The following is a 286,335-nucleotide window of genomic DNA, read 5'->3' on the forward strand; positions in this document are numbered from 1 at the left end:
ACTTTGCAGGAGAAATGAAGCATTATTTCAATGAGCTGTAAGGGTACCAACAAATTTGAGCACATATATATATATATATATATATATATATATATATATATATATATATATATATATTATATATATATATATATATATATATATAGTCACGCTGCTGCGTTTTGCAGATTTTCACGTACTCTTTTTACTCAGTCTTATTTATTTGCTATTTACTCTGCACACTCTTAACTCAGGGGAGACGTTAGGAGGACAGAGATTTTATAAACTCCTAGTGGTTTATGTTCGAGCACTGGACGAGCTGTAAGTAAGTCCATATAACCTTTATTTAATCGAAAAGAAAGACACTCAAGACTCATTCATTTTAAGTTTTACGAATCAGAGCAATGCTCCTTCGGTTTATTAAAATGCTTTTAATATTTGGAAAAAGGTAGGTTGATCAGACCTCCAAATTCCAACACATGCGGTCTACAAGCACCCACTTCTATATTTCAGTTTCATTCAATATAACACTCTCTTAAAAGCAAAACATAGTTTCAAAACCTTATAGCAATACAACCAATACATGTAAGATATAACAATGTTAGTAATATGCTTACCTCCTATTATAAGGAAAAGTAGCGTGAACAAAGGAATCAGTCTGGTGGAGATCTGCAAGTGATGGACCACTTCACCCTGTCAAGCAAAGGACATGAATGTGGTACCCTTTTGCAAAAAGTGTGAGTTTTTATAGGATTTGTCTCCATAGGAATACATGGAGAATCTTTATCAAGTCTAACTCTTATCTCTTTGGCACACAAAAGCCTAAAAATTTAGAGCCTTGTGCCAACAATTAATAAAAATATAACACCTGGTCCACACATCCAATCATGATCTCACCCGCTCATTTCTCGACCCCTCCTCTATCTAAAGAGCTAGATGAAACAAAGAAAATAATATTATTTTGAATATGAGTGTTGTCTAAAGTATACAACACTATTAGTTATGATTATATTGATTATATGTATTAATGTCTAATAATATATTCCCTCATGCCATTCTATTCTTCAAATTAGTTTTCCTTCTCTCTTTACAGGCGTGTGCTTAACAGATATTATAGAGAACTTCCATCTTATGTTTTTCCCAATATAGAGTTTCTCCTCATGGACAATCTACTTGTTTTTTATTTAAGTGTAAGATTGTAATGTCTCTGTCCTATGAGTTTACTAACAGCACGAATTCAGCTGAACTGCGGACGACCGCCTATTTTTTTCAGCTGCACAAAAACCAGCTAAAACCAGTTTTCTAGTTGTGCACTTAGCTTTTCAATTTCCAGCGATAATCAAAGTTTTTTCCAATTTTTCTATGGCGAGAAGACACTCTAACCTTGACGCTGTTTGATAAGAGAACTCCACTCTACATGCCAACTATCCCTTCACTTTCTGGCACAACTTCAAGACAGGCTCACAGCAAGTTATAAAGTTTTTTTACTTTCATAAAACCCATCTTCTATTCTTTTTCTTAAAATTTCTTTTTAAGCTTCTTATTTTATTTTTCAAACAATATGCCTTTATGTTGCATCATCTTTTAACTCAGAGTCAAACTAGACAGTTTACTCCCTATAGAACATGATTACTAACTATTTTAAATGCGAACCTATCTTGACGAGAGGCAATTTCATGTATATTATTATAACAGGTAGTGTTAACCATATGGTCTTACACGCACAAATAGTTTGTAGTAAAAAGCAAGCATACTAACCCTTATTTCAACATTTAACAACATTTTCTTAGGCTAAAAAGGGTGCTGCAGAAACTCGCATTTGGGAATCAAGCCCATCTTGATAAGAAACTGCCTAAAAACTGTCCACTTGTATCAAACTATATCAGCTTCTACTGCATGATTTTATATAAAGAAAATACATAAGTTTCACAATTAAGAATTAAAACAGCATTACGCGTTACTTTTGATTACACACTTACACAATTTTCCAAACTAATGATTATACAAACAAGACAAAGGATTATAACACATATTATTGCATTAATACATTTCATTTTAAATTCTCCAATCCATGTCTGGGGTTTCAGCTCACTCCCAGCAATATTCCACTTCGGTCTCTGGTTCGACTCGGGTAGGCTCAGTGAACACGATAATAGGCTCTCGAATCCATCGTCTCGCATCACAGGTGTGAGTCGCCATGGCCTTGACTTCGTACCTACAAGACACTTGTACACGCTTAGTAGGGACACCTTCCTCACATTCTAATTTTCCCAGATGCGCCCATTTTACTAAGTGACCCTTTCACAACTCATGCATTCAATCCTCTTAATATCTTTTTGTGTTTACATTTAAATGAGAGAAAGAAACACCTACAGAATCATTGCATTCAAACAAGATTCTACAGTGTTTAGCCAAATGACTGCATGCCGGACAAAGTCTGAGCCCAGTCACTGATGACTTGCTTTGGCACATATTACATGCACAATTAACAAGAGGATTATGTTTTAATTTATGTGTCAGGGTTACTTCTGCACCATGTACAATAGTTCTGGATCTGTACACATTGTTACTATACACTTCTTTCTGCTCACACAAGGTCACTTTAGAAGGGATGCCATTCATCCAGAATACAGTAGGGGGCCAAAACTTACTGTTTTTCATATCAGCAGGCACCTAACTTGTAGTTTGTTTATCATCATTAGTGGGCAAACTCAATACAACTGAATCTGAATCAGTTGATGAACCGTGAGCCTTAGCTACTGATACTCTCCATACAAAAGGATTCAATGTTTTACTAAACAGTGTAGCTGATTCAACGTTATTTGTGACATGCATAATATATATATTATATAAGCCGATTATATATATATATGATATATATATATATATATATATATAGATATATATGTATATATATATATATCTATCATATGTTTTTACACATATTTTTTTTTATTTTTTTTAAATAAAAAAAATAAGTTTGCTTGTCAAACGAATTCACAAGTGTAAAAAGTCCAAAGAATCCTGGCTTTAGCAAGGTGTCTAATGGTAATTTTACACAACTCTGATTGCTACACTAGTTGATGTTGTGAGTACCCAGAGGCCATTTGAGTATTCAGAAGTTATATAGGTGATGTTACCACAAATTTTTGAACCTCAAAATATCAGTCGAAGATGACCAAAAAAATCACATATAATTGTAATAATGGGTTTAAGAAACATCATATCTAAGATTTGAAAAACAATTAAACATATCACTGCCTCAACACCCTGAATTCATTAAGGACATTCTGCAGAAAGAATGTGTAGCAAATGTTTTAGTACAATGGCATGTAGACCTTTTATGCTTTTGGTTATATATATAAAACACTGACATTTTTTAATCGACACAAACATGCAGTTTGTATCACATCGATGTTCTAGTTGACTTGGCCAGGAAAAAGTGAACCATGTGTAATAGAATATAAAGGAGTGAAAAGGAAATGGAAGAACGACAACTCTATTTTCATCTGGAAAGTTGGCTTTTGGCTGGTGTTTCCTCCTGAGGATTCCCACCTGGGGTGAAATGTCACATTTCAACATGACACTTTAAATCACAGTGGCAACTCCCTCACAGAAAATCCAATTTCTTTTCTCAACAGTGATTCCTGTCACTTTCTTTGTTAGAACAGGAAAGATGTGCATTAAAGGAGGAATAACTGCACGTGATGTAGGTCAGGCATTTCTTCAAAGGAGGACAGTGTTCATATCCATCTGAAGCTCTTCTTTTATTTTCTCCCTGTTTTTCTACCCAGAATGTCTAATTACATTCCCTCACCGCAGCATTTCCACTCACAGCTCTTTAAACCCAAAAACCTGAGATGTCATGGAGCTACCTTAGGAAGTCAAAGGCCAGGTCTGCTTTAGCTCACCAGGTGCCTGGCATGTGTGAGGAGAAACAGCTCCTTACTTACCCGCAAGTGTGCCTGAGCTAATGAAACGTTCCCTCCCTAAAACCTAAACCTAACAGTCTAATTAAGATCTATTAGTTCTTCGCTTGTATTTTAAATTTCAGAAAATGACAGGAATTAGCAGTAAAAACGTTGATAGACAACCAGAGGTAAATGGATTTGAAAACATTGGTTAACATTTCCATACTATTTGTCAGCACTTTAAACAAGTAAACACATACTTTAGCCACTGCATCAGGGTTATTGCGTTTTTCATCCAGCTCTAAATGCTACTGTCATGTGTTTTGTTGCACAACATGTAAAAAGTCTGCTGTTTCTGCTTCGAAGGACAGCATTATTATTCATGTGACATTAAAAAAGAGAATTTAATTGTGTACAAGCATCAGAAAATGAAGAAGCAGTCTAATAAGTCTAATGAGAGAGGGGCGTCTGTGGTGAGAAGGCAAGGTGAAATTGCACCCTGAAGCTGAGGGAACACACTTCTTTTAGGAACAGTGGCTTGAAACCTGGTTCCAGGAGACCGGGAGACCTAGTTTGAGGCAACTTTGCTGTATCAAACCCCAAGTTTCCCCTTTGGGCAACGTAGTGGCCTGAAACTTGGTCTCCTGAAACTAAGTTCCAAGCTTTATATTGACTGTTTTATTACCAAACCTTGTCTGTCTGTCACATTTATGATTTATGAGATTCCAAGATTACCACTAAAGGCCAAATTACATACAAGGTAAAGTCATGGGGTTTTTATTATGATTATTATTATTATTATTATTATTATTATTATTATATTATTATTATTATTATTATTATTATTATTTAATGACCTGGACAATACTATTCTATTTATCTAGATAAACTCAAAAGTACTAAAAATGGGTAAGTTTTGGTTAAAGGGAACAGTACATAATAATTAAGAAAGAAAAATGCCTTTTTTATCAGCCTTAAATTTTCATAAAGAAAATAGGGTAGTTATTGTATTGAGCATTTGCCACTAGATGAATTTACAAGTGCTGTTTTGCAGATGCAGAAAATCAAAGGTAAACCATTTCTGACAGTATAAACCATCCACCTGGATTTGAATCATACATCAATGTAACAGAAAAACAAAGCTAGCTATTTCTGACAGAGAAGCAAAATTCTGATGTCACTTTCTGACAGTACATCGACAGCCACTACAGTAAAGCAGATGCTTCAAATTTTGTGTCTTATACTGGTTGTGACAGAAATATAATGAATCTTGGTTATAAATCTCCTGCCCGACCTGTGAGGATGCTAAGCAAGGGCAGAGTTCTTTGAACGGGCTGACTTGACAGTTCTTTCCCCGGGTCGGGAAGTCGCTCTGTCTGGAAAAAGGCAAGACTACATTGCAAGAACATATCGACCTGGAAGGGAAACAGCGTAGCAGCTGCAGATTGTAAAGGCAGCTGCATTCGTTTACCAAGGGGTCGTGCGTGAGAGCATATAAGGGGGCGGGGGGTCGTAATAAGAACATAAGAACATAAGAACATAAGAAAGTTTACAAACGAGAGGAGGCCATTCGGCCCATCTTGCTCGTTTGGTTGTTAGTAGCTTATTGATCCCAAAATCTCATCAAGCAGCTTCTTGAAGGATCCCAGGGTGTCAGCTTCAACAACATTACTGGGGAGTTGATTCCAGACCCTCACAATTCTCTGTGTAAAAAAGTGCCTCCTATTTTCTGTTCTGAATGCCCCTTTTTCTAAACTCCATTTGTGACCCCTGGTCCTTGTTTCTTTTTTCAGGCTGAAAAAGTCCCTTGCGTCGACACTGTCAATACCTTTTAGAATTTTGAATGCTTGAATTAGGTCGCCACGTAGTCTTCTTTGTTCAAGACTGAACAGATTCAATTCTTTTAGCCTGTCTGCATATGACATGCCTTTTAAGCCCGGAATAATTCTGGTCGCTCTTCTTTGCACTCTTTCTAGAGCAGCAATATCTTTTTTATAGCGAGGTGACCAGAACTGCACACAATATTCAAGATGAGGTCTTACAAGTGCATTGTACAGTTTTAACATTACTTCCCTTGATTTAAATTCAACACTTTTCACAATGTATCCGAGCATCTTGTTAGCCTTTTTTATAGCTTCCCCACATTGTCTAGATGAAGACATTTCTGAGTCAACAAAAACTCCTAGGTCTTTTTCATAGATTCCTTCTCCAATTTCAATATCTCCCATATGATATTTATAATGTACATTTTTATTTCCTGCGTGCAGTACCTTACACTTTTCTCTATTAAATGTCATTTGCCATGTATCTGCCCAGTTCTGAATCTTGTCTAGATCATTTTGAATGACCTTTGCTGCTGCAACAGTGTTTGCCACTCCTCCTACTTTTGTGTCGTCTGCAAATTTAACAAGTTTGCTTACTATACCAGAATCTAAATCATTAATGTAGATTAGGAATAGCAGAGGACCTAATACTGATCCCTGTGGTACACCGCTGGTTACCACACTCCATTCTGAGGTTTTTCCTCTAATCAGTACTTTCTGTTTTCTACATGTTAACCACTCCCTAATCCATGTACATGTGTTTCCTTGAATCCCAACTGCGTTCAGTTTGAGAATTAATCTTTTGTGCGGGACTTTGTCAAAAGCTTTCTGGAAATCTAAATAAACCATGTCATATGCTTTGCAATTATCCATTATCGATGTTGCATCCTCAAAAAAATCAAGCAAGTTAGTTAGGCACGATCTCCCTTTCCTAAAACCATGTTGACTGTCTCCCAGTACCCTGTTACCATATAGGTAATTTTCCATTTTGGATCTTATTATAGTTTCCATAAGTTTGCATATAATAGAAGTCAGGCTTACTGGTCTGTAGTTACCTGGTTCAGTTTTGTTTCCCTTTTTGTGGATCGGTATTACGTTTGCAATTTTCCAGTCTGTCGGTACCACCCCTGTGTCAAGAGACATTAGATAAGGAAGAATAACCAAAAAATCACTCCATTTCGGTATTCCTGTATTTTTCACAAAGTGATAACTTTTCGTACTCACAACACCTGTTTTTGTTTGTTTGTAATTGTCTCGTCTTGTCTTGCACGTTACCAGACAGTTAACACAGTTCCAGAGCTGTCTCCAGGGGCAGCACGAAACCGGACAACACTGCACCTTTGTCACAAATAAAACTGTATTTGCACCACTAGCACTAATTCACGCACTAACAGACTTGTGTATGTGTTTTGTGTTTTGTGTGGGTGTATAATAATAACAGGATGATTATTTGCGGGGCAACACAGGGATTATAAATGAAGTAATGCATGCCGTTGTATTACTTATCAGCATTATTATTTACTGTTTGTTTTGCCGTCAGGCACTGGACTTAAAAATAAATTTAAAAAATCTTTTCACCTGGATTACAATTGTGTGTCTGTTCTTTAATCACCTGTACCTGAACAGCCAACCACTTGGCCACACTGGTACACACATATGATGCACAAGAATAGGTGCTCAAACCCAATTTTATATAAATATAAATACTATAAAAGTGGATAAACTGCCTGACATCCCATCTAGGTAATTGAGGATTATGAAAATTAGAAAAATAAGTGTGCTTTTTCTTAGTTCATTTTTTAATATTGTAGTCTGCAACTAATTATTACAGATACTATAGTATTATACTACCACTATTCAGTACCTAAATAAAACTAAAGGACTGTGTTAATCCTTGCGTTAATCTAAAATAACATCAATGATATGCTTTTTATTTTATTTGTACTCTTAAATCGTGAATGCATTAAATAAGTAGATGTTCATTATAGAGCTTCTCTGAGGAGAAAGAAGGCAAAAATTCACAATGAATGAATAACCAGCATTTGCAGATCATTCATCTTTATTAAAATTGAATGCAAATGAGGGAGAATGGATTTGTAATGCACCACCCAAAATACCTTTTAACCAACACAGTTGTATTTGTGTGATTCTGTAGCTATTTAAGCAATGGTGCTTGTTCAGCTTCGTTCAGAGGAGACTCAGCCCTTGCACCAGTCTGCCAACAGCATCCATGCTTTCATTAACCCCCCCCCCCCACCCAAAAAATCTAAAATGCAATCATCTCACTAAGCACAATAGGCAAGTGGTCAATATTGTATCCATGGATTGTTGTCATTTATCATTTATCAATGCGCCAAAACAACAAGATGGAGTTTTGGTGCATTGATTAAGTTGGTGTTCCAGCTGATTAGTTGTAATCTATTTTATTAATTTCTCTGGTTTCTCACACAACCTTTTCCCATGGTAGTTTTATATTGTGTTAGCAGTAAAAACCCTGAACCAGTGAGTCAATTTGCCTATCTTATGCTTTTAGGTATGAAGCTTCTTCTTTCATGCTGTTTAGAAACTCGTAAAAAGTATTTATTCTGATGATATTTACCATCTAGGGTGGTGATGAGGCCCGAGGCATAAGCCAAGGGCTTTTAACCACCCAATAAGTGGTATATATCATCAGAACTGCATGACCCGAAGTGGTTTATACTGTTTATAACATGGCTACCTGTCATTTGGGGAAAGAAAAATAACTTAAATAATTAAAACACATTTTAAATTAACACAAAACCAGAAACTTGTATTGTGTATACATCTGCAGTGTAATATAGCCCCAAATGTAATGTAATTAAATTTAATTCATTATTCACTTATTAAAAATAAATTGCACATGTTCATTTATTGTGAATTTCTGCATCGAAAGTGGCATCTCACTAGAAACTAGAGAACTGAGCACAAGCTGATGATGGGTGGAGTTTCAAATTACATTGTGGAAGGCATGGGAGCTACTGGGGTGAGCTTGTGTCCTTCTTATATGCGAGGCACACATATTCAAGTCCGTTTTCATAATTTTGGATCTCAAAAGATGTCTTTGTTAGTTGTCGCACACCCTCGCTTCCAAGTCGTGCCAGATTAAGTTGAAGATTGAACCAGATTTACACACCAATCTGACCGCGGTGTCTGTGATTTAACATGAGAAGCTTTTCATTATACACGGGCCGTTTTTGTTGTCCAGTGAGAGAAATGCAGAAGGATAACTGGTGGGTTTATGTGCTTGTGCAGCTCTTGCTTTGAAACAGTTAATGTAAAAGTAATTTGCATATGTACTGTCATGTGATGTTGTTTAACCAATTAGAGGTTGTTATTTTTCCATGCCATGTGATAATGATCGTTATTGCATGGCATTAACTGGATAACTACCAATGGTTCCTGTACGTACATGGCAACCAGTGGTGACATGCAGCAAGTGTGTATTTACATAGGGTAATGGTGTTACCATGTCATTACATTAGGTAACAAGGTGCTGTTCACAAGGCCTTTTGAATGTAATTACACAGTGATTACTGTGTAAGAGCAGGAGCTGTGGGTAATTACTCAGTTATTACAATGTAATTACAATGCTATTATATACCGTGCTGCTGATGACATTGGCTTTAAAGTTACCACTGCTTTAATTTCTGTCCGAAGTGGAGCAGGGAATCATGGAGCAGGGAGTCATGGAGCCACTGCGGGATTGATGACAGTGATGAGACAACCACTCTTCTAACGGGAGCTTGTTTAATTTGACTCTGAAGAGTTTTTTAGCCTCACTGCTGCCCTGGGAAACAAAAGATCCCAGCAACACATAGAAATGTTTTAGAAACTATCGGGTCACATTGTGGTGAATTAAAAGCATGATTCTTACTCCAAACCACGTCTTGAAGCGAACTCTTTTGTACTATAATTGCGGTAGTGAAATCCATCCCTTACTGAAACTGTGCCAATCCACCCCTTACTGAAACTTTGTCAATCCATCCGTTACTGAAACTGTGTCAATCCATCCCTTACTTTTTCAGCAGCAGCAGACAAACAAACAGACTGGCCCAGATGAAACCAATCTGCCTCCATTGGCACAAATTGGTCTCTCCTACTCATGACCAATGAGGGCCCAAAATAAAGGATGATGGAAGCAAATGTACAGGTCCGGGAGATTAATACTGCTGTGCATGTTGATTACACATGAGATGGGTTTATACTGTACTTGTACAACAATGATTGCTGTAGACAGCTCTCCTATCTCTAGAAGCTCAATCCAGCCTCATTAAAACGCTCCAATAAAACCCAGCTGTGTTTCATCCAAGCAGGATACAGGTTGATCAAATCAACCCCTTACTAATAAAAATGGACACATCTTTTTTTCAGAACAACTTTATGATTGATGACTGCTTTCAAACTGGTCTCTTATGTTGTGTTCTATGGGGGTCTGCCGATCTCAATAATAGAAACTGTGTCTGAGAGATAGCATTAATTAATGACACCTGTTCTAAATCCACTGCTTACTGATGAAGTATTTATCATACACAGCCCTGAACTATTTCAACAGACTGCAATGAATATTTCAGACAAACTAAGGTAAATGATCAAATAACAGCAACACTTTACACTTTAAGTGTCTCTAATTACTGTATATTTACACAGGAGTTACTTAGTAAATACATGTGTAATTACAAATTCTTACAATGTTATTATGTATAGATACAATGCACATAGAGTAATATTATTTAATATTATATACAGAAAAAAGTTATAGAAACAGCAGTGATTCTAGTTAGGTGTTGAAAATTGTTTGCTTTCTTTGACTCTTACAGTCCTTCAGACTCCTGCATCAGTGAGTCTGCTCTACAGAGATCTGCTCAGGAAGATACACGGTCCTGCTCTGTCTCGCTCTGGCATCAGGGTGTTACAAGATGGCCTCTGTTGCCCTGCAATTTTATTAGGTGTTTTGCAGACTCCAGTGATACTAGTTACACTTAAAGTGCTCTAAGCTTGTCTCTTATTGAAGATCTTGGTCTTGTTTTTAATTATAGAAAACTGTTATCAAAGAAAAAAGAACATCCCAAATTCCATCTTCACATCAGATTTCATACTTGCAAAAACATAGTGATGAAATATGAAGAATGGATAACATGATGCTATACCAAACCATAATGTATGCAGTATAGTTCAACTTTATTTCAATTAGTTTTTGTTGACTTTTGGGCTTATGTGTTGTATAACATACAAGGTGCATGGTATATATTACTTCTTATAATACAAATTCATTTAGCACAAATTTCTTGTTAGTGCAAATTATTTTGGCGCCCTGCCAGGGAAGATAAATGTGAATAAAACTAAAAGCCTAGTTTGAAATAGTAAAGGATATTGGAAAATGTATTAACTTGCATTTGCATTAGCACCGTATTGTATTTAAGTGTTGTTTGGAGACTACAGATTCTGTGATGCATTTTGAATTGCCATAGTGCTCAAGCAAAAACATACACTATCCTTGCTTTGTGGTTTAAATGCCTGTGATCAGAATGGGACATGCAGGTTTCAAGTGCAGTTCATTTGCAGTGAATACTTTTTAAAAATTCACTTTCAACTGTATTTTCAATAAAATACACAATACTTTTAAATGTGTAATACTTTTCATTGTTCTATAATTGAAATTTCAGTGTTACTGTAACTTCAATACAAACTGATTACCTTCTAAAAGGTATTGACAGTGTCGACCCAAGGGACTTTTTCAGCCTGAAAAAAGAAACAAGGACCAGGGGTCACAAATGGAGTTTAGAAAAAGGGGCATTCAGAACAGAAAATAGGAGACACTTTTTTACACAGAGAATTGTGAGGGTCTGGAATCAACTCCCCAGTAATGTTGTTGAAGCTGACACCCTGGGATCCTTCAAGAAGCTGCTTGATGAGATTTTGGGATCAATAAGCTACTAACAACCAAACGAGCAAGATGGGCCGAATGGCCTCCTCTTGTTTGTAAACTTTCTTATGTTCTTATGTTCTTATGTTCTGATTGGATGCATTTGGTTTAGACTCCTGATAATACCACTTCCTGATAAGACACATATTTTTTTGCTGGTCCCTTGAAATTCATATTAACAAGAATTGACTACTTATAGTATTCGATAGAACAGGGGTGTTGATACACGGTCCTGAATGCCATTCCACAGCAGGTTTAACAGGTAAAATTAGATAATGAACTACTTCAGGATCTGGATGGAGGTTTAATTTGTTCAATTAAACAATTCAGAACAGGTGTGGAACACACACCAGTGCTGGAAGGACACTTGCTATAGAGCATTGTTACTATTAATATTGTGCTACTGTAGGTAGACAGATCACTGTGCAATGTTCATTTCAACTCCATTGTGCTGACATTACTGTGAAAGTAAATGAAATATTTGTTTTAATTGAAATACCATAGGGCATATCTGCAGTATCGTCACATTCCTATTGGTTCATTATATGTCTAAGTATTATGAGATGTGATACATGCTAAATGATGATATTGCTGATGGAAAAAATAAGAATGTAGCAAATCTATCGTTTGGTAGTTCCATTAAAGGTGAAACGACTTCCACAATAAATATTCCAATATTGGATTCTTTTTGACAAGCTCTTGCCTTGAAGATCTTCATACTCAGGTGTTTTCTTTTTTTTGTATGGCTGCTCATGACGAGGCCTGACATTTGTAAATATAATATTAATTTTAGAGCTGCAATATAACATATAAACATGCATTCTCTAGTCTTTGCGCCAACAACACTCACATTTTATAAAAACATTCATTCATCTGAATAAGGGCGTTTGGCACGAGCGATATTACATGCCAACAAAACTCGCTGAAGTCATTACATCAGCTTCTTTACTGAACACCGAAAGGAGAATCTGCTGACTGCTGAGATGTGCTTTTAAAGAAGCCAGCTTGTTTCTCATTAAGCCTGATCCAGGAGGATATTCAGATGAAAATGTGTTGTGATTTGTTTCATAATGACGTTTGAGGTTGCTCGCCTTATACAGACTACAGTGTGTAAGTGATTTGTTGCACATGAGACACAAAAGTTTTTACCACTGTTTTTAGTGAAAAACATTCTGGCTTACAGCCTTATACTTTCATTTATTACTCATGGGTGGTTTGCTCAATGCCATTTTCTTCATGAAACAAACGAACAGTTAATTCAAAATTATGAAACTGACTTCAACTGCACATCCAGTTTTCACTCAAGGTGATCAGAATAAGCATGTACCAGTGTGCGGTGTCGAAGATCCTCAAGTGATGAAACGTCCTTGCAGTGAACATGCAGGTTCTAAGAAACTGTAGAAGAAAGAACAATAAACATGAATGAATACAATAATAATAATAAAAAATAATTTGCTCTCTCTTTTCTTTCTTCAGTTCAAAGTGTGTGTCACCCAGCATTTCCCCAGGAGCCGCACTTGAACTGCCTGGGAGCCGCATGCGGTTTGAGCTGTGGTTTGGCCCCTCTGCCCTAGTCCTTCACCATGGTAAACTTATTGCAAAGCCCTTTCTTTTTTCTTCTTTCTTTGTAATGTAAATTAACTCATTTACACAACAATTATGATAAAAATCCTCATTGATTGGAAAACTCTTCGAGAAAATGCATTATAATAGACATTGAACAATAAAAAATTAAATGTCTCATAAAACATAATTATACAGTTCAGATACATCCCTTAATTGTAGCTCAAACAAGTATGGAGATAGTGGGGTTATTATATTTCATTTTAAACAGCTACACCAGTACAGCTAGTTTCTATTTTGTTCTACTTCCAAGCAGTGTAATAAAAGTACACCGTAAATGCAAATAAAGGCCCTGAAAGCTGTCTGTTAATTACAGTTATTTTAATTAATCCTTTGTTATGCTGATTTGTTTTTTTAAACCCAGTACTTTATTATTCAGTTATTTGCTATTGTATATCACTATCACTAACTCTGAGGGTGTGATTATTATTACAATTTATTTAAATGTAATTTATTTCTCAGCTCTAACCGGCGGATCTTATTACTTCCCTCCCAGACACTCAGCTCTAACCACTAGGTCATATTGCCTCCCAGTCCTGGAAATAGAACCTTGAGTTAGTCTGTCAATTTGCAGCCTCTTTGTGGTTTCCTACCATTACCAGAAGGAAACAAAAACCTTAGAATTTTTTCCTTTTATATATATATATATATATATATATATATATATATATATATATATATATATATGAGTGTGTGTGTGTGTGTGTGTGTGGAAGGGTGGTGTGTAATTCACTGACTCAGGAGACAGACAGATGAACTTGACAACACCGCACAGGTGCACAGTTTTATTTCAGGGGTGATTTGGGTTTCTTTAGACCTCAGAGGGCGCTGTTGGTCCGTGGTCTGCTTACCAACTATGGTAAACAGAACCACGGAAATACCAAGCAATGGTAAACAGTCCAGGCGCACTCGCAGGTGCTTCAAAACAATAATGCAAAAATCAAAGGCACAAAGAAACAGGGATAATAAAACGGCAACAAAACTACAAAGAAAAGGTGCTGCACTTTGCAGCGATATCCCGGTCGTCGCTGCCCGTGCGACCCGGATCATCAACCTACGTTGCCGGCTAACTAGCCTGCTCGGCTACAATATTCCGGGGTCTGCCCAAGGGTTCCCCTCCCTCACTGTCTCACTCTGAAACACTCAGTTTCGTTCTCTCCCGACTGGTTCTCGGTCCTGGACCAGCGCTTCCGCACTCTCGGCGCGTTTAAAAGGGCAGACCTGAGGAAACAGCAGAGCATTATCTTATAGGGCTAACAATCTCTCACCTCTCAGCCATTCAGAGAGGGGAAAAGTCCACACACCCACTTTCCCACCTCCCCGTGTCACTGCCATGACTCACAGGCGGTTGTTGGACGACTGCCGCCCTCTTCCTGCAGCACTGTGAACACACCAGCAGAGTCAGCACAGATCTCCCCCTGCTACAATATGTTTAACCTCAAAGCCCCTCTTTCAGCTATGTAGAAAGAGGAAAACACAGTGCAGTAAATAATTTTGCAGTATTTTGTGGATGATGTCATCATGATTAAGTCAGAATAGAAGGCTCATTCCAAGAGGTTTCAAAGTTTCCAGTTTCAAGAAGGTCCTGAAATAAAAATGTTTTTAATCATTTAAACCTTTTGTGTACATTTGTCATTCTTTATATGCATATTCTACCTGTCTCCTAATAATTCATGGTGCACGATGAGGAACACACTTTCCTCCTGCTCCCAGGCATGGTTGTCAGCTGTGATGAGGAATGAACAGTGTCTAGCTTGACATGTCAGAAGCTTTGGGAGAAAGGACACCACAGGGCAATGCAGGCTAAACATGACCCCAGAGCCCCCTGGGAAAGCAAGGATGTGGCAGACTGATGGATTGCATGACACAAGTCATGACACCCTTGTCACAAAGCATCATGGTATATTATTGCCAATTCAAATCTCATGTGTAGTGGAGTCATTTACAGCATGACTCTGTCTGGCCCTGTTACAACCTTAGTGTTGCTATTTCAAATATAATTGTAATCACTTCTTATAAACAAATAGCTGCTATGCATCCAGATTCTATATATGCCTCCACAGTTTATTTTCAAACACATCCTACCTGGAGAAAGGTATGAACCATACCGACAGCTGGCTCTTTTGAGCGTAACTATTATTATTATTATTATTATTATTATTATTATTATTATTATTATTATTATTATTATTATTATTATTATTAGTGCTTTCCTTTCCTTAGCTGGATAACATTACAGCTGCTAGCTTGTATTGGCCTGTGACTGTGGTTTTATATATACACTGCTGTATCTTTCCTATAAGTCTCATGTTAGAAAATTAGACTGTGTGGGCCACCTGTCCTTACACTTTTTGATTGAATCAGGCGCATGTCATTTTAACAAGGTAAACTGCACCGCTCCCTACAGAGTTCACATTAAATATTGGATTGTTTGTCTGCAAGGTCACTGTCTTTGACACCTTACTATAATGACAGTTTTTTGTCCAATCAACTGGGCACCAAATTGGCCTAAATCTGAAGCTATAGCTAGAAACATTATAACATTGTACATTAATACAAAAAGAAAGGTGATGCCTCAAATCTGTTCACTGGATGATGATGGCTCGTACTGTTTTAATGACACCTTGACTGATCTAGACTAGTTTGTTTATGAATATGGCAACTTGAACTGAAGAGCAGCTCCTGAGCGTAGCTTAAGCACCTTATCATTGACAATATGAAAAAGAAAAACAAGAACAATAGTGAGTGAAATCAGAACCACTCAGAGAGATAGCAAACATCAAGGAACAGTTAATACTTACTCTTTAACACATCGTAGCTTTTTTGCTATCAGACCTGAATTTCAGAGTTGTTTATTTTAAATACTGTAAATTTCAAAAAGGTACCTATAACATTTGCAGAAGATTCAATTCCTTAGATGTTTAATATCCTGTATGTGATTTGTTGAATTTTGTATCTCTTCTGCTTAGATGATTATTCGTTTAAATATAAGGCTTAAAAATGTTTCCCATGGATCTGGGGTGGGGAAAGGGTCATACAATGTGTTACATTGTTGATTGAAGTAGTCTCTCAACTGCACACACACACACACACATTCTCGTAGGTCTATGAGCTTCGTGGATTTGATCAAGACCCCTATCTTTTTATGTGCCATCTGTCTTTTTAAAGCCCAGTTGAAGCTGATGGAGCTCAAATAACAATATAAACACAGAACACTGGTGTCAAAAACACATACAAAAAATGAATGACAACCAGCATTTATGTCCTCTCTCTGCAACTTCAGCATTTTGAAACACAATGATGTGTGAAATAGTCCCAGCATAAAATAAATCTTGCTGCTTTGTGCTCGTGGGGGATAGTCCTTTGATGTTTAAAACATCCAAGCTGTCGTGTCTTAAACAGTCAACTGCATCAGAACTGCACTGTTCAACTCTCAGTGAAGCCCAGCTAAGAATGAACAGCTATGAACTCGGTTTCAAGTCATGATGGGACAGCTGAGCTGACAGACTATGATGGAGGAATGATAGTAGGCACTTTTTTGGCAGGTACCTCTGATTTTTTCACAAGGAACTGTCTCCAAAAAGATGACTCTTTCCAGTCTGAGCCATTCTGGAGAACAGACTTTGCGGCAGATTTTCCACCCACAATACAGCTTCCCAATGGGAATTAGAGTCTGGTAACTTTCAGGAATGATGTGTCCCTCCAGAACCATTTCAGGAACTTACAGACTCTCTGACAGATTAAATTACCCATGTCTCCAGTTTAGCTGTGTGACTTTTTCATGAGCCCTGGAGGAAGCCCCACCAGTTTGACTGTAGTATGGCAGGTGTTTCTAAAAAAAATAAAAATAAAGGAAATCTGGAAAGCAGTGAGCTCTGGTGATTAAAAGCAAAATAAAGACTTTCTTTAGCTATATTGATATTGAAACACATCCTAACCCTAACCCCTTCCTGATACAATTTTGTACATACATATATCTTGCAAAAAAAGATTCACATGCTAAGAACACAATAATTAGAGACACAGTGTAAAGTTTCACCTCTTCAACTGGAAAGTTTACTAACTGATAAAGCCTTTCTTTAGCAGTATTGATATTAAATTGGAATAAATTTGCCCATGACCAAAGCCCATGATTCGTGATTAATTGATCTCAGGTAGCACCAGCAGCTGGTCAATACTTTATTAGGCATTTTTCTTATGATAAAGAGCCATGCATTGGTATTTCTTACAATCACATTATAATGTATGGAAACCAAGCTTTTGAATTGCTTCACAAACAATTGTTCTTCATCAGCTGCATTCATGCAAAGTGAGGTACAGTATTGTGATGGACGGAGGGGTGATGTGGGGGCTAGTGCATGAACAGTAGATGTCAGTGAGGGGGGGGGGGGGGGGGGGGGGGTCAAGGGAGTGAAACACTGAGGGTCCAATCACCATTAGAGCTGAAGGACTGGGAGGGAGGCAGTGAGGTTTAGTGGTCAGAGCTGAGTAACTGGAAGTGAAACACTGAGGGTTAGTGGTTAGAGCTGAAGGACTGGGAGGGAAGCAGTGAGGTTTAGTGGTTAGAATTAAAGGGCTGGGAGAGAGGGAAGCAGTGAGGGTTAATGGTTAGAGCTGACAGATTGGGAGGGAGACAGTGAGGTTTAGTGGTCAGAGCTGAGGGACTGGGAGGGAAACAGTGAGGGTTAGTCGTTGGAGCTGAAGGACTGGGAGGGAGGGAGGCAGTGAGGTTTTTATCAGCCTGGTGTTTATCACTAGCCACAGCAAGATTTATATGGTTCACAGTTCTCTCTTTCTTAGGTTAATTAACTTACAATGGGCTGCCAAGACATTGATCTATGTTTCACAGCAGGGTTCTCCCAAACCAGCTTTTCATGAATATTAAAATAGAATTCATGGGCATTATAATACAAAGAGACTTTTACAATTTAGAATGACATTACTCATGTTTCACCAATAAACCAAGATTTATTTGGTAAAACTAGAAAAAAAACAATGATTGTGTTTATCACTTCCTACTGATGACATTGCAAACATCTTTTCACAAGTTTTTGATGTGGTAGTCTTAAATGGTTAAAGAAAACCAATAAAAAAAATGACATTAGATTTGGGGATTCATATATATATATATATATATGAATCCCTCTAATATATATATATATATATATATAGATATATATATATTCTATTATATATATATTAATATATAATATATATATTAATGTTGTGATGGATTGGCCTCTGGTCACACGTTTTTTCTTCTCAAAATAAACACTTTAGGACACATGACGCGAGAAAACGCTGTATCGTGTGTATTATTTACAAATAAAATAAAGAAAACAAAAACTTACCTAACAAAAACAAAAACATAACAGGTGTTCATACTAAGCCTGTTCCCACGTCATCAAAGTCAATTCACAATCCGAAGCCGTAAACCAGTACCTGTTTTAGTGTTCGTTTACCAGTAAATCAAATTGCAAATAATGTGCTACGTTCACTCTCCCAGTCACCAACCTAACACCTCACTCCCTCAACCAACACTCACAAACACAGAGTTTTTAAATGCTAATCAATAACATCATTAAAGAGAATTGACAAGACATTAAATTTAATAATTAATTAATTTGAAATGGAGCCAACCCCTGACTCTAGTAGCTTCAACATAGCCTTAATCTCCCATGTATTGTCTCTGCACAATTAATAGTATTTATTATCATTTACCAGTGCATTCATTAACCCAGCTTTAGTTTCTAATCCCAAACACTTTACATTAATTACTTTATTTACCAACCAGTTTGTTTACATTGTCTTTTCCATATTTTATGATTTTGTATCTACCAATCCCTTACAATACCCCCCTTTTTGTACAATTCTGTGGGATTGGGCATGCCAAAAGCAAGAAGGTATGTAAAACATACACCAAAACACCCCCCCTCCCCATTTCCTGGCCTTTACATATCTCCTGCTAACACAAAACAACCCCCCCCCCCCCCCCCATTTCCTGACCTCTTCGAATCTCCTACAGCTTATGTGCAAGGCATTACAAGGCCACCTTGTCCCTCCTCTAAAACACAACCACCCACCATCAAGTCCACAAACTTTAATCTTCGCCCCTTCCTGCGGGTGGGCTTGGGGATGGGTTGGTCCCTCCGGCGTCCGCTGGAAGGGACCGTGAACCAACAAGGGGGAACCAGGACAGCTCCCGGGAGCAATACTGCTGAACCACGCAGCGACGTCTGGAATTTCAGGGGGAACAAAGTGAGGGACAGGGGGAGTGCAAACGACATCTTATCCTCACGTTGTGACATCTGCAAGTCCAGGCGGAGCGGAGAATATATATATGATACACCCTTCTCTTTCAATATCATTTAAAGATGTAAACCACTCTTCCAATCCCAAATTAAGCCACTCATTGACATTTCTTCCTGCCTTACCATTATGGGGCAGCTGTGTGCCATTGGGTGTGCAATGTTTCTTATATTTCAGTCAAGAATATACATAACCTAGACTAGACTACAACAATATACCAATATACATATTTTACACATATAAGAACCCATCAATGAATGGAGTGTATACTCTCACCCAAGCAGTGATCTTACACAGATGTTTTATTTTGCAGGTTGTACAATGACTGTTGCAGGTGTGACCTGTGAAATGTGAATCACTTGGGTGATCTACTCAGGGGATGGAGGATCTTTGCAAGAGCAATGGATAAGTTGTTATGTTATGTTAAGCAGCCTCAATAAACTGACAGACTCCTCAAATGCCTATTGGCATGCTATTGCAGAGACCATATTACTGTATACTACAACCATGCTTTATATCTGCCCTAAACAGATCATGAAAGGGTCACACAGCTAAACTGGAGACATGCACTTGAGTGATTTTGTGAAGTCTTCCAGGTCAAGGATAAGACATATCAGACTACTTGCTTTTCAATGTTCCCATGATGGGAGTAGAACCAATGATCAAAGATGGATGGACTTGTATACAGTTATAGAGTTAGGTGCAAACTTGGTTCCTAATGATCTTGAAATATATCTATTCCATCATAGAATAAAGCCATCTAAAACTGGCATGTCCTCTGTTTTTGCCTTTCTCAAAATAAGAGAAGGACTTTGAACTGCTTTGTAAAAAGAAGAATTCAAATACACAGTAAGGTATGAGCTTGGATCATTATTGAAATGTGTCATAATGGCCAGTGTAGATGTTACTGTTTGATATATGTTTAAGTGTGGCTCCAGATACCAGTTCTCACTGTTTAATAACTTGTGTAAACTCAAGTGTTTATAAAGATTACCTCAACAGCTCCAGAGACAAGCCTCAGTGGTTTTACAAGCAGTTTAAGCCTTGCTGCTTGGTACGTTTTTGCAAATCAATTTTATAGTTTATGTTAAATAAAGGTATGTGTTCTTATCAATAAAACAATAAAAGCCTTCAGGGAACATTTATAAATGGTTCATTGATAGTCACCTGTGACGAAGTGCCTGCCCCTGTGTGTATTTTCTGTTATATGTTGCGTGTGATGTGTTAAATGTTGGTGTATAGTCATTGGTACACGGGATATAAACGGGTCTGTGTAACACGAGTGTTTAAAATGTATATTTGTATTTAGGCACGAGGATTGCACAGCACTTCACATGCAAGTAAAAAGTAATATGTGAGCACGGGGAATTGCAATTTATTAATTCACGTGCAGTTGTACCGAGACTCCAATTGAATGATTGATTAGCAATCGAGTCTTGGTACAGCTGAATAAAAGCAACATGTTTTCACCCACTCGGGGTTGGGTGTTCGATTAGTGGAGAACAGCATAGGAGCTAAAATAGAAGCTCACCGTGTTTGTTTGTTAGTCCATTGTTTGTTTTGTTTAGTCCGTTTTGTTTGTCTTTTTGCCGTGTCCTGTGTTTGTGTTTGTTTGTACAACCTTTTTATTTTCTGTTCTGTTTATTAAATGCTGAGTGAAAACATTCGCTCAGGTCCACCAAACCACACCTCTCTGTTGCTTATTTCCTGGCTCTGGTCTGACTCCACCCACTCCGGCTGTCTTTGTGACATCACCCCTCTAAACAACTTGCGCTGTTGGAATATAAAAGGTAAGAAAGAGAGAGAGAGAGAGAGAGAGAGAGAGAGAGAGAGAGAGAGAGAGAGAGAGAGAGAGAGAGAGAGAGAGACTAAAAGAGACAAAAGGGCTTTACATTTGTTATTAGTCCAAAGTACGATAATTGCTTCCCACATAGTTGTTGCAGGATGAATTGCCATTCGTCACTCATCCGTGACAATACTGTAGGCCAGTGCTTATGTTCCTAAGGGGTAGCAGTGCACTCACTTGCTACAGGTATAATGGGAGGCAGTGTGGTGGCTGTGTGCTCCTTTAGGCGCCTGACCTGGTGGTCTCACACTGACTACTGCATTAGCTGTAACAGCCAGAGACCCTGCCCTGACTTGGCATCAGCTCCACCTTCCCAACACCTTCTCCTGACAGTAATAATTTCTGTGAAAGCCCCCTTGGTTTTCTGCTGTTATGCAGTGACCTCTAACAGGACTCTCAGCACAGAGCTGTCCATGAAGCTGCCTTCTGACACCTGCCATTTACAGATGACTGCAGCCGTGAGGCGTTGAGCGCTGGAGGCAAGACAGTAAGCGTTTGCGTTTCACACCTCATAGCTCAGAGCAGGCGGCTGGGGCTGTTGTGTATGACAAACAGGGAGACCAGTGCAGGCTTCAAGCTTACTGAGGTGCCTCATACATAAATTCCATTGGGAATGTAATATATTCCCAGAGTATTACCCTGGAGAATCCTTAGAAGAACCAAAGGACAGCACTACCAGTGGTCATGTTATGATAGCATATATATATGTTACTGTACCATTTTGAAACCATTGACATATATATATATATATATATATATATATATATATATATATATATATATATATATATATATATATATTATATATATATACAGTGCCGAGAAAAAGTTTGTGAAACCACTTGGTCAACTCCATGTCTTTTAAAACAAAATGATATATAAATTTGAGACACAATGTGTAATTAAGATTCAGGGTATGTAAAAAGTTAAGTGAACCCCTGGTTTCATCAGCTCAATTAAGGGGATAATTAGAATCAGGTGTTTAAATAATTAGGTAGATCTTCAGGGGTGAGTTTGGGAGGCCCCACCCTATACAGAGATCCTAAACTTTGGGAGTTTGGTCTTCACCATACAGATGTGTGGAAACATGTCGTGCCATGATCAAAAGTATCAGTCTAGAACGGGTTACAAAACCATTTATTATTGGTTCCACCAATCCACTGTCAGACAGACAGTCTACAAAGGGAGAAAGTTCAAGACCACAGTCATTCTACCCAGGTGCAGTCATCCAACCAAAATCTCTCCAAGAACAAACTGGAAAATCATCAAGGAGGTCACAAAGAACCCCAGAGCAACATCCAATGATCTGCAGGCCACTTTCACCTTGGCTAATGTGAGTGTTCATGACTCAACTATCTGAAAAAAACTGAACAAGAATGGTGTTCATGGAAGGATAGCCAGGAGGAAACCACTCCTATCTAAAAAGAACATTGCTGCCCGTCTGAAGTTCACCAAAGAGCACACAGATGATCCACAAGACTTCTGGAACAATGTTCTCTGGACAGACGAGTCAAAGGTTGAACTTTTTGGCTTCAATGAGAAACATTGTTTGATGAAAATCAAACACTGCATTCATACAGAAGAACCTCATCCCAACCGTCAAGCATGGTGGTGAGAGTGTGATGGTTTGGGGCTGCTTTGCTGCCTCAGGACCTGGACAGATTGCCATCATTGACACAACCATGAATTCTGCATTGTATCAGAAGATTCTAGAGGAGAATGTCAGGCAATCCATCCATGAGCTGAAGCTGAATTGAAAGTGGATCATGCAGCAAGACAATGATCCTAAACATACAAGCAGATCTACAAAAGAATGGGTGCAGAAGAATAAATTCTGCGTTTTAGAATGTCCTAATCAAAATCTGGACCTAAACCCTATTGAAATCTTGTGGCTGGACCTGAAACGAGCTGTCAGTGCAAGGAAGCCCTCAAATGTCACAGAGTTGAAGCAGTTCTGTAAGGAGAAATGGGCCATAATGCCTCAAAATCAATGTGAGAGACTGACTAACAGTTACAGGAAACCTTAGTTGATGTCATTGCTGCTCAAGGGGGTGACACCAGTTACTGAATCTAAAGGTTTGCATACTTTTTTACACATGGATATTGAATGTTGAATCATTTGTGGATAAATAAATGTTGAAAAAGTGCCATGTCTTATGTCGTTTGTTTAATCAGGTTATCTTTATCTATTATGAGAACTTAGATTAAGATCTAATAACATTTTAGGTTTGAAATATGTGAAATATGTCAATGGTCTGAAAATGGTACAGTACCATTGTGAACGTGTGGGTTGCTGTGCGTAGTGAGAGGGTGATGCAGGTGTTCCAAACAAGGACAGACACAAAGTTCACAGTTCAAGTTTTAATTCTCCTTTCTAACTTTCACTGCTCACAAATAATAAAGCTGGCTCTATCCAACAATGGGTATCTCCAGCGCCAAAACGAGGAGCTACAGTCCCGAAATAATAATACCAAAACACAGACACAACACAAACAGACACGTCTCTGGACAATGCGTGCTCTGGGTGCATGTACGATGCTTGATCCAGGGGTGCTTGCTTGTGTTCAGGTGCAGTGACGTGGCAGCTCTCAGATTAGAATTAGCGTTTGGCAAAGAAAAACGTACACAGTTACTTGAACAAACAAAACACTCATGATTTCATTGTCCTCGTTTCTTCCCATTAACCACAACAAAGGAACCGATCATGACGCCACGTCCCCCTAAAGTACCCATAGCCCCGCCCCCTCTGATAGCTAGTTCAATTGCGTCTCCTCCAATTCATGAATGAAACTTCGCTCACCGTACTAGGGCGATGACTCCTGGTACTGTGACGCCGTCCCTTTCCTGAATGGCCGGCTTCCGACTGCCCCGGGAATGAACTGACCAACCATTCAGTACGGAGCAGGTAATTCCTGCTGTGCAGTTCTCTCACAGGTCGAGAGGGAGATTGTTGATTCAGATTAATTCGCTCTTTGTCACAACCATATATATGCTATCATAACATGACCACTGGTAATGCTGTCCATTGGCTCTTCTAAGGATTCTCCAAGGTAATGCTCTAGGAATATATTATATTCCCAATGGAATTTATGTAAGAGGCACCTCAGTAAGCTTGAAGCCTGCACTGGTCTCCCTGTTTGTCATACACAACAGCCCCAGCCCCCTGCTCTGAGCTATGAGGCGTGAAATGCAGACGCTTGCTGTCTTGCCTCCAGTGCTCAATGCCTCACGGCTGCACTCATCTGTAAATGGCAGGTGTCAGAAGGCAGCTTCATGGACAGCTCTGTGCTGAGAGTCCTGTTAGAGGTCACTGCATAACAGCAGACAACCAATGGGGCTTTCACAGAAATCATTACTGTCAGGAGGAGAAGGTATTGGGAAGGTGGAGCTGATGCCAAGTCAGAGCAGGGTCTCTGGTTGTTACAGCTAATGCAGTAGTCAGTGTGAGACCACCAGGTCAGGCGCCTAAAGGAGCACACAGCCACCACACTGCCTCCCATTATACCTGTAGGAAGTGAGTGCACTGCTACCCCTTAGGAACATAAGCACTGACCTACAGTATTGCTACGGATGTGTGACCAATGGCAATTCATCCTGCAGCAACTATATGGAAGCAATTATCGTATTTTGGCCTAATAACAAATGTAAAGCCTTTTTGTCTCTTTTAGTCTCTCTCTCTCTCTCTCTCTCTCTCTCTCTCTCTCTCTCTCTCTCTTACCTTTTATATTCCACCAGCGCAAGTTGTTTAGAGGGGTGACTATCAAGGAACCATTTATAAATGTTCCCTGCAGGCTTTTATTGTTCTATTGACAAGAACACATACTTTTATTTAACATAAGCTATAAAATTGATTAGCAAAAACGTACAAAGCAGCAAGGCTTGAACTGCTTGTAAAGCTACTGAGGCTTGTATAAACACTTGAGTTTACACAAGTTATTAAACAGTGAGAATTGGTATCTGGAGCCATACTTACACACAACAAATTGCTTAGCCAGGTTGTCTTTATCTATTATTAGGACTTAGATTACGGTCTAATAATATTTTAGGTTTGAAATATGTGAAATATGTTCAAAATCCTAAGGGGTTCACAAACTTTTTCTCAATACTATATATATATATATATATATATATATATATATATTATATATATATATATATATATATATATATATATATATATATAGATTTTCTAGAAATTTGTAGAAAATTAATTCAAAATAAAAACTGAAATAGCTTGGTTGGATAATTGTCCACACCCTTGTAACACCAATCCTAAATTAGCTCAGGTGTAACGAATCACCTTCAAAATCACACAACAAGTTAAGTGGCCTCCACTTGTGTTAAATTGTAGTGATTCATATGATTTTAGGATAAATTCAGCAGTTCCTATAGGTTCCCTCTGCTGGGTAGTGCATTTCAAAGCAAAGACTCAACCATGAGCACCAAGGCGCTTTCAAAAGAACTCTGGGACAAAGTTGTTGAAAAGCACAGATCAGTGGATGGGTATAAAAAAATATCAAAGGCCTTGAATATCCCTTGGAGCATGGTCAAGACAGTTATTAAGAAGTGGAAGGTGTATGGCACCACCAAGACCCTGCCTAAATCAGGCCATCCCTCCAAACTGGTAGACCGAGCAAGAAGGAGATTGATCAGAGAGCATACCAAGAGACCAGGCTTTTATGGCCAAGACTGGTCAGAGTGTGTGTTTGGAGTATGTAACAGCAATATCCCAAGAACTCCATAAATCTGGCCTGTATGGTAGGGTGGCAAGAAGGAAGCCATTACTCACAAAAGCCCACCTTGAATCCCGTTTGAAGTATGCAAAAAAAAAAAAAAACACTCAGGAGATACTGTAGCCATGTGGCAAAAAGTTTGTGGTCTGATGAAACTAAAATGGAATGTTTTAGCCTAAATGCAAAGCATTATCTTTGGCGCAAACCCAACACAGCGCATCACCCAAAGAACACCATCCCTACTGTGAAGCATGGTGGTGATATCATTATGTTATGGGGATGTTTCTCATCGACAGGGACTGGGGCACTTGTAAAGTACAGAGAAGTCCTTGAGGAAAACCTGTTGCCCTCTGCAAGAAAGCTGACGGAAGTTCACCTTTCAGCATGACAATGACCCAAAACACACAGCAAAAGCTATATTGGAGTGGCTAAGGAACAAAAAGGTAAATGTCCTTGAGTGGCCCAGTCAGAGCCCTGACCTAAATCCAATCAAAAATGTGTGGCATGACTTGCAATTGCTGTCCCTCAACGCTCCCCAAGGAACTTGACAGAGCTTGAACAGTTTTGTAAAGAAGAATGGTCAATTATTGCCAAATCTAGGTAAATTTGGTAGAGACCTATCCCAACAGATTCACAGCTGTAATTGCTGCCAAACGTGCTTCCACCAAGTATTAACTCGGGTGGGTGGAGACTTATCCAATTATGATCTTTCAGTTTTGTATGTTTAATGTATAATTTTTTTCTCAATAAAAACTTTTTTCCCCTTTACAGTGTGGATTATGATGTGTAGATAAGTGGAAAAAAATCATCATTTAAATGAATGAACAACAAAATGTGAAAAGAAAGAGAGACTTTTTTAAAGATCCTTTATTTAAATATTTCAAATAAAATCCATTAAAATTCAAAAAAAGGTAAAACACACAAAAGTCCTAAAATACATCATGTTCGCCTTAAAAACAGATTTTAAACAAAATAAAAGGATCATAAAAAAATCAATAAAAAACTGTGTTTTTCCCCTGTTAAAAACAGATTAAAGCCAAAATAAAAACACTGTAAAAGAAAATTCATTAAAATTAGAACAAAAACTGGAGCTCCTCCTCCTCACTCACAGCACACAAAGTGTCTCCCACACACCACCTCTCCAGAAAGTCCTCCAGGTTACTGACCAGTTTAAAATACTCAAACTCTACTCTGATCTGGCTGACCACAAGCACCCTGAACTGAACCACTAAACTGGTCAGTCCAGAACCAGAGAGTTGATTTTTCCTTGTCTTTAAAATAGCCAATTTTGCCTGTCCAATTAAAAAATTAATAAGAATACACCTGTTTATAATTTTAAAACTGTACAGAACCCCTGTGATGAGTCAAAGGGATTTCGGTGTGTGATTCAGCCTCCCGACAGTAGATGGCATCAAACCAACTGGGGACTTCCCTTACCAAGATCTCGTGACCATGGCAAAAGTCATGTTTTGAGGGGCGGCACCTTGGTGAGGGGCGGAAGTACGAGTATGTAAACTCCAGCCACTGGAGTCAAGTGAAGGATAAGGACACTTGTCAGTTGGGGATTGGTGTTCCACTGACTACAGAGGCGGGACATTACATACTAAAGGGAACGTACTACTGTGTTCGGGGTGGGTCTGAAAGTAAAATAGGAGGAGTAACGGGTGGAGGGAGAGACTGGTTTGGTGCAGCGGGATTTAAAAAAAAAAAAACACTAACATTTCTATTGTCTTTTTTTGTTTATGTATGGTTTACCACAAAGACGATAAAAGACGAGTTATCACGATCTGTTTTGGATTTCACCTCTGCACTCCTTCCCTCACACCATTTTGTTTTCTTTTGTTATTTAATTATTTTGTTGTGTATAGATAATAAAAATAAATTATTTTATTTCTGTACACATAAATTACTGTCTGGACATTCCATTTAATACACTCTCGCCTCACACGTGGTGTCAGAAGTGGGATTGGATCCAGCTACAGTTTTGGCAATGTTTAGGGAGCAGGAGGAGAAGCGAGAGGAGAGAGAGACATGGCACCAGGAACAGCTCACCCAGTTCTTTGGACAGCTGGTGGAAAAACTGTCAATATCAACATCAGAGAGAGCGATTGCCCGGATGTTTGCAGCTCAGCCAAAACTTCAGAAGATGACCTCGGAAGATGATCCCGAGGCTTTCTTGATTACTTTTGAGAGAGTGGCAGAGGCTGCAGAGTGGCCTAGGGAACACTGGGCCATGAAATTGGCACCCTGCCTGACAGGAGAAGCTCAGGCAGCATATCGAGCCCTGACGGCCACGAATGCAGGGGACTATGTTAAAGTAAAAGAAGCCATTCTCTCACGCCTCGGGATCAAAGAGGAAACATAGCGGTGCCGTTTCCGGGAATACCAGCTGTTCAAGGGGATGCGGCCCCAGGTTGCGGGACAATATCTTTTAGATCAGTGCATCCGGTGGCTGCGGCCAGAAGAACATACACCCCAAGAACTGGTGCAGAAAATAGTTATAGAACATTTCGCGTCTATACTACCGCCAGAGAATCGAGAGTGGATTAAGAGGAATCGACCTACCACTCTCGAGGATGCCATCCTCCTGGCGGAGGCCTACGAAGACGCGAACGAAGGCGCCGGGTCAGACCCCACTCCTGCCCCTAAACTAACTCGGACCAACCAACCAATGAAGCCCAGAGGTGGTAACCAGGGTAACCAGCCCCATCCTGGGCGAGAGAGAATCCCCCTAACCTGCCGGTCGCGGACTCGCAGGACAGATTAACTCCATTGATGCCTCCTAACCAAGTGTGCTACCGATGTAATGAGCCTGGATACATTGCCAGGAATTGTCCAGTAATGAAGGTGGACCTGGCGACAAGATCCTGGTGAGCAGTAACAGGTAGGAACACTGGGGAATGTCGGGAGGGCCCTTATCAGTTAAGAGTACAGGTCGGGGGAAAGAGTACTTACGCATTTGCGGACTCTGGGTGTGCACAAACATTGATTCGGCAAGCTCTCTTGGATGGGGTAGCCTGGGAGCCACAGGGTAAAGTGGCCATCTCCTATATTCATGGAGAAACTCGGGTTTATCCCACCACTAAAGTTAGACTTATTGTAGGTGATTATTCAGCTTAAGTTAAAGTGGCTGTAGCGCAATGTTTACCATACCCTGTTCTCCTGGGAAGAGACTGGTCATTTTTTTATCATATTTTAGGTTGGTCTTCGTTTCTACCAGGGGACAATTAAAGCAACATGAGAAAACAATTGGCGAGATTTTTCCGTTGCAATCCGATCTGTTTAACCCTAAAATCCGCCCAAGAAAAACAAAAAGAGAGCGTCGGGTGGAAAAATATGAGGGAACTCTGAGACGACAAGGGGAGGGGTCTGACACAAAAGTAAACCAATCGCTTAAACGGCAAGGACAGGGAGTAGGTATTCAGTGTAACTGGGGCTGCGAGGTTACTGAGGTGGAAGGTCATGTAATAAGACACTCCTCTCTGTGTACCTAGATATTGACTTGGGATATGAACAACAAAATGATCCCATGTTACGGTATGCTTGTAAACAGGTTAGATATATCGAGGGGAAGGATATGCAGGAAGGACAACCGATGGTATTTCCTCATTTTTCTGTATCTGGGTACTTATTATATAGAATAACCCGGGCTCCCGGGACGGGACAGCTCGTAAAACAGTTATTGGTTCCTAGGCCTTTTCAGTCAGAAGTCATGAGATTGGCGCATGACATTCCATTTTCAGGTCATTTGGGAACTGAAAAGACTCAGGAACGAATTCTGGCCCGGTTTTTTTTGGCCTGGGGTTTATGGTCTTGTGCGGAAGTATGTATCGGAGTGTCCTGAATGTCAATTAGCTGCCCCTAAGTCAGTTCGCCCCGCACCTCTGGTTCCACTTCCAATTATTGGGGTACCGTTTGAAAGGATTGGTGTAGATTTAGTAGGCCCTCTGGAGAGAACAGAGTCAGGATATCGATATATTTTAGTAGTAGTGGACTACGCAACGAGATATCCAGAAGCTGTTCCCTTACGCTCTATGAATGCAGTAGCTGTAGCGAATGAATTGGTAAAAATATTCTAGGGTGGGAATCCCGAAAGAAATTCTCACTGATCAGGGCACTAATTTTATGTCAGACTGTATTCAGCAACTATATAAATTATTGAAAATACGTTCAATTAGAACCTCAGTTTTTCATCCTCAAATGGATGGGCTTGTTGAACGATTTAATCAGACTTTGAAAAATATGTTGCGCCGCTTTGTAGATCAAGAAAAACACAATTGGGCTAAGGTACCACAATGGGTTTTCCCCGTTTGAGCTCTTGTATCTCAAAGTGGCACAGCAGAAGCAGCAACAAAGCTACAATAAAAATGCAAGAATTCAGGAACTTTCGACCTGGAGATAAAGTGTTGTTATTGTTGCCCTCATCGGAATCTAAGTTGTTTGCTAAATGGCAGGGTCCCTTTCAGGTTATTCGAGCAATTGGTAAAGTCAATTATGAGATCCGACAGCCTGGGCGTCGGAAAGAAATGTTAGTGTTTTTTTTTTTTTTAAATCCCGCTGCACCAAACCAGTCTCTCCCTCCACCCGTTACGCCGCCTATTTTACTTTCGGACCAACCCCAAACACAGTAGTACGTTCCCTTTAGTATGTAATGTCCTGCCTCTGTAGTCAGTGGAACACCAATCCCCAACTGACAAGTGTCCTTATCCTTCACTTGACTCCAGTGGCTGGAATTTACATACTCGTACTTCCGCCCCTCACCAAGGTGCCGCCCCTCAAAACATGACTTTTGCCATGGTCACGAGATCTTGGTAAGGGAAGTCCCCAGTTGGTTTGATGCCATCTACTGTCGGGAGGCTGAATCACACACTGAAATCCCTTTGACTCATCACAACCCCAAAAATAAAAAACTCCTTACTAAAAACGACCCCTAAATTACTCAGGATTCCCTGCAGTAAATTAAAAAGTGGCCACAGCCTCTCACGCTCACTGTAGGCATGAAAGACAGCTTCCTCTGATGGGCAAAAAGCGCACTGCTCACTAATACTGGGGTCCACTCTATGGAGAAACCTGCCTGTGGACACAACGCAGTGTAGAATCTTCCACTGGAGGTCCCCCACTCTCTTAGTGAGGGGCGGCTTGTACAGCACCCTCCACACCGGCCTGTGCCCCTCCTCTACAGATAAGTAAGCTCTCCATTTGGAGTCTATCAGACCCCTTAGCCTACTATACTCTGTGGCTTTAACACACAGTTTGTATATATGTTTGCTATTCATTGTGTGAAAGACAATTTCCTCCACATTCTGCAATTTAAGCAAAGTCCTTCCGTTCTCTCCACCCCCTCTCCTTCCTCACCTACTGCTGGTGACACAATCATACCTGGAAATAAGGAAAGCTGTCTCTGCTCTGTGTCTCTAGACAGCTCCTCCCTCAGGAATGCCTTGAGCCGCAGGGAGAGGCAGCCCCTCAACTCACCCATTAGTCTTTCTGCAAGCCTCTCTGAGTGCCAGCCTAGCTGTGCAGTTAGCTGGGAGGCAGTTAGCCAGCAGGAGAACTCAAGGTTTAACAGATGGACCATCCTGGTTACACCTGCTTTTAAAAAACTGGCACAGAGCGTCATTGACTGGAGGAAATTAACTGGAAACAGTGGATTAAAAAATAGGGGCTCCTCAAACAGGTCCTGCCCTGTCAAGGACTCCACATCTCTTTCTACCCTTACCAACTGCCAAGCATTTAAAATACTTTGATAAAAAGGAGGAAGTCCTGCTTTACTAAAACTGATGTTCTCAATTAAAAACAGGTGTTTTCCTAACCCAGCCCCCCAACTCTACTGAGAAGGAAACAGGCCAGCCTCTTCCAATGAGCCTCCTCCTCAGTGTACAGGAGTCTGTGAACCGCCTGCAATCAAGGCTGCCACCCTGCTGAAAATGCTGACTAGCCCCTGCCCCCCCTCATCACTAGGGAGGTACAGGACTGCCGGTCTCAAATTGTGTCTCCTGTTCCAAAAGAACTCCAGCAGCACTCTCTGGATCTCCTTCACCAGGCCCCGGGGTGGGTCCAGGCACACCAGCTTGTGCCACATGCTAGAGACCAGCAGATTATTAATAACAAGCACCCGGCCCTTGAAGGACAGTTGGGCCAGCAGTCCCTTCCATCTCTGCAGCCGCCCCCTCACCCTGTCCAGCAGACTCTCCCAGTTTTTCATCATGTAGTTCTCTGTTCCGAGGTGCACCCCTAGCACTTTAATGCCTGTTCTGTTCCATTTCAGCCCCTCAGGCAGGAAAGGAGGGGTGCCCTCATCCCAGCTGCCCGACAGGAAGGTGTCACATTTTGCCCAGTTTATTCTGGCAGAAGATGCTCTCTGGAACTCATTTAAAGTCTGCTGCAGTGCTTGGACATCTGCATCCCCACTCACAAACACAGTCACATCATCTGCGTAGGCAGACACCTTCACTGTGGCAGAGGAGGGTGTGGAGGGCGAGGAGGTCACTGTCCATCCAGCTAACCTGACCCTCAGCAGGGGCTCTATAACCAGTGAATACAGCATACCAGACAGGGCACAGCCCTGCTTTATACCCCTGCACACTGGGAAGGGCTGACACAGCCCATTGTTGATCTTTAAAATACTAAAAATGTTGGAATATAAAAGCTGAATATAAGAAATAAAACCAGGACCGAACCCGAAGGCCTCCAGTGTTTTAAAGAGGTAGGTGTGGTCGACTCTATCGAAAGCCTTCTCTTGATCCAGGGAGACCATTTCTACATTAAAATCACAAATATTATTTACAGTTAAAAAATCTCTAATAAAAAACAAGTTATCAAAAATAGAGCAACCCAGTATACAATAGGTTTGGTCCATATGTACCACAGTTCCAATAACTGTTTTTAATCTATTAGCGATTGTGTTTGATCAAATCTTTAAATCAGAACATAAAAGTGACACAGGTCTCCAATTCTTTAGCTGGCAAAGGTCTCCCTTCTTGGGCAGCAGTGTAACCACTGCCCTACGGCAGCTAAGAGGCAGTTCCTTGTGGCTGAGGCTCTCTCTCAGAACCTGGAGCAAATCCTCCCCCATTATATCCCAGAAATTATTATAAAATTCTGCTGGCAGTCCATCGATCCCGGGAACCTTTCCGCTGGAGAGCTGCTTGACAGTGGCGGTCATCTCCTGGTGGGTGAGCGGTGCGTCCAGCTGAATCTGCTCTTCCTCACTAAGGCTGGGTAACCCCTGGAGTAGCCGCTCAGTGTCCCCTAGGTTGCACAGTTCTTTATTATAAAGTTCCTTGTAAAAATGCACCGCCTCTCTGCTGATTTCCTCCCGGGTGTGCAGTTCTTTCCCACCAGGAGTCCTGATACAGCACAGCTGTCTATTGTCCGCTCTCTTCCTTTCCAGGTTGAAGAAGAAACTAGTGGGGGCATCCATGTCTCTCAACTCCATGAATCTGGAACGCACAATCGCCCCCTTCACTCTTTCCTTCAGCAAGCTCCCCAGCGCAAGTTTCTGCTCTTTTAGGTTCTGCAGGGTCTGTTCTTTAAATTCTGAATTTAAACTTTCCTCTAGGAGGAGGATTTTGGACTCCAGTTCTCTCACAGCTGTGTTCAGTGACCTGGTTGCATTTATAGTATATTGTTGACAAAAACATTTAATTTGTATTTTGCCAATGTCCCACCACTGTCTTAAATCTTTATATTGTGCTTTTTCTTTTTTCCAAATTATCCAAAAAAGTTTGAATTGTTGCTTGAATTTTACATCTTGTAGTAATTTTACATTGAAATGCCAGTAAGATGTTCTGTGGGGTTCTGATTGAATTATTACTGTAATTAATAGACAGTGGTGGTCAGAGAGACTACTGGGGATGATTCTTGCTTTGATAAATTTATTTAAATCGTTTTTAGAAGTATAAAACTGGTCTAGTCTTGCTCTATATACACAGTCTGTGTGATACTGAGACCAGGTGTATTGTCTTGAACTGGGGTGCAGGCATCTCCATATGTCAACCAGGTCACTGGACTCTAACAATGCAGCCAACTCTCTGGAGGACTGAGGGTGTGGTTCATCATTATTTCTATCAATATTAAAATTAACAGTACAATTAAAATCTCCTCCTAGTACCACCACATCATTATTATTAATATTAAAAAGAGCTTGCTTTAATTTCTTAAAAATATAAAATTAATTCCCCCCCTCTATTGGGGGCATAAATATTAATAAAAACATACACTGTACTGCCCAGCCTAGCTCTTACTTTTAAAATCCTCCCTTTCTCAATTTCTTCCATATCTAATAAAACTGCCCCTAGGCTGGGTTTAAAAAGCACGGCTACTCCTGCACTAGTACTAGCGCCGTGACTCATCACGCACAGCCCCTTCCACTCCGCTCGCCACGCCTCCTCATTCTCCTGATCAGAGTGCTTTTCCTGCAGAAACACCACCCCCGCCTGCTTCTGCTCTAAAAACTCTACTAGGTGCCCTCTTAAAAGACTGTCTACAGCCGTTTAGATTAAAAGAAACAAAAACGCACTTTTCCATCATGGCTAAAAAAACTAAAACAAATAATAAAAGAAGTTTCATAAAACACAACTATTTTTAAACAAGAGATTTTGAACCACTTCTTAATTTTCTGAATTTTTTTTTTTAATCTATAACGTTTTGGCTGATTAAATTCTTTTATTGTTGCTTTCCTTGTGATAACGTGAATGGAGTGGAGAAATAACCTTAAATCGGGGAAAAAACTCTCTATTTCTATTCCCCTTTTCCCTTTTGTTTCTGTCATAAAATCATTTACCTGCTTAAGCGTGTATAATTTTTTCTTACTGATGAGTTGGCTATCAGGGGTGGCTGAGATAAACGAAGAGTCAGAGTGCTCCCCCTCCATCTCTTCCTCTCTATCCTCTCGCTCACCTCCGAGAATCTGCTCCTCCGCAGCTCCCTCCGACTCCTCGACACTGGTCTCTGCCACAGCCATCACTGTTTCATGCGGCTGAGATTCAGCCAGCAGAGAGTCTTGCACCGCGCCCGGCTCACCAACCACTATGTTCTCTTGCCCCGTCTGGAGCTCGCAGTCTCCCTGTCTGCACGGGTTCGGAGTTCTGCACTGGCTGCGTTCTGCCATCTGGCGGCTCTGCAGCCTTTTGTTGAAATCGTTTTTTTTCAGATACTACCTTGAATGGTTCTTCACCATTCTCAGTAGTAGCTGTATTATCCTCCGAACCCGTCAGTGACAGACTACGGCTGGGTCTCTTTGTGCGAGGCTTTGGTGTTGGTGGTTCTTCTCCAGTTTCCTTCGGTATCTGGATCTCATCCTCCTCGATCAGCACGGGCTCGCTCTGCAGCTGCGATGCAGGAGCCGACTCCTCCTCCCGCCCACCCCCAACACCCCCGACTTCCTCCCCGCCAGCTTCACCCTGATCCTGCCCTGTCTCCGCTCTAGCTTCCCTTCTCGGGCAGGCTTTCCTCTGGTGTCCCTGTTCTCCACAGTAAAAACACCTCATCGTCTCCGAACTGACGAACACCACACAATTCATCCCTTCTGCATTAAAATTCCAGGGTACATTTATTATTTGCTTGGGATCTCTTAGTAAGACAAACACTTGCCTTCTAAATGACATGACGTTCCTAATGCTGTTATTTTTGCAACCCAGCGGGATTCCATTAATTGGGGACATAAGTTTACCAAAATGAGCTAAATTCTTTTCTAATGGCTCATTTTTTTAAAAACGGGGGCACATTAGAAATAATAACTTTCGTTACCGGGGTTACTAGAGGGGAAACCTGAACAAATTCACCTTTCACTGTAAGCCTTCCTCTACCAGCTTGTTTACCAGTGTCACCTCCACTAAAAATATTACCAGCAATTTATTCATTTTTGACATTGACCTAATATTCTCAAACCCGACCACCTCTCCTACTCCCAGCAGACACTCCTCCACAGAAACCACGGGGTCAGGCAGGCAACGGACCCCGTATTGGCGGGTGAGAGCCCCTAGCCCTCCTGAATGAGACCCCATTACGGGATCTCCAAACACACACCCCTAATCTACGAACAAACAAACACACACCACTAACCTACGAACAAACAAACACCCAAAAAAGAACAACTAAGTAACTATCAAAAAAAACTAAATAAATAAATAAATAAATAAAGTTTTAAATTTCCCGGTCCTACCACATCGGCGTTCCACCTCTCTGCAAGCCCTTCCCACAATCCTCCACAATAGGCATAATACCACAGTAGTGACGTCAAAAAGTGATAATTCCCCTAGAGGAAAATATCCTTGAGCTTTGACCCATTCAATGCCTCAAGACCATCACTTTCAATTCAAACACAAAATGTCTCGTTTTCAATCACTTGACAACACCCACAGTACAGAAATGTTCATCAATGATCAACAAAATGAGAATATATATATATATATATATATATATATATATATATATATATATATATATATATATATATATATATATATATATACAGTACCGTGAAAAAGTATTTGCCTCCTGTCTGATTTTCTGCATTTTTGCACATTTTTCACATTGAATTTGGTCAGATCTTTTTGTGGGTTGTAGTAATATATAGAGGGAGTCTGAGAGAAAAAAATGACACCAAAGTTTGGTGCTTCTTTCATTTGTTTGGTGTGCAAGGTCATCAAACATGCAATCTTGCCTCCCTAGTTAACTCAACCCAATTAAAGGGATAATTAGGGCCAGCCCTTCCCAATATAAATCTGACTAACTTTGGCCCTTACCATCAGAATGAAGTTGTCAGCACACAAGTTGTAGAGGCACATCAGCCGCAATCAAAATAAATTTCTGAAGACCTCCGGAAAAAAAAGGTTGTTGATGCCTATCAGTCTGGAAAGGGTTACAAAGCCATTTCTAAGGCTCTGGGGCTCCACCAAACCACAATCAGAGCCATATTGTCCACAAGGAGAAAGTTTTGGACAGTAGTGAATCTTCTTAGGAGTGGCTCTCCTGCCAAAATCTCTCCATAGCAAGGCATAAAATCAACCAGGAAGTTACAAAGAACCCTAGAACAACATCCAGGGATCTGCAGACCTCTCTTGCCTTGGTCAGTGTTCATGACTCCACCATCAGAAAGACACTGAGCAAAAATGAGATTCATGGCAGAGTAGGAAGGCAGAAACCACTGCTCACTAAGAAGAACATGAATGCTCGTCTCAAGTTTGCCAAAAAGCACTTGGATGATGCTCAAGAGTTCTGGAACAATGTTCTATGGACAGATGAGACAAAAGTGGAACTTTTTGGCCAACATGGACCCCGTCATGTCCGACAAAATCCAAACACTACATTCCACAATAAGAACCTCATACCAATAGTCAAGCATGGTGGTGGTAGTGTCATGATTTGGGGATGCTTTGCTGCATCAGGACCTGGATGACTTGCCATCATTGAAGGAACCATGAATTCTGCTCTGTATCAGAATGTTAGCTCATCCGTCCGTGAGCTGAAACTGAAGCACAGCTGGGTCATGCAGGAAGACAATGATCCGAAACACACAAGCAAGTCTCTATCAGAATGGTTGAAGAACAAGAAATTTTACGTTTTGGAATGACCTGGTCAAAGTCCAGACCTAAACCCCATTGAGATATTGTGGCAGGACCTGAAATAAGCAGTTTATGCTCGAAACCCCACAAATGTCACTGAGTTGAGGCAGTTCTGCATGGAGTGTGCCAAAATTCCTCCACTGAGCTGTGAGAGACTGATGAATAACTACAAGTGGTGTTGCAGTTATTGCTGCTAAATGTGGTGTAACCAGTTATTGAGTCTAAGGGGGTGATTACTTTTTCACACAGGGGCATTCGGTGTTTAACCTCTTACGCCTCCCTGTCCCGCAGGCAGAACATGGTACTGCAATTACGCATTACATATCATAAATCATCTGTAGTATTATTACAAAAGCAAAAGAGCAAAAAAAGCTGACTCAATAGCAAAAACGTTGTTTTCTTTCCGTCAAACAGCGAAGGAATTTTCCAAATTTGCCTTTTCACCGCTGAATTATCCCCTTCGCAATGTGTCTATTACCTCATGGTTCAAAAACAGCTCTGATTGACTAGCTCTACGTTTGGCTGCTCTGGCCTTGCAGCTATCCGATGATGGTGAAATCTTCCTGATTACGTTGTAGAGGCGGTCACAAGCTGTCCAATCATACCTTGACTTTGTAGCCTAATCTATTGAAGAGTAATCGATGTGTGCAAGCAAACAGAGCCACATGCATTGCAAGGAGAATGCAACATTACGCACTGCGGATCAAGGTTTCTTACTATTTTCTGATCATTTTTCAAATCGTAAAATTTGTAAATCGAACGAAATGCCAAGCACTGTATTATTATAACATTGAGCACTTTAGGGATGTAAAAGGAATGTTCATTTGTTTATTTTGTACAGTTTGTGTTGTTATTAGGTTTGTGTTCAGTCTCAGTAGTAACATTCTCCTTCACAAACACACAGTTATGTGAGAGGAATGTGTCTGACAGTTGAGGCATATGAATTGAGAGTGTTTGTCATGCATACTCATTATGGATACATTTCATGCACCCCAAAGCTCTCCGAAAAGGCCACCTTTTGAATGAGGTATTGGACAAAAAAATTTAAAAGAGGATTACAAAATCTAATTCATGTGGCAATGTATAGCATGTGAGGTGCCAGAAGGTAACATCCCTTTTAGAACTTGCTCAAGAAACTGGTGAATGAATGGCCAAAAAGTTTTACACAATATTAATTTTTGTATCATGGCATTTCATCAGTGGCATCACCAATCCCTATGACAACAAATCCCAAAGGCTTTTATTCCTTAATGGTAACACTTTACATGAAGTGTCTCTAATTACTGTGCATTTACATAACAGTTACTTATTATACATATATATATATATATATATATATATATATATATATATATATATATATATATATATATATATATATATATATATATATACTTACTTACACATAATTAAAATGTACTTAATGTGTACATTTTGTGCATTATATAACCCTAATCCTAACCCTAACCCATAAACCTAACCCTTTTCTGATACAATTGTGTACTTGCATACATATTGCAAAAAGATTTACACACCAAGTACTTGCATACATATTGCAAAAAGATTTACACACCAAGTATATTACACTGCAATTAGGTGTACAGTAATTAGAGACACAATGTAAATTGTTACCCCCTTAATTTTCCCTTATTTTTTTGTGGATATTATAAGGGGTGTTTAACCCTGATTCCACCACTTTGTGCACTGTGGGTTTAGGGGTTATAAGAACATAAGAACATAAGAAAGTTTACAAACGAGAGGAGGCCATTTGGCCCATCTTGCTAGTTTGGTTGTTAGTAGCTTATTGATCCCAAAATCTCATCAAGCAGCTTCTTGAAAGATCCCAGGGTGTCAGCTTCAACAACATTACTGGGGAGTTGGTTCCAGACCCTCACAATTCTCGGTGTAAAAAAAGTGCCTCCTATTTTCTGTTATGAATGCCCCTTTGTCTAATCTCCATTTGTGACCCCTGGTCCTTGTTTCTTTTTTCAGGCTGAAAAAGTCCATTGGGTCGACACTGTCAATACCTTTTAGAATTCTGAATGCTTGAATTAAGTCGCCACGTAGTCTTCTTGTTCAAGACTGAACAGATTCAACTCTTTTAGCCTGTCTGCATATGACATGCCTTTTAAGCCCGGAATAATTCTGGTCGCTCTTCTTTGCACTCTTTCTAGAGCAGCAATATCTTTTTTATAGCGAGGTGACCAGAACTGCACACAATATTCAAGATGAGGTCTTACTAGTGCATTGTACAGTTTTAACATTACTTCCCTTGATTTAAATTCAACACTTTTCACAATGTATCCGAGCATCTTGTTAGCCTTTTTTATAGCTTCCCCACATTGTCTAGATGAAGACATTTCTGAGTCAACAAAAACTCCTAGGTCTTTTTCATAGATTCCTTCTCCAATTTCAGTATCTCCCATATGATATTTATAATGTACATTTTTATTTCCTGCATGCAGTACCTTACACTTTTCTCTATTAAATGTCATTTGCCATGTGTCTGCCCAGTTCTGAATCTTGTCTAGATCATTTTGAATGACCTTTGCTGCTGCAACAGTGTTTGCCACTCCTTTTTTGTGTCGTCTGCAAATTTAACAAGTTTGCTTACTATACCAGAATCTAAATCATTAATGTAGATTAGGAATAGCAGAGGACCTAATACTGATCCCTGTGGTACACCACTGGTTACCACACTCCATTCTGAGGTTGTTCCTCTAATCGGTACTTTCTGTTTTCTACATGTTAACCACTCCTTAATCCATGTATATGTGTTTCCTTGAATCCCAACTTTGCAATTATCCATTATCGATGTTGCATCCTCAAAAAAATCAAGCAAGTTAGTTAGACACGATCTCCCTTTCCTAAAACCATGTTGACTGTCTCCCAGGACCCTGTTACCATATAGGTAATTTTCCATTTAGGATCTTATTATAGTTTCCATAAGTTTGCATATAATAGAAGTCAGGCTTACTGGTCTGTAGTTACCTGGTTCAGTTTTGTTTCTCTTTTTGTGGATCGGTATTACGTTTGCAATTTTCCAGTCTGTCGGTACCACCCCTGTGTCAAGAGAATGCTGCATGATCTTGGTTAGCGGATTGTAAATTAATTCTTTCATTTCTTTGAGTACTACTGGGAGGATCTCATCCGGCCCAGGGGATTTGTTTATTTTAAGAGCTCCTAGTCCCTTTAACACTTCTGCCTCAGTTATGCTAAAGTTATTTAAAACTGGATAGGAACTGGATGACATGTGGGGCATGTTGTCCATATCTTCCTTTGTAAAAACTTGTGAAAAGTAATCATTTAATATATTTGCTATTTTTTTTCTTCATCTATGATTTTGCCATTTGTATCTCTTAAACATTTAATCTGCTCTTTGAATGTTCGCTTGCTGTTGTAACATTGGAAAAACATTTTGGAATTGGTTTTAGCTCCCTTAGCAATGTTCATTTCTATTTCTCTCTTGGCCTTTCTAACTTCCTTTTTGACTTGCGTTTGCAGTTCTGTGTACTCTTTCTGCGTACTTTCTTTTTGGTCCTTTTTTAATGCTCTGTAAAGTGCCTTTTTTCGCTGAATATTTTTTTTTAATTGATCTATTAAACCATTTTGGCAATTTAGTTTTACATTTAGATTTGTCTACTTTAGGGATGTAATTGTTTTGCGCCTCTAGTACTACATTTTTGAAGAACAACCATCCTTCTTCTGTGGGTGTTTTCTCTATTTTACTCCAATCTACTTCTGTTAGTCTCTGTTTCATACCTTCATAGTTTGCTTTTCTAAAATTGTAAACCTTAGCTTTAGTCATTACTTTTGGGGTTTTAAAAAACACTTCAAATGAGACCATGTTGTGGTCTGAGTTTGCCAGTGGTTCTGTGACCTCTGTTTTAGTTATTCTATCTTCGTTATTTGAAAAGACTAAATCAAGACATGCCTCCCCTCTAGTCGGTGCCTTGGCAAATTGTGTTAGAAAGCAGTCATTTGTCATTTCCACCATTTCTATTTCATCCTTCGTTCTACCCACCGGGTTTTCCCATTTTATTTGGGGGAAGTTGAAATCCCCTATTAGTATGGCTTCTCCTTTGCTACACGCATTTCTAATGTCATTGTATAACAGATTATTTTGCTCACCATCTGAATCTGGCAGTCTATAGCATGCTCCTATTATTATGCCCTTTGAATTTTTGTCCGTTATTCTGACCCATATTGATTCGGTTTTATTTTCTTTGTCCAGGTTTAACACTTGGGCTTCCAGACTGTTTCTTATGTATAGTGCCACCCCTCCTCCTCTGTCCTGCCTGTCTTTCCTATACAGTGTATACCCACCAATATTATATTCATCCCCTTCACTCTCAGACAACCACGTTTCAGTAACATTTATTACATCATAGTTGTAGCAGTAGCTTCAAGTTTTAGAATTTTGTTTCTGATACTTCTAGCATTTAGATAAATACATTTAATGGTTGTCTTACCTGAGTTGTTATTCTTGTTTTGATCCCAACAAGTCTCCTGAGCCATGCTGGGAATTGCTGTGGTGAGGGGAAAAGCGATTGGGCATTCCAACTTGGGAGAAAATCAGGGGTAAAATAATAACACTATGTAACACAATTTTTGTTCCTGGGTAGTAAGTGTTATTTCCTAATTGCTTATGCCTCAAAAGTATAGAAAATGGCTATTATTCCCCACAAACTTTGCTTTTGTGACCAGGACAGTGATATTTCAAAATCTCACTATTTCCAATGGGAAAACGGGCAAATGTGTGTCTTTTCGTTCACATAAAGTCAGAAAAAAACAACATATGAATCCAAATTAACACGTATTTATACTAAAGTAATACAAAAATGACTACAAAAGATTTAGAAGTGAGTAGTTTTTCGAGATTTCCGATTATACTGTATTTACAGTATAAGCTCTTTAGGAAACTCTTTTCATCCATTACCAAAGGTCAAGCACTGGATTAGGGAGGTGACTCCCTCAGTTATCTTCAGTAAGTGACAGCTACCAGTATTATTCTAGCCAGGCACATTTGACCCTACCTCTCTTTACAGTCTGTGCCATGCTTTGAGTTCACGTCCTCCTCCTCAACTTCCACATGTTTTGCCCTTGCAGGGGGGTTGCAGTTAAACTGCCTCCCTGCCAACACCAAGTACCCCAAACGGCTAAGCCGAACCAGAACCAAGGAAGTCAAAATCCTGTGATACCTACTTATGTCAGCTGTTCTACTGTCCTGATTGAAACTAACAAGACTGATTTCAAATGGAAGTTAGCACTGAACTGTACTGATCAAAGCAAGTTCAGGCACTTATTGCCCTCCAGTTTCTGAAGATGGTGTTGGCGGAAGAGTTCCTCTCTGTGGCTTGGCGTGTATCAGCAAGTGATTTGTTTTAATTCCACATGTTGTCAATGCTTAGACCGAGTGCTGAAATGGGACGGGGGGAAATTTATGGAAAATCTTTCTGTAATCCCTAGTGTAGATTACAATACCTACTTAAGATTGTACTGGCTACAGTCAGCAGGCAGGTAGACAGGACAACAGCTTCTTTACTGCTGAGAGAGAGAGAAACTTGGAGACAGAGAGACAGAGGCAGAGGGATGTGTATTCATGATATAACTGGACTAATTAACGAAACTGCTGTGGCTTAGAAAAGGTAAACTGCTGTGGCTTAGAAAAAGGGCCCTTTGGTTTCTGGCAGGAATACTGAATCGAAGATGACCAGTGCAAAAGGAAGAGAAAAAGGAAGAAAAAGTATAGATGTCAAAAATTCTCAACTGCAACAACAAGCTGCTGGACGAAAGGAAGCAGACAAAGGACATCTCTAAGATTTGTGAGTAAAAAAGGCAACATACACAAATGATCTCATGAAAGTGGCTACTCAGCGAAGAAAAAAGACCATAAATAGCTAAGCGAAATTGAACATTTTGCGCTCCATTATCTAATGCTAAACTAGGTGCCGTCACTCTGCTAAGCAAAGCTGCAACTCCAGGACTCTGACTTAACAGACCCAAGATGAAGAAGCAAGCTGCAAGTGTATCAATGACCAGAAGCAACGAGTCTGAGGTCGGAGTAAAAGACTGCTGTAAAACTTACAGCGACTGTTATCAGCCAAACCAGCCTGGGTCTGCTGTACGTACATCTAAAACCACAGTATCCAAAAGAAACTGTGCTCTGCTATCTGCGTAGCTAAAGATTCAGCAAAGAGGAGTTTCCAAACCAGCAGACCAAAAGTTTGAGCTTCAAGGAACCATTGAGTATAATTCCAGTTGCATTTTCCTTTCATGCAACTAAATTAATTAATTGTAACACATTCACATAGAATTGAATTGTTAATTAATTAGTTTGCACATATTGTGTGTGAAATAAATTTTAGTGAAACTATAAGTAATCTACCTCATATTGTTGTATGAAGAATTTCTTTAAAGGTAAAATTGCCATATACTTAACCTAATACCATTAATAAACTTAATGTGATATATTCTAAGATTGTCTGCATTATCTCAGATGTACTCTGTGCAGGATATGGGCGTGTGTGTGTGAGCGAGTGACTAACTACGTCACAGTCTGCTTGCTTGCTTGCTGTTGAAGCTGCAGCTTGTGTATGAGGAGACAGGCAGTGTCATATTTCAATTGCTTGCTAGTCAGGCATGAATGTAGTGAGAGGTTTGGAACTGTCGTTGTGCTTAGAGACTAAGAGACATTTTTAACTTTTCTGATTTCTGTTTATTATTTGTGTACTTAATAAAAGACTACTATTGATTAAATATTCCTTGTGTCTGCGAGTGAATGTGTGTTCGTAGTAAATCCTTGGTCTTTGGAAAACGTCAATTTAAATATTATTAGTAAGAGAACATATGAATCCAGATTCATCTAAAAAATAGTGACCCAAGCTTACTCCATCATAAAGCCCTGCAATACCAAAAGTTCAATCCAGAAGAGAGTCCCCTCAGCCAGCTGATCCTGAAGCTCTCTGAGCTGAGCAACACTGACATCAATCATCTTCAGGACAGTACTGCAAAAACCATTTCAATTAGTATAAACCAAACTATAAAACACCTCAAATACAAACACTAACACAAAACAAACTAGAGTGCTATTGGACCCTAAATAGAAATGATACCCTGGCAGAATACCTGACAACTGACAGAAACACAAAGCAGAGGCAGATCCTGACCAAATACCGGCTCAGTGATCACAACCTGGCCATTGAAAAAGGCCGACACAGGCAAACCTGGCTGGCCGGGGAGAACAGGCTCTGTGGTCACTGTGAGACAGGAGAGGACGAGACAAAGAGTCCCTTCCTAACACACTGTGAAAATATATGACAACCTAAGGGGCATTTTCTTCCCCAAATTCGTCGATTTAGTCCCACAATTCCCCAAAATGCACAATACCCAGAAGCTGTGCATCCTGCCAGGGGAAGACAAACACAGCCAGATTGGTTGGTCTGAGACCTGTCATAGCCTGAGGGACAAACCATGAACATGTCACACTAGAGAGGGAAAAGAGAGAGGGATTGAGGGATTCTGTTTAATATACAGGGACGGAGGGGGGTACTGTTTAATATAGATGGAGGGAGGTGGGGTACTGTTTAATATACACAGGGGATGCTGTTTAATATAGATGGAGGGAGTGGGGGTACTGTTTAATATAGAGGGAGGGGGATGCTGTTTAATATAGAGGCAGGGACGGAGGGAGGGAGTTATTCAATATAGAGGAAGGAGGGATACTGTTTAGTATTAAAATATATGAGTCAGTTCTGGGTCTCCCTTAAGTAAGTTGAGCTGAATTTGAAGACATGTCTCCAGGGAAAATGATTGTGTACCAGCCTGTGTACACTAATTAACTTAATGTATTCACTTTCAGCTGAAGACCTTTTATTTGTCACCCTCTGTCTAATTGAAATTGAAAACACAAAGTGCTCCAATGTGACCCGTATGTGGCACTGTTTCACATAATTTAGAGGTTTCAGTCTACATGCTGATCAATGGAATTTCCATTGGCTTCAGCTCCAGCATCCTTTCTTGGCAGGATGTTGTAAACATATGATCAGTGCCTCTTCATTGAAAAGGCCTTCCTGATTCCCAGAGATAAGCTCCTAATACTGCAGTGCCATTGCTGTTGTTGGCATAGTAAAGGTACAAGAGGCTTATTCCTGGCTCCAAAGCCAGCATGATGCCTCTGCTGACCAAAGCTAACCTGCTTGTGCATTAAAGCAATTGTAGCTAACAAACTCATTCCAAATAATTTATCTGCCTTGAAAATGCATTCATTATTATAGGTACCAAATGTGCAGTTTTGAAAATAGCACACACAGAATCTACTCAAGGTTACATACATCTCTGTTAATAAGCAAGGATTTTCTTTCATGTTCTGGGTCATTTCACCAGGAGAGTTACATTGTCCCCACCCCTTTGTTGGCTTATTTCCTGTTAATAACTAATCAGTTGCTTCCACCGTTGACTGACATGCATTCAACCAGCAACATCATTTGACCCAGAAGACACTGCTAACAGATAACCTGAAAATAAAGCATAGAAACTGATATCTTTCTTTAATCTAAAGTAGTACTAGATATGTGTTTTAAAATGGAAATACCTATGTATGTTTCTTTCAAAACTGAACATCTGAAGCATATGTAGTTTATGGAAGTGCAACATTACTTTGATGATTGGAATTATTTTGTTAGCTACAATTACTTTAAGATCTACCTTTTATAAAGAGAAGAGGGTAGCTAATGCAACTTCTGTAAGTTAAGCAAGCACACTGCCCCCTATGGGCCACATCATGTGACAAGTCTATGTACCACATTTAAGTGTTCTCTCTCTCTCTCTCTCTCTCTCTCTCTCTCTCTCTCGTGGAGGATTGTGGGAAGGGCTTGCAGAGAGGTGGAACGCCGGTGCGGTAGGACCGGGAAATTTAAAACTTTATTTATTTATCTATTTATTTATTTATTTTGTTTGTTTGTTTGATAGTTACTTAGTTGTTCTTTTTGTGTGTTTGTTTGTTCGTAGGTTAGTGGTGTGTGTGTGTTTGTTTGTTTGTTTGGAGGGTGTTTGGAGATCCCGTTATGGGGTCTCGTTCAGGAGGGCTGGGGGCTCTCACCCGCCGACACGGGGTCCGTTGCCTGCCTGACCCCGGGGTTTCGGTGGAGGAGTGCCTGCTGGCAGTAGGAGAGGTGGTGGGGTTTGAAAATATTATGTCGGCGTCAAGAATGAATAAAGCGCTAGTAATATTTTTAGTGGAGGTGTCTCTGGTACACAAGCTGGTAGAGGAAGGATTTACAGTAAAAGGTGAATTTGTTCAGGTTTCCCCTCTAGTAACCCCGGTTACGAAAGTTATTATTTCTAATGTGCCTCCGTTTTTAAAAAATGAGCAATTAGAAAAGAATTTAGCTCGTTTTGGTAAACTGGTGTCCCCGATTAAGGGAATCCCGCTGGGGTGCAAAAATAACAGTGTTAGGCACGTCATGTCGTTTAGAAGGCAGGCGTTTGTCTTACTAAATGATCCTAACCAAGTCATTAATGTTGCCTGGAATTTTAACGTGGAAGGGATGAATTGTGTAGTTTTTGTCAGTTCCGAAACGATGAGATGTTTTTACTGTGGAGAACAGGGACACCAGAGAAAAGCCTGCCCGAGAAAGGAGGCTAGAGCGGAGACAGGGCAGGATCAGGGCGATGCTGGCGGGGAGGAAGTCGGGGGTGTTGGGGGTGAGCGGGAGGAAGAGTCGGCTCCTGCAGCGCAGCCGCAGAGCGAGCCCGTGCTGACCGAGGAGGGGGCGATCCAGAAGGAAACCGGAGCAGAACCACCAACACCACGGCCTCGCACAAAGAGACCCAGCCGCAGCCTGTCACTGACGGGTTCGGAGGATAATACCGCTACTACTGAGAATGGTGAAGAATCATTCAAGGTAGTAGCGAAAAAGACACGAATTCAGCGGAAGGCTGCAGAGCTGCCGGATGGCAGAGCGCAGCCAGTGCAGAACTCCGAACCCGTGCAGACAGGGAGACTGCGGGCTCCAGGCGGGGCGTCAGTCCCTCCCAACGCGGAGGAAGAGAGCACAGCGCAGGGTGAGCCGGGCGCGGTGCAAGACTCTCCGCTAGCTGAATCTCAGCCGCCTGAAATGGTGCCGGCTGTAGCAGAGACCGGTGTCGGGGAGTCGGAGGGAGCTGCGGAGGAACGGATTCTCGGGGGCGAGCGAGAGGACAGCGCGGATGAGATGGAGGGGGAGCTCTCTGACTCCTCGCTTATCTCAGACATCCCTGATAGCCAACCCGTCAGTAAGAAAAAGTTATACACACTTGAGCAGGTAAATGATTTTATGATAGAAACAAAAGGGAAAAGGGGAGTAGAAATAGAGAGTTTTTTCCCTGATCTAAGGTTATTTCTCCACTCCGCTCACGTTATAACAAGGAAAGCCACAATAGAAGAATTTGATCAGCCAAAACGTTATAGATTAAAAAAAATTGTTCAGAAAATTAAAAAGGATCTTAAAAGTGGTTCAAAATCTCTTGTTTAAAAATGGCTGTGTTTTATGAAACTTCTTTTATTACTTGTTTTAGTGTGTTAGTTTTTTTAGCTATGATGGAAAGGTGCGTTTTTATTTCTTTTAATCTAAACGGCTGCAGACAGTCTTTTAAGAGGGCGCAGCTAGTCGAGTTTTTAGAGCAGAAGCAGGCGGGGGTGGTGTTTCTGCAGGAAACGCACTCGGATCAGGAGAATGAGGAGGCGTGGCGAGCGGAGTGGAAGGGGCTGTGCGTGATGAGTCACGGCGCTAGTACCAGTGCAGGAGTAGCCGTGCTTTTTAAACCCAGCCTGGGGGCAGTTTTACTAGATATAGATGAAATCGAGAAAGGGAGGATTTTAAAAGTAAGAGCTAGGCTGGGCAGTACAGTGTATGTTTTTATTAATATTTATGCCCCCAATAGAGGGGGCGAACGAATTTTATTTTTTAAGAAATTAAAGCAAGCTCTTTTTAATATTAATAATAATGATGTGGTGGTAGTAGGAGGAGATTTTAATTGTACTGTTAATTTTAATATTGATAGAAATAATGATGAACCACACCCTCAGTCCTCCAGAGAGTTGGCTGCATTGTTAGAGTCCAGTGACCTGGTTGACATATGGAGATGCCTGCACCCCAGTTCAAGACAATACACCTGGTCTCAGTATCACACAGACTGTGTATATAGAGCAAGACTAGACCGGTTTTATACTTCAAAAAACGATTTAAATAAATTTATCAAAGCAAGAATCATCCCCAGTAGTCTCTCTGACCACCACTGTCTATTAATTACAGTAATAATTCAATCAGAACCCCACAGAGCATCTTACTGGCATTTCAATGTAAAATTATTACAAGATGTAAAATTTAAGCAACAATTCAAACTTTTTTGGATAATTTGGAAAAAAGAAAAAGCACAATATAAAGATTTAAGACAGTGGTGGGACATTGGCAAAATACAAATTAAATGTTTTTGTCAACAATATACTATAAATGCAATCAGGTCACTGAACACAGCCGTGAGAGAACTGGAGTCCAAAATCCTCCTCCTAGAGGAAAGTTTAAATTCAGAATTTAAAGAACAGACCCTGGAGAACCTAAAAGAGCAGAAAATCACGCTGGGGAGCTTGCTGAAGGAAAGAGTGAAGGGGGCGATTGTGCGTTCCAGATTCATGGAGTTGAGAGACATGGATGCCCCCACTAGTTTCTTCTTCAACCTGGAGAGGAAGAGAGCGGACAGTAGACAGCTGTGCTGTATCAGGACTCCTGGTGGGAAAGAACTGCACACCCGGGAGGAAATCAGCAGAGAGGCGGTGCGTTTTTACAAGGAACTTTATAATAAAGAACTGTGCAACATAGAGGACACTGAGTAGCTGCTCCAGGGGTTACCCAGCCTCAGTGAGAAGGAGCAAATTCAGTTGGAGGCACCGCTGACCCACCAGGAGATGACCGCCGCTGTCAAGCAGCTCTCCAGCGGAAAGGTTCCCGGGATCGATGGACTGCCAGCAGAATTTTATAATAATTTCTGGGATATAATGGGGGAGGATTTGCTCCAGGTTCTGAGAGAGAGCCTCAGCCACAAGGAACTGCCTCTTAGCTGCCGTAGGGCAGTGGTTACACTGCTGCCCAAGAAGGGAGACCTATGCCACCTTAAAAATTGGAGACCTTTGTCAATTTTATGTTCTGATTTAAAGATTTGATCCAAAGCAATCGCTAATAGATTAAAAAGTGTTATTGGAACTGTAATACATATGAATCAAACATATTGTATACCGGGTCGCTCTATTTTTGATAACTTGTTTTTTATTCGAGATTTTTTAACTGTAAGTGATATTTGTGATTTTAATGTAGGAATGGTCTCCCTGGATCAAGAGAAGGCTTTCGACAGAGTCGACCACACCTACCTCTTTCATACACTGGAAGCCTTCGGGTTCGGTCCTGGTTTTATTTCTTATATTCGGCTTTTATATTCCAACATTTTTAGTATTTTAAAGATCAACAATGGGCTGAGTCAGCCCTTCCCAGTGTGCAGGGTATAAGGCAGGGCTGTGCCCTGTCTGGTATGCTGTATTCACTGGTTATAGAGCCTCTGCTGCACCTGCTGAGGGTCAGGTTATCTGGATGGACAGTGCCCTCCTCGCCCTCCACACCCTCCTCTGCCACAGTGAAGGTGTCTGCCTACGCAGACGATGTGACTGTGTTTGTGAGGGGGGATGCAGATGTCCAAGCACTGCAGCAGACTCTAAATGAGTTCCAGAGAGCATCTTCTGCCAGAGTAAACTGGGCAAAATGTGACACCTTCCTGTCAGGCAGATGGGATGAGGGCACAATGGAACAGAACAGGTATTAAAGTGTTGGGGGTGCACCTCGGAACAGAAAACTACATGAAAAAGAACTGGGAGGGTTTGTTGGATAGGGTGAGGGGGCGGCTGCAGAGGTGGAAGGGACTGCTGGCTCAACTGTCCTTCAAGGGCCGGGTGCTTGTTATTAATAATCTGGTGGCCTCTAGCTTGTGGCACAAGCTGGTATGCCTGGACCCACCCCAGGGCCTGGTGAAGGAGATCCAGAGAGTGTTGCTGGAGTTCTTTTGGAGCGGGAGACACAGTTTGAGGCCGGCAGTCCTCTACCTCCCTAGTGATGAGGGGGGGCAGGGGCTAGTCAGCATTGCCAGCAGGGTGGCAGCCTTCAGACTGCAGGCGGTTCAGAGACTCCTGTACACTGAGGAGGAGGCTCATTGGAAGAGGCTGGCCTGTTTCCTTCTCAATAGATTTGGGGGGCTGGGGTTAGGAAAACACCTGTTTTTAATTGAGAACACCAGTTTTAGTAAAGCAGGACTTCCTCCTTTTTATCAAAGTATTTTAAAAGCCTGGCAGCTGGTGAGGGTGGAAAGGGATGTGGAGTCCTTGACAGGGCAGGACCTGTTTGAGGAGCCCCTATTTTTTAATCCACTCTTTCCAGTTAAGTTCCTCCAGTCGATGACGCTCTGTGCCAGTTTTTTAAAAGCAGGTGTAACCAGGATGGTCCACCTGTTAAACCTTGAGCTCTCCTGCTGGCTAACTGCCTCCCAGCTAACTGCACAGCTAGGCTGGCACTCAGAGAGGCTTGCAGAAAGACTGATGGGTGAGTTGAGGGGCTGCCTCTCCCCGCGGCTCAAGGCAGTCCTGAGGGAGGAGTTGTCCAGAGGCACAGAGCAGAGACAGCTTTCCTTATTTCCAGGGATGATCGTGTCACCAGCAGTAGGTGAGGAAGGTGAGGGCGGTGGAGAGAATGGAGGGACTTTGCTTAAATTGCAGAATGTGGAGGAAATGATCTTTCACACAATGAATGGAAAACAGATATACAAATTGTGTGTTAAAGCCACAGAGTATAGTAGGCTAAGGGGTCTGGTAGACTCTAAGTGGCGAGCTTACTTGGCTGTAGAGGAGGGGCACAGGCCGGTGTGGAGGGTGCTGTACAAGCCGCCTCTCGCCAAGAGAGTGGGGGACCTGCAGTGGAAGATTCTACACTGCATTGTGTCCACAGGCAGGTTTCTCCATAGAGTGGACCCCAGCATCAGTGAGCAGTGCGCTTTTTGCTCAGCAGAGGAAACTCTCTTTCATGCCTACAGTGAGTGTGAGAGGCTGCGGCCACTTTTTAATTTACTGCAGGGAATCCTGAATAATTTAGGGGTCGTTTTTAGTAAGGAGCTTTTTATTTTTGGGGTTCTATACAGTTTTAAAATGAAAAACAGGTGTGTTCTTATTAATTTTTTATTTGGACAGGCAAAATTGGCTATTTTAAAGACAAGGAAAAATCAACTCTCTGGTTCTGGACTGACCAGTTTAGTGGTTCAGTTCAGGGTGCTCGTGGTCAGCCAGATCAGAGTAGAGTTTGAGTATTTTAAACTGGTCAGTAACCTGGAGGACTTTCAGGAGAGGTGGTGTGTGGGAGACGCCTTGTGTGCTGTGAGTGAGGAGGGGGAGCTCCAGTTTTTGTTCTAATTTTATTTAATTTTTGTTTTACAGTGTTTTATTTTGGCTTTTATCTGTTTTCAACAAAGAAAAAAACACTGTTTAATATTGATTTTTTAATGATCCTTTTATTTTGTTTAAAATCTGTTTTTAAGGAGAACACGATATATTTTAGGCAGTAGGAATCTTAACTTTTGTTGTGTTTTACCTTTATTTGAATTTTAATGGATTTTATTTGGAATATTTAAATAAAGGATCTTAAAAGTCAAAGTCTCTCTCTCTCTCTCTCTCTCTCTCTCTCTCTCTCTCTCTCTCTCTCTCTCTCTCTCTCTCTCTCTCTCTCTCTCTCGCCATTTTGACAACCCACAGTCCCAACATACCGTAAATGATAGAAAAAAAAAAATCTTGAAATATGTATGAACTTAATTTTATTTTAAATACATCTTCAAATCAACATGTAATTCATATCGGTACTGGGTTCACATTCTCATAATGCCATCAGCCTATAGAAATGAGAAAAAAACAGAAATGCAATGAGGCACAGGTGTGGTTGGAACAAAATCACTGGGGAGGTGTTGTGTGAAGGACCCAATAAACGAACACATGACTTCTATATCAAACAATGTCTTGCTGTATGTTTCATACACAGTATCTCTGGTTATTGCTGCAATACACCATATAACCTTTTTTCCCTTCTGTAGAAACAAAGTCTTTTCAAACGACTTCAAGATTTCTAAATCCTACAACAAACAAAAAATATATGAATACACTTCAAACACTCATTCATGATTTGGAGTAAATTAAAGATTATACTAAGTTACTTTGTGACACACATTTCAGCTAATGCCTTTATCAGATGTTAAGACTTATCATAGATTTACGTATGTTTAACACAATATTGGAACCAATTAAGACAAAAAAAGTGTTGAAAGGAATGTTTGTCCGCTTGTTCTTCTGTAAAACTCTAAGTAGTAACATAGACAGATGTTTAGCCTATAGGTTTGATAAGGCATTAGCCGAAGGAGTGCCGCTTTAGTTTCTCATTCAACAACAAAGCAATGCTGTGACCTTGTCCTTTTTTGAAGTCTGAAGTCCATAAACTGCCAGCAACAGCTGCATTTGTATCTCCATGTAATAATAATAATTTTAAAAGACGTTTACAAAAAAATATTCCTTCTTCAGTTCACCACAATTTCAGGTTAAAAAAAAAAAAAAAACTAAAATACTATTTTCCCAGTAGAATCTTTGCAGAGGCTATAGCTAATAAACTCAATTTCGTCTTTACAGTACAAAAGAAGAATGTTTTCTTCATTCGCAGTATCATCTTACAGTTGTTTTTTTCTTGTTTTGTGTTTTTCCAGTGTTGCGTCACAATGAGAATAATGGCAAGGTTCTCCTCAAAATTAGAAAACATGTACAATACATAAATAAATACACAAATAAATACATACATCCTCATTTTGGATATTTGGAGGTTGTGCAATTCTTTTTTCCAGGTTTGTTCTTCCAAAGTGACAGCATGCTCATAAAAATGATAATCAGCATCTTTTATCAAACGTACACATTTCTGTGACTTACAAAAAAAATGTCAATTGTCATTTCTTCCAGATGAACTTCATCCATAGCCAACTTACTTCTGAACTTCATTGCTTGGGGCAAAATTTCCTTTTGTTGTGGTTTATGGGCTTGACTGTCATTTGCAAACCTGTGCTGTATTAACAAGAACAACAGCAATGTGTGTCTATCAAACTCGAATAGAAATTCCAATAATAATAACAATAATTTTAATAACAAAAAGGGTTTCCGGGATGGAGTGGGGGGTGTTTAAGTTTAGTATTACTCTATCATTATTTTAGTTTTTTTTAATGGGGGCAGGGTGCTAGGAGCCTTCTTCCTCGTTATGGTCCACTAAGTACAGCCCTGCTAGCTGTCGAAAGCGTGGCCCCCAATCACTTAGGTATGACAAGTCTTGCTCGGATGTGTTAGAGAGAGTGTGGATGGAGCTCAAGGAGAGTGCTGGTGAGCTGGAGCCCTCAAAGGCATACGTTTGAAAGGAATCATATGGTGGGACAGAGAGATCTGTGTCTGCATGCTCCACCTTCTTGCAGATGTAGCTCCGGAAGATAGAGAAATCTGACGCTGTGGCAGAGTCTTTCAGGTCTCCCTGGCTCTGGTCCTTTATCCACTGGGGCAGGGAGTGAAGATCAGGCCCCGAGTCGCCACCCTTGACTTCGGGGAAGTCGTAGAGGCTGCGCAGGGCACTCATGTCGTAAGCCTGGGTGTCTTGCTCACCGCCACCCTCGTCATTGTATTTGATAACATTGTCGCGCATGTCCTCCTCATCCTCTGACATCCGATGGCCTTTCCGGTGTCGCTTCAGAGCTAGGATCAACAACACCAGCACTGAAAAAAATAGAACATCTCATCAAATATAAATATATCACAAATAACCTGGACTAACTGTTCCAGAACCATAAGCAGCCCATTACCAGCATTTATTGCCATAGTGGGTTTCTGCAGTGGTGACTGACAGATATTGCATTGATTGGTGCACCAGTCCTGACAGTCCCCATTACAAAATCCAGTTCTGAGGGATACAAAAATATATTGTTAACAATGGGACTGATCTTGGTTTAATGGGTGACAAATGTTTCTTCCACAGTCATCTGTGATTCATGGAAAAGGTATATATTTTTGGGGTACCACTGGACGTGTGAGACCTCATGGCTTATTAAAAACTTTTGCAGGTTTTTGAAAAATATTTTGCAAATATCTGTATTCAGGGATTTCTTTGTTTACATTTACACAAGTTTTTACTCCAATTTATGTCTAATGTCTAACTATCTTGGCTCACTTCAGCAATTCCCCACAACAGCTCAGGAGAACTGAAGGGCTGTGGGTGATACCATTGCCTTTGTTACACCCAGGAATTCCATATTAGATGCCTGGCTAACTCTGTGCCTGGCCAGTAGGGTGATGCGGAGAAACTGTCCCTGAAAATGTTGCCACCATAACCCTAAGAAGATCGTCGGCTTTGCACAGCCAGGATTCAAACCTACTCCTCAGCTGTATGACTCACCCTGCACACCAACTATTCCTTCACTCAGGGACAAAGCAAGTGTCAGCATATGTCTTGTCTCTTTGTGCCACAAAGCAGCACAGGTTTTACATTTTTTGCTAGGCCAGAGTATAAAGCTGACATTAATCTGTACCGATGTTAACAATTGGACTGAAAAACAAACAGTTTTTCACCATATCAAATGATTTGAGATTTCGTCAACCTGCCAATTGACGCAATAGCATTACCCCTACAACAGTTAGAGTATTAACACCTCAGAGGATTTGTGGTTCATCAGGGAATTGAGTCTGTGTGAGAAATTAAGAAATGAAATGACTGTCAGTGGTGCTCCAGGCAGCAATTAAAGCAACATCTACACTTCCACAGGCACCCAGTGCAGAGGCTAATCAACCGACTCATTCTCATGAGGATTCCAAAGGCCACTTAGGGAAAACAAATAACACAAAAGGCTGTTTGGAAATCTTTCTTTCTTTCTTCCTTTCTTTCTTTCTTTCTTGCAATTGATCACAGTATAACAGAGTCATACCGATGACCAGGGAGTTCTTGAAGAAAATACTGACAGAAAAAAGACTGTAACATAAAAAAAAAGGTTTAGTTTATAGCTGTCTAAAGAGTAGAATAGATATTAACTAGACTGCACAAAGACACAGCTTCAGTGTGTTGTGTTCATGTGTGGTCATGTTTTAAAACAACATCCATTTTGCAGCATAACAAAGACTAGCAATGTCTCTCGTAGCCTTTGCATGGCTTAAGACTGGATTCAAATGCTATAATGATGGCTCATTCTTCAGGCTTGCAACTACCAGGAGACGGTCGTGCAACAGTCCTGTGACACGACCAGCTGGAGTTGAAAAAAACATTAGCTCTGGTGACCAATCTCTGTTGGATCACCAGACAGTCGTATGCTCTCAGCCACGGTCACAGGATTGCAGTATTTACTCAAACTCGTACTCAGAATAGCAAGCACTGAATCTCACTAAGAAAGTGTTGAAGGATCCTTAAAACTATAATCACATTTGCTTATGCTTTTACTATGGTATTACAGGGGAATTAATTAGGGACACTTGCATAATACAGACTTAGTGTTTTAGGGGCCGACGTAAGGATACGTGTAAAGTGATTTTCTGGTGTAAAGTGGGACTTTAGCGGTCATTAATAATGCTGCGTATGTAAAGAATGGTTTTCATCTGGCGCTAGGTGTCTATCAAATTAGAACTTTGCCATTATTAATCCTTGAAATATAATATTCAAATGAAGAAAAAAGCATGGAATTGGACGGGGATCTGGAATATTAAACGGGCGCATACATTATAATGAGATGTAAGGATTTAGCCTTGCACTTATGCAATTGCTGACCCTCCAAAAACTTTACACCTCCATTTACAAGGTGCAAACCATTGCAGAAGCAAGTAATTAAGAGCTTACCCATTCTGTATTGTCTAATTCTGTAACATTATTCAATGTGTCAGAATCTGGGGATATGTGAAGGAACCTGTCCGTCCTTCCATAGCTATCTTTTATAACAGTTTACCACAGGTAAAATGGTCATTTTGTAGTTTTCTCATGTATATTATTATGTCCCTATGGGCTTTACAATGCTTACTTATGCATTACTGCATTATGCTTCACTATTACTATAGTAAACTGGTATAAGGGACGGAACACATACATTCACATGGATTGCCGACAGTGTATAATACTAAAATATCTAAGCCAGGGGTCTAGCTGTTAGTGGGTTCAAGTATCTGAGTAAGGCTAACTTCTCCACACAACAGTTTATTTTTAACATAACTTCAGATTACAGTTTTTGCTCAAATTGTAACCACAATTTAATAATTATACAAGTTACTTTAACACAGGGTTAGGCTAAAAGAGTGCTGCCATGCAAAAGCCGTACTAAATTTAGAAACTTAAATTTAGAAAAACAAGCCCCAGGTGATCACCATTCAGACAGTTTTTATTGTATCTCATTCAAACTCGACCCAAAACACTTTCATTCATGGGAGCGGTGCACAAATCTGAGACCTGCAGGATTGACCTGTGTTGAAAACTGGAAGAAAGTGGGCTAAAGAAAGTCGTGGAAGATACAATGGCTGCCCTTGAATCGATGATATCATGGGGCAAGTTCAGCATGGAAGTCTAAGTCTCTAGGTCTCAGTTCAGCTCCTCCTACATGGCACAAAGCAGCCTCAATGGAGGAAGCTTGTAGACAACGAGGTGCAAAAACAGGAGGAGACGATGAGGTGTGTAAAAGCCGTTTCCCAGGCCAAGCAGGGAGAATGGATGAGATGGGAGAGTGTGGAACAAAGAAAGATTGGCTGGTAAGACCTATGGACAATGGAATAGAGCAGGATCAGTTTCCTCATCAGGTCAACATATGCAATTCCCCCTTTACCATAGAACCTAAACCTTTGGGTAGACGAGGATCCCTCATGTCCTGTGTGTTCATCACCTACAACATTAAGGTACATTTTGAGAGGATGTAAGGTGGGTCTTAGCCAAGGACAGGTTACTTGGCGCCATGACCAGGTGCTGTGATGTTTGGCCTTAGCATTGGAAGACAAGCATAACCTGACCAATAAGTTACCACCAATTCCATTAAAGCATTACACACAAAAACAACATGTTTTAGCAGATGTTGGTCAATTAATTATTTTTCCACCTGTGATTGCCACCACTAACCTTCGACCAGATATTGTCTTGTTCACCTGGTAGAGTTAACAGTGCCATGGGAGGATGCTGTGGATGAGGCGTATGAGAGGAAGAAACTTCGGTCTGCTCAACTAGCTGTTGAAGCGGAACAGCGAGGATGGAGAGTCCGGGTTTACCCAGTGGAGGTGGGTTGTCAAGGATTTGTGGCACACTCTACAAGCTGGTTTCTCAGAGACATCAAGTTCAGTGGCCAAAAGTTGCATCGTAAAGTGAAGAACTTATCTGAAGCAGCAGAAAAGAGCAGCAACTGGCTGTGGTTGAGATGGAAAGATTCTGGCTGGGGACCTCAAGCACAATAGAAAGAAATTAACGCTGATGTACAAGTAAGTAAGCTGGGCTGAGCTGAGTGGGGGATGGAGGGGGGTGATGCTGGGACGCCAGAATCACTGTCGAGCCCTCTTAAGGTGTCGTGGGATAGTCAAAGCAACACAGAGGATGGAAGGTACCCACTTGAAGACCCCAGACATGTGCCCTACTTAGCTCAATCCAAACGGTTGTCATGCTGACGCACTGGGGAGACCGTACTGTGGTTGATCCCCGGAGTCAGCATCGCAGCCTTTTGTGTGTGCTGATGTGCTGGGGAGGTAAAATAAGCTGATTCCTGGAGCCATCAACTCCAGGCATAAAGATCTACATCATCAGATGGAAAGAAACACAAATAGATGGAGACACAGATGGATCATGTTACTTTACTGTAAAGCCATGTCTTAGTTGTTGCTTATCTTGGTGAGAGCCGTGTTCAAATCAGCATGAAGTTTTAACATCTACTCTCATGTAATGGAAATCATTACTGTACCTTGGCTATATGTTGTCCAGATGTTTCAATAAAAGTTCTCTACTTGACTGCGAGATTGCCCTTGGGTCTCAGATTTCAAGCCAAATGCAGCCTCTCCAGCAGATGGGCTATAATTGGAACGGATGTTTGCAGATGCCTCCTGTACGGGGCTGTATTCATCACGTCACTTTTAAATGAATTGATGAAGCGGCTGTTTGCTTGTAGGTAATTAGCCAGAAATTTGTTTTCATTTGCTTTGTCAATCTGTGATTGATCTAATTGCCCCCTGGGAATGCGGCTGCAGAAATGTGCTGAAGATGAGGGGGCTGGCTGATCAAGCCTCATGCCTACAAGACTCTAATGTATCTGCAAGTCAATACTGAGGTGCACTGGAGGCACAAGGGCATCTACAAATTCCACGGGCCCGGCGGCAGGCCGGGTCAAAAAAGGCAGCTGCCGGGCCTACAAAATTGGAAAAAAAAAAATCATAATTGCATGTGTGAAGTTAGTTTTCAGGTTTGTTTTAACGGAACAGGTGCAACATTTTTGTGCATTCGATTACCCGAACTCTGGTCCCTTACGCTCCCAAGAATAAAAGGCAAATGTGCGTGTACAAGCAGACAGCATAACGTAAGCCAGTAAAGTTTAGCTGGGTTCACAGAGTGTACAAACAATGTGCAAGACTAGATTTCTTTGTTCAATACCCTATTTCCTTAGGCACAAGTTTTTTCTTTTGTTTACTGAATTAAAATACAGAACTCAATGAGCAGTGCGTATCTCTTCCAATTAAAGCGACAAGAGCATAATATTGCACAAACCACCAAGTAATCATTTTTGCTGTAGTGTATTCAGAATAAAATAACACCTATTATATTATATTTTTCAGTTCACTTGCATGAATTAAGGTTTGTGTCAATGTAAGGCAAATCAAACTTGTTAAATATCAAAGACGTGAGTGTTTGTTTGAAACACAGCCTGGAGGTTTACTGACTTCCAGTTTCCGAATATGATTATCATATTTTCTTTCTCCAAGCAACGAAAAATAAGCTGCACAGGTGACACCTGACACCCCCATGTGATTTTCTAAGGGAAACATTAGAGAACATGTGAAAAACTCTGAGCCAAGGCTCCATAACCATTTGCATCTGCTAGGGAGGTCTAATTTAACAGGACAGAATCAAATTGTTTTTTTAAATGTTCCCAGTGTTTTAGTTTGAACTACTTCATCGGGTAGGCTAACCTGTGATTTATAAGTGCTTCCTACGTTATGTTCTACACTTTAATCTGCTTCTATGTATGCCCTTTCTCTCTCCAGCAAAGGCACTCCATGAAGATGTGCCTTATAACCTGGAAATCGCAGGTTTGAGTCCATGTTACATCCGACCGTGACCGGGAGCTCCAAGGGGGTGGCGCACAATTGGCCAAGCACTGCCCAGGTAGGAAGGGCTTAGGTCGGCAGGGGAATCCATGGCTGATCAGTAACCCCTGTGGCCAATAGGGCGTCTGTTGTTCTGCAGTGGAGCTGCTAGATCTGTGTTGTCCTCCTGCGCTATAGGTCTGGTGGCCTCGGTGTGGATCCGCAGTGCGGAAAATGCCAGATTGGCAGGAGCACGTTTCAGAGGACGCGTGCTCCAGCCGCCGTTCCCCGAGTCGGCGGGGGGGTTGCTAGCGGTGGGCCGAGGATACAGATAACAATTGAGCACACTAAATTGGGGAGAAAACGGGGGTAAAAAAATTGGAGACGACTACATTTATTTAAAAAACAAAACAAAAACAAAAACAAAAAAACAATATTGATTGAATAAAATATGGGTCACTGTTTTCAAGTGACCAAGTTCTGCTACACAGAAAAAACTGAAATAAAACCTGTTGATAAACCTGTCTATCACAGCATGCAAAAAAAAAAAACTGCTCTACATAACAAAGTACAAGCTTTCTCTGTCAAACTACATCACAGATGCAAGTCAAACCATGAACAACGTGAAGACTAAGTGATGTTTATGATTTCTCATTTTTTACATTTAATAAATGGGTGTGAATTAAAGGTCAGAATTAATTGTTTAACTCGTAGAATGGGCTAATGCTAGAGAAGTAAATACTTATTCAATATTCCATTAAGCATTCTCTAGCATTCTAAATAGTTTCTGTGTAGATCATTATTGTGTGTATTTAATTTCTGCCCCTGTAGTAGCTGTGAGTAAATGGAAAATTTCTACACAAAATCAAGGTTCTTAATAGATCAGTTTTAATGTCTTAATGCGGGGGATTTCTTTTTAAAAGGTTTCCTCTCAATCCAGCAGAGCTCAATTCAGAACTTGAGGAGGGCAAAACCCTTGATGTTTCACCCCAGAGGATGAGCTTTGCCTTGCCTGCTCTTAGATGAATCGTAAGACGTTTGTTTGAATGGAAAGATTAGCGGTGCAACTTTGGTGCTGTATTAGTAATGCTCCTGTTTCAGTGCTTGTTCTAGTAATGATCCTATTCCAGTATCTACAAAGGCTAGGGTGTGTGAACTATGCATCAGTTGCAGAGTCACTTACAAAAACATCCCACCCGAAAGACAGAGCACAAGGAGGTTAAGTGACTTGCTCAGGGTCACACAGTGAGTCAGTGGCTGAGCTGGGATTTGAACCGGGGATCTCCTTGTTAGAAGCCCTTTTCTTTAACCAAAGAACACCCTCCTGTTTACAGTATGGGTTTGTAAGGTAGCAAGCTACTCATGGAACAATTTGGTAGAGGTACAGTATAAAATACCAATCATCTTATTTAATGTATTCTTCTTTTTATTTAAATTGGCTTTGCATATTATTGTGTGTCCTCTCATTCTGGTGAAGTATAAGCCTTCACAATGCTTTTCCGAAAGCACAAGCAGTGTACTAACTCTGCGGCAGGCTGAAGGTAGGGCTACACGAATTATCACTGCTTCCTTTAGCTGGTGTGATAAAGAGAGAAAGGATCGATGTGGTAAATCTCCCTCCCGATCAGAAAGGATGCCGTGTAAGGACAGTGGTATGCTGTCTCCTAGATGGACCGCCTTGATGGTAGGTGGAAATCGAAAGGTGACCATATTAGGGGAAGCGCATAGTTGCATGTATCCGGAACAACTCCACTGCGATCAGCTGCGGGACGGCCCTCTGTTGGAGAAACCATGGCGACGAGTTCATTGCATGGAGGAGGTCATGGGTACAAAGGGGAAGCAGCTACGTCAGTACGCCGCCTGGCGCTGAACAAGATTAACCTGACGGCTGGAGCCTGTAGTTTTGTTTGTTTGTTTGTTACATGTTGTTTGTTGTGTGTTGCAGAGGAGGAGTACAGAGCCAGCGGCTGCAGCCACGGAGCCAGCCCGCATCAGCAGAGCACTACCCTCACTACACGACACCAGCACCACCCTGTGGATTAAAGAGCACACTTTCGTGGGTTATTGTTTCTTTGTTTTGGTCTGTAAACCAGCCGTGTTCTCCCCGATACCATTGCTGGCAGAGGGGTGGTTCTTTTTGGTTCTTTTGGGTTTTGTTTATTAAAAACAAGGACGTTTTTGGGAACACTACTGTCTGGACAATCATTTTGTTCATCAAACCTGGGGGTTTTGTGTGTCTAGGCATTTTTTTACATTTCTCCATAATTTGCAATTCTGTTTTAAATTCTTCCCATCTACTGTAATATAGCTTTAAATTCTGCGAACAAGCCTGCTAATTGTAACCTCATTTAAAATCTCGCAAACTGAGTCTCCAATAGAAATTTAGGAATTAATATGTTTAGTATCTATATAGTATGACAATGGCTGGGTTTACATGCACCTTAAAATCGACTCTACGGTCACGACTGTGTGACGTGTCGTGCAAATACATCGTGCAACAACAAAAGACAGTCCTTTGGTCAGCAAGACAGGGTTAATCTCTTTCTCGTGATAAAAATAGCTGTAAAAACCCATGTAAACCGGAGCAGGAATCATGCTTGAGTAGTAGGGTTAGTAGTAGTATTTTATTTATTTTTTAAATAGGGAAAGAAGTGAAGTCAACCTGAACTGAAAAAAAACATTTCCAGTGTTTTTCTGGTGTTTCTTCTTTTTTTTTGTATTGGGTGCGTTTTATCGGAAAATCAGAAGCCCTAAATATACTTAACCCTTTGCGCTCCTTTGTTGGACCAGGTCCGACATTACAATTTACCCTTTCTAGTCCGATGTCAGACAGGTCTCTAGTAGTTTTTTTCTCCGGAAAAAGCCAAGAAAACCTTTCAATGACCTGATAGGAGCCGAATGAAGCTGGAAAAAAAAGGGGCATATCTCAGCAATAAAGCTAGCAGCTGCACCACAGAGATAAGACGGACACAAACAAAGGAGATAGCTGCTTCCGCATCCAGTGCTCAAAGAATATCATGGACATTTGCAGAACTTTTTGAGATGTTATAGTGATAAAACAATGACTTGGATCGCATTATTGAGGAGTTTGGTGATAAAATGAGTGATCAGGAGAGGATTTATCAGTATGCATGTTTATAAAGAGATATGTGAAAAATACAGCAAACAACGGATGGGGTTGCCTTTTAAACCTGTTTTAATCTGAAAAAAATATTTTAAACAGCACATGTAAAATAAACAGCGCGTGTGAAAATAAATTGTACCTGACGTGCCTGACAAGCACTGAATAAATTGACTGCAAAGGGTTCATGTACAATGTACTTTGTGCATGATGTAACCCTAATCCTAACCCTAACCTTAGCCAAAACCCTAACCCTATCCTAACTATACCCTATCTCTAAAACTTTTTTTTTATTAATATTGTTATTAATTTTTAAATACATAACCAATAAATACATCTCTAAATAAATTTAATTATCTATCTCAAAACTCTGAAGAAACATCTTTATAATACAATTTAAAATAAAAAAAAAATAATACAAATACTTATTGCCTCTTAGACAAGTTGTACAATACATATTGTATCGCAATACAATTTAAATAAATATTGAAATACATAAATAAATAAATAAATAAATAAATGATTCAATGAATAGTCTCATGTATTACATATCAGTATCAGCTAAGTACTGAATTGCATCGAACCACAGTATTACATGTTTTCTTTTAATTCCCTGCTAACTACCGTGTGCTTTTTCTAATAGAATGACATCCAGAAATGTTTTTTGTTGGTGGTTCCTTTTCTTTTCAAAACATCATTATACCTCTTTATTAGTAAGTAACATGACTGATTGGGTGTGAATTATATTTAAGTTGAGGTTTTTTGTAAGACCTAAGAAAGCCAATGTGGGGGATTTAATTAAATAAATACCTAAAATGGTGGATATATGTTTGAATATATTTTCCCAATACAGTGGAATGTCGCATATCCGACCGTCACATAACCGCCCTCAAATAAGGTACGTATCTCATTTCCTACACTTTACTGCCCCCGATATACCTAACACACTACAATTATAAGTTCTAGAGGTGGGCACTGGAATATTCCATGTAGCTTTTACAGATCTAAGGGAGGGAAATGAACCATTAAAGTAGATATCAACTACTGCAGCAACACCCAGTTTCTCCCATTCTACACCATGAAAAGGTTTTCTATTGAAATAAATTATTTTATAACCCTGAAGATCAATATAACAGTTGACATGAGTTTGTTAAACTTGCTATCCTTTTAAACCCATGTGAGATTGAGATCATAGAGGATGAAATCTGTGGCGGTTGGGTGGGTCATGCATTGCTCCATCTAGATGATTTGTGAGCTCAGTTAAATTCTGCACTTGACAAGCTGGTGAAAAACAATGTTTTATAAACCTACGTTGATAGGAAAGATGATACCAATACATATTTGTTATGTCCAATCCACCATTTGCATTGCTATAAAAGAGTTTCCCTTTTTACCCTTTTCTGATTCAATTGTGCAAAAAGAGTTACACGTCAAGTACACTGTGACTATTTACTGAGTAAATATAAAGTAATTAGAAACACCTAATGTAAAATGTAACCCATATTTCAAGAATAGATGAAATACAAAAGAGGAAGGTGGTGTAGAAGATGAACTGGCTGGCTATCAATTCATTCTCTGAAAATGAGTCAGGATCCTCCACTTAAACTTCAGAACACTGAGGGGACAGGGAACACCCACAACTCCACATAAACTTCAGAACACTGAGGGGACAGGCTCTTTAGGCTTCAAGTTGCCATTTTGTTAAGCGTTCAGATGACACTGGGTCATGCCATGGGCTTCCATTGTGTAGAAAGGGGTTCAAGTCTGGACTAACTTAAAAGGCTAACTTGGCTATATATATATATATATATATATATATATATATATATATATATATATATATATATATATCCTGGCTGTTCCCTCTGGAAAGCTGGTACCCCTCTATAAGCCATGTGAATCAGTGTTCTTACCAATGAGTATGAGCATGCAAACCAGGAGAGCGATGAGTGCGCCAGGGCTCAGCGCTGCTGACATCACGTAGGCCGTGGTGTTGCAGGTCTGGATGGTCCCGTCAGTGTCACAGCCACACACTCGAATGGTTAGCGTCCCGGTGCTGCTCAGGGCAGGGGGGCCGCTGTCCACCACTAGGATGGGCAGCAGGTAGACGTTCTGCTCCTGACGGTTGAAGCCTGTCCGCTGGGTTCGGATTCCCGCCGTGTTGTCTGGAACACACAAAGCAGCTCTCCGTCTTTAACTGCACTTAAATCAACCACCTCCTTGTATAATTAAATTCAGCACGCCAGGTCAGGTTTCGGGTCATTGAATAATGTATTCTCTAGTTTAGCTGCAAAATGTGTTTTAGGCGAGTAAAATGCAACATGACCTTAAAGTCATGAGTATTTTCACACACACATATATATACACACACACACACAGTTGTAGTCACAAGTTTACATACCCCAATGCAAATGTATAATTTCTAGAAATTTCTCGAAAACAATGAATTTTAGGAAAAATCATTTGCGCAAAAGTTTAGCTTTTGTGGATGAGGAAAATAAAAGTTACAGAATCTGATGTCTACAATTATTTATTTCAACAATTTTTTTTTGCAAAACTAAAAATGCTAATTCAAAAGTATTCATACTCATTGATGCTATGATAGCATTGTCTATAAGGTGCTAGAAATATACAGTATAGAATATACTTCAGAAAAGGCTTGCATGCACATGTTTACTGATCCCCTTGCTATAGCAATATAAAGCATCCCGAATAATGTGTTTATTATATAGATTTACCTTCCAAAAATTCAGCTGAGAGATCTGTGAATTGGTAAGTGAAGTTGAGGGGGACTAAGATGGGGTTGAAAATCTAATCCAAGATCAAGAATCCTGTCGCTTATTCACCAGTCACAAACACGCATTGCAAGTGAGTGGATTGAACTGAACTTAAAAAAATAAATAAATAATGATGCGTTTCTGTAAATTCCTAGGCAGGTTCAGTTGAAATGAAGCTTGAAAACAGGCTGTAATGTCGAGACTCCAGTTCATTCATGCTTATGTTCCAGTTCACAGTTGCTGTTAAACACTGTTCAATAAGGCTAGTCCTAGGGGCAGGGAGTAAGGGTGACATTTGTAGGGGCTCCAAATTGTTCTCAGGCATTGCACCTTGGGAGCGGATTACATGTCACGACGGCCAACTTGCAGGCAGTGAACTGCATTTGCAGCACAGACAACACATGTACAGCCAGCATAAAGTTAACAAACCGCAGTTCAACACGAACACCTGCTGAAACCTTGGAGGAGCATACCTGTACACTGGAGAGCAATCGTCCTGTTCTGCAAAGGGAAAGCAATGCAAACCATGCATGAAACCGAACCACTTTGCCGTTCTAAATCACAAGAAGACAGCTGGTACGGCAAAACGGTGAGCAAAGCACAAAACAAGAAGCAGCCAGCAGTAAATGCAATTCAGCCTGACCCTCCCCGCAGCAATAAAGCAACTGATACCGGTGATTTCTACTCTTCCAGCACTGGTCACAAGTGCGTGTGTATGTGTGTTATGCACTATTAATTACCCTAAACAGCCTCTGACTACTGGCAACATCCGAGATGTGCCTGTCAAAGTCATGATTGATTCAGGGGCCAGTGTTAACCTGCTTGATGAAAATGCATATAGTAAACTACAACCGTGTGTAATGCTATAAAAAACAAACATGAATATATCAGCTCTGGAACTGAAAGGCAAGTTTGACGCAATTACAGAATCAAATGCAAAAATCACACACTGCTATTTGAATTGTGCAGATAAAAAAGCACTACAAAATCAAAATGATGCAAAAAAACAGTCTTTTATTTGTAGAAGAACAGGTAACAAAAAGTTGATGTATTGCAAAAAGTGCTCAGTGCAAACGTTTCGACCATCCTCAGTGCTAGCGAATTAGGTATTTAAGATCTTAATTCAACTAAAGATAAATATCAGAGGTCAGGTATTCAATTAAAGACAAAATATCATGTACACAGATAAATGAATATGTTAATGACAGAAATCATCAGTTAAATACATCATATTGTTAATTATTAATTATTGAATGTTAAGATCTATTGATTAGACTATTTCAATTCATATAGATCTACTAAAGCCAAAGTAATAAAAATGAATAACATTGATGTTAATATTCAAACAATATGTAAATTCTATGTAGACATAAACATTAAAGTCTTAAATATAACATAATGAATTAATTATCAAATAAAAATTAATGATATAGAGAATACAAAAGTAATACAAAAATAAGAACAATATTAATTATATATTTATAGGTAACATGATAATCCAAGTTCTTCATTAATGCCTCTGGCTGTACTGTCTTGAAATAGAAGATCCATTTTGCTTTACATTGAAGTAATTTTTGATTCAAGTCTCCCGTTTATGAGACTGAAATCTTTGTATACTACAAAATTGTAAGTCCAAAATGCAACATTCTACACTGTGAATGGGGAAAATGTCTCACTACTTAGCTATCAGAAAGCATCTGACCTAGCCTTAATACACATGCAAACTTAAGCTGAGCAGCAAAATTGCTTGCTTATGCATTAAGTTTAAATACCATGTGGAATTCATATTTTGTTGATTTTTAATTAAATAAAGGCTAAACCTGAACTATATATTACAATCATAGTTCATTGTTTTTGCAGCGTGTAAAAATACTGCAATGTAGGACTCACCTTTGAGAGAACCGTATTTATTTGAAATGATTAAGGCTCATCATTGGAACATCATAAAAACAGCAGGTTTGCGGTGAAAGGCTTTGCTGCATCATGTGATTACATTCAATTTATTTGCTGTTTCTGATCAGTTGAAACCCAAAATTAAGTCGGTAAGCAGGCAAGCTGGGTAATAGTCAGCATTGAGATAAAATGAATAACATTTAGGAAGCCCCCAGCTCCTTGTGCCAAAATGGAGGGACAGGGAATGAACTCTTCATGTAATGCTGAAGCTGTGAACTTTTCTTTAGATTTGCTATACTTTCACGATAGGAAACTCTTATAAGGGAAATCTCCAATGGCAAATCCACTGCATTTTTATATAACTTTTCTGTGATTGTAAATGTGGGTTAGTAATTTAAGAGCAATGTCTAGGCCATTGTATAGTAAGAACATATTTTTATTTTCCACAAAACTCAACATTCAAGTAGATTAAAAGTAAATTCTATGTAATTAAATTTATCCATTTGATATTTTCAGGTTTGGGGTTGACAGGTTTTAAAAAAAAATAAATTGAGAAAAAAATCCTGAGAAACTAGGTCGTTGTAGTCCATTTGTAAATGAAATTATAAACTGTGGAAAAGGTGTTTGACAAATAGAGAACAAATTGTAGTTACGCTTGATGGAAACCCTTATTACAAAACCACACAGTCCATCTTCACCAGCATACATCACTGTCAGGGGCTTCAGCACCGCTAAGAAATATTTATTCATCAAGTTTCCAAGCTTGTTTATGTTTCTTTTTTAATAAATGAGATATTGTGAGGAGTTAAGCCAACAGAAAATGTTTTATTTTCCTCTCCCCTGAAAAACTTTAAAGAGACAGGCCTACCAAATAATATAAAGAACATATGTAGCAAGGCAGAGTCTTTAATACTTCACCTATCTTGATCATTGGACCACTTTCTACAACGAGGACTATCTGTATAGACGGGATGGACTGCATTTAAATAACAAGGGAACTAGTCTACTTGGAGAAAAGATCCTCGAGCAGGTTCGGAAGCATTTAAACTAGAAAGGAAGGGGGGAGAAATCAACAAAAAAAAACAGAAGGGAGACCGCATCAAAACAAGAACAACAACTCAGGTAAGACAACCATTAAATGTATTTATCTAAATGCTAGAAGTATCAGAAACAAAATTCTAGAACTTGAAGCTACTGCACTAACAGGTAACTATGATGTGATAGGTGTTACAGAAACTGCTTATCTGAGAGTGATGGGGACGAATATAATATTTGAGGTATACACTGTATAGGAAAGACAGGCAGGACAGACGAGGAGGAGGGGTAGCGCTATACATAAGAAACAGTCTTGAAGCCCAGGTGTTAAACCTGGACAAAGAAAATAAAACCGAATCAATATGGGTCAGAATAACAGACAAAAATTCAAAAGGCATAATAATAGGAGCATGCTATAGACCGCCAGATTCAGACGGTGAGCACAATAATCTGTTATACAATGACATTAGAAATGTGTGTAGCAAAGGAGAAGCCATACTAATGGGGGATTTCAACTTCCCCCAAATAAAATGGGAAAACCCGGTGGGTAGCGCGAAGGACGAAATAGAAATGGTGGAAATGACAAATGACTGCTTCCTAACACAATTTGTTAGAGGGGAGGCATGCCTTGATTTAGTCTTTTCAAATAACAAGACTAACTAAAACAGAGGTCAGAGAACCACTGGCAAACTCAGACCACAACATGGTCTCATTTGAAGTGTTTTTTAAATCCTCAAAAGTAAAGACTAAAGCTAAGGTTTACAATTTTAGAAAAGCAAACTATGAAGGTATGAAACAGAGACTAACAGAAGTAGATTGGAGTAAAATAGAGAAAACACCCACAGAAGAAGGATGGTTGTTCTTCAAAAACGTAGTACTAGAGGCGCAAAACAATTATATCCCTAAAGTAGACAAATCTAAATGTAAAACTAAATTGCCAAAATGGTTTAATAGATCAATTAAAAAAAATATTCAGCGAAAAAAGGCACTTTACAGAGCATTAAAAAAGGACCAAAAAGAAAGTACACAGAAAGAGTACACAGAACTGCAAATGCAAGTCAAAAAGGAAGTTAGAAAGGCCAAGAGAGAAATAGAAATGAACATTGCTAAGGGAGCTAAAACCAATTCCAAAATGTTTTTCCAATATTACAACAGCAAGAGAACATTCAAAGAGGAGATTAAATGTTTAAGAGATACAAATGGCAAAATCGTAGAGGAAGAAAAAAAAAATAGCAAATATGTTAAATGATTACTTTTCACAAGTTTTTACAAAGGAAGATACTGACAACATGCCCCACATGTCATCCAGTTCCTATCCAGTTTTAAATAACTTTAGCATAACTGAGGCATGTTAAAGTAGGAGCTCTTAAAATAAACAAATCCCCTGGGCCGGATGAGATCCTCCCAGCTCAAAGAAATGAAAGAAGTAATTTACAAACCGCTAACCAAGATCATGCAGCAGTCTCTTGACACAGGGGTGGTACCAACAGACTGGAAAATTGCAAACGTAATACCGATCCACAAAAAGGGAAACAAAACTGAACCAGGTAACTACAGACCAGTAAGCCTGACTTCTATTATATGCAAACTTATGGAAACTATAATAAGATCCAAAATGGAAAATTACCTATATGGTAACAGGGTACTGGGAGACAGTCAAAAATGGTTTTAGGAAAGGGAGATCGTGCCTAACTAACTTGCTTGATTTTTTTGAGGATGCAACATCGATAATGGATAATTGCAAAGCATATGACATGGTTTATTTAGATTTCCAGAAAGCTTTTGACAAAGTCCCGCACAAAAGATTAATTCTCAAACTGAACGCAGTTGGGATTCAAGGAAACACATGTACATGGATTAGGGAGTGGTTAACATGTAGAAAACAGAAAGTACTGATTAGAGGAAAAACCTCAGAATGGAGTGTGGTAACCAGCGGTGTACCACAGGGATCAGTATTAGGTCCTCTGCTATTCCTAATCTACATTAATGATTTAGATTCTGGTATAGTAAGCAAACTTGTTAAATTTGCAGACGACACAAAAGTAGGAGGAGTGGCAAACACTGTGCAGCAGCAAAGGTCATTCAAAATGATCTAGACAAGATTCAGAACTGGGCAGACACATGGCAAATGACATTTAATAGAGAAAAGTGTAAGGTACTGCACGCAGGAAATAAAAATGTACATTATAAATATCATATGGGAGATATTGAAATTGGAGAAGGAATCTATGAAAAAGACCTAGGAGTTTTTGTTGACTCAGAAATGTCTTCATCTAGACAATGTGGGGAAGCTATAAAAAAGGCTAACAAGATGCTCGGATACATTGTGAAAAGTGTTGAATTTAAATCAAGGGAAGTAATGTTAAAACTGTACAATGCACTTGTAAGACCTCATCTTGAATATTGTGTGCAGTTCTGGTCACCTCGCTATAAAAAAGATATTGCTGCTCTAGAAAGAGTGCAAAGAAGAGCGACCAGAATTATTCCGGGCTTAAAAGGCATGTCATATGCAGACAGGCTAAAAGAATTGAATCTGTTCAGTCTTGAACAAAGAAGACTACGTGGCGACCTAATTCAAGCATTCAAAATTCTAAAAGGTATTGACAGTGTCGACCCAAGGGACTTTTTCAGCCTGAAAAAAGAAACAAGGACCAGGGGTCACAAATGGAGTTTAGACAAAGGGGCATTCAGAACAGAAAATAGGAGACACTTTTTTACACAGAGAATTGTGAGGGTCTGGAATCAACTCCCCAGTAATGTTGTTGAAGCTGACACCCTGGGATCCTTCAAGAAGCTGCTTGATGAGATTTTGGGATCAATAAGCTACTAACAACCAAACGAGCAAGATGGGCCGAATGGCCTCCTCTCGTTTGTAAACTTTCTTATGTTCTTATAAATACACAGTAATTAGAGGCACTTACAGTAGCGTTACCTCAATGTACTGAGGTACCAAACACAGCTACAGTTTCCGCTTGCACAGAAGGATTTCAGGTTTGAATTCTGGCTGTTGCATCAACTGAGTTCGTCGTCGGCTTGCATCCTCGGCCACATGTCTGCGGTTTGTGATACACACTTTTGTTTGTGCTACACATCGTTTACCACAATCCTGTAAGTTGTCATTTTTAAAACTGTTAAATGGTTTTGGGGCCAGTAGACAGTGGAATAATTCACTAGCCTTGTCCCTTCTGGAGGGCTGGGTTCCAGTCTGGCTCAGATAGTGTCAGGGCACAGCAAGTGGCACTTGTATAAGCGTAGCTAACAAAATACTTCCATTTGTCTCAGCTGCTTTGCACACCCATTAGATACATGGGTCTCAAATGTGCAGTTTTAAAAGAAACATGCATTTTAATTTTAAAACTGTTACTGGCTAAAGGAAGTGTTACGTTTTTGTGCTTTATTGCACTTCCTGTGTCATTTCACCTCAGCAGTGAAACATGTTACTGGCTGAAAGCACGAAAGTGTTGAAAAGTGACAACAATTTTCATCAACATTAACAAAAATAAAATGTTTTCCCAACAGCAACTTTAGCAGCAGAAACTAATCACATTTTTAACATTTCCTGTAGTACATATACAAGTGTACACACTAAAGCTAAGTGATTTGATTACTTATTAGGTCAAAGTAATTATTGTTTATTTTCTTGCATTGATAATATTATTTGTCCATTTTGTAAGTCGTCCTTTTACAGTAGAAGTTTAAAATCTAAACCCGAAAACCCAGAATCAGCATATGTACAGTGCAGTATACTGTGTTAAAATGTAAAGCCGAATGTCTCTGTGTGTGTACAGTGCAGTATACTGTGTTAAAATGTAAACCCGAATGTCTCTGTGTGTGTACAGTGCAGTATACTGCGTTAAAATGTAAACCCGAATGTCTCCGTGTGTGTACAGTGCAGTATACTGCGTTAAAATGTAAACCCGAATGTCTCCGTGTGTGTACAGTGCAGTATACTGTGTTAAAGTGTAAACCCGAATGTCTCCATGTGTGTACAGTGCAGTATACTGTATTCAAATGTAAACCCGAATGTCTCACTGAAAGAATAATGACTTCCATGTTGTAATAATACCTTGTACTTTTCCAGCGGTTCCTTACAATTTTTGCATGCCCAGTAAAAACGTACATTTCTATATATATATATCAATATATATATATATATATATATATATATATATATATATATATATATATATATATATATATACACACACACACACACACACACACACACACACACACACATACAGTGTTGTGAAAAAGTATTTGCCCCCTGTCTGATTTTCTGCATTTTTGCACATTTTTCACATTGAATTTGGTCAGATCTTATTGTGGGTTGTAGTATTATATAGAGGGAGTCTGAGAGAAAAAATGACACCAAAGTTTGGTGCTACTTTCACCAAACCACAGTCAGAGCCATATTGTCCAAATTGAGAAAGTTTGGGACAGTAGTGAATCTTCCCAGGAGTAGCTGTCTTGCCAAAATCTCTTCAAGAGCAAGGCGTAAAATTGTCCAGGAGGGTACAAAGAACCCTAGAACAACATCCAGGGATATGCAGGCCTCACTCGCCTTGGATAAGGTCAGTGTTCATGACTCCACCATCAGAAAGACACTGGGCAAAAATGGGATTCATGGCAGAGTAACAAGGCGGAAACCACTGTTCACTACGAAGTTCAAGTTTGCCAAAAAGTACCTGGATGATCCTCAAGAGTTCTAGAACAATGTTCTATGGAAAGATGAGAGAAAAGTGGAACTTTTTGGCCAACATGGGCCACATTATGTCTAGTGAAAACCAAACACTGCATTCCACAGTAAGAACCTCATACCAACGGTCAAGCATGGTGATGGTAGTGTCATGATTTGGGGTGCTTTGCTGTTTCAGGATGACTTGCCATCATTGAAGGAACCATGAACTCTGGTCTGTATCAGAGAATTCTACAGGAGAATGTTAGGCCATCCATCCATGAGCAGAATCTGAAGCGCAGCTGGGTCATGCAGGAAGACAATGATCCGAAACACACAAGCAAGTCTCTATCAGAATGGTTGAAGAACAAGAAATTTAAAGTTTTGGAATGACCTGGTCAAAGTCCAGACCTAACCCCATTGAGATATTGTGGCAGGACCTGAAACAAGCAGTTTATGCTCGAAACCCCACAAATGTCACTGAGTTGAAGCAGTTCTGCATGAAGGAGTGGGCCAAAAGTTCTCTAGGGCACTGTGAGAGACTGATCAATAACTACAGGAAGCGTTTGGTTGCAGATATTGCTGCTAAAGGTGGCGCAACCAGTTTTTGAGTCTAATGGGGCGATTACTTTTTCACACAGGGGCATTGGGTGTTGCATAACTTTCTTTAATAAATAAATGAAATAAGTATCAAAATGTTGTGTTATTTGTTCACTCAGGGTCCCTTGTATCTAATAATATATTTTGGTTGAAGACCATTTTCAAAAGATGAACCATATAAAAAATAAATAATAAAAAAAGTGTAACATGTACAAAAGAAAAAAAAAAGCTTTTGTGTTCCATTAATTGAATGACAAAAGTGTAGTGTGCCGATATCTTTTAGGATGTAACATTTTTGAGTAGGAAAATGACTCATTTTAACATGTTTTTACATTTGCTTTGTTTCCCGAGACGGGGGTTGTGAGAATGGGGTCTTATTGAAGTCCAGTTGAGCTGTGCCAGTTCAGGAGGCAACATGCTCTGTTTGAAGGGATGTGTTTGCTCATCCAGACCACAATTATGTATAAAAACATGTATTCTGTCTTATATTTATCTTGTTCTAGTTGCTCTGCCTCACTGTTATTGTTAAATGTGTTAAATTGACTATTTGCTGGCTCCTGTTTTTCGTTCATTGGTTTAATATTATTATCAAATTGACTCAGTTACTCCACTGTTTTCATTCTGAAAAAAAAAGTTTGAAGTGAATGATAAATGAATGATACATCTTTATAAGCATTTTACTTTTCATGCAGCATTTAAAAGAAAAAAAAGAACTACAGTAAACTGAAATACAGTCCAATTAGATTTGGCTGAGAAGCAAACCGTACTTCTATTGTGACGAACAATAACATAACACAACATTTTTTGCTGTGACGCGCATACTGTATATAATGTATATACTGTATACACTGTGTGTGTGTGTGTGTGTGTGTGTGTGTGTGTGTGTGTGTGTGTATATATATATATATATATATATATATATATATATATATATATATATATATATATATATATAACATTCTCCTCTAGACTCTTTTGATACAATACATAACTCATGGTTGTGTCAACAAGGCAATCATGATAAAACTATGGTATTTCCATAATTATCATTGGCGTTCACAAACTTTTTCTCGTCACTGTATATACACATATTATTATCCATCTTATTTTCTCAAAACAGCACAAACGTTACTCTAACATGATCAATTATAATATTATTAAATAGCAAAACCACTCTCACAGATTTCACAAGGACAGACTGAAATGGCTCATTGCCGTGACCCAGAGGACATTCGATAAGTACATCCTACAGGGTCAGGGGTTGTTTGAGCCCAGGGGGCACTTTTATACAGAGCTTCACTATCAGAGCTAATTAGGAAAATAAGAAGATTTGGATGTCTTTGAAATGTCACATTTTGAAATATTCAAAGGTCATTTGTAGTCATGAAAGAGTTTTCACCATGACATTAAAGGCATAAAAATAGCCACCGGCATTCTTCCAGCTGTCTACCTTCTACACTGCGTTTTCCTTTCTAACCACTGAGCTACTCTAACCTACTGCCTTCCATACTGCAGCCCACCACTCTAACCACTAAGCTACTCAAACCTACTACCTTCCACACTGCAGCCCAGCACTCTAACCACTACTTCCATGGTGCAGTCCAGCACATTAATCACTGAGCTTCTCAAACCTACTACCTTCCACGCTGCAGCCCACCACTCTAACCACTGAGCTACTCAAACGTACTACCTTACACAGTGCAGCCCACCACTCTAACCACTACTTCCATGGTGCAGTCCAGCACATTAATCACTGAGCTTCTCAAACCTACTACCTTCCACACTGCAGCACAGCACTTTCTTACTCTAATCACTGAGCTGCTCAAGCCCATTACCTCCCACACAGCAGTATTATGATACAATAGCACTGTTTGCTACTGATTTGGTACCATGGTACTGCACTACCAACAGTGTAGATTACTTGTTCATACCATGTCAATGTATGATATGACTGGGTATCAATGGCAACCTGTTCCCACTGTAGTTGCCTTTGTTCTATCATTTCCTATTAGCACAGAACCGTTATAGTGCTGCTAAAGATAATTTGGTAAGGAATTACATTTTTTGTTTGTTAATGTAATATAAAATAAAACATTCAGTGTTGTCACATGTGTCTCCAGCAATGCTTATTCCCCTCTTCCCAGTACAGCCAAGGCCAACCCAACACACCGGGAGCCCGGTAAACAAAGGACAGAGAGGTGGAAATAAAACAACATCGACCTCCACCTGTGCCAGAATACCTCAGTGTCAGACCCCTGCCTGCTAGCACAGTGTTTTCAGGCTCACATACATAGTCACGGCTGGGAGTGTAAGGGGCTGCAAGGAAGGTGTTTCCTTGGTAAAGTGCAAGATCAAACTCCACAGCGGGGTCAAAATAGTCAGGTTTCATCTGTGGGGTGGTCAGACACGTCTCTTTAAATTACTCAATGCAGCCAGCTATCAGAGAGAGTTCATTATAAAGGAATAACACTACCTATTATGTGACATGTGATTACTGCAGCACTATAAAGCTGTGGGAACAGCACCCTTGCACACGGTCTACCAGTAATGGAGAAAATCAGAGATCAATATATGAAAGCATTATAGTGGATGCACATCAAGCAGGTGCCACAGTAGCAAGGACAAGCATGTGTAGTTACATAATATTAACATAGTAACTCCAGGATTTTTAAAAAACACTTTTATTGTATCGAACTGTGGTATAGTAACTAGAGCTTTAGTAGCAAATGATTTAAAAAAAAAATTTGTTAATTAAATCAATCCGTTAATGCTTTGAAATTGAGTCGATGAGGTTGTAAATGAAAGCATTTCTCGTTAAAAAGCTTAATTGTCGCACGTCACTAACATCACCTCGTATCTCAACAACTAAATAACTCGTTAAGCAAAATGCTTGTTAATGAGATGAAGAAAAATGAATGGAAGCATAATTCACTGTTATGGAAACTACTAGCATACAAAGAGACGGCTCTCCCACCTGCAAGCAGCAGCCAAATGGAAATAAAAAATAATGGGAATATCTATGTTGTGTATAATTTGTAAACTTAATTTAAAATTGTGCATTTTGTAATGCAGAATGTACATTTATTTTGATAAATTCATATACACAATGCTGATTTGTGATTATCTGGCGTGTGGGTAAAAATGGCACAAATTTAAATTTTTTATTTTATTTATTTTTTAGATGGGGCGGAAGTAAACCATCTTTGTATACTGTTTGGAATTATTTTTTCATCTACTTTTATATGAATTTTAGTTTGTGTGATTGTAGGCTGAAAATAAATATGTTTGAAATGTATTTTATGTTTGTAGTTGTTAGTTATTATACATGTAAACCATATATGTAGTCTTCCGCACTCGTTTTTTCTTAAAAAAAAATGTTTTAATTTTTCAGAGTTTATTTTACATATATTAAAATAGGAATAAAATTGGGAATAAATAGTTTTTAATTGAAACATCTGTAAGAATCAAGGAAAACAATCTCAGCATACACACTTTACATGTGTAATATGATGCATAGCAGTTCTGGTTTCTGATTCAGTTTAATGTCCCTGGCACGTATGATGAAGCAGAATCTGTGCAAGTCGAAGTCACATTTTCCCAAGTCAGCTGGTACTTTGTGAACTTTTGGGTAAATACTGTGCTGACGGCAACAGTATCTATGGAAGGTATGAACATGACGTCAGCACAAAACAAGCCAGATTTATTCACCTTGAAATCATGAAAAGAAAAGAAAATTGACAGAACTGGGCAGTGCAAGCCATCGGGAGAGTGTCAAAAACCACAGTGGACATTTCCATCCATGCATTCCATAAGTTTACCAAAGCCTCACCATTTTCTGTCAAATATTTACGATTAAGATTGGCAGAGTTTTAGCTGATGGACAGTACCGTCGCACAAAGTCACCAATACATACCTCTCTGCAGTCTGCAATAAAAAATGGCTGTCCAGCAAAGCACAGCGCTCTGACAAACTCATTAACACAGTCATTCTGCACTCTCTGTTTATAAAATGCGTGTAAAAACTTCATAAACTGATTGCGTGTCTCTCAGTTCACTTTACTGGTTTAATGTGTCGCTTATTTTTCAGTATGTTCTTTTCTTGTCAGCATGGACATGTACCTCAGTGCAGCAGTATTTGCAGTGCTATGCATCCTCTGCCTCATCTGACCCACTTCTGTTATTTTTGCTTTTTGTATACTTCGAAACATTTGTTTTCTTTTAAATATTCATAAACTTATTTACGTTTTCTCCCCATTCCGCATCCACTAATATTATAATATGATATTTTTGTGTAAGTATTTCAATTTAGTTTTTGATCAAGCTAGTAGTTACCATGCCCCGCAATTGCCACAATAATTAGATTTTGATTGGTCAACATAATCAGGTGATAATGTGTTTGTGAAGTGACAGAGAACGTTAGTATACCAACCATAAACCTAGTTCCCTGAAAGAGAAGATGGCCACCAAACACTGTTATGGGATACACTCCTGCCTATTGGTAGGTGTCACTGAGCTCCTATATCAAAGCTGCCGATAGGCCCCCTTCCCCCAGTGACCTCCTCGGTCCCGCCTCCCGCGGGTACTTAACCGTCACGCAGGGGAAGGAACACCCTGTTTCACGACAAAACCATGATGTCGACCGAAGCAACCTCGTAGTTGGTGGCCATCTTCTCTTTCAGGGAATCAGGTTTGTGGTAGGTAAACTAACGTTCCCTTTCAATTCGAAGATGGCCACCAAAACATCGTTATGGGAAAACGTGTACCAGAGCCATCGCCGGGAAGAAAGAACGGCAGCATACGAGGGACGCTAAGTCCTTCCTGACCAAGGTCAGTACTGTGAGCATGCAACCTCAATGACCCTAGTGCCCACAGAGGGCAATGAGGGATCTACCACATTCAGGTGGTAGAACCTGGCAAAAGTATGCGGAGTAGCCCAGCTAGCCGCATCACAAACTTCAGCCATGGAGGCACCTCGGAAGAGGGCCCGTGATGTAACCACACCTCTCGTGGAATGTGCGGCTATCCACCCAGGTGGGGGTAAGCCAGCACCATCATACACAGTCGAGACTGTGTCCGCAATCCAATGCGACAGCCGCTGCTTGGAGAGGGGCTGTCCCAGGGTCCGTGTTCCATGGCAGACGAAGAGCTGGTCAGACTGATGCAGCGCTCTTGTCCTATCCACATAACATCTCAATGCCCGAACTGGGCAGAGAAGGTTCAACTTTCTATCCTCTTCCATCGCAAATGGCGGAGGATGGAAGGACTCCAATTCCACAGACTGATTCATGTGGAACGCTGTAACCACCTTGAGGAGAAAAGCAGGGTTTGCATGTAGTGACACTCTGCTACCATCATCCCAAATACGCATACAGGAGCTATGCACAGACAGCGCCTGCAGCTCACTAACCTGCTTTGCGGAGGTGATAGCCAAGAGGAAGGCTGTCTTCAACTCTTCAACTGGAGAGGTGCTTCAACTCGATGGAGTATATAGGCTCAAACGGGGCCTGCATGAGAGCCTCCAGTACAATCTCAAGGCTCCATTCGGGGAGAGTGGCCCTCCTAGGAGGGCGCAATCGCCAAGAGCCTCGGAGAAATCGGGTAGCCAAAAATGCGGGCCCGGGGACACTGAGTCAATGAGGGCATGGCAAGCAGAAATAGCCACTAGGTAAACATTCACTGTGGAAGGTGATCTACCAGCCTCAAGCAGATCTTGCAGAAACTGCAAGATGGCGGACATGGGACAGGAGATTGGATCATGACCATTAGAACAGCACCAATCTTGAAAACATTTCCACTTATAGGCATTCAGTGACCTAGTGGAATGCGCCCTACCATTCTACAGCGTACCCATGACCATATCTGACAACCCGTAGCTGAAGCCTGCCTGGCTCCAGGTGCCAAAGTGTGCATCTCGTCTGACTGAGAAGATCCCGGCGACGCTGGATTTCCCAGAGCGGGTCATTCAATATCTGTTCCGCACCACAGGTAGGAATTACTGGAGGGCAAGGAACACCGCTTGCAGCTCCAACATGTTGATATGCAGGGACGTCCGACAACCCGACAAGGGTCCGCTGATTCCTCTGCCTTCGCAGACCATGCCCCAATCCAAGTTGGAGGCATCCGTCTTCACTACCCTGTGGGTGTAAACCACCCCCATTCGGACTCCTTGGAGTAGGTGAGAGGGAATCCTCTACCAGCACAGGGTAGGTGTGGCCTGTAGCAGGCGCATTCGTAATAAACCCAGCTCAATGGTTGATACCGCTGCTGCAATCAGACCCAAAAGTTGTTGGCACAAAACAAGGGACACCTTCGATCCCTGCCGAAACAGAGAGAGGTGGTGTTGTAAAGCTGCTACCCTGTCATTCAACAGGTATGCGCACATCGCGGTGGAGTCCAGCTGGAGCCCCAAATACGTTATGTACTGCGATGGCATCAGCCGATTCTTGGCATCGTTGATGGTGAGGCCCAGCCACACTAGATGCTCCGTCACTAGCGTCGTGTGGGCCACTGCTCCCTCCCTTGACTGGAAACAGATCAACCAGTTGTCAAGGTAATTCATCACTCTGACTCCTTGCCACCACAAGGGGGCAAGGATAGCTTCTATGCACTTTGAAAACGTATGGGGAGCTATGGAGAGGCCGAACAGCAGCACGGAAAACTCATACGCGTTGCCCTGAAAGGGAAAGCGGAGGTATTTCCTATGCTGTGGACGAATGGGAACGTGAAAATACGCGTCCTGTAAATCCATCGTGGTGAACCAGTCAACCAGCCGGACAGACTGGAGTATGTGACGATGAGTCAGCATGTGGAACCCCTTCTGTTTTAGAAACTAGTTTAGAAGCTGCAAGTCCAGGATGGGACGAAACCCACCGTCCCGCTTCGGTACCAGAAAGTATCTTGAGTAGAAATCCTTTCTAAGAGAAGTAGGATCTACGAGACAATTGGCGTGCTTGTCCAGCAAGGCTGCCACTTCGGTCTGGAGCACTGAGGCCTAAAGCAGGTTCGTCGTGAACGTAGTCGTGACGCTGCGAAAAGGAGGGGGTCCCAAACGAAACATGGCTGTGGGAACCCACACCGTACAAGTGACCGTACGCGGCCTCGCCAAGTGCCAGCGGCTTGACCTGACCCGTGCCAGAGCGGGGGAAGGGAGCAACGCGGCTACCTGCCTCGACACCTCGCATTCCCGAAGGCTCTGTTGGAGGATCTCCTCCACTGCTAGGCCAGTGGTGTGGCCTGGAGATATGGGCGCGTCCAAAAGCATGGCCCTATCTGCATCAGACACCTGCACCTGTGACAGCCACAGCTGTCTGAGTATTACCACTAGGCACGCCAGACTCTAGCCCAGGGTCTAACCCTGCGGGCCAGAGATCTGGAGCTACGTGTGCGAGAGAAGTCACAGTTCTGTGGCCACCGGCTCTGGTAACGGGGCATCATGCAAAACTCCATCCAGGTAAGCAGTAAGCATGCTGGACGTGTTTGCTAGGTGGGTACTCTGGGCTCCCGCCACATAGGCTCTACGGACATGTGTCTGGGTTATCCTGTACTGCAGGTTCGGGCACACGGGGTCCTTCGGCATACCTCCCACTGGCGGAGCCTTAACCTCCCTGTTACTCCCTGTTCCGCGGGCAGAGCATTGGTACTGCAATTACACATTCATTCAAAAATCATCTGTAATATTATTACAAAAGCAAAACAGCAAAAACAACTGACTCATTATCAAAAATGTTATTTTCCTACCATCAAACATCGAAGGAATTTTTCGAATTCGCCATTTCACCGCTGAGATATTCCCTTTGCAATGTATCTAGTACTTCACGGTTCAAAAACAACTGATCGACTAGCTGTGCGTTTCGCTGCTCTGGCCTTACATGTATCTGTTGATGGTGAAATCTCTGATCACATTGTAGGGGAGGTCACAAGCTGTCCATTCATACCTTGACTTTCTTTGTAGCCTAATCCATTGAAGAGTAATCGATGTGTGTACGTAAACAAGACACATATTTGCAAATGAGAGCCCAGTGTTACACACATAGGATCAAAGTTTCTTACCATTTTCTGATCATTTTTCAATTTATAAAATTTATAAAATCAACAAAATGGCAAGCAGTGTTCCAAAGCATCCCAAAAGAAGTAGATTTAGTCTTTCTGAAGTTTTGGGGGAGATGGATAATAGTGAAAATGACGCGAAAATGAACTTTCTGGGTTGGAGAGCGCTGATTCAGAGCATGTGAGCACAGGGAATCTCCCCAGAGGGGCTCTGTGATGGCGTCCGGAGGAGTGGGAGGGGTCCGTTGCGGGGGACAAAGATCACCTCCCCACGACTCTTTCTAGGCAGCTCGCGAGCACGCGGGGCTGAAAAGCCACGCAGATGTCACAGGCGCCTTTTAGGGCTGAGGTGGCATGATCGGGCCCCAGGCATCACGCACTCATGCTATGCCTGTCCTCCTGTGGGATATTGGTCCAACAGGCCACGCAGGCATGGAAGCCAGCCCTTGGTTAGAAACCACTGCGCTGTAAACACTGTGTGCGCCGCATGCAGTGAGCACCGTGGGCACCGGGAGTAGTGTGGCACCGCGTTATGAGCACCCAGTACTATGTGCAAAGGGTGCCCCGAGTACCATGCAATAATAACACTGCGCGCACCGTGCCGCACCGGTGTGCTAGCCTATATCGGTACAGTGACAATGGGCACTGTGTACACTGTGGTACCAAAGTAGCAGGGGTAGAGTCTTACGCACCGCGGTATTCAAAACACCCTGACCGCATGGTCTCACGCCTAAGCAGCGCATAGCGTACAACAGGGAGACAGGGCCGAAGCCGCGGTCTGTGATTGACTTACACACACAGTAATAAAAACAGTTTTTTAAAATACAAAAATCAGTTCAATATTACAGGACAGATGAGGGAGGGCACTCTATCTATTGATTGAGTGACCTACACCAAAAGTAAAGGCCCGCGCAGCCCATTTACGTCTCAAACCAACAACGAGGGAAGCCTTGGTGAGGAGTAAATGGCCGGCCTGGAGAAAGCAGCCTCGGAGCAGCTAGCTCACTACGCGAGTACGAGGACGTGTAGTTACACATAAAACAAGACCCAGCCGCGGCTCGCAGGCGACTGGTGGGCGAAGTCAACAACGGGAGCAAGGCAAGCCCGCTCCCTTGGAGTAATAGTGCTCTCCGAAGTAAGAAAAACACACACAATTCTTAAAAATAATGCTTACCGTGCTAAGACGGACAGACAGAAAGAACAGCCTGACACGCATAGCGCGCAGGTGATGATAGTCTGAAACAGAATAAAAAGGCTAAGAAATTTTTAAATACTGATTCCGGGAAAGCGGCAATGCCAGTTTTCAGCACAGAGTGCCGGGGAACTAGCAGTAACTTACACAGAACTTTTTAGAAGAAAACAGGGCTCAATGCAACACAGAGGTCTTACCTTACCAATGTGAGAAGCGAAAGAAGGTGTTCCTTCCCCTGCGTGACGGTTAAGTACCTGCGGGAGGCGGGACCGAGGAGGTCACTGGGGGAAGGGGGCCTATCGGCAGCTTTGATATAGGAGCTCAGTGACACCTACCAATAGGCAGGAGTGTATCCCATAACAATGTTTGGTGGCCATCTTCTCTTTCAGGGAACTAGGTTTATGGTTGGTATACTAACGTTCTCTGTCACTTCACAAACACATTATCACCTGATTATGTTGACCAATCAAAATCTAATTATTGTGGCAATTGAGGGGCATGGTAACTACTAGCTTGATCAAAAACTAAATTGAAATACTTACACAAAAATATCATATTATAATATTAGTGGATGCGGAATGGGGAGAAAACGTAAATAAGTTTATGAATATTTAAAAGAAAACAAATGTTTCGAAGTATACAAAAAGCAAAAATAACAGAAGTGGGTCAGATGAGGCAGAAGACATATAACACTGCAAATACTGCTGCACTGAGGTGCACGTCCATGTTGACAAGAAAAGAACATACTGAAAAATAAGCGACACATTAAACCAGTAAAGTGAACTGAGAGACACGCAATCAGTTTATGAAGTTTTTACACGCATTTTATAAACAGAGAGTGCAGAATGACTGTGTTAATGAGTTTGTCAGAGCACTGTGCTTTGCTGGACAGCCATTTTTTATTGCAGACTGCAGAGAGGTATGTATTGGTGACTTTGTGCGACGGTACTGTCCATCAGCTAAAACACTGCCAATCTTAATTGTAAATATTTGACAGAAAATGGTGAGGCTTTGGTAAACTTATGGAATGCATGGATGGAAATGTCCACTGTGGTTTTTGACGCATCTCCCGATGGCTTGCACTGCCCAGTTCTGTCAATTTTCTTTTCTTTTTATGATTTCAAGGTGAATAAATCTGGCTTGTTTTGTGCTGATGTCATGTTCATACCTACTGTAGATACTGTTTCCGTCAGCACAGTATTTACCCAAACGTTCACAAAGTACCAGCTGACTTGGGAAAATGGGACTTCGACTTGCACAGATTTTGCTTCATCATACATGCCAGGGACATGAAACTGAATCAGAAACCAGAACTGCTATGCATCATATTACACATGTAAGGTGTGTATACTGGAATTGTTTTCCATGATTCTTAACGATGTTTGAATTAAAAACTATTTATTACCAATTTTATTCCTATTTTAATATATGTAAAATAAACTCTATAAAAATAAACTTTTTTTTTTTTAAGAAAAACCAAAAGTGCGGAAGACTACATATATGGTTTACATGTATAATAACTAACAACTACAAACATAAAAGACATTTCAAACTTATTTATTTTCAGCCTGCAATCATACAAACTAAAATTCATATAAAAGCAGATGAAAAAAAAAAATAATTCCAAACAATATACAAACATTATTTGATCCTCTGATGTCTAAACATCTGCTGTATCCCAGGTAGGGCTGCTTATTACAATGTCAGTTCAAATAAAACAGCATTTAAATGAAAATATCGTGTATTTCCTAGAAAATAGTACCTGGTAAATATTGAATAACAGACAAAAATCAGGTAAAAACCGACGTCATGTTAAAAAAATAAAATAAAAATAAAAAAAATCCTGTAATTTTTCGGAAAAATTTGGAATAAACTGAAACACTAACACTTCATTAAAGCTTTTAAAATTATGATAGAACTCCTCAACCGAATACATAATTTGTTTATATTTACTTATTCAGTGAATTTCTGCTCGCCTCCGCGATAAATAAACTCAACATGAACAGAAGTAGCCACTGAACACTTACAATATTATAAATTGTTGTAATATGTGCATACAGTCGACGTTTGAAGGTGAGAGTATACTGTGCATACGGTGTGGACGGAGTCTAACAACAATACAAATACGTTAGGCAAAATACATTTCAATGATCTCGATCACATTAGGTATTCCATTCATGCCTGTGGCGATATCTTTTGAAAACAAGCACTATATTGGACTTTTTAACTATTAGACGCAATGTTTATAGACTTTAACAACTGCTATTAGGAACATGCTGCACGATTCGTTTATTATTAATAGCGGTATAATTAAACTACACCAAATCACCTTTTTATTTACAACGAAGGGAAAGCATGTTTTTGTTGACTTTATAAGCATTTGGGTGACACAGTATAGGTTACCTTCATTGTAAAAAAAAAAAAAAAAAAAAAAAAAAACGTGATTTGGTATAATTTAACGATAACGCTATTAATACTAAATGAATCATGATTATAGCAGCAGTTTTTAAGTAGTCTGTAAATATTTTGTCTAATAGTTAAAAAGTACAATGTGGGGCTGCCAGGTCTTGTTTTCAAAAAATATCGGCACAGACACTATATACAAACCAAACCTTGGTAACCTTATGGTATTGTGTGTGTGTGTGTGTGTGTGTGTGTGTGTATATATATATATATATATATATATATATATATATATATATATATATATATATATATATATATATATATGTGTGTGTGTGTGTGTGTGTGTGTGTGTGTGTGTGTGTGTGTGTGTGTGTGTGTGTGTGTGTGAACACATAAATGTTTTCTGCTGTGAACTTCTTAAATTAGTGCATAGCCTTTTTAAATTCCTTTGTATTTCTTTTTTTTAAATAATATTTTGTTTTGTGATTGAGAGGTCGCAAGAAGCACTACTCGTTAAGATAATAACATTATTTCATAAATCAACATACTTTTGAAAATCACGTTAGCATGATAATTTCTTTAATAACGAGACGAGATAGGCATAACAACTTCATGAAAATGCCAAAATCAATGCTACATAATGATTTGTTGATTAACACTGGAGTTATCATTTACAAACTTTTAAAAATCCTGCCCCACGTGCTGTAATGCTATCCTCCCAGGTTCTACAGTCATGTACCGTACCATATGCTCTCTTTTTCTAATAGCCAGGGAGTCAGTTCCGAGATTTATGCACAAACATAAGGGAAGCTGGCACCTAGCTCAGCAAATCTGATTAGGTTTGAGAAATCTGATCAAATAGGCGAGTTAGAGAATAAAAGCTTTTCTTTTTTATCACTGCTGCTATTTGGGAATGGAGTTATTATCTCAAAATGTAACTTCCCACGAGACCTTGCTCCGTGTTTATATTATCTATCCCTCCAAACTGACACACAATGGAAAATAAATGAAAATATAACTGCCTTCAGCGCGCCACAGAAGCTTGTGAGTCATGGAGTAATTTACTCTTGAATTTAGACGCTATGTGTGAATGGATTCTACAAGCTGGCTACAAGCTGTCCCTTCACTTCTCAAGCTACCGCATGCAGTATACTCCCAATTGACCATTGAGACGACGGGAACCAACGAAGTACATTAAGCTTGATAACATGCGAACTCCAGCTCCGCAGCAAAATTGTTAAGCGCATTCGTTATGGATTCAATTTAAATATCATACGAAATTCAATGTGTGAAACACTCTTTATGCAGCTTGTCTGGAGTGCAGACTGCCTTAGCAAAACAAATAATGGCTGTTTGATATGAGCCATGTGACCTTTGTGTGGACATAACTTAATAATCATGGGAAATCAGAAGGATCTCAAGGAAGTTGGGTCAGTCACTATATACTGTTTGCCTATATATATATATATTAATATATTGCTATATAAAATCATTCAAAAAGCATGGCAAAGTATTTTAAAAAAGTAAGTTCTGCTGTAAATACTGGTAACCAATGTCTCAATGTCTCTCAATGCCTCAATGTCTGGACTGGCTATCTCACTTAAATGCAAGACTGTATTTGCTTATCTCAGAAACAACTTATCTTACACACCTTATGGTTATTTACAAAGAGACAGCACTATATGAACCAATCACATTGCATTTTCTATCAACAAACTTCGATGTAATGACACCATCAAAATATCTGACATTGTTTTTCATATGTGAGATGTGAGAAAACAAAATGAAAAACCTGAAAAGTATTTTAATAAATAAATAAATAAATAAAATCAAACCGGTGATAATACCGCTAGTTGCATTTTAAAACCTTGACTCTCACTCCATTAAAAATAGTATAACCATACAAGAATTATTTATTTCATGCTACATACATGCCAAGTTACATCTAATACAAAGGTTGGAGAAAGTCCTCAGGTTGCTTGTTTTACTTTCAGGTAGTCTGCTACTGTATCACTTCCTGGGTTCAGCAGTGAGGGATGTGGACTATATCACTGTCCAGGTGAATGGCCTCTGAAGTGCCAGATTACCTGAAAGATTGACATGGTAGCAGGCATCCTTTTTTAAAATGTTTGTCACTGTATAACAATGTGTTTCTTACAGAGTGGCACACGTGGCACCAACATAGCAAATGAAAGTGCAAGGTTTGTCAAATTATTTCTTTATTAGTTAGAAATTCTTTGAAGCCTTACAACAACCAAAGTCCTTGAACACAAAAAGACTGTCCAGTGTCAGAAGTCATAGATATTGTCACTCCTTTAAAGTAGCTAACACAATAGTTCCAGAAATTCACCCTGCCATGCACGTATTCACTGCAAAGGTCTTGATTGTGTAGTAATTAAAACAAACACCTATTTTATCAAACATGTATTTTCATTTTAAAACATCTGGTACCACACTTGATTATAGAAATCTGTTTGCAAGCTCTGTAATTTCACTTGGAGAGTTAAATTGTCCTGACCCATTCACGGTTTTTTGTTAGTTACCAATCAGCTGCTTCCCTGATTGACTGACATGCTTTGCAGCCACTACCATGCTCTGAACCTGAGTGCACTGCTGTGATTACATGCCAAAGGAAGTAAAGCAGTAACAGACTCCCAGGAAGGCAAGGCAGGCAAACTTTCTTTAACCTAGTGTAGAACGATGTCAACAATGAAAATGGGTGTTTTTATGACACATGTTTCTTTCATAACTGCACATTCCAGACCTATATAGTAAAGTGCATTCCAGGTAAGATTTATGTTTCATTACCTCCCCATTTAAACTTTAAAAAGGTTTATCCCAGAGAACACAAGCCAGCAGCAGTTTTCATTTTTGGAAGCATTATACTGAACTCCAAAAGCAGCCCTGTGATGCAACCTGAAGATAATAAAGCTTGCTGTTCCTCCAGAAATGTATACATAACTGGGAGAGACAACTGGGTGAATACAAATTGATTTGAGATGATGAAAATGCCACGCCGAAGGTCTTGGAAATGTCAATGCTCCAAAAGAACATTGCTGTGTGTTTACCTTCACACATCAGTGTCTGGCCTTCAGCTTGCTATTGACTTGGATTTTACCTTTCGCTTCTCAATCAAATCACAAAGATTTGTCAGCCTGTCTAAGCAATATGTGAATGCATTAGCTATCTCTAAGGAATTTATTTTTAGTAAGCATTTCTACATGTTTGCCACAGTGGTACATGCCAGCCTTGTATTCCTTGTAACTGCTTTATCCACAACTCAAAAGATATTAATTTCTACATAGAAACAGGCTTTTGAAAAACACTTTTTCAAAGTCTTGAATTAAATCCAAGGCTCTCATTTCAATATTTTTTTAATTGAAATCATTTCATGTACGGTAACAAATGAATACCAGTATATACTTAAATACCTTATTTATATATATATACTATAATATATATAGATATAATATATATTATATATATAATATAATATTATATATATATATATATCGTATATATATTTGGTTGACTACCGTTTTCCAGTTAGCAGGGAGGAATTTTATCCCCTCTATCTTTTTAGGTTTTTTTTTAATTTTAACCCCCTCCCCTGCTATCTTATATATATATATATAAACCATGTGAAAATGCACTGTGGGTGAATGGGCTAAGGGTTTTTGAGTTGATTATTTGTTTTTATTGTTTAGTTAATCCCCTGCACCTGGTGCTAATTGTAAATTGGAGCCAGGTGCAGGGTATTTAAGAGAGGCAGCCAGACTGATCAGGGCTGCTGAGAAGTTTTTGTGACAGGTAAACGGCTTAGCCGTCCTGTGGGTAGTCAGGGATACATTAATGTTTAGTCAGAGCTCCAAAAAGGAGTTAGGTTTTTGTTTATTTCATTTGGTGGTTATTAAAAGTGTGTATAAGCACTGAAAAATCAATTTTCTGAGTCTTGGGTCTGCTTTTAAAGGGGCAATGAACTCTGAGTGCAAGGATACTATATATATATATATATATATATATATATATATATATATAGAGAGAGAGAGAGAGAGAGAGAGAGAGAGAGAGAGGAGAAAGAGAGAGATTTCACATTTTCCCATGTGAAAAATACACAATATGTTTCCAATATGAAAGATGCAGTAATTTTGCAGTTTACCTGTGCATTTCCTATGGTTTACAATGGTACCAGACAGTACCTCACTGGGCTTTACAGTGCTTGCCTACAGATAGACTAATATACCTGCATGCTGTTCGAAATCATGGTCAAGTTGTTTTTTTTTTTTTTTGTTTAGTTTTACATAGAAAACTATATTATAGAAATCCAGTATTGTATTTGTAGACTGTTGTTGGTGGCAAAGGGTTAAAAAGGTATAAGCAAGTGTTGTACTATTTTAATTACCTTTAACTTTTAGCCTACTTGATTTATTTATCTGCAATTTCAAATAAATAATCACATACATCTTACCCATTTAGCACTTCTATTAATTACACAAGTCTAAAGTGTACACATGTTATAGCAAACATGTCTTTTCAAGCATCTGGTACTGCACTAGGTGCCCCATTTGTTAGCCTTGCCTTCCAGGGAGTGTGTTACTGCTTTACTTCCTATGTCATTTCATCCAGTGTTTTCTGAGATAGAGCATGTTACTGGTTGAAATCACATCACTCAATAGGGGAAGCAGCTAATTGGTTATTCACAGGAAAGTAGCCAGTGAAGGGTTTGGGATCATTTCACTCTCTTATGAAATTACCCTGGAAGTACAAGGCAGATTTCATGTTTGCTGAAACATGCGTTTATTTCAAAGATGCACATTTGAGACATAATAAACAGAGGAAAAAAAATATTGAACTATTTTGTTAGCTATAATTAATTAAACAATCATTAAAACAGTTTTGTGATTCTCCCTTGGTACATCAAGTGTCACAAAGAAATTGTCTTAATGCTATCATTAAATAACTAACTATAAATAAATAAATCACCACCATTCTTTCTGAAAACATTTCAATAGCCACTAATGTCCAAGAATTAAGTATGTTAGCTGGCAAATAATACATCTGAACACAGAATTAATGATCTCATTCTGACATCCAATTACAGGGTTTTCTGTCCTATTCAAACATCCCCTTTAGCAAGAGTCCTCATGACTCCCCTCCCCCTCACAGATTGACTTGCAGGCCTCCTGTCAGGTCTCGAGTGCCCAAGGTCAGGATGTCATTAGCACTCCAGTATCACTCTTTAGAGGCAGCTCAGTTAAAGAGATGGCCATGGAATCAGTTGACAGACCCTAACTCATCACTCACAATCTTGTTTCAATCACAGCCCTCACTCTCAAATCCCATTTTTTACCTGAGGACACATTCTAGATAAAAAAAAAATACACAGCTACTTTATTGACCTGCAGACTGAGAGCTTTTATGAGCTCAATACAGCACCAGATATTTCTTAAAATGAAAACACATTTTTGTAATAAACATGTACTTCTTTCTCGGGGCAGCACCGAGTAGTCTGAGTGGACCTCAGACACTAGTAGTCCACTAATTACACGTCACGTGTTTGTGAAGCTCAGATAAGAGAACTGCTATGAGACTTTGCTCTGCTTATGCTATACAATGTATCAAACATCAGTCCTTCTACTTGTGCCCATAATAAACAAACTATTAAGGACAACCGTAACGATAAGATTATTGGATGTAGATGTACAGAAATATAGTTTTTTCAATGCATTTCTATTGGTTTTTGAAATATCACTTTGGAATATTTTTTTATGTAAAATATATTTTTAAAGCATTTGCTTTGTCTTTACCTTTGAGGATAATAATTGGATAAGCCTGATAAATCACTGAGGGCTGTACAACAGACCAATCATCAAATACTGGAATTCTATTGCCCGCATATGTGTCAATCACTCAGACTGCTCTTGCAAGAAGGCCATTTCTATAAAGAAGACGCTATGCATATTATTCTGTATTACCTGTAGAAATAGTTACTTTTATGTTATAAAACAGAGTATGATCAATTCACGGGTGTTATATCAATGACAGCTTAAGCTATGTGGATTTGCTAATAATAATGTAATGTCACTCTTTTTTATGTATGAAACCTGTGTAAAATAAGCACACTGATAAAAACCTCATCTGTTACTGGCTGTGTCCCCGTTTCAATAATGAGAATGTCTGTAAGAGTTCCGTGGGCGTGATTCTTCCTTGCATTTGTATTTTAGTTTTGTTTTCTGAATAATTTTTCTTAAAACAAAACACAGTCAACTAAACCATATATTTAGGGCTACAAAATATGATTTGGAAATACTGAAACCAGATACCCATAAAAAGTCTGCTAACACTTTACATCAGGTGTATCTAATTATACTGTGTATTTACATAGTCAATACATGTGTTCTTACACATAATTACTGCATATTTATTATGCATATTTAAATGTAGTTAATGTGTCATTTTTGTGAAGGATATAACCCAAACCCTTACCCTAACCTTTTTGATACAATTGTGTACTTACATATAGCATGCAAAAATATTCACATGTAAAACACATTGTAACTTTGCATAATAACATTGTAATTATGTGTAAGCACTAAGTTACATTACATAGTACCTAGTTACATTACTAAGTAACTACTATGTAAATGATACAAAAATAATTACAGACACTTAATTTAAAGGGGTACCATAAAGCCAATATCTAACCTTCAATGACCCCATTAAGCAGAATGTAGAATACAGCACCTAGACAGGCTGGGGCACTACAGTCTTACCCTTGACATCCCACAGCTTAAAGTGTCGGTTGTTGGCTGCCTCGGGTGCGAGAGTGAAGTAGAATCGATGCCCAGTCTGCGGCTCATCTCTGTCTACTACACTGATAGTGTGGATGAGCTGAAGGGAGAGAGAGGGAGAGCAGGAAAGTAGGTTAGAGAACTCAATCAATCAATCAATCAATGCTTTATTCAAAACTTATGACATGTATCTCTTGCTGGTTTAATATCCTGTACCATTCTCTGTTGTTTCTGCTTCAATCATTTTTTGCCGTGCTTATTACATATAAAAACACCAAGGAAGTGCAACACTATCTGAAAGCACGACTTGCAAATAGAGTTTTCTTTAACACATCAGGTAAGAAGCTATGTTTACTAAATAAAACAGAATGAACACCACCTCATAAAACACTGATTAGATCACTGTGACAATTACCAGATTTTTGTTTTCTGTTTACGCACACACACACACACACACACAAAAAATTGAACTGGATGATTTGTATGATTTGTATTTCTCCCCAACTCCAGCACACCAATGAGAATAATCGGGAGTTGCTAGGTTACAGTCAGTCATACCCGCTTATGTTTAAAATACTTGTGGTTTCAATAAAAAAGTTGATTCTACGATGAAAGTTGCAATATTTATCTAACTCGTTCCATCATCGCTGGAATACCCCTACTCCATTCTTTGCATGTGATGGGATATTTGCACTGGCATCACTTTTTAGATAAATATCCTACCTATTAGCCTATTTTGTTTGCTACACTAACATGTAGTGCCCTTAGATAAAAGGTACACCCTGCACAAGATTTGGAACCACTGTGCTAACCATCAGTAATTAAAGAATGGTACAATTTTAAGGTACTTGATGTGATACAAATACATCTCAGATGGCTGTATCACGTCAATATCTGGGTCTACAACATACACCCACAATGGGGTAACCAATGTTTTAAATGCATTATCTTACCTCTTATTAGCTTTGTCATCATTGGTACTGATATACACACAAAAAAACCTGGAAGTGAGTTCCTAAGTGAAGGAGCTTGAGCACTAAAAGCCATCACACAGAATTACCAAGAGACCATCACTGGCAGATCTCAAAATATGAGCCAGTTTGTGGGGAATAAGTAATTCACGCAAAGAGGCAGTGCCAGAACCGGGAATAGCTTTGCAAGTGAGGAGCAGCAATTTAAATTCAATAGGGTGCCTCACACGATGTAGTGACCTTAAAACTAGGGGAAGTATGACAACTAGACCCTCTTCCATCACGGTATGCATAATTGTTTTGACAGAGCAACTTCTGGAGCCTCATATAGCTCACACAGTCTGTTTAAACAAATTCTAAAAACTTAGTAAAAGAAACTTGAAGGAGATATAGTCTTGGAACTTTCTTCAAGCAGAGACCAATAGTAATAACTGTGTGGTGTCCATTACTGTCCACTGGAGGCAGGGTAGCTAGATTGGCTTATAGGTCTCCAGGGGTGAAAGGCATGAAAAGCTAGCCCTCTCTTTGACTCTACAGTGGCACAGAACAGGTTCAGCAGTGCATATGAATACATTTATAGTGATTCCCTCAAGGGCATTGAGATCCCAGTAGCTATTATAAGGTTCATGATGGGTCTATAATGCTGGTGCTCATCTACCACCAAGTGGCCTCCAGCGCCTGTCATACTAAATACTCCTTATTGAGAAGGTCTGAGATGACCTGACACCTGATTGAAACATAAATTATACTCGATTCTTTAACCTGTTCAACTGTCTTCAATAATTCAGGAGGCTTCCATTGTTAGCACGGTACCACAGTTGTGTCATACTTTGACATACTAATGACATCATAATGACATCTCGCAGACACACTGCTGGTAATCCATTAGAGTAGCACTGTGTGCCATGACAGTACCAGACAGACAGTGTGCTATCATATTAGGACTGCTGTACTGCGCAATATAATGCTCAAAATCCATTGTGTTGCCCTGATATAGTATAGCTGTAATGGGGTTGTGGAAATCATAACTAAAACACAATGAACATAAGAACACAAAAAAAGTTTGGGAACGAGAAAAGGCTATTTGGCCCATCTAGGCGTGTCCCTTGTTAGCACACCGTTCTCCCAAACTGGAGGGAACTCATTTAAAAGCACAGAATATCCCATGCATTTATAACTCTCTGTGTAAAAGCTTCCATGTATGCACCATTGTTTTCCTCTCTGTGCTGAATTTGAAGTCGTTTCTTGGGTTAACTTTATCTCTACCATTTTTTAGTGTAAAGTATTAAATGAAGTCCCCTCTGTCCCTTGTTTTCTTCCAGACTGAAGAGATTTAATTATTTTAACCAGTCTTCACAGCTCATGTCACTCAGTCCTGGGATCAGTCCAGTTGCCCTTCTCTTTAGCTTCTCGAAGTGTAATGATGTTTTTTTTTTTTGTAGTGAGGTGACCGAAATGGCACACAGTACTTAAGTGAGGTCTAACTAGGGCACCTGATAATCTTCTCTAGACTTGTATTCCATGCTTTTTTGCAATACGGCCAACCATTCTATTTGCCTTTTTAATTGCCTCACCACATTGGAGAGATACTTTTAATGATGACTCCACTATAACCCTGAGATCCTTTTCAAAGTCCTCATCCCTATTTCCATCCCGTGCATTTTATACTTCTAACATGGATTATTATGCCCAATGTGCAATACTTTACATTTCTTAACATTTAAATTAATTTGCCACACCTTTGCCCAGCTACAGAGAAGGTCCAAATCCCTTTGAATTAGCTGGATCATTATATTGTTTCATAGTTACAATGTATTTAATGTATATATTTTTTTGCATGATATAACCCTAACCCTAACCCTATCCCTAGCCCTAAACTTAACTCTAAAGCTAACCTTTTTCTGATACAATTGTGTACTTACATATATTGCGCAAAAAGATGTACATTCTAAGTGCATTGTAACTATTTATAATACCACTGTAATTGTGTAAGCCCACAGGTATTTGCTATGTAACTATTCTGTAAATACACAGTAAATAGAGACACTTCATGGAATGAGTAACCTGCAATACAAAAACACATTATTTCGATATGCAGGTTTTTAAATAAAAATACATGGTTGCTAAAATGTCAGTCATTTTTTAAACTGTTATAGTGAATGTCTGTGCAATGCATGGAAAATGCACGCAATTATTATTTGAGTTACATTTTAAGGGTAATACACTGGCATTATATTGGGATCATATGGAATACTTTCCATATGCATTAAAAAAAAAAACAGCAACATAAACCATTGAGCACATTTACACAACTGGCTACTGTTTAAATATGCAAAGCAACTGTGCGAAGAGAAAACCAATAATAGGAGGATTTGTGGGATAAAAATCTAACTGTGCTGCTATTATTATTATTATTATTATTATTATTATTATTATTATTATTATTATGTAACCGCGCCCCCAAGTTCTAACATCCAAATGGTTGTATATTCCAGTAAGTAGGTTTTGAAAAAAAAATGAAACGACATTTGACCGATATTGAAGATACATAAAATACAATAACAAAATATGATAAAATACAGTATACACATACACATACTAAATATGATTTCAACTTAAAATGGTTATGAGAATCTAGATAGCATATCTATACACAGTGATTTTTAGCTAGCAAATGAATATGTTCCATGTCATTGTCTTCCATTCCTGTAAAGGTCTCAGTTGTGCATTCCATATGTATTCCATTGTTAACATGAGTGTCCATATTTTCAGAGTTGATTACAGTTTTTAATGAACTCCAATGTATTTAAAAAGTAAAATGCCTGTTCATTTTACAAAACTAGAACCAAGCAAGTAGGTAATGTAATACATGTAATCCCTTTTCTTAAGCACTCTCAGGGTGTTTGTTCATCATATTGTAACACTAATATGAATTTCTCACCTTTCAAATAGCAGGAGTTAATTAAAGACTGGAGTGTGGTACTACACTAGGTTAAGTCTGGCCTTGCTTTTAGATTGGTAATGTCACCTGGGGAGTAAAGATGACCACACCACTTTCTTCACATTACCCAATCAGCTGTTTCCTCTATTGACTGAAATGCTTTGCAGACAGTAAACCTTTGACCCCGTAAGATACTGCTGAGGCAGGGTGACCTCGGAAGTGAAACTGACTTTCTGAAAGAAAAGCAATAACCCTGACATCACCCTTTAACCTCATATCGTGTTTTACAATCTTAATCCATGCATTTCAAAACTTGCCATTCAAGACCTATATAGCGGCTGGAAGTCCACAATAAGATTTATGAAGTTCTAACAGGGCGAGCAGCCCTGTACAGTTATTTTTGGAACGGGGTCTCCCCTCAGCCCCTGTGTTGTTTTGTGTTTGTGCATTATGATTTATTTATTGTATTTATGTATTTAGATATGACAGCGCAGCTGTGCGTTTGTTTTGTTATTGTTTTTATTTTGTTCTAGCAGATGAGATTGGCAGCCCATCCTCTGCCAGTTGCTAATTTGAAACATCGTGCATAAACACCTGCAGCTCTGTTCAGAAGTGGAGAGTGAGAGCACTAAAACTAGACCAGAGAAGGCTATTGCCCAGCCCGATCATATTATTGTGTTCGAGATTTGTTTTATTTAATTAGTTATTTTTGTGCTCTGTGAGCAAGTCTTTTTTGTTCAAACCTTTTATTTTTGTTGTTTGAAAATAAAATGGCGCAAGCACCATTGCACCTTATCTGCAGTGCTGTTATTCTTCCTGCATCTGGCCTTCCGTCACCGCTTAGCCATACCTGTCACAGGAGTTATAACCCCTTTTTAAGCTAATTGAACTAATAATGTGTCTGCTATTCATAGGACAACCTATACATATTGAAACTCAATATTTCTATTAACCACTTTAGATATATAAGAGACTGAGCAGTATAACAAGGACTGTTCTTAATGGTGTTGTCAAAAAACAAACCAAAACCTCCAGCTACTTATTGAACATGTAGGAGTATTTATTGATTAAATAAAAGGGAACTCCCTTAAGCATTGCTGCTTAATTAGACTTTATATTAATAGCTCCCTTCAAAAACCTCCAGACATGCTCACTAGTAAGTAATTCAGCTGTGAAACTTTAGGAGTTGCCCCTGTTAGCCCATTAGCAGTACACAGCATTGCCAGTATATTGAAGTAAAATGCCCTTAAATGGATCCTGATATAGCAACACAGTGCCTGTCTAGTGCTGATAAGGTACATGGCACTGCAATGGATGATTGGCAATGTGTATTGCTTGGTCATACCATTGCTGATTGTCATGTCAGGATGAATTCAGAAGTCTTGCATTGTGCCACTGACTGCAGTGCCATTGAAGATACTCTTGTAAGGATAGCACAGCATGTTTCTTCCCAAACTAGTCAGTGAATGAACACAGCGGGGCTGCGGTGGGACATTTAAAATGTGTTTGATGTTCTGAATTTAGATCACAGTCTTGTATAAAAGTTTTCCATAGTAAAGCAAAGGTTGATAAAGCATAGTGAAATCATTGTAAAGTCGAGGGTAGCACTGTAAAACTTATTAGGTTTGTTAAAGCATATTAAAAAGCAAGGCAATCCATGGTAAACTATGGCAAATACATAGTATAGTCATGGAGGAAGCATGGAGGAAAACTGCAAAATTACTGTGGAAATTTAAAAGGGGTACCCCACATAACACACATCTTTCTTTCTTTCTTACTTTCTTTTGGGTAAAAATCAATCAAATAAAGAACAAGATTCTATATTTATGCACACAAAGGTTGCATTTCAGCTTTTAAGTTTTTTTCTTTCTTTAATAAAGTAAATAAAAGCAAACTAATAAAACAAAAATTAATCAAAACTGAACTCAAAAGTTAGATTTAAATTCAGTATGTGAAATATGCATTCACATGATGGCAAGATATTGCCTTCACTGTTGAAATATCTCATAATGTAATACAATGGAAGAAATTGACAAAGGATAATTAACCATAACATCTTTGAATCCTGATGTTGGAGGGCTTTGGATGAGCACATCTGTAAATAATTTGGCCCAGAAGCAAAGTGAATGAAAACGCTGGCCTCCTGCAAGCTGTCACTTCCCTGTCTGAGCTTCTGTTTAAAATGTGCATCAGTATGACTGCCTGTGGCTCTTCAGGCTAGGATTAGTATTTCCTTTACAATCTGATTCATCTCCTCTAGATTTTACTATCTGATACCTGTCATTTGATATTTACTCCAGTAAATAACGTATGGTTGCAGCATGAAAAAAGATTGCTGCTTTTGTACAGATTTTGATGAGGTTATACTGTCCATTAAGTTCCATGACTCAAGTACAGACCCAGACCAGGAATCCTTCTTTTGTATCTTGGAATTGGGGCAGTAAGAGCACTATTGTGTGGACTGCAGGGGGAGCCATTCACTCCTATTCAATCTAGATATTGGATTCTGCTCCCCTGCAAGTTAGACTGGAGAACTTTACCTCATCGACCATAACTGCTCAGGCAACTCGACAGCAGCTTGGTAACATCAATGCTTAGTAATAATAATAATACTAATAATTAATAAAAATTAATAAGTGGTAATAGTAAAGTAAGAATTAGATGCAAACGTTTTAATGAATGACTTTAGTTTCTCTGCTTTCTTACATTATTCAATTTGTATATGGCTCAAAGTTTTTTGTTTACTGTTGCAGAATTTTCTTTAATTACATTTAATTACATTTTGCTTCCTCTTCAGAAATTAAAAAATTAAAAACTGGATAGCATTTGTGTCTGCTGATGTTTTAAAAACTGTTCCAAGTCAAGACCACGTTGCCAAGAAGGCATATTGTCAATCATTCTGTTGCTATTCTTTTTTTTATACAAACAGCAGGGGTGCTTGAGGGCTTTTCATGCCCATTTAACTACACTTGCGTGTTTCTATTTAAATCTATTCATTTGCTTGTGATGTCATTTACCACATAGTTAATGATGTAATGATCCACTGTTCCTTTCTATTTAAACATCCAGACATTGAGGTATTGAGTCTATCCATTTATTTTCTGTTATCTTCTGTATTGTACTTTATCCAATTTCCAAAACATCAAATTGTAGGTCATCCATATTATGATCATGTTGTGTAAAGTGTTGAACTATTTTTTTATTATTATTATTTGTAGGTGAGAGGTGATTCTATTTTCTTTTATATAATGTTCTACCTGTCTCTCCTACATATTTTATTTAGTTACATTTTCGGCAATATATACCATAAACAAGGTTGCTAGTTTTGCATGATGCATTTCTTATGACTGAACATATATTTTCTCTGTTTGCGATTTTAGTTTTATCTTTACAAAGATATTTACATATTTTACAGGTTTGAATGTCTTTTCATGTGTCTATGATCTGTGTATGTTTACTGTGGGCTATATATAGATATAGCAAACAGCCTAACTGCAGCTGGCATGCGTTGTCTTATTATCTTATAGGGGTCACAGGGTAGATGTAAAAAATATGGCAGTCAAATCCATTCATTTATACAGGATGTGAACATTTACTACTTATATTATTAGTAATAATAATAAAATAATAATAATAATAATAATAATAATAATAATTATAATAATAATAATAATAATAATAATAATAATGAAACCTTTCAGACTATTCAAACTTTGATTGTACGGTATAACCTGTCCTGTTATCACAGACCATGAACTTGAACCATGAAAAGGGACTGTATTATTTTGAATGAGATTTTCACTGATTTTTACAAAGTTGTGGCTCATCTGCAATGGAATAAGGCTTGTAGAATGGTACAACAATGTATTTTGGGTTTTTTTTTTTTTTTTTTTTTTTGACACACCAGTGGTGTATCGTAATGGAATAAAGATGCAATGCAGGTCTGTTAGTGGGTCTCTAATGAGATATCACTCAGAATTGTATTGTTCTGTAAAAGCTCTAAAAAAATGAGTCTTAAAATATATTGCTTACAAATACAGAAAAACAGCCTGCTGTTACTCACCGTCACGGAGACAGACACAAGCTGAATCGGAAACTCTTAAGCTGAATTGCATGTCAAACCTGTGGTTAAAGACTCATATTCATCTGGTCCTGTCAACACTGGTGATGTAACAGGTGAGTATTTGGAATGAAACTCCTATTATATGGTTTTGTATGATGTCAGGAAAATGGAGTATAATGGTATTCTGATATCTTTAAGTGGTATATTGTGTGTCCGTCTGTAAACATATTTTATTTTTAAAACCATAAACATTTTTTTCTGACATTTTTGTTACCGGTTGTTCATTTACTTCTGTATACGGTACAATTGATCAACCTTGGGCTGCAGCTGGTTCCATCTCCAGTCTACAATCCAATCTGTAGCCGAACATTACACAAAAGTCAAAGATCATCTTTATGTAGAATTTTTTGGTAACACATACATCTTATATAAAACCATACACTATATATATATATATATATATATATATATATATATATATATATATATATATATATATATATATATATATGTACAGTTATATATTATATACATGAGTTGAACCCATTTACAACGTACCTGCGATATAATGTACACACTGTACATTAGCATATCTGCCTGCCAATAGAATATGACAAGAATACATCCTCCTGTATTTTAATTAGGGTTTGTCTTTTCTTTATTCTCGTCTCATGTAACCAGGGGGATTATGGCAAAGTACCTCCGCAAAGCACTAAGGGATATCGGAGGATACTGTGTAACCAGACCCAAACACGGTTCACGTCCGGATTACAGTTAAACCAGTTTGTGAAACCCAGTTATGCCGACAACTGAGTTTGAGACTACCTCTTGAGTAGGTTTCAAACTTGGCTTTTGAACTAAGTTATGAACTGTGTTTAGTGTGGATGCAAATTGATTTAAGCACTTTTAAACAAGTTTAGAACCCTAAGCTCGATTCTAAAACGCTAGTGTGGCCAGGGCCTAAAAGATTTCTTAAAATAGAGTCCAGGCAATGATTACTGTACTGTACCTGAACTGTATGGTAATGTTTATTGACTTGTATATTAGTTTTATTATTATCAGTTTTATTATTTCTGCAATTTATTATTACTGTACTGTATTTCTTTTATTAGTTTATTTACTTTACTAATTACAGTACAGCATTATTCAGTACATTAATTACATGTTTTTTGTTATTTTTTCTAATTAATTTGGCTGACGATCTTTATGCAAGGCAACATAGAATTACTGTATTAAATAATTAAAATACAGATTGTTACATACTGTATAGTAATGTACAGTACTAGTTACACGTTACATTGTTTTATATTATTTCTTCTGTAATAACCTTTAAGCTGCATATATTGGATATGTACATTAATCCATTAGTACTGTACTAGGTTTTGATTCTTGTGCTGGTTATTACATACCTCGGTTAGAACATACCGCTATTTGTTTTTACGGTCCCAAGGCAGTACATTATATCAGAGTTTCACTGTGTGTGTGTGTGTGTGTGTGTGTGTGTGTGTGTGTGTGTGTGTGTGTGTGTGTGTATATATATATATATATATATTATATATATATATATATATATATATATATATATATATATCTGAGATTTCAAACCGTCCTCTCCACTCCAGTGCACTGGACTTCCACCAGTGTGGAGCAATCGAGTTCTGCCAGCCCACAGTCCTAACCAGGGTTGACAGAGCCCCAGTTGAAAGTTAGTTGATCTTGATCTGCTTCTCAGAATCCTTTTCAATTGTACACTTAAATATAATGTATTGATTGACGTTTACAACATTCTTCCATGATATAGGTGCACTGAAAATACAATTTACAATGAACACAAAACTGTAGATCCAGCATTTTAAGAGTAAAGATCTCAACCCAGTCATGGTTAATTTGAATTACCTTGTACCCTGTGCTCAGCCAAAGCCCTCAAACTCAGAATATATCAACCTACAAAATAATCAGAAAGGAATTATAATGGCGTTTACAGCTTGGGGTTTAGTCCTTTTGTTCTCACGTTAAACTACTGTGCTTTAATCATGAAGAAAAGAAAGCATGAAACTAGCCTAATTATGAATAGTAATTTAAAATTATTTTTCTATTCAATATGTATTCCTCAATATGTATTGCCTGCACTTAGCTGACATTTACTTTGACACAGCTGCGCATTATCAAATGTGAGCTCTAAAGCCATTGGTCTCTGTTGGATGCCTTGGAAAATTGAAACAGCTTTTTGGTTGTTTTCTATTAGGCAGATCTCTCCTGGGGAGATAATTGGTTATTATTGGTTTGAGAAAGATTGTAAAAGATTATTTTAAAACTGTTAAAAGGCCAAGGTTAGGGGCTTTGCAACCAAAAAAGACTGAACAATTGAAAAATGTGCAAACAAAAAAGAACAAAAAGAAAGAAAAAATGCATTCAAATTATTCATCCCAGGGATCCCTGATCATGTTGTGCAATATAAAGCTATTCACTGTGGCTTGAATGGCCAGTAAGGTGGCAACCATGGCAACCTAACTCTAACAGCTCTTGTCTCATGCATCTGATCCACAAACACAAAAAAAACATATATATATATATATATATATATATATATATATATATATATATATATATATATATATATATATATATATATATATATCATAAAATAGCTCCTTGTGCATTTGATGTCGCCATTTCTCCTCTTTTATAAAGATTTTGTGTGAAAATGTTTGTTTACTGCACCGGGGTAGGTCTGTCTTACAGCGCAGCAGTACCATTGCAAAACACTCGCATTCATGGCTGTCTCCTTCAGGGTTGCCCACTACTTTTACAAAAACCCACCCACTTCCTTCCTGAAAACCCGCCCAATCAGGAGCATAAGTTCACAATCACCTCTGCTGTTGTTCCCCATTGTAAAAAAAATAGCAACTGCACTATTTGCAATTGTGTTTTATGTGCTTAATTACTAAACATTCACCTGAAATACAAATCAGTCAATCATTCTTTTTCTTAATCAAAAAACGTTGAAAACAAATTCTCAGTTGCAATACCGCCTTGTTACCAGACTGTGCCTAAGACTGTATTCGCACTGGGTCCATTTCAAACGGACTCGGTCTGGTTCCTTTCGTTTGAAACAGTGTATCAGTGTGCTTGCTGTTCACACTTATTTGCGAGCAAAGGGACCAAGTTCATTAGGATGTGAACTAAAACTGTTTTTTTTTACATTTTTCAGGACCGAGTACATTACTGTTCACAATGCAGTTTCAAGTGAACTCAATTTGTTTATATGGTACGGTATGTTGGAAGATGGCAGCTATTGATGCATTGCTCTGGTTTTTAATATAGCATGTTTTAAATTCTTTCATATTGGTGGAAGAAAGCACTGGGGGAGCACTTCATTAATTTAATTAATACATGTATTGAATGCTTACAGTAGGATAATAATGCAGTTTCCACAATTCTGCACGGTTGTCCTACGGTCAGCATTATACAAAGTCATTTAAGAAAAGACTTAAGAATATAATTTACTATTTTTGTGAGTTTTGCCCAAATTTGTGTCAGAGCTTCAGTTTCTCCCACTGTCTGGATTTCCACAGTGAAAAACTGACTTCTTTTTTTTTTTTTTCCAATTCACTGAAAAAAATTGTTAAGACTTTAAAACTATTCAAAATATATCCAAATGTAATACTTAATTAGGCACCTGCCCAAATCAATTTTTTCACGCTCAATAAAAAAAAATACAAGCACAATTGGGCTTTAAACCCTCCAATCTGACTAAACTGGTCTCCTTACATGGTCTAATGCTGGAATAAGGCTTCATTTTAAAGCTCAGATTCTCCTCTTTCTCCTCCTCAAGCAGGGCTGTCTCTCACAGTGCCTGAGTAAAAAGATATAAAGGGCCAGGTCGCCAGTGGGATATTTAACATTAGACAGACCTTCTAGAGTTAAAAAGCTGTTAAAAGACCAAGGTTAGGGGCTTTGCAAATTTAGTGCGGATCTACATGTTACTTTCCGCCCCACTCCCTTTGTTATAATTTGGCTTCTGAATAATTTCCAGCAGAGCTTGTTATTTCTGCTTCATGAATTTCACTTGGATTCTTTTTAAAGGAGTGATAATTAAGGCTTTGAAATTGAGTTTTGTACCTCTTTAATATACTGTGGTGTACGCAGATTTTACAAGAACCAAAGGGTAGCTTCAGAATGTTACCATTTCCTTCTTTCTGCAAAAACATCACCTCCTGTGGTAAAAATAATCAGATAAACTTGATATTCAAATGCTCTGCCTTTACAAGGACTCATACTACCGAAGCTTCATGTTTTCACCTTTCTAGTACCAAGCGCTGTTTCCACGGTGACTGATGTGTTCTCAATGTTGAGGTCCTTCATGCAACCTCTTGAAGTTGAATGAAGTAAATCAGAGGTGTAGCATTGAAGTATCTGCAAAGCTACTAATAGCTTCAAATCAAATACTATTAAAAAATCAAATTTGCTTTTACTGTAATGTTTGCATGTTTCTTATAGAAGAATGTGTGTCTTACAAAATGATGCCAATACACATATAGATAAGACTTGCTAGGATTATTTAGTTTAGCTCTGTGTATTTGTAACAGAAATATTGTAAAAATGCATGTGGGATCCTTTAGAAAAGGTTTGACAAACATACTAGGAGCCCATTATAATCCCAGAGTATACAAACGTTTATTACAAACAAAACATTTAAACAAAACAAAACATTTTTACAAAGCAAAATGCACAATGGTCAAAACAGACAAACACAACAGACATGGAACAAACACTAAATAAAAGAAGTATCGCTCTGGTTTCAAACCTGCACTCGTAGCAACTGTTTATTTGATATGAATTCTCTTTACCTCCCGACCCTCGCTCCACCTCTGAACACACCACCCAGTTCACCCAAAGCTGCTTGTTTTTATGTTGTGGCCGAGGGATTAACTGGCCATCAGTTACCCAGTTTATCCTTCGACCACATTCTGCACAGGTTTTCTCATACGCGTGCTCAACAGCCAGTTTATTGACCACGCATTGTCACGATTTCATCTGGATGGATTTAACCCCACCCAGACTGTAAACAATAATAGCAATACAACATAGTGTTTTTACACACCAAGCCAAACATTTGAAATAATAATAATACAAAATGATACAAAGTCTTCCACGTTTACGGTTTATTCTGGATTTTACAGAAAAATTACAGGATTTTTTTTTTTTTTTTAACAGGATGTCCGTTTTTTATTGATTAATATCTGATTTTTGTCTATTATTCCATATTTCCCTGGTACTATTTTCTTGGAAATACACAGTATTTTGATTAAAATGTTGTTTTATTTTGAATCCGACATTGTAATAAGCAGCCCTCACTGTATCTTAGGACACAGCAGACGTTTAGACGCCAGAGGATCAAATAACGTTCAACTGTGGTTCTCTGTCACTTCACAAACACTATCACCTGATTATGTTAGACAATCAAAGACTGATTATTGTGGCAATTGCTGGGCCCAGTAATTACTAGCTTGATCAAAAACTAAAGAGTAAAATGTAAATCAGTTTATGAATATTCAAAAGAAAACGAATGTTTCAAAGTATAAAAAAAGCAAAAATAACAGAAGTGGATCAGATGAGGCAGAGGATACACAGCGCTGCAAATACTGCTGCACTGAGGTACATGTTCAACTGACAATAAAAGAACATACTGAAAAATAAGCGACACATTAAACTAAAACAATAAAGTGAACTGAGAGACACGCAATCAGTTTATGAAGCTTTTACGTGTGCTTTAATAAAAAGAGAGCACAGAATGACTGTGTTAATGAGTTTGTCAGAGCGCTGTGCTTTGCTGGACAGCCACTGTTTATTTCAGAGAGATATGTACTGGTGACCGTGCAACAATATTGTCCATCAGCTAAAACATTGCTTAACCCTAACAAAAACTGTACATATTTGACAGAAAATGGTGATGCTTTAGATGGTAAACTTATGGAAAGCATTGATGGAAATGTCCAGTGTGATTTTTGACGCATCTCTCGATGACTTGCACCAACCCAGTTCTGCCAATTTTTATTTTATTTTTATGATTTCAAGGCGAATAAACCTGGCTTGATTTGTGCTGATGTCATGTTCATACCTTCTGTTGATACTATTTCCATCAGCACAGCGATTGCCCAAGCATTCACAAAGTACCAGCTATCTTGAGACAATGTGACTTCGACTTGCACAGATTCTGCGTCATCATACATGCCAGGGATATTAAACTGAATCAGAAAACAAGTTGTTCCTATCTTTTCAAATGATACACAAAGAGTCACTGAATCCAACTAGACTTTTATTTATTTATTTATTTATTTTTTACTATATATAGCGCAACACACAGACACTACTCATTAATTAGCAAGGTAATGGTCTGGCTCTTTAGTGATCAATGCAGTTCTCGTTCTCTCTCTCTCTCTCTCTCTCTCTCTCTCTCTCTCTCTCTCTCTCTCTCTCTCATGCAGTTAGGCTGGATGAATAACAACTGAACTCTGAAATCAATGCAACCTAATTAGATACTTTATACCATCTTCATTTCTGCAATATTTCATTTTGGACCCGTTTTCCATTATTAAGTGTGTTATCTGTTCTTCTCTCTTGTTGTGATGAGTAATTATTTACCAGGCTTTCAAACTGAATTTCCAAAGTGAGAGGGTGACAACTGGGAATGGTCAGCTGTAATTCACCCCTCTGCCACTGTGGCAATAGTGAGATAGAATATCTTGATGTAAAATCTAAATCGGGATCGAGAACACACATAACAGGACATTATGAAAGTCAAAGTTACATTACGTTTTTCAAAGCTGTTGTCAAAAATTATTTTAAACAAAAGGACTGCCAATTCCTGGTATGGAGTTAGCCTGCTTGCCACAGTGGACTGTTTACAGATATCCACTTTCTTGGGTAAGCAAATATTTAGATATCCCTTCAGAAGCCTAGTGATGGCCTGGTAGCTTTGTGAAGTATATGTTATTATTATGTTATTTGTTTTATTAGCAAATGCCTTTATCCAAGGTGACTTACAGAGACTAGGGTGTGTGAAGTATGCATCAGTTGCAGAGTCACTTACCACAACATCTGACCCGAAAGACAGAGGACAAGAAGGTTAAGTGACTTGCAGAGGATCACACATTAATCATTGAGCAAGCTGGGATTTGAACCACGGACATCTTGGTTACAAGCCCTTTTCTTTAACCACTGGACCACATACGGCATACTGAAAAATATACTGTTGAAGCTCTATAATAAACGAGGACACTGTCAGGAGATGCTTTGAGAGCTGTAACCCAGTGACCTACTGGAAAACCAGTGCCCAATTATAGGTGAGGGAGCCACCGGTGAATAATCAACAACCTATCATGTGATGAGTCAGGTTTGCAGCTGTCAATATAGCTCAGAAAATACCACAGATACAAAAAACGATTCTGTTCTAGTTTGCTCCGGATCCTACATTGACGTATTCTTTCAGAGATATACGTTCATTAGTCAGATATTTTTTAAATAACTGAATCTGTTTAGCCTAAAGCAAAGAAGAATTAGGAAGAGCTTGATTGAAATCTTTAAAATCTTAAAAGGTGTAGAAACCAGGACCAGAAGACAGCTACAAATTAAGTGGCGATAGACTTAGGACAGAAGGAAGGAGACTTCGCACAATGAGTGGTGATGGTGTGGAATGGGCTACCTAGTCATATTTTTTGAGGCAGAAAAACTGGGATCCTTTAAGACTCGACTTGACAAAGTTTTGAGATCAGTCAGCTACTTGGAACCAGATGAACACAGAATGGCCACCTCTCGTACGTAAATCTATTATACTCTCATGTTCTTATGTTGAGCTTTACTTTGTTTTTATTTGTACATATTTGACTGTGATTTTTTGTATTGTTGATTAGACATCAACCAAATAAATTAGATTTATTTGGTTGATGTCTGTTTACTGTTACAAAAGTACTGTAAATGTTTGTATCTCGTTTTAAAGTGTGTGCAGGAGTATCTCTATGCATTTGAGGACTGGGATTCCCTGGGGACCAAGCTCTACCAAAACAAGCCAGGTGCCAGATGTGGTTGAGGGACCCTAATTGTCCTGAGATAGCCCCTGATGCCAACACATTAATACATTTCTGACATGCAACACAACATTTCTCTGACAAGTCACCAAAGCTGTGTGACATTCTTCTATTCTCTTACTTCACTTCTGCCACAATTCCTATAAAAATATAAGGTGTTGAAACACGAATAAACTTATTCCAGAGCTAACACCAGGAAAACACACATGGATTTTGTACAATTGAACACAAAGATGAGACAAACCCGCATATGAATACATAGTGAGGTGTACAAACCTGGCCTGGTTTCGCATCCTCACAGATAGACGCTTCATTAGGGGCTGCCAGTTCGGGTGGGTTGTCATTAACATCAAGGATTCGGATGCTGACAGATGTCTTGGACACCTGAGAGGGGTTATCTGGAATACATGAAGGAATACATCGTAATTCATACGGCTGTCTGTTCACACATCCCCACCTGCGGAAACTCTCAATAACTAAAGGGTGTCTTTACCAATTGCATCACAATTGGATCAGCGCTATAGGAGGGTACACAATTAAGAACCAGCCTTTTATAGCATCTCCTAAATTGAATCAACACACCTTAAATATGAGTACAAGAAACTGTGATAAAAATTGAGCCATTATGGAGCCCTCTTCGTATTAAGATGTACCCCCATGGTTTTTAAACAGTCATCTATCTGGGGTACAAGGTCAGTAAATATATTCCCAGTTAGGGGTTGTTATACCTTCCAGTACTTTAAATACAACTGTCTCAGAGACCACCAATACATCAAGCATCAACTAGATAGACTGCTTTTCAGACCTATCCCCAGTATTGGTGTGGCTTCCATAATTCTAGCTACAGCTTCTGTTGCAGATTGTCCTTTGGAAATGTTAAAATATAAGTCTGGCATGCATAGACAGAAGCCCTTATGTAATTTTCGAGTGATACATTTTCACGGTACTGTAATTTAGCAGTTTTCTCCATGGTTATACCATGCATGTACCTTTTTTTAATATGTTTCACCATACCTCTCTGGCCTTTAACATGCTCACCTATGTTTTGCCATGCTTACCTATGCTTCACCATGCTTTCACTATGCTTTACCATGCTTACCTTGCTTCACCATTCTTTCACTTTGCTTTATTACTAAGGAAAACTCAGGTACGTGCCTCCATAGATCCCCAGATTATCTAAAAAAATATTTATAAAGGATGTCCTTCCCAACAAAAATGTACTAAAACATTATTTCAATATTGTATCTACTTTTCTTTCCACATGGAATGCTAATATTAGCCCAAAGTGGCTTGTATTACATTCTCATTTACGGCTCACTTAGCAAATTGACTCACCAATTCTCTGCTCCACTACATCCACCCCCCCCCCCCCCCTCCCTCCTTAGGCCCCACTAAAGGCAGCTCCAAGTTTCATCAGCACAGCTCCAATGGGACGCTTAATAAATATTATCATAACACATTAATATACTGAATAATATGCTACACCTTAAAGGGATTTCAAATAAGAACATGCTTTAAGGCAAATATCTATGTTTGTGTTGGGTTTGCACAAGCTACAGTGTACAGTATCGGCTGTGTAAGCTGCCTTCTGAATATGGGCAATAAAATCAAATGCAACGATATCCCTCAAATAATAGTATACAGAGCTCTAAACATTGTTTACCAAGCAATTCAAACCCTGTGCTGGAAGCCATGGGATATTTGTTCAATCAATCAATCAATCAGTCAATCAATCTTTATTTTATGTAGTGCCTTCGACAGTGGACCACCATCACAAAGCGCTTTACAAGATGCAGTAACAACAAGAACATCCATAATACTTTAAATACAGAGAAATGTAAGAGAGAACAGGTGGGTCTTGAGAGTTGATTTAAAGCAAGCAACGGTGGGAGCATCACACACCTAAGCTGGAGAGAGCTCCAAAGAGTCGGAGTCATGAAGCTAAATGAGTGTTCTCCTAGTGTGGTGCACTTTTGCTTCAGGATAACAAGCAGGCCAGAGTCGGAGGACCTCTACTTGTGGGCAGGGACATAGAGGGTAGGCAGGTTCAAGAGGTACTTGGGACCTATGTGATGAAGGGCATTGTAGGTGAGCAGGAGAGTTTTGAAAATAATCCTGAACTTCACAGGTAGCCAATACATCTGGTAAGGATCCTAGCAGTGGCATTCTGAATTATCTGCAGTCAGTTTATGGTGCGTGCTGGGAGACCACCAAACAGAGAGTTGCATGAATCGAGAAGAGACAAATGCATTACAAAGCATCTCTGCATCTGAGAGGGAAAGGTAAGGATGGACTTTGGAAATGTTTCGAAGATGGTAGAAGAAAGATTTGACCACAGAGGAGATGTGGGCATCAAAGGAAAGGTTGCTGTCAAGAAGTACACCAAGGCTTCGTACTGTGCGGGAAGGCAGCAGCAGATGGTTTCCGAGGTTAAGGGCAGCTACATTTAGATTTTTAAGTTGAGTTTTAGATCCTACTAGAAGGAATTCAGATTTGCTAGTGTTCAGCTGAAGAAAATTGGCAGACATCCAGGCCTCGATGTCTTGCATGCAAGCTGAGAGCCGGACCATGTCAGTTTTGTTGGTCATTTTAACCTAACTACGGTTTGATTTTTTTTACAGCACCAGGGAATTCAATTAGATTCTTAAGGGTAAGTCGGGAAAACTGCAGCTAGGTTGGTGATGCAATCTAGGGTGTTTCCCTGTGCTTTAAAACAGTCCAGCTGTAGCTAATGCTTAGGGTCCATATGCCTCTTGGACTCATTCTTTTTCATCAGCAGCAGATCAAAAACACATTGATTACAACTGTAAGCGCCCAGTTTGGATTGGGAGCTGGAAGCACTCGATCTCTTCGCACTAATGGAAGTTTCCTGATGACTGGCTGATGCCAAGGACCCAACAAGCATGTTTTAATTCTTGCACTATAGAAACCAAACCGGGATGTGAAAACTTTATGTTGCAGTCTAAAATCAAGGCCACTATTTTACTGTCCTGATTTTCTTCTCCTGACGACATGTAGAGTCCCTCCAATATTAAGGTCACTCCTGTATCCAGGAGTCCACCTCCTGGTTCCAAACACACTGTTGCAAAATGTGTTTAGAAAGAGTTTGTGTGCTGATTTAAAAATCTTCTGTATATCTGTGTGTCCTGATTCCACCCCCTTCCTCTGGCACTGTGACCTTTCATCTCTGTTGATTTATAATAAAAGCTCATTCTGAGACAACACTCCCTGAAATCAATTCTTTCTGTGTTAATCCACACGTTTGAAAGCAGGGTTTCAAATCCCAATATAATTATAATGTAAACCCATCAATCAATGCAAATATTCACAGCTTCTTTCGAGATGTTCCCCAGGTTATCATTAATCAATTCAACCCACAGCCATTAGACTCAAATATTAATTGAACCCATACACACACATACCTAGCACTTTATTAGGAGATGGCTACCTGATTTGGCATTTCCCTGCTATGGGGCATGTTCTTCTGGTATACCCGGGGTCCCTTGATTTCTCTGGAAAGCTGAATGAATGGTTTACTTAAAGAATTGCTGCAGATCACCCAACAAATTGGCATTTGGACTCCGGTGGTGATGGCTACTTTCAAGGAGCAAATGCACCCACCCAAGGTGACTTAGCGTGGCAGAGACATGATCCTCATTTGCCATCACGATATTTAAAATGAAATTAATTATCAACACTCAAGACACCCTCCAGCACCTATTGTATGTATGTGAAGGGATTTCATCTTAAACAGATACAGTACCTTTAACATTTTCCCTGAATTGTATTTCTTACCTTTGTAATGTCTCATTCCGTGGCTTCTTTATATTTGTTGTTGATGCTCAGATCGTTATTTGCAGTGTTTTATTCCAGTCCTTGAGGTCTCTATTGAAGTGGGGTGGGAAAGTAAAGCATGGCACAACACTTTGATGCACAAGGCTTCTCCAATGAGCTTCAGTGCACATAGCAATGTTAATGTGATTCGCCACCTCACTTCAGGAGTCTGGAGAAGTCTTTCCATCATCTTTGTCTGTAATTGTTATTAAACATTCCAAATAACGATCTACACAGAAACAGCAATGCATCCACAACACACATTCTAGAATCGTATACAGGTAAGAATTGACACGGGATTTAATTTTTTTTATTATTTTTTATAGACTCTATGAAATTGGCACAAAAAGGTTTGGCTGATGGATTTTAATAATATAAACCGACAGCAGTGTCAATCACAGAGTAGCCCAGAGCCTTTATTTGAATGGGATCCATTTCCTGAAATAGCCAGGATGTGTGTGTGCAGCAGCGTGGCTCTGAACTGACTGCCCCTCAGGTTACTAACTGAGAGAAAGTTATCAAATTATACTCCTACAAACGTCTGTTGCTCTAGGACAAAAAATATTTTATTAAACTATATTGGTCTGGAAACTGAAGAAGAAAATCTTCAAATCATACAAAGACATTTACATATACAATAAAACAGTTCACAAATATTTGAAGGCAGGTGCTTTCATTCACCATGTAGTTTGCACGGGTGCAGTTTCGAAAGAAACGCATAATATTGCAAACATAATTTTTTTCTGTTTTCTAACTTTCAGCCTTGCAAGTCTGATGTAATATAACCTTGTGAGATTATAGCTGAGGTGAAATAGCTCATAAAGTCATATTGTGTAAAGCTTTCTTTAACCTAGTATGGTACCTATTATATTGTTTTAAAAAAGGATTATACATATTTTGAGAGGCTACTTAAATTGTATTTTCTTCCCTTTTTATATAGATACTTTTTTATGATATTTGCAGTCATTCTAAGTGGCTCTTTACTCAGATATTTGAGACGTCTGTGTCAAGAAGCTATTCAAAAGCTGCTCTTTAGTTCTAGTTGCCTACAATAGACTGAGCACCATGAAAAGAGAAAGCTGCCCTCTCGTCATCCCGATAATGCAGACTGACAGCTCCTATCACCCCAGGCATGTTCTAGTATTTGTACTGTTGTATTTGGAATCCACTTGCTATGTGGAACACATTTTGAATTGGATACCCGTTTTTTTCATTTGCTGCAGCAATCATTACAAGGTTGTGTGTTTTCTTAGATCCACATGGGGTAATATGGAGAAACTATAAATGGGTGTCATGTATAATTATCACTTCAAAGAGACAAATAGAGAACTTTTTTTTTCAAAATGTGGTGTGCCCAGTTATATTACATCATATTTTCTCCTTTGTTTAGAATGATATTATATCCTCACCGCAACAATCCTCCAAAACAGCTCAGGAGAATGGGGATCAATGGGTGTCCTCCAATCCAAAAAAACAAGCCAATTGATTTATTACACCCAGGAACTTGAGGGTGTGAACTTGTCAATAAGCTATCGGCCTCTGGAGAACAAAATCCAGCCCTGCAGGTGTCTGCTTGAGCTCAGTAAGGTCCTCTGCAGCACATTGAGGAAAAACAGGCCCTGATGGTTTTGGATCCCTATCCTGCAGGAGCACATCCAATGCAATGCCAAGCAAACACATTTATGCCTTTACCAGGGAGACACTCAGAGACCCCTGGACTCCCCCAGACAGTATGACTCACCCTGTACATCACATGGCTGTGCCTTTATCAGGGAGACACTCAGAGACCCCTAGGCTCCCCTGACTGTATGACTCCCTGTACATCACACGGCTGTGCCTTTATCAAGTGAACCACTCAGGGACCCCAGAGTTTACTTTTAAAAGGGGCTCACAAAAAACTGGAAAAATAAGCATTGCAACATTGAAAGTTATACATTAAGTAACTGTACAATACTATATGCTGAATATTGTGTTCTTAATTGCGACAACAACTATGCAGACAGCTATACCTTTCTACCTATTAAACATGGCCCTGGAGTAAATCCTGAAATAGAGGCTTTCCACAGACAGTTATTTAGTTCAGCACCTTGGACAGCAGTCATGTCAGACTCCTGTACCTGTCCAAACTTTCTGGCACAAAGAGCCATGCCTATCTAACGTGAAGTGTGGTGTGCTGCATTAGTGTTACAGATCCTGTCCCCTGTCAGTGAGATGAGATGAGGTTAAAGGATCTATAACCACAAGTGCAGATGAGCCTGGCTCTGTTGCATAGTGTTTAAGACGCTCACGGTCACCGGTTTGCACCTTGATACACCAAAGAACCAGCAAATCATAAGCATAAAGCAAACAGATTCACTTTAAAAACTACCTAAATAACATATGCATTGAGAAAACTATTACAATCAGTTACAATTCTATTTTGAAAATCAAGATCTTTGTTTTAGATTTTGACAATGATTAAAAAAAACAAACAGAAGAGCTTTAGTCTGATAAAAAGGAAACTGTGTGTTACAAAGCACCAGCACCTTCATCTAGACAATGTGGGGAAGCTATAAAAAAGGCTAACAAGATGCTCGGATACATTGTGAAAAGTGTTGAATTTAAATCAAGGGAAGTAATGTTAAAACTGTACAATGCACTAGTAAGACCTCATCTTGAATATTGTGTTCAGTTCTGGTCACCTCGCTATAAAAAAGATATTGCTGCTCTAGAAAGAGTGCAAAGAAGAGCGACCAGAATTATTCCGGGCTTAAAAGGCATGTCATATGCAGACAGGCTAAAAGAATTGAATCTGTTCAGTCTTGAACAAAGAAGACTACGTGGCGACCTAATTCAAGCATTCAAAATTCTAAAAGGTATTGACAGTGTCGACGCAAGGGACTTTTTCAGCCTGAAAAAAGAAACAAGGACCAGGGGTCACAAATGGAGTTTAGAAAAAGGGGCATTCAGAACAGAAAATAGGAGACACTTTTTTACACAGAGAATTGTGAGGGTCTGGAATCAACTCCCCAGTAATGTTGTTGAAGCTGACACCCTGGGATCCTTCAAGAAGCTGCTTGATGAGATTTTGGGATCAATAAGCTACTAACAACCAAACGAGCAAGATGGGCCGAATGGCCTCCTCTCGTTTGTAAACTTTCTTATGTTCTTATGTTCTTATGTTTAATTGGGACTCTCAGAATGGTGAACAATAATCTATTAATTGGTTAATTGATGTATTTGCTCAGATTAGATGCTTCACCTAGATCAGTTAGGCAGTGTACTCTGTAATGTTTATCTATCAGATTATCTCTCAGTATACAGATATTTTGATGACTAGCTTTAGATAGAATAATAATCATATTTATATAGTACCTTTCATACCAAACCAGCCTCACAAAGTGCTTTACAAGATATGAGACTACTGTGTGTAAACTATGCATCAGCTGCAGAGTCACTTACAGCAATGTCTCACCCGAAAAACGGAGCACAAGGAGGTTAAGTGACTTACTCAGGGTCACACAGTGAGTCAGTGGCTAAGCTGGGATTTGAACCGGAGACTTGCTGGTTACAAGCCTATTTATTTAACTACTGGACCACACAGCTTCCTATAAAGAACTTGTTGGTCTCTGTGACTCCATATTCAGAGCAGGCACATGTGTGTGTAAACACTAGCTTTGTAACCTCACTTTGCTCTTATTCGACTACCCCAGCACTGAAGCTAACATTTAGATGGGCTGTATCAGAGTGGAGACAAAGCTAATGGGAGGTTGATGTAAAAGTGACTGTTTGCTGCCCTCCTTATCACCTTGCAATAAGTCTGAATACAGCACCAGCTGGGGGGAAAGCAACTTAAGGTCACAATGTCACAAAACCATGTACAATTTTACTTAAGCCAGAGTTATAAAGTCTACAAGGATAAAATAGCCTTCCTCCAGGTACACTCTGTGTATCCTCTTATTCCAGCTATTATGTGAATTTAAGCTTTTAAGTTGCATTGGCGTCAAATGGCTGTGTAATTGTTTTATATTTCTCATACTATCTTATGGTGTTTGCTGTCATTCAGAGTGGTTCTGTTGCTCCAACATTGCATTCTTCTCATTCTATTAATCTGTCTTGACCTGGCCTTGCACTTGCTTTGAGCTTGTCGGGAGAATTAGCACTGAGCTGCCTTTCTGAATCTATTCAAATTAAGAGACAGCTGATTGTTCTCCACCTACTCTACATGTATATATTGAGAGAGTCTCCGTAAGTGTATTAAGGATACTGAAAGCGTGATAAATAACCAATTTCTACCAGGCACAAGGTAAACTATCTGCAAGTGTGTGTTTTCAGAGTTATATTTAGGGTCCTCATTAAAACAAAAAACATGAACCCGGATGCGCTGACTGTGTCCCTCTGTCGATCATACTCTATATCAGTGGTACTCAACTCCGGCACTTGAGATCTAATCCAGTCAATGTTTTTACTCCAAGCAGGTTCTAATCTAATTAATTAAAGCTGATAATTTAGGACCTGGTTGGAATAAAGACCAGGACTGGAATAGATCTTGTACCATGGAGTTGGATACCATTGCTCTACGTGGTGAACATGATAACAGCCTTGATTTTGCACCAGTTTTCACCAGACTTGTATCATACACTCCTAGCCACCTATAGATGTTTCACGTTGCATTTGGCTGTAATCTGATACACTTTATACACATATGTGTAACTTGTCACTTACTGTTCTCTTATTAAGCGATTATGAGGACTCTATGTAGACCACAAGATGCCTTGCAGCACTAGACCACAACATGCCATGCAGTAATCTCCACATCTTAGCTCGCTACCTGCTTCCATGGCATGCACAGTGATGTTGTGCCAGCCTGCCGTCTCCCGGTCCAGGATCTTGCCCAGGGTGAGAGCACCAGTGATGAAGTCAATGTTAAATATGTTCTCCAGGTCTGTGCTCGGGTCTATAGAGTACCTGAATGAAAAACAGTGTGTGTTACAATAGCACAGCTATGTGAATATGCAATATATTGATAAGCACTTTATTTAAAATGTAGACCATGTAAGTCATTATCAAGCGATGGTACGCCAAAAAGTCATAATTCCTCAATTTCATTTCATATCTAGAAATGATTAATTTCCTAAAAGATTTTCTTATAATTCTCTGTGCTGTCTCAGTGCAGTGCTACCCCAGAATGTTATCCATTGCCTAGGAATGACAAATTGGGAATTATCAAGCTGGATTAGACAAAGATCTGCTCAGGAATACCAAGATATTTAGTAAGTAAGCAACGAGTCCAAGTGGGGTAAGACTCAAGCAAGACAGTGTGGGGTAGCATTTAAACCACAATGTTTGGTTATGAAGTCAGGAGGTTATAATGAGGTTGTATAATGTACAGGTGAAGCAGCACTTAGATACTGATTTCAGTTCTGGTCCCTGCAATACAAAAAAGACAGTGTGGCCCGGGAGAGAGTTCAGCGAAATGCCCTGATTCCCGGGGTTAAAGAATTGAATTCTGAAGATTGTGTGAGAGAACTAAATCCAGTCTTAAGAAGGATTAGGGTCAACTTACTGGAAACCTTTAAAATCTCAAAAGGAGTTAACCCAGCCAATACTTTAAGTGCAGCACAGAAACCACGACCAAAGGACACAGTTAGAATTGAATGGAGACAGGTATCAAATAGAGGGAAGGAGACACTGATGTACTCTCTAGCTGATGTACTCTTTCATGATACTGATAGCTTGTATTTGTAGCTGGGGTGAGAAATGAACTCTTTATGTGTTGTACCTCACAGGAGCATTGTCCAGGTCAGGGTCCACTGCATTCACGACCCCCACCAGAGCCCCCAGCCTCGCGTCCTCCTGCACCTCCAGCACAATGGCGGGTGGCCGGAACTGCGGGGGCTCATCCCAGTCTGTCACGGTGACCCTCACGATGGTCTGGTCTCGGAATGACCCCAGGTCTACAAAGCGAGGGTCCACGTGCTTATTCACTGCCTCCACCACCACATTGTGGGTTCGCTTGTTCTCATAGTCCAGGGGCTGAACACACAAAACATGGGTCAGTTTACAGGGTTCACTGAGTTTAAGGGTCTCAACCTTACCTCAGTATTAGTTTAATCCCCATCACAAAACAAATACTGCACAACACAATTTAGTACAATCAATCTGTACTTGAGAGAGGCCCATGACTGAAAGGCTGTGTGACAGGGAACTGGCCCGTCTGTATGAATGTGTTTGGAACTGGCAGGGAGGGGTTTAAATTCCTCCCTGCCAGGAAAACATGTGAGAATGTGGCTGGAGCTCTAATTGAATGATTAGTTGGAGAGTTTTGTGTTTAGAAGAAAGGAGTGTCTTGTTTTAAAAGACTTGTATCCTGACTGTTTATTTTGTAAGTTCACTTTGATTATTTGGGTTTGAACCACTTTCTGTTGACCCTTGTGCCTGTTTATTTGATTATTTAATTTAATAAATAACTATTTTTTGCTTTTACATTGTCTCTGAGCCTCAGCCCTCTGTCATCCTGTCACACATGGTGTCAGAAAAGGGATAGCGCCACCTAGAGGCTCAGAGCGGTATATTTTTTTTTAATTTTTTGGTCGTTTAAAACAAGACACTCCTTTCTTCTAAACACAAAACTCTCCAGCACAAAGCAAACTCCCAAACAAAAGAACACACCTCCCAGCCAGGGCCTCTCCCCTGGCTTTTATCCCCTGTGGCTGGAGCCCAATTAATCAATAATTACTAATCATTCAATTAGAGCTCCAGCCACATTCTCACATGTTTTCCTGGCAGGGAGGAATTTAACCCCCTCCCTGCCAGTTCCAAACACATTCATATAGATGGGGCAGTTTCCCGTCACAGGCTGGCAGAGGGTGTTCAGGTGAGGATTGAGGTGTGCTCTCTCTCTCTCTCTCTCTCTCTCTCTCTCTCTCTCTCTCTCTCTCTCTCTCTCTCTCTCTCCTCTCTCTCTCTCTTTTGAGGGGGGCTTTACATTATCACATAGCTGAGGATAGTGAGAAGGAAGGGTGAGGTTGTACTTTATAGGGCTGTCCATTTAATGGGAATGTTTCTAACCAATCAATAAAAGATCATAAGAAACCATCCATCACTATTTGACTTACTGCACTGTGTATTTGTGTATTAGACTGCATGTGCACAGCATTTCATTGTACATGGAAAAGACAGCAAACAAACATTCATTACGAAATGAATTGGCCTACACTGTACACTTCTATATAAACACTAACAGCTATATTTGATCTGCATATTTTCATCGCAATGTTTAACACTTGACTAACATTAAAACCTTTAAACCATGAACACAGATTGCCGTAGAGTTTTCAAGGCGAGCATACCTTTCTGACAGTGATGATAGCCTCTTGGGAGTCCCCATCAGTGCTGACTCTGAACAGTTCGGCCCCCTCCTCGTCTTTAATCAGGTAGCTCATATCCGTGTTCTCGCCCATGTCAGCATCCTCAGCCTTCACCCTGCCAACTGGGGTACCCACTGCTGCAGACTCGGACACAGAGAATTGGTACATCTCTACAGAGGCAGGAGAGAGGGGGTGTAGTATGACTTAGACACCGAGCTGAAGTTTAGTGAGCATCCTCCGATCCCCAAACCAGTGGCCTAATTACACCCAGGAGCTTGAGAGTGGTGGTCAGCAAGCCTCCAGCTCCTAGAGGACAAACACCAGTCCTGCAGAGGTCTGCTTAGCTCACCAGGCACTGGCAGTGACCCCAGCAACTTCACACAGCCAGGACGCAAACCAGTGCAACCCTGACTGTATGACTCACCCTGCACACCATGTGGCTGTGCCTTTACCAGGTGAGACTTGCAGGGTCCCCTAAAGACACATTATGGTTTATAACCAGGGGTTAATTTTTATCTTTAGGTTCTTACATGAGTACCAGCAGGTCTGGTACTTACCAAAATTAGGGGTCATTATACAAGTCAGTGTCTAGCTCCACCTCCATTCCGACAGTTCAAACTCCCCATAACTATATTTGTCTTCTCTGAATGGACAGCTAAATCAAGATCCATACTATCTTTGGTTCTTTCAAGTGTCCATTAAAAAAAAAAAAAAGATTGATGTTATGAACTGGACTGATTCAACCTATCACTTGCTATTTATTATTAATAAAACCTTGAAGCAGCCAATGATTTGAATTGGACCCCTCTGGCCCTTAGTGAAATTTGGGGACTGGTATATAATTATGGTCAGTGATAATAAGCTCAGTTGCCCAGAGATTGTTAACAGATCCCAGAGACCTTAAGACTCTATAGAAAATTGTGAGGTTAGACAGGTATGGGTCAGAGCCAGATAATATGCTTGATCTTGCAAGCTTGAGCACCCTTGCTGCCCATATGAAAAACGCTTTCCTGTTAAAAACTTATTGATGATAAAAACAATATAGTCTTAAAAACAATATAGAAGTCTGGATTTGTTTTTTATTGGTGCTCAAGTGTACCTGCGTACCAGTTATGTGAACCCCTGTTTATAACACATTCTTATATGAAAGTGGGTAACTCTTTACATTAAGTCTCTCTAAGTACTGTATATTTACATAGTAGCTTGTACATACATGTGTGTTTACGCATAATTACAAAGTTATTCTAAACAGTTACAATGCACTTCATGTGTAAATCTTTGTGCACGATATTTCCCAACGATAACTCTTTTCCGATACTATTGTGTACTTGCATATACTGTAGAGTTACACATTCAGTACATTGTAGCTATGCATAAAACATTGTAATCATGTGTAAGCACACATCTATTTACTAAGTAACTATGTAAATACACAGTAATTAGATATACATAATGTAAAGCATTACCATAAAGTGTTACAGAAATGTTGTTAATGAGGCTGTTGCTAGCGCATCAATTGCCCTTAGGGCAGTATCTCACTCTTCGTTTAATTCTTCTAAAGTCTCTCGCTCTCACACGCTGTTGGGTGTTTGTCTCCTTACTCTGTGGGAAGCGTGGGGGGCTGTCGTTGACGTCGGTGATCACTATGGTAACGGTGGTGGATCCCGAGAGCCCCCCCATCTGTCCCGCCATGTCAGTTGCTTTGATGACCAGCTCATAGCGATCCTGTGTCTCTCTGTCCAGTTCAGCCACGGCCGTGCGAATAATCCCTGAGAGATTAATGAATGCAAATAGATTAGAGGAGACACATAAAATAACTACTAACAAATGTACTACTAGCACAGTGTGACATCTCTTAATGATGTAGGTATGGGTCTAATCATTTGTCTGCTATCTGATTTGTCTCTTAATAGTGAAGGTATTGGTCATATCGTTTGTCTGCTATCTGAGTAGTCTTTTAATGGTGAAGGTATTGAACTAATTGTCTCTTCCATCTGACTAGTCTCTTAATGGTGAAGGTATTGGTCTAATCGTTTGTCTGCTATCTGATTAGTCTCTTAATGGTGAAGGTATTGGTCTAATCGTTGTCTCCTATCTGATTTTCCCATTCTTCTTGTAGCTTTGAGTCAGACCCCCTTTGCCATACTGGGAATCTCTCCGGGTTGTTAATTTAACACATTACGGTAATGTACTTACTTATAATCAGATTTTTTAGATATTGCAGTAAGGTATTACTTTTTATTACTTCAGTTGGAAACTGTGTATCTGCAGTGTGGGCAAATAACTTTTCCTTAAGTATCAGATTTGTTTTTTTCTACCTTACTGGCATTAAAAAGAAGATACTGGCTATTAAACCTCACCTCTTTGTGATGTGCTGTGTTTGAATAGATAAATGCTTGTTTAGAGAAACTGGCTTAATTAATTAAAAAGTAATTCAAAAATTACAAATTATGTGTAAATTTGAGTGCACAATGTAAAGGTGGAATTAGGTGTTATTATTATTATTATTATTATTATTATTATTATTATTATTATTATTGAGAAAAGTAATAAGTAATGAGTATAATATTGCTTCTGTAAAAGAAATAACCATTGAAATGTAACAGACTGCTTTTTGAGCCATTAACCATCAGGATATTACTTTTTCCTGTCAGCAGTAGAATTGTGAGTAATATATATATATATATTATATAGTTAAAAACATAAAAGTTTGTCGACAACCACATTTGTGTTCTGAATTGCTAATCTGAATTAAAAAGAAAATGTTATCACAGATTAAAAGGTGTTTAATGCTTTTTGTGAAGAGATTTAGAGTAAAATGAATGATGACTGACAGCTGGACATGCGGATAAAAAGCTATTGTAGCAGATCTTTTTCATGTGCATATCGCTGTGCGAGAACTTCTAACACCAAATAAATTATCTAGATTCTGTTTTTACTGGGACTGTGACAGAATGATGGGTTCTCTGTCATATTATATAGGCACATAACTATATATAGTTTGTGTGCTGTGTACCAGGGCAGGGGGTAGGGGTTAAATCCTTGCACTGTGTCCAGTGCATTCCCTACGGACAGGACAGCCAGCCATGTGAGAGTGTGGCTGAACTGGGATCAATCTGACTGAAAACCCTATGAGAATGTGCTAAATTGGATAATTTTCAATTCAGCTGCAGGGCCAAGTGTACAGAGAAGGAGCAAACTTATCAGGCTAAACCTGGGAGTCCAAGAAAGTGTTCATTTGTGAACTGTGTTCTGGACACAGAGATAGTGTCTTGTTAACATTCTGAATCAAATAGCATTTTTCTGTATGTGATGCCTGCTGCCTGCTTGACCATCAGCCAACCTATCACAAGGATATTACATATTGATTGCTGGATTTTTTTACATGTGTTTGTCTGCATGGTGTACCAGTGGCATAAGCTAAGCTAACGAGAAATAATGCTATACAAGAATTCACATAAGCACTTAAACTGAAGCATGTCACCATAGAAAACATAAGCACTGCAATGGTAATAATCATACCATAGAAATAAGAAGAGACATAGAATTAAAGTACAGCACCATGTAAATGGAATACACAACCCTAGCAAAACCATTAACAGGATAATAATACATTGGATTGGAAAAAATTACTGTACGAAGGTCCTGATACAGGAGCACACAGTCTGCTACTTATATGGTAATGTAGCACTGCAATGCATTACCAGTATGTATTAATGTGTTCATGTCATTGGAACATCCATGGCCATCCATACTGTGGTATGCTTCTACCAATGACAGCCTATTGTAGCTGCACTTGTGATGCCCCATTGCGTTGCCACTGATGTGCCACTATCTGTCTGCATTGCCACCGAAGATCATTTGGAAAGAGTATAGTGATCATATTTTAGTGCCATTCTACCCATCGGTTGAGGCAGGCGAAGTGAACGTGCTTACTTGTCGACAGGACATACATATGCATTCCCTATTATAGGCAGGGTGATGCTCCTCAGGAATGTTTGAGTGGCATTAATTCTGCTTAGCAAATGATCCTTGTGTTCCTGTGCAGTGTGAGGGATAACAGTTGCACAAAGGCCGGTGCAGTGGGATGATGTTGCCACTGTCGTCAATATCAGGAACATAATAAACGCATGGAACAAATATGACTACAAAAGGAGGCCTATTTTTTGCTCACAGCTCTTTCTGTAGCAAAAAAAGTTGAAGTGGGCAGCCTGGCTTAGCACTGGTTCCATTATTATTGTGTTTAGCAGTAATACTAGATGAATTAGTCATAGTAGTAATAGTAGTGTAACTGTGTAACTGTTTACATTTGTATAACGGCATCTTGAATAACAAGAAAACTGAGTTGGCCACCAGTAAATAATAAACATACATGTGTTCACAGACAGTGATAAAACTGACGTCCACATTCAGATTCAGACAAATACAGCAACAATGAAAAAACATTGAGCCATATACCCATTTAATATGTGAGATACAAGAGAAAATCATTTGCAGCTAATTATAACAAATAAAGTACACCCTGATGAGCATTTAATATTGTAATTCCACACTGTATACAGCACCCTTGTGGTTTACAAGTTAGCAAATACAAAACACCCATAAAGTCCTTATTTTGTACAGTTGGGTGTACATTGTATTATTATTATTATTATTATTATTATTATTATTATTATTATTATTATTATTATTATTATTATTATTAGCAGATGTATTTACTAAGCAACTACTAAGTAAATACACAGAATTACAGACGTTAATGTAAAGTGTGTCCCATTCCAAGTAAATAGAGAACCGTGTGTTCTCATAAAAGTAAATGCAATAAAAGCAAAGGGCATGGAATTGGTATCAATTAGGAGCATTGATACAGTAAATAAGAGTGGCTACAGCATGAAACAGACTCAAAGAGCAGCTGTTTGTGTGCAGTGTGCACTGAGCAGAGCAGTCTTTGAGAAAGTGTTTCTGGCAATCCAGCTCAGACATCAGCCAGGGCGCTACATGCAAACTGGAGATGATACTGAACTTTGCAACAGACTTGTATGATGAGTTTATGGAAAGGTACAATCGTGTTTATGCTGAAGATGGCCTGTCTCAGCTCCAAGCCTTACTATATGTTTTTTTTTTTTACTTAATGTATGCATTGTTTTTTTTACTGTATCTTGTAAAGTGCTTTGTGATGGTGGTCCACTATGAAAGGTGCTATATAAAATAAAGACTGATTGACCAGGGTGAAAAATTACAGTGTTTGAGGTCTCTGGCTCTCTTGGTTTTTGTTCCACCAGCCCTCTAAATTATTTATTTGAATGAACCTCCTTCCAGGTCTTCATCAGTTAATTGTCTACTGATAGCTAGAAAACCTGGAGGACTGTATTTGTGCACCCCTGACATATACCATAACATGTTCCAGACATGGCTGCTGTCATTCACTGTGTAGTAAATTGTGTGCATTTGTTTAGATGTGTTTTGCATCCTTGCAGCACAACAGTTGGCAATGTTACAATCCACCATGGTTAACAAAGTTAATAAAGATGACTTTTGTATAAGTATCTATAAAAAACAGGGCAATTTGACATGAAAAAGCACACACAGAGGACCCGTCTCATGCTGCTTATTCCCTGAGAGCCAATATGTTAATGTCAGATTGCCTTGCCAAGTACAGTGCTGCAGAAAGAGATGTAAACAAGTATCAAACGATTATTTCCAAGGAAGGGCATATTGACAACTAGCAATTTACATTATATTTCCAGAAACATCGTTTTTCAAACCTGCCTTGGACCAAAACAGGGCCTTTATAATGCTCACCCTTTTTCACAGTAATGCTTATTATATTAAAGTGGCACAGCAGGGAACAGTGCTGTATTGCCCTGTATATGAGAAAGAGAGTCCAGTAGCTGATGTTAGTGGCATGTGTGCCTAACTTCACTACCCTGGAGCAGTGGCATGGCTTCCTGCCCCAGATCACAATATTGGCAGGTATTGACAGGAGGGTATAGGGAATATATGCTGTATTACTGCAACCTTGAAGTAATGTGTTAAGAGCTGTAACCTACAATTAAATAAAGAGTGAACCTGCTATGTGTCTCCATATGGCAAAGTGCCCACCCCTGTGTGTATTATATGTTGTGTGTTAATGTTGGTGTATAGTCATTGGTACACGGGATATAAACGGGTCTGTGTAACACAAGTGTTTAAAATGTATATTTGTATTTAGGCATGAGGATTGCACAGCACTTCACGTGCAAGTAAAAAGTAATAATATGTGCGCACAGGGAATTGCACTTTATTAATTCACGTGCAGTTGTACCGCGACTCCAATTGAATGATTGATTAGCAGTCGAGTCTCGGTACAGCTGCATAAAAGCAACATGTTTTCACATACTTGGGGTCGTGTGTTCGGTGAGTGGAGAACGGGATTGGAGACGGAGGCAATAATAATAATAATAACAATAATAATAATAATAATAATAATAATAATAATAATAATAATAATAATAATAATAATAATAGTAGTAGTCGTAGTTAAATATCTGCTCACCGTATTTTGTTTAGTCTGTTTTTTGTTTTGTTTGTCTGTTTATTTTGGCGAGTGTGCCGTGTCCTGTTTTTGTTTGTTACAACAGTTTATTTTCTGTCTGTCTGTTCATTCATTAAATGCTGAGCGAGACCATTCGCTCAGCTCCACCAAACTCCACCTCTCTCTTGTTGTTTATTTCCTGGATCTGGTCTGACGTCAGCCACTCCGGCAGACTTTGTGACACATAGTGTCAGAACTGGGATTACTAGCACCCCCTAGACGCAGACCAGAGCAGGAACCGCAATTTCTTGTTTAAAAAAAAATGAGAACAAAAAAAATATGTCAGAAGACGCCGTCAGGCTGAGGGATTGGATCCGGAACAATGCTGGGCTGGAGGCACAGTCCATGCCCATAGCCATCCGAGTCCTGTGGCTGATGGACAGGGAGCGATGGGAGGCGTACAAGAGGGAGGAGTACCTCCGCCGCCAGGAGACTACATGCCTCTGCCACCTCCACCGGCAGGAGCAGAGCAACAGGAGCTGCCTCTGCCTCCGCCACCTCCACCAGCAGAGGGTGAACGCCTGCTGGGTCCCTTTCCACCAGCAGATGATGAATGCCTGCTGGGTCCCTTTCCACCAGCAGATGATGAATACCTGCTGGTATCACTTCCCCCACCAGCAGAGGATGAATGCCTGCTGGTATCACTTCCCCCACCAGCAGAGGATGAATGCCTGCTGATATCACTTCCCCCACCAGCAGAGGATGAATGCCTGCTGGTATCACTTCCCCCACCATCACAAGGAGAGGAGCTGGAGCTTCCTCTGCCTCCATCACCATCAGGGGGAGAAGAACAGGAACTGCCTCTTCCTTCACCAGAAGAACCAGGACTAGATGCTGGCGGTCTTCAGCAGCCTGTGCATAGGCTGCTGAGGGAAGCACGGGGAAAAACCGCCCGGCCGCAGTGGCCAAGAAGAGGGCCAACACCCGTACCCCATCTTGCCCTGACTCCCTGCCTCGCTTTGCCCAAGGATGTCTGCCTCGCTTCGCCCAACGATGCCTGTATCGCTTCACCCAAGAATGCCTGTCTTGCTTCGCCCAAGGATGCCTGTCTCGCTTCGCCCAAAGATGCCTGCCTGGCATTGCGTAGGGTTGCCTGTTGTTCCGTATCGCCTGGAGTTGCCTGTTGCTCTGCATCGCCTGGGGTTGCCAGTTGCTCCGCATCGCCTGAGGTTGCCAGCCACTCCTCATCATTTGGGGTTGCCTGTTGTTCCACATCGCCTGGGGTTGCCTGTTGCTCTGCATCACCTGGGGTCACTGGAACTGCTTAACCAGGGGTTGCAGTCAGCTCTGCTGACAGCATGGCCAGTAGCAGCCTGGCTACTGGCAACATTGCCACCCATCAACCCCTTAAAGTCCCTGTTCTTGCCCCAGGACTTTGAGCGAGACTTTTGGGATTTTAAGGGGGGAGGTGTCCATTGAGGCCATGTCTGCTTTGCAAAAGGTGGGGAGGGGTATATGTGGCAAAGTGACCGCCCCTGTGTGTATTATATGTTGTTGTCATTAATGTTGGTGTATAGTCATTGGTACACAGGATATAAACGGGTCTGTGTAACACAAGTGTTTAAAATGTATATTTGTATTTAGGCACGAGGATTGCACAGCACTTCACGTGCTAAAAAGTAATAATATGTGAGCACGGGGAATTGCACTTTATTAATTCACATGCAGTTGTACCGCGACTCCAATTGAATGATTGATTAGCAGTCGAGTCTCGGTACAGCTGCATAAAAGCAATATGTTTTCACATACTCGGGGTTGTGTGTTCGGTGAGTGGAGAATGGGATTGGAGACGGAGGTAATAATAATAATAATAATAATAATAATAATAATAATAATAATAATAATAATAATAATAATAATAATAATAATAATAGTCGTAGTTAAATATCTGCTCACCGTGTTTTGTTTAGTCTGTTTTGTTTGTCTGTTTATTTTGGCGAATGTGCCGTGTCCTGTTTTTGTTTGTTACAACCATTTATTTTCTGTCTGTCTGTTCATTCATTAAATGTTGAGCGAGACCATTTGCTCAGCTCCACCAAACTCCACCTCTCTCTTGTTGTTTATTTCCTGTTTCTGGTCTGACGTCACCCACTCCGGCCATCTTTGTGACACTCCACCATTCCTATTTCCCTGTCCCGGATCAAGAAGTCATATGATACCTGAACACTTCCCCGAATAGAAGGATCTTGATAAAGGCGAGTCCATGCCCTGTGGTTTCTTAATGCATGTAATGCAATGTTTTGCCCATGCTGCTCAGACAAGCTCTGTTCTGCGCTGTCTGCTAATTGCAGTGCTAATTTAATTAAGAGAGAACAGCTGAGCAGCAATCCCTGGGCTAGCACATGCACAGCTGGGGACTGGCACACAGCTCTCTGCCACTGTAATGGGCAGTGTTGTGTGATACACTGCCTGTCAGTGAAATGAGATGAGGTTACAAGTTCTGAAAACCGCGAATGCAGACATGCCTGGCTCTTTTCCACTGTGGTTTAGACTCTTGCTTGCTATGCTTAGGGTTGTGCCCAGCCTCCGCCCCTTTACCCCAGCGACCCTAAATGTAGACAAGCTACTGTAAACCACTCCTCAGTGCAGAGGAGGCTATTCGGTGGCTTATCGCTGGTTAATCTCAAAAACTTTGTCAGGTCTTAAGGATCCCAGTTGTTCAGCATCATTAACATGGCTAGGCAACACCTTCCACCCCGTCATTCACTCTATGTAAAGAAGTGTCTCCTACCTTCTGCCCTAAGTTAGTCTACACTTCTACACTATGCCCTCTCCAGTTTTCTGTGCTGTGTTGGCTAACTTCGTTGCCTCCCTCTCACCTAAAACCCTCCACCAGCAGCATCCTGCACCTGCCTTTCTCAGTTCTTGCCTCCTTTCTCTGGCAGGCTTTTCTTTGATTCCCTACTCTCAACAGTTGAAGCATTGCATTGTATCAGAGATTGTAAACACAATGCAAATGGTGCCCTCACCACTGAAACTCCAGACCACATAGATCACTTGTTTTGCATTGTTGAGCATAAGAACGCCTGTCTCCGAAAAGACAGGAAATGCTTAATACTGGCATCCTCACAAAGCAGAGGAATGTTTTTAATGGAAGACACTAGTTTCCCATATCGGACCAGTTCTTTCTCCAGTGTCTCATTTTTCAAAAAAGGAGATTTGTTATTATTACTTTTGTCACAGGGGGGACACCTGAACAAATTAACCTTTTACTGAAAATTCTTCATCTAATAGTTTATTAGCAAAGGGCACTCTGTCAAAAACATGACAAGGCCTTTTTCCATTCGCGATGTCGACTTGATATTTTCAAAGCCCACATCTCCCACTGCCAGCAGTCACTCCTCCACCGACACCATGGTGCTTGTCAAGCAACGGACACCATGTCAGCAGGTCAAAGCCCACAGTACTCCAGAATGAGACCCAGTGGAAGGGTGGTGGGTAATTCACTGACACACAAGACAGAACAGTTTTACTTGGAACACCACCCAGGTGCCCAGTTTTATTTTTAGGACAGTTCTTATTTTTCACCGGCAGAGGGCACTGTTGTCCGTGGGTTGCCTATCAACGATGATAGACAGCACCACGGAAATACCAAAGTTGGTAAATGAATTCACTGCAGGCGCACTCGCAGGTGCTCAAAGAAATAATAATGAAAACAGAAGGTGAAAAGAACAAGGAAAAATAACACAATAATAAAACTACAAATAAAAGGTGCTGCACTCGGCAGCATTATCCCAGTCGTCGCTACCCACACAACCCGGATCACCGACCTACTCTAGCGGCTCCCTGCCTGCTCTAAACAATACCTCGGGGTCTGCCCAAGGGTTCCCCGCTGTCACTCTCTGCCCTGTTCTTTGCCATGTTTCTCCCAGCTGGTTTCTCGGTCCTCGACCAGCGCTTCCATACACACAACGTATCTAAGAGGGCAGACCTGAGGAAACAGCAGAGCATTTTTTATAGGGCTAGCAATCTCCCAAGACTCGTCTCTCAGCCATTCAGAGAGGGGGAAAGTCCACACACCCACTTTCCCACCTCCCCGTGTCACTGCCATGACTCACAGGCGGTTGTTGGATGACTGCCGCCCTCTTCCTGCAGTACTGTGAACACGCCAACAGAGTCAGCACAGATCTCCCCCTGCTACAGACCCCATGATGAGGTCTGCAAACACAAAACAACAACTGCATATTATTTATAAAATAAACAAATGAATACAAAATAAGAAAAAATGTAGCACAAATCCTGCTCATTCCACCCACGGTGTTCAGCACTACTGTCTCCCAGCAAGTTCCTCCCATTGCACAATCCTCAGTGAGAGAGAGAGAGAGACTTTTTGACTTTTAATCAAACTTTATTTTCGATTCAATTAGTACAGCAAAATCAAAAATAAACTTCTAAGTTTTGTCACCCCAAATCCCATTCCCATTTTAACACATTTCATCCTTCACCCTCCATTTACACAAGATAAACAACTACAGCAGTGTCAACACAGACTGAAGCTAAATCAGCAGTTACAGGTGAATACTCATTACAGTTCAGAATGTACACTGTTTACACATCAGATCAAAAACATTTCAAATTAAAAATTGTCGAAGGTTGACCTGTTGAGCACACAGTACGTCTGGTCAAAGTATACCACAAACCCCATGAATTCTCTCAGTTAGCCACAGCTTTCAATAGCAGTTTGTAATCAACACACAGCAGAGTGACAGGTCTCCAGTTATTTGTTTTCCACAGATCCCCCTTTCTAGATAGCAGAGAGATGACTTTCGTCTGTAGCAGAGCACCAGCTCTCCCTACGTCAGACTGGTTTTTAAAATAATCCGGAAAAATAAAAAAGTGAAGTAGAGACAGATTGCAGAGCTGTCAGCAGCTCTCACTCTCACTCCAGATTCCATACAGGCACTCCAATAACACTCCCACAAGGCAGAGAGAAAAAAAGAGAGCACACCTCAGTCCTGACCTGAACACCCACTAAACACCAATTGAGTCCAAGCAGAGACTGACAAGTGTGTGGCATTTATTTTTTACCTCAAGTCAAACCTTTACTAGACAAAATGAATGAGAAGAAGGTGAATTACCTCTCTGTCCCACCTTCGCATATTGAAATAATAATACCAGGCTGCTTGTGGTATGATATATGATCCAGAGTGGCTCAGGTGTTCCATGGCGATAAGATTCAGATTTGACAAGCACCCGGTAAAAGTGATTTGTTTCATGCCTGCAATAAATATGTATGCCTGTGTGGCAGGCTGGCGAGTGGATAGAGGCCCAGAGACAGACTGCAGTTCAAAAAAATACACTTTTATTATAAATAGATATAAAAATAAAGGCACAAAGGCCAAAACAAAGGGATTGAAACACAAAAACAAAGACAAAAAGCAAAATGTACAAACTAAAGGTTTCCAGGCTGGGCAATGGCTACACTGGATTTAGAAAATTGAAAAATCACAACCAACAAAACACCAACCTGCTTCCTCAGCTCCCTCCTCCCAAACGAGAAGCAGAGGCCTCATTTTATGTCAGGTGGCTGGGAACTGATTGATCGTTAATTAAACTAATCAACTAATCAACCCCAGCCACCAGAACATAATAATCCCAGGCAGGTAGGGGAAATTAACCTCATCCCTGAAGATTTAAAAAGGGCAGAGCTTTGCACTGCCACACACCTCCCCCCATGTACAACGTACACCAGCCGCAATCGGCCAACTCCCCCCTTCCCCCCACCCCCTAGACCCCAATTATGTCCCTTGGGTGGGCTGTTATGGTGGGTGGTGGTGGGTGGGGTTGATGTCGGAGCCCCCAAGCCTTCTTTAGTTGAGGGGGCCCCGGATGTCCAAGGTAGTATGGCCACGGCGGCCCGGCTCCCTCTGGTGGCGGAGGCGGCAACGGCGGCCTGGCTCCCTCTGGTGGCAGAGACGGCAATGGCGGCGGACCCTCGGCAACCCTAGAAAACAAAAAGGAGACACGAGCAGTCCCAAGCGATGCGAAGCAGTAGGCAACCCCAGGCGATGCAAATGAGACATCCCTGAGCTGAGCGGGCATTGCATCCCTGGGCGGTGCAAGACAGGCATCCTTGGGCCATAGCTCCTCCCTCTCTGGCTCTGGGAGCGGCGGCTCCTCCCTCTCTGGCTCTCGGGACAACGGCAGCTCCTCCTCCCTCTCTGGCTCTTGGGACGACGGCAGCTCCTCCCCCTCTCTGGCTCTCGGGACGACGGCAGCTCCTCCCCCCTCTCTGGCTCTCTGGACGACGGCAGCTCCTCCCCCCTCTCTGGCTTTTGGGACGACGGCAGCTCCTCCTCCCTCTCTGGCTCTCGGGAAGGCATCTCCACCCTCTTTATTGGAGTGACTGGGGCATCTCCCATGTCTACCGCCATGTAATTAACCACCATGAGGGCAACCTCTGGGAAGGACGCCGGGTGGTGTTTTTCCTCCCACTGTTTCCTTCTCTCCCCATCTCGACGCCACAGCGTGTTGATAACTATGGGGAGATCGTGGACGAGGTCTGCCTCAGGGTGCATCAACCAGTCCCAGATCTCCTGGGCAGGTGGTGAAGGTGGTGGTGCTGGAGGTAGTGGGGTGGCCCCTGATGCCCGGGGTGAACACTGCACCTCTTCCTGGGCCTGGTTGTAGGGGAATCCTGCCCAGTTGTGGCCGTCCTCCTCACACTGGCCACACCAGTTTGCTGGTGGCACGTCTGGGCAGGACCGCCAACGATGGTCCTCCTTCCCGCACCAGGAACACCAGGGGAAGTGGCTGGCCGGGTCCTCCAGCGGTGGCTGCAGCAGCTTACATTTCTTCAGCTGCTGCTTTTCCTGCCTTTGCCGCTGTCTGCTCTTCTTTCCCATAATCCAAAAAAATAAATAAATAATTCTCCCAAAAATTAAAAAAAATAAATAAAATATTGCTCTGAGCCTCTAGGTGGCGCTATCCCACTGCTGACACCAAATGCGACAGGCTAGTGAGTGGATAGAGGCCCAGAGACAGACTGCAGTTCAAAAAAATATACTTTTATTATAAATAGATATAAAAATAAAGGCACAAGGGCCAAAACAAAGGGATTGAAACAGAAAAACAAAGACAAAAAGCAAAATGTACAAAAAAAAAGGTTTCCAGGCTGGGCAATGCCTTCACTGGAGTTAGAAAATTGAAAAATCACAACCAACAAAACACCAACCTGCTTCCTCAGCTCCCTCCTCCCAAATGAGAAGCAGAGGCCTCCTTTTATGTCAGATGGCTGGGCGCTGATTGATAGTTAATTAACCTAATCAACTAATTAACCCCAGCCACCTGAACATAATAAACCCAGACAGGTAGGGGAAACTAACCCCATCCCTGTCAATTTAAAAACAATAAATAGTCTTTAAATATGGGTCTGCTGTATATAATTAAGAATCATGCATATAATTGGAAATCATGTCCCTCACAAAATATACTATATATATATATATATAATACCAAACTTAAACAACAACACCATTCCACTTAAATGTTTCTACCATGCTATCCAAAGAGGGTGGGAGCCGAAGAGTGGTGGCTATTTATAAACCCTTTGCGGTCCTATGGCGGACCAGGTCAGATATTACAGTTTTCCTTTTCCAGTGCGATCAAAAAGATGTAGAGCAGAGGTCTCTAGTCGTTTTTTCACCAGAAAAAGCCAAGAAAACCTTTCAATGGCCAAGTGAGAACTGTAGGAGCAGAACAAAACCAAAAAAATGGGTGTATCTGAGCAATAGAGCTAGCCCCTGCACCACAGAGATAACACGGACACAAACCAAGGAGAGAGCTGCTTCCGCATCCAGCGCGCAAAGAATATCACAGACATCTGCAAAGCTTTTTGAGGTGTTATAGTAATAAAATAATGACTTGGATCACATTATTGCGGAATTTGGTGATAAAATGAGTGATCAGGAGAGGATTTATCAGTAGGCACGTCTATAAAGAGGTATGTGAAAAATACAGCGAACAAGGGGTGGGGCTTGGCTGGAGAAGCAGTACTGATGTTGTTTTGCCATGCAATGCCGCTTAACCCGGTTTACTCTGAAAAAAATTTAAACAGCGCATGTAAAATAAACAGCGCGTATGAAAATAAATTGGACCTGACATGCCTGGCAAGCGCTGAATAAATGGACAGCAAAGGGTTAAAATAGTGAGTTTTCAATCTATCAATTACTTTTCTTACTATATATATATATATATATATATATATATATATATATATATATATCAGTGCCTTGCAAAAGTATTCAGACACCTAACCAATTCTTTCATATTACTTAATTACAAATGGTACATTGAATTTTCTTTCTGTTTGATATTTTATTTTAAAACACTTAAACTCAAAATCAATTATTGTAAGGTGACATTGGTTTCATGTTGTGAAATTTTTTTAAGAAAAATATCTTGCTTGCATAACTATTCAACCCCCACAAATTAATATTTGGTAGAGCCACCTTTTGCTGCAATAACAGCTTTAAGTCTTTTGGGGTAAGTATGTACCAGCTTTGCACAGTGTCAGAGTGATTTTGGCCCATTCTTCTTGGCAGATTTGCTCCAGGTTGTTCAGGTTGGTTGGACGACGCTTGTGGACTGCAATTTTCAAATAATGCCACAGATTCTCAATGGGATTGAGGTCAAGACTTTGACTGGGCCACTGTAGGACATTTCCCTTTTTGTTCTTGAGCCACTCCAACGTTGCTTTGGCCTTGTGCTTGGGATCATTGTCCTGCTGAAAGATGAATTTCCTCCCAAGCTTCAGTTTTTTGCGGACTGAAGCAGATTCTCTTGTAGTATTTTCCTGTATTTTACTCATCCATTCTTCTTTCAATTGTAACAAGATGCACAGTCCCTGCTGATAAGCATCCCCACAGCATGATCCTGCCACCACCATACTTCACTTTAGGGATGGTGTGTCTTGAGGCATGGGCAGTGTTAGTTTGCGCCACACATAGCGCTTTGAGTTTTGGCCAAAAAGCGCTATCTTGGTCTCACCTGACCACAAAACCTTTTCCCACATCACAGCTGGGTCACTCTCATGCTTTCTGACAAACTCCAGACGTTCTTTCAGATGGTATTTTTTGAGTAACGGCTTCTTTCTTGCCACCCTCCCATACAGGCCAGTGTTATGCATAGTTCTTGATATGGTTGACTGGTGCACCATTACTCCACTCCCAGCCATTGAACTCTGTTGCTTCTTCAAAGTGATTATTGGCCTCTCTGTGGCTTCTCTCACAAGTCTCCTTCTTGCTTGAGCGCTGTGTTCTGAGGGACAGCCTTTTCTTGGCATTGCCTGGGTGGTGTGATGCAGCTTCCACTTCCTGATTATTGATCCAACTGTGCTCACTGGGATATCCAAACACTTGGATATTATTTTGTACCCTTTCTCTAATCTATGCATTTGTATTACTTTATCTCTAACTTCTGTAGAATGCTCTTTGGTCTTCATTTTCCTTCAGATTCACAGCCTTACCAATGATCCTTCAACAGTGGGGTTTTTATCCAGAAAATGTGACAGCAACTTTAATGGTTCACAGATGGAGGCCAATGGTAAGGTAATTTTGTCATCGTTAGGGCAATTTTTTTCATCAGTGCAAACTGGGAGCTTCCACAGCACAGGGGTTGAATACTTATGCAAGCAAGATATTTCAGTTTTTTATTTTCCTTAAAAATATTTCCCAACATAAAACCAATGTCACTTTACAATAATTGATTCTGAGTTTCAGTGTTTAAAAATAAAATATCAAACAGAACGAAATTTCAATGTACCATTTGTAATTCGGAACATTCCCTCTCATGGATCATTTTAATTAGCAGTTTTGAAACTATAAATAGCCTGGCTAAATGGCTGTCAGGAGTTCAGTTTGAAGCAACAGACAAGCAAACCAAGAGCAAGAAGAACATAAGAACATAAGAAAGTTTACAAACGAGAGGAAGCCATTTGGCCCATCTTGCTCGTTTGGTTGTTAGTAGCTTATTGATCCCAGAATCTCATCAAGCAGCTTCTTGAAGGATCCCAGGGTGTCAGCTTCAACAACATTACTGGGGAGTTGATTCCAGACCCTCACAATTCTCTGTGTAAAAAAGTGCCTCCTATTTTCTGTTCTGAATGCCCCTTTGTCTAATCTCCATTTGTGACCCCTGGTCCTTGTTTCTTTTTTCAGGTCAAAAAAGTCTCTTGGGTCAACATTGACAATACCTTTTAGAATTTTGAATGCTTGAATTAGGTCGACACATAGTCTTCTTTGTTCAAGACTGAACAGATTCAATTCTTTTAGCCTGTCCACATAACTTTTAAGCCCGGAATAATTCTGGTCACTCTTCTTTGCACTCTTTCTAGAGCAGCAATATCTTTTTTATAGCAAGGTGACCAGAACTGCACACAATATTCAAGATGAGGTCTTACTAGTGCATTGTACAGTTTTAACATTACTTCCCTTGATTTAAATTCAACACTTTTCACAATGTATCCAAGCATCTTGTTAGCCTTTTTTATAGCTTCCCCACATTGTCTAGATGAAGACATTTCTGAGTCAACAAAAACTCCTAGGTCTTTTTCATAGATTCCTTCTCCAATCTCAGTATCTCCCATATGATATTTTCTCTATTAAATGTTATTTGCCATGTGTCTGCCCAGTTCTGAATCTTGTCTAGATCATTTTGAATGACCTTTCTGCTACTACAGTGTTTGTCACTCCTCCTACTTTTTGTGACTCTGAGCCTCCCTCTCGCCGAGGGGGGGCAAGGGTTGGTGTGCATCAGGAGCCAGGTGTACACCTTCCGCCTCCAGACCCTGCAGAGATACCTGTACGCAGAAACCAGCCCAATCCAACCCTCTCCATAGACAATAGAAAACCAGCCCAACCCAACCCCTCTCCACAGACAAAAGAAAACCAGCCCAATGCAACCCCCTCCAAAGACAATAGAAAACCAACCCAATGCAACCCCTCTCCATAGACACTCAATAGAAAACCAACCCAATCTAACCCTCTCCATAGATAAAAGAAAACCAGCCCAATGCAACCCCTCTCCATAGACAATAGAAAACCAGCCCAATGCAACCCCTCTCCATAGACAAAAGAAAACCAGCTCAATCTGACCCTCTCCATAGACATACAATAGAAAACCAGCTTAAACCGACCCTCTCCATAGACACTCAATAGAAAACCAGTCCAATCCATCCCCTCTCCATAGACACTCAATAGAAAACCAATCCAATCCGACCCTCTCCACAGACACTCAATAGAAAACCAGTCCAATCCTGCCCTGCCCCAGTGATGTATACCCTTACATTACTGTTGGGTAATTACACAATAGCAAAATGCATAGGTTTATGAAAAAAATAAATTGCAAGCACAACTTGCTTTCACTTTCCTGTAGCCATTTTGCATTACCGCTGTACACATGGGTGACGTTGCTGAAGAGCTTGATCATGGCGGATAAGCGTTAGGGCAGGTATGTGAAGGGAGAATACTGTATTATATTTTTTAACCTATATAACGAATGGAACTGCACAACAAGATTTATGGAATTATGTTGTTAGCTACAGTCCCTTTAAGTGGTATTGCTTCTTGCACTATACAACAGCTTTCACAGCTTCTGTTAATACATTACACAGACATTATACAGTAGTTGAACATTGCTTGATAAAGATAGCGAACAGTGATTATTCTACATCATCATGGTCAAACATATTGTGAAGCATTACTGGCCTGTGAAATATAGTTGTATTTGCACAGTTTCTAGATGAAGGGATGTACACTTTGAGAGCATCCTAAGCTCTCTCCGGTCTGCGAAGCAGCTTCTGGGGATAGAAAGGCAGTACCCTGTAGTGACAGCAAGTGATTCACCATCTTGAGTGAAGGAGAGAGATTTAAACAACACACTCTGAAAGGAACCATTACAAGTTTAGTGATAACCTTCAGGAACTGTCTTCTGAAACTGCAAGATCTGGATTATCTTTCCTGAGAGAATGGGCCCTGTCGCTAGATGCTGACACTCAAAACATAGAGAATAATGGTTTATTGATCTTAACCTGAGATATCTGTCCTTCTTGGATAAAAGAGCCATACTTATAACTATTGGGCTCTTAAAAGATCATGAAATGATATGCATAAGAAAGCTTTACTTTCTTACACATAAGTTAGCAATTGCATCTTTTTATTGTAAAAATGTGTATTTATTGTTTGCGCTTCAAAAAATCGATTATTTTCTGATATGGTGCTGTGACAGAGACAGAATGATTCTTGGTGATAAATCTCCCTCCTGACCTGTGACGGCGCTGTGTAAAGAGAACAGATTGCCCTGGATTGGATGGCCTAACAATTAATTCCCAAGGTTAGGTGGAAGTAGGCAATCTAGAAAGGGGGCGGAGCTATGGTACAACAAGTCATCGCCCCATAAGGGAAGCGATGTGGCAACCTTGGATTGGAAGAGAAACGGCTGCACTCGCTAACCAAGGGGGTGTGACTGATGGTATATAAGGGGACACAACAAGGTGATCTGTTCATTTGTTCTGGTTAAGGTTGAACTGCTAAAGGACAACGTAACCATGAGTGTTTTGTTTCTTTGTTTCATCTAACTGTTGTATTTGTTATTTGTTAGATGGCTAGCACAATCCAGAGTTGTCGTTATAGGCCAGCACAAACCCGGATAACCAGTACTATTGTTCAGATACATATTTTGCAGCACTAGCACTGTGTTTAAGTATTTAAATACCATGCTTATTATTTTGGGATTTATCCACGTGTTTATTTAACTGAGCAGTACACATCATTAGGTACTGTCAGTCCTCCATTTATTGTGTTGTCATCAGACTATTGGATTACAAATTAAAACCATCAGTTCACCAGTACTTTGTTGTCTGTCATTATCTTGAACACTGCATTGCTTCTACACCTGCGCACTGCAACCCCCATTGCCACAGGTGCATATACATCATGGAACTACTGTTATGAAACCAAACCATTTTGGTGTTCCAATGCATATTTCTTTTTCAGATTTCACGTAGCTGCGTCATGTCACAATAGAGCCTTTGCCAAGCTTTGAATCCAGGACTCCCCACTGCAATGGCAAATCCATAAAACCGAAATTATCCTTCTATATCCACTGCCACTGCTTCAGACACATTAGAATTGGGGTAGAAACTTAACATTTCTAAATGTGCAGTCACCACTGTATCACAATTTCAGTAGCGGATTTTGATGATACACGCTAAAATGTTGATTGCCTATAGAGCTCTTACCAGTCTTGCTGTCCACAGTGAAGATCTTCTCCCCCTCCAGTACACTGTATATGACCCGCGCGCTGCTCCCGTATGTGGGATCATCTGCATCAGAGGCAGTTACCTTCATCACTGATGTCCCTGAAACAAACAAATGCCACAGTTCACTACAGACAAGCAGTTTTCAAACCTGTGCAACGAATCCCTCTTTTCTTTCTCATTTAGGGATGGATCCTACTCTACCACAGCACTACTATTGATTAACTGATTAATGATTGCCATAGCTTTTATTCTGCCTCAATTAAACATTCGTTGATCGATGAATCACCCTGGTGCTCCTGTGTTGAGTCTCACGTAGCTAGCAGCCCAGTAAACTTGTTTTCCTGGCATATTGCTAGATTAAAACTCTCTTGAATTTGTTTTGGTGATATAATTTAATGAAAGAATACCTGCTATATTTGTAATAATTCAATAAATAGTTATAATAGTGTTCTCAATGCATATATTATATTATGATGTGGAATAATATGTACATGTTTGCAGTTTCTTGCTTTTGAATATTCAATCTTTCTTAATGCATTGATTGTTGTTGATTATTGCCTGTCCAATATTTGATTAGATTGCTGATATCAGCTCTACAAAACTCCACAGTCAAGGTCAATAAGGGAGCCCAAACCAGTCTCTTATTAGCACGTAGCATTATCACGGTTCTCCTTTTCTTTCACTGTTGAAGATCTTTTGGTTCTTTTATTTTCAACTTCAATTTGTAAATACAGATATTCCATAGTTACATAATGCTATACATGAAAATTTTTAGCTATTCCCTTAATCCATTCAGGTGTTGCAGTTCCACTGTACTTAATGTACATTTCTTTTTTGCATGATATAATCCTAACCTTAACCCTATCTCTGCCTCTCACCCTAACCCTAGCCCTTACCATATCTCAAACTCTAACCCTAACCCTTTTTTGACACAATTGTGTACTTACATATATTGTGCAAAAACTATGCTTAATAACATTGTAATTATGTGTAAGTACACATGTATTTACTATGTAACTACTATGTAATTAGAGATGCTTCATGTAACGTGTTACTGTCTTCAGTGCATAGTACAACCCTGGTATCCTCCTTCCCTGAGCAGATTTTTTAATGGGACAGTTAGTTAGTAAGCATGGCAAAAATGACCTAAGCATCATTCATTAAAACAAATAATCGTATAGTAAATTAAATACAGCACTATCCCATTATAATGCAGGTGTCGGGGTCTATAATTGCAGCCCATGTTATTTGTGTTTTGCCTTACAACAAATATTGGTGTTTTTGTTCCAGAAATGACTGGCCAAATTTATATTGTAGTGTACAGTGGGAAATAAAGGAAGTCACATACAATTTGCAGGTACTTGAATCCACGGTTTATTGGGATGATTATTCCTGGCCACTGTCAGCCTGGGCCACACCAGAAACAACAAACACTCTTGCACATTCACACAGCAGCTTGTCTGACTCAGCTGTCAGCTCAGTTTGCGTTGATGTGGGCTTTCATGTCTCCACCTGTCCGGATGTCAATCAATCCCAGCTAAGGCAAGCTTACTGCTTCCCTGCTTACACACACACACAAGCAAGCACACACGCAAACACAAGTACGCACGCGCACACATGCACAAACACACACACGAGCAAACACACACACACACACACACACACACAGAGGGCCATGTAACATGGTCGTTACAATATATACAGTATAATAGAAACTGCTACTCCACCAGTTTATATACACATATTGTGTATTGTATTGTTTTGTATTGTTTTGTACTTGTTTTGAAACATTGATTGACAGTTTGTTTTCACTTTCAGAAAAAAAAACTACAGTGTAAGCACAAGCGCTTTATAAGTACTATATGTCCCAGTTTGAAGTGAAATGGGTTTAAATACGATAATATAAAACAACAATAAAACCCAACATTTGAGAATCAAATTGCATTATGGGGGAAGCAATGACCTTACCGTTTCATAACCTATTCCGCACTATAACGGGTCGCATTATAACAGGGTAGCGTTAATTGAAGATTAAGATTAAGATTAGATTGTAGATTAAATGAAATGTAAATAAACTACACCTAACGCATACCTTATAAGTATAAGGGACTATAAGAGGGTCTTCTCATGCATAATTTGAGTGACTAAGTAACTACACTAAAGCTTAGAGTAATTGTAGCTAACAAACAAATGCCATAAATATTAGATATTTTACACTTAGATTATCTGCACACGTCTCAGATATGCTACCCTGAAACAAATGCATGTTACAGTAAACATATATCTTTTAAAGCAACGTGCCTGGTACAACAAAGGGTTAAAGGAAGCTCTAAGTTTGTTTGCCTTATACTTGAAGTCTCTGTTTGCACTTGCACTTCCTTTTCACTTCAGCAGTGTCTTCTGGGTCGCAACAGTTACTGACTGAAAGAATGGTCATGCATAGAAGCCTCTGATTGGTTTTTGACAAGAAAGAAGCCAGTGAAGGGGTGGGGACAATTTCAATCTCCAGGTAAAATGACCAGAAATTGCAAGACATTCTACACTCATATCACACAGATGAGGTATGATGGCTCAGAACCAGCACTGATGTGGCATTTTGGTCCGTGGCACTGAAGCGCTATAGCGGGCATGAATTGAAAGTCATCATCCCACGTGACTGCATGTATACAGAGCATATTGGCTATTTTTGTCGTCTGTGTTTCATTTTATTCAAATACAATGGCTAGGTAGTAATTGGAGTCTGGAATATGTTAAGGAATTGTTAACTTTACAGGCTGATGAGGAGGTGAATTCACAAACAGAAGGGACGGTGCGGGATGCTGTAATTTATGGACAAATTGCCATTGCCTTGAAAACGATCTGTTGACTGACAGGTTTGAAAGTTGTACTCACAAGATCCTTTTGGCTGTGTGAAAAGGTTATCATGGTATTATAGTGCAATTCCGTGCTGTGTGAATGGGTATTTGAAATCATTTTTTTAACATCACTGAGATGGCTCAGTAGCTGCATTTGTGTGTGAAAGGGGCTTAAGTCTATGGTTTCCTTTAACCTAGTGTGGTACCAGATATCTTTTTTTCAAGACAGCACATTTGACACATATATGAATGTATGCTGGAGAAGTTTAACAGAACTTTTTGCTACAATTACTTTAATAGCGCATAAAGCACTCTTATCCCACTGAGAGCTGGTCAACTCGACCGATAATTTAAAAATAATCACCAAATGATAATTACAGTATAATGATCCTATTATTATGTTGCATTTTCAAAAATAATTATTGTATTTTTATTTTTGATGGAGCATAAAAAAAACTATAGAACAATATAGACTTCATTTCAATAGAACTGAGATTCCTTGGAGCGTTACTGTATCAGACACTGAACTGAAGGAAAATGCGAGCGGGAAGTGGCCTGTCTGGAATGAAGTATCAGATAATTACTGGCAGCTGGTGGCATCCAGAAAGGTCACAGCTGTAAGCTTTGAGAAGTCATGCACTAGTCCAGCTATCAGAATCATGCTCATTGCTGTGAGGTAATTAAGCTAATTACTGAGATATGTCACTGTCTTGTTTGTTTGCTGTCATCACCCCAGGTCTAAAGTGACAGGCAGTGCCGGTCATTAAAATAGCCTGGACCCTGCTCATTAATCCTCAGGGTGGCTGCTGTGTGTGCCAATAAGCTTTGGGGACTCAGTACTCTCTTTTGTCTCTTTTAGTCTCAGCTCAAACATTGTCCCTTCATTGAGCTAGAACAGAGGCACTGGCTGAACTAGGCCCAGATATTTGACGGAACATGGCTACTAATGTTCTAGGAAAGACAACTAGGGTGGGATGTTTATTTAAATTCACTTAAACCCTTATTAACTAAATGCCTTGGTATGCATAGATACTGGTAATCAATACTTGGTAAAAGATACAGTTACAGTTACACACTAGGTAAATAAACTCAGGATTTTTTTTGTTTGTTTGTTCTTCTACCTGGAGAAAATATTTTTTTTCTAAACAGTGTAGCTAGATCATGCACCCTCCTTCTACCATGCTGGCCCTCTAATTGAAATGAGCATTGTTGCAGAAGGGAGTGTAATCTGGATTCACGGTGATCCTTAGAAGAGAAATTATTTTCTCCTGGCGAGCGCTTTTGATTTATGACCCATGATGTGTGATTAAAAATTAGAAAAGAGTCGGCAATATGTTTAAAAATATAACAATGCGATATGAACAACACGGGACACAAAAAAGGTAACCTAATGTGTTTCGTATAAATACTGCAGGAGGCTCTGAATCACTTTAACAAGCAACTTCCAGTGATAGGAAATGTAGAAACTAGGGCCTATTTTGTGCTCACTGGGCTTTGAGACACATATACAATATTTCAGAAAGTCAGGGAAGTTCACTGGCAGGGTAGGGTACACATCAGTCTGGAGCATTTTTGCACTTATCCAACATTAGCTATGTTTCTCCCCAAGACTATGCCCTACAGCTCTCAAAAAACAGAGCTGAGCCTGGTTAGTACTGACAGCAAGATCCCTGGGGGAACAACTAAAGCCGCAGGCAAAGAACCTAATACCCCGCTTACCAGCTGTTCCTTAGTGTTTCCTCATGTATTCAGAGTCGACAGCCTTTATTAAACTTGCTAGTGTGTCTGTCTGTAAAGAATTGTGTTGTTGGCACACTACTGTATTAGTCGGAGGACAGAGAGGGCGAGAGTGGTATGATTAGGGGTCAAATTTTAGGCTTCTAGTTTGATAGCCCCCGATCCCCTGTAACACTTTCACTTCCTAGGTCATGTCTTTGGGGTGCAAAGCAGGTCAGTCATTAAGAACAATAGCTGGTTACTTACTGGCAGGAAAGAAGTCCCTAGAAATGCAATCTGAAAGCTAGGACTGCAAACAGAGATTTCTATAACCTAGTGCAGTGTCAGAGTGTAAAACACAAATGGTTAATGTAAGCCCTATCTGTACCTTTTTTTTTGAGGGGGGGGGGGGGGGGGTGTCATTGAGGTAACTGCATTTTGACTATGGCCTACAATTGATATCTGAACTCAGGGTAACTGAATGAATGCATTTCCTAGTGCTCACCGTGCAGACAATACAGTAATTCATGCCACACTCTCACATGGTTATCCAGGTAAATCACCCCTGCTTCCAAATGTAATACATGTTTGCCAGCTGTTAAAAAGCTGCAGGCTAAAGGATGTATGGAAAGCTAATATTTTAATTTGGCACCCTGCAATGCAAGAGGCCTTTGGATGTAGCTGAAGGCACCCATCACCTACTGTAGCTAAATCACACTGAGAATAAATGCAATCTCTCCTGACCCGAGTTAGTGGAGTCTCATAGCGCAGCCTTACTGAGCTCTCTTCAATGGCATTTCAGTAATGGCACTATAAAGGCAAGCAATGGTTCTGTACTAATGACACAGAGGCTGGTACACTACTGGAAATCAATTACAGAACCATGGTGCCAAATCAGTAAGAGACAGTTGGTTGAGTGTTAGGATCTACACAGTGCTGGATCTTAATACAACCACCCTGTAAATAAAATAAAAAACTGTTGTGCAATGCTACCTCGGTATTTATCAGCTGTATTATACTTAGAAATACAGAAAGAAACTTAATAAATACAAATGTTTGCAGTCATATAACTCTATTATCTACTGCCTTGTGTTTCAAGTAAAAAAATCCATATTTGTTTTTTATTCATGACCAACCTTTATTTAGTTCATTGTGGGAAGACGTTGATGAAGAGAACACCTGCCTCAGATATAATCTTTTTGAAAGCCAGCAACCCCAACCATACCAATAATAAGCTAGTAAAAACTCAATATGGTACTGTGACAGGCTGGCGAGTGGATAGAGGCCCAGAGACAGACTGCAGTTTAAAAAAATATAAAAAGGGCACAAGGGCCAAAACAAATGTATATATACAAAAAAACACCAAGCAAAACTTACAAAATTTCCAGGCTGGGCGATGCCTTCACTGGATCAGAAATTCAAAAAACACAAAACAGCAAACCAAAAAAACAGCAAGCACAGCCATCTATTTGCTTCCTCAGTTCCCTCCTATCCCTAATGGGAAGCTGAGGCCTCCTTTTTCAGGTGGCTGGGTGCTGATTGATCTTTAATTACCCCAATCAACCCCAGCCACCTGAACACAATAAACCCAGGTGGTTAGGGGAATTTAACCCCATCCCTGCCAATCTATAAAGAGCAGAGCTCTGCTCTGCCACAAGTACTCTGATGTCATCACTTGTTTTTTTCTGTGATGTGAGATGGCATACAGCAGGTGAAAGTAGAATCTGATTGACTGATAAAAAAATACAATACTACAGCTCTGGTACTATTCCATGACCAATGGCTTTCATTGGCTAAACACTGTGCTGACATTGCTTCTTAGTATGGGACCATTCCTATTGTAACTGCTGCATTGCCATTGCAGGTCATTTGAGAAGGCTAGTGTCCTCACTCTTCAGGCTTTATCTTGCTGTTTTATTTGATTTTTTTTAAATTAAATTGCTGGCAAATCCACTGTTCCAAACCTTTAACATGACATTGGGATATTATTGTACCTACCGGCTCTCTCTTCCACTATACTGGCTAATGGAAAACCACATCGGAGTCTCTGAACAATATTTAACTGTGTGTTCAATAGTCACAATCATTTTGTTTAGCTTAGTGGTCTCCAGTGGAAATAACAAAAGCAAATTTTAAATAGGAGTGGAGTGATTTATGGGAGTGCATTAAAAGCAGGCTGTAGTGAATCAGGTTTCCTTTCTTGGCTGTGTGATAATTTGTGTGTTGCTGGTGAGATTGGCTTGAGTAATGGATTCTTGAAGCAGCTGAAGAACAAAGAGCTGGGCGAGATGTAGCTATGGGTGCTGACTCATTAATCTGACAGCCTGAGATGCAACTTCTTTAATTAATAAGCTTGCCATTACCCTGATTTTTTTTTTCAAATATAAAAGATGTAAAAGTTATCCCAAATCACTCATTTTTAACTCTTTAATAATTGTGCCAGAATTTAATCATTGAACACAGCTGTGCACCAAATTTGAAGTGTCTTCATAGCTTGAAATGTCACCTGGCCGGGAACACTTTACATTGGTTCAGAGCTTAACATCATATCCACCAACACATTTAGCATGTTGTGGTAACAGAACCCTCCAAATATAAAGTGCCTCAAAAGGCTTCTGAAATCTAAGGGTTAATGTGCTTTTAAAATACCACAATCGAGACTTGATCACACAATGCAGACATTTTGTACCGTAAGATGAGTTTTCATAGCACTGCAAATACGAAGTCAGCATCTCACATGGTTTCTGAGAAATTAGCAGTAAAACAGAGGAGCAGGCAGCATATTTACAAGCACATGTTCATGGGAGTGCTTCATTATTTAATTAGCTAGAACCTCTTTAAATAGTTGCTGCAGTGCTGGTTCAAAATGAGTTTTCCTGTAGTTTTTCATATAATGAAAATGGCTGTGAAAACTAGAAAACCTATAGCAAGGGGAATGGTCTTCTTAAATGAACACTGGTGAAAAAATACCAGGGTGAATTGAATATGCGTTAAAGAGAAACTGTAGTGTTTAGATCCAACGCTGTTGAGATTAAAATATATTTCCCCAGGTAAACTTCTGCATTCTGGTATCTTATGTCTGAGAGCATGGATGTGAGGCTAGATAATGGAAGTGGGGGTGACCTACAGCAGAGACTGCGCCAAGTTACCAGGAAGAAGCCTTTAAACGCTTAAATCATTATTGTGTCATAACAGATACCACATTTTGCACTAGAGTTGAGAAATGACGGTCACTGGGATTGCATCTTTACACCCCAGAATTAGAGAACAGAGTCCTGCAATCCCACGATCAAGCCAATTGCATCTTTACACCCCAGAACTAGAGAACAGTCCTGCAATCCCACGATCAAGCCAATTGCATCTTTATACCCCAGAACTAGAGAATGGAGTCCTCCAATCCCAGGACCAAGCCAATTGCATCTTTACATCCCAGAACTAGAGAATGGAGTCCTCCAATCCCACGATCAAGCCAATTGCATCTTTACACCCTGGAACTAGAGAACAGTCCTGCAATCCCACGATCAAACCAATTGCATCTTTACACCCCAGAACTAGAAAATGGAGTCCTCCAATCCCAGGACCAAGCCAATTGCATCTTTACATCCCAGAACTAGAGAATGGAGTCCTCCAAGCCCACGATCAAGCCAACTGCATCTTTACACCTTGGAGCTAGAGAACAGAATCCTCCAATCCCAGGACCAAGCCAATTGCATCTTTACACCCCAGAACTAGAGAACAGAGTCCTCTAATCCCAGGACCAAGCCAATTGAATCTTTACACCCCAGAACTAGAGAATGGAGTCCTCCAATCCCAGGACCAAGCCAATTGCATCTTTACATCCCAGAACTAGAGAACGGAGTCCTCCAATTCCACGATCAAGCCAATTGCATCTTTACGCCCCAGAACTAGAGAGCAGATGTTGACAAGCTACCTGCCTCTGGAGGACAAATGGGAAGCTCCCTCCAGAATCCCCAGCAAAGATCAATGACTTTGGACACCCAACCCGAACTCTCCCGACTGTATGACTCAATGTGCAGATGATCTGCTTTTACCAAGTGTTTATCCTATTTCTTTTCTAAGTCTGTCTGTACTCAATGTTCAAGTGGGTCCTGTGATCCTAGTTTCTGTGCTGTGCTTAAAATAGTCTCTGAGGTTAACTTTGTCCGCTCCTTTAGTATTTAAAAAATAAAATAAATACGCAAAATAAAATTCCCTCAACCTGTCTTTAGAACTCGTTCCTTTAGCTTTGGGATTAGTCTGGTGTATGCTTATACTAAGCAGAGTGTGATAATAACCAATGATATTATCAGGACCGTTCATTCCAATTATATTTCAATTTAGTGATAATAAGCAGAAGGTTAAATTAACACCCACATTGGTTTGAATGTACTTCAAATTAGTGTCCGATTCTAAATTATCATCACTTTTCCTTTTTAACAGTGCCATTTAGGTTGCTGGGGACCCCAATTCAGAATAAATGCAGTAAGCAATTAATGCAGCTCACGTCCACACAAAGACAGATCTGAAATTGGGTAACAAGTCTATCAAATGTACACAATTAGACTACAGATTCTGAGCTAAGATTTATTAAAGAGTGTTGACTCTTTGCACTGCTTAAATAATTATAATTGGACAGGAGTCGCTTAGCTGCTACAGCATTTGCAGTAACATGACCGGCCAGTGATTTAACTAGTCCCACCTACTTTCAATTCAGAAAGGTCACATGGTTTGAATGGACTGAGGAAGGCAGTTAGTCCCAGCTCTTAGGGCTCTCCTGACAATCTCAGAGCTAGCCCGTAAAAAAGATTCCATTAAATATTAGAGAGACAGAACCACTGAGAAGGATTGCAAACACTATAAAAGTGAAAAACATTCTCTGTAACTTAAACTATGATAACTGTGTGCAAAAATTAAATGCTAGCTTTTTTGCTTTTTTTATAAGGATAGTGGCATACTTATTGAAAACTAATCATATAGGTAAATACAGTTAGAGTACACATTTACAATTATAAAGTTGGAATCCCTATTTGGCATCAACTCCCTTACACCATGCCCAGACAGAGATCTGCCTCAATTTGTGTAACTAAAATCAAAGAAAACATGTAGTTCAAAAGAACACATAGACATTGGGGCTGATTTTCAAACTCTTACTCTAAACAGCAGATCACTGTTTTATTTTAAGAAGGAGAAAAACACAGAGTTAAAATTATTATTACAAGACATCCTTGCTGTCTGATATGTAAACTGTCAGGGTGGAGTTTAAGGCCTGTTATTATCAATGATGGGTGTGATGAGACTCTGATTCTCAAAATAACAATCCAGATTTAAACACACTTAAATCTCAGCCCTCCTCCTGTTCTTCATGTTTCTGACTGTGTAAATAAGGACAGCGTGCTGTTAGAAACAAAAAGACTGCCATTGCTAAAACTGCAATGTGTAATTGAAGCAACCCAACCCTGTAATTTCAAGTTGTAAATCACTGGCTATACGTAACAGAAGTCCTGTGTGTCTGTGGATTAATGATGTGTAAACAGAATTCAAGTTCAGGAAATGGCTTTAAAATCAATGTTCTTCCTGTTATTAGTATTAGTAACAGTATCACTGCTCTCCATTTTCCTGGTGTCTTTCTTTACCTATTTACATTATTAGAAAGTAGAAGCAGCACTATTCCAATTGTCAACTGGTCATTGAGTCAAACAGTAAAATGACAGTCGACTGATCAACTAATCGAACAGTAAAGCAACAGTCGACTTCAGAAACTGGTAATTAACTAATCACATGTCACTGGATTGTGAAATATTTGTGAGGCGTGCAGTTTCAGATGGCAGGAAGTGCAGTTCTAAACCATTAACATAAAAATGACATTGTATAATGTCAATACAATCTTTAAAATACAGTGCACAAAAGGCAAAGTGTTACAAAACAGTATGTTTACCAGTCAAGCACCAGACATTAACAAAGTACATTATAAATATATATATATATATATATATATATATATATATATATATATATATATATATATATATATATATATATATATATATATATATATATAGTGGTTTTGACAGTTAGAGAGGCTGATAAACAAGATGGGGATAACATTTCGAACCTATTTAACAAATGGGTTTATTTGTTTATAATATGATGTTGATTATTATTATAATAATAATAATAATAATAATAATAATAATAATAATAATAATAAGGGTTTGTCAACAGCAGCCCCTACAGACCAGCCACCCAGTGGCTCAAAGTAGACCTTACAGGACTCACCTTGTCCTCCAGGGGGCAGGCACAGGACATTATTCTCAATTGGGGATAAAAGCAAGGGTAAAATAAACATTGTTAAAAACAAAAGTAATTGATTTAGATATTTTATTTTATTTTCATGCTTTCTCTACGATCTGTTTCAGAAAACACTCAAGTAAGCAAAATCCCAAGGCAAACACCCAGGAGGATCAATTGAATAAAGGTATGTGTGGACATGCTGTCAGTGAGTAAAGCTGCCTTCCACACAGCTCAGCAGGTCTGTCGCTGAACTATTCCCCTGACAAGCATCACTGCAAACAGCTGAACGACAGTCCACCTCCCCTCCCTCCATCATAAAGCCCATTTGTATGCTGATTCATGTGTTTCCTTCTACAGTCTGCTGACCAGCTTCCAGCCGCATCCCAGGACAGGCTTGTTCTATTACTGTCAGAGATGTCTAAGCAGGCTGATTGTGCAGGAGCTCTGCCTGGGAGTTTTCTAAATGGGTTTGTCATGAACTTGATTTGTAACTTTTCCCCACTGTGATTAGCTGCTGGACTGTAAGATGTTTCCTAAACTGCAGTTTAACCTGTTCATTTTATAGTACCTTTCATATAGCTATGATAAGTGACTGGCGTTATATTACTTAAAATATGTATTAGTAACATAACCACCCTCCACCGGGTGTAAATACAAAATGAGTGCTATTGGTATCACCACCATTACATATATGTACTGTACAAGTGAAACTGTACCACAACATGATGTGTGACATATGGCTGGATAGGTGCTTCCATTACATTATGAAATCATACCCCTTCTTAAAATAACATGTAACTTCTGTCAGAAGCTTTCTAATCCCCTGGTTGCAGCTGCACTTCTGGGTAGATTTGCTACCTCTTTGCATTTCTTAGCCAACGTAATAAAAACCTTACATATTGCAGTGTGTTGGTAGTGAAATAACTACTGGTTACATAATAACTGCTGGGGGTCAGTTTTGATTTGACCTCACACTTAAAATATGTAAATAAATTACAATTGGGATTTAGTCCTCAGTGGCACACATGGTAAACGCATTGCCATGCAGATTACAGAGTGACTGCCAATCTTTGCTTGAGAGCCCACAGGGTGTGTTGCATGGTGTTTGCGCTCTCACAAGTCAGGCAGGAAAATCAACTGGGGGTACTTCATCTCTACAGTGACCCCTACTGGTCAAGCAGCATACAAGACCCTGCAGAGACCAGGCAGACTGAACTCAAAGTCTCTAATTTTAAGTTTCTTGAAGACATCCACTGCTTACATTTGGCTGGGTTGAAATGAGGCGATAGGCTAGAGCGCAGGAGCGGAGGGGCCATCTTATCCTAATTCATCCTAAAGAGCAGCAGTGAGATGGCATTTTAAATGAGATTCTAAATGACATCCTGGCTCATATTTTGAGATCAGCTGCTTGTGCTGAATGAGATTTGATTGCAGCGCATTTGTAGGTTTTTGCTTCAAAACCATGGTTATATTGGAACCTATATATTTTTTAGAAGGGTTCTTTAAAAAAACTACCCAAATTCTGGAACTCTACCGAATCACAGTCTCCTTGATTCCATCCATCTGTACCGAAGCGTGTAGAAGCTTTGTCATGCTACACTGATTTCTTTGTTGAGAAAATGTAAAGACTTGCTGCCTGCTATTTGCATTTTTGTCGAGTTTGCTGTAGCTAATTAACTATTTTGAATATAAAGTCATGGGTGGAGATTTCAGTATGTAGCGGTCTGGGGAGAGGTGGCAGGTAATAATACACTGGGATTATAGCAGGAGGGGCAGATCTGTTACTGCCAACACCATTGTCTGATCTGTGTTCTCAGCATTAGCTTCGGCTTCATCTAAAGTACAGAAAGAAGCTGCAAGTACAAATGCACAAGCCTTTAATTAAAGCCCCTTCATTCCCAAACATGTGGAAGCAGCTCAGAAGAAAACTTTAAATATTTAAACTCACCCTTAAACTACCTGTGTAAGTGAGAGGGACAGGAAGCAAAATGCATCAATTATTAATGTCACTCTATATCTAACAACTCTTGCCAAGCTCAAGCTGTCAAGATCAAGCAAATAAACTGCTAGCTTCCGAGCTTTCGCTGAGCAAGACGTTTCCTCAGACCACTGCCAAATCTCACTCACACGTTCCTCTCGTCTGCTCGGCAGTCTGAGTACATTTTAAAAAGGCAAGATCCAATTAGTTTAAGCGCCATATCTTCACCTTGGAACACCATACCTAGCTAAATGATCTACAATGGCAATATGTCTGCACTACGCCACTGTGCTGTACGAAGCGACTGCACTGCTGTGATGGATCTCCTGGCAGCTGATGAGTTAATAGTGCTGACATCAGCCTGAGACACACGCACATAACCTTGCTCTTTAGTTGAATGGTAAGATGGTAAATGTTATCAAAATATTTCTCTGCATTGAAAGATTTCAGCTAACACTTTAAAACAATAGTGCGTATTCCTATGAATTTCCCATACATGGGAGTAACATATGAACAACACATATGTTGTTGCAATTTTGTAATGATTTTTGTAGTCCTGAAGATAATTGGCCACAAATTCCTAATGAATTCAGATGGAATGCCCCAGGAATAGAAGGTAATGCGCTGGAATGCATAAGAATATAAAGTGTAACAAGCTTTTCAGTAGGTATCCTTTTTGTGGGGACATCTTCTCTAATTGTGTTCCTATAAGTGCAGAACATGTCTCCAGACACACACGGCTACAGCCCTGTCACAGTCAAACACAACAGGAATCCGGAACTCGTTTCTGTACAGTGTCTGACACATATCTTGAGAGAGCAATATGAGCTCTATTACACTCACTGCAGGCAGCAGCAGGGCTAATAAATGAAGATTCATTTTAATGGATCTCTAATCGCCGTGTTTTAATTGAGCAATCTACCCAGCCGTCTCTAACAGTGTCAGTGTCAGCCATTTATTTTCTTTCTTTCTTTCTTTCTTTCTTTCTTTCTTTCTTTCTTTCTTTCTTTCTTTCTTTCTTTCTTTCTTTCTTTCTTTCTTTCTTAAAACATAACATAAGAAATTCAAGAATGAGAAAAGGCCATTCGGCCCATCTATGGTCACTAGCTTTGGCGCCAGCATGATCTGTTATCACTCAAGAGAGGAAAAACACAAAGTGTTTGTGGATAGCAAAATAATAATTCTATAAATCTGAATTATTCTCCAAGTGATCAAGGAAGTGCTACAATATGTGAAAGCATGGCTTGCAAACAGACATTTCTTTCTCCTAGTGCAGTACCAGATATGTTTTCAAATAAAAATGCCTTTCTTTCAAAAGGTTTATGAAATTATTTTCTCAACTGCATTCCCTATGAATGTGTCTACTTATCTAACCCGTCCGTCTTCTTGTCAGTCCTACCTGTCTGTCTATTTGGCATGTCTGTGTGTTTGCCTGTCTATCTGTCTCTCTGTTTGTCTGCCTCCCTGCTTACCTATCTGCCTGCAGTACCTGCTTACATACCAGGAAAAAAAAAGTTTTCTGCAACTGTTGTACTTGAAAATTGTGTTTATCCTGAATTAAAGAAACAAAAAGCAAAGTGATAATATACCACTGATAATATTATTAAGGAGGCTTGGATGTCCAGTGGTAAAGAAAGGGGTTTGTTACCAGGAGGTTCCGGGTTCAATCCTTGTATGTGATCCAGAGCAAGTCATTTAATCTCCTTGTGCTTCGTCCTTCAGATAGAACGTAACACCCAAGTTCTAATTGCAAGTAACTCTGAAGCTGCAGTTGTGATGCATAGTTCACTCCCTAGTCTCTGTAAGTCACTTTGGGTAAAAATGTCTGCTAAATAATAATAATGCTAGTATAGTGGTCCTCAAAGTGGTGCCCGTGGGCAAATTCGTGTCCACGGCAGCTGTGCTTAAATTATGGGTCCTGAACACATTTATGGCGAGTCATAGCGTGGGGAAAATAAATAAAGCTTTAAACACGTTTTCCAGCAAAAGTGTCACAGCAGTCTGTTGACAGGGTTGCTTGCTTATGCTGTGCTTGTAAGTACTCTGTGATACGATCAACCAATTGAATATCTGCATTGTCTCTGCGGTAGCCCAATCTTAAATTAGCTATATTTTTTAATTTCTCCAGACAAGGGAAACACATGGTCGATTTAGTTATAAATCCACTTTTTCTGAATAATTTTACTTGAGATGAGCGATCTTTAAAACAGAGTAGTGATGACAAATTTGCCAAATAAAAAACAAAGCGAGACGCTGTCTATCCTCTTTTATTTTAGTTTATTCATGGTTATCTGTGTAAACATGCTATTTAAAAATATATGCATTGTGTTTCTTATATAAATTATTTAAATAATAAGCGAACCACGCACAATTACTGCTGCCTGACACTTGGCCTTATCAGAGTAAGCTAAGAATAACTCCCACTAAAACTCTATATATATATATATATATATATATATATATATATATATATATATATATATATATATATATATATATATATATATATATATAGACAGTGTTTAAGTCAGAGTGCCCACAAACAGCCAAGTAAGATCAATTTATGCCCGTGCCCAAATTACTTTGAGAACCACTGTGCTAGTACGATGTAATAGAAATGAGCCAAACTTAATACTATGCAAGAGTATTTAGCATTATTTATCCATCTATTTTAACAGGGCTCACCCTATTGCAATGGGACCCCTATTAAAGTGTCAGCCTATCCTGATAACATTGTAGTTCTCGTTAAAAACCAAAAAGATCTAAAACTTTTTAATTGTAAATAACCTGATAGCATCAATGCTCTGGCACACACTGATCTGTTACAACAGCTCCAGAAAGTGATCATGGATTTCTTCTGTCTGAGGCAGAGTGTGCTGTACCTGCCCTGGAAGAGGGTGGGCAGGGCCTCCTCCACATCACCTGTCCCACTGCTGCCTTTCATATACAGGCCCTGTAAAAACTCCTGGCTAACCCTGAATGCCCCGCTGGAGAAGATGAATAATTGCGGAGGAAACACTTGAATTGTCTTTGTTTTTGTGATGTGCTTTCTTTACATTTTAGGGTGATAAGATCATTTATCTATCTATCTTGTCAAATCAAAAACATGTGATTTTGAAACTAAAGCGTTTCTTTGTTTAACATATGAAAAAAACATATATTTGTAATTACTGTGAATTCCACTACTTTTGGAACCCACGTAATTGGGAAGGTTGTTACTAAAAAGTCCTTCAGCTTTAATCACTAGGATAACACTGCTTTCACCTTTCCTAATTTCCCAGCACACCTTTCTTCCCAGTACCTCAGTTCTAAAAGTTAAACAAGGCCACACCACTTCCCACCCTCCCAGTCCAATAGCTCTAAACTTTGGACTAGTCCTCCCTGTTCCCTCTCTTCTTTCACTTCAGCTCTAACTGCTTGACAAGGCCACATTGCTTCACCTCCACTACCTCAGCTCTAGCCACTAGGACAACACTGCTTCTATCTTTCCCAATTCAGCTGGATCACACCTTTCTTCCCAGTATCTCATTTTTAATAGCTAGACAAGTCCACCCTGTTTTCCACTCTCCTTTCCCTTCCCTCTAACCACAAGACAAGACCACACGGCTTCCCTCCTTCCCAATCCACTCAACTTACCGATGGGTGACAGCTCCGGGACACTCCCAATGTAAGGCCCCTCCAGGAATTTGGGCTCACTATCATTGATGTCCTGGACCTTGATGATGAACTCAGACTCGGGTTCAAGTGGGCGATCAGTGAGCCTGTCCCTGGCCTGAGCACGCAGCGTGTAGAAGGTCTTCTCTTCGCGGTCCAATCGCTCAGTGGCATGAATGTCCCCGGTAATCTCATCGATGATGAAAATGGTGCCAGCACCTTCCCCTGAGATTGTGTACTTGATTGAGCCATCCCCCTCGTCAGAATCCGAGTGAATCTGTGGATTGAAAACAGGAGAGGTTCAAGCGTATTGACAGCTCCTCTTTGCAACCAGCTGCTGCTCTTGGTTTTGCACTTACTGTCCTGACAAATTGGTATGACGTGTGGCTTCTTCAGTTGTAGATGACTTTCTGTAAACCTATTCAGAGGGGTATATTTTTTTTCCATAGCTGATTCTCAGGGCACAGTGGGTGAATCAGTATTGGGCTGTTTTTGTGTTCTATTCACATGCCTGAACACATGGCAAATGTAGCATGAATACAATGAAAAATAACATGCAAAAACTAATTTCATACTTTGACAAAAGTATTTGGGCAATCAATATATGTTGTATGAAACCCATTCGTTGCTGACTATTGACAATTATCATGACTTAAAAAAATCAACACCTGATGATAATTATAGAATAAATACATAATCAACAAGTGCTGAAAAATAAAATGGAAATTTGTGATTAAAAAAAGCAACAAAATGGGGTTAAAACTAAATTGTACAGGAATGATCTCAATATGGCAGTGATACAACTAAACGAAAAAGGTGAAACTACTACAAAAATAGCAGAAAGACTTGGTGGGCTATTACTGACAAACACAGGAGAACAGGAGCTACTGCAACTAGCTCCAGGGGTGGAAGATTGTGAACAGGAGGGCTTTGCAGGGGTGACGTCAGACCAGAAATGCAGACTCCAAACAATGAGGGATAGTAGGTGAATCTGTGACACTACAGCATCCAGAGTTTTATTGTAAATAATAAAGAAACAAAGGATTTAAACAAAACGCATGGCTGAAAATAAATGGCGCGTTGGCCAAAGTAAACAGACAGACAAACAAACAAACAAAGTGGACGGACAGAAAACAAGTACCGTGCTGGAGCTTCCAGAATGAAATAGCAATTGTTAGACTCTCCTTCTCTCTCCCGTTCTCCACTCATGAACACACAACCCAGAATGCATGAAAACATGCAGCTTTTATGCAGCTGTACCGAGACTCGATTGCTAATCAACCATTCAATCAGAGTCTTGGTACAACTGCACGTGAATTAATAAAAATGCAATTCCCCATGCTCACATATTATTTTACCTGCACGTGAAGTGCTGTGCAATCCTTGTGCCTAGATACTAATATACATTTTAAACACTTGTGCTCGTAACCCATATTTATATCCCATGTATTTTATACATAAACACCAACATTAACACACTACATACAACATAAAACCCTTAATAAACATAAAGGGGCGGGACACTCCTCCACAAAGACGAAGAAAGATTTATGCAAAATCTGGAAGAAAATTCATTCAAGCAGCCCAGCAAAATCCTCAGACTACTGCAAAAGATTTGACACAAGAATTGAGAGAAGATGGTCAAGAAATTCACGCGCGAACAATTCAACAATATGATAAGATGAATATCCATGGGCGAAAATCAAGATGCAAACCTTTGTTAAAAACAATACACAAAAGAAAGTGACTGGAGTTTTCCATTGAATACTTGAAGAAGCCTGATTATTCTGTCAGTGAAATGTTATGGTCAGACAAATCCAAAATATATATTTTTTTCACCAGGAAAGCAACAATATTTTAGAGAAGAGAATAATTCAAAGAAAAGTTCATCATGCCCAGTGTTAAACATGGTGGAAGTTGTGTCATGGTATGGGCTTGTTTTTGTTCCTCGGGCACTGGCGACCTTTGTATTGTAGAAGGATTAATGAATGAATGCTGCAAAATATCAAAAAGCTAAAAGGCTTATTGGACAGAAGTTTGTATTCCAGCAGGATAATGAAAGCCGTAAGCAGTCTGCGAAGTCTATAAAATAATTTCTAAAAAAAGATTAGTTATGGACTGGCCATCTCAGTCCCCAGACTTGAATCCCATCGAGATGGGGATTGACTTGAAGGCTGCTGTTGCAAAAAGTAAACCACAGTCATGTGCAGAACTCAAAGCTGTATGTGTTGAAGAGCGGGCAAAAATATCTTTGGAAAGATGCCAGGAACTGGTTTCAAAATACAAAAAAGACTGCAAGCTGTAAAGGAAGCAAAGGGTGGCCTCACAGAATACTAATGAATGGGTGGGTGCCCAAACACTTTTGTCAAATATGAAATTCGATTTTGCATGTAATGCATGTTATGTAATAATTATGTTTTTTAATTATAAAGCTGAATCTCTAATTTATATCTTTCAATAGAATAATTAGAAATTACAAAATTCCTTTTCTTTGTTGTTTTTCTCTTTTTTTAACTGCCCAAATACTTTTGTCAGTACATGGTTACTTGTATTCTACACAGTAAGAGTAGTTTAAAATTGGTATAAAAGCTTACCATTGTAAAAACATAACAAAGTGAAAGCATGGCAACACATAGGTAAGCATTGTAAAGCCCAGGAAGGTTTGGTAAAGCATACTAAAAAAAAAAAAAACATGGCATACCATGAAAACTATGGTAAATGCATAGAATAACCTTTGGAAAACTGCTAAGGCATGCTACAAATGTTCTGATGTAAATGTCTAATGGAAAGGATGCACACACAAGGGATGTATGCTGGACAGGGGATTGTAACCCAAAGCAGTTCCGACATTTACACACCATACTGTACATATTAAAATGTGATACATGCCAAGGAAATAGAGACTCAAAGCCAGCCCAGAGGGGTGAGGCAAGCTACTTCTAATGAGAAATCTGTCCTAGTGGGAAACTACATTTTACCCCACAGAACTGAATTACTGTTAATGAGCAAAACACTGCACTCATGGGAATGATTACTCATGAAAATATATTAAGGAGCACAGGGCCTGAGTGGTGTGTAACCCTCCTGTCCCCTGCCGCTCTGTATTTATATTCCAAACACAATACACGTGTCTTTTATATGGGAAAGCAGACCAAATCTGTAATGAAGTGCAATGGGATTTTTCTAACCCTGGATTATTATAGATCTTGGTTTTGTTTATTATCAAAGGATGGGTCTGTGTCTATTGATCCAACGCATGCTAGATCACAGGTCTGGAGGCTGACCTGTAGATGCAGCCCAGAGATTCACTGGAGCTCCCCATTCAGTTCAGCGGACTGTAGCCCTTCACTCTGACACAACCTCCAGACACTGTCTGTCCTTAATAGCAGGCTCTGAGCTCAACGACTGCAGACATCCAAACCGCAGTCACGTTGTAGAAATTGACGGCGCTCAATCTATTATAAAATCGAAGATTGCAGGTCTGGCTCGTCATTTTAAAGAGCAGGCAGATTCAAATGGCATTTGAACCCTTACCTTTTCATGGTGAGTAGTTCTAAGTGCTGCTGCTCAGATTTTGAGTTTTATTGATTTTTTTTTTTCATGTCACCTGTGATGGTGTTTTGAACTGTTTTGAAATGCCCAGCAACTCAACAGACTTGCCAGTACTTCTAATTTTTCTTGCAATTCCTCATCCTGGGTGTTATCCATTGCTGTATAACATGTATTTCCCATTGAAAAAGTGCAACTATACATATTTTGTATCACTTAACAAATAAAGTCAGCAAACATTTGCCTTATTGATGCACTACCTGTTACACTGCATTCACGAACATAGTATAATGATATTTCCTGATAAAATGATCATAAATGGCAATGCAGCAGTTGAGCTACATACAATGGTCCAGTAAGTGGAACAAGGTAATTAACAATAGCATGAGGCTGACCGCAGTGGGAAATTATTTTATAGTTTTATGAAACACAGGAACGCAGAATAAGAAAGTTTCTAATCTACAGCTACAGCCAAAAGTTTTGCATCACCTAGAATTTTAGGATCTAGAAAATGATATTGCAAAAGTCTACTGGAAGCCATAAAAGTAAAACAGTCTTTCATGTTAGATTTTGAAATGTCACATTTTTCAATTTTTGCCAGTTTATGAAGAAAAATGTCTTAATTATATAGGGTGATGCTAAGCATTTAGTCGTAGCTGTACCTCTACATAAATAAATATAATTGTGTTGAATAAGCATACTGTGATAGTGCCCCTAGACCACCACTCTTCGTAGTGTTGACTGCTGAAAGATTGATGGAGCTCCAGCACTTGGAGAACGAATTGTGAAGGGCTCATTATTCCTGTGGATGGAGAGGTCTGTATTAGCACCATAAGAGGCAGGCCTGTTCTATTTCCATGACTTGGGGAGTGGAAGCATGTGTGAGAGTTACACTTGGCTTAACACTGTAAAGAGGTAAGCATTTTACCCAATAATGATTTCTACCCTGCAAATGGGATTTTTAAAATCAGAGTAAAAAACACTTTCACCTGCAAATAGTGTGAAAACATTGAGCCTGACAGAACTCTTCATTCACGTTGCTTAGTAACCAATGATCAAAATCCTAAAGGTGCAATAATACTAATAATAATACTAATAATACACTAAAAGCACATGTTCCAGCATGGTATCAGATATAAACAGGTCCTGTTTGCTCACCTCTTGGCTGCTGCAAAGCCAGAGAGAACGGGCTGAAGATCGTCCACGCTACCCGAGCATAGAGACCGAAATATGTTGCCGAAGTCCTCCGTTCGCCGTGATGGTGAACCGGGATCGTAGCCAAAAGAAGCCGAAAACACAGATGGTCGGAATTTATGTTGGTTGATACATAAAGATTAGTTCATGGATGATAGATCCCCATAAACTATAGTGAGGTGAGCAAGCGAGACCTCCATGGATTAGGGAGTAGAGCACATCATTTTTACGGCACCTTTATTTTATAGTTTTTTGTATTGTGTTTATTTAGTTTTTTTGTACGCTGGCCGTATGTCCTCAGGTAGCTACCATGGCTGGTAGTGTCACATGAGATGTTCTCACTGTGTGTCTGTGTAAATAAATCCTGTTTATCTGCGGGGGGCATGTCAACTTCAACCTTTGTCTTGATCTCCTGCCTTTCACTCAGCAGCAAATGCACACACCCACAAGCAAGATCCCTGTTGCACTGTCCCTTGTGAAACAGCCCCTGCACTGAGGGATGAGTTCGTTATGCAGACACCCACTATCCTGCCCCTTGTGAAACTGCCCCTGCATTGAGGGATGAGGAGGTTGCATAAACACTGTAGCCAGCGGCTCCCTTCAATGATGCTGTAAATAATGTGTGTGTGGGAAATATTGGGTTGGCAGGGAGGGGCTTAAATTCCTCCCTGCCAAAATACATGTGAGAATGTGGCTGGAGCCTTATATAGGCACATGGCATATAAGGAAAGAGAAATCCTTTCTCTTGTGGAGGGTTTTTGGGTGTTTGCACTGTGGTGCTGGTGATTTGTATCTGTAAACATAGCAGTATCTGTTGTTTTGTGCTTTGTTTATCCTTTAACTTTGGCCCTTGTGTCTTTTGATTTATGTTTTTAATTATTGTTTTGTTAATAAAAAATGTGCATTAGTGCTTAAACCAAGTTTGCCTGTGTTTTCCTTCTCTGCCGATAGCAACTGAGCCCACAGCGCTATCCTGTCGCAATGCTGAATAGCTGCAGCAACTCTCTCAAAGCTTATATACTGTATCATATATCATGCTCAACATTATGGTAGTGACCATTGCAGAAATATGTCTTGGGGTGAAATGAAGAATAATTGTCACACACAGTCATCCTGCATTGGTAGTAAACTGATAATATGTGAGGTATCACTGGACCAGAGGGACAGATTTTTTTTTTCTTTTTATTAAAATCCTTTGTGTTTATTTGAAGACAATTATTAATTCCTGTATTCCAAAATATTTACTTAACGAGGGCCAGAGTGGGAAAAACATGGTGCTAAAATCCCAGCCCCAAGTCATACTACATTCCTAAAACTGTCTTTCTCTCTATAGACACTGCAACGGCCAGCCCACACAGACCTGCCTTGAGACTGCAGCTCTCAACAGAATGAACTGGCTTTCTCTCTATAGACACTGCAGCAGCCATCCCACACAGACCTGCCTTGAGACTGCAGCTCTCAACAGAATGAACTGGCTTTCTCTACAGACACTGCAGCAGCCATCCCACACAGACCTGCCTTGAGACTGCAGCTCTCAACAGAATGAACTGGCTTTCTCTACAGACACTGCAGCAGCCATCCCACACAGACCTGCCTTGAGACTGCAGCTCTCAACAGAATGAACTGGCTTTCTCTACAGATACTGCAGCAGCCATCCCACACAGACCTGCCTTGAGACTGCAGCTCTCAACAGAATGAACTGGCTTTCTCTATAGACACTGCAGCAGCCAGCGCACACAGACCTGCCTTGAGACTGCAACTCTCAACAGAATGAAGCACATCGCCAGATTCAAAGTGGACTGTAAACAGGTTAATTCCCAGACAATCAGTGTCCATTTGAGAAAATACTATTGGATTGTGGCAAGCTGGGTTGCGGGTGATGTCAGACCAGGAAGGAGGTACACACACAGCACTGAGGTATGAAGCGCTGATGCACGTTTTAATTATAAATAAACAAATAAAAGGTTTAAACACAAAACAAAACACTTTTCCAAAACAAAAGGCACGATGGCCAATACAGACAAACACAAGAGACACGGAGCAAACATTAAATAAAACAAGTACTGCTCTGGTTTAGAACCAGCACACACAGCAGTTGTTTGTTATTATTTATTCTTTCTCTTTACCTCCCAACTCTCATTTCATCTCTGAACACACCAACCCCTAGTGCAAGATTTGTGACTTCTTAAATAGCTGTGTTGGGACTCAATTGCTAAACATTCAATCTGGCCCCTGTACAGTCTGCAAGTGAACTAATTGTGACTTCCCTGTGCCCACATGCCAACATGCATTTTAAACCATCTGTGCTACATAACCCACACCATACAAACCCAAAACAAAACACACCCAGGTTCAGATGCACCTTGCCACATGTATACTGTAGGATTAGTGTACATTTGTCCAGTCAGTGTATATGGGTAGGTCCACTGTAGAAAGTCAAGACAGCACACTGTCTAAACCATTCTGGAATGATCATTCCTCAAAGAGCACGCTCAATTCCTTCAGGATGTTTTATTGAGGGTGGAGAAGTTCTTCAATAGGAGATATTAGCAGGGATAGAAGATGTAGCACTGTAGCCAGTGAAACTAAAACTGCATCTTTTAAGTGATTAATTATGGAGGTACGTGGAGAGTTTAGCTGATGTTTAAATAGGATGACATGAACTGAAGATGATTTTATTAATACAATTATCATGAGTTATTGCACTCTGCAGTGCCAATGCACATGCCAAGACTATTAATAGTGTACGGAGGACAAACACATTTCCATACACAATCACAGACTTTAATTAGGACTATATAGAATAAAATATGGCTGCCATGCCTTTTTTATCAGTGCCTGTAATTTAGCCTGCTTCCTTTATTTTTGCACAGACTCAGCAGAGATGCCAAGGCTGTCCCATCCATTAATTGCCTAATGAAATATGAAAAAAGTTTAGCACTCTCCTGCCATAAAACAGACGGCACTTTCTGTGTCTTCATTAAACACATTTTAGTCATTAATTTTCCTTACCCATCTCTTTCCTTTAAATAATAAAAAAAGAGTGATTGGATATAAAAGGTTACCTACAGGCTGTGCAACAACCCTGAGTATTATAGTCTGGGACTGAGGTCAATCAAAGAGTGATTACAAAACCCATGTCCTGCCTCTTTTTAGCTCTAGCAGCATTAACGCTGCCCACCCTTTTCTGCTGCTGAAGACCTCTTGGTTTTGCTTTCATTTTGGATATGCAGATTGCACTCACCTGCACCTCTTGTCGTAATGAGCAGTGCTGTGTAATTACAGATGTTGACATGTGAAACAAGGTAATAGCTTGCTTGGGGTTTGCCGGTTCACAGCCAGCCTCTGCATGTTACACTAACACCAAATCGCTCCTGCTTTGCAACAATCAACTAGTGCGGCCTACTGTACTTGAACTGAGTAGATAAGTATTAATACCTACCGTTATCCACGGCAGTAGTTACAAATGAGTTATGAAGTAGTGCCTTAATATTTACCTGAGTGATAATCACAATAAAAGAAATACAGAAGTAGACTTGCTAGACTTTCAATAAACCACAATAACGAACATTGTATTCATGAACAACCTTTAAACAAAAAAGAATCTATGTTCAGGTGGGGTGCGCAACAGGAGACGCGTTGCTGAGCAACTAAATAGGTTTACATAGAGTAGCAGGTTCCTGAAGCGGGATGTTTCCTTTAGTGGGACTAGTGCTTGCCTTGTGTGGCAAACTTTTATTTTTAACTTTGTTTTGTTTTGTTTTCTTTATTAAATGTGACATTACTCCCATTGCAGGTCCCCTGGTGTCAGCACGTGTGTGTATTAAATCTGTGCACCTGTGAAGTGTGTTAACACCCAATGCTATGTGTCTTCCTCAGTATTTTTCAGTGACGACCCAAGTGTGTTACAAACCCCGCTTGTTACAACAGGATACTAGAATTTAGACAACTCCTTAATGGTGATGTCTCTGATTTCCTGTAGTTGGAATGTGTTAATGATGTAACTTTATTAAACAGTGATACCTTTCCTACGTAGAGAGGTTCTGTCCCTGTGTATTCCTCCACGACGAAGAACTGGTTCCACACCCAACCTCGCTTCACACGTTCGTGCGACATCATCTCGCCTTCCTCTGGCCTGTCCTGAGTCAAACTGGTCTTTGTTACCATAGAGACGACTATTCCGAAGTGCAGTTGGAGCGCCAGTAGCAGCAGCAGCAGGGTTTCAGTGCTCCCAGGTAGAGCCATCGCTAAACCTCTTCCCAAACCTACATTGAGTCCAGCACTTAATGGGAGAGAAAGTGGTTAATTTAACTTCTTAGGTTTTGTGGTGTTCTGTTTGTATCATGTATATTTCCTTCAGTGTCAGTTATCTGTTAATTACCATTAATTATCGTTAATCACATTTGATCACTGACAATTACTGGTAATCACCAATAATTAGTGGAAATTCTTGTTAAAAATATCCATAGAAAAGGTGATGTTAGGACTGAAGCATGTGTGGAATACACAAACAATGAAGAGGGGTTTTTCACAGACCTTGAGGATCTTGTCTCCAGTAGTATTTTGCACCTGGAATTCATAAGTACAATAGTTATTGAGATGGACAAATATTACACATCTGTTTAGGTCCAAAATCTATAATCTACATGAAGGAATGGAAACCAAAATCCACTCAGGGATTATTGTGTGATCTAACCCATATGGAGCCTCTATGCAGGTGTATTGCATTTTCCAGGCAGGTGGAACAAAGCCAGTTCTGTTGGTTCAGTAGCTTCTAATGCTAGTCCAGGAAAACAAATAAACCATGGATGCAATTAAAATAAATATGGGTTGACTGTATTCCACCCATGATAGCACCCATGTTAGGAATAGAAAAGAAGACACCTTAGAAGTGAAATGAATGTCTGAATATGGTCTCAATATTCTTCTCCGAAGAATCAATAATTTGCAGTTATTTCAGTAAGGAGGTTGTATTGTGTAGTCGAGAACCAGAAGGGCTTGCATCTGAAGAATACACTCCTTTTGAGAAAAGAAGGTGCTTTACAGTTTGTGAGAGCAGCACTAGCAGACCTGCTCTTTGCTCACCCTTTGTATCAGTGAAAATGAGTACACCACCATTAGAGTAGTCATCCTAGTGATGATGCGTCACTAGAATAAGAGATCAGTTGGTTCTGCCTTTGCTTCTATAGTGCAATCACTGCTCAGTGAATTCAGTCAGTGTGGACACTAGAAGTTTCAACAGTCTAGGATCATGTCTTCTCAGTTTAAGATTGAACACATAGGCAACCTTCACTCCCTGGTGCCAGTACACAATTATGTTGCCATTGTTGTTTTTATCTTTGCTCGAGTGTCCTGTACCAACTCCAGAACTGTTATTTGCTTTCTTTCTGATTTCTTGCCTCACAGAGTTCTGAAATGGAAATGTCTCTGGTTACTTCTGTTTGGATTTCTTCCACAGTTCCTCCAAACAGGACATTGATGGTCTAGGTGCTCTTCGTTTGCTTTCGTCACGTCGCCTTGTTCGGATTGACCTCTTGGGCAGAGCAAACTACAGAATTCACCGCACCTGGTCAAGACACCACTTTACCTAAAAAAAAGAGGGAAATAGTGTATTATCATTTATTACCCCCTCATCGGGGGTTTATTGAACAGTAAATTGGGAGTTTAATTAGATGTAACCCTCTCGTTACCCATGAATGCTTTATAGGCTTACATGCCTTCATTCATGTATGTATATATGTATGTATGCATGTATTTACTATTTTTGTATTATTATTTTGGGTGTTTACTTCAGGGACAGTACCTGTGTGTTTTTGTATAAAAAAAAAAAACACTACTGTACTGCCCACACTATACATTTTTACTATACTTACTGTAGTATGCTATATTTATAGACTTTACTTACTACTGTGTTTTGGATGGTAGTATAGTATATACAGTAATGTTTCCTTGTGTCTGCCTATGTGTCAGTGAGTGTCTGAAAGTGTGTTTCTTTGGGATTGTTTCTCTTTGGGAGTGTGTTTCTCATTGTGAGTGTTTCTATTTGAGAGTGTGTTTCTCTTTGGGAGTGTGTTTCTCTTTGGGAGCGTGTGTTTCTGTTTCTTTGGGAGTGTGTTTCTCTTTGGGAGTGTTTCTCTTTGGGAGTGTTTCTATTTGTGAGAGTGTTTCTCTTTGGGAGTGTGTTTCTCTTTGGGAGTGTGTTTCTCATTGTGAGTGTTTCTATTTGAGAGTGTGTTTCTCTTTGGGAGTGTGTTTCTCTTTGGGAGTGTGTTTCTCTTTGGGAGTGTGTTTCTCTTTGGGAGTGTGTTTCTCTTTGGGAGTGTGTTTCTCTTTGGGAGTGTGTTTCTCTTTTGAGTGTGAGTGTGTTTCTCTTTGGGAGTGTGTTTCTCTTTGGGAGTGTGTTTCTCTTTGGGAGTGTGTTTCTCTTGTGAGTGTGTTTCTCTTTGTGTGTTTTCTCTTTGAGAGTGTGTTTCTCTTTGGGAGTGTGTTTCTCTTTGGGAGTGTGTTTCTCATTGTGAGTGTTTCTATTTGAGAGTGTGTTTCTCTTTGGGAGTGTGTTTCTCTTTGGGAGTGTGTTTCTCTTTGGGAGTGTTTCTAGTGTGTTTCTCTTTGGGAGTGTGTTTCTCATTGTGAGTGTTTCTATTTGAGAGTGTGTTTCTCTTTGGGAGTGTGTTTCTCTTTGGGAGTGTGTTTCTCTTTGGGAGTGTGTTTTCTCTTTGGGAGTGTGTTTCTCTTTGGGAGTGTGTTTCTCTTGTGGGAGTGTGTTTCTCTTTGGGAGTGTGTTTCTCATTGTGAGTGTTTCTCTTTGGGAGTGTGTTTCTCTTTGGGAGTGTGTTTCTCATTGTGAGTGTTTCTATTTGAGAGTGTGTTTCTCTTTGGGAGTGTGTTTCTCATTGTGAGTGTTTCTATTTGTGAGTGGGAGTTTTTCTCTTTGGGAGTGTGTTCTCTTTGGGAGTGAGTGTGTTTCTCTTTGGGAGTGTGTTTCTCTATGGGACTGTGTTTCTCTTTGGGAGCGTGTTTCTCTTTGGGAGTGTGTTTCTCTTTGGGAGTGTGTTTCTCTTTGGGAGTGTGTTTCTCTTTGGGAGTGTGTTTCTCTTTGGGAGTGTGTTCCTCTTTGGGACTGTGTTTCTCTTTGGGAGTGTGTTTCTCTATGTGGGAGTGTGTTTCTCTTTGGGAGTGTGTTTCTCTTTGGGAGTGTGTTTCTCTTTGGGAGTGTGTTTCTCTTTGGGAGTGTGTTTCTCTTTGTGAGTGTTTCTCTTTGGGAGTGTGTTTCTCTTTGGGAGTGTGTTTCTCTTTGGGAGTGTGTTTCTCTTTGGGAGTGTGTTTCTCTTTGGGAGTGTGTTTCTCTTTGGGAGTGTGTTTCTCTTTGGGAGTGTGTTTCTCTTTGGGAGTGTGTTTCTCTTTGGGAGTGCGTTTCTCTTTGGGAGTGTGTTTCTCTTTGGGAGTGTGTTTTGCTTTGGGAATGTGTTCTGTTTTGTGAGCATGTTTCTCTTTGTGAGTGTGTGTCTGTGTGTTTCAAGTTGACAGTAGCTATCCTCCCTGCCTCATCTCACATCTACCCTGCAATCATTGCAAATTGAATAGCCTACTGCTGTCAATATTTATTACATTCGACTAGTCGAGTCTCAGGAGTATACAACAGATGGATGGCTGTGAAATGAAAATAATCAGATACATATTGAATATAAATAAATAAACTCACACTTACTTTTCTTTCTGTGTAAAGTGTACAGATCTAAATAACCACCCTCCAATAATTATAGGGATGCATTTCAACCCACTCATATGCCATGCTTACTAAAATAGAACAGAATTGCCTGCTTTTCAAATGTACCTTTTAATGGGCAAGCTGCCTCACAAATGCATTTACTTTCTAATTATTATCAATGCTGATAGACTGGCATTTGCACTTCATGCTGCCCCACAAAACCCATTGGTTTTTGCAGTGAGACTGATTACCAACACTGGCACAACATAGAGCATATCTTGAGAACCAATTATCCAAGTTTCATGAAAGTTAATAAGGTTATACTTTACTTACATATGTTTCATTAATATATCCATACATGTATCCTATAGTGATTTGATTATAACACATTATTTTCTAATAACTGTGCATATAGGTCCTCATGACTCGATTTTCAGCTATAATTTAATGTTTACATTGGCATGGGTTTGTTTTATGTATGTTTACTGTATGTATGTATTTTTTTTCTGTGTTGACCAGGTTTCTTTTTCCAGACAGCTCTAATAAATTCGTGTCTGCCAGCCCTGGTCAGACTGCCCTGTGGTTCAGTGTGGAGGCAGTCATGTTTATGCAGGATTTGATTAATCACTTTGGGGATATCTGAGGAAGTCTAGGAAGAAAATACACCACATATAATTACAAATATACATATATTTCTTAACTGACACAAAGCTGGCAGAAAGTTGCTTGAGGCATATCCACACATGGTGTAACTGATCTAGCCCACGTAAGGTTCTGGCACAGAACAAGTTCATATTGAGCAACTATAAAGTTCCCAGCTCATTAATTCAGCACTACATTGACTTGATAATGCCTGTGTATACTGTATATACCCCATTCAGCACTTTACATTGACTAGATAATGCCTGTGTATACTGTATATACCCCATTCAGCACTCTACATTGACTTGATAATGCCTGTGTATACTGTATATACCCCATTCAGCATTCTACATTGACTAGATAATGCCTGTGTATACTGTATATACCCCATTCAGCACTCTACATTGACTAGATAATGCCTGTGTATACTGTATATACCCCATTCAGCACTCTACATTGACTAGATAATGCCTGTGTATACTGTATATACCCCATTCAGCAGTCTACATTGACTAGATAATGCCTGTGTATACTGTATATACCCCATTCAGCACTCTACATTGATTAGATAATGCCTGTGTATACTGTATATACCCTAAACTGCAGTATTCCAGCCATGTATATTACCCTAATCTTTAAAAAGACATTTAAATGTGTTTGCTTTTTTTTTTTTTTAAACTGACCTTATACCTTTGTTGATGTTTGCAATCATTTGGAGTGCCTCGTACGGCAATTAGTCAAATACGTTGTTACAGACATGTGTAAGGTGTTTTCGACTATGTGTCTTAGTAATATAAAGACACTGACTGATGTTACATATATCCAGACCAATTTCATCTCAGTCTGCTTCTGACGGAAACAAACAGGACTGATTGTGACACGATTTATCCACACGACAGATGAAATTGTAACATAAAAGATAGGGATAGATAACAGACGGGAGCTAGCTGAAGACTGTGAGTGTGCACACAAGCCAGGTATTAATAGCCAAATAGACAGCTGGCTCATGCAGGTAGAGGTCAACATGGTTAACCTAGCATAGATCACTGATTAATTGCTTAAGGGACAGGCAATTGGATAAAAGGACTAATCAATGAATTCAATACATCACATCAGCCTCACACTCAAACAAGCGCTTTGCAAGCAAAGAGATAAAGCCAAATGGGAAGATGATTAATTGGGCATTTCTAAACCAGCCCAAACCTTCATTGTATCTGAGATGACCCAGCCTGAAGAGGCTAAAGGATAACAATCTCGGAGACTAGCGTAGAGCACAATACAGGGCCCTGTTGAAAATGAGAAATAGAAACACATACTGTCTGTGATAAAGTGCCATCGATAATTATTTACGCAGTTGCTGTAAGTTTCAGTATCTGTACTTCTATATACTACATCCATAAATATTAAACAATTAATTTATAAACTTAAGAATCTAAAACGACTTGTGGTTGAAGTGTTTGTCATTTAATGTGTTTATTTTATTATCTCAAAATTCGAAATATTAAAGTTTGCTTTGATTGTGCAAAAAAACACATTTCCCTGTAAAACCAATAACTCAAAAAACTTTATTTATTTATTTATTTATTTATTTATTTATTTATTTTTTACTACAGTGTCTCATTAATAGCGGGGGAAAAATGATGCAATTAAAATTTGTAAACTGTTGTCTCTTGTGTAGATAAAACAAAAACGAGATTAAGATCACAAGGTAGATGATCTCAGGATTTGACATTTCAAACTGTTTGGTCGAGATAAATTATTCCAGGATCTTGACATTTTAAACAGTTGAGCTCATAATATAATTATCTTGTGATCTCAACAAATAACTCTTCCATGTCTTCAATGAGTCACAGTAATTTACAAATGGTTTGAGGAAACCAATTATAATTTTTACACAAAATGAGTCTGACAGTTTACGCTGACATAGAATGTAATTAAAATCCCCTGCAATACATTAAAATATACAGCAGTGTGCATATTTATTAGAACGCCTCAATATTTGTAATTTATATCCTTCATATACCTACCTGCATGAAAACCTCTGGGTGTGAGAATTTCAATTTCCAGTCAGTAATCAGTGATATTAAAACAATAGGCACTCGTGTGAAAATGTTACACCACGTTGTGCTTTAGTCAGGCATATTAAACAACTTCTAAAAGGTCTCAGGAATATTTTGACAATATTCTTAGATTTTCAGTGATAGTGGTTTGATTTCATACGCACAACAAATGAAAACTGCAGAAGCAATGGGGTGTTTCAATACATTTGCACAGTGCAGCATGTGATCCACTAGAATTATATAAGCTGTATGAGATTTGTGTGTAACTATTCAGCAACACCCATGGGAAAGCAGAAGGATCTAAACGAATTCACAAGGGACATGAAAGAGGGAGCAACCGGATGCCCCACAACACCAGGGCTGCATTGGCCAGCGAGGCCGTCAAGTCTCCCGGGTGTTCCTGGAACAGTAACGCTTGTAGAAAAATATCACTGATGTCTTCAAATTGGAAAAGACTTGTAGCAGAAATGTTTGTCATTGAATGTACTTCATTTATAACTTCTGAAGGTTTAATAGATATGGAGATACAGTACAGTAGTAATGCTTAAAGCATAGAGAAGGCAATTCATTCTCAAAGAATTTTCTACATCTGAAACTAATAAAAACAATTTACAGGCATTGACATTTAAAGCATCTCAGCTGTTTATTTCTGAAGAAAAGAAATAACATTGACAATACAGAGAACCTATGATTTGCCGTATATCATAAAACCTATACGAATCTAACCCTGGGATTGCATTTTAATTATAGCACTGCTATCCTCTTTGTGGCTTTTCAAAAATATTCATATACTTAAACTATGATAGCTGTGCACAATTATGCAAGCAAAGGCAATCAATATAAAACAATATGTTTTCCTCTTAGGTACTTAAAAAAAGCATGTACTGTGTTTTGTCTGGTATAATGATTACATTGTTGGAGAAAACTGTAAACAATACCAACACATCTTTGTTAAAGGTAATCAAGTATAATAAAAAAAAATAATAATCTGTCAGATGTTAAGAAAAACTTTTATATCTCATTCTGTGAGGGTGGCTTAGGATATGTTTAAAGTTATCAGATCAAAATACATATTTGGCTTATATTATGTTATGTTCAATGCAATGAGCCGGAAGGAAGTGATGGGAACTCTGCTCTGCTTGGTTGAAATTGGCATAGTGCAACCCATACAGTGACGGGGGAAACCATTTAGACCAGATCAGATATGTTTCCGTGTTGCTCCTTTTTAATAACCACAAACCATCAGTCGACTTGCGGTCTTTATCTAAAAATGTCAATGGGAAATTAAAAACATTCTTCGATTGTCTCCGCACAGAAATGTCATGGCTCACTTCAGACCACCCAAGTCACTTGCATTTCGAGCGTCAGAACTGCAAATTGTCATTAAAACCTGCAGACCTGCGACAGTCATTGTACAACCCGCAAAATAAAACATATGTGTAAGATCACTGCTTGGGTGATGTAAGAATGGAATTTTGTCATTGTCAACATATGATTGCAGGTACGCGTCATTCATTGATGGGTTCTTAATTCAAGTGGCAAATCATATCATTTTAAATTAACCAATGCAGTTGTTTTGTTTTTATTTTTATTGATTCAAAATGTAATTTAAATAGGTCTGATTAATCAGGAAAGGGGATCACCCCCACCCCCTGCTCATCCACAGCAAATAATCTGGACCAGCACTCCAGCTGCTGAAACATGGGACCTATGTGTTTCTTTCAGCAATGCTTACTTGGGAAACAATGATGTGAATGTAAATCTACACAAGCAGCATTTGAGAATTCCAGTGTAAATTAAGCACCTACACAATCACGTAATGCAATGACTCTTACCAACTTCTGAAAACCCTTCAAACTCTATGTAACACTATTCCTGAGCTAGCACAAGAGACCACTGCACTTCTGAATTTCATTACCACCGCATTTCCTACTCCCAGCATCTTGTGCGTTTGATAAGCCTGTGATCATGTGCACTGACACATCATTGAGTGGCTTGCTTTGTTTGTCTGACAGTTTTACAAAGTGGCTGGAAACAGCAGCCAAGCAGACAATCACTAGATCCCGACCACCTTTTCATAACAATACAACAACATAATGGACTTGCTCAAGGTCTGATATATCACACATACATATAGGCCATTAAGATGTGAAGCCAAAGGGTGTTTACATAGAGCTGCTTGCAAAGGTCAAGAATCATTTCCATCTGACAGCCCTCACATTTCCATTCTACCACATCTTTTGCCAGTCGCATATTGATTGTGTTATGTTATGAACCCACACTCAATTTATATCTGTCTCTAACTTTAGCATATATGCTGTACTATACGGTTTGTATTAGGGTACAGTGACAACTTTTCAGCCGATTTGTAAAAAGAAAATCTATTTTCAAATCTGGCTACCAAGGTCCAAACCACACTAGATGGATATCAAGTTTTACAATGTTTTTATTTATTTATTTATTTATTTTAAATTTTAACCCACTCGTGGCATTCTTCTATAAATGTATTAGGGCCACATAATGTACGAGTAAAATGATCACACTGCTAAACGTGGACCTGTTAAAGTTACCAAAATAATTCCATAAATCTCACATGTTGTGCGCACCCATTCGTTAAAACATCTTTTTTTTATTTTAAAACACGATATATGACACTGTAGTTGGTTAAAGAAAGCATTGTTTGCAAGCCACACCTTCAATGGATTATTTCCTGTCCGTAACCAGCTACTGCTTCCCCTTTTGACTGACATGCTTTCAGCCAATGACATGACCCAGAATATACTCTGAGGTGAAATGACTCGAGAAGTGAATATGTAACTCATATCCTGAGAATAAGTAGTAAAATCAAATGAATACCTAACAGGCTTTTTTTGTCTATCCTGCATGTAATACAATACAAAACAAACCAGACTTTGTATTGTAGCAGGACGCATAGATAATAAGTAAGGAATAACCCACAACAGGCCTTCAGGAAGTCCTGTAAGAATTGTATTGCCGCATACCCTGGAGTGGGTTATTTCGCTTATAAAATGGCAAAAAAAAAAAAAAAAAAAAAAAAAAATTGAAAATAAGGAAAATATATTATGCATCCTTCCACTGAGAAAATTTTATTTGCCATAAACATTACATTGAACATTTCCATTTTTGGTAACATTTTTCGAGATTAAATGACAACTGTGAATTGAAAGCAGACTGATTTCCCACTTCTGAGGGTGATTTTTTATTTGTTTGTTTTGTTTTTTGTAAGAAATTATCCTATTCAGGATTTGCAGTCTTCAAGAGAAGCTGACCAATAATTTCTGAGGGTGTTTTTACACCGATGCCGGTAACCAGCATAATTCCCCTAGATTGTAAACCATCATTAGATGATATGTTGTCTAAAGGCTCCCGTGTCAGTTCGTGCAGTGCTGCAGTCCTTCCCTTCCGCGATGAGCACACTAGAATTCTTTCCCAAACCCAACCTGGTCTAAAAGCCCAACGGCTGTGTCAGCAGAGAGCAGGAGAGATTTTAATTTTGTTTTTAATATGTTTCTGAAATTGGAGGGTAGTGGTGAGATGTACCTGTTGTGTCGAGTTTAAATATTGCATACTCGCTAGTCACTCGCTAGTACAAGGCGCTATTTAGTTTAATAAGTAAATGTCTCTGCTGCATATACAGTATATTACATGCTGGGTGAGACTTGCGTGGTGATTTCTCAGATGGCATTTGTAGTGTTACTGCTACTGCTTGTCTCAGAGGTTTTTTTTTTTGTTCTGTTCTCTGACTAAATAAATACCACAGTATATTTGTCAATTTTTTCTGTACTTCTTAGTAACAGAGATTAAAAATAAAAAAGATTGTTGAGTGACTTAAATGCTGTTTCAGTTGTATGTTTACATTTTTACTTACAGAAACACTGTTTGGATAATTGTTACTATTAAGGCGTAGTAATATTAATAGATCAGGTAAGTAATTTGGTCTATGATGTCATAGCCATGCAATAAGACAATTATTACTGCACGGTCATGTGATCTTGTTCAGCCAATCACAGCACTTTATTTATCCAAGGCATTTTATAAAATATTATTTTAAATTGAAACTAAATTATTTCAGCATATTTTCTTTTATCCTCTCATATTTTTATCCCTCCTGCCACCAGTAAGTAAGCTGCTTCACCTGCTGTCAATAGAATAAATACCGTGTGCAACTTCAGACCTGTTGCCATACACAATTTTTCTGACTGGTATTATTGTTTCTCATTATTTAATAAATAGGATGTGACACTTTGGGAAATACCATGCCAGTCATCTCAATCCCTCCGCCCCACCCCCCAGTTCTGGTCAAATTACTGCTGTTTAGTAAATGAGGCTCTAAGTATCTCCAATTACTATGTATTTACTTTGTAGTTACTTAGTAAACTCATGTGCACATACACTTAATTACAATGTTATTATGCAGTTACAAAGTACTTAATGTGTACATCTATTTTCACTATATAACCCTGACTCTAACCCTATTCCTATTCCTAAACCTAACCTTAACGGTTTTAGATTTACCCACCAAGTATATTGTAACTGTACATAATAACATTGACACCACACTGTTGACTTGCACTGCTATGGCCTTAAAAGGAGTCTCAAACATGTCTTCACTGTAAGTACAGCTGGTACACTAGTGTAACTATTAACCTGTCCCCCTGCAACACTGCCTCCTGTAGATATACATAAATAAGAACTATATAAACCGGAGTCTAAGGCCGTTTGGAGTCCGCGGAGGTGCTTTCAACTTCTGCGTTTTAAATATTTCCGACTCATCCCAAGCAGCTCTTCAATTATACATTAAACACATTATCGCTATTTAAATGCACTAAAATACTTCAAAGCAGTTTATCTCAATGTTAGATCCTTCAGGTTCTCTTTGGGACTTGTTTTGTAAGGGCAAGCAACTGCATCCTGCATCAGTCAAAGAAAACAATTGGACAAAACTAATTAGCAAGCACTCCTTGTTTATGTTAATTAGCCCAGCCAGAGTGGAATACAGCTGTAATTCGTTCACCTTCCACAATTGCTATTGACAATATAAATACAGCGATTTGTGACCTATTAGGTCAGAAATTGATTCTAGGGCCTGTCTGCTACTTTTAATCACTTGGCGATATATCGACAGGTTCTGGCAGTTTTGGGGAAAACAAAAATCTGGCGTCTGTTTGGCAGGAACTGATCGATCATTCAGGGCTGCACACACCAGAACCAGACCACAGGTTACCAGAAGAGTAATCTCTCATCTACACAAAGTCTCTTTTTATCTCCCTCTCTCTGCCTCACTTTCTTATATTCTATCAACATTGCATGTGTAAAGCATGGATCACTAATACTGGTTAACTGTTTCACTAGTTGTTAAAGTCAGCGAGTGATTCATTTAAGGGATAATGACATAGCTGTGGCAGGTTGTAATAATGTAACTTGTGAGTCAATAAAGCCCAAGACTGGAGTTCCATTATTACAGAGGAAATATTTGTTGTTTCGCACCAATCCCAATGTACATCAAATGTGGATAATGTTAAGTTTCAGGTAACTCTGTTTAAAAGAGCAGCACTTTATTAAATAATTACTATTTACACATTTTGGTGTAAATACATTTGAATAAGTTGCAAAAGATTTAGCCTCACTTTGTCAGGTCACAATGATTACAGACCTGGCACTCAACCCTGCATAACACCCCCACACCCCCCCCCCCCCCCCCCCCCCCCCCCACCACAACACACACACACTCACACATGCATACTCACACACTCACACACACACACACGCGCACACACACATGCACTCACAAACACACGCGCACACACAAATACACACAGACACACACACACACACACACACACACACACACACACACACTCATACACACACACATGCACTCACAAACAAACATGCACACACGCATGCACACACACGCACACACACATGCACACTCACACAAGCACACACACACACACACACACACACACACACACCCGCTCAGTGAGTCAGCAGCCGGGCAAGGTAAGGGATTCAAACCCGTTCCTCTTTCTGTCCATACCAATGGTCTGCAGTGCCCATCAGCTCTGTGTCTCTGTGTTAGACCTGCAGCCCTCTTTGTCCAATACATTTAGAGAAGCTGCTATCTATTGAGCCGTGAGATGTCTATTAGGGAAGGTTACGAGCACAGGGCACTTGTGTTCTGCTTGGCCCCGCAGCTGTATGTTTTCATGGCTTTGTTCTCTGTTTAGCAGCAGGCAGTGACCAATGCCAGCTCGGAGCAAGGTTGCCTTAGATAAGAACTCTGACTGAATAAGGAATGGGCCTGGATAATGTGCTGTAACTCTTATAACACCATAGCCAGAATGGGGATGTGTTCCACAGTCTTTAAAACTGCCAGGAACAGCTCTAAAAAATATCTCCAACAAAAGAGCAGACATAGTGATCCCATTTCCACACACAGTCTCTTAATAAAAGTCCCTTTTATTACAACATTGTAACGCCGTTCTGTACTAGTCAATGCTGGTTCCTTCACAGAAAGGAGTTAGTCCACAAATACAAACGCTTTGGCTGGTGTCACAAATCCTGATTAGTACAAGTCCTGGACTAACTAATGTTATTTTAGGTAAGAGTAGTGTTAGTCAGGGTCTGTGACACTAGTGTTGTATTGGTTTCACATAGCTGAGAACTGCACTTGACATTTAATGAATTTATAGTGATTGTTGAAACCCATACTAACTAAAAACTTGACATTGACTAAACTTGACTAAAGTGTTGACATCAAATGGTTGTGTACCACACTATGGTAAATCAACATTCAACTCCCCGAATTATTGCCAGAGTGTTCCTGACGGCAGGTTTAAAATACCTAGAAGAACATTGCAAGCATGGCTGCAGCAGTCTTTTTGTAAAACACCAAGTGTGTCTCCAGAGATAGTAGAAATGAAAGCGTCAGGTACATACTTACTGACAGACTGGCATCACTTTATATGACTCTGATTCTCTCAATAACTGTTAAAGAATATCCAGAGAAAGTGTCGTCACTGTTAGACACTGTTTTTCTCTAGATATATGTACATTCATATATAGATGGGTGACTCCAGCTTGTCTGTATTGCTGGAGGTTTATACCCTGACTGCCAGAGATATGAATCCCTAGCCATGGTAAAAAGAGTGCTTAACTCACTCTGTTTGTTTATTTGAGCAAAATATCAAGTCTTACTCAGCCAGCGTTTTAGGAAACAAACTTACTTCACTGATCTTCTAGCTTAGGAAGACAAGCTTAAATCCAGCCTAGACATCGTAGGAGTCTGATTGCTAATTAAGTCACAGTGGGACAAAGCTGTGCTCCTCTTATCACAGCCAGGCTAATCTCCTAGAACCAGCATGATTCAGCAAGCTACAGGATTGAGAGAGTTAAAGGAAATTGAACTAGCTGAAGCAACTGCCACATGTTTGCAATTCCAGTAATGCACCACCATCTAAGTATGAGTAGAGATGAATAAACGAATAACAATTGTGACTGTTCAATCTCACTTAGAACCCTTGCATTTATATTATATTGGCATCTCTAAATGGACAATCAGCAGCTTTACGAATGTATATTAAACACTTAAAGAAAAAGTCATCCTGCAATTGCAGTGTTAGTCCCCATTTACTGTCTATGCAGAAAAGTGGAATGGAAATGTTTGGTAACACTTTACATTAAATGTATCTAATTACTGTGTATTTGCATAGTAGTTACATAGTAAATACACGTGTTCTTACACATAATTGCAATGCTATTATGCATAATTATAATGTGCTTAACATGTAAATCTTTTTGCACGATATATGTAAGTACATAATTGTATCGAAAAAGGGTTAGAGTTAGGTTTAGAGTTAGGGATAGGGTTAGGATTAATGTTAAGATGAGGATTTTATCATGCAAAAATATTTACACACAGTACTGTATTCCTTCAAATTTAAAGATGCAAAAATAACCTGTGTCTTAAATTTGAGTACACTAGTGATGCGTGTATTAAAATCGGCAACAATCGGGAAGCGCAGAATGAGTCGCAGAGCTTGGATGGTGTCGGTTTGCATCCAGACTGTGCAAAGAAGCTGAACTTTGCTGGGGACTCCCAGGAATGGGGACGCTCCCATGGGTGGGGATAGGAAACTGGCAGGGACTTATTCTCCTCATCGCGCAACAGTGAACCCTACTGGCCAGACACCGAGCACATTCAGGGTGGATAAGAAGCAGGGCTGATCTCTGCTCTCCGGGATCGGTAGCCTATCCACCTCTGCTCTGGATTGCTTGGTGTAAAAGTGATTCTAGCTTTAGGCTTATGAGATCAGAGGACACTCATACACTCTCAGACTCGCTGTGGTGAAGAGAAAAAAACATAATTGGACATTTTAAATTGGGAGAAAATAAATTAAAATAATAATTGGTTACTCTAAATTAAAATAAACTAAATAATAAATCACTAACAAAAGACGTGACTCCCAGAGTACACAAACAGCAATGTGACTGACTGCCAAGAAAAGACAAACTAAAACGTTACTGCCCAATCTCGAACTATTAGTTATTTATATTTATATTTTAATAATCTTTAAACTTAAGTGTCACTTCTATTTTAAAGATCTTCAGTAAAGGTGAGCCTGAAACTGAACCCCAAACCATACCAGGCTATTTCAGTTTTGGGTTTAGTGATGAAAGAGGACAGGTTTCTTTCTGCCACTACCAACAGAGATAAACATATTATATATGTTCATTATTACATGCGGGAGGGTAGAACTGGCATTGGATGTTGATATAAAAGTGTGTGCCAGGGAGGAAATCGGCGTAATCCTGTATCTCAAAAATGATTTACTGAGTTTGTCGAGTTTCACTGTGTTGAAATTTGCTTGGTAACCCTTAAAAGTGATCCTCAATAACACTTGGCAGATGCTGGTCTGCTGGAATTAGCATCCTATAATACTCTGTACAAAAAACAATGATGGCTGAGCATTGTGTAAAGAAAATCTTAAAGGTTATTATTTGTGTGAATGCAACAGATTTTGAATGCCAATAGCCTGACATGTCCCCTACAGCTGAGTTCCAATGTAAATGCAATGGAGGCACTACAATGCAGTGGCATTGGTTCTGTAGGAAGATGCAATGGTAGCTCAAGGGCAAATACTGTGATATGTGGCTGCCGTTTTCCTGTTTTGACATATTGTAAGGGATCTCCTTGCAGCGCCTGATGGGTTAATAATACTGATATCATCGTTGCCATTCCATTCAATTCAATGGGTTGAGATGCCAGTTCATTGGTGTGGTGTTCTATTGGAAAGAACCCTGTCCCCTGTGGTTGAAACAGGTAATTGAATGTCTGTGTTCTTTGTATTATTATAGCTATAGCATGATTACTGGCTTGCAAGACATGTGATTCTAAAGTCACTCCAGATTCTTAGGGATAACGAGTGGTCAGCGTTTGATGTGAATATGTCTGACCAAGTAGCTGTGACAGTCACTCCAGTTACCAACTGACTTGGTATGGAAGAATCTGTAATAAAATTTAGCAGTTCCAGATAAAGAAATAATGCTTTAATAAAATAAAAATGGTTTGCTGGTTTAGCTTTTAACCAATTACAAAGCTGCACCCTGGCAGTCTCTGTTTGAATGCTACATTAACGCTGCATATATATTGGTTTTAGTAATGAATCACATAAGCAATATTTAATAACACATTTTGAAATGTCTAGCCTGTGACTAGTAACTGAATGAGGTATCCTTCTTGTCTCCAACAATCTATCATTTTATTCCACAGAAATATATTGCAGTTTTTCTTTGTTTCCTAAGCTGAATTGCCTGGTTGAGATGTAAATTAGTTACTATAGCTTGGATGAAATTTAAACTGCTGCATTGCTGTGCTTAGAAAAGCTTTAAAGAAATAGGCAAAAATTGTAATTACAATGAAAATGAACTTATGAACAACATTTTGTTACCTCATGTAATTACATAGTAACATCATGATACAGCCATGTAGTAACACACATATTCCACCAGTAGTTATACAAACCTTGACAGTTACCTTGATATTGCATAGTTCTTTATGCCCTGTCTAAAGTTCTAACCATGTTTGTTTTTTTTTTAAGTATCAATTAATGATATGTCTTAGTATCAAAGGTGCTGAGAGTAGTTCTTGTAGTCAAGTCTCATTTTTGTTCTATATCCACCTGCAATGTCTTTATTTGAACCATATTTCTCTGCAGTGGTTTTTGCATGCTTGTTATTTTCACTTTTAAAGATTAAAAAGTAAGAGGGACTCCTTTGAAGACAACCTAAGTGAAAATGGTCCACCGAGGACATAGCACAGTTAAACCTAAAAGTGCATTTCTGAAGTACTTTAATATATTTATTTAGTAATCTTAAAATAAACGTATATAATTATCTGACTGACTAGGGTTGCATCGTCTTGCAAATTCCATTCATTTAATGTCATTCCTATTGATAGAAGATCTCCGGTTCAAATCCCACCCCTGCCATTGACTGACTCCCTGTGTGACCCTGAGCAAGTCACTTAACCTCCTTGTGCTCCATCCTGTGGATGAGATGTTAAATCAATGTCCTATTGTAAGTGACTCTGCATATAACGCACAGTTCACAGCCTACCTCTGTAGTGTGCTTTGTGAAGGTGGTCCACTATGAAAGGCACTATATAAAAATAATTAGTATATTATTATTATAATCAACACCAAAATAAGTCAACTCTAAGATGAAATTTAAAAAAAATAAATAAATAACCAATGCAAAAAACGTACGTTAAAATACACAAACAATTGCAATTTCAATATTCTTTTTCTCACTGCTATTTTAAATTCATTTTATGGTCATCAATTAAATTAGAGTCACTGGTTGTCTATTTTGACAATTTTCTTCAAAGATTTTCAGTTACAGTGTTTTATTTCAGACGCAATGGGGTGTTCTAATAAATGTGCACACTACTGTAGTTATGATTAAAGTATTTATATCAACATATGTATCTTGTATATATGTTTGCCGGGTGGAGACAAAGATAATTAGGTAGGCTACTGTTTAAATATTTGAATGTCCATGCAGTTCCATGCAAATGCAAATGTTCTCCATAAATGTAAATCTAAATCTTTCTGTTTGCTTTTCTTTTTCAGTTATTTTGTTAGCAGTATATTTAAGTACAAAGACATGTCAGAAGGCTGTATCTCATTGATATCTGGGTCTACTCTATATTATCGGTGTTGATATATCTAGCACTGAATAGTTCGATTTTTTTTTTTTTTACTGGATCTCATCTTGGAATCTAGCATTTGTTCACATCCTATGACAGAATCACCAAATGAATCGTATTGATCTGAGGAAAGTAATTTTTTGAGTTGAGTTTAATTTAAACACACTTTCTTTTCCATACTTTGTAATTGTTATATAAAAAATAATACTTCATAAAAGTTCAGAGAATAGGCATAAACAACCCAATATATACTGTATCAGTTTATAAAATGTATAAAGTGATACTAATAGCTCTACTATGGAACCAGTACTGGTTTCTCTACACCAAAAAAGGACCATATTGTCAAAGCATTTTCTCCATTATTTAATTAACTCCTATTTTTTTAAAGGAAAAAAATCACATTAATCGTACAAAATCATATTCATGTTACACAATTAAAAACAAAAAAAACACCTTGAGAGTGCTTCAGAGAACTTAAAATACAGAATGGAGTTGTTTGGTTCTAGTTTTGTAAACGTAACAGGCGTTTTACCTCTCAGAAAATGGGAGTTCATTAAAGAATATAAAAAGCATTGAAAATATGGCTCAGTGTCTTTTGAAATACACAGAATCAACAGTAAACAGAATACATTGTAAAAATAACACATGACAGAAAGTGTTTACTGTTGTACTGTAATTTCATCTCGGAGATCAGATGGGGATTCATAAGAAATTATGAGCTTCTCTCCCGTTTTATTTATTTCTCCATCACCTCACTTTGATGAAATTATAAACCTTTATAATACACTCAGTGTTATGTAGTATCCTCTCTCTCAAAGTGAAGGACAAGAAATGACACTTATACAACTCAGACCCTTTGCCTACTACATGTCATGATATCCCTGAATTTCATCTCATCTTTAAATACATACAAAGGGTTTTAATGATCAGGCCATCTCAGCCATCTGCCAACATGTTAACCACTCTTAGGGATGTACAACGGTTATGGGTGGGGCTCTCCATGTGGTCTCATTCTTGGCAGTCACCACTAAACCCACCTACCCTCAGCCATTCTGTTTAGAAGCTGGTGACACCATTTTAACCACTTCTACTCACAACCACCCAACAAGTAATGGAACAGTTGAATAAATGCAAAATGTCTGGTTTGGGGAATTTATTGTCATTTAATCCCACTCAGATTCTGTGATACCTGAATAAAAGTGTAGGTAGTATTCATTGTTTTGCAATAACAGATAGGTGACAAGATGACATGATTTAAAAACCTCAACCCCACTATATATTTAAGGTGTGATATTTGTATTATATATCTGGTATGTGATATTGTTATTATATACTATATTTGGTATGTGATATGTTATTATATACTGTATTTTGTGTGTGATATTGTTATTATATACTGTATTTGGTGTGTGATATTGTTATTATGTACTGTATTTGGTGTGTGATATTTTATTTTGTTTTATTATGTATATACAAGGCCATTTGTTTTCATTTTTTAAAACATTTGTTTAAATGGTTTTAAAAAAGGAAGAAAACTGCAAATAATGGATTTAGGTTTTTCAGGGTAAATATTGGGGATGTTATTGGGGCATAGGAGGGTAAAATAAAGATTATTCGTAGAATAAGTATTTTCAAATGCGTGTGAGAATCGGGTGAGGCTTTGAGCATATAGTAAAATAGATAGACAGTTCTCAGCACCACCTACATATAAGATATCCAGACTTTAAAACACTCAACCATACCTGCTGCGAATATGCCCTATCGATATTTCATGTGCTATGTCACAGTTACTCATTTCAGTAGGCTAGGCAGAAAGCCTTGTCATTGCATGTGTTTAATAAAACTGAGAAATAGAGATTAGATTACTGGAGCGCTACATCAGATAGATCCTGTCCATTAAAATACATCTGAATGCCATTAAAATCCCTGTGTATTACCCCAAATAAACCTTTGGCGAATTATTAGCAGTCCACAGCATTACCAGCTATGGCAAGACAATGGATTGGGGTCAGATAATGTACAGTACAGTACAACTCACATCAATTATACCATAGGCACAAACTAAAAATCAATTTTGCTCTAGATTTTCTCACCAATTACCTTCCTTCACTGCAGCAATTCCCCACAACAGGTCAGAAGAACTGATGGATAATTACCTATTTTCACCCAAGAACTCAAGAGCAGATGTCAGCAAGCTACTGGACTCTGAAGGACAGCCCACCAGGTGTCTGCATGAGCTCACCAGGCCCCTAGCTGGTAGGGCCAGCTGTTGTGTGATGTTGTGTATTTCCTCCCTAACCCACGGGAGTACCAAATCCATTGCAACGCACCCTGTGGAATTCCCAATGAAGACCGATGACTTCACACAGCCAGGACATGAATCTGCACTCCTCTGACTGTAAGAATCACCCTGCAGACCACACAGCCAGGACATGAACCTGCACTCCCCTGACTGTAAGAATCACACTGCACACCACACAGCCAGGACATGAACCTGCGCTCCCCTGACTAAGAATCACCCTACACACCACACAACCAGGACATGAACCTGCACTTCCCTGACTGTAAGAATCACCCTACACACCACACAGCCAGGACATGAATCTGCACTCCCCTGACTGTAAGAATCACTCTGCAGACCACACAGCCAGGACAAGAACCTGCGCTCCCCTGACTAAGAATCACCCTACACACCACACAGCCAGGACATGAACCTGCATTCTCCTCACTGTAAGAATCACCCTGCACACCACACAGCCAGGACATGAACCTGCACTCCCCTGAGTGTAAGAATCACCCTGCACACCACACAGCCAGGACATGAACCTGCACTCCCCTGACTGTAAGAATCACCCTGCACACCACACAGCCAGGACATGAACCTGCACTCCCCTCACTGTAAGAATCACCCTGCACACCACACAGCCAGGACATGAACCTGCACTCCCCTGACTGTAAGAATCACCCTGCACACCACACAGCCAGGACATGAACCTGCACTCCCCTGACTGTAAGAATCACCCTGCACACCACACAGCCAGGACATGAATCTGCACTCCCCTGACTGTAAGAATCACCATGCACACCACACAGCCAGGACACGAACCTGCACTTCCCTGACTGTAAGAATCACCCTGCACACCACACAGCCAGGACATGAACCTGCATTCTCCTGACTGTAAGAATCACCCTACACACAACACAGCCAGGACATGAACCTGCATTCTCCTCACTGTAAGAATCACCCTGCACACCACACAGCCAGGACATGCACCTGCACTCCCCTGACTGTAAGAATCACCCTGCACACCACACAGCCAGGACATGAACCTGCACTCCCCTGACTGTAAGAATCACCCTGCACACCACACAGCCAGGACATGAACCTGCACTCCCCTGACTGTAAGAATCACCCTGCACACCACACAGCCAGGACATGAATCTGCACTCCCCTGACTGTTACATTTTTACATGTATCTTTTACAGGTATCTTATTCCACTCACTGTAGTCATTTTATATATATATTTTTTTTCTTTTTTACTGTAACACTTTATATTAAGGTGCTGCTTATTAATGTTTTATAAATGTTTTATAAATATATTATATATGCTTAATAACTTGCAATTTTATAAAGGGGACAGTTTCTAGCCACCTATTGTATTTAGGGCTGTTTAAACGAAATTCTGTCTATGGCTATTGAATGATTATAAACCATATATAACGCTTTATTAACAATCCATAATATAGTTATTAAACATCTATTATATTTTTGTAAAACATTAATAAGCAGCACCTTAATATATAGTGTTACCTGTTTACCTACTTCTGTCTTAAATATCTCTTATCCAGTTTTCATGTAACTATTCATTGACATTTCTTATTCTGTACGAGGCCAGTGCACACAATTCACTCCAACCCCAGGACTCTGAAAGACAAGAGAGGCTGTCCCATAGTATTGAAAAGGTTAACATCAATCTGGAAATATGTAAATCAACCCAGCATATATATATATATATATTATATATATATATATATATATATATATATATATATATATATATATAATATATACACACACACACACACACACACACACACACACACAGTGGCTTACAAAAGTATTCAGACCCCTGACCAATTTTCTCATATTACTGAATTACAAATGGTACATTGAAATTTCGTTCTGTTTGTTATTTTATTTTTAAAACACTGAAACTCAGAATCAATTATTGTAAGGTGACATTGGTTTTATGTTGGGAAAAAACTGAAATATCTTGCTTGCATAAGTATTCAACCCCTGTGCTGTGGAAGCTCCCAGTTTGCACCGATGAAAGAAATTGCCCAAACGAGGACACAATTGCCTTACCATTGGCCTCCACCGGTGAACCATTAAAGTTGCTGTCACATTTTCTGGATAAAAACCCCACTGTTGAAGGATCATTGGTAAGGCTGTGAATCTGAAGGAAAATGAAGACCAAAGAGAATTCTACAGAAGTTAGAGATAAAGTAATACAAATGCATAGATTAGGGAAAGGGTACAAAATAATATCCAAGTGTTTGGATATCCCAGTGAGCACTATTGGATCAATAATCAGGAAGTGGAAGCTGCATCACACCACCCAAGAAAAGGTCGTCCCTCAAAACTCAGCATGCAAACAAGAAGGATACTTGTGAGAGAAGTCACAGAGAGGCCAACAATCACTTTGAAGGAGCTACAGTTCCGTGGCTGGGAGTGGAGTAATGGTGCACCAGTCAACCATATCAAGAGCTCTGCATAACATTGGCCTGTATGGGAGGGTGGCAAGAAAGAAGCCGTTACTCAAAAAGTACCATCTGAAAGCACGTCTGGAGTTTGCCAGAAAACATGAGAGTGACCCAGCTGCGATTTGGAAAAGGTTTTGTGGTCAGTTGAGACCAAGATAGACCTTTTTGGCCAAAACTCAAAGCACTATGTGTGGCACAAACCTAACACTGCCCATGCCTCAAGACACACCATCCCTACAGTGAAGTATGGTGGTGGCAGCATCATGCTGTGGGGATGCTTCTCATCAGCAGGGACTGGGCATCTTGTTACAATTGAAGGAAGAATGGATGGAGCAAAATACAGGAAAATACTGCAAGAGAATCTGCTTCAGTCCGCTAAAAAACTGAAGCTTGGGAGGAAATTCACCTTTCAGCAGGACAATGATCCCAAGCACAAGGCCAAAGCAACATTGGAATGGCTCAAGAACAAAAAGGTGAATGTCCTACAGTGGCCCAGTCAAAGTCCTGATCTCAATCCCATTGAGAATCTGTGGCACTATTTGAAAATTGCGGTCCACAAGTGTCGTCCAACCAACCTGAACAACCTGGAGCAAATCTGCCAAGAAGAATGGGCCAAAATCACTCCGACACTGTGTGCAAAGCTGGTACATACTTACCCCAAAAGACTTAAAGCTGTTATTGCAGCGAAAGGTGGCTCTACCAAATATTAATGTGTGGGGGTTGAATACTTATGCAAGCAAGATATTTCAGTTTTTTATTTTTCTTAAAAATATTTCCCAACATAAAACCAATGCCACCTTACAATAATTGATTTTGAGTTTAAGTGTTTTAAAATAAAATATCAAACAGAATGAAATTTCAATGTACCATTTGTAATTCAGTAATATGAGAGAATTGGTCAGGGGTCTGAATACTTTTGCAAGCCACTGTATATATATATATATATATATATATATATATATATATATATATATATATATATATATATATATATATATCCCTGTGACGGAAACATGAGTTCTGGTGATGAATCTTCCTCCCAACCTATGAGGGCACTAAAGAACGAGAGGAGAAGTATCTGGAAGGGCTGGCCTGACAGTTCGTTTCCGGGTCAATGAAGTGGGTCAGCCTGGAAAGAAGCGAGACTCTGTTGTAAGACCGTATTGATTTGAAAGGTAAACGAGAGGCAGCTGCAAGTAATAAGGCAGCTGCAACCGTTTACCTAGATATCATACGGGATTACATACAGGGGCCAGGGTAACGTTGATCTTTTCCTTCGTTTGGGTAAAACGCTGGAGAGACAGAAAGATCGAGAGAGGAGCTCTCATTAAAAGAAAAAAGAGTGTTGTGTGTTGTTTGTGTCTGTGTAAATAACTGTCTGTGTTTTCACCACTAGACAGCTAAACGCACAAATCCGGAGCTGTCGCGAGGGTCAGCACAAACCGGATCACCACTTCATCACGAATTACCGGTGTCTTCACCACCGCACACGCACGTCTGCACTCACCCAGGACTGGTGACCGTGTGTTTGTTTTGTTCGGGACTGTGCCCTGTTATTTCTATCCCCGGGCTTTACACATTGTTGTGTATAGCCGGGGATTTATTATTTGACGGTCACCAGACCTGGATTACAAATAAAAGCACTTTTTTCACTGGATATCGTTGTCTGTTCATCACTCCTGCACCGCATTACCACTACATCTGTTCCCCTTACCAACCACTTTGCCACAATCTCTTTACAGCATAGTTGGCCTTCTGCAGTTGTAATACTTTTCTTTTTTAGCCTTTTCAGCGTATAATTACAAGAGTTGTGCTAAAGTGTGTGGATTTGCATCTCAAACAGTGTAGAATTCTGCTGAAAGCAGATGAAAATCTGCAGCTGAGATTGACTTCATCAGGCTTGGATCGATGTGATCCAGTCACTCTGTAACCGAGCCCCCAAAACAGCCTCTAATCCCCCAAGCTTTGCTCTCCAAACACGGACTTGGAGAGTAATTAACTTGCACCCTGCAGTGAGATTGGGAAAAAAAAAAATTGGTAAATGTTGAACTATGTGGACTGGTGTTCAAATACAGTATTTTTGGTGGTTTTCAGACTGTTATTTAAATCCATCAAAAGCAAAAGTATTGGCATATTCACCATTGTTAATTGTTTCATTGTGCAATTTTCATATCCGTTTGTTTTACAGGGACACTTCTCTTTTTCATGGACATATTGCCCATGCATTGCATAAAGGATCTATAAGCACCACTATAGATGAGCCTGGCTCTGTGGCAAAGTGGTGTGCATGCTTGCTGGTTCATGCCCAGCCTCTGCCCTGGTGCTGAGTCGGATTTCATAGATTGGCTGCAGCTGATTGGTGAGGTAAAGGGGTAAGAGTTTGATGTGCAGTTTTGCCTGGCTCGGTTACTCAAAGTCAACAAGAACGATTTGATCAAAACATACCCCCATATATATCCCCACAAATGAATACTCCCAAATACATTCCGTTAATTCATTATAAGACAAACAAATGCACAGATACCCCAACAAATCCCCAGGCATGGTCAATGCACCCAGTTCTGTGAAGAGCAGGGCTAGCTGGTTGTCCTCCATACAGACCTATTATAAGTTCTGCAAAAGAAATACAAAAAAATACGCCTGTATTCCAGTCTGAACAAAAAAAACCAAAAAAGCTAGTAGACACAAGAACAGTTATGTAACATGTACCTTGCAACAAAAGAAACCCCACAAAACTATAATTACCATAATGGAGATTGTGCTTATTATCCAAAGACTAGCAGAAGATAAAACAGCAACAAACAGATGGAGAACAGTTGGCATGGCATTTGAGCAAGGCACACAGATGCCAGGGTGAATTGAATGTTGACAAAAGCCAGTCAGCCACATCTCTGTATTACAGTGAACATTCTGCAGCCTGCTGGCTGTTTACATACCTGCTGTGGAGAGTAGCACATTATTGAGTGTGTAATTAAAAACTATGCCAGACGGGAAAACGCCAATCCTAAAGTAATGGGGTATGGTTTAATAGCATTCAGGCTTTCAATTAAAATAAAAGAGATCAATGTTTCAGAAGTTGATTTTGTTTTTGTTTCATTGTTCATTTTCTGATGGAGTTCGTTCACAGCAATCCTGACCCAAACACCCCTGGGGTGCTGTGGGTATTTCAGCCATGCGGTTCACCTTAACAGCCTGCTATCCTCATTCGTGGAATAACCACCATACTGCACCTCCTGCTCATGCTGTTCCTCCAACCTATTTGATGCAGTTTGCTGAATTGTTAACTTTCTCTAAATCCTAACTCTAGTTTATCAGTAATTGGTATTCTCAGGCAATCACTCAAATCTATAAACTATATTTCTACATGGTAACGCAACTGACAATCCACCAGGCATGTTCATAATTCTTGATTAGAGAGAGTTTCCGAATGAGAGCTATAGCTGCCAATCTCATCCCTCAACCTCTGTGATCTGTGACTTCCATTGTGGAAAAAAAGTCTTATGCTTACAAAAAAGCAAGACTTTACCTTTGCTATATCCCCTGTTGTCAAGGCAGTATTTTCAGCTGGAAACACGTAGTTGCATCCTGGTACCTTTGCTATGGTCAGACTGCAGCTACAACTTTAAAGTTAGTTTACAGGAAAGAGCAGCACCTTCTCATTGCCCTGTCTTTGAATACCTGCATATCACAAACTGAACTTTAAATACAAGCAAAGAATCAATGAATCTTGAAAAGAAGACAAGGGAGGTTGCAGCGATAACATTGTTGTGCTAACAGAGAACATTGATTTTTAGATCTTAGTTAGTACTGCTTTAATATACTCTTTTCAGCTTCAAGTCTGTACACTGGAGACTCAATATTGTACTGGGGGGGGAGATTTTATATAAATAAATCAATACATAAAGTTGAGGAAACAATGGCTCTGGGCTTTGGAGTCTACAGAAATAGTGTCTTTGGTTTTACAGACTGCTGAAATCCTGAAGTCTTACTGTACTGAGACACACTCCCTCAGGCAAGTATTACAATCAATAGAGAGCAGGCAATAGGAAGTACAGATCAAACTGCTTACAACAAGACTTCAACTGATCCACAGGGGTATGGCCACTGCCATATGTAGTGGGATTATGGGAGTGCTAACCAACTCATCTCCCTTTGCTTGAATTTTATACTGCAGTTTGGAATGTGCACATGGTAGCTAATCAATCCCACGTGATGCAGTTCAGGCATACTTTCATACTGACGATGGGCCACACTTTTCGCATGAAACAAGGTCACAGGCCAGCAACACATTTTAGCAATGCTAGATATATTAACAATCACAATAAAACTCTTGTCCCCTTCATGAAATTTGTGTTGCTGATTTGTAATGTAATGCTGTTGTACATTCTACTCCTTAATTAACGATATTACACTAAACATGCCTTTCCTCCAGTGCCCTCAACGAAAAGTGAATCCTCCTCTCACCCTGTATTACAGCCTTGGTTTTCAACGTCCATCTTTCTCTATTGAAAGCCATTTTATTCAGCCAACTTGATTACTACTCTACACTGCACTACAGGTGTCTGCAGACTAGAAACACCCTGAAAAGGGGTGTGATGTTGCAATGATGTTTGCAGTCATTCTGAGTGGTTCTTATTACATGTCCCTTGTTTAATACAGTGCTTTCCCCTTCCAGAGTTGCTCTTAACTTCTAGTTGCCTGCCACAGGCACTGTACAAGTGACTTGTGCTTGATCAAAGTGTCTTCATACAGCAGAAATAAGAATTTGTGCTGGCAATGCACAGCTGTGTTCTCAATGGTGCTGGTGCTTACTAATATAAAGATACGTTGGCTGCTCTGTCCTATGTTGCAGATGTCAATGGCAGTCAACTGGAACAGCTCCTGAACATCAAGACAAAGCACCTTGTCACATACTTAACAAATTTGCCTGGGTCTTTAGGTTTTAGGTTTTACTTGTGTGCAGTTAAATTAATGCTGGAAGTTGTTACTTATAGTAGTCACTGGAATGGCCCCATGACCCTCAAGTGCCTATCATCACCATTGCAGCCCTGACCTTTATTAAAGTGATTGGAGCTAAGGAAATAATTCCACAAATGTTACCCATGTTGCACCTCCATTAGCTGCATTTGTCTCAAGTGTGCAGTTTTATTTTTAAATATACACTTTATAGCAGCCATGGTTTTGTTTTAATTTTAAAACACATCTGGTCCTACACAAGGTTAAAGAAAGTTCCCGGTTTGCTTGCCCTCCCTTCAGGAAGTCTGCTACTTCTTTTTTTCTTTGGTCATTTCCCCCCAGTAGTTTATTCTGGGTCATGTTACTGGCTGAAAGGTAATCCGTCAACAGGGGAAGCAGCTGATGGGTTATTACAGGTCAGAATGGATAGGGAGAATTTCAGCAGTCGGATATATGACACTCAGATACACGTCAGTCATGTTTTACGTTTTAAAATCAATCCCCATTATATACGTAATAAATTAATGCACTTAATCTATTTTGGATATTTTCAAAATCATATTTTTTCTGAATTAAAATACTTCTGTTGAAAATATAATACTGTACCAATAAAACCAATAGAGTACATAAACGGAAGCCTACTTATTTAAAAAAATAAAAATAAAAAAAAAAACATTACACTTTCAGCTATGCGTTTTTGGTATATTTTGTGTGTTCCCTGAAAAAGAGACAAGGGTTGGAATGGGCCAGAATGAAATAATCAGATATGCGTCACATGCGTTTAACCGTCACTGAAGTCAAAATGTTATAGGGTTGGCTGTGTGAGTGCTGACTGTATAATGAATACATGCGCCTGGCAGAGAATATCTATGGGACCGTTATCTACAATTATATTAGGTGTTTGTGTTTTTTGATGTGCTTAAGCCCTGTTTAGCCTACTTGATAATATTGATATTAACACTATATGTAGATGAACATGCTAAAAATATCTAGTTCCAATGGGGGTGCTCAGACTCACAATGAAAAAAAAAAAGAAAATACAGCTAGCTCCATTTCATTGATAAACAAATTGCTTTCAAGTTATTAAAAAAAATAAAATAAAATCCCCATTAAAAATAGATGCTGTATATTATTTATTTATTTGTATATATTTTGACTCCTGGTGTTTTTTCTTGCGTTAAGAAGCTACTCTTCAGACCTAATTTCCTGCCATGCACATTTTATTATTTTTAATTTAGAGTACCTAATTATTTTACTCCCTACACAGCTCAGGAGAAGGGAAGGACAGTGGCTTCAATCTCACGACCCAGCTGATTGCCTGATGCCAGCAAGCTACAGGCCTCTATAGGACAAAGCCCAGCCCTGCAGATGTCTGCTTGAACTCACCAGGCACCTGGCCAGTAAGGCCCACTGCCTTACCTGGTGGGCCATTCGGGGAACCCAACACAATGGACGTTTGTAAAACATACTAAAGTGTGTTGAATGCCCCTGCCCATAAATTAGCTTGCAGATAAATGGAGAGGAAAGTCATGAGCTGGGGGGCAGGATAGCTTCTCTCCCCATTAGACAAAGCCAAAAGACAGGTAAATGTCTGGGGAGGGGAAATGTAATGCACAAAGGAGACATAATTGAGGTAAGATCATTGGACATATTGTTTAACAAAGGACGAATAAGATGCTAGCTATTCGATTGACGAGTTAGTCTGGCATTGGAAGCAGTTAAATTATGCTTGATGTTTACATGATTGGACCTAAGGTTAAATTGAGTTCCCTGTCAGAACCATTGCTTTACTTTATTGACAGTAAGAATGATGGCAAATATCATAAAAAAGTGGACAGTAAAAGAAACCAACAACAAGCTCTTTATCTGTTGTGATCTGTAAAGCCCATTGTTTCAAAAAGGAACAAGCACTTTGAAATAACATTCGGATAAAATAATGTTATAGACAGTATTTGAACAACCGCTCAATTCCTTGTGTACCTTAAGGGGTTAATGGCGGGATGCCATCCTGACCTGCTGTACAATTCTAGTGACATAGAGAATACATGTAGGTTGTTCTGGAACAATGTTACCTGATTTGATTGGAATCAGGAACCCACTTCAGTACCAGACATTAGGATTCTCCAGCAAAGCAAGTTAAAACCCAGGTACAGGAAGATTCAGAGAAAGATGATAATAACTTCAATTAAAAAGAGAGTAGAACCTTCTGTTCAATAGCTAAAAGCTGGAACTAAACAAACTCAACATTAGAAAACAATAGCCCGGCTCAGTGCCATACTAAAACACTCTTATAGAAGTACCTCAACCAAATCATCTATCTTGTTTATTAAGTAAAATAAAAACTCCACGGCATAGCTTGAGAAGCTAAGTGAACCGAGTCTGTTGACTTTTAAATCTGATCTTTGTTTGAAAAAGGCTGAGGTCTAATTACTTCCATTCCCTGCGCACCAACAAACATGTACAAGGTGTAATCCATTGAGAGTTGGGTGTGAAAGTATGAAGGGAGGTTATATTTCGCTAACAAAAGCTAAGCAATAAAATCCATATCTCTAATGATCTCTGTCTCTGTTAGTGGGTTGTGCATTTCCTCCAGGGAGGAAGGGAATATATATATATATATATATATATATATATATATATATATATATATATATATATATATATATATATATGTGTGTGTGTGTGTGTGTGTGTGTGTGTGTGTGTGTGTGTGTGTGTGTGTGTGTGTGTGTGTGTGCGCGTGTGCGCGCGTACAGAAACAAAAAGGCACTCACACTGTCTAACAGGAACCGTCTATTCATTTATCATTAGGCACCCAGGGTCTCGCCTCCCTAGTTCATAAAAGAAGTAGGCATGCTGGGAGTTTAGTAATAGTTCACCGCAGTGCTGTTAGGTTAACAATCCTACATTACATGTTCAAGCATTTCTAGGGGTCATATTTCTTTCTCTATAAACTATGACATGTTATGGCTTTTTGTGTGTCTATTTTTTTACTTATTTAACGACTTCACTGCCAAGTCCCAAGATTCAATGTAAGATTCAATTTATGGTAAAGGAATACTGCAGCTACCATTCTCAGTTCTAACCGAGGAGTTTAAGTGCGCCAAAGTCCGACTGGAAATGACATTAGCAGATTCGCGTGACAAATGAGTAAGGTAGGCAGCACCTGTGTTGAAAACTGGAAAAAAATGGACTGCAAAGAAAGCTGTGGAAGATGCTAAGGCTGCCCTTTGAATCGGAGATATTATGGGGCAAGTTCAGCATGGAAAAGGAGGTTTTGGTGTCTCAGTTCAGCTCCTCCTGCATGGCACAAGGCAACCCCGGCTCAATGGAGGAAGCTGGTAGTCAATGAGGTGCGAAAGCAGGAGGAGAGGATCAGGTGTGTAAAAGCCGTTTCCCAGGCCAAGCAGGGAGAATGGATGAGATGGGAAAATGTGGAACAATGCAAGATCGGCTGGCAAGACCTATGGACAATGGAACAGAGCAGGATCAGTTTCCTCATCAGATCAGCATATGATGTTCTCCCATCACCACAGAACCTAAACCTCTGGGTGGGTGAGGATCCCTCATGTCCTTTGTGTTCATTACCTACAACATTAAGGCACATTTTGACTGGATGTAAGGTGGGTCTTAGCCAAGGACGGTTTATTTGGCGCCATAACCAGGTGTGGCAATGTTTGGCCTTAGCATTGGAAGACAAGCGTAACCTGACCAATAAGTAGCCACCAGTTCCATCAAAGCATTACACACAAAAGACAATATTCCTCCATTCAGAAGAGCAACCACCAAGAAAAGGTGTTAAAATCAAGTCTCGCTCAGGACAACTGGAAGCTGCTAGAGACTGGAAGATGCTGGCAGATGTTGGTCAACGGCTTTTTTTTCCACCTGAGATTGCAACCACTAACCTTCGACCAGACATTGTCTTATGGTCTGGATCAGCAAGCCTTGTTCATCTGGTAGAGTTAACAGTGCCATGGGAAGATGCTGTGGATGAGGCTTATGAGAGGAAGAAACTTCGGTATGCTCAACTAGCTGCTGAAGCGGAACAGTGAGGATGGAGAGTCCTAGTTTACCCAGTGGAGGTGGGTTGTCGAGGATTTGTGGCACACTCTACAACCCGGTTTCTCAGAGACGTCGCGTTTAGTGGCCAAGAGTTGCGTCACACAGTGAAGAACTTATCTGAAGCAGCAGAAAGGAGCTGTGGTTGAGATGGAAAGATTCTGGATGGGGAACTCAAACACAATAGAAAGAAAGCAATGCTGATGTACAGGTAAGTAAGCTGGGCTGAGCTGAGTGGGGGATGGAGGGGGGTGATGCTGGGATGCCAGAATCACTGTTGAATCCTCTTGAGGTGTTGTGGGCTAGTCAACGAAACACTGAGGGTGGAAGGTGCTCACTTGAAGACCCCTGCTTAGCTCAATCCAGACTGTAGTCATGCTGAAGCGCTGGGAAGACCACACTGGGTTGATCCCCGGAGCCAGCATCGCAGCCAGTGTGCTGATACGCTGGGGAGGCAAAATGAGCTTTTCCCTGCAGCCAGCATTACACTTCAGCAATCAACAGCAGACAGAAGGATATCTACATCATCAGATGGAAAACAACTCAAATGGATGGAGATGCAGATGGATCACATTAGTTTACTGCAAAACTACATCTTAGTTGGTGCTTATCTTGGCGAGAGCCGAGTTCAAATCATTATGAAGTTCAACATCTACTCTCATGTAATGGAAATCAGTGTTGGTTGATTCCTGGCCTCAGTGTGCAGCATAAAGGTTGCTATCCACTAGACATGCTGCGGCAAGCGAAACTATGCAGCGATTCAACAAAATGGAACCTATACTTTTAAAAAGTATCTTTCACACCACAGGCAATGTGAGGGTGGCGCTGGAGTGACGGAAAATAAATAGGATTGAATTCAACTAGATCATTGACCAATCAAAGAACAGCTTCAATGCACGTGGTCCAGCAGGGGGAAGCAGTATCCAAAATGATGGAGGAAACAATAATACTTGCCGTTGAAAAAATGCCCAGAGAGCTTTATGACAATGGTCATCACCATTATAGAGACACAGGTTTCAAAGACACTGTATGGGAGTCCATTTCGAAGGAACTGGATAAGCCTGTTGTGTATGATTTATTGCCATTTGTGTTGAAATGCCATCAGAGAAGATACTCAATTTCCTCATCATGTTGATGAATATGTACCAGTCTTGATCATAGTTTTGTCAATAGCAATTTTTAACAGTTGTATAGATCTGGCAGTTTTCAATCTTGTCACATTGTGTCTGTATCGCCTCTGTGTGTACGGTCGTGTCGCTGTGGAAGTATCTTGTTGCCAATTAAAAAATTGTATTGTGTCTGGTGTGTGACAGCCTTTAGACTAGAGTCTGAATAAGCATATACATGTAGAAAGTGGATTAAACTATTTGGGTGATGTAAAAAACTGAAGTTTGTCATTATCAACTTATGATTTTATTTCAAGTTGCAAATAATCTAATTTTAAATTAACCCATGTTGATGTTGTCTTTTTCTTTTATTGATTTGACATGCCATTTTAATAATATAGGTCAGATGAATCACTGTCAAAAAGTTACTGGAGTAAAACTATTTACACTGAAATATGTTTTGTTTTTTGTAATTAATATTCACAAAAAATATATGTATCTAAATATATGAAAGTCTCATTGTGTAGATAAATCATTTGCACTTGTAACCTGAAGAAACAAAACTCCATTGGTTGATGTTGGTAATAGTTTATGATGAGGTTCTGTAATGCACAGATGAGGCCGCACTTAGAATACTGTGCCCAGTTCTGGGCACCTCAGCACCAAAGGGACATTGCAGTCCTGGAGAGAGTCCAGTGAAGAACCAGACTAATCTCAGCATGGCTTAAAGGAATAATCGATGCAGATAAGCTGAAAGAACTAAATCTATGGTCTTATGCTGAGATTTTACTTTTAAGCATTAATGTCACTAAATGGCCAAATTCAATGATCTACAGGTAACGACCACTGCAGAGCTGTTTTAAATGTATGTTGTCGTTTGAAGTGAATTTCAAGATTCTAAGTCTGGTTAGTTTTTACCTGCAGGATAAGGACTGCTCTATTCAGAGGACTGTGTAGTTTATAACAACAATATTATAAATGTGTGTTCTTCACTTAATCAGATTGCTGTGTTGTACATGTCAGTACCTACTAAATTAACATTACTGATATGGGTTTCAAACATACCAGGAGGGAAAAACAATGGCACTTTTACAATGGAGTCTGGTGAAGGCTAACTGCACTTAATTAGACTGTAATTACTAACCCCCACACTACATCAACAGATTCAAAGTACAATGTGTATTCTAAGTAATCAAATTGGCTCAGATGTTGTTATTTGTTGTCTAGTCAATAGTACATTGGAAAATGGTCTTGAGGGGTGCGGGTGGGGTGTCATTCAAACCTCAATATTCTACCAGGAATGCACTCCCCACCCCCACTAACAAAAGTATGCTTGCCCTTCGATAACAGTCACTCCAGTGGAAATGGTACCTTTCCTTCATACATTAGCTTTGTTCATGTTAGGGAGTATTAGACTATGTTTCATTAGTATCTCAAGGACAATACATTTAATGAATCTCTATGTGACATTGAAAAAGGAAATGCTTTGCTTCTGTTTGTGAGCTGCATGTTCTGCAAGTACCCAGCATGCTGTGCCATTGGGCTCTCACATTGCAATATGACATTACAGCGCATTAGAAACCAAGAGCTCTTTAGAAAAGTCTGCAGCAAAATGCTTCTTTCGTTCCTATAACCTGTGTGGACTCTTTTTAGCAAACCAGCCTATTTAATGTCATTTCTTTCTCATGAATTCAGCTGTTGTCAAGCGCTGAATCAGATTATCTAAATGTTTTTGCTGAGACTATGTAGGGATCCAGCGCTTTTTAATAGGTCATTAAACCCTATGGGGCGAGATGCTATTTTAACAACTCCAGTGAGAGAGATAGCAGACCACCCACATTTCACGGGTCAGACCTGCAAATTGACATTCAAACCTGCAGACCCATGACAGTCATTGTACAGCCCGCACATTAAATTTATATGTAAGATCACTGCTTGGGTAAAACTGAAGTTTGTCATTATCAACATAGGATTGTATCTACACTCCATTGATTGATGGGTTCTGAAATTCAATTTGAAGCTACTTACTCTTTATTTAAATGCACACACTTTCATTTTACGCACATCAGAATAAAAAGAGTGCGCTGGCAACCAGTGTGTATATTTGCTGTGTCTGTCAGTACCTGCCCTGTATTCACTCAGTAATCCTTGAGTGTTTGGTAAAGCCCTGTGTAAGGAAGTGTGGGTTTGTTGTTGTTGTGTTGGTTTTTTCATAATATGCAGAGGAGGCTATATTTCTGGAGTTTTGTTCTGCCATGGTACACTGTAATGAAAGCCTTGTCATTTAGAGTAATATATTAGGACTGGCGAAGACTCCCTAGGCTGTTTGAGTTCCATACTGATTTCCAGAGATGCTGTGTTTGGCTGCATTTCAATTGTTGTCTTGTTTTTTGTTTTTGTTTTGTTTTGTTTTTTAAGCACAGTCTCATTTAATTCAGTCTATTCAGCGAGCTGTGGTGTGTGCACTAGTGTGAGTAGACCTTTATTTGAAATCAATTGCAGTTTAAGCCAAGGTGCAGGAACCCCTGCAGGTTTATAGTGCTCAGAGAAAGCTTGCAAGGGAAAGAGAAAGATTGGCAAATACTGCAAACAACTAGAACAATACAGCCTTCAGGCAGATAGGTATTCCTGTATAGAATAAGCATGCATGTATTGCTCTGTGTATGAAGTCTTGAATTCATAATGCTTTAGCTCATAGCCTATTCAAGTATAGCTAACACAACCAGTTACCTGTGTTGCACTTCCATAAGCTACACAGATCTCCAGCATGTATTTGGAAAGCATCTTAATTTTAAAACATGATGTCTGGTACTACCTTAGGTTAAAGAAAGCTCTCAGTTTTTATGTCGTATTCTCAGGAAATGTGTTAAACTTGCACTGGTTATTTCACCTCAGTAATGTCTTCTGGGTCAGGTGAAGCTGAGGGAACACAAAGCCACTTTGCAGCTTGAAACTTGGTTCAGGAAACTAGGTTTCAGGCCACTGCATGACACACCAAGGGAGATCGTAGGGTTTGATAAAGCTGCCTCAAACTAGGTCAATGGGGAAAGCTGTTGGTTGTAAATGAAGCAGTTGAAGGGAACACTTTTTGAAAGCATTGCTTCCAGAGATATGTTTCTTTAACCTACAGTAGTGTAGTACAGTAGTCTCCCGCTAAGGGAACACCCCCTGGGAAGCAAGTGAAGTGTTCTTAAAGCCGAAGTGTTCTCTAAGCCACCAGACACAATATGAATCAATAAATAAATACATGTGTATTACTTGTCAAGACGGGCATGCATCAACATATGAAATGAACTGAATAAGTAAAAGCAAAACAATAGGCAAGTGTATGTTAAACTATAATAATAAAGTAAAAGAAAAACTAAAGTAATAAAAACGAAAGCAAAACAACACGGTCAAAAACCTTAAATCACTGTGTACTATGAACGTATAACTTCACGTTAATTAACTAACTGTCAAACCGAACCAAATAGCACCCTTACACACGTTACAAAATGCAGCAGCAATATACAAGACACAACTCACCAGAACGGGAAACATTAAATTGCTCGGCGACTTGTGTCTGATTAGGGTTTTTTTCAAAAGCTCGAACAATTTCCAGCTTTGTGTAGCAAGAGAAACAGAGGCGCATTTTACTGTTTGTTTACGTGCCATTTTGTAGCAACGAGGTGGACTCGTGGAAATCAGAACACAAAACAATTCAATGATATCACGGACATTCTGGGAAGATTTAATAAACCAATCAGTGTGCCTCAAGATACTCTAGCAATGACAAGCCCCTTTTTTACAAAACAGTCCTGTATCCGTTGTGAACGAATCACTGTCGGTGCCAAGAAGGTGTTCTTTTAAGCGAAGTTCCAGTTCCTTTAGCAAGAGCATTTACAATGGGATAAATCTGTTTCACCACAAGGGTGTTCCCTTAGGCGCAGTTTTCTCTTAAGAGGTGTTCCTATACATGGAGACTACTGTACCAGATATCATGTTTTCAAATAAAAATGCATGATAAATGTAAAATTTCTGGAATTAGTTTGTCAGCTACAGTTACTTTAAGGTAAAACACCATTAATTTCATATTTTTATGAAATAATAAGAACATGATTATTTTTAGACTGTAGGACCCTGATATTCTTGTACAAGAAAGACACTATGTAAAGCAAATTGGTACAGCATGGTTGAAATCCCCATTCCCTCTACTCCTCCCCTAGGCTCTGTTTCCCTGGCACCAAAGACTGCTTCAGATCACAACCTATTATCAGCCCGGCCCCAGCACCTGTCTCATTAGACCAGGCAAATTGTTCAGCTTACCAGGGGCAGGATTTTAATAAGAGGGGAAGGGTAATAAGAATTAGCATTGAGTTTACAACTGAGCATTCACAGGTCCTCTTGTGAATATGAAATTGATAAACAGGTGCAACTAGAATGTGTACATACAGATCTCCCTCCAGCAATTAGCCAGTTTCCTTGAGTCATTTGTTATGTGCATATTGAAGACTAGGATAATGAGTGTGGAATATAGTATTGGAGAAGAACATTGTTCTGCACACAGTGGTTTGCACAGACCACTATGATAAAGGGCTCCCTCTCTATTTCGCAATGTGATGTCCACATTAAAAAACACAAAAGACTGAAAACAGTGAATGAGTGAAATGCAGGACTTGATCAAATTGCTGTCAACATGGCTTAACCTTAAATTACCCAACATCGTACTATATCCATAAGTAACCTGTCTCCACATTAGAAGTGGATCTGTAATATACAACAGCTGCATAGTTTGGATTTAAGTCAGTTTCAGACAAATGGTAACGTAGGCAGAACCCTTACAATAGTTTACTGCAGTATTTTTACACAGTAATTTTGCATTTTTTTTCCCATGCTGTTGTTGTTGTATGTTATATGATGCATTTACCATAGTTTACCTTGGTTTGCAATATTTATATTAATATGCTTTTCCATACCTTGCTGTTCTTTAAAAGGCTTGCCTGTGCTTTACAATGTGTTTTCTATATTTTATTATAAGTTGCTATGCTTTTATTGTGGGAAACTTTTATAAGGGAAGATCTATTCGACTTTGATGTCTGACAGTGGGTACTTGGTTGGCAGATGCTTTTGCATATCAGCAACAAAGTTGTGTCTGTAGTAGAACATTCACAAACATTTTTATCTTTAAATCTTTCTGCACGATACAGTATATGTAAGTACACAATTGTATCAAAAAAGGGTTAGGGTAGGGGAGTTAGGGATAAGGTTAAAGGGGTTAGGGTTAGGGTTAGGTTTAGAGTTAGGGTTAATCATGCAAAAACATTTACACATTAAGTACATTGTAACTATGCATAATAGCATTGTAAGTACACATGTGTTTACTAAGTAACTACTATGTAAATACACAGTAATTAGAGACACAATGTAAAGTGTTGCCATATTGAATGTGGATCACCTCATAGCACAGTTACACTAGAGAGCTATCCAAGTCCCTTTAGTTGTAAACACACCACAACAGAGAACAATATGCAAACTTTGGCATATAGTACAGAAACTCCATCTAAAAATATTTAATGATATGTTTTAGGTAAACGTTTTGTTAAACTTTGGTTTTGACTATGAAACTGTATATACCTGCCAATTAATTAAGCTAACAAATACTGCTTTTGAAAACATATATTTTCTTAAGTGCATCAAATCTGTCAGTAATAAAACTAACATTAAACATACATTTCATCCCATTGCAACTGTTCTATCAACCCAAAATCCAGGTCTGTCGTTGCTATACACTAAGACAAGCAAGGTGTATTGACGCAACAAAAATTCTGTAATTGCAAAATATATTACCCCACTTCCACCTCTTGATATGCAAACTAAAGGTTTATTTGGGGATGTTTTGATGTTAATTTCCAGTCTGGTGCCGGATCGACCAGGATTGAGTAATTGATGTACCATTAATTAAATACATTGGGAGAGTATTTATTTTGAAGATTGAAAACACAAGTGCTTCAAGGACATTTTAATTATTTTCTACCCATCACTAGTCTCCTAGCAACAAACCACACATCCACAAGCTGTATTCTTTCAAATTTACCACAATACGTGTGTATCAAAATCGATGACAAAAGACAGGATTGCCCGAGTACAGAAACAAGAACGGTTACTGGCCAATCTTGAATCATCCATGACATATAGGCAGCCATTTTCAAACCGGGAGTCTTTGTCTTAGAGATGTTAAGTAATAAAGAGTTCTCTGCCTACTCAGAGGAAGAGAGGCTTTGTTTTTTTTTTTTTTAAAAGAAACTGTAGTTAACAAAGTAATTCCATAAAAGTTACCTGCTGGGCACTTCTAATCATTGTATAGGTCTTACATGTGCAGTTCTGCAAGCAATTAAAACACATCTGGCACTGCACTGGGTTGATGAAATCTTTCAGATAGGGCTGGACTTCTTTGGTCAATTTACATGGAGGTCCCCATGCCTTCAACAGCTTGTACCAGACCAGTGCATGTATGCTTGATATGTGTGTCTTTCAAAACTCTACATTTTAGACCTACTCCAAATTATAATGAGCCAAATTTTCTTAAAGAAAAGAACAGCTATTAATAACTTTCCTCTCCCTCCTACACATGCTGTAGTGGAGTGCTGCTTCCCCTAGCAGATCAATAAGCATTAGGCGCTGTTGTTTCTTATTAGGTTTAGAATTGGTCACAATCTATGAGAATTTGAGTCATTGTCAACATGCACACCCATCACTGATTACCGACTAATTGAAATTCCACACCTAAAGGTTTTTATGCAGGTAGGTATATAAAAGATAGCAATGACAAATCTTGAGGTGTTCTGATGCATTTGCACACGACTATACAGGATGTAAATAATATACTTGTTGTAAAAATGTTGTACTTGACTCTGCAGTGTTAATAAATGACACTGTACTGCATCCTGTGCTGACAGTAAACATAAACATCTATACAACTGTGAGCGCGCCATATATATATATATATATATATATATATATATTAGAGAGAGAGAGAGAGAGAGAGAGAGAGAGAGAGAGAGAGAGAGAGAGAGAAAGAGAGACTTCATGACTACAGAGCTTGCTCTTCAGTTGAACATCTTCAGTTCATCTTTGAGCCATATGGTTTGTGGTTTGTGTCCAGCCCTTGCCTTTCATTCAATTCAATAGGCTGAGATGCCATTGCAAATCACCAGGGATATCATCAGGGAGGGGACATGAACCGGTGACCCCTCAAACCGCAAGAATGCATCTTAACCGCTATGCAAAAGAGCCGGGCTCCACGTCTGCATCTCATCTCATCTCATCTCATCTCAATCACCGGAGACAGAAGCTTTTAACCTCACCTCATCTCACTGACAGGGAACAGAAACACTTCTGGCATATTTCTTTCCGCTCAGGCACAAGCACTACTTTCCAAAGTACACAAGGTGGTGTAAGCACAGATTTCACAGTGATTATGCTAATGGACAGACACACCGAGGAGCCTGTAGAAGAAAGCGCTCACTGTCTTCTGGCTAATTGCATTCATCTTAAAGAAAAGTAAAACTCAAGAAAAAAGTTATTTAGAGTCACTTCTACTGTGCATTTAAACTGATTGCAAAGTGCAAAGCAGCTACTGTATGCAAACAGAATACAGAATCAGACTGCTATTCAGCTGCCTCTGTATTTTAAAAATAACACGCATTTAACACAGCTGTAAAAGACTAGACAGCAAGCTGAGCTGTTTCTAAATCTTTAAACTGCTCTCTTGCAAATTAAGTAGTGGATATATTAAAGGATTTAAACTGTTTTTACAAAAAACTGTATTTACAAAATAAAAGTCTACTCATTTCCATTGGTATTGGTTGTTGAAATGAATACAAATCTGTAGAATCTGTTAACCGGCAGTGAGGCCTGGATTCATTCTAAATTATGGTACTGCCATAAGAATTAATATATTACTTTTGATTTGATTCTGACATGAGTCTTAATGTAAGAATAAGTACATTAAAATAAGCTACAATATTTTAATGACTGTAATGTTTTTATGAATTTTAACCCTGGTTTCTACCCAGTTTGAGATTCAACAATTTGAAAGTGCACCCCTGCAATTCCCTTACTGGCCAGAAGCACTGAAGATGGATATGTGACCTCCGCTCCTCATCTTATTTCATCTAAACCTAAGAAACCAAGCAACTTAACTCCCGAGCTGAAGAAGGTCCAGTCTGGACTGCTCTGACCAGTAGGGGGTGCTGACGCATCAGCCAATATCAGTCAATATGTCAAGACCATTTTCTGTTTTTATTTATTTTTGTCCAAAACGTGGCTTTCGTGTTGATGTCCAAGTGTGATGTCATAGATATATCACACATAACTTAAATGGCAACTTCTGGTGTTGGGTTGTCTAAGGTGTGGCTGGGGAACTCAATTTATGCATTTTATTTTAATCCCTGAAAAACACAGATTTCTATCAGAGAATTATTTGTTTTAATAGCGAGGCTAATGCCCCCTGTGGTTCCCAGCTGTGGTTCCCAGCTGAGTCCCGACCTGCACTCCAAGTGCACTGCAAAAAAAAAATTGCAGTGTTAATCAAGGCAATCGTCATCATTTAAAGAGTAAATTACTCACTGGCTTCAAAAGTCTATTCTTCGGTAAGTGGAACATTTGCATATCAGAACTTTTTTTAATTTTTTTAACTAATACATGCCTGATAGTATATATATTAAAAAAAATTCATTCCTATGTTAACTGAATGGAATACTGAATACTAATATATACATATCATCTGAAAACTATACAGTGTAAAGCTATAGCTGAGGGAACACTACGCTACTTTTTCAGGAACAGTGGCTTCAACTCTGCTGTATCAAACCCCACCTCCCCTGGTGTGCCATGCAGTGGCCTGAAACCTAGTCTCCTGAAACCAAGTTCCCAGCCACAAAGTGTCTTCGTGTTCCCTCAGCTTGAGTTTCAGGCAGGAAACTCTAAACACTCTCTGCAACCATCACCATAAGTCAGGCAGTCATTGCATTAAGGGGTACCTCCCACATTCATGTCAGCCTTCATTGGTGACAGCTCCCTGTCGTTTTCAAGTCAGGTACTAAACCTCTCTTTCTTCCATTTCATTTTCACATGAAGGGGGCTGGCAGTTACATTGCCTCCCTGCCTGTACTTCAGTGCAGAAAGACATTGATTAGAAAGACAGAAGTGTCTCAAAAGTCAAGGCCAAGCGCCAAATCGAAGCAAATCAAAACACAGTGGTACATGCTAATGTAAACAGTTTTTAGTGTGTACATTTAATGTGTACATTTTTGTGAGCGATATAACCCTAATCCTAACCCTAACTCTAAACCTAATCCTAACCCTTTTCTGATACGATTGTGTACTTGCATATATCATGCAAAAACAGTTCACTGTCGCTATGCATAATAACATTGTAATTATATGTAAGTGCACATGTATTTACTAAGTAACTAACATGTAAATACACAGTAATTAGAGACACTTCATGTAAAGTGTTACTGTGTTTTCAATGTCGATTTAATTTCATCACCTTACAACGTTGACTAGAAGCTAGGGTTGAAGTATCTGCAGGGAACGTTGGATAAATATTCTTCAATAACAGCTTCAAATAAATAATCATTCAAAAATCGAATTCACCTTTGCCATAATGTTGCATTATTCACAAAGAAGAGTGTGAGACCCTTGAAATTATGACAATATATCTCATGTTTACTGGAATCATTTTGCTATCACCATGCCGTTCTCTAGCAGTATTTATGGGACCTGTCAGAGTACATGTGCTGCAATCACTATTCATAAATCTTATCACTTACTTCACAAATAGATTATATTGTACACATAGCCGATGTCTCCTGCCTAATGTCAACCAGAATATCCTTCTATTTCCTTTATCTTTTTTGTTATTTACAAAGGTGTGATTTAGTAGATTAGATTGTCGCTTGTATGAGGGGCTGTGCTGTGTTCGTTGATAAAGACTTTGTATTCACAGCTGGAGTTGAAACAGATGTGTTTTCTGAAGTCTTCGCAGTGGCTCACCAAGGAGAAGTCACTTATACAAAGAAAACACTGAACTGAACACTGTTTCAGTCTTTTAAAGGGAAAATGATTATTGTTGTTTTGAAAAGGAGATAGTGTCATGATCATTCCCTATATCAGACCTATAAGTCTCAAATGTGCAGTTTTGAAAGAAACACATTGTAGTAAACATGTGTTTTAATTTTTAAAACATGATATCTGCTACTGCACAAGGCAAAAAAAAAAAAAAAAAAAAAAATCAGTAGATAATTGCAAACCAATCTTGTGTTACGCTATAGTGTTGCACTTCCTGGTGAAGTTGTCCTCGCCCCTTCAGCAGATTCTTTCCTGTCATTAACCAATCAGCTGCTACCCCTATTGATTGACAAGATTTCTGCCAGCAACATGCTGTTTCCATGCAGACACAGGCAAAATGACTTGGGATGTGTTACAGATTTCCTGAGAATACGTTACATAATCTGAGTAGTTTCCTTAACCAAATGTAGTACAGGACCATCATGTTTCACAAAGAAAATATTTGATATTATGTGTTTCTTTCTTTCATAGTTACTATTACTTTAATATTAATAAATGCATTCCATTTTTGATAATAGCATGCAAATAGGTAATTAGGTGACAGCCAAGGGATGTCCACACTCCCTAAATGAATGGCCATTTGCTTTCAATCAGGTTTTTGAAACCTGGTGAGCATGCATTGTTAAGATAATGTAAATAGGGCTTCACGGGTATTATGTTAGGAGTAGTTTGTGTACATTGGAAGGCAAAGCAACACCTTTGTGAGTTACCAACTCTTCTAATGAGATAATAAAATGAACACACGACTAGCACCTAAAACCAGAAATACAAGGTAAACAAACACAAGATACTGTCGCAGACAAAAGCATTGGCATGCTCTTCTTATTATACCATAATTCAAGTAGATTAAGGACAAGCATTTGTTACATTTTAAATAAGTCCATTCAAAACATAGAGCATTCTCACATGAAGTCATTTAGAGATATCTTGAAATGACTTCCTGTTCATTTAGAGCTATCTCTAAATGATTTAGAAATACGTAGCTCTAAATAAACTGGACGTCATTTCTAGATATCTTAAAATTAATTAGAGATATCTCTAAATGAATGGGAAGTTATTTTTCAAGGTATCTCTAAATGACAGTTTGGCATACCATGCTAGCAAAACATTATTTAAAGATATCTGTAAATCAACTTGAGATACCTTTATTCCATTTTTAGATATCTCAAAATGACATTGCGATATCTTCAAAAGGGTTTATTTAGAGATATATCATATTCATTTAAAGATATCTGCAAATGATTTACAGATATCTCTAAATATTTCAAGATATCTTAAAATGCAATTTGAGTTACCTCAAAATGATCATATGACTTGCCATAAAATCTGGGCCCATTCTGTCTTGCATATTTCCTTCAGCTCGGGCAGATTGGATACACAATTCTTGACTACAGTTTTTAATCAGATCAGCCCAAATCATTTGTATTGGATTGAGATCTGGGGCCCGATATTCTAAAGGTTTGCGCACCGCGCAGAGGGGTATGCGCGTCGTAAATGGCCGTTGTGCCGAAATTGTGCCAAGTTGCCATATTCGAAACGTCCTTTTGTGCGTCACAATCCATTCTGCACTGTGCAGAAATAAAATGTATGCATCGCGTAATATGGGGGGAGTGGCCGACAATATGCATGATCCTGGTATATTCGAAGGTATACTCCAAGCACAAAACCAGATTTGTGAGGCGCAGAATAAGGACTGCGCACACTACCATTCCAGCACTGACTACAAACAGGCAACAATGGGAAACGTGGGTAGCATGCAGCGTGTCTGTTGACATGTGGATGTGAATGATGCAAGGCACACCCAGCAACAGCAACCCCGACATAGATGAAGATATGCTGAAAGGGTGCTGGTCTCAGCACACACGAGGAGCTCAGCAATGAGGAAATCATGTCCAGGTATCATCTCGACTCATCTATGCAACATGCTGCATGATGACCTGGCCAGAACAAACCTGCGCAGTCATGCCTTAGCAACTGATAGTGTCTGTCTGTATGTGTATCCTGGCTACCGGGATACAGTGGGGATCACCCAGTCAGCCATGTCCGCCACCTTGAGCTGTTTATAACCGCGTTGCTGCGACGTGCTGAGGAACATATTAAATTCCCCAGTACCAGAGCAAGCAGTGAGGAGATTCGGGATACCAGTATTCCAAAAATGTGATACCGAATACCCACTTAGTATTAGGATACTATCAGTATAATAACCCTTCTAGACACCTCACTGAGAAAACCTTTTTTTGTTTTTCTAGACACACGAGTCGTCATTTTATAATCTATAATTTATTAGACGATGGCTTGTGTGCCCAACAAAGCCTTTGCAAAAAAAAAAAAAAATATATATATATATATATATATATATATATATATATATATATATATATATATATATATATATATATATATATAATATTATTATCCTTGTGGTCACATTGAGATTAAAACCTCTTTTACTAATGAGACCTAGCCAAGCAGGTAGCAGCAAGTCAATCGGACAACAAGAACAGATACACAATAAAATGCAATTAAGAAACAGGCAAATCACATTTAAAACAATAATCAAAATACACAAAAATATTCAACTATTTAAAACAATTACAACTCTCAGCCACAAAATCATGCAGTTTACTCATCATCATGATCCTTTACCAGCCTCAGTACGCACATTTGAGATTTTAAAATGCAAAAAAGAATGAGATCTGAGGCTATGGTTACTATGGGAAGCTATAAGGTATTCATTTAAATAAGTATATTTATATAATTTATATTGAATAGCCTTATATACCAGAATATACCAGTGCTTCAACCTGCATAAAGCCAAAGAAGTCCAGCCTACCAAATTATATAATATGCAATGATGAGTATAAAATCTTGTATTTGTATTGTACCTCAATGCTGCATGATATAGCGAGTTTACCTAAAGTTGATGGTGATGCAAATCTATATACTGCATCACCATAGTCAATTTGCAGCAAAAACATACAAGCAATAAGCCTCTTTTTTTGTTTCCATAACATATATAACATGTTCATATCATAGTGACATTTATTGCGTATTCCCATGTCCAACAGACGAGTGTGGAAACATGCACTCACCTCTGTCCAGCACACTGCCTTCCTTCTGTTCCTTTAATACGGTCCTATTAGCATATGGTAATGCATCGGTAATAGAAACATGAGATTCAAATGTATTCTAGCTGGACATTCAATATGCACATAGCGCAATCAAATTTGAATAGGACGAAAGCCCTAATTCGTCTGAATATACCAATATCTGCGTGATAATTACGATGCGCTAGTTCAAATAACTGTTCACCGGGGGCTCAAATAGTGTCAGAGTAACAGTCCACTCTGGATTTGGGTACAATGGTACAAACGTACAACAGTACAGATGTACAGTACAGATGTACAGTACTAGTACAGACTAGTACTATCATTCAACATTCTCGCTTGGCTGTTGTGTGCAGTTGCTATATTGGTAGTGAATGCTCAGACGGTTTTGCGAGGCACAAACAGATTTGCGAATTGTTCAAAAAACTGTTATATTCCAATGTCTCGCAACAGCTTTGTGCCATTTTGGAATATCAGCTTTGTGCCAAAGCACTATTTTTTTACGAGGCACAAATTTAACGACGGGTGCGAAAATCGAAGATCGGGCCCCTGGTGATTGCGGAAGCCATTCCAGAACTTTTATCTTAACTTTCTTTAAGAATTCCAGAGTTGACTTAGCCATATGCTTTGGGTCGTTGTCGTGTTGGAAGATAAATTGTCTGCCAATCAGCCTGTAAGCAGATGGGATCCTTGTACTTTGTAGAATATTTGGATAATGCATTGATTTCATCTTCAATCACATGAATGTCTCCAGTCCCTGAAATGTTTAAACCCCCTCATACCAACTCGAACCACCTCCGTGTTTAACTGTAGGTACAAGATTTTCTTTACTGAAGGCTTTCCCTTTTATCTCCAAACATAGTATGGACAGAATTTTGTGGAAGAATGCTTCAGATTCTTGTTTATATTTCTTGGCACATTTTAGATGGTTTGTTTCATGAATTTTCTTTAAACGTGGTTTGCAACAACGTCTGCGTGCGTACAGCTCTTCTGTGTTTATTCAGAAGCCTGATGCTTATAAATCTTTCTTTAAGTCCTTGGGTGTTAATCTTGGATTTTTTTTTTTTTTTTTTTTTTTTTTTTTTTTTTTTTAGCTGTCTGTAATTTTATTTGGATGTCCACTTCTTTCAAGCTTTTCAGTTGAATTTGTTTTATGGTGCTTTTCTCAAACATGAATCCAATCTGTGTTGCCTAAATTATCTCTTTTTTTGGCTATTGACTTTATAATGCAGCTTACTTACCATGTAATATGAACATTTCAACCAAGGAAATATATATATATATATAAAATCTCTTTTTGTAAAACATTTTGCAGACTTTACATGTGAAGTTGCCAATACTTTTGCTTGTGAATAAATACTTTGATTCAAGTGAAAAATTTTCACAAAAATAAAATTGTTTAAAAGGTATTATTTCCATTATTCTTATTTTTTATTTTAGCTTTTTTTATTATATATCTATATAATATATAATATATATATATTATATATATATATATATATATATATATATATATATGAAAAAAACAAAAAAGCACTTAAGCAGACTTAATTTGATACAGAGGAATACCCTTTTTTATGCACTCAGTTTTCCACAGGTTATTAATCACCTTTACATCACAAACCTTCTACTGACAATTAGAACAATCAAAAACAACTGACAATAATAAAAAGAAATTAGGTACAGATAACAGAAATTTAAACACCCAAACTCTACCTCAACACACAACTGTTCATACCACTGGATGCTAGCATGAACAAATATTTGAAACTGTTAAGTGCTTTTGTTGTTTTTTTTAAAGATTGCTTGTTAAACTACCAGAAATTGTGTATTTTGGTCTTTGTTATATTCATTAGTTGCTAATGTTCACTAAATGCTTGTATTCTTGAATTATCATGTTGTTGATGCTGAATCTTTTAAGGACCGACCTGGCACATTTTTGAGATCTGGACAAGCACAGATGGGCTGAATGGCCTCCTCTCGTTCGTCATTTTCTTATGTTCTTGTGTTTTCTTATGTTCTTATATAAAACAGGCAAAATAATTAATATTCTGAGAATGATTTATACAATCTTCATTTAAACCTTTGCAATGTGACGCAGACAATATATACAATAAGAAAAGTCAAACACACTCTTCAAATAAATGTTGAGCAAAAAACAAAACAATGGAGGAAGTTCTATATGTACAGGGGACCTGGGAGGCAGGGTGAAGCCAGTTAATAATATCGTTTCAGGTGGCAGTGTAGTGTGACAGTTTATGTTTCCCCTCATTGTGTTCCCCACTGTCTCCCTCTCCCCACCCTCTGTCTTTCTGCCTCTCTGCTAATTTGTACAGCCTATTTGACACACTATAACCCTAATATTAAACAATGTAACCAGCTGAACTTGTAGTACATGCACCACAGGACAACTGAAATGAATGGTGCTCGCCAGCAGCCAATAACATTCATCTATTGAGATTCACTGACTGTGCAGCAGCACTGAGGGAAGCATGCTTCTCTCGCACTCTTGCTTTCCCTCTGCCTTCCTCATTTTAAATCACTTTCATTCATTACAAGCCTCACAGATCGGCACAGGCAAATGGGTTCCAAGGAAAGAGGTCATTATCCCACAGATAGAGACCCTCGAAAAGCTGACAGGTCTATAGAATCTTGAAACTCGCTTTTAATGGCAGCATTTCAAGAAGCCAAACCAGAACTGTTGGCAACACTTTACATTAAGAATCTCTAATTACTATGTATTTCCATAGTATTTCAATAGTAAATACATGTGCACTTACAGTGCACATAACTACACATTATTATGCACAGTTACAGTGTGCTTAATGGGTAAATTTTTTTGCACGATATATGTAAGTACACAGTAAGTACACACATCAGAAAAGGGTTAGGTTTAGGGACAGGGTTAGGGATAAGGTTAAGGTTGGGATTAGGGTTATATCATGTAAATAAATCTGCACAGCTGTCATTACCCAAAGATAATGACCGTTTGTCAGGTGCCCTCGCCTTCTGTCTACACCTAAATGTACTGCCGTCAATTATTTAGCAGGTACAAAGAGCTGTGTCGGACATTAATGCTTATCTCATTTTATTCTGGCATAACAAAAAAAAATATTTCTTCATTTCCACATTGTGCTGGATTTTAAGTTTTCACTACAGAACACCGTTAGCATAAGTGTTTCAGAATAGAAAAGAGTACCTGTAAATTTGACCAAACTTAAACAACTGAGATATTGTATTTTGTAGCTTGTAAATGCTTTTGTTGTTTCTCATTAGTTGATGTAATCGGTTCTAAATTAAGTTAGTGTAAAGTGTACACCGTAAAAAATAAGTAAAGTTTACACAACAATACGTGTGTAAAGCAAATAACAAATAAGACCCAAAACTTAGCATCTGCTTTGTTAATTCACACTGCAGAATAGAAATAATAGGGACACACTGTAGGACCAGTACAGCCTTTCCTAATTTCATTTTAAGGTTTTCTCCTGAGTGAATAGTTGGGCTCCCCAATGGCTAGTTAAAGTATTGGCTTTTGTAGTACAAGGTGAGTCAGTCAAGGAACATTGTAATTCTGTTCAAGTTGCCAGAGGGATATAGGCTTGGGATAGTTCACTCCATAAAGCTATAGCAACCCTTACTGTTGAGGCGCCATCCAAGAGGAGACTTCCCAGGCTGGGTCCATGTCTCTGGGTTCAGTTGTTTGGTAACATCTGTTGCTAGGAAACATAGCAGAGTGCCTGGACAGCATAGGTCAGCTGTTGATCCTCAGTTTTCCCATGGTTATGCTATGTATTTACTATGGTTACTATGGTTACCATATTTTTTCATATGTTTTACCATAACTCTCTGGGCTACAATGCTTACCTAGTCTTTACCATGCCTTTACTGTGCTTTATGACACTTTGTTATTCTTTAGAAGGCGAATAGTGTTTAAAAATATCTACATTTAATTTGTCATCAAAACATTCCAGTATTTTAAGTCCATTCCAGGCCCCGTAGGTATTTCACTGTGACCAGTATTTCCTTCGTCATAGTATTTTTACAATAAAATACTCTCAAATCTGCATTAATTTCTACATCATAATGACTTGGCATGGCTTCTTAAACACTACGTCTGTGGAGTCGAATAAAGCAACCACTTGCCAGGCAAATTACATGCATGCAGAATTGCAGTGCAGAACAACCAAAATAAAATAAAAAAAATTGGATGAAACCAGTTGGATGTCGCCCAGGGTCTTTTTGGCCATAGATTTAAAAAAAAAAAAAAAAACTGCCGTTTATCAAAAAATAGAGTCAGCATAATTGTTTTGTCAGTAAAAATAAATTCTTCTCCAGAATGGCCATTTAATCAGAGAGGTGAAACAATTTACTAATTGTCAGAAATCTGCGAATGCCTCTCAACTACAGATAAAAAACACATTTATGAGCAACCATTGCAGCAAACAGCACTGGGTTCTTTATTTAGGGCTTCTTTCCTTTTGTATTGTCATATAGAGTGGATCATATTCACACTGCCAGGCAATGTTTCAGTCTCCAGAGTTTAATATTTTGTAGTGGTCTGCGGATATTTTCTAGGTTACTATCTTGGTGATACTTTAAGTGTCTCTAATTACTGTGTATTTACATAGTAGTTACATAGTGAATACATGTGTACTTGCACATAATTACAATGCTATTATAAACAGCTACAGTGCACTTACTGTGTAAGTACACAATTGTATCAGAAAACAGTGTTAGGTTTAAAATGTTAGGTGTTAGGGATAGGGACAGGGATAGGGATGGGGTTAGGTTTAGAGTTAGGGTTAGGGTTAGGGTTAGGGTTAGGGTTATTCATGCAAAAAGATGTACACATTACATACATTGTACCTATGCATAATAACATTGTAAATATGTGTAAGTACGCATGTATTTACTAAGTAACTACTGTGTAAAGACACATTAGAGACACTTAATATAAAGTGTTACCGATTTTACTATAGTAAACTCTTATAAAGCTTGGCACAGTTGTTTAGATAGTATGTCAATGATTTGCAGTCAAATAACACCACCATTTGCAGGGCAAATTACATATAATCTCTTCCCTAAAAAATGAAATATGAAACGTTAGTACAGTAGCACGCTTGCAGAGTGAAACGTTAGTACAGTAGCATGCTTGCAGAGTGAAATGTTAGTAAAGTAGCTCGCTTGCAGAGTAAAACACTAGTAAAGTAGAACGCTTTCAGAGTGAAATGGAGTTCCAGAGCTACAATTTTGTTCTTAGAAGGTTGGCAAATATGCTTTTATCCCAAGTAGTTTCTAGCTAGTTTAAATTCAACTGATTTCCTTCCTGTGTTCAAATATGTCTCAGCTCAAAGTTGAGCCCTTCGTGTATGAAGCTATCGATATAAAGTCTGGTGTTGTTCTTAACAAATTCACTCTGATTATAAAAACCTCAAACGCCCCCTCTCCCTCACTCAGTGCTCTTCCCACGACCCTTTTCTTCTTGCCTGTGAGGTGGCTGACAGATAAAACTAATACATATTTGCTTTCGACCTTGGTAAAAATGATTACAGAACAAGTTGTTTTAAATCTCTACAGCTCTTTGTTTAAATCCAATCCATCTTCCCATGGAGTCCCTTGAATACTAACAAAGGCGTTAGCAATCTCAGATGCTAACAAGAGCAAGAGGCCTTGAAAGTGAAATCACTTTGGGTTATATTATTTATTTAAAACACATTGCAATTTCAAATCAGCGCCTCCAGTGTAGGCGATAGAACTTCAGGAGTCTGTTCAACAAGTCGCTTCTGCAAATTAAACCCCTCACAAGCTTGTTTTTTTCTTTTTTCTTTTTTGATGTTAAGAACACGAGCTTGGGGGGCCATGCTGACGAACCCTTTACTTTCTTAATAACCCGAAACTGCTCTTTTCACTGAGCTAGAATATTAAATTTTATATTCGTTCTTGTTTTGGGAATACAGTAGGCTACATCTTAACCCTTTGGCAGTGAGCTATTCTAATTTTGGGGAAAACAAATCAGTGTTTCTGAGCTTTGTCATTGAATAAGGCTAGGTACTAGGGAAAAAAAAACTGTATCCCTACATGCAAATTTTGATGTCACAAGCCAACAAAGTGATGCACAGGAAAGTGTCTACCAGAGTATATTTTGAATGTTTTTATCCCTTAGCTGCCGGAGCGCTCTAAAATCGATATATAGTATCCATGACTTTTCATGTCATATCTCGGCTGTCCAATCATCAATCTTGTTTTTTTTTTGTTTGTTTTTTGGCGTAGGTCATAGCCATGACTACCGGTCATGTCTCCATATAATTCGTTTAGTGCTAGGATGGGTGGGACGGATAATATTATAATTACAAAAGACGTGTCACCAGACGCCGCCATTTTACACTAAGTTTATTGATGAATCGTGCCATGACATCTGTGTCTCCCGTCCAAAAGTGTTGATCTGCAACTTATTTGAAAGGTGAGTACTTGGACTAACAAGCTCTTGTGTTTTTTTGTTTTTGTTTTGTTTTTTGTTTTGTTTTGTTTTTTTACTTTATTTCACTTTTTACAAAAAAGTGTTCAATGTTTGTTTTTGTTTTTTTTCTCCATCTGTGTGTGTGTGTGTTCGTGCTTGCAGGAGATTACTTTAGTCTAGATACTAGATACATAGAGAGACACAAGACTACTTCTGTACCAGCATCTGATATATAGATATATTTAGTTTCTGATGTATGGTTGCCAAACTACAAGTGCTAAACACAAAGTGGTCATATTCAAGCCCAAATATGGTCATTCTATCTACCAGACCATCATTGTTGAACTTAATCAGGATGTCCTTGTTCCCAATGAATGTGTTCAGAACTAGGGGGCTCATTAAGTTACATTTACTTTGACATGACCTTTGCTGTTCTAATAAAGACAGCATAGAGTTGGTGAGTACTGCTATTTGAACATTAAATAAATGAAAGACACTTGTAATTTGCAATGGCCCTCTTTAAATGGCTCATTCTGGTGAAGCTGGTAGTGTAATGGGGCATCGTTTTTACAGCTTGTGTGCTAAGTGCAGCTGAGAGAATTGTGTTTTTTATCAGGTCTCTTCCATTCAAACCTAGCAAGAGAATGATCATATCACTTTGCTTTTCTAAACAGATGCAGAGCTTGATCTAAAGAAAGTGATTCTGCTGGGAAAGATATCTGCTGTTGTGTTCGGGTTTAAACATACTATATTCTAAACAGAATATAAACAGAATACTCTATGAGTTACAAAGCTTTTTGGTTTGGTTTATGCATCAATAACCACAAATAGAGGAAATGCAGGAAACTTGAGCTGTGCTGACTCAATAAATATCTGAGCTGCTGAAAATGCTGGGGTAGGATACTGTACATAGGGAATGCTGGCTCTGTCTCTAGCTCTGTTGATTGTCCATAAAATACATAGAGAGACATCTGAGATCTTAGGACTTCACAATCCAAGACGAAGAATACTGACCAGAGCTGACCCTGCTCATCCCATTGGATCCAAGTTTCATCAACTAAAATGCTGGTCCAGACTATTTGTTGAGGATTTTTTAATTAAGTAAATGTTAATTTCTTAAATGTTAAATGTTAATTAATCAAGACAATGATTAATCTGACCTACATTATTAACCCTTGCGGTCCTAAGTCGGACCAGGTCCGACATTACAATTTTCCCTTTCCAATCCGATGACATCATCAAAAAGACGTAAAGCACAGGTCTCTAGTCATTTTTTCTCTGGAAAAAGCCGAGAAAACCTTTCAATGGCCGAGTGTGACCGATAGGAGCCGAATGAATCTGAAAACAAAGGGGCATATCTGAGCAATACAGATAGCCCCTGCACCACAGATATAACATGGACACATCGTAACAAAGGAGATAGCTGCTTCCGCATCCAGCTCTCAAAGAATATCACATACATTTGCAGAGCTTTTTGAGATGTTGTAGTAATAAAATAATGGCTTGGATCACATTATTGAGGAGTTTGGTGATAAAACAAGTGATCAGGAGAGGACTTATCACTATGCAAGTCTATAAAAAGGTATGTGAAAAATACAGTGAATAAGGGGTGGGGCATGCAGTTCCTTTTAAACCTGTTTTACTCTGAAAAAAAAATATTTTAAACAGCGCGTGTAAAATAATCAGTGAGTGTGAAAATAAATTGGACCTGACGCACCTGACAAGCGTTGAATAAATGGACAGCAAAGGGTTAAAATTACATTTTCGAATTAATAAAAGAAAAAGAAAACAAGACCATTGGTTAATTTAAAATGATATAATTTGCAACTTGAATTATGAACCCATCAATGAATGGAGTGTACACACAATCAATGACAAACAGTTTTTTACATCACCCAAACAGTGTAGTCTCCTATTTGTACAATGTGTTCAATGTCTGTCGTGGTTCTGCAGGTTTTAATGCCAATTTGCAGGTCTAACCCATGAAATGCAGGTCACTTGGGTGGTCTGCTGTCTCTCTGCGATCGGAAGATCTCAGGTCCAGTATCGATTTCTATGCATATGACTGCCTCCCATTCAAACACAGTGACACACACACTGTCGGACAAACATAAAAATTAGGCTCCTTTTCCTTATAGCTACAATGTGGAGCTGTGGTGGCATTAAGACATCAGGCAGTGATTATTCACAGTGTAGAATCAACATCTCCTACCAGGACGATGTGATCCATCACCCCCCACCCCCTGCTAGGCCTCACAGTCCCGTCCAACAACCATGCAGTCTGGCTTTACATGTTAACTCAATCAAGCCCACGCAAGTTTAATATTATTTTGTATTGCTGTTGAACTTTACAAAGATTTAATTTGCCATAGATATCGTAGTGAATTGGCCCATTGAATTCAATGGAAAGGCAAGGGCTGGAAAGGCAAACGCTATTCAAAGACAAATTAATTATCATTCAACTAAAGAGCAAGCTACGCCACAAACCAAGCTTCTTTACCCAGCAACTTTATCTTTAAACATAAGAATATATGTATCTTTGCTTTGCAACAAAAGGTTGAGAATATTCAGAAAGTTAAAGATATCGGCTATGTATGCAAGTTTTGAAAGAAACATTTGATCTTTAAATTGGCTTGCATTGCTGTAGTTTGTGTTTGACAAGAATTCCTCCAATTCCTTGCACAGCTCAAATACCTGTTGCAAGACTAGTCCACGAGACAGCCAGCAGACCTCAGTGTGCAGCAAGAGTTCTCATCAGCTCCCATCTCATTGCAAAGTGCAGCACAAATATGAGACTTAAGTGGCCTTGCTTTAAAAAAAGTTTACAGGTTTCACTGTATTTGTAAGAACACTGTTTAGTTCCAGCTCCAAATGACGAGCTGCTAAAGTTTCTCTTCTTGAGGTTTTCTTGATGCGCAGTGCAGTGTGTTCAGGTTTCTTGATGCTCAGTGCAGTGTGTTGAGGTTTCTTGATGCTCAGTGCAGTGTGTTAAGGTTTCTCGATCCACAGTGCAGTGTGTTGAGGTTTCTCGATGTGCAGTGCAGTGCGTTAAGGTTTCTTGATGCTCAGTGCAGTGTATTAAGGTTTCTCAATGCACAGTGCAGTGTGTTGAGGTTTCTCGATGCGCAGTGCAGTGTGTTAAGGTTTCTTGATGCTCAGTGCAGTGTATTAAGGTTTCTCGATGCACAGTGCAGTGTGTTGAGGTTTCTCGATGCGCAGTGCAGTGTGTTGAGATTTTTCAATGCACAGTGCAGTGTGTTGAGGTTTCTCGATGTGCAGTGTAGTGTGTTCAGGCTTATCACTGTCTTACTTGAAATGGGAACGGATGTTAAAACATTATCCCTTACACATGTCTTCACAAATGTAAAAAGTCATTTTGCAGTGTATGATTTAAAAACCTGTTTTCTGTTTTCAAAAGGGAGAGGAGGCACGTGAGCAGGGTGTGTGGATGTTGCAAACAGGTATTGTTAGTTTGCATGTTGTTTTGTTTTGCTTTGCTGTGATTTAAAAAGTGGCTCATTTTCTATGTGCTTGTGTTCAGGGATTAGGTTTATGTGATCCTGGAATCATTAATTTGACAATTTGTGAAGTAAAGATGGTCGCAAAGCATAGTGTTGGTATACTGTGCCGAGCTACATGACTTTGCAGATAAAAACCTGAAGAATTCAAACCCTTTTTTAGCTGCCTATAAATCAAGGTCTAGCCTCTGTACAGAGCATGGATTCATACCCTAAATAACTGCATATAAATCAAGGTCTAGCCTCTGTGCAGAGCATGGATTCATACCCTACATAACCGCATATAAATCAAGGTCTAGCCCATGTGCAGAGCATGGATACATACCCTAAATAACTGCATATAAATCAAGGTGTGGTCTCTGTGCAGAGCATGGATTCATACCCTAAATAACTGCGTATAAATCAAGGTGTGGTCTCTGTGCAGAGCATGGATTCATACCCTAAATAACTGCATATAAATCAAGGTGTGGTCTCTGAGCAGAGCATGGATTCACACCCTAAATAACTGCATATAAATCAAGGTGTGGTCTCTGTGCAGAGCATGGATTCATACCCTAAATAACTGCATATAAATCAAGGTGTGGTCTCTGTGCAGAGCATGGATTCATACCCTAAATAACTGCATATAAATCAAGGTGTGGTCTCTGTGCAGAGCATGGATACATACCCTAAATAACTGCATATAAATCAAGGTGTGGTCTCTGTGCAGAGCATGGATTCATACCCTAAATAACTGCATATAAATCAAGGTGTGGTCTCTGTGCAGAGCATGGATTCATACCCTAAATAACTGCATATAAATCAAGGTGTGGTCTCTGAGCAGAGCATGGATTCACACCCTAAATAACTGCATATAAATCAAGGTGTGGTCTCTGTGCAGAGCATGGATTCATACCCTAAATAACTGCATATAAATCAAGGTGTGGTCTCTGTGCAGAGCATGGATTCATACCCTAAATAACTGCATATAAATCAAGGTGTGGTCTCTGTGCAGAGCATGGATTCATACCCTAAATAACTGCATATAAATCAAGGTGTGGTCTCTGTGCAGAGCATGGATTCATACCCTAAATAACTGCATATAAATCAAGGTGTAGCCTCTGAGCAGAGCATGGATTCCTGTAATTTGCATCAGGAACTTGGTGTGGTTTCAGCCTCCGGCTCTTTCGGTTAATAAAGCTCCTTTGTTGATAAATGTTATCTTCCTGTAAATAATTGATGTTTCTCGTTATTCAAAATGAAAAGGGAAACCATGTTGCACTGAGCTCTGGGTGTCCTTTCTTTTTCATGACCCTCATTATGCTAATTGGATGCAAATCTACTGTCTGTTACCGATTCATAAAGAGGTATAGTCAAGGTTAATGGGGGTTTGTGCCGTGTTTCATTATACATATTATTTTATTGGATTTGATTTTATAATTTACTGATGCTACTTCATCTCCTGTACTGTCCTCCAAGTGTTTTCACAAATGAGTAAGTGGAGAGCTGCATTTTCCCTGTTTTACTCAAAAGTTAAAGCAATAGTGAATGCTAAGGATAGCACGATAATGTTTCCATTGCAGAAATCCACTTGTGTGGGTAAAATGATGAGCAAATATTCCACCTACTCATGCTTTGATAGTAAATAATAATAATAATAATAATAATAATAATAATAATAATAATAATAATAATAATAATAATAATAAACATTAATGAAACTTTAAAAGCAAGAAGAAAAAACTTGTAGACTCTACACAAATGCTTTTAAATAAAATATGCTGGTAATATAACTCTTGTAAAAGTTTACTATGGTATTTACCATGGTAACATTTCCTATGGTCATACTATGCACTTACCATAGTATATCACTGTTTTGATGTGCTTTTTTAATGTGCTTTACCACCACTCTGGGTTTCATAGTTCTTGCATCTGCTTCATCACAGCTGTGCCTTTACTATGGGACCCTTGTATAACCATTTTGAAAGCACAGTGGGACTGTCTGGCCTTGTCCTATCCTTGTGCAAATCTTATCTTTCTGATAGGTTTCAGTTTGTCTCTATTTGGGAGGTAAACTCGGCATTATCGAAAGTTGTCTGTGGTGTTCCACAGGACTCCATTCTAGGTCCCTTGCTGTTTTCATTATATATGCTACCGTTGGGTGACATTATCTACAGACATGGAGTGAACTTCCATTGCTATGCTGATGATTCCTAGCTATATTTGTCCCTAAAGCCAGGAATTTCTTCTGCCTGGGTGTTATTAGCTACTTCCCTTGCAGACATTAAGCATTGGCTGTCACAGACTTTTCTAATGTCGAATTCAGATAAAACAGAGGTTATGCTAGTGGGATCACAGAACCAACTAAAAGGAAATGTATGAGACTTACTGGCCCCGTATCTTCCAAACCACATTCTGAGATCACAGGATGTGGGGCTGCTGGTTATTCCTAGGGTCAACAAAAGCAACACGGAAGTGAGGGCTTTTTCTTGCAGAGCTCCTAAATTATGGGAATATCGGGGAAGCTGGGACCATTTCAAGTCAAGATTAAAAACACACTTTTATAAAATGTCTTTCTTATCTTAGTGGGTTTTAAAGTAACTTTAAAATTGCTGTTTTTGTATTATTATGTGTATACTGTTATTTAAATCTGTTATTTAAATGGGCTGACTATAGTAGTTGTATGTGTGACATGCTATACAAATGTATTGTGGTTTGTTCTTTTTTTCTGATATGTACTGTACAGTGTTTTGTGATACTTTTGTATGACAAGCGCTATATAAATGCAATAAATAAATAAAATAAATAAATAAATGAGGGCATATTTACTTTAGCCTCCCAATAGTGCACCAAGGTAGGGTTACCAGATTTCTAGAGTGACTAAACCTGGATTTATTTCTTCAATTCATTGAAGCTGTGGCAACTCTGAAGCAGTTAAAATAAGTATAATAACACAATCATAATTTAAAAAATTAACACATTGGGTGTGTGTATATATATTTATAGAAATGGCTGTGCTCATCAAAACACAATATGGATTAAATTAACTTAAACTAACTTGGCTGGTGGAACTTTCAAAATAAAATAAGCCATTGTCCAGGAAGTTAAACAGAATAGGAAGGCTGAAACCTGATCAATAATCGATGAATCAATTCATAGTTGTATCTGCAGTCACGTTCGACATAGATTGTCACTGTGTGGGGCATGAATTCCACAGCTCTTATTCAGCATGCACACAACACCTGCCCTGGAACCCTTTCTCCGTCACACATGTTTTTTGTATCATCACTGATGGAAACATCTCCACAGAACTGGGTCCTCTTGAGCTGGTATTGCCAATGATGCTGTGGTCTAATAGTTCCACTAGGGATTCATGAGAAAAATATACTTATAATAGGATCCAAAAAAGCATTTTTCAAAACATTCCTGTAAAAATGTTCTAGATCACAGCACAAAGCTCTTACGAAAGTAACTGTTCCACGTTCTCACTATTGATATTTCAATTAGCTCCAATTACGACTTATTAAGTGTTGAAAGAGAAATGTAAATTTACTTAATAATGTATAACGAACTTATCAGCCAAATATCTAAGCATTAATTAGCAGTCAAGGGCAGTCAACAGGAGTCTGATTAACAGCTAGTAATTCTCTGCCATGCCCTACAAGGCTTGAAAGCATTCCCTGTATCTCAAGCAGAATCAAGCTGCAGTTTCTAGTTTTTTCGACACTCAGTTATCAATGAGCTAAAAGCCTCATTCAGAACAATGCCTGGTGATTGCTTTTATACAAGGTTCAATGGTGGAGGAAAACTATTAGTCAGAAATAGAGCACTGAAAAAGATGGATGTCATTAAGAGCTCGATTTTTCCTGGCTTATTGTTGAAAAATGAAGTCTATATATTTTCAATGTGAAGCATTATGATAATAATTATAAACTACAAAGCAAAGTTTAAGTTATTTTTCTTAGATTTTCCACCCGTGTGACCATATGACTGTGTTTTTAAGGGCAAATCTGGGGGAAAAAATAAATAAAATTATAGGTTGGATTTTCAACTCAAATACACTGTGTTGAAAATACTCCTTTATTTAGTTGAAGGTGCTTCCATTTTGAAAAATACCTGTAAGAAGATAATAAACATGAAACAGGTCTAATTACAGAAAGTGACATTTGTCATAGCATTATTGTTTGACAGCTAAATTAAATAAACAGGGCCATATTTTCAAAGTGTTTACTCCAGTCTTTAATGAAGTCCTATTTTTATTTTAGAGGTAAAACACCTCTACATTTTACAAAACTAGAACCAAACAACTAAGTGATAGAAGTACTCTCACATGATTTTTTATTTTTATTTTATAACATTTCCCCCTTCCAAAAAAATAGGAGTTATTTAAAGAATGGAGGAAATGCTTTGGATGTAGGGCCCAGTGGATCTAAATGCCACCCCTGTTTAAATGATAATAAAGATTCCAAGGTTATACACAATGCTCCTAAGTGGGTAACAAAAATAATCAAGGAGTGAGGGAAGACATAAACACAGATAGACGTAGTGTAACAGATTAAATATGTGCGGAGCATGTATGCAAAGCTTGGGGAAGCGTTATTGTGACATCACCCTGCTACAAACTAGCCATTGAAATCTGAAAAATAAATTCCCTGTAGAATAAAATCTAATTATCTGAAAAGGCCCAGGAGGGTTAATACATTTGTATTTAGATCACTGTTCAGTAGAATTGTCTCTTTCTGATGAGGTCCATTTTGACTTTATTGCAGCCTTAAATGCTGATGGTTTACCAAATTCTAAACGCTTACCATAAGCCTGTCAACAGGGTGTACTGCCTCAATGCAACCGGGCAGCAAGGCATGCTGGAGAAGCATGTACCCTTTCCTCATTGATCAAAGCATTACCATTGATTACAATGGAAGATCCTTTGAAAAGGGTACTTATTATTGAATGACCTTGCATCTGCCAGATGATCAGAAGGGTAAAGAAGGGTTTTAGGACAGTGCAAACCCAGCATTAATTTCACTTAGTTTTAATCTTAGAGACCGTCTTACCAATTATAGAGTCACAGTCCATCAGAGTGCACAATAAACATCTCAGGACAGCTTGGACAGAATTATTAGCAGGCTGCTGTGCTGGTTTGGATTACAACACCTCATGAAGTGTATCCAGGCTGTATCTACGTGCATTAAGTTTGTAAACTTATAGATAGCCAATGGAATAGAATGGCAGTGTAGTAAGGAGCAAAGCATTGATGCACCATATTAGTACCAAACAGGTATATTTGTATTAGTATTATTTTTAGGTTATGGATGAATCAATACACACTGCTGGTAATCCATTGCAACACCATGGTACCATGTCAGTATCGGACACAGTGTGCTACTCTGTCAAGACCACTCTGTTGAGCAATATGGGTTCCAAATATTACAATTGCTGTTAATGATGTGCCAGGGTTTCTTCAGGGTAATATACAAGGATTGTAATTTTTTTTAGTAGCTTTCTCATGAGGACTTATTGATAAATATGTTGGAAATACTTTTGGAATCTGTTATAAGTCGTTATAAAAAATAGCAAACAAAACAAAACAATGGCAAAAGTGCATAATTACTGTTTTGCAAAAACTAAGCAGCCCCATACAATTAGTGAGTCAGACATAGAAAGACAGGCCTGAAAAGACAGGGAGACAGTCTATATCCTTCACAAGCGATTGTAAACAATAGCACAAAAAAGAAAAGTGTATAATAAGTCGTATTATTTCTAATCATATTCTATACTTGTTAATAGCTGTGGAAGGGTTGTGGGTAATTCACTGACCAGGAGACAGACGGGTGTACTTGAAAACACCACACAGGTGCCCAGTTTTATTTTGCAGGGTGCCTTATTTCTTTTTAGCCCGCAGATGGTGCTGTGGGTCCGTGGTCTGATTTACCAACGATGGTAAACAGAACCACGGGCATACTAAGCGAGGGTACACAATACCGGCACCCTTGCAGGTGCTTCAAAACAATAATTCAAAACAGAAGGCACAAAGAAATAACACAAAATAAAACAGTAACAACACTATAAAGAAAAGGTGCTGCACTCTGCAGCAATATCCCGGTCGCCGCTGCCCGTGCGACCCGGATCACCGTCCTACGCTGCCGGCTAACTAGCCTGCTCAGCTTTACTTTTAAGGGGTCTGCCCAAGGGTTCCCCGCCCTCACTGTCTCGTTCTGAACCTCCGTTCCGTTCTCTCCAACTGGTTCTCAGTCATGGACCAGCGCTTCCACACTCTCGGCGTGTTTAAAAGGGCAGACCTGAGGAAACAACAGAGCATTTTTTTATAGGGCTAGCAATCTCCCAAGACTCGCCTCTCAGCCATTCAGATAGGGGGAAAGTCCACACACCCACGTTCCCACCTCCCCGTGTCACTGCCATGACTCACAGACGGTTGTTGGATGACTGCCACCCTCTTCCTGCAGTACTGTGAACACGCCAGCAGAGTCAGCACAGATATACCCCTGCTACATATCCTTCCCCTTAGAATGACACCACCGGTTCATTCGAAAATCCTACACCCATGCCTTCCCGAGAGAAAAAGTCTGCGTTTTGATGCAGTTTCTTGCTTGGTGGACTACCCTGAAGGCATAGGGCTGCAAGGCCAAGTACCACAATGTGATTCTGGCGTTGCTATCTTTCATCTGGTGAAGCCATGCTAAGGGGGCATGATCTGTAACCAGGGTGAAGTGTCACCCCAGGAGGTAGTACCGGAGTGACTTGACTGCCCATTTTACTGCGAGACACTCCTTCTCGATGGTGCTATAATTTTTCTCGCGGGGAAGGAGCTTCCTGCTGATGTACAGGACCGGGTGCTCGCTTCCCCAAACCTTCTGAGACAACACTGCCCCGAGACCTGTCTCTGACGCATCCGTCTGCAGGGTGAACCTCTTACCAAAATCCGGGCAGCATAGCACTGGCTTACTACACAGCCTCCGCTTCAAGGTGAGAAAAGCCCTCTGGCACGACTCCGTCCACTGAACCGTATTTGGGGCAGCCTTCCGGGTGAGGTCTATCAAGGGAGCAGCAAGTGTAGTGAAGCTCGGGATGAACTTTCTATAATAACCCGCTAGTCCCAAGAAAGAGCACACCTGGGTTTTGGTTGTAGGAACCGGACAGTCAGCCAAGGCTTTCACCTTAGCAACCAGCGGTCTGATGTGGCCACCCCCGCCTCGATACCCCAAATACTCCGACTCACTCTTCCCAATGGCACACTTCTTTGGGTTAGCAGTGAGCCCCACCTCCCGCAAGGATTGCAGCACTACCGCCACCTTACACAGATGACTCGGCGAATCCTCACTGTGGATAACCACATCATCTATGTAAGCAGCGGAGTACTGCTGATGGGGCCGCAAGATACGATCCATCATCCGCTGGAAAGTGGCGGGTGCTCCGTTCAACCCAAAGGGTGTGGTCCTAAATTGGTACAACCCGAAGGGAGTCGAAAACATCGTCCTCTCTCTAGATTCCTCATTGAGACACTCATTGATTTGTCTAAAATCAATGCAGAATCGAGTTGACCCGTCTGGCTTATCGACTAAAATGATCGGACTGTTCCAGTCACTTTGGGACTCTTCTATTTCCCCCAGTCCCAGCATTTCGTCAATTTCCGCTTTTATTACCTGTCTTTTACGCTCACGTATACGGTATGGCGTCTGGTGAACTAATGCCCCCGGCTCAATATCAATGTGATGATGGGCTACTCGAGTCTGCCCTGGGATGGAAGAGAACAAGTTAGGAAACTCCGCCACCAGACCGTGAGCCTGACATTTCTGCGTAGGTGTCAGATTCTCAGCAATCTGTACCGATCCTTTTCTTGCCAACACAGAAAGATCAGGTCCCAAGTCCGTGACGTCATCTGCATGCACCACTAACAACGCCTCTGGTTGCAACCAAGGCTTTAAGAGGTTGATATGATAAGTGTGTTTCTCTCTCCGTCGCTCCGGCTGGCAGATCTCATAGTCCACCTTCCCAACCTGGCGTGTAACCTCAAAGGATCCTTGCCACTTAGCCAAGAGTTTCGACTGGGTAATAATAGAAGTACCTTGTCCCCCGGCTGAAATGTGTGCAACTGGGCTCCTCGGTTATACTGGGTCTCCTGTCTGTGCTGTGCCTGCTGCAAATCATCATGCGCCCATTTCCCAACAGACTCAAGACGTTTGCGCAGGTCCAACACATACCGGACGGTATTGGTCGAATTGTCCTGCTGCTCCTCCCACATCTCTCTGACCAGATCGAGCACGCCCCGGGGTCTCCGCCCATACAACAGCTCGAATGGTGAAAACCCTGTGGAAGCCTGGGGTACCTCTCTGATCGCAAAGAGAAGGGGAGGAGTCAGCTGGTCCCAGTAATGCACATCACTATGAATAAACCTGCGTAACATGTTCTAAAGGGTCTTATTAAAGCATTCCACCAAACCGTCGGTCTGAGGATGGAACACCGAGGTCCTAATGGTCTTAATTCCCAAAAGCTTACATGTTCCGCAGATTAGCCGGGACATAAAATTGGTGCCTTGATCGGTGAGTATCTCCTTGGGAATCCCCACCCCAGAGAAAACCTTCACAAGCTCGTTGGCAACAGATCTAGCGGACATAGATCAGAGGGGAATTGCCTCTGGATAACACGTAGCGTAATCCAGAATGACAAGTAGGTGGGTGTATCCTGCCGCACTCCTTTCTAGTGGCTCAACTATGTCCATCCCAATACACTCAAATGGAGCCTCCACTAGGGGCAAAGGCACCAGTGGGGCTCGTGGAACTGCTCTAAGGCTGACCTTTTGACATTCCCCACAACGTCACAAAACCACTTAACATCGCCATCCAGCCCCAGCCAGAAGAACCGTGACACAAGCCTTGCTTTAGTTTTATCCCTTCCCAAATGACCAGACAGGGGAATAGCATGAGCCAGCTGCAACAAATCCTCCTTAAAGGGCTGAGGAATTAGCAACTGATGATGCACTTCACCGGTCTCGGGTAATTTATCAACACGGTACAGTAGGTCTCAATCAATTTCAAAGTGGGGGTACGTGGCGGCGCGTCTGGGCTCGACTACCAGACCACTAATCACCGTTGCTTGGTCAAAGAGCCTGCCCAGCACGTCGTCACGCCCTTGCTCGAGTCGGAAGTCACGGGAGCGAACTAAGAAATCAGCTCCCATGGCTTCCAGCTCAGGGTCAGGTCGGTCCCGAGCAGAGGAAGCTGAGCCAGACCCCTGCGCTGGCTCCATGACCTTCCTCCCGGACTCTTCACCAACCTCCCCCACCTGAAACTTCTCCAACTCCGTCCATTGCCAGCCCTCATTCTTAGCGTTCCGGCTCTCCCGTTTAATTTTACGGGGTCTAAATTTATGGCAAAACCATTCTGGATTGCGAAAGAGAAAGATCTCTCCAATTACTTCCTCTTTCTTAGCCAATAAAGAGGATGGGGCTGTCAGGGCAGCCAACCAATCTTTAAACTGCTCACAGTCCCGTCCCAGAACTACTGGTACCGGCAATCGAGGACATAATCCTACCTGCACCTGCGTCACCTGCTGGCCAATAGTCATACACACATTGATCTTGGGATAAGAGCTGACATCCCCATGAATACATTTAATATGCACCCGTCCCAATATGCGTTTATGCCCCGGTGAGATTAGGCTCTCCTGTACTAGAGACTGACCACACCCTGAGTCCAGGAGAGACTGGGTTTTTGTACCATCCACTGTCACAGGAATAACAAAACCTGTGTGCTGAAGTGACTGAGGTTATTGAACGCGCCTACCTGGTCGGCTGAGGTCACACTCCTTCACGGGGCAGTCCCGAGCGAGGTGGCCCACCTCCCTGCACATCCAACACCTCGGTGGGCTGGTTTCTCTCCCTGAAGTTTTGGCAAAAGGGGGAAATAAAAGGGGCTCGTCAATAAGGCGTCCGCGCGAGACCCTGGTCCGACACTGCAGCAGCCCATGGGTATCCCCACGCTGCCCCAGTTCCCGGGCCGGGAGCTCCCGCCGACACCCCCCGACCAATTCCTGGACTACCCCTTCCCCCTAGTCCCTTCACCCTCTCTGGGGCTAGTTGAGGGGACAATCCAGTAGCCGCACTCATCCCGGGCAGTTTCGCAGGCGTTGGCTACGCCGCCTGGGACGGCTCGGCGAGTTCGACCGCCTCGTCCAGCGTATCTGGTGCCTGTCGCTGGACCCACAGCCGAGGTCCCGGGGCTAGACACTCCAGGAAGCGCTCCACCACGATCATCTCCACCACCCTGGCTTTGGTGTTCAGATCCGGGTTCAACCAACCCAGGGCATAATCCTTCAGATGGTGAGCAATGGCTCGTGAGTGCTCCCCTGCCGAAACCCCTCCGGTGTGGCCCCCACGCGATTAAGGATGACGGTTTTCAGCTTGGGGTAATACATCATCCGATCCGGGGACAGTGTTCTCGCCGCTGCTTGCGTCTCTCCCTGAGCTGAGACAGCAGGTAGCTAGTCCACTGTGCTGGATCCTACCCGGCCGAGGTCGTCATGGCCTCAAACACTTCTAAATAGGCGTCGGGTCGATCCTCGGCCGTCATTTTTGTGGGGCGTTGTAACTGGGGGTTTGGAGCTGCTGGTCTAGCCGCCCCCTGCACTGCTGCGGTGAGCGTCTGGCGCAGGAGGTCCATCATCGCAGCAAACTGTGTAGCATCCATTGCCCATCTGCTCCTTCTGTGGATGCATTGCTTGGGGCAATGCCAGTGAATCCCACTTCTAACATCACGTGTGGAAGGGTTGTGGGTAATTCACTGACCAGGAGACAGACAGGTGCAGTTGAAAACACCACACAGGTGCCCAGTTTTATTTTGCAGGGTGCCTTATTTCTTTTTAGCCCGCAGATGGCACTGTGGGTCCGTGGTCTGATTTACCAACTATGGTAAACAGAACCACGGGCATACTAAGCGAGGGTACACAATACTTGCGCCCTTGCAGGTGCTTCGAAACAATAATTCAAAACAGAAGGCACAAAGAAACAGGGAAAATAAAACAGTAACAAAACTATAAACAAAAGGTGCTGCACTCTGCAGTAGTATCCCGGTCTCCGCTGCCCGTGCGACCCGGATCACCGTCCTACGCTGCCGGCTAACTAGCCTGCTCAGCTTTACTTTTAAGGGGTCTGCCCAAGGGTTCCCCGCCCTCACTGTCTCACTCTGAACCTCCGTTCCGTTCTCTCCGACTGGTTCTCGGTCGTGGACCAGCGCTTCCGCACTCTCGGCACGTTTAAAAGGGCAGACCTGAGGAAACAGCAGAGCATTTTTTTTATAGGGCTAGCAATCTCTCAAGACTCGCCTCTCAGCCATTCAGAGAGGGGGAAAGTCCACACACCCACGTTCCCACCTCCCCGTGTCACTGCCATGACTCACAGGCGGTTGTTGGACGACTGCTGCCCTCTTCCTGCAGTACTGTGAACACTCCAGCAGGTCAGCACAGATCTCCCCCTGCTACAACAGCATATTTAATAACATGTTTATAGATTGTTATTATCACTTATAACCCTAAACAAGCCCCTAAATAAAATGTCTAAGTGGTTTATTTTAGATGTGGTAGCTTTATGGGAAAACATTGACAAGATTGTGCTAATGGTGATTTGAGTAGCTTTGAGAATGTATCCTGCTGTCACAGATAGAGGGCAGTATCACTATTCAAATGTATTAACCATCCATACCCGTTACCCGTTACCCTTTTTGTTTTGTTTTGTTTTGTTTTTTTCTTTTTTTTAAACAGAACATAAATAACCTCTGGTGCAAAACATTTATAACAGTTTGCTCCCCTGACTGGGAGAGAGGGAAGCAGTGTGACTCTAGTGGTTACAGCAGGTGGACTGGGAGGGAAGCAGTGTGACTCTAGTGGTTACAGCAGGTAGACTGGGACGGAGGGAGGGAAGCAGTGTGGCTCTAGTGGTTACAGCAGGTGGACTGGGAGGGAGGGAAGCAGTGTGACTCTAGTGGTTACAGCAAGTGGACTGGGAGGGAGGGAAGAAGTGTGACTCTAGTGGTTACAGCAGGTGGACTGGGACGGAGGGAGGGAAGCAGTGTGGCTCTAGTGGTTAGAGCAGGTGGACTGGGAGGGAGGGAAGCAGTGTGACTCTAGTGGTTACAGCAGGTGGACTGGGAGGGAGGGAAGCAGTGTGACTCTAGTGGTTACAGCAGGTGGACTGGGAGGGAGGGAAGCAGTGTGGCTCTAGTGGTTACAGCAGGTGGACTGGGAGTTAGGGAGGGAAGCAGTGTGGCTCTAGTGGTTACAGCAGGTGGACTGGGAGAGAGGAAAGCAGTGTGACTCTAGTGGTTACAGCGGGTGGACTGGGAGGGAAGCAGTGTGACTCTAGTGGTTACAGCAGGTGGACTGGGAGGGAGGGAAGCAGTGTGGCCCTAGTGGTTACAGCAGGTGGACTGAGAGGGAGGGAGGGAATCAGTGTGACTCTAGTGTTTACAGCAGGTGGACTGGGAGGGAGGGAGGGAAGCAGTGTGACTCTAGTGGTTACAGCAGGTGGACTGGGAGGTTGGGAAGCGGTGTGACTGTAGTGGTTACAGCAGGTGGACTGGGAGGGAGGGAGGGAAGCAGTGTGACTTAGTGGTTACAGCTGAGGTGGGAGGGAGGGAGGGAAGCAGTGTGACTGTAGTGGTTACAGCAGGTGGACTGGGAGAGAGTGTGGGAAGCAGTGTGACTCTAGTGGTTTAAGCAATTGGACTGCGAGAAGAAAAGTATGGTCTAGTAGTAAGAGAAACTGGTCACACTTAGAAATACATGTTAAATGTTGACAATTTATGTTGTGTTCTTTTTTATTCTTTTTATTTCCTAGGAGAATCCGTTTCTTTGGTCCTCCAAACCCTTTCATCATGTTTTACAAGTAGAGGCACTCCACCTGTCACCACTTTGGTCTTTATAAAATGAACAGCTTTGAACTACCAGGTTCTTCTGTTTCTATCATTTTGACCCAGAGACTGAGTGACACAGGCTTGTACAGGGACTGGACCTAGACAACGTCACACTTGCAAAATTAATATATTTCAGAATATTTTAAAAATGGCTCTTCAATAAACAAAAAAAACAAACTTAGTAATTTATTACTGTTGTTATTTTATTATTATTATTTTGAGTGCCACCTTCAAACAACTTTTAACCCTTTAATCAGAGCTCTCAGGGAAGGAGGAAAATGCACTCACATACATAAACATGACTGAATTTAAAGCAAAAGAACGACACAAAACGGATTTATTAATATTTCAACTGTTCTGTAATGAATACATGTTGTGTTGAAGTGTTTTATTTTTTTAACATTATTAATTTAGTTTAAAAAACAAAACTGTGCTATCAATAGTAAATTCCTTTAAAATGCCACACACTAAAATATATACTATACAAATAAATATTTTATTGTACCTAAAAACTTAACCTGTACAAAATCTTAACATGTCAACACATACCTGTGCTTCAATGTGAAAAAGGTATTTTAATAAAAAATAAATAAATAAATAGTACACAAAGAGAACTTGAAAACATCACATAAAGAGGCTCCACCTTTCGAAATATAAACAAAGAATGCCAATCCATATAGCTCCATTATCAAAGTCCTGCAGGTGGGGCACATTTACTCTGAAATGTCTGTTGTTTCTCTCAGGAAACAAAGGCTGTGCACTAGTGGTAGCCCTGTATATGAAAGACTTATTTTTATAACTTGCAAAATAAAATATTTTTCTTTTTTTCAATAATGTAGAGTAGGAGATAATAAGCAGGGTATTGACAAGTTTGCTGTAATCAAATATAGTGCTTGAAATGCATGCATTATAGACACAAGACTCATTCTAAAGCCCTTTCACACTGGCATGCTCTACTCAGATCGGAACCTACCTGGGTCAAGACCCAGTGCCATGTGGGTCAGCTACACGATTTCACACTACTTTCATAAAGCAGGGTTGACCTGGGTGACATTGCAAGTGCACAATGCGTGTATCAATGCTTCACCTTCACTCAGAAGTGGCTGTTTGTTACAGCGTCGGCTTACGAACGGGTCAAAGCACATCGACCCACATACTGAGATGGGTTGCTGCAACGCGGGTTAACCTGGGTATGACTCAGGTACGTAGTTTCACATTACGTGGGATTGTGACCAGAGTAGCCAGAACCTAGGTTGGGACCCGGGTAGGAGTGCCAGTTTGAAAGGGCATTTTTACATAAAAAAAGCTAAAAAATGAATCTGAAGGGCTAAATCAATCGTTTTAAAAGAGCTGCATCTTTCCTACATCTCCCCAGGACCGCTGCATTTCTCTGCACTATCCTGCAAGTAAATAGGAGCTGTGCTTGGTAGCCTATACTGTAGATCCGGGTGTTTCAACAGGGGGTACGTGTACCCCTGGGGGTACTTCTTAGGGTCATAGGGGGTATGCAGGATGACTCAGAAATGCAAACGTATAAATGAAAGTAGAAGGAAATAATTATAATGAATTATTTTTTGTAATGGTATTAGATATTATTTCTAAACCACTGTGCATAAATATTTCATTTTGTTAAACAGCTCAAAGGTCAGTAGACTCTATTATAGTTTCAATATGATCATCCATCTGTAAGCATGCGTGATTTCCAGTCAGCTGATTTCCACTCCAATATTGGGGTGGGTGAAGCAGGGGTCTGGTGATCCTGCCTATGGAGAGCGCTCTGTGCTGCTCATGAACTTTGCAGCTTTCAACTTGTCGTATAATTGAATACCTATCAGTGAAGCACAATCTTTCTGCACAAAAGATTCTACAGAAAGTGCAAAGCGACAGAAAGTTATACCAAGTCACTTTGGATCATTGTTATATTGGCTTTAATAAGAAGTTGATCATTGTGGTTATTATAGTTTATCTTGAGGTTCATATTTTCATATGGCACACATAAGTATGCTGAGATGGAAAGTAAACGATAATGTGATAAACATTTACAGTGGAGACTGTTTTGCATTATTTATAATAACTTTGTTGAATAGAAAGCAAATACAAGTGTTTATTCTGTGCATCCAAAATTACTGTTTAGTATTCTGCCCTAAAACATCAAACTGTTGTAACATAAATTGGTAACACTTTATAGTAAGATGTGGCTTATTAATGTTTTTTAATGTTTTATAAATATGCTTAATAACTATGTTATAAAGTGTTAATAAGGCATTATAGATGGTTTATAACTATGCAATAACCATAGATGGAATTACAGTTTTATAAGCGGGACAGTTTTTAGCCACCTACTGTATTTTGGGATGTTTAAACATAATTCCGTCTTTGGCTATTGCTTGTTTATAAACCACTAATAATGCTTTATTAACACTCTGTAACATATTTATTATGCATATCTAATATATATTTCTACAATATTAATAAGCAGCACCTTAATACAAAGTGTTACCCATAAATTATATATTAAATAAATGGGGAAATGTGTGTGGTACCATTCAGTAGAGCTGAAATTGTAAAACGGTGCTTGAGCTGAAACCTCCAGACAGAAGTGGTACAGGTTAAAAAAAGGATTAAAAACCACTGCTGTAGATGAAAGACAGGCCCCTTTTGCTCCCTGGAGACAGAACAAATTATAAATCATATTGTTTCAATAATGTACTGTAGCAGTTAATAAGCAGGATACTGTAAAGAATGCAGTTATCAAAAACAGTGCTGTAAACACATGTATTATACACACACAGATGCACAATGACAATGAGTGTTGGCTAAACCAATAAATATTTAGGGATACATCAATAATTTTAGAAGTAATACACCATTCCCACATCTCCCTCAGCTCTCCAGTACTCTCAACTATCTATTCCGCCAGTAAGCAGGAGCTGTATGAAAAATGTATATAGGAGAAAAGGGATGCAAATGCACTTCAGAAATTTACCAGATTTCTCCTAGTCGGACAAGGATGCTCTTGGTAGCAGCATAAATCTATGAGATTACGATTAAATCACATGTAAGAGTACACCATGATCTTCAAAGACCATGAGATATGTTTTAAACATGCCCGGGTACATTTGGGAGAAGGGTTCATATTTATCTCATAATGCAACATATGGAAATTGTTTGAAGATGGCAGTATGAAAAATGACCTTCAAATTAGCAAAATTGCACAAGCGGGCGTGCATAAGATTCAGTACACATAATGGAAAACAAAGCAGCAGACAAGTTCATTTCTGAAAATATACCAGCCATTAAAGGATAAACACATCCATAATAAATATTTCATTTATGGCCATCACTATAGGTACAATTCCCATCTCATAGACTTGTCCTTTTGTGGTGTTTGGTGTTGCGTTACAGTTCATAATAGGGCAGAGTCACAGACCCCAAACTCAGGTGAAAGAAGTGAAAGGCTAGTGAATTATTATTATTATTATTATTATTATTATTATTATTATTATTATTATTATTATTATTATTCAGCATCCCCTCTAGCCATTATATCTTTAACACAGGACATCTGCTTGCGCCACAGCAGCCCCCTGTAGTGTCAATACAAACTCATGCAGCTTTCTTTGCAGGGGAGAGAATACACTGCCGTGTTCTCTCTCTCACAGTTGCAGAGCTGATTTGCTCAGGGACTGCTCTGCTTCATTCATCACTGAACATTAGATTTGCTCATCTTGGTTGACTCTTATCCACCAGTGGATAAGTTATCTACAGTTTAATAAGCATCGCCGTGGCCAGGCTTGCTCCTGCTGATGTGACAAGCAGGCAATCTTTCAGTGCTGGGAAAGCTCAGTCCTCATACTAGCAATACCGGAGTGATAAACCTTCATTGTCCTCTGTTCCCTTCACACCTTTTAGCAGTAGCAATAATGTTGTTGATCTCTTTTTCTTGTGATGAATATATTTAAATAAAATTGGCACCCATATGCGCTGATCCTGTCTGTCTCTCACACTCCACACGAGAAACACGATACTTCCTTTGATTATACGTCGATCTTCACCAGATTTGTATCATACAGGTCTAGTCTCCTATAGATGTTTGAATTGCATTTGGTTGTAATTTTATAAACTATATACTGTATATTTATAGTTTAACTGCATCATTATATTGAAGGTATAAGGACCCTTGCTATGTCGTGCACTGGCTTTTATGTTGTTTAAATTGAACTTTAATTTGGATATTAAATTTCACTCCAGTGGTCATTCTGCAGTAAGTGACCTACAGCACAGGAAGTTAATAGGCTGGACAAATGTTGCAGGTTGTAATTATCATACCTAAATATTCTTCAATGGCAATGCATCTACAAATAGCAATACAATTATATATATATATATATATATATATATATATATATATATATATATATATATATATATATATATATATATATATATATATATAAACATAATTCATTATAATAATTGCACATTATAATATGTTTGTACCTTTGAATTATGGATTGTAAGCTTCTAATGTTGAATTGCTGAGTCAAGTCACAATAGGTCTGCCTGGTCCCCTACATTTGCATTGGAAGCTCAAAAGAATAAATAATTCATAACGAAATCAGAAATGTGTGAAGTCGGCAAGCACTGTATCCACAGAAGAGCACCTCACAGATGAATGCTTCCTGTTCTTGTTCATGTATTTATTACCAAGTCATCAGTATTAGAACATTCCAGACAACAGACCCAGAAAATGCAAAAGAAAGAATTGCTGCATGCTCAAAGCAGTAAAGCTGATTTTGCCGATAATGAAACATGCTCTCGTCTTAATTCCTTCATTTTAAAACATTAGATCAAGCTCTGATCCGAATCTGATCCTGCTCTGTAGCAAGATCAGATTGTGAGCCGAAACTGAGCTCAGGATCAGAGCTGATGCTTTTAGTGCAAACCCAACACATCACAGGATTAAGATCACTGGACCTGGGATTGGCTAGCCTTAGTACAGCCGCCCCAGGAGTATCTCCACTTAAAATGAACATGACCAAGGAGTCATAAAGCCTCCGAAAGGCATAGTGTTGCACAAGGTTCACGTCTGATTCACTGCCCTTTGAAAAAGGAACTGATTTGGTGATGCAGGGCAGCAGGGTGGACCCCCGTCTCTATAAGGCAATGAAGTGGCTGGGGAGGTGGGGGATATTGTTGCAACTGGGATTGCATCTGCAACAGCCAGATGAGTTTCCCTGGTGTTTAAATAACAAAGTGGGGAGTGATGGAAGGAGGATTCATAATCCCTCCACTGAATCCCAGCCAAGGGTTCAGAAGAGGGTGCATTACTATTGAGCAAAGCTCTTAACCCCCTGATAAAAGGTTTCCACAGTAAAAGCATTGCAAAGTGTTATAAAGCATAGTGAAAGCATGGCAAAGTCCAGAGGGGTATTGCAAAGCAAGTTAAACACATGGGAAACTATGGTGACTATACATGTAAACATAAAACTGCCAAATCACAATGCAGATGTACTGTGTCAAACATATAATGACTAGAGGGGATGCTGAATAATAATAATAATAATAATAATAATAATAATAATAATAATAATAATAATAATAATAATAATAATAATACAACTCTATATAGATGAAGGCCAGTCTTGATAGAAATTGAAGGGGCATTATTAATAAAGACGATACAAATTTTAACTCATTAGTCCTGATTAATGAAAGCCTGCAGGCATCATAATGAGACAGGAGGCTTAACTGCTGCCCACTGCTTGACAGTGCAGGGACGGGGATATGGTAATCAATAATTCCAAAAAAGTCTTAAAGGAAAGGGCTTTTACTGGATGAATCACCCAACAGGCACCAAAATAAATGTTTAATTAATTTTGAACAGGAATATGTGTTTTACAATAGTAAGTAGTTTTTTCATTAAAGCAAAACAACACTTAAAGAAGGGCTTTAAAATTAATGCTTCTTATTAGTAACACACTCACAGCTCCCCTTGTTGTGGTGAAGATCTTTTTCCTGATGTATTTTGTTGTTTTTTTAGCTTCAGTTGAGATGTGCAAGTTCCACGCCACTACAACAAGTGTCAAGAGACCCAGCATTGAATAGATTTTTAATTTAATGTTGCTGAGTGCGTACATATAGTTTTATCTCATTTTGGAATCAATCTTGTATTCATTCAAATCCAAGGATAGAATGACAGGGTCAAAATACGTCATGTTGCTAAGCAAATGCAGAGCTTCATCTCAGAATTCAGCTCTTTATTTATTTATTTTTAATAATTTTCCATTCATTGTTATACAGCATAAACCCTTCTGGGGGCTCATCACCTGTTCGCCCATCCATACTGGGGGAAGAAGTGCACCCCTCCATGAAAGTCCATGTGTATCCTTTTTATATTTAGAGCTGGTTCTTGATGCCCTGTCACTTCCGGAGCTGGGCTCCATTGTTTAGCCTCACTCTCACAGACCCGACTCTGGGATACGATGGGAGTGAGGTTGACATGGGATTGTGAAGACAACAGGAAGCAGCGGACAAAGAGACATGTTTTCAATTTGATTTCTCCAGTCTGGTCATTGAAATGTTACAAACACAATAGCATAGCTTTGACTTGTGAAACAACCCTGCTAAATTGTTTGTTTCTTGTTTTGTTGCATTCGCGCTTTTCCTTTCAAATGGTGAACATTGCAATTAGGGATACAAGTTAGGATAAATCTGACTCGAGGTCTCCTAAGCGAAACGTATCTCATTTTGTAACATTTTTATGGATTTTTCTTTTTCTGCTTTCAAACAAAACTAGTAAAGACTGGTGTATGGGTGTGCGCTCCCTGAGTTTCTTCACAAGAATTGATCCTGGCAAGTTTCCAGTCTTAAATAAAGCAATACAATTCATATACTGTATGGAGCATTTGTCTTGTTTCATAATTGAATAATTATTATTAATATTCTTAATAGTGATGTAGTCATGGCTGTGGTCGTAGTAGTAAATGTTTACATCTGTATAAACCACACAATTTTACAGCCTTATTATTTAGAGTTGTCACACGACCCCTGTAGGATAATAAGACCGCGCTGGGCCACATTGAGTGCACAAAAGCTGTTCAAAGCAAGCAGCAAATTCAGCAGATCAAAATGACATCCAGATTTCAAATTATTTTGATTGATGACGAGGAGAAAGTAAACGCAATAGCCCTTTCAATTATGTTGATCACATGTCTCATAATCTCCCTCCTCACAAGGAATGCATGCCATATACATGCGATCAATTTCTTACAAGAAAACATGGAATGAATGCAGGTAATTAAATCCACATGAATTAACAGGGCTGCATTCAAAAAGAATGATATAAGACCTCCGAGGAAGTGCAGGAGACATCCAGATGTTATTAATCCTGTGAGATCTAGCCAGCATTTACAAGAATTTCAAGGCAGTATTTGAAAGTGTTACCAAAAAGGTATCACATTCAAGAAAGCACAATGACAACTCTGAGAGACAGATTAACACATTAATCATGAATAGTATTAATCAAAAATCTGAACACAAGCCGTAAAGCGGTGAACAACATAAGTATAGGTTATCATAACAATATAGTTAAAGAGAACATTGAAATAGCAGGTAGAAGCCAGTTAAAAATGCTCCCAAAATTACAAATGAGCCTGTCCTGAAGTAAGGCCCATGGCACTTAACGGGTGAATGTGAGAAACCAGAGAAAAATTGATCATTTTCAACTAATTATAACCAGTAAATAAAGACTACCAAACTGTACAAGGCTGTAATTCCATGGCAAGGCTTTGGTGGCACGAACTAGATCTCATGATTTATATGCCACTAAAAACCCTGGCTAATTATTATTATTATTATTATTATTATTATTATTATTATTATTATTATTATTATTATTATTATTGTTGTTGTTCATACCAGTACAAATTATATGTTTCCTTTAACATATCTGCCCAAAGATTATTGGGACATAAATAATGTAATAAACTAAATGATATAACTGACGCATCTAAATAGCCAAGTAACAAGAGGTTTTCCTGCTTGCTAGAGTAAAATGTACCCTGCTCCGTTCAATAGAGACCCGCATCTAATAATGCTAGCATAGTCCTTGGTCTAATATGTAAAATTATTCATTTCTACAATAGGGATACCAAATTATTTTTTCAACTGAAGACTAATAAATCAGAATTTGTAACAGCAGCTATATTACTTTTTCAAAAACCAATACAATATTCTATAACTACTTCGTTTAACAGCATAAACTGTATCTGGATAGTGGATAGAAAAAAAACATGAAACTATTAAACTAGGAAGAGAACATAAATCTATTGGTTTATTATGGGTACTGCATATATATATATATATATATATATATATATATATATATATATATATATATATATATATATATATATATAGATGTGTATTTTTTAATGTATTTTTAATAACAATGCAAGCACTGTAAATTGCAGTTCACATTTTTTAAGATCACATTTTTCCCGTTTCGTAGCCTATATAAATATGTATAAGCAAACATAATGTATTAATGTATTTATATTCTAGAACTATGTACCGTACGTTTAGTTGAATATGCCAGCCTCTAAAACTAAAATTTAACACAGCATTTTAAATGTGCTTTAAGAGTTTGTTACAGTTGCATGTTTGTGTCTTAAAAAGATTTATACATTTTCAAAACTATTTACATACTGTACTCAAAATTTTAATTGTGTTTTCAAAAAAAAAAACAATAAGACTTGCAAGCCCCTACATTAAAAGCATGACTTTCTCTGGTAACTTAATGTTGTGTATTTTTCATATTTTATTCCATATTTTATTTAAATTTTCATTTGTATTGGAAAATGTCAAAATTTGCATTAAACAAACACATGGAATAATCACACAGAATACAATATAAAACACACTACAAATTATATATATATATATATATATATATATATATATATATATATATATATATATATATATATATAAGAGTTATACCCATGCTAACTTCTAATATTTACTTTAGATTTGCATCCCGCAATAGGATGTATAAGAAAGGTAGAACAGTAACATGCTAAATAAATACAAACATCCCTACAGAAAAAATCCACAATGTACAGGACTCCACTGGATAGCTAAACTTTCATTTCTGATACCTGAGTTCACAGAAAACAAATTAGATGCTGTTTAGTGTGCTACTAGATCAGGTCCTAAATGATATTTCACATTCAGTTTCTAAGAATCATCTTTTGGTTGAGGGATTTTAATCTTGAAATGATTGATAGATTAATCAGAGCAGGTAAACAGACGAATATTCGATTAATAACATACCGTATATAAGTCCCTTACGATATGAAATTGTAGTAACACCCCAACAGCAGTTAAAACATCCCCATTAAAATTTGCTCTAAAATACAAGGAAAATCTTTATTCTCTTAAGACACTTTTTACAGTTTTGTATTTAGTATTTACTTCAGGACATGAATACACATTTTTCCATTCAAACTTAATCAACTAAACCCCCTACTCAAAATGCATTACAGAAGCACCTGGTGAAACATCTTGGTCTGTCTTACCTTGCTGTTGTTTAGATGCCTTGGTACCTGTAGAGATGCCCCTGCTATTCCCTCTGGCTCCTGAAGATAAGTCAGTCTCTTTCAAACTGTACTGTAGGATCCCATTGCATTGCGAGCACACTGGAGAGCCACGAGTCTCGGAAAGACAAGGAGAGCTCCACACTCCTCGTGCTACAGCAGGCAGGCTGATACTGAGGAGCCTGTACAACAAGGCAGCAAGGCAAAGCAGGCTCTCTGAGAGCAGCCAGCCCCTTGTGGACAGGGAAGGGATTAGAGAGAGAAGGGGGGGGAGCTCTGGGGATATTAATGACTTTACTTACCGCAATAGAGCATTGACAAAAAGTTTAACCTACAAGTCTTAGATACATTGTCTACAACAGATGGAGCTGTAAAAAATTAATAGATAGATAGATAGATAGATAGATAGATAGATAGATAGATAGATAGATAGATAGATAGATAGATAGTTAGATAGATAGGTAACATTTGAGAAGCATTGTGGCTAGAAATTTAAGAGGAAACAATTATCTATTCAGGGATATCAAGATATTTAGTGATCCAAGTGGTAAAAAGACCAGTACAGGTCTTGTCATAAGTTCTTTTGCATCTGTCTGTCCCAATATAGAAATTGCTGGAGATTATATAAATAAATGGGAGAATATAATTTAATACAAAAAATGAAGCAGTCCCGCAGAGACAATAATATCAGCTTTATTGTATCTAATTTGTACAGAATAATTTGATTGACATGATGGTGATAGTGAGCTCCAAAGCCCTGATGTTTTCTTAGTGGTGGAGCGTGATGGTGCTTGTGACAGACGCCAATGGCCTCTGATCAGCACTCCCCCAGGAAAGCAAAGTGTTTAGTATCAGGAGAAACGGTGACAGTCAATAAGCTGCTGAATAGCTTCAAAAGCCATGTTTTTAACTCTTTCATGCCCTGTGCACATTCCTCCTTGTTCCCTTACTGTTTCTCTATTGACAAAGTCATACCACCTTGCAGACTGTCCACTGTTGCAACACACTTACCAATCTTTCATTTGCATTTGCTTTGATCGTGTCTGGAGTATCCTAAATGCTAGGACTTGACAGCCTTCCTTATTCCTTTCAAATCATGTGACAGTGTGACTTTTCAATGACCCCATCTAAACTACATGTAGACAGAGCAGAGATGGGGCTGACAGAGTTGAAAGGCCACCTGAAGGCTGTTTGCCCCAGCACTTAGGATTCTCCAGACAAGCTTAAAGCCAGGCAAACAAAATAACTCAATACAGGAGCAACAGAACACAAAGCTAGTCTTAAAACATGAAGAGGGGTTATACATATAGAACTTAGTCCTCCTTATTAACTTCACTTACAACGCACACACATTCCCACAATATGAGAGACAAACATTTTATCTGTTTGAATTCCACGTAACAAAGGAGAAAAAACCAGATCCAGTTTTACCAAATGAACAGTAGGTTGTTGAATCTCATTATCAAACATGTATTAACTAGGAATAAATGTTTTAACTGTGTGATGACGTTGACCTCTTTGTACCTTCTGTTCCAGCTGTCATCTCTCACCAGCCCCGTCTTCTTGCAACAAATGAAGCACTCACACGATTGTTTTTCTGTTGAAACTCAAAGTGTTGAATCGGTAAGAAAATAATCCACAGTGTCTAATTCAGCCTTTGTTTATCCCTTACAGAATGAATAGAAAAACCATAAAATAGAAAGGAAAATAAAAAAAAACAATTAAAAAGAGCTGTCGCCCATAGCAAGTACGAAACCTCGAGATTACAGTTGTAATGCTGCGCCTCATTGCTTCTGGAGTTAAACTGGCAGGGCCCAATGCAAAAAATAATAATTTAGCAACTGTTTTTTGGGGAGGGTTAGTGCCTTTGGTGCCTGTAACACTGAAGATGCTGCCACTCCCTTAATAAAACATATGTCACTATTTAGGAATGCAGTATGATGTCAGTCTAAAGTGTGAGAAGGATGATAACAATTTCATCAAATACAAATGCTTAGAAGTCCAGAGGTGCTCTATTAACACCAGCAGAATACGGTCCAACTTCTTGTGTATTTACTATGGTTTGACTAAACTTTTTATTACTATGAAGTTACAGTATGGTGTTGTTTCTTTAAATGTATTACCATCTGCCATTGCTTAGCACAGAAGCATGCAAGCTGTTGTTTGTTCTTTTTTTGTTTTTTTTTAAACAAGATGGGGTTTTATTGTTTCACCCCCTTTCAAAATATTTACCTTTTGTTGCCTTATAGCCTGGAAATATATATATATATATATATATATATATATATATATATATATATATATATATATATATATATATTCATTTATCTACACATCCTAACCCACATCCCAACTTTCAGCTGAAAAAATACTCTAGAAATTTGTAGAAAATGAATTAAAAATAAAAACTGAAATAACTTTGTTGGATAAGTGTCCACCCCCCTTGTAATAGCAATCCTAAATTAGCTCAGGTTTAACCAATCGCCTTCTAAATCACACACCAAGTTAAGTGGCCTCCACCTGTGTTAAATTGTTGTGATTCACATGATTTCAGGATAAATTCAGCAGTTCCCATAGGTTCCCTCTGCTGGGTAGTGCAGTGTAATCTCAAAGCAAAGATTCAGACATGAGCACCAAGGCGCTTTCAAAAGAACCCCGGGACAAAGTTGTTAAAATGCACAGACCAGGGGATGGGTAATATCCCTTGGAGCATGGTCAAGACAATTATTAAGAAGTGGAAGATGTATGGCACAACCAAGACCCTGCCTAGATCATGCCATACCTCCAAACTGGATGACTGAGCAAGAAGGAGACTGATCAGAGAGGCTACCAAGAGGCCAATGGCTACTTTGTAAGAGCTACAGGTTTTTAAGGCCAAGACTGGTCAAAGTGTGCATGTGACAACAATATCCCAAGCACTCCACAAATCTGGCCTGTATGGTAGCAAGAAGGAATCCATTACTCAAGAAAGCCCACCTTGAATCCCGTTTGAAATATGCAAAAAAACACTCAGGAGATTCTGTAGCCATGTGGTAAAAAGTTTAGTGTTCTGACGAAACTAAAATTGAACTTTTTGGCCTAAATGCAAAGCGTTATGTTTGGAGCAAACCCAACACAGCGCATCACTCAAAGAACACCATCCCTACTGTGAAGCATGGTGGTGGCAGCATCATGTTATGTGGATGTTTCTCTTCAGTGGGACTGGGAAACTTGTCAGGATAGAAGGGAAAATGAATGGAGCAATGTACAGAGAAGTCCTTGAGGAAAACCTGTTGCCCTCTGCAAGAAAGCTGAAACTGGGACGGAAGTTCACCTTTCCGCATGACAATGACCCAAAACATACAGCCAAAGCTACACTGGAGTGGCTAAGAAACAGAAAGGTAAATGTCCTTGAGTGGTCCAGTCAGATCCCCGACCTAAATCAAATCGAATATTTGTGGCATGACTTGAAGATTGCTGTACATCAACACTCCCCAAGGAACTTGACAGAGCTTGAACAGTTTTGTAAAGAAGAATGGTCAAATGTTGCCAAATCTAGGTGTGCAAAGTTGGTAGAGACCTATCCCAACAGACTCACAGCTGTAATTGCTGCCAAAGGTGCTTCCACCAAGTATTAACTCAGGCGGGTGGAGACTTATCCAATTATGATCTTTCAGTTTTGTATGTTTAATATATAATTAATATATAATTTAATATATGGTGTGTAGATAAGTGGAAAAGAATCCTCATTTAAACTGAGGCACTGACATAACAAAATGTGAAAAAAGTTCAAGGGGGTGTAGTCTTTCTATAGGAACTGTGTATATGTATGTGTGTGTGTGTGTATCATTGCCCCTTTAAAAATAGATCCGACTCAGACTTGATTTGTATACACAAAATAAATAAACAGAAACAAACACCTAGCTCTACACCTCTACACACCTAACTAAATAAAAGAACTGCCCTAACTAACACGGGGCAGCTAAGCTGTTTTCCCATCAGAAACAAAACTCAGATTACCACACATAAAATTTCACACTACCTTCTTTTACGATTGCACACACAACCAGCCCCAAGCAGACTGACTGCACCCTCTTTAAACCCCCGCACCTGGTACTAATTTGCAATACTTACCAGGTGTCGGTGATAATTAAACAATAAACAAATAACACAGTTAACAAATACCATGACATTAAACAAAATGCGCATATGCCCTCTTTTTTAAGCAGGGAAGAATCCACCATCTCCCTGCTACCTTACAATATATACAGTGCCTTGCAAAAGTATTCAGACCCCTGGCCAATTCTCTCATATTACTGAATTACAAATAGTACATTGAAATTTCGTTCTATTCGATATTTTAGTTTAAAACACTTAAACTCAAAATCAATTATTATAAGGTGACATTGTGTTTTATGTTGGGAAATATTTTTAAGAAAAATAAAAAACTGAAATATCTTGCGTGCATAAGTATTCAACCCCCACACATTAATATTTGGTAGAGCCACCTTTCGCTGTAATAACAGCTTTAAGTCTTTTGGGGTAAGTATATACCAGCTTTGCACACATACTTGGAGTGATTCTGGCCCATTCTTCTTGGCAGATTTGCTCCAGGTTGTTCAGGTTGGATGTACGGCGCTTGTGGACCGCAATTTTCAAATAGTGCCACAGATTCTCAATGGGACTGAGATCAGGACTTTGACTGGGCCACTGTAGGACATTCACATTTTTGTTCTTGAGCCACTCCAATGTTGCATTGGCCTTGCGCTTGGGATTACTGTCCTGCTGAAAGGTGAATTTCCTCCAAAGCTTCGGTTTTTTAGAGGACTGAAGCAGATTCTCTTGTAGTATTTTCCTATATTTGCTCCATCCATTCTTCCTTCAGTTGTAACAAGATGCCTAGTCCCTGCTGATGAGAAGCATCCCCACAGCATGATGCTGCCACCACCATACTTCACTGTAGGGTCTTGAGGCATGGGCAGTGTTAGGTTTGCGCCACACATAGCGCTTTGAGTTTTGGCCAAAAAGGTCTATCTTGGTCTCATCTGACCACAAAACCTTTTCCCACATCGCAGCTGGGTCACTCTCATGCTTTCTGGCAAACTCCAGACATGCTTTCAGATGGTACTTTTTGAGTAACGGCTTCTTTCTTGCCACCCTCCCATACAGGCCAGTGTTATGCAGAGCTCTTGATATGATTGACTGGTGCACCATTACTCCACTCCCAGCCATTGAACTCTGTACCTCCTTCAAAGTAATTCTTGACCTCTCTGTGGCTTCTCTCACAAGTCTCCTTGCTTGAACGCTGAGTTTTGGGGGACGGCCTTTTCTTGGCAGTGCCTGGGTGGTGTGATGCAGCTTCCACTTCATGATTGTTTATCCAACTGTGCTCACTGGGATATACAAACACTTGGATATTATTTTGTACCCTTTCCCTAATCTATGCATTTGTATTACTTTATCTCTAACTTCTGCAGAATGCTCTTTGCTCTTCATTTTCCTTCAGATTCAAAGCCTTATCAATGATCCTTCAACAGTGGGGTTTTTATCCAGAAAATGTGACAGCAACTTTAATGGTTCAAAGGTGGAGGCCAAAGGTAAGGTAATTGTGTCCTCGTTAGGGCAATTTCTTTCATCGATGCGAACTGGGAGCTTCCACAGCACAGGGGTTGAATACTTATGCAAGCAAGATATTTCAGTTTTTTATTTTTCTTAAAAACATTTCCCAACATAAAACCAATGTCACCTTACAATAATTGATTCTGAGTTTCAGTGTTTAAAAATAAAATATCAAACAGAACAAAATTTCAGTGTACCATTTGTAATTCGGTAATATGAGAGAATTGGTCAGGGGTCTGAATACTTTTGCAAGGCACTGTATATATATTTACGCACCAATCCGATCGCGGTGTCAGTGTTCCTCAGTTTCCCACAGACTTTAAAAATCCAGGACCGTAATTCGGGGTCATGTCTGGTCTTGTCATTACCTGCTTTTCTGAGTTTTCCTGACTGACAGGAATATATTATTGCTGGTTTTAAACTTGCTCTCAGAGAGAAACTTCTACTGTTAAAATATGTATTTAGTCCTGCTCAGCATTACAAAACTAAAGACTGAATACTCATCCTCAGTTGAACTTCTTGCACTAGTATAAAATTCCCATATCTTTTTCTTTAAGTGCATTAACCAGCCCATGCTGTAATGTGTTTTTTATTATTTGTTTGTGTTTTTTTTTCAGTCTTTGTTTTCTTCTGTTTTAGCTGTTCCTTACCTATTGTTAGTGTTTACTCTTGCTGGTGCACTTATTTTTTATTTTTCAGATGGACTGCTGTCTTCATTCAGAAAGTTGGTGTTGTACCAGTTATGTGGATTTTCAACCCCAAATATATTAAAGGAATAGAAGAAATGCCACTCATTTTTTGGCAGTGGTTTTGTAACTAATAACAAATAAAATGGCAGTTTGTCATGGAATTTAGAATGTAGTGGTGCGTAGTGATATATTCAGTGTGAAGCGGCTCATTAGTATGCAAGCCATGGTATTTGCTATATATACGCACGATCATCTGATGCTGTTTAACCAATCAGAGGTTGTTATTTTTCCAAGCCGTATATATATATATATATATATATATATATATATATACAGACACAGCTCAAATTTGTTGGTACCCCTCCACAAAAAATGAAGAATGCACAATTTTCTATGAAATTACTTGAAACTGACAAAAGTAATTGGCATCCACCATTGTTTATTCCATATTTAATAGAAATCAGACTTTGCTTTTGATTTTTTATTCAACATAATATTGTAAATAATAAAACAAATGAAAATGGCATGGACAAAAATGATGGGACCGCTAGCCTAATAACCTGTAGAGGCAATCACTGCAATCAAACATTTTCTGTAGCTCTCAATGAGACTTCTGCACCTGTTAACAGGTAGATTGGCCCACTCTTCCTGAGCAAACTGCTCCAGCTGTCTCAGGTTTGATGGGTGCCTTCTCCAGACTGCATGTTTCAGCTCTTTCCATAACTGTTTGGTAGGATTCAGATCAGGACTCATAGAAGGCCACTTCAGAATAGTCCAATGTTTTGTTCTTATCCATTCTTGGGTGCTTTTATCTGTGCATTTTGGGTCATTATCCTGTTGGAGGACCCATGGCCTGCGACTGAGACAGAGCTTTCTGACACTGGGCAGTACGTTTCGCTCCAGAATGGCTTGATAGTCTTGAGATTTCATTGTGCCATGCACAGATTCAAGGCACCCTGTGCCAGGCACAGCAAAGCAGCCCCAAAACATAACCGAGCCTCCTCCATGTTTCACTGTAGGTATGGTGTTCTTTTCTTTGAAAGCTTCATTTTTTCGTCTGTGACTTGCCAAAAAGTTTCAGTTTTGACCCATCTGTCCATTCTCCCAGAAGGATTGTGGCTTGTCAATATGCATTTTAGCAAATTCCAGTCTACCTTTTTTATGTTTTTCTTTCAAAAGTGAAGTCGTCCTGGGTCTTCCTCTATGGAGCCCACTTTCGCTCAAAAAGCGACGGATGGTGCGATCAGAAACTGATGTACCTTCACCTTGGAGTTCAGCTTGCATCTCTATGGCAGTTATCCTTGGTACTTTTTCTACCATTCCCACTATCCTTCTGTTCAATCTGGGGTCGATTTTCCTCTTGCGGCCGCGCCCAGGGAGGTTGCATACAGTTCCATGGACCTTAAACTTTTTAATAATATTTGTTGTCACAGGAACATCAAGCTGCTTGAAGATGGTCTTGTAGCCTTTACCTTTACCATGCTTGTCTATTATTTTCTTTTTGATCTCCTCAGACAACTCTCTCCTTTGCTTTCTCCTGTCCATGTTCAGTGTGGTGCACACAATGATACCAAACAGCACAGTGACTACTTTTCTCCATTTAAATAGGCTGAATGACTGATTACAAGATTGGAGATATGTGTGTTACTAATTAAAGAAACTAATTAGTTTGAAATATCAGTATTATCCAATTATTTATTATCTTTTCTAAGGGGTACCAACAAATGTGTCCAGGCAATTTTAGAATATCTTTGTAGAATAAGCAATAATTCATCTCTTTTCACAGCTTCTTTGCTTTATGACATACCAAAGGCATGCAAGTGTACATGATAAAATAGCTTTTAATTTAATCACTTTTCAGGAGGAATGAAGCATTAGTTCAATGAGCTGTAAGGGTACTGTAGCAGGGGAAGATCTGTGCTGACTCTGCTGGCGTGTTCACAGTGCTTCAGGAAGAGGGCGGCAGTCGTCCAACAACCGCCTGTGAGTCATGGCAGTGACACGGGGAGGTGGGAAAGTGGGTGTGTGGACTTTCCCCCTCTCTGAATGGCTGAGAGGTGAGTCTTGGGAGATTGTTAGCCCTATAAGATAATGCTCTGTTGTTTCCTCAGGTCTGCCCTTTTAAACGCGCCGAGAGTGCAGAAGCGCTAGTCCAGGACTGAGAACCAGTCGGGAGAGAACGATACTGAGAGTTTCAGAGCGAGACAGTGAGGGCGGGGAACCCTTGGGCAGACCCCGGAATATTGTAGCCGAGCAGGCTAGTTAGCCAGCAGCGTAGGTCGGTGATCCGGGTCGCACGGGCAGCGGCAACCGGGATATCGCTGCAGCACCTTTTCTTTGTAGTTTTGTTACCGTTTTATTTTCCCTGTTTCTTTGTGCCTTTGATTTTTGTATTATTGTTTTGAAGCACCTGCGAGTGTGCCTGGACTGTTTACCATTGCTTGGTATTCCCGTGGTTCTGTTTACCATAGTTGGTAAGCAAAACATGGACCAACAGCGCCCTCTGCGGGCTAAGAAACCCAAAACACCCTGCAATAAAACTGGGCACCTGTGTGATGTTGTCAAGCTCATCTGTCTATCTCCTGAGTCAGTGAATTACCCACCACCCTTTCACACGTGGTGTCAGTAGTGGGATTCACTGACATTGCCCGTAAAAGCAGTGCACCCACAGAACCAGGACACAGAAGCTATGGATGCCACCCAATTTGCAGCCCTGGTGGACCTCCTGCACCAGACTCTCACTGCCGCGGTACAGGGAGTGGCTAGACCCGCAGCTCCAGACCACTCCATACAGAGACCCTCCAAGATGATGGCCGAGGATAGACCTGACGCCTACTTGGAGGTGTTCGAGGCTATGGCGATCTCGGCCGGGTGGCCCCAAACCCAGTGGGCTAGCTGCTTGTTGCCACAACTTACCGGGGAGGCTCAAGCAGCTGTGAGGATGCTGTCCCCGGAGCACATGCTGGATTACCCCTTGCTGAAGGCAGCCATCGTAAATCATGTTGTGGCCACACCGGAGGGCTACTGTAAGAATTTCCGGGAGGAGCAGTTTGCGGCAGGGGAGCACCTCCGAGCTATTGCCCACCGGTTAAAAGATTATGCCATGGGCTGGCTGAACCCAGACGCGGTCACCAAAGCCAGGTTGTTGGAGCTGATCATGGTGGAGCTGTTTCTGGAGTGTCTGGCCCCGGGACCTCGGCTATGGGTCCAGCGACTGGCACCAGACACTCTTGATCGGGCAGTCGAACTGGCGGTACAGTACCAGGCAGCGGAGCCAATGCCTGTGAGACCATCTGGGAGGAGCGCGGCTACCGGATCGACCCCTCAACTTGCCCTGGAGAGGGCGAAGGGACTGGGGGGAAGGGGTAGTCCAGGATTTGGTTGGGGGGTGTCGGGGGGAGCTCCCGGCCCGGGAACTGGAGCAGCATGGGGATACCCATGGGCTGCTGCAGTGTCGGACCGGGGTCTCGCGCAGACGCCTTATCGGAGAGCTCCAGTGTTTCCCCCTATTGCCAAAACTTCAGGGACAGAAACTAGCCCACCGAGGTGTTGGACTTGCAGGGAGGTGGGCCACCTCGCCTGGGACTGCCCCATGATGGAGTGTGACCTCAGCCGGCCAGGTAGGCGCGTTCAATTACCTCAGTCACTTCAGCACACGGGTTTTGTTATTCCTGTGACAGTGGATGGTACAAATCCCAGGCTCTCCTGGATTCAGGGTGTGGTCAGTCTCTAGTATAGGAGAGCCTAATCTCACCAGGGCATAAACGTATATTGGGACAGGTGCATATTAAACATATTCATGGGGATGTTCACTCCTATCCCAAGATCAATTTGTGTATGACTATTGGCCAGCAGGTGACGCAGGTGCAGGTAGGATTATGTCCTCGATTGCCGGTACCAGTAGTCCTGGGACGGGACTGTAATCAGTTTAAAGTTTGGTTGACTGCCCTGACAGCCCCATCCTCTTTATTGGCTAAGAAAGAGGAAGTAATTGGAGAGATATTTCCCTTTCGTGATCCAGAATGGTTTTGCCATTAATTTAAACCCTATAAAACTAAATGGGAGCTCCGGATCGCTAAGAATGAGGACTGGCAATGGAGGGAGTCAGAGAAGTTTCAGGTGGAGGCGGTTGGTGAAGAGTCCGGGGGGGAGGTCACGGAGCCAGCGCAGGGGTCTGGCTCAGCTGCCTCTACTTAGGACCAACCTGACCCCGAGTTGGAAGCCATGGGAGCTGATTTCTTAGCTCGCTCCCATGACTTCCAACTCGAGCAAGGGTGTGATGACGTGCTGGGCAGACTTTTTGACCAAGCAGCAGTGGTTAATGGTCGGGTGGACATGCCCAGATGCGTCGCCACGTACCCCCACTTTGAAATTGATCAAGACCTGCTGTACCGTGTTGATAAATGGCCCCAGACCGGTGAAGTGCATCATCAGTTGTTCATTCCTCAGCCCTTTAAGGAGGATTTGTTGCAGCTGGCTCATGCTATTCCCCTGTCTGGTCATTTGGGAAGGGATAAAACTAAAGCAAGGCTTGTGTCATGGTTCTTCTGGCTGGGGCTGGATGGCAATGTCAAGCGGTTTTGTGAGCGTTGTGGGGAATGTCAAAAGGGCAGCCCTAGAGCCATTCCATGAGCCCCACTGGTGCCTTTTCCCCTAGTGGAAGCTCCGTTTAAGCGTATTGGGATGGACATAGTTGGGCCATTAGAGAGGAGCATAGCAGGATACACCCACCTACTTGTCATTTTGGATTACGCTATGTGTTATCCAGAGGCTATTCCCCTCCGAACTATTTCCGCTAAGTCTGTTGCTAACGAGCTTGTAAAGGCTTTTTCCCGGGTGGGGATTCCCAAGGAGATACTAACCGATCAAGGCACCAATTTTATGTCCTGGCTAATCCGCGGAACATGTAAACTTTGGGGAATTAAGACCATTAGGACCTCGGTGTTTCATCCTCAGACCAACGGTCTGGTGGAACGCTTTAATAAGACCCTTAAGAGCATGTTGCGTAGGTTTATTCGTAGTGATGTGCTTAGTGGGACCAGCTGATTCCTCCCCTTTTCTTTGCGATCAGAGAGGTACCCCAGGCTTCCACAGGGTTTTTACCATTCGAGCTGTTGTATGGGCGGAGACCCCGGGGTGTGCTCGATCTGGTCAGAGAGATGTGGAAGGAGCAGCAGGACAATTCGACCAATACCGTCCGGTATGTGTTGGACCTGTGCAAGCAGCAGGCACAGCACATACAGGAGACCCAGTATAACCGAGCAGCCCAGTTGTGCACATTTCAGCCGGGGGATAAGGTACTTCTCTTATTACCCAGTTCAGAGTCGAAACTCTTGGCTAAGTGGCAAGGACCCTTTGAGGTTACACGCCAGGTTGGGAAGGTGGAATAATATGAAATCTGCCAGCTGGAGCGACGGAGAGAGAAACATATTTATCATATCAACCTCTTAAAGCCTTGGTTGCAACCAGTGGCGTTGTTAGTGGCGCATGCAGATGATGTCACAGACCTGGGACCTGATCTTTCTGTGTTGGCAAGAAAAGGATAGGTACAGATTGTTGAGAATCTGACACCAACGCAGAAATGTCAGGCTCACGGTCTTGGATTTAACGAAGGGGTACTGGCAGATACCCCTGACTCCGGAATCTAGAGAGAGGACGGTGTTTTCGACTCCATTTGAGTTGTACCAATTTAGGACCATGCCCTTTGGGTTGCACGGAGCACCCGCCAGCGGATGATGGATTGCATCTTGCGGCCCCATCAGCAGTACACCGCTGCTTACATAGATGAAGTGGTTATCCACAGTGAGGATTGGTCGAGTCATCTGTGTAAGGTGGCGGCAGTGCAGCAATCCTAACCCAAAGAAGTGTGCCATTGGGAAGAGTGAGTCGGAGTATTTGTGGTATCAAGTAGGGGGCAGCCAGATCAGACCGCTTTTGCTAAGGTGAAAGCCTTGGCTGACTGTCCCGTTCCCACAACCAAAACCCAGGTGCGCTCTTTCTTGGGACTAGCGGGTTATTATAGAAAGTTCATCCCGAGCTTCGCTACGCTCGCTGCTCCCTTGACAGACCTCACCTGGAAGGCTGCCCCAAATATGGTTCAGTGGACGGAGTCGTGCCAGAGGGCTTTTCTCGCCTTGAAGAGGAGGCTGTGTAGTAAGCCAATGCTATGCAGCCCGGATTTTGGTAAGAGGTTCACCCTGTAGACGGATGCGTCAGAGACGGGTCTCGGGGCAGTGTTGTCTCAGGAGGTTCGGGGAAGTGAACACCCAGTCCTGTACATCAGCAGGAAGCTCCTTCCCCGCGAGAAAAATTATAGCACCATCGAGAAGGAGTGTCTCGCAGTAAAATGGGCAGTCGAGTCACTCCGGTACTACCTCCTGGGGTGACACTTCACCCTGGTTACAGATCATGCCCCCTTAGCATGGCTTCACCAGATGAAAGATAGCAACGCCAGAATCACATGGTGGTACTTGGCCTTGCAGCCCTATGCCTTCAGGGTAGACCACCGAGCATCAAAACGCAGACTTTTTTTCACAGGAAGGCATGGGGGTGTAGGATTTTTGAATGAACTGGTGGTGTCATTCTAAGGGGAAGGATATGTAGCAGGGGGAGATCTGTGCTGACTCTGCTGGCGTGTTCACAGTGCTTCAGGAAGAGGGCGGCAGTCATCCAACAACCGCCTGTGAGTCATGGCAGTGATACAGAGAGGTGGGAAAGTGGGTGTTTGGACTTTCCCCCTCTCTGAATGGCTGAGAGGTGAGTCTTTGGAGATTGTTAGCCCTATAAGATAATGCTCTGCTGTTTCCTCAGGTCTGCCCTTTTAAACGCACCGAGAGTGCAGAAGTGCTGGTCCAGGACTGAAAACCAGTCGGAAGAGAACGATACTGAGAGTTTCAGAGCGAGACAGTGAGGGCGGGGAACCCTTGGCCAGACCCCGGAATATTGTAGCCAAGCAGGCTAGTTAGCCGGCAGCATAGGTCGGTGATCCGGGTCGCACGGGCAGTGGCAACCAGGATATCGTTGCAAAGTGCAGCACCTTTTCTTTGTAGTTTTGTTACCGTTTTATTTTCCCTGTTTCTTTGTGCCTTTGATTTTTGTATTATTGTTTTGAAGCACCTGCGAGTGTGCCTGGACTGTTTACCATTGCTTGGTATTCTCGTGGTTCTCTTTACCATAGTTGGTAAGCAGACCACGGACCAACAGCACCCTCTGCGGGCTAAAGAAACCCATAACACCCTGCAATAAAACTGGGCACCTGTGCGGTGTTGTCAAGTTCATCTGTCTGTCTCCTGAGTCAGTGAATTACCCACCACCCTTTCACAGGTACCGTTAAATTTGAGCACGTCTGTGTGTGTGTGTGTATGTGTGTATATATATATATATATATATATATATATATATATATATATATATATATATATATATATATATATATATATATTACAAACTCGCGTTATACCTTGCATTGTCGGATATTCGTACGCATATAACACATACTTGATAAAGTCTTACAAGTCAAAGTTTGATTTACCGACGAGTTCCGGTTATAGTAGTAGCAATTCTGCAAAAAAAGTATAAAAAAAAACGGAAATACGTGGTCAACCACATAAATTATATACACGTATTTTTACATTTATAGTATATTATGTTGAAAATGATGACAGCAATTGGTAGTAGTGTGTTTGTTGTAAACACTAAAGGGTGTTCTGTAAAAGGTCTTTAAGTAGGAATACACTCTGGCTCTTTTGCATAGTGATTGAGACTCTTGTGTATGGTTGTCAGTTTGCTCTGCACTGTTACATCGGATCAAAAAGAGGAGGCTGGTGGAAAGATTGAGCAGTTGAAACTGATCTGTTGAGTAGAGTGGTGAAACAAATAATTAAAACATAATTATCTGATTCTTTCATAAGTGGTGACTTTTACCCATGTGGCCTCAAAAAGGCTCTCAAACATGTTTGAGCAGGTATACCAGAGTGTAACCACTAACCGTCCCCCTGCAACACTCTGCCCTTAGTGCCTGTACATCATTTATGAGTATGGACCCTGTACTTTTAAAATATTCACTTACAATCATTTAGTAAAAGGGACTAACATCAGCATTTATTTTTTTCTCAACTCTGGAGCAATACAGCCAAAAAAAGGGGAGGCTAAAAAAAATTGATCTATTTAAGAAAAAGGAAGCAATATGGCTAAACTTTAATTCCTGAGCAAGTGAAAAGGACTACACCCAGACGTTGTGTCTGTTTGTGTGTTTTTGTTGTATTATTATGATTTGAATGTATCGTTTGGTGTTTAAAAACACAATGTCTGTTATTTTGGTTTTACAGCCACTCATAAGGGTTGGGTGTTCACAGAGAAGGAAAGTAAGAGGTACAATATAAAAAATAACAAGACCAGCACAATACTTGTTTTATTTAGTGTGTGTACTGTTTTGTATCTCTTTATTTTGACCATCATGCCATTTTGTTTTGAAGAAGCCTTTTGTTTTGTTTAAACCTTTTATTTTTATTAAAGAAAGCACATTTGTGACTCGCCCATAGTACTGTGTGTTTACTTCCTGGTCTGTGACATCACCACTTGACCATCCGGTCACAACAAGGTACATAACAATTCAAAGAAACAAACAGAAACAGCACTCTTAATACTAATACTAAGTCTCCTTAATATTAGCATCCAGGGTCGTCAATATGGGAGTGCACATAGATAAGCTTATTTATTGCAACATTTTCAAGTAGGCAGTGCCCCTTCTGCTGCCTGTGATGAGAAGCCTAGTTGTCTTTAATCACTTTGAGTTTTTTCTGTTTCAGTCGTCACATCTTGGTGACTTTTTAACTTAGTGGATGTAAGAAATGCAGTAGTGTGCAAATGTATTAGAAGATAATTGATTTGTTGTACATATGAAATCAATTGAAAATCTTGGAACCGTGTCAAAATAGGGAAATTAGTGATTAAACTGAATAGGTCACACATGTAATTAATTTTAAATAGTCAGAGAAAAGGAACATATAGCTGCTTGAACTCTTCATGTGCCTGGCCATTCCTCCCTAACCCTAACCCACTGGAATGGCCTAGGGAAGACCAGCAACCTAGCACAGTCAGGGAGTGACTGCATGACTCACCCAGCAACAGCCAGGATGTGACTGTATGACACCGTGCCACAGCCAGGACGTGACTGTATGGCTTACCCTGCCACAGCCAGGACTTGACTGCATGACTCATCCTGCCACAGCCAAGATGTGACTGTATGACTCACCCTGCCACAGCCAGGATGTGACTGTATGATTCATCCTGCCACAGCCAGGATGTGACTGTATGACACCCTGCCACAGCCAGGACATGACTGTATGACTCATCCTGCCACAGCCAGGATGTGACTGTATGACTCAACCTGCCACAGCCAGGATGTGACTGTATGACTCAACCTGCCACAGCCAGGATGTGACTGTATGGCTGACCCTGCCACAGCCAGGATGTGACTGTATGACTGACCCTGCCACAGTCAGGATGTCTGTATTCTTTTGCAGGCATTTAATCCAAAGCGATTTACAGAAACTAGGGGGTGAACTAAGCATGAACAATTGCTGCAGAGTCACTTACAATAAGATCTCAACCAGAGCGCAAGGAGGTTAAGTGAACTGCTCAGGGTCACAAGTTTGTTAATTGCTGAGAGGGCATTAGGACTGGGGTCCTCCTGGTATCAAGCCCTTTTCTTTAACCACTGGACAACCAAGCCTGCATACAAGAGAGAGGTAAGCCACTCAGAGGCCATGCTACACTAGAGCTGTCTAAAATTGTACCCAGAAACTGGGGGTATATGGAGCCTTTTCTGTTGGTGTGTTTGTATGTCACACCACTTATCCAACACAAGGACGTTCTGTATCACACTCTACAGAGAGCATCACAGTATGCATAGTTATGGAGGCTTCCTGCATATGTATGTCATACATACATGTCTGTGGTGCAGGTGTAGGCCATTTCATAAATTTAATTGGACTGCTAACTCTAATTTTGTATTTTGAGACACTGACATGCTTGTTTTGACATTGTTATTTTTATTTAGTTCAATAGAGACATTTTTGTATAATTAATTAGCTGGGTAATTAATCAGGCTTCCTTCTGCATACGAAGATTGAGACACTTGTAATGATAGGTTTGCAAGCTGTGGATGAATAATGCATCTCTGAATTGTGAATTATTAATGACTTATAATTTTTACTGCTTGGGCTCTTTGCTCCGTGGGTACATGTTGTTGAATATAAAATGGATGAACTGCAAAAAAATTGTCTTTAGAACAAATATTATGAGAAGAAAACAGCTTCTTTCACAAAATATGTTTTCTATGACAAAAGGACCATCTCCATTATGGTAATTCATGGTTTTATGCAACACAATGGGGCTGCGAGAATGAATGCTTTACCTGAATATATTTTTAAATGATAAGGTAAGGATGTGCACGGAATAAAGACTACACTGCCAAAGGTTACTTTGGCAGTGTAGTCTTTATTCCATTAAACTTAACTTAAACTTAGTTTCACCTTATGGAGAACTTGATTTGAATACAGCTTAGGTTTAAAGTTTGAAAGTTGGACATCAGTGCAATCCAGAAAACAAACACCACACCTTATTGCACAATGTGTCAGTCTCTGCTTGAGGGAGGCCAAGGACTGAATGGCAGGCAGGGGGTGTTCAGGTCAGGATTGAGTCAGTCTCATTCTCTCTCTCAGTCTCAGTCTCTCTCTCAGTCTCCCTCTAAGTATCAGTCTCAGTCTCTCTCTCAGTCTCACTCTGTCTCTTTCAGTCTCAGTCTCTCTCTCAGACTCTCTCTGACTCAGTCTCAGTCTCTCTCTCTCAGACTCTCTCTGACTCAGTCTCAGTCTCTCTCTCAGTCTCACTCTGTCTCTTTCAGTCTCAGTCTCTCTCTCAGACTCTCTCTGACTCAGTCTCAGTCTCTCTCTCAGTCTCACTCTGTCTCTTTCAGTCTCAGTCTCTCTCTCAGACTCTCTCTGACTCAGTCTCAGTCTCTCTCTCAGTCTCACTCTGTCTCTTTCAGTCTCAGTCTCTCTCTCAGACTCTCTCAGTCTCACTCTCAGTATTCTCTTCTAGTTGTGTGAAACAGCTGGGTTGCTTGAGAAAGCCAGGAATGGCGGCACATGATTAGCTGTGTGTGTTCTCAGGCAGCTAGCTGACTAGGAGCCTCTGATAATGGAGACTTGGAAAAGCTTTGAATCTCCTCTCCTGTACCGCAAAGGTAAATATGAACGGGGGGTTCAGTATCCCCCTTCGCGCAAGAATGCTGTACTTGCCCCAAGATATCACTGATACGAAAGGCAGCCTTTGCATCTTCCACAGCTTCCTTTGCCGCCCAATTTCTTCCAGATTTCAACACAGGGGCTGCCTGCCACACACATTCATCATTTTACTCTACCGATGTAATTTCCAATAGAGCCTTCTCACACTTAAACTCCTCGATTAGAGCTGAGATTGGCAGCTGCAGTATTCCTTTACCATACAGTCCCACTCTGCTGAGGCATTTCCTGATGTATGAACTGATTAATGCTTCCAGCTTCTCTACTGTTGTCAAGGAAAACTCATACACAGTGAGTGGCCACAGAAGTCTTGGCAGTAGACCAAACTGAAACACCAGAGTTTAAGTTTGCTGTTCAACCCTTGCACTGCTTGTTGTCTCACCTCTCATACGAACTGTGTCCTTTACATCCCCATAATACCATCTCCCAAGACTTTTCACAGGCTTCTCAGACACTGTTGGTATTAGCTCACTGTCAATGTAGAACCTCTTATCCACTACTTTACCTTTAATTATAGAGATGCTCCTTGACTTAGTGGGCTTGAATTGCATTCGTGCCCATTCAACGTTATTGATTGATTTGGCCAATAACCGATTAGTGCAGGCTACTGTTGTAGTCATGATTGTCATGTCATCCATGTATACTCTAATTGGTGGCAGTCGCTTTCCAGAAGCCAAGCGCTCTCCTCCCACTACCCATTCTGATGCCCTAATAATTACTTCCATTGCCATGGTAAAAGCTAGTGGGGAAATGGTGCATCCTGCCATTATTCCAATTTCTAGACATTGCCATTGCAATGAAGCAGTTCAATAGGTAAGCTGACAATCTTTTGACCAACAATGCTGAAGAAAATCTTTCCTTCCACATTTAACAAGGAAATAGGGTGAAACAGACCGATACTCGTAGAATCTTTTTCTTTGGGTAAAAGACCCCACCTACTAGTATTCTGGTGGATTGATAGGTGGGAGGTCGGAAGGAATTGACATGGGCTCCTGCCTTTTCTAATCTGTGTGCATTTCTTTGAGATAGCTCTCCAGTTCAGACTTAGTTGCTTTGAGTGTGCCATTTTTCTCCCTGGTGCTTTGCAAATTTGAATGGATCTTTATAAAAGTTAGTTCTCATGCACTCCTTCTTTTTGCAGAGTTTCCATAGGCGCTCAGCTCTGCGCAATGTTGCAAGCTTATCTTTTGTGACCCATTGTAATAGATTGAGTGCCTCCTTCTGACTTTGTTCTGCTCTGCTCCATTGCTTCCTCAGCTGCCGCCTTTCTCTAAGTGTTCTGTCTCCTGCTGCCATCTAGACTTCACAAGAATAGTTTGTACTTTCTTCTTTCTTTTTTCAACTCCAAACCTCTTGCTTCCTTCTGAGTAGACGGTATCCCCAAATTTATCTAGCTTCTTTTCAACAGTTCCACCTAACCTTTCCAACGCAAAACAGAGATTTGTGTTTACTGTGTCCCATGCTGTTTTCTCAGAAGCTCTTGGCCATGTAACTCCAAGCTTGTGCCCTTTGAGGTTCTTTTTTCTCTTAAGCCACTTAATCTGACTGGGATCATTAGGTCCTTGTGTCCTTATGTCAGTGACAGCCAACTGAACTCAAGAGCAGCTCCTATACTCAAAGCACCTAAACCCAGACTTATCAATAACAAAATAACAAAATCACAATAAACACCACTAAGAATGATTGCAATCCTCATCAATAGGTAAAAGGGAAGTAAAACAGATACACAATTTGTAATTTGAAGTTGCTTTTGTATGATTTTGAAAATGGTGTGATTACAAACATATTTTGTGAATGATCAACTGGTCTGAGTGGAATAAAATGGGCAACGACTACACCACTCCCCCAGCCCCCAGGATTCTTGTGCAATTACTTGGGCGGCTGAGCATTTAGCATTAACTACAGTGAGCATGTAAGTCAATGCTACTTACCCATTAAACAATGTTGGCATTTATGGCAAGAGTCAATCTGCTGTATCCAGATGTCTGGGCCATGTTAATTGCTTCAACAGTCAAGAGAGCTAATAAATATATATGATCCACATTAAGCAACAGCAACAGCAACCTGACCAGCCGTTTTCAGATCGTCTCTCATTCGCTCACATGTAATTCTCTGACACCTATAAAGCACGCTCAAATGACCCATAAAGACTCAAAATTGAAACAGCTTTCATTAGAGGCAAGAGACAGAAAATGATCACTCTGTAACAGTAATACAAATATTTGCCTTGCTTCTCTCTGCACCATGAAACCAGAGTGCAAAAGAGCATCTCATTTGTTTCGTTTCGTCTGCAATCGACAGTCCAATACGCCAGACAAACCTCAAAGATGTCTGTAATATGGATCAAGTTATTGGGTCACCTGGTAAAAGCACTACCATAGGGAGTGTTGGAAGGGTCACGCAAGCCGGAGCTTGCAGGTTCAAATCCTGGTTGCGCCAAGTTGGTTAGGGACCAATAGGGAGAGTTAAAGAGTAATATATAGCATTATACATCCCCATGTGTTGCTACAACTGTTTAAATAACATACCTGTCATTGTTAACATCCTGATAACTTTTTACACATATTATTTTTAAGTCGGTTTGAAAGCTCTTTTCAACATGTCAGCTCTAGCACGCTGGGGTTTGAGATCAGGGGTGTGTCCTCTAAATCACTGCAGGAAGAGCGATTAGAAAAAAACAAAACAGGTACAACTACAAGAGCTCTGGCTGTTGTGTTCCATACGACATCATAGATAGATATTGCTGTGTTACCTGATTGACAATGTGGGCAGCAATTCTTACACTGCCAGCTATAATAATAATAATAATAATAATAATAATAATAATAAAAATAATAATAATGCACACAGTTATAGCAGCACGCGAGGATGTAGAGCGCTATATTACAGGTACGATATTTAAACAGTTGTAGCAGCATGTGGGGATGTATAATGCATGTATTTTGGAACCCCACTGCTGACTCTATAATCTGTTCCACAGGGAATTGATGGAAAACTGGATAGATTTACCGTGGAAATGACAAGAAAACATTTAACTGCAATATTGTGATAAAGCACATTGCTAGCACAGGAGTACAGCACATCATTCTAACACTGGATAAAGCACATTGCTAGCACAGGAGTACAGCACATCATTCTAACACTGGATAAAGCACATTGCTAGCACAGGAGTACTGCACATCATTCTAACACTGGATAAAGCACATTGCTAGCACAGGAGTACGGCACATCATTCTAACACTGGATAAAGCACATTGCTAACACAGTAGTACTGCACATCATTCTAACACTGGATAAAGCACATTGCTAGCACAGGAGTACGGCACATTATTCTAACACTGACATATTTCAGCATCATTGAAGATGGTTGCCAATTTGAAACAATGCAACTGGAATGCATTTTTTGGGTAACAGTCAGTAAATCTCTAAAAATGTAATTTAGCTGACTACAGCATTCTCTTCATAATGACATACCTGTAAAGTCGAAGCAGCTTATCGATCAAGTCCATTCTTTCATTTTTCCAGCCTATTTATCATCAAGCATCCTAATTAATATTGGTGCTTTGTGTTCAGATTAAGAGGTGTTTGGAATATAAAATGCAAAGGTATTATTGGCTGCATTAATATCGCTGAAGCGTACCTAATAAAGATAGCCGTGTTGATAGCCGTGTTGTTCAGTGATAGCCGTGTTGTTTAGTGTGTGACCAATTTCTTCAAAATGAGTTTCTTGTGCATTTGATCTTACAGGTTTGAAAATCAATTGTCGTACTCTTTGTTGTCTTTTTTTACTGCTTCTGAACTTTTAATTTCTTCTTCACTTTGGACTTTGGACTTCAATTGAAAATGTTGCCGTGCAGGATGACGAATCATGATTACCCTGATAAAAGTTTTCCACTGTAATTTTGCAATGTCCCCCAATGTTTATCCCATGGTTATACTATGCATCTATCACAGTTTAATATGATTTGCTATCTTTTTCATTTGCAAATCAGCCCACTCTGCTGGAATAGTGCTCCCTGACCCTCTTTCCTTCTCCTGTCATTTGGCGGTGCAACTTGGAATTCCAACTAAAAGTGTCCAAATGAACTGGATTTCACTCAAGGAAAACATGGAAGAAACACTAAACTTTCAGGGTGTCATTATTGATCAGTTTATACTACTGCCAGGGACAGCCCACACACGTGATTGACGAGACATGCTACACTGTCTGCCCTGACAAGCTGGCATTAGGAATAGGCTGATCCCTGGAGACAGCACTACACTTCAGCCATCAACACCGGGCCAATAGGAAATCCACATTACCTGGAGGAAAAGTGCTGAAGCCTCTCATATTATAGCAAAGCTACGTCTTGTATTGTGAGATTTCCACAAAGATGTTGTGTCATGTGGAAATTGTTCCCCTTCAGGCTTTGATCATCCAAACCATATTTCTAGGAAAATAGATAGTGGGTGTGTTGGGGGGGGGGGGGGGTGTTGGTGTGACAACGCTCTTTAATTGATGAGCTATGAGCTTTAATTCAGGACCAAAGCCAGTGTGAGCTGTATGAACTCTAAGTTGACTTTGGTCTAACTTAAAGACACTCTCATGCACAATTGGAGAAGCTGACCCCTATTTTATTGATTAAAATCGGCCAGTGTTAAATATCCTCCCCAGCACTTTTTCTGTCCCTTCCACTGCAGCACCTGTTGCTTTGTGTGCTTGCATTACTACTCTGGATCTCCATGATGTATATGTGATCAGAGTCATTAGATTAACATTGACCTGCAAGGTCAAACTCCACTAACCCTGCTCACTGCTTTGGGACCTATACTGTTTCAGACCCACAGTTTATAATAATATTGCATGTCGTGAAATACTGGAGCTTGTTAGAGAATATACACCCGCCACCTCGGCTGTAAACACAAACTGTTAGCTATGAGTGCCATGAAACTCACTTATCATGACCTGCAACATATTAGTATTGTTAGTGATAAATGTTTACACCTATATTAATACAGTACAACAAATACACCCTACTGTAAAAATAAGACTGCAATTTTAATTGAATGTCAGATAAGACTTAACCAATTAAAAGATGTTTTCTAAACAGATCCTTCAACTAAAGTGTTTCGCTGGTTACTGGATATTGCTAAATGACAGCCCTAATTTCTCTGGCTAATTTGCAGTAGCTGTTTAAAGTAATCAGACAGGCAAAGCATTCGCTGTCCCTCCAAGGCCCCGTGTGCCTGCTGGCAGTCTTCAGAAGGAGAAGTCTGGTTTACAATGTACAGGTGGCTTCAGTCAGGCCTGCACCAGGGTCTTACGCAATCTTTTTGACATTCTCACCGTGTGTACAGCATAATTATTAACCTCCTCTAGGGATGAAATCCCCAGCGACAGGGATATAGTGGAGATAGCTGTTCATCCACTCGAAATGCTTCCATATATCTGGAAAACTGGTTATCTACTTGTACTGAAACTTGCTGGTAACATTATTAAACATATGTTATTGAGATTTATAGATTCTGGGAATATATAGAGGTAAAGCCCTGCATCGGGTCAGGAACCCAGTAAAAAGCGGGTTGGGCTTGGGTCGGAATGTGACATTTTTCTCACTAAAGCAGGAGGCGATTAGGGGGAGTCAGCTGACTAAGCGGCAGTGTTCTCAGTTTGAATTGCCACTAGTTTAAGATCCTTTTATCATGTCTGCTTGGTAATATTAAAAATGTCTGGACATTTCATGTTCACCTATTATTAAAACTGTCCATTTAGGCTTAACACCGTAAAGAAAACCTACTTTTTATTACTTTGTACACTTATTACTTAAACGACATTTTGGACAGTAATACACAAAAAAACAATGCTGTGTTTTGACCATTGTAGTTTGACCAGGAGAGACGCTTTCATGTTTCACATTACTTGACCACCGTGCTTTCCTTACATAAAATATCAAATCATTGCATCTCTATCAATTACAATGTTACATTTTATAGACGTCTGGTGATTCTTTCATGATGATGACGATCGAAGCCTACCTCTTACCAGGGGACCTCTTAACCAATCTCTATAAAACACACTTACACTCACACACTCTCAGTCAGTCATGTCCTGTTTTCTAACAACGTTAGAGCACAGCACTCCACGCTCGCTTCCGATACTACACTGCTAGCTTTCTGGAGAATGGTCTGGAGAATGGTAGAGATATTTGTGTGTGAATGTGAGTGTGTGAGAGTCAGTCAGTACAGGACAAACAGTTGCAATCTCGGGTCGGGTTGCAGGTCTTATTAAAGCGGGTTTGTTTGGGTCGCGGGGAAGAAGATGGTGCTACAGTGGGATGTGGGTTCAGGTCAGGTCCTGTAGTAGCAGGTCTCTATAGGGGTCTACGTACGTGTCCCTCTGTGCACCAGAATTACATTGTTCTAGCAGGAGAACTGCTTATGAATTGTGATTACATTAATCTATTGCCATTCTTTACCACTAGCTATGCATTCTGTAAATCAGTTCTTTTAACATGATACTAACTCCTGATTTGCTTACCTAATGACTTCAATAACACGTATCCAATTTGCATTAAATTATTCATAGTCATTTCTTATTCTCTGAGATAGCTCTCCACTCTCCAGTGTAAAACATTCAATATGAGAATGTTAAGATACAGCTGAGAGACGTCTTTTAATTTGATTTGACTGTTTTGTCATCATGGTGATAGTCAGGTTTAGTGAGATCTTCAGTCTGGTTTGTTTCAAGGGTGAGATGCTGATGAAAGTACAGGGTAACTATAAAGTAAGCTGGCCATCTTCAAATGGCACAGCAGGTAATGTATTGATCCTATCAATGTACAGCTTGCAGATCCAAGTGGAGATGGCTAATATACAAAAATAATAACTATTGGAGGTGCTAACTGACAACTTTGCAGTCCAGAACTTATAACAAACAAATAAAAAAATTGTATATATATATATATATATATATATATATATATATATATATATATATATATATATATAGCTCTGGAAAAAATTAAGAGACCACTGCAAAATTATCAGTTTCTCTGGTTTTACTATTTATAGGTATGTGTTTGGGTAAAATGAACATTTTTGTTTTATTCTATAAACTACTGACAACATTTCTCCCAAATTCCAAATAAAAATATTGTCATTTAGAGCATTTATTTGCAGAAAATGACAACTGGTCAAAATAACAAAAAAGATGCAGTGTTGTCAGACCTCGAATAATGCAAAGAAAATAAGTTCAGATTCATTTTTAAACAACACAATACTAATGTTTTAACTTAGGAAGAGTTCAGAAATCAATATTTGGTGGAATAACCCTGGTTTTCAAGTACAGCTTTCATGCATCTTGGCATGCTCTCCACCAGTCTTTCACATTGATGTTGGGTGACTTTATGCCACTCCTGGAGCAAAAATTCAAGCAGCTCGGCTTTGTTTGATGGATTGTGACCACCCATCTTCCTCTTGATCACATTCCAGAGGTTTTCAATGGGGTTCAGGTCTGGAGATTGGGCTGGCCATGACAGGGTCTTGATCTGGTGGTCCTCCATACACACCTTGATTGACCTGGCTGTGTGGCATGGAGCATTGTCCTGCTGGAAAAGTTATATATGAACTTGATAAAGAAACGTAATTCGAGGTCTCCAGAATGTTGTGACGTAGAAAAAACCATAAAACTGCAAATAAACAGTAAAATGACAAGTTTTTTACGAGATTTGATTCTGAGCTGGTTAAAATATAAATATCTATATATATATATAAGTATAATAGTATATATATATATATATATATATATATATGTGTGTGTGTGTGTGTGTTGCGTGTGTGTGTGTGTGTATATATATATATATATATATATATATATATATATATATATATATATATATATATATATATATATATATATATATATATATATATAAAGAGATGTAGCAGGACAGGGGCCTGCAAACGGTTTATTACCAAAACAAATACCGTCCCTGTTTCAATTTCGGAGGGAACAAAGTTTAACGAACTGTGCGTGAAATTAAGTTTTATGTTATGTTTTTTTGTTACACGCATTGTGTGGGAAAATTACAATAAAAAACAAAAAAACCTAACCACACCCTTGATTTGGAGCACTAACTAAAAACACAGCAGGACCCTGACTAACAGGATAGCTAAGCGACCGTGAAATGGACTGTAAAACATAAACGTGCTTTTGGTATTGTGATGCAAACAAAGATTTTTGGTGACCTTTCTGGAAAAATGGTGTCCAGTCAGGGCTCTTCGTTGAAATTGAAGCGTCGGATCTCGTCTGACTGACGAGGGGAAAATATAGGATGTAGATCTGGCTCTAATTTTTAATTATAACGGTCACAGTGCACTAGGTGAGAATTGATAACACTGTGTAACAAATTATTTATTTATTTTTTTGTTCCTGGGTAGTAAGTGTTAGTTCCTAATTGCTTATGCCTCAAAAGTATAGAAAATGGCTATTATTCCCCACAAACTTTGCTTTTGTGACCAGGACAGTGATATTTCAAAATATCACTATTTCCAATGGGAAAACGGGCAAATGTGTGTCTTTTCGTTCACATAAAGTCAGAAAAAAACAACATATGAATCCAAATTAACATGTATTTATACTAAAGTAATACAAAAATGACTACAAAAGATTTAGAAGTGAGTAGTTTTTCGAGATTTACGATTATACTGTATTTATTAGAACAAGCCTCTTTCTCTTATTTTGCCATCTTAGCAATGGCCTTCTTACTGCCACTCGACCTGTCAAACCTGCAGCTCGAAGTCTTCTCTTCACAGTTGAAACCGAGACTTGCTTACTTCGACCAGAGTTAAGCTGTGCTTGAAGCTGTTGTCCTGTGAGCCGCCTATCACACAAGCTGTTGATTCTCAGAAACTTGTCTTCTGATTTTGTTGCAGCTTTGGGTCTGCCAGAACTCTTCCTGTCAGAGTTTCCTCCAGTTTCCAAGTGCCTTTTGATGGTGTAGGAAACTGTATTCACTGACACCTTGGCTTTCTTTGCAATTTCTCTAATGGAAGACTTACATTTTTAAGGGTTATAATGGTCTGTCTGTCTTCCTTTGTTAATTGCCTTTTTCTCGCCATTATGATAGCAATATACTACTTCCTGCAGTACAATACTGTCCAAATAATGCTTAAGAGGGTGTAGTAACACAGTCTGTTCCAGCAGTGCTTTTATACAGACAGAGGGTTTGTAAGTAATCAACAAAGGTTGGGACACCTGTAGAAATTGTTAGCATCAACCTTCAAGGCTTAATCCATTGCTGCAGAACAGCTGTAAGTTGTTAACCCATTACTTGTTCCCTGAAAAAGGCTTTTTTTTATAACTCGGAAATGTACATTATTTTTCAGTTTTTGGTAACCTAACTATTTTTTTTAACCTCTCTGGAGTAATGGTGCACCAGTCAACCATATCAAGAGCTCTTCATAACACTGGTCTGTATGGGAGGGTAGCAAGAAAGAAGCCATTACTCAAAAAGTACCCTCTGAAGGCACGTCTGGAGTTTGCCAGAAAGCATGAGAGTGTCCCAGCTGCGATGTGTGAAAAGGTTTTGTGGTCAGATGAGACCAAGATAGAACTTTTTGGCCAAACCTAACACTGCCCATGCCTCAAGACACACCATCCCTACATTGAAGTATGGTGGTGGCAGCATCATGCTGTCGGGTTGTTTCTCATCAACAGGGATTGGGCATCTTGTTACAATTGAAGGAAGAATGGATGGAGCAAAATACAGGAAAATACTGCAAGAGAATCTGCTTCAGTCCGCTAAAAAACTGAAGCTTGGGAGGAAATTCACCTTTCAGCAGGACAATGATCCCAAGCGCAAGGCCAAAGCAACATTGGAGTTGCTCAAGAACAAAAAGGTGAATGTCCTACAGTGGCCTAGTCAAAGTTCTGATCTCAATCCCATTGAGAATCTGCGGCACTATTTGAAAATTGCGGTCCACAAGCGTTGTCCAACCAACCTGAACAACCTGGAGCAAATCTGCCAAGAAGAATGGGCCAAAATCACTCCAAGTATGTGTGCAAAGCTGGTATATGCTTACCCCAAAAGACTTAAAGCTGTTATTGCAGCGAAAGGTGGCTCTACCAAATATTAATGTGTAGGGGTTGAATACTTATGCAAGCAAGATATTTCAGTTTTTTATTTTTCTTAAAATATTTCCCAACATAAAACCAGTATCACCTTACAATAATTGATTTTGAGTTTAAGTGTTTTAAACTAAAATATCGAACAGAACGAAATTTCAATGTACCATTTGTAATTCAGTAATATGAGAGAATTGGTCAGGGGTCTGAATACTTTTGCAAGGCACTGTGTGTGTGTGTGTGTGTGTGTGTGTGTGTGTGTGTGTGTGTGTGTATATATATATATATATATATATATATATATATATATATATATATATATATATATATATATATATATATATATAGTGTGTGTTTCCGTACAATCATTCTGGTCCAATACTGAGTTGTTATAATTTTTCTTTAAATATACTTTGAGCTGCTTTAAGCTGCTTTGAGCTTGTGTGAAGAATTCTAACTGCCAGGCACTGAACAGCCTTCTTTACTCCACTGAAATCTCAACTCTCCCAGTCCCTCCTACTCTACATACATTTTGAGATAGCGAGTACGCTGGGCTGGCAGAGTTGAAAGGCCGCACTGTCATGTGATTTGAATGGAAGGAGGAAGGCAGTTCAGCGCTGGCACTTAGCATTCTCCAGAAGCTCAAACCAAGTCAAAGGGGTAAAGCACTGAAGCTCTTGCTAACCTGAGAACAGGAGAACTCTATTCTTGAAGCATTAAACAGAATAGGAATGACCTGACCTATTGAACTGGGGCGAGCCTTGTTGTTACATTGCTGTTGGTGGTCACCTCTCATTGATTGCAGTGTCATTGTTTACTGTTTACATTGCCTGCAGTAGAAGCGGCATCACAATTCAATGCGGTGCTTGGTCTGTATGTACCCTCGTTATAAACCTCGTTAAACACTCGTTATTTACTGTACAATAAAGTGTCAACAAAAGCCCTGTCAGGGTAGGCCGACAGAGGATGCTGTGTTCTCCTAATTTATAGAAAGTTCCAGTCTTGTTGTCCATCAGTAACATGCTGGCCAAGAGAAAACCCCACACTCCTTTATTATGCCAACAGAACTGCTGCTTCAGATTTGTAAGCTTATTACCAGGTGGAAGTCCAGAATTCCATAGGGCTCTTGCATTGACGATGCTCAGATCACATTGAATATTATGTGAAACTCCGAAAGATGGTTTGTGACAATGTGAAGCACAGCAAGTGGCATCTACCAATGAAAGGATTAGTTTTAGTTTCAGCACACTCAGATCCCTTGCTTGAATATGATTACACCCTTATAAGAGTTTTTTATGGTAGTGTTTCACTTTTCTCCTTGGTTGTACAATGCATCTGTTATAGTTTACCATGATTTGCCATTTTTTCTTCATTTTTCTTCATTATACTTGTCTCTGCAACTACTTGCCATCCCCTAGTATCCAGAGCAACTTTACAGAATCTCGTGTCTCGTGAGCCAGAATACATGCTACAGCTAAAATAATACAAAGAACACGGACGTTTAATTACCTGTTTCAACCACAGGGGTCAGGAGCCAGGTCTTTACCATAGTGCACCACTGTAATTAATTGACATCTCAGCCAATTTAAATTGCTCAGCCACTAGGAGGAGATCCATTACAATACCATGGCATGCTTTATTACACATTGTGATGCTTTTACTATGGGAAACATTTTATATTGTCAGAATCCCTTTGGACCTATTTACCCCTCAGTTCCATTGCATCCAGTAAACTGGGTCATCAGTTTAGTGTCAGTTTTTAACTTTCAGAAGGTGGCAATAAGGAGCTATCATCTTACTATATATTTATGTTTTAAAAATAAATATTTATTTATTTTTAGATAAAATAACTGAAAGAACTTATCCCAGAGACCAATTCGTTGTATGGCTTTGGTTTTCCAGTATTCAACATCAGAGTTAAACACTGCCCATGGCTTACCTGGGTGGCCCTACACCCTGTTGACAGTGTTATGGCAGGTGGTTCCAATATTTTGTCACCATCTTTTATGTTTGGGAGCTACCAAGTGAAGTCTGGTGAACCCTAATCCACCTCAAACCCAGGAATTATTGTAAGCATCAATCTGCACAATACCAGCTTTGCCACTTCATTCAATCTGTCACATACCGGCTCAACTGTCTGCTCTAAATGCAATGAAAGAGAGATGAAAAACAAAGGCTAACAGCTGACAGCTCTTCTCCTTGGGATATATGCACTGGAACACAGTGTGTGACCATAATAAATGTGCCAGGTCTCTCACAGAACAACAGGACAGGAATTCAGATCTGAAACATCGTCCTTTAATTGACAGGAAGAGCCACTGCCCTGTATTTTCACTGTGGCCAGATTGCCTGTGTAATACAGCTATGTCAAAGTTTTGCATCACCCTGTAGAATAATTCATGTTGCTTCATAAAGTTGAGTGAAACCTGCTGAATATCGTTGTGTTAACATATTGAATTAGATAATGCTTTGCTGTGCTTTTTGTAATTAAGTCCCAATCCATTCAAATGAAGAAAAGAGCATGGCATTGGGTGGGATCTGGATACTAAACGGACACAAACATTATAATGTGATGTAAGAATTTTGCCTTGCACTTAGGTAATTGCTGATCCTCCAAAAACCTTACACCACTTCTTACAAGGTGCAAACTATTGTAGAAGCGAGTAACTAAGAGCTGTATAAAAGCACACACCTCCAGAGACCTGCCATTGGCTTCAGGATGGCTACTGTGGTACACTTCCTGATGTGGTGACACCTTGCTCTTGTTGAAGAGAGATAGGAACACGTTCAGAGGAGAAGAGCAAGATGAAAAAGACCCTGCATATTCAATCCCAGGGTCATTTGTTAGCTGAATTGAGGAATGAGCTAGACCCCCGCATATATCTAGGGACCGCTATCCCTTTCAGACCACAGTTGGAATGTCTGGAGGGATAGCCCAATCCATCTTTTCTGGATGTCATGCGAAAAAGGGCAGACCAATACATATAATTTCCTAAGGATAGCATAACTGATGCTGGCTGAGGCTTTTCCAAACAACTCCTTTTCATGCTGAGTGATCTCAGCTGAAGGACCCTCAGCTCCTTCTCAGAAAACTGTTCTTTTCTGTGCTCCAAAGTGGACTTTGCTGCCATTCCTCTGACATTTATTTTTGGTTTGTATTTCCTTGCTCCACAAATATCATACAGCGCCTACTGCTCTGTACTCCTAATTCTGCAAGTGCAGCCGCTAAATAGACCAATGCTCTCATTGAGACCCTCATTATCATAACTGAGGATCACTATTTGTGAGTGTTGAGTAATCTGCATTGCTCTTAAGCTTACATAGGCAACAGTGCAAAATAATTACTTAGCCTCAATACAATTAGAATTTCACAATTATTTGCACATCACCTCCATACTCAAAAATGATAAATGCATGAGGCTTTTCAGAAGTTGTTTAAGATGCCTAATTAAAGCACAAAGTGGTTATATAATTGATTACTGACCAAAAAATGAAATTCTCACATTTTCATGCAGGTAGGTATAATGAATAAAAATGACAACTCTCGAGGTGTTCTTATGCATTTGCACACCACTGTAGACAAAGTCTGCCCTTGATGCCAACCTGCGCAAACAGACGAGGATGCAAACAACACAGGAGTTCTGAAAAATCAAGAGAGGCATATAAAAACAACTGTACAGTAGCTCTGTTTAAACCTGCTACTTACAGAAACAATCGGTTGACAATATTGACTGAAATGATCCGTTTTCTTTGCATTTAATAAAATAATAGTCATATGTTATAACCTGATATTTCTCCTACTGTGCTGATGGAATACCTATCTTGAAACTCATTGTTACAGTAATTATGATTAATCTTTCTGTGTTTGATAATGGCCTTTATACAGGAATGTTAATATTTCAGATTTATGTATTTAATTAGATTTACTGATAATTCAAAACAATACAGGTGCGTGTTAACAATTTAATTGGGAAATAAAGAACAAAACCCTGTAAAAAGACACTTTCACTGGCATGACCCATTATTTTCTTGTAAGTAAATTAAAAGTATATTTGACCCATCTTTATTTTTGCATAACATACAAACAACACAACTGTAGGAAGGGCTTGCAAGAGGAATATGTGAAAAACAAATTATGCAAGATGGAAGGGAGGGGTAAACTAAGTGTAGTAGGTGTGAAATTGCCATTTCCACTTTAGAAGAATTTCCCCCCTGTTTAAGAATTGCTGGACCTTCAAGATTGTTGAGTCGACTGAATATCGAGACAAACTGCTGCAGTTCGGCCTACATGCTGAGTGTTCACCGAATCAAAGGCTATACATACAGAAGCTCTTTCCTCGTTGTCATATTCTGAGAACTTATAGTGAGTGTACACACAGGCATAAGTAACATACAAGCTGACAAACAGAGGTGAAGGTTTCAAACAGTCTTAAAAATAAAATAGGAGAGCGCAAGTACTCTGCTGCTAGTTTTTATCTGCCATGTTCCTCCTCCTTTCTCACGCTACCCTGGTTACCAAGCTGACAGACAAGGGGCGGAGCTTCCTTTTTTTACAACGGACACGCTAGAGCAGAGGTTCTTAACCCACTTTGTATTTTTCTTCTGAAGCTGTGACCCACCCAGTAAAAACAAACCATAAGTCTTTTTTTTTTTAAAGCTAAATACTTCATTTTGTGTAGATATTATAAAGAAAGAAAGAAAGAAAGAAACTGAAAAGTACATTTACAAATACTATAAAGTAATTAAATGATTAAACAACTAACCTAATGTGCGATCTGGGATGCTTGCGCTCTGTAAGGTGTTATGGGTGAGATGCTAACTCTGAGGTCATCTCCCATAATGGAAAATCCCCTTTCCACTAAATATCATGTTGTAACAAATGCTTGATGGCTTTCAGCACAATCCTGGCATATTCACATTTAACCAGGATACAAAACAGCGACAGAGAAACCTTCCCAAACTTCCTTTTCAAAGATCTGTCAAAAGAAAATTCGAGGACAGTCAGATTGAGGGGGTGTGCGTTTATAAAGTTAACACATTTTGTAGCCGTCTGTAATACAGCGTGAATCCGCTGAACAGCCCCTGACTTTCTGCCCTTCACAGCGGCAGCACCATCGGTAGCAATTCCCACACAGTTCTTCCGTTCCAATGCGCTTTCTACCATAAAAGTGTTCAAAACAGAAAATCTCCTCTGCTGTTGTTTTTTGTGGGGAGTCCTGCACTAAACAGCAAATCCTCCTGTAGGTCACCATTGCAGCAGTAACGTACATTAATTGTTTATTTATTAGACGCCTTTATCCAAGGAAACTGAAAGAGACTAGGGTGTGTGAACTATGCATCAGCTGCAGAGTCACTTACAACAACATCTCACACAATGAGTCAAGTGAGTGGGTCAAGAGTTGAACCAGGGACATCCTGGTTACACGCCCTTTTCTTTAACCACTGGACCGCACATTCTCCCGTACATACACAAGCAAAACTGCACAGTCAGCTACATCTGTCGACTTGTCTATTTGACTGGCAAACAACGTGCGGGCTTTCACAAAATCCCCAAGTTGCTCTTTAATGTCTTTTGAAATGTCTGAACTGGCAACATATTTCTGAACATTTGGGTACACATATGCAAAGCAGCTGGTAATACCAACTCTTCGGCTATCGTTGGCTTTCTTACATTTAGCTATACACTGCGAAACTAGAAAGGAAGCTTTCAAAGCACGCTGAGATACAGCAGAAGCACAGCTAACTGTATTTTTTTGTGTTTGTATCTGCTTCAATTTCCTTTCAAAGTAAGCCAAAGGTTTACCTTCATCACCCGGGAGTAACGTTTGTTGATGCCTCTTGAGTTTTGACCATTTCCTGCTTTCATTGCCAAGTACTTCAGAGCAATGACACACTGTGTTTTGGGTTCAGCTTGTCATCTTTACATTTAGGCCCACCGATTTTAATTTTCTTTTTTGCTCTGCCTTCGGTTTCTACTGGCTCTGTCACTGAATTTGATGGTGATGCAGCTTCTTGGTCAGGCCCAACGTGTTTCAAAAAACAATCCTTTCACGTGAGCTACCAGAGAAAGAGATCCTGAACACAGATAGTGTATCGATCGCTCATTGCAGAAACATCTCACAGGAAAAGCAATGATTGGAACTGGGAAGGTGGCCCAATTTGTGTCGTTTCCAGGAGTTCTTTCAAAGACAATAAATGGTAAACAAAAAGATGGGAAACGAAAAGCTTAACAGAGAAGCAATAAGGGATTTATTGAGAATGATGTGGTAATGGCAGCTGAGACCACATTTTAAAAGCCTTGGTTATTATATTTTTTAAGAATCAATATAAACAATCCTGGATCACCTGGTAAAGGCACAGCCGCATGTTGTGCTGGATGATTCTTACAGTCAGTGGAGTGCAGGTTCATGTCCTGGCTGTGTGGTGTGCAGTGTGATTCTTACAATCAGTGGAGTGCAGGTTCATGTCCTGGCTGTGTGGTGTGCAATGTGATTCTTACAGTCAGGGGAGTGCAGGTTCATGTCCTGGCTGTGTGGTGTGTAGGGTGATTCTTACAGTCAGGGGAGTGCAGGTTCATGTCCTGGTTGTGTGGTGTGCAGGGTGATTCTTACAGTCAGTGGAGTGCAGGTTCATGTCCTGGCTGTGTGGTGTGCAGGGTGATTCTTACAGTCAGGGGAGTGCAGGTTCATGTCCTGGCTGTGTGGTGTGCAGGGTGATTCTTACAGTCAGGGGAGTGCAGGTTCATGTCCTGGTTGTGTGGTGTGCAGGGTGATTCTTACAGTCAGGGGAGTGCAGGTTCATGTCCTGGCTGTGTGGTGTGCAGGGTGATTCTTACAGTCAGGGGAGTGCAGGTTCATGTCCTGGCTGTGTGGTGTGCAGGGTGATTCTTACAGTCAGGGGAGTGCAGGTTCATGTCCTGGCTGTGTGGTGTGCAGTGTGATTCTTACAGTCAGTGGAGTGCAGGTTCATGTCCTGGCTGTGTGGTGTGCAGGGTGATTCTTACAGTCAGGGGAGTGCAGGTTCATGTCCTGGTTGTGTGGTGTGCAGGGTGATTCTTACAGTCAGGGGAGTGCAGGTTCATGTCCTGGTGTGTGTGGTGTGCAGGGTGATTCTTACAGTCAGTGGAGTGCAGGTTCATGTCCTGGCTGTGTGGTGTGTAGGGTGATTCTTACAGTCAGGGGAGTGCAGGTTCATGTCCTGGCTGTGTGGTGTGCAGGGTGATTCTTACAGTCAGGGGAGTGCAGGTTCATGTCCTGGTTGTGTGGTGTGCAGTGTGATTCTTACAGTCAGTGGAGTGCAGGTTCATGTCCTGGCTGTGTGGTGTGCAGGGTGATTCTTACAGTCAGGGGAGTGCAGGTTCATGTCCTGGCTGTGTGGTGTGTAGGGTGATTCTTACAGTCAGGGGAGTGCAGGTTCATGTCCTGGCTGTGTGGTGTGCAGGGTGATTCTTACAGTCAGGGGAGTGCAGGTTCATGTCCTGGCTGTGTGGTGTGCAGTGTGATTCTTACAGTCAGTGGAGTGCAGGTTCATGTCCTGGCTGTGTGGTGTGCAGTGTGATTCTTACAGTCAGTGGAGTGCAGGTTCATGTCCTGGCTGTATGGTGTGTAGGGTGACTCTTACAGTCAGGGGAGTGTAGGTTCATGTCCTGGCTGTGTGGTGTGCAGTGTGATTCTTACAGTCAGGGGAGTGCAGGTTCATGTCCTGGCTGTGTGGTGTGCACGGTGATTCTTTCAGTCAGGGGAGTGCAGGTTCATGTCCTGGTTGTGTGGTCTGCAGGGTGATTCTTACAGTCAGGGGAGTGCAGGTTCGTGTCCTGGCTGTGTGGTGTGCACGGTGATTCTTACAGTCAGGGGAGTGCAGGTTCATGTCCTGGCTGTGTGGTGTGCACGGTGATTCTTTCAGTCAGGGGAGTGCAGGTTCATGTCCTGGTTGTGTGGTGTGCAGGGTGATTCTTACAGTCAGGGGAGTGCAGGTTCATGTCCTGGCTGTGTGGTGTGCACGGTGATTCTTTCAGTCAGGGGAGTGCAGGTTCATGTCCTGGTTGTGTGGTGTGCAGGGTGATTCTTACATTTCGGGGAGTGCAGGTTCATATCCTGGCTGTGTGGTGTGCAGTGTGATTAAGAACATAAGAACATAAGAACATAAGAAAGTTTACAAACGAGAGGAGGCCATTCGGCCCATCTTGCTCGTTTGGTTGTTAGTAGCTTATTGATCCCAAAATCTCATCAAGCAGCTTCTTGAAGGAGTACAGTACCTTGAATTGCTGCGGTGAGGGAACATAATTGGGCATTATAAATTGAGGAGAAAATCTGGGGGTAACATAAGTGAAATTAGAGTCAGTCTTAAACAATATAATGTATATTTAGTTTTTTACTATTATTAATTTAATTACATCTCAGGAAACGAGTCTCAGCGCTTTGGGTATAAAATCAGAAACTAGTAAGTGAAGTGGACTTTAATTAGAATATTTATGCTTGTACTAACTCAATCCTATAACTGTACCAACACTGTTTTCCTTTTTTCTTTAAGCAACACCGCTGGATCCAAGCCATGAAGTATCTTGAGGAAGGAGCAAGAGACAGGGAGTGAAACAGATTTTTAAAACATAAAAAAGGCTGCAGCTGTGGAAGTGACAAGGGCAGTAAGGTAGTGTGCTTCTTTAATGAATACTGTCTATCTCACATCTGTAGTGAATAACATATCCCCATCTTTACTCTGTTAGAGTTAAGTCACATTCAATGGGACTAAGCAGTCACCATTGCAGACAGAGATCAGACCAAAATAAAAAATATGCAGCACATCCTTTTGTGTAATATGAAGGGTTAATTTGCTATGCAAAATACATTCTAGAAGGGTTCGGGTATACCCCGTGCATTCTTAAATTGTGCAGAAGACCATTTCAAGAGCTCTATAGTGGGTCAGTGACCTATTATCCCCTGGAGTTCACTGGGTGCCTGGTCAGTAGGTTATGATATAGCATGGTAAGAATTGATTTGACCTCTCTAACCTGCTGGAGCATCAGAAACAATCCAACCATCCCTGTGGAACCCATAGCAAAGACTGGTAACTTTGCACAAACCTGTGCTCCCCTGACTACATGACTCCACCTGCATACTACACTGCCGTGCCTTTACCAGGGGAGACCCTCAGGGACCCCTGCACTCCTCTGACTGTGTGACTCACCCTGCACACCACACTGCTGTACCTGTACCAGGGGAGACGTACAGGGACCTCTGCACTCCCCTGACTGATGACTCACCCTGCACATCACACTGCCGTGCATTTATCAGGGGAGACCCTCGGGGAACCCTGCATTCCCCTGACTGTGTAACTCACCCTGCACACCACACTGCCATGCCTTTACCAGGGGAGACTTTCAAGGACCCCTGTGGTTCTCCTGACTGTATGACTGTGGCAAAGTGCCCGCCCCTGTTTGTATGTTGTATTGTATGTTGTGTGTTAATGTTGGTGTATAGTCATTGGTACACAGTATATAAACGGGTCTGTGTAACATGAGTGTTTAAAATATATTTTTGTATTTAGGCACGAGGATTGCACAGCACTTCACGTGCAAGTAAAATGTAATAATATGTGAGCACTGGGAATTGCACTTTATTAATTCACGTGCAGTTGTACCGAGACTCCAATTGAATGATTGATTAGCAATCGAGTCTCGGTACAGCTGCATAAAAGTAGTATTTTTTCACTCACTCGGGCTTGTGTGTTTGGTGTGTGGAGAACGGGTGTGGAGAGGAGAGAATTAAAAACGAGAAAACTAAACAAAGTAAAATATATAACCATTGTTTTCACTCACTGTGTTTGTCTGTTAGTCCACTGTTTGTTTAAGTGTTAGTCTGTTTTGTTTGTCTGTTTATTTTGGCCTCACGTGCCGTGTGCTGTTTTTGTTACAACCTTTTTATTTACTGTCTGTTCATTTATTAAATGCTGAGTGCAAAAAAGTGCTCAGCTTCCCAAAAACTCCATCTCTTTGTTTATTTCCTGGTTCCTATTTCTGGTCTGACGTCCCCCACTCCAGCCGTCTTTGTGACAATGACTTAAGCAAGTTTAATTGCCTCTGAAACTATGTGTCTCCTGAGCATTTAAAAGTCAGCACCTTACAGCAAGCACACTTTGTAGGGCACCCCCTGATTTCTTGGCTCTATAAAGCCTCAAATAGAGTTTCAGAATGGTTCAAAGCTATCTCTGGGATACAATAATTGGGTTTTGGTATTGAATCTGCAAATGATAAATGGTTTGAAGATTGCAAGCTCATTCCAATACGAATTCCTGCTTGATGTATTTGCAAAAGCTGTTAAGAGCAGCAGACTGGTGAAAACTACACTGTACAAATTTATTATGATAATACTGTATCGTATTAATAAATTCCCATTTATGTTGGTAATCTTTGATATATGCAAGACAGAAAAATATCACTCCTTCATTTGCCAAGGCGGGGGATTGTAAGACTGTAATGATTCAGAATTAAAAGCTTGGACAAACCCTGTGTGAGCTCAATAACCTATTTTCTTTCTTTCTTTTTTTTTTTTTAATGTTTTACATTTTTTAATTTAATGTGCCCAATTATTTTACCCCCCATTTTCTCCTTAATTTCGAATGTCCAATTACTTTTTCTCCTCATGACAGCAATTCCCCACCCACTTTAGGAATTGAGGTGTTAATTGACATAATTTATCAAGAGTTAATTTGCACTTGGAAAAGAAGGGTTTTAATTAATGAAAAAGAACATAACTCATCTTGAAACCGTATTTAAGTTCTTTGGTGTTAAACAAATAGCATAATCAAACTACAGTATGGCTTTGCTGGGAGTAGCAGCAGTTGCAGCAGCAGCAAATATAATTTTAGAGCTTGAGTGTGAGCCTGAGATTGACAGACCCCGGCTGTGACGTCGAAGATACAGAGAGAGGGTGTAGGACCAGGGTTCATTTCTTACATTTACCAGATGACAATCTAAAAACTCGATTGCATCTGGATAGGGCAGCTATTGTCCTTCTCTGTCTCTGGATCATTTCAAAGAGTCACAGGTGATTTAAAGAGGGTTAATGATGATATCAGTATCCCAGTTAATCAGGAGAAGCTACAAAATATTAAAAGGGAGTTTTATGACATTGCTGGATTTCCCAGAGTAAGGGGAGCCATCGGTTGCACACACGTTACACTTAATCACTGCAGCATCATGCCTATGGAACAGGAAGGGGTCCAACATTCATTAAACGTTCAGGCATCCTACAACATCTGGAACATATGTGCAAACTTCCCTGGCTCCAGTCATGACTCTTACATTTTGATGCAATCTGCTGGGTTTAATCATTTCAGAGACCCAATACACAAGATGGCGTGTTAGTAGGTCAGTATTGACTACCTTATCAGACTACCTAGATAATTCAATATTTGTAGTTATGAAAATATTTTAGCCTTTTCTATACTTGTGGTTATGAATGAGATGTATTCACTTGTTTTAATCATTTGAAAACTTACGGAACATTTGTTGTATTGTTAAAATGGCATACCGTTATTTGCACCCAGTGTAATTATTATTTTTATTATTTGTTTGTTTAGCAGACGCCTTTATCCGTCACTATACCGCAAGCTCCATACAATAACGCTCATGTTTGAAAATCCCACCCAGTAAGTCATTAATTTTGGTATTTGTTTATTTAAGCAGGAAATGAAACAGAGGCCTCATTTACAAGGGAGTCTTGGAAAACAATAAAAATACTATTACAAGTACCAGCAACACAATAAAAACATGTGCGGCCAAACAAGATCAGCAACATGTAGTGATACACAACACAATAAATTGGACCCATTCGAACACGTTCGAACCCTTGGACCAGCCACATGAACATAATCCTGAGAGCGTAAACTAGAGCCAATGTGAGCACTTTCTACCAGAGCACCCAAATAAGAAGGTAACAAGCTTTTAAACACATTAAATACAAACTAATACCAATAACAAAAGAGAGAGGCAGTCTAGTTTGATATACAATTGGCAATGATAAAGCAAAGGGGAGCACTCTAGAACAAACCTGCAGCATGAATTATACAACACATGATGTAAAAACTGGTTACAAGCAACCTGGTCAATATGATCATTGCCATCTAAACAGAGAGAATAGTAGCAATCATTGGCTTTAACCTGTACCTAAAAAGAAAGCCTAATTTAGGTCCTAATTTTAATACCAATGTATCAGTAATTAAAAGCAAGGTGCTCATCAATCCATATAACCAAATATTTATAAGAAGAAACTTTCTTAAGTAGCTCTATGTGATAATAATTCAAGTCAGATTTCTAATCTTCCAACTATTAGAGCAGAACAGCACTCTTTTTTTGGATACATTAAGTAACAATCTGTCCTTAAACAGTCTGCACTATACAATATTAAATTCAGTTTGCAAATCCCTATGTACTTCCTGTACGGAGTATACTGCTGTATACAAAATAGTATCATCAGCATATAAATGTACAACCAAAATTACCCGAATCAAATCCCAGGTCATGTATATAGAGTGTATAAAGGATTGGTCCAAGGACTGACCCCTGAGGTAATTCTTTACATAGAGTCTCAAAGACATTGTGGTATCCCCTTAAATAGAGGATCAAAGACTCTGAGGTACCCTTTACATAGAGGCTCAAAGGCCCTGAAGTACCCCCTTACATAGAGGCTCAAAGACTCTGAGGTATCTCCTTAAATAGAGGCTCAAGACCCTGAGATACCCTTTACAGAGAGGCTCAAAGACCCTGATGTACCCTTTACATAAAGCTCAGGGGTGGAAATAATTCCATCAGCTAATCCTTGAACCAATCCACAGCCCTCTCACTAAATCTTTAACAGCATCATGTTTTACATAGAATTGTATGATATACAGAATCAAAAGATTTAGATAAATGCATTAATAAAGCACCAATGCCTTTGCCAGCATCCAAAGCAAGTAATATATCATTAATCACCTTAAGGACTGCAGTTTGTGTGCTTTTCAAAAACCTTGGATTGCTCAGTTTTCATGTTATAAGATAACTGATACAATTTTAGTTTCAAACAGTTTGTGTACATAGCAACCTGGTGAAAGCACTATCACTTGGGAGTTTAGTGTTACCCATGTAAGCACACTACAGAGAGCGACCGCTACTGCTCAGGAAGATTCTTCCCATTCTGACCTCACTAATAATAATAATAATAATAACACTGTGTAACAATTTTTTTTTTTTTTTTTTTGTTCCTGGGTAGTAAGTGTTATTTCCTAATTGCTTATGTCTCTAAAGTATAGAAAATGGCTATTATTCCCCACAAACTTTGCTTTTGTGACCAGGACAGTGATATTTCAGTATAATCGTAAATCTCGAAAAACTACTCACTTCTAAATCTTTTGTAATCATTTTTGTATTACTTTAGTATAAATACATGTTAATTTGGATTCATATGTTGTTTTTTTCGGACTTTATGTGAACGAAAAGACACACATTTGCCCATTTTCCCACTAGGAATAGTGATATTTTGAAATATCACTGTCCTGGTCACAAAAGCAAAGTTTGTGGGGAATAATAGCCATTTTCTATACTTTTGAGGCATAAACAATTAGGAAATAACATTTACTACCCAGGAACAAAAATTGTGTTATATAGTGTTGTAATACATTTTAAAGAAGAAACCCTGTTTTCTCTGCTGGTGTTATTGTTGCTACTCTATGCAGATACTAAGGCTCCCCATGTAAATAAAATCAAGTCTGTGGAGAGCTCACATCAAACATTACCAAAGGAAATGCCATGTTTGCTTCATGCATATTTATGCTCCTGCTGAAGTTGTATAGGTCTCTCATTTGGCCCTGAATATAAGAAAATCTAAAAGGATTACCAGTCTCTAATAATAATAAAAAAAGACTCCAACATTAAATTGAGTCAGTCCATTCATAGACCTGTCTGCCAAGTGCTCAGTCAGTAATGGTGTTTTTTTTATGCCGGGGAACGTTTTATTTTTATCAGATAGCATGGATGTTGTGTACCTTGTAAATCAATTCCCTCAAGGCTGCTTGGATGTCACTTAATCAACCCAGGGAACTGTGTTTCTGGTATGTGTGGTGGATACACTGATCTGGGAAGTTACTGTATTGTTTGAATGATAGTAGCAAAAAAATAAAATAAATCTTAATTGTTGTGCACTTCCATTTGAGTCTCAAATGTGTAGTCCTGAAAGAAACACATGTTAAAATTATATTTTTATTTTAAAACATGATATCTGGTACTACACTAGACTGCAATAATGTGCCTGCTAGCTCTCAGCTAACCTTGCATTTCCTTGGCCATTTCACCTGGAGAGTAAAACTGTCTCCATGCCTTCAACACATTCTTTCCCATCATAAAATGAAAGTGTAGCTTAACTGTCACTGCAGGTAATGAGGTAGTGACTGCAGCTATGGACATTGATGTAGAAATATAGTATCTCGATTTACTTATAGAATGTTAGGCTATATTGCAAAATGCATAGAATACAAGTCTAGAGAGGTAATGCTAAGATTACACAATGCCCTATTAGACCCCACCTAGAATACTATGTGCAGTTATGGTCGTCTCACTACAAAAGAGCAGCTAGGCTGGTCCCAGGACTTAATGACATAAGCTATGAATTAAAAGAAGTACATCTCTTCAGCACAGAAAACAAGGCAACAAGGGAACCTGATTGAAGTCTTTAAAATCATAAATGGTAGAGATAAAGTTAACCCAAGACACTACTTCAAATTCAGCACAGAGAGGAGAACAAGAGGGCATACATGGAAGCTGAGTAAAAGTAAGCTTAGAACAGGAGGCAGGAAGCAAGGTTTTACACAGAGAGTTATAAATGCAAGGAATAGCCTGCCAGGTGAAGTAGTGGGATCTAAAACAATGGGAACTTTCGAAAAAAAAGATTAGATTTTAAAAAAGATTAGATTTTGTGCACACGTCCCGCCCTCCGCCCCCCCCCCCCCCCCCCCCCCCGTAGGGGAGAATGGTGTGTTAACAAGGAGCAAGCCTTGACGTGCTGATTGTTCTACTGCAGAACTCGAGCTCACTGGTTCTGTTGGTGTCTGTATTTCTCTGCATAGCTAGGAAGGCAGCTTCTGCTGAGTAGCTTCTGCAGTGCTACATCACGCTTCATATTAAAACCCTGCAATGTTACACGTCCTGCAAAGAAGGCATATAGAAATCCTGTGATACCGTCCTCAAAGCCAGGATGCTGCAGTTAAACAGGACAGGTCAGATACTATCTGTGCAGCATTTGTAAACAGACCAACATCTCCAATTTCCTGCTTCACTCACCTGTGGGATTTCATTTAGTAAAATAGAATGATGCCGAATACATGATTGATTTTCCTTTGGAACCTGTTGGAGCCTATTGATCTTCCACATGAAAATAAGCCCCTGTGTAGCACTTTGTACATGGACTAGTGACAAGAAACTGC

General features: G+C 39.8%; 1 protein-coding gene across 1 annotated transcript; it reads right to left on the reverse strand.

Moving 5' to 3' along the window:
- Positions 1 to 52,662: 52,662 nt before the first annotated feature.
- Positions 52,663 to 243,329, reverse strand: LOC121297780 (cadherin-22-like). The gene is made up of 12 exons (XM_041224277.1): positions 243,167 to 243,329; positions 164,983 to 166,546; positions 156,199 to 156,493; positions 139,702 to 139,821; positions 121,492 to 121,659; positions 119,873 to 120,060; positions 118,303 to 118,556; positions 117,352 to 117,488; positions 108,984 to 109,105; positions 92,628 to 92,745; positions 65,142 to 65,393; positions 52,663 to 54,587 (listed from the first exon to the last, which is right to left on the reverse strand). Exons 2-12 carry the CDS (start codon positions 165,202 to 165,204, stop codon positions 54,064 to 54,066), a joined length of 2,400 nt encoding a protein of 799 aa, XP_041080211.1. The 5' UTR covers positions 165,205 to 166,546; positions 243,167 to 243,329; the 3' UTR covers positions 52,663 to 54,063.
- Between the last annotated feature and the right edge of the window lie 43,006 nt (positions 243,330 to 286,335).

Source organism: Polyodon spathula, chromosome 23, assembly GCF_017654505.1.
Source record: "Polyodon spathula isolate WHYD16114869_AA chromosome 23, ASM1765450v1, whole genome shotgun sequence".
Lineage (NCBI taxonomy): Eukaryota > Metazoa > Chordata > Actinopteri > Acipenseriformes > Polyodontidae > Polyodon > Polyodon spathula.

Coding starts and splice junctions, on each gene's coding strand:
- LOC121297780 (XM_041224277.1), bottom strand. CDS start 165,204: ATGGCTCTACCTGGGAGCACTGAAACCCTGCTGCTGCTGCTACTGGCG. Junction 117,489..118,302: donor CTGGACAATGCTCCTGTGAG/GTACAACACATA, acceptor TTTTTCATTCAG/GTACTCTATAGACCCGAGCA. Junction 65,394..92,627: donor TAAGCTGTGGGATGTCAAGG/GTAAGACTGTAG, acceptor TGTGTGTTCCAG/ACAACACGGCGGGAATCCGA.